This window comes from Aphelocoma coerulescens, chromosome 18 (genome assembly GCF_041296385.1).
Source record: "Aphelocoma coerulescens isolate FSJ_1873_10779 chromosome 18, UR_Acoe_1.0, whole genome shotgun sequence".
Lineage (NCBI taxonomy): Eukaryota > Metazoa > Chordata > Aves > Passeriformes > Corvidae > Aphelocoma > Aphelocoma coerulescens.
The window spans coordinates 7908381-8148805 of record NC_091031.1 but is presented as its reverse complement, the minus strand read 5'-3'; the positions used below and the strand labels follow the sequence as shown (position 1 = coordinate 8148805).

At 53.9% G+C, this 240425-nt stretch overlaps 9 protein-coding genes and 1 long non-coding RNA gene across 19 annotated transcripts; 7 read left to right on the top strand and 3 right to left on the bottom strand.

Moving 5' to 3' along the window:
- Nucleotides 1–14778: 14778 nt before the first annotated feature.
- CYGB (cytoglobin) lies at nucleotides 14779–32372 on the top strand. Of its 2 annotated transcripts, none has more exons than XM_069032908.1 (3): nucleotides 14779–16478; nucleotides 26710–26941; nucleotides 27622–32372. In XM_069032908.1, the coding sequence occupies exons 1-3, from the start codon at nucleotides 16336–16338 to the stop codon at nucleotides 27784–27786; spliced, it is 540 nt and encodes a 179-aa protein (XP_068889009.1). In that variant the 5' UTR covers nucleotides 14779–16335; the 3' UTR covers nucleotides 27787–32372. The 2 variants fall into 2 exon arrangements, with proteins under 2 accessions (XP_068889009.1, XP_068889008.1); XM_069032907.1 differs by lacking the exon at nucleotides 14779–16478 and adding an exon at nucleotides 18992–22166.
- Nucleotides 32373–40973: 8601 nt separating this feature from the next.
- Nucleotides 40974–60644, top strand: RHBDF2 (rhomboid 5 homolog 2). Of its 4 annotated transcripts, XM_069032533.1 has the most exons (20): nucleotides 40975–41058; nucleotides 42061–42270; nucleotides 50389–50483; nucleotides 52092–52241; nucleotides 52330–52436; nucleotides 52753–52945; nucleotides 53017–53229; nucleotides 53785–53910; nucleotides 54252–54385; nucleotides 54619–54831; nucleotides 54974–55085; nucleotides 55417–55491; nucleotides 55846–56007; nucleotides 56163–56263; nucleotides 56707–56770; nucleotides 56897–56991; nucleotides 57213–57288; nucleotides 57750–57850; nucleotides 58068–58221; nucleotides 58797–60644. In XM_069032533.1, exons 4-20 carry the CDS (start codon nucleotides 52116–52118, stop codon nucleotides 59214–59216), a joined length of 2472 nt encoding a protein of 823 aa, XP_068888634.1. In that variant the 5' UTR covers nucleotides 40975–41058; nucleotides 42061–42270; nucleotides 50389–50483; nucleotides 52092–52115; the 3' UTR covers nucleotides 59217–60644. The 4 variants fall into 4 exon arrangements, with proteins under 4 accessions (XP_068888632.1, XP_068888634.1, XP_068888635.1 ...); XM_069032531.1 differs by lacking the exon at nucleotides 42061–42270 and having other exon boundaries at nucleotides 40974–41058; nucleotides 52330–52945; XM_069032532.1 differs by lacking the exons at nucleotides 40975–41058; nucleotides 42061–42270; nucleotides 50389–50483 and adding an exon at nucleotides 51411–51450 and having other exon boundaries at nucleotides 51898–52241.
- Nucleotides 60645–61746: 1102 nt separating this feature from the next.
- On the bottom strand, nucleotides 61747–63459 carry AANAT (aralkylamine N-acetyltransferase). Its single transcript, XM_069032752.1, has 3 exons — nucleotides 63303–63459; nucleotides 62393–62547; nucleotides 61747–62052 (listed from the first exon to the last, which is right to left on the bottom strand). The coding sequence occupies exons 1-3, from the start codon at nucleotides 63457–63459 to the stop codon at nucleotides 61747–61749; spliced, it is 618 nt and encodes a 205-aa protein (XP_068888853.1).
- Nucleotides 63460–73899: 10440 nt separating this feature from the next.
- UBE2O (ubiquitin conjugating enzyme E2 O) lies at nucleotides 73900–133949 on the top strand. The gene is made up of 18 exons (XM_069032842.1): nucleotides 73900–74295; nucleotides 107196–107255; nucleotides 112297–112407; nucleotides 113082–113179; nucleotides 114623–114686; nucleotides 116388–116531; nucleotides 117163–117272; nucleotides 118078–118228; nucleotides 118994–119496; nucleotides 122164–122318; nucleotides 123201–123313; nucleotides 124351–124476; nucleotides 125481–125570; nucleotides 127862–128519; nucleotides 129369–129505; nucleotides 130004–130207; nucleotides 130872–130929; nucleotides 132376–133949. Exons 1-18 carry the CDS (start codon nucleotides 73918–73920, stop codon nucleotides 133122–133124), a joined length of 3909 nt encoding a protein of 1302 aa, XP_068888943.1. The 5' UTR covers nucleotides 73900–73917; the 3' UTR covers nucleotides 133125–133949.
- A 3427-nt stretch (nucleotides 133950–137376) lies between these two features.
- On the bottom strand, nucleotides 137377–145238 carry SPHK1 (sphingosine kinase 1). Its single transcript, XM_069032678.1, has 5 exons — nucleotides 144745–145238; nucleotides 140504–140653; nucleotides 140129–140223; nucleotides 139774–139889; nucleotides 137377–139252 (listed from the first exon to the last, which is right to left on the bottom strand). The coding sequence occupies exons 1-5, from the start codon at nucleotides 145160–145162 to the stop codon at nucleotides 138478–138480; spliced, it is 1554 nt and encodes a 517-aa protein (XP_068888779.1). The 5' UTR covers nucleotides 145163–145238; the 3' UTR covers nucleotides 137377–138477.
- A 7253-nt stretch (nucleotides 145239–152491) lies between these two features.
- PRPSAP1 (phosphoribosyl pyrophosphate synthetase associated protein 1) lies at nucleotides 152492–180978 on the top strand. Of its 4 annotated transcripts, none has more exons than XM_069032249.1 (11): nucleotides 152492–152619; nucleotides 153292–153403; nucleotides 161230–161282; nucleotides 162970–163036; nucleotides 167472–167644; nucleotides 168056–168171; nucleotides 168873–168928; nucleotides 169436–169581; nucleotides 175464–175534; nucleotides 176206–176352; nucleotides 176957–180978. In XM_069032249.1, exons 2-11 carry the CDS (start codon nucleotides 153321–153323, stop codon nucleotides 177113–177115), a joined length of 1071 nt encoding a protein of 356 aa, XP_068888350.1. In that variant the 5' UTR covers nucleotides 152492–152619; nucleotides 153292–153320; the 3' UTR covers nucleotides 177116–180978. The 4 variants fall into 4 exon arrangements, with proteins under 4 accessions (XP_068888350.1, XP_068888349.1, XP_068888348.1 ...); XM_069032248.1 differs by lacking the exon at nucleotides 152492–152619 and adding an exon at nucleotides 152715–152781; XM_069032247.1 differs by lacking the exon at nucleotides 152492–152619 and adding an exon at nucleotides 152792–153152.
- A 10452-nt stretch (nucleotides 180979–191430) lies between these two features.
- On the bottom strand, nucleotides 191431–196356 carry UBALD2 (UBA like domain containing 2). The gene is made up of 3 exons (XM_069032627.1): nucleotides 196201–196356; nucleotides 195536–195598; nucleotides 191431–192587 (listed from the first exon to the last, which is right to left on the bottom strand). Exons 1-3 carry the CDS (start codon nucleotides 196318–196320, stop codon nucleotides 192267–192269), a joined length of 504 nt encoding a protein of 167 aa, XP_068888728.1. The 5' UTR covers nucleotides 196321–196356; the 3' UTR covers nucleotides 191431–192266.
- Nucleotides 196357–200324: 3968 nt separating this feature from the next.
- On the top strand, nucleotides 200325–221819 carry RNF157 (ring finger protein 157). Of its 3 annotated transcripts, none has more exons than XM_069032521.1 (20): nucleotides 200325–200556; nucleotides 205826–205944; nucleotides 209038–209126; nucleotides 209609–209755; nucleotides 210302–210419; nucleotides 210516–210582; nucleotides 210739–210782; nucleotides 211170–211217; nucleotides 211484–211555; nucleotides 212056–212215; nucleotides 212394–212506; nucleotides 212788–213026; nucleotides 213113–213221; nucleotides 213418–213529; nucleotides 213950–214149; nucleotides 214282–214347; nucleotides 214771–214819; nucleotides 216310–216420; nucleotides 220895–221057; nucleotides 221535–221819. In XM_069032521.1, the coding sequence occupies exons 1-20, from the start codon at nucleotides 200469–200471 to the stop codon at nucleotides 221743–221745; spliced, it is 2325 nt and encodes a 774-aa protein (XP_068888622.1). In that variant the 5' UTR covers nucleotides 200325–200468; the 3' UTR covers nucleotides 221746–221819. The 3 variants fall into 3 exon arrangements, with proteins under 3 accessions (XP_068888622.1, XP_068888621.1, XP_068888620.1); XM_069032520.1 differs by having other exon boundaries at nucleotides 221017–221057; nucleotides 221535–221616; XM_069032519.1 differs by lacking the exon at nucleotides 220895–221057 and having other exon boundaries at nucleotides 221535–221734.
- Nucleotides 221820–225526: 3707 nt separating this feature from the next.
- On the top strand, nucleotides 225527–232247 carry FOXJ1 (forkhead box J1). Its single transcript, XM_069032488.1, has 3 exons — nucleotides 225527–225591; nucleotides 226329–226879; nucleotides 229562–232247. The coding sequence occupies exons 2-3, from the start codon at nucleotides 226382–226384 to the stop codon at nucleotides 230360–230362; spliced, it is 1299 nt and encodes a 432-aa protein (XP_068888589.1). The 5' UTR covers nucleotides 225527–225591; nucleotides 226329–226381; the 3' UTR covers nucleotides 230363–232247.
- A 392-nt stretch (nucleotides 232248–232639) lies between these two features.
- On the top strand, nucleotides 232640–234040 carry LOC138120086 (uncharacterized). Its single transcript, XR_011155734.1, has 2 exons — nucleotides 232640–232754; nucleotides 233028–234040. It is a non-coding gene; the product is annotated as an uncharacterized lncRNA (long non-coding RNA).
- Nucleotides 234041–240425: the final 6385 nt, after the last annotated feature.

Below are 240425 nucleotides of genomic sequence, written 5' to 3'. Positions count from 1 at the left end.
TCCTTGTTGCTCATTTCTGCCCACCCACGCTGAACAGCACCTCTGCAGCTAAGCCCTTAACCTTTATTTTCCCTTAAATCAATACACAAAGGCCATTCTACAGCAGTATCAGTATGTCAGGGGAATCCAGGTGATTCATATCATCAGAGGAGCTGATTCTGCTTTTGAGGCTCAATCCTGGTTTTTGTCTTTTCAGCTTCCAGTCTCTTCAGTGCTGCCTTCACCACAGCGCTGTACTCATCCCCTGACCACCCTTCCTGCCATTAATGACTCTCTATCTTGCTTTTTTAATCTGCTATAAAATGAAGGCAGATCCAGGTAAAACCAGTTTTACTCCTCCTGATCATAAAAGGAAGGGAAAAAAAAAATGTTTAACGTGAGCTGAGGTTGAAGAATCTTAATTTAAAAACTTACAGGGAAAAAAATCCACTAGGAAAACTCTGCATACAATTGTGAAATTCTCACTGTGGAGAACCAAGCTGCTGGGAGCTCTTGTCCATATGTCTGGCCTTACCTCCAAGGCAGGGAGGTGACCCTACAGCCCCAGGATGGGGAGAGGGTGCTGACACCAGCTGGGAACATCCTGGGCAGGAGCCACACTCCAGGCTTCTCCCCCACCATCAGCCTCTCTTCTTCCCTTTTTCCTGTGGCTGTCAGAGCTGGCTGGCTCTCAGGAGGAGCAAACAGCCTGGTTTGGGTGCAAACTGGGTGTATTTGGCACTGAAAGTTCATGCCAGCCATGGTGAGGCCAGAGCAACTGTGCCCACAGGAAAGATTCAGCTTGTGACTACTTCACTCACCAAAAAACCAAAGACCTGTCTCCTTCTGTCTAATATCTACTTGCAAAAGCTTTGGGAGCTGCTTTTCCAGTTAGGTTGAAGCTGATGTTTGCAAGCCCACTGGTCCCAGTGACTGATCAGCACACCCCGATAGACTTTTCCCATCAGAGCATTTATTTTTACAACAGGACACCGAGTCCTCAAACAAACGAAGGCTTGCACAAGAAATCGTCTGCCTCAGTTTGGCAGCAAACAGGAATATTTCTCTTTATTCTAAACCCAAATTTTTGTGGCTAAATAGAGCCAAAAATATATCTCACCCCGCTACTTGTCCCAGACGCGAGACATCTCTGAATGCCGAAAGCAGCTCTTCTCCTGCCACAAATGGACCAAATAAACCCAGCACGAGACTGGTGCTTAGGAGAAGCCGATGTGCCTCTAATGCTGTCATCTACAGCAAGCTGCATCTGCAAACTGATCTTTTATTAATGGATTTATATCCATGGGAAAGCTGCGGAGCACGTGAGAACCCCATGGCTGGGAGCTGGACCCCCAGTCGCTCCATGCCCGCAGCTGGGACTGCTGGCCACGACCCAGGGCTCAGCCTTAGGCAGGCAAATTTCCTTCCTGCCCCAGCATTTAGCCCAGAGCCTGGTCCTCCCTGAGCTGTGGGAGGGCAGCTGGGTGGTGTGGGTTTGTTGCTGTCATGGGTTGTTCTGCTGAGGGTTTTGGTAGATGCCGAGGCTGGGATGTGCTCGGTGCTGGCTGCAGAGCGCAGGGGAGCTGCAGGATGAGAAGGAATCAGGGTTAATTGGTGAATTGTGGTTAATTGTTTGTTGAGAGCTGGGACAGATGAAGTTAGAAGCCTTGGGGGATCTGCCAAAGGGAAGGCAGGGCATGGTGAGTCCCTGAGCTGCCCTGGGCATTCAGCAGTGCCTGGGGGGGAATAGGAAATACAGCTCTGACCCCAATTTTCCCCATAGCCCAACCCAGTGTCCCCTCACCCTTGATGCCAAAGATTCCCTCCCAGAGCCAAGGCAGTGGTGGGTGAGTGACCCAGCCTTTGCTGGGAGCCATAGATGGACACCCCAGAGCCAGGCCTTACTCCCTGGGGTCACTGAGCAGGACACAAAGCCACATCAGTCCCAAATCCCACACAGAATCTCAGTATGGCTGAGGTTGGAAGAGACCTTAAAAACCATCTCATTCCAACCCCCTTCTATTAGACCAGGTTGCTCAAAGCCCCATCCAACGCATCCATCAACACTTCCAGGGGCGTGGTATCCACATCTTTGGGCAACCTGCACCCCTTGCACCCCACCCCAGCTGGATCACCCCTGGCTCTGCTGCCTTTTCTGTCCCTACGAGATGCTCCTGGCATCCAGGCAGTAGGCGGGAGGCCACAGAGAAAGGGCTGGGTGTGCCCTCACCTGGGACCTGAAATGCTACTGAAAGTAATGGAAAAATGGGGTTTTCCCTTCCAATCCAGCCATTCCAGGTTTCAATTTCCTTTCTCCAGAGCACGACACTTTTCTTGAGACTTCACAGCCTCACCAAGAGGCAGGAAGACCTATAGATCCTGGGTGAAACACAAAAAAATCACCACTAAAATGCTTGAAGACCAGGCTTTTTGCCCCAAACTAGCACTTCCTTCCCACAATTCCCCCAAAGTTGCATCATCCCAGGTAACTGCTGCATCCCACCTGGCTTTTACTCCGAAGCACTGTTACGTGGTGTGAGGGTCAGAGCCAGCCTCTCTCCGGATCTCCTCCTCTCCCTCGGAGTGCCTGGGGACAGAGGAGATGGGGTGAGCTGTGGGCAGTGCTGCTGATTGCAGCCCCTGTCTAAAGGGAAGGGATAACTTGCTCCAGTGAAGGGCATTTTTGCCCTGAAGAGCAGAGCCCTCAGTAACAGCAAACCCTCCTTTTCCCCATGTTCCCCCCAGCTCTGCAGAGCACTGTGCAGCAGCAGGGATGAATCTCCCTTACAGGGGACTGAGCAGCTCAGCTCCAGTCCCACAAGGAATTGCTGCAGCACAGTTTAGCCTGGAATATGCTGATTTTATCCAACAATTCTTTTCTTCTTCTTCTTCTTCTTCTTTCTTATTTCCCAGGAAATAAATAAATCATGCAAGTCTTCCATCACCCGCTCTCCAAGCAGCTGTCCCTGTATCACGGCCTGTGCTTCCCCTGGGCTTTGGAACTGGGTCAGTGAGCGACATCCAGCACTGGTTGCTTCCCACTGAATTTCATAGAAAGCAGATATGGCCCCTGGAGCCACTTTTGGAGCAACTTTGCCTTTTCAGCATGAATCTCAGCCAGCCTGGGGTGGGCTGGAGGAGCAGGCCATGCCCAAGCACAGCCCTCAGAGGGACCAGGGTGTCTGCCAGCAGCACTTCCCTGCATCCCTCTGCCACACCGGTGCTCACTGCTTTGCATCTTCGCTACCTGGTAGGGAATGGATGTCTTTGAACCTCCATCCCCTGCCCAACTTGGCTGAAATAAGCCAGCAGGCTCGAAAGCCATCTGGGGGAGCAGGCGTGGACACACAGAGCACACAGCACACACACTGCTGGGGAAACCAGGCAAAAGAGGGAGCAGCTTCATCCTGTGATTGGGCCCTTGCTCTTCTGACAGTTTATTCTCTGCCTGGTTAGACCCTACAGTAAAAGGGAATTTGTGCTCGATGGGTTGGAGACCAGATCTTGGGACAGAGTTCGTCTCATCATAAGGAACGTGGCTGAAACAAGTCCAGGGACCTCCTTAAGCTGCCAAAGCAGCGCTGCAGAGACCAGAAAGGTGGATGAAACCTGTCCCTACCTCCAGATACCATTGGCTTTTCCACTTGTGCTCCTTTGCAGTGCTAGAATTTGGGGTGACTTTCAGTAACTCACTCCAAAATCAGAAGGAAAAGCCAGAGACGCTCTCTGAGTCACTGGCATGTTGTTACCAAGGACACTAAGGTTCCTGATTTTGAAGAAGAGATTAATTACATTCTACAAATAGACATTTTATCTGCATTGAAGAGCAGCAAGAGCAAGTTCTTTTAGCGTGGCTCATTATGTATCAGCAGGTAGTATTGTGACAGATGTAGGAATGCAGTCGTATTGTCACTGGGGTTTAATCATCAGAAAGCTGTCTTCCCCGGGTCAGCTCCCTGCAAGGATTTGTAATATTTACATAGCACTTGGGGCTGGCTTCTTTATTGCTGGGAGTCTGTATTCACTCGTCAGTCTCTCATTATGCATGTGCCAGTATTAATTGCATTTAGAAATGAGATTCTAAAGCAGAAGTGAGAGCTATTTAGACCTCCATTCAGCTTGAAAGACAGCAGCCTTCTGTGTGACAGCTCTCGAGATGTTCTTGTGCTCAGCTCTCTCCCCAGCTGAAAAGCAGGTGTTGGAGGGAGTTGGTGTCAGAGCCACTGTATCAGCACTGCCTTTTGTGCATGCCCAGACATTTATATAACCGACAGGATAATGACTCCGCAGAAGTGGCACAGAATTGACCCTTCTGGTACTGGATTGAAAACAGCCAGGGAGAGAGTGGAGCTGCTCAGCTGCTGTGCATCTATGGGAGGAAAGCGATGCTGAGCCTTTTCTCCTGTGGAAAGAAGAGGGGTGTTCCCTTGCTGGTGGGTTTGGGGGCTAATTTATCGGCTCACCTGTGCCTGCAGCACTTTGGGGCTGTGTTTGTGGCCTTGTTTATGTATTTAAAGTGTTCAGAAATTCGGCTGGCACTTGTCTGTGCCTGCCTGCTGCACGCTGATTGCTCCAGCCCGGAGAAGCAGAGCCGTGTGCCACTGCTGCCAGCTGCCAGCCGTGCCTGGGCAGTGGAAATGAGGAGGTCACGGCCTCTTTCCAGAAGGAAATAAGCTGGAAGGTTAATCCAGATGATGCCAAGCTACCAGCTCTGTTTTTCCCAGCCTGTCCTTGCCTTGCAGCACAGTGTGTGGGGTGTTCTCCTGGGGGGACGTCAGCACAGGCACTAAACACTCCCTCTCTCCATGGCCCTGGCTCCCAGCCCCAGGAAAACAACCCCTCTGGGGCCCAGGGGATTCCTGTGCAGCCTGTTGGGAGGGGACTGAAAAAACCAGCAGCAAAGCAAATCCACGTTTCACTTCCCAAAGTGCCTCCTTTGCTTTGCCATAGTCCAGCACTGCCTCACCAAGCCTGAGACCTCTCCAAGAGCTCTCTGTGGAGGACATCTCACAGACCTGGCTCTTTCCAGCTGGCTCCTTTGTGTGACCTTTGTGCTCCTGGACTCCTGTGGGTGCTCAGCGCCCTGCATCCCCCCACGCTGGACCAGCACCAAGACCAAACCCATCCAGCAGCATCTCTACCTCCCCAAACCCAGGAGCAGGCAGTGAGCAGCTCCTGCCAGGAAGAGACTGGAGGGGAAGAACATGAGAAAGGCAAACAGAGCAGACATCCATAGCCAGCCCTGGCCTCCAGCCAGGACCTTCTCGTTAAATATCACACAAAACAAAGAATAAATCACTGCTTGCTGAGGAAATCCAAGCACTGGAGCCCAAGGAGTCCCTCTTGACCTTCCTGTCTTTTGACAGCAGGTTAGTCCAGGACAGTGTTCCAGTTTGCTTTTCAGCTCCAGCAAGGGACAGGGATAGCAGACTCCACAGTCGGGATGTTGGGAGGAATCCTTTCAAACCTCTCTGTCTGAGATGGTGGCAGCCAGCTCCAGTGGCCAACACTAATCCCATGGCTGAGCAGCCCAGCTCTGCGAGGGTGGGCCAAGGACAACCTGTGCCATTCCTGGCGGCCCCAAGGTATATAAATAGAAGACAAGGACGTGAAGGAGGTCAAGTGAGCAGGGGATTTCACATAATCTGATCTTGCCTGTGCTGCTCACTTGTGTCCTTTGCCCAGGATGCACGCCCTGCTTCACACACAGGGACGTCAGAGGCAGAGGGTTGATCCTGCACCAAGCCAGGTTTATCCCATGGAACATGTGGGCTCCTGACATTTTCTTCACACAGGCTGTTTCTCAGGGATGTCTTTAATCCAGCAGTCACTCAGAGAAGTGCACATACAGAAAATCCTGGTCTTTCTTGCTGTATGGGGTCCTGGTGCCTGACCAGCCTAAGCCCAATCCTCTAGCTGGCCAAAATCCTGTTGGATCAACACAGGACTGGGGCTCTGGTGCCTCAGGTCTGTTCCTGGTCTTGAGGATGCTGCCTGCCCTTCACCAGGTCCATTGTGCCTTGATCTCCTGTACCACTTCTCCCCAGTCCCTGGCCAGCAGCACATTTTTCTCTTGCTTCTGCTGCTTTTCTTTTCCAGGACATGAAACTCTGGAAACAGAACCTCTCCTGGTGTAAAACTATCAGTGGAACGGTTCTGATTTATGCCAGCACAGAGAAAGGCAAGTAGATGAATGTCCAAAATAGATCAAATAGAAAAGCTGTTGATAGCCACTGGTTTTTAGTGGTGAGAGTAATTAATCACCAAAAGAGTTAATCTAGAAGTGTACAGCTTCTCTATGGGCTGGTGTCTGCATCCAGACCAGCTGCCTGTCTGAAGGCTGCAGCAGGGCTTGGAGGAAGTTTTTCCTGCCCATGCAGCTCTGAGTGTCCCTCATGCTCCCAGGTCCATGCTGTGATGGGAACCCTCATGCTCATTCCAGCTTTTTGCTGCTGGTGCTGGCACCAGCCACATTCTGTCCCTATGCTGTGCTGCTGTCTCACCAGCCACACGATGATGATGATTATGGTGGTGATGATGATGGTGGTGGTGGTGGTGATGAAGCCAGAACCAGGCTATGGGCCCCCAGTTAAAATGTGGTGGAAGGAGTGCTGATCCTGCCTTGAGTGGAGGTAGCCAGGGCAGCACCACATCCCTCCCAACCTCAGCCTTTTCAGCTCCAGGTTCCTCCCTATCTCCTTGTGCACAAATTTGTGCTTTATTCACTGCTTGCTCCTAAGAAGCTGACCCCTCACACTGCTCCCCTGGGCAGGGCTCGTGCTGCAGCTGGATCTGCCTGTCCAGGGCTGGGGCACAGGGCTGACAGCACACTGCGAGCTCTGGTGCCATCATTCCAGGTGACTTGTCCCCCAGCCCATTTCTCCTGCAGCTTCCCAAGGGATGGACCTGCAGTCTGCCAGCCTTGCCAATCCCCCCTGCCCTCTGCCCAGAGACAGCCCCCAGCTCGTTTGCTCAGACACTTAATGAGTGTTTCATTCAGCCAGTGCTGCAGGTAGCATAGGGACAGTTGGGGCCACAGAGGCCAGGAGATGCCTCCCCTGCTTTGAGCCTGGTTTCCCCCTCCCCTGACTTAATCAGCTCATTAAGTGCCAATTTGACCTCCCCACTTTCAGATGTCTCCAATCTCCACTGGTAAATAGATTTGTGCGTCTCCAGCAGAAACCTCCTGAGCTGAGCCTGGTGTTGGAGCAGGCGCTGCACAGCGAGCGAGGGCGATGCTCAGGCTCGCTGTGAGCACGGCCCCACTGCCACCGAGCTGAAGCCAAGCCAGTGCTGAACGGGGACAAGACTCCCTCCCCAAAGACACGGGGAGCTGCAGGTAGTGGAAGCCGCAGCCGCCGGCACCGTGCCCATGGCACAGCGGGGACGCATCGAGCAGGAGGTGACCCTGCCCTCCAGTCACAGCTTTGTCATTGCCTTGGTGTGGGACTGCAGCAAGTCCCTTCCCATCTGCTCCCTGCCTTCGCCTTGGAGCCAGGATGAGCGTGAGCGTGTGTGTGGACACGGAGCACAGCGCAACAGGGTGCGGGGTGGTGGCTGCTGGCTCTTCTCACAGCCAATGTTTAGCTGATGCTCTCGAGCCTTCCACACATCCAGACACTCATCCAACCTCCCAGAACCCCAGGGATGGAGCAGGACCTCCCCAGGGCTGTTTTACACCAGCTGGGTCTCAATGGCAGCCTGGTGATGTCCCCGCAGCTGAGATCACTGCTCAATCTCCCAAGCCAAGGCATGAAGACAGTCAGGCAGCCAGGCTGCAGGTGCTGGACTGCTCCGTTTGGGAAACACCTTGGTCAGTGCATGTAGAAGCATCCCAGTGGTTCATCCCTGGCCCTTTGCACCAGACAAACAGGAGGACCAATCCTTCATTTCCTCCTGACTGGCGCTGGTGTATGGGAGAGGAGGTGACAGCAGATCACAAAAGGCTCCTCTCTGCCCAGCTTGAGAAAATGCCTCCCGGTGTCCCCCAGAGAACCAAAACCAGAAGGAACCCAAATATCTCCATGAATACAACATAAGTTGAGAAGTGAGATCCTCCACCCCAGGACCACCCCTCACCCTCCCATCCCCAGCCCCAGGGCCCTGAGGGGTCGGGAGGGGGACAGGAGAGGACGTACGGTTCGACTTTGTTGCAGAAGCGGCGCCGCAGCAGGAGGACCAGTGGACCCAGGATCAGGATGGTGGTGCACATGGCGCTTCCTCCATCACCACCAGCACCCACAGCCCTTCACATCCCTCCCGGAGGCACTGCTCAGCCCAGGGCTGTCACCCGTGCCTGGCTGGCCTGTCACCCCTGCTCATGGGCACCTCTCCCCAGCAACCACCTGAAAGCTCTCAGGGAAGGTTTCAGGAGGAATTAAGGCAGGATCAGATGTAATTAGGAGGCAGCAAATGAGGACGTTCTCTTCTGACCTCCGGGTGGGAGGGACCCCAGAGCTGGTCTGTAACACCTTGAGCATTGAACTGGTTTTGGTGTGTGGTGTGCTCCTGCCCTGGCTGGTCCCAGCCCTGCACTTTGGCCAGGTGGGTGCTGAGGCAAATGTGTCATGGACCAGGCCAGTTCCCACCTCATCCACCCCATGGCACCCCAGTCTGTCTTCCTGCCCCCACCAGCCCCACACCACCAGGGCTGGGTACTCCCTTCTGCTCCCCCCTTTCCCGTGTGCCTCCCTCCCCTCTTTGCCCACCTTCCCTCTGCTCCTCTCTTTCCCTCCAGCTCCTCCATCCCTCCTCCTGCCAGACCTGCCTGAACACGCTCCCCCTCTTCCTGGCTCCAGTAATCTGACAGGCTCAGACTTGCCTGTAATTCCCTGTGGACTCATCTCAGCCAGCTGATCCCAAGACCTTGTCTGCATCCTTCCATCACCCGGGCTGGGTTTGCCTCCTCGTCCCCACTCTCCCATGGCTCAGCAGCACACACACCTTTCTTCACAGAGCTGCTCTGGCCCTATGCTCTCCCCCAGATCTCCTTGCCCATCCTGTTCTCTTGGCACGGAAGCTTTTCCCTCCACTCTAAACTCCACGGGCGATGAATCACCTTCACACATCTTGTCCCAGCTCAGCCCTCTGCAAAGCAGAACATGTTCTGGAGTGACTCTGTGGGTTTAGGTTAAAGAGAACAACTGGGAAGCACCTCTGCAAGAGGGGCAGCGGGGAGACAGCTGTGTTTGCCAGGCAGATCTGTGGACACAGACGTGGGGCTCAGTGGTGGTGGTGGTGCTGACCTGGAGAAGAGCCCCAGAGCAGGCAGGGAGCTGCAGACACTGGCTGTGGGGTTTTGCCCCCAGGTGGGGTTTTGCCATGAGGTTCCTCCAGTGACTGCTCTCAGCCTGTCCCACATGGACACTGTGGCAATGGGCTCTGATCCATGGAGTCTAACACTGCTGCTCATCAAAGTTGGGATGTGTCTCCTTTTGGGGCTGTGCACACAATCCCAAGGGTTCTCCCCATGCCCCAGCTCCATTTTGGCCCTGGGGCATGAGACAGGGGCTGACTTGGGATGGACATTGGCCTCAGCAGTGCAGCTGAGAAAAGCACCAACCTAGGCATTCCCATAACTCAGACAGAAAACAGCTCCCTCCTGCAAAAGGGTTTTGAAACCCAGAAACAAATCCAAGCAACCTCAGTGGATCTGGGTTCAGTGAGTGGTTGGGTCTGAAAGAAAGTGAAACTGAGCTTTCCAGGAAGCCTGGCTTTCCATCCCCATCCAGCCACAACCAGAGATGCCCCCTAAATCCAGCCACGGCAGGGGCCTGGGACAGCTGTTGTTAATCTTCTCCTGGTGGACATGTCCTCTCAAAGTACTCCAAAAACAACAGTCTCAAGCAGCACTTGAAATGTCAGTAAAACCAAATTCCTCTAAGGTTATCCAGTAAACAGTCCCTGCTCCTGAACTTGGGGGTTGGCCGGGAGCAAAGGGCATGGATCTGGCCTCGTTACTGGCACCGGCAGGATGGGAAACCTTGGTGAGAGTGGTGGAAGAAACATCCCGAGTGTGTCCTGCGGTCAGATGGAGACAAGAGTGAATAATTCCTTCCTGAGTGTAAGTCAGGCCGGCCGGAGGGTGCGGAGCTGCCTTATGCAAGGCACCGGGGAGCGCGTGGGGTGGCCAAGCCCCGTGTCCTGGCCAGGCACTCTGGAGCACGCTGAGCCCCCAGGAGCATGGTCCGGTATGCTGGGAAGTCACTGGAGCCAAACAAACAGCGGCTTCTGGCTGAGCTGAAGCCCAAGAGGCTGGAAGGACCTTCTTTTCCCTGGCAGTCGGCAGCCTGGTTTTCGTAATCCCTGGGAGGACATCGCTCCTTGTAAACTCTTCTCCCCTCGCCGAGACCCAGCCAGGCTGACACCAGCAAAGTCCCCATTCTTGCACCCCAGGTGCTGCCTGAGGCCCTGAGCTCACTCCTTCAGGGACTTGTTTAGGTTTACCAACCTACCCCAACAGGGCACCGTCACTCGGGCTGCCCGAACATCCCCCGATGGGCACAAGCCCTGAGTGCCCCGAGTGTGAAGGGGAGCCTGGTGCAGGGGGCAGTGCCTGAGTGCTGGCCCCTGCACTCACTTGGGTGACCTCTGCAACGCAAAACACATCTTCTGGAATCGATTGACTTTGGCACTGAGGTCACTGGGTGACCTTGGCAGCCAAAACTCGCCCCATGAGGGAACATATCCCCTCCAAACACTCTCAATTGATGCTGAGAGGTGCTCGGTTCAAAGGCAAGGTAATGTGAGCAGATTAGTTAATGCTTCTTGCCCTGGCCCTTGAGAGCAGGGCTGGAATGACGGGGCAGACTTAATGGGTTTTGAAGGTTTTTCTTTTTATAATATGAATCAATGAAGCTGTACAAGGAGCGTGGATAATGTGATCGGAATAAGAATCAGGGCTTGTCTTTGAACCGGAGCAAAGTCCCTGACGGTGTTTACTTCATGTCCTGGCACCAAATGTGAGATGACATGAATACATTAGCTTGCTGGCTTTCCTGAGCAACCCCTGCCATGCTCAGACCAGCTTCAGGAAGGAAAAGAGCAGCAAAGAGAATCAGTTTGGAAGTGTGGACTTGTTTCCCAATAACCCTTGCTTACCACTGAAGGGTCTGGCTGTGACAGGGGCTGTGCTCCAGGGGGCAAGAGCTGGGCACTGGGGGTGAAGGGGAAGGTGGTGACACTGGAGGCAGTTCAGGATCTGGGGAAGTTTACCAGCTGGCGAATGCCTTGTCCATGAAGCCCCGTGGTGCTGGATCTGTCATCTGCTTCCTGAGTGTCTCTTGCTTCATCTCTCCCAGCTGCATCACAAGGTTTCAGTTTCCTAAAACCCAGTGTGAGACTGGGAGTTTTTGCAACATTCCCAGTCTGGGAACAGGTTGGTCTGGGTTGGAAGTGTTCTCCAGGGTTGTCTTGGTAGCCTCTCACCCTGCCTTGCCCTGCCCTGCCCTGCCTTGCCCTGCCCTGCCCTGCCCTGCCCTGCCCTGCCCTGCCCTGCCCTGCCCTGCCCTGACTGAGAGCCCTGGGCAGCACCAGCCCCGCTCCCAGGGCTCCTTTCTTCCTGTTCCCCTGGATTTCCTAATCCTTGGAGGTTTTTGGTTTGTGTGGCTTGGTAGGGATTTTTTGGGGAGGAAGCCAGAAAAGCTGACGTAAGGATTAATGTCAGGGGAAGGTTGTGCTGTCCCCATCACACACACTGCCTCCCCTCTGCCTGCTGCTGCCAAGGGTCTGCATCCCATGCTCCCTTCCCAGGTATCACCTCAGTGCTGCTGCTGTCCCAGTCCCCAGCATCCCACACCTTCCTGATTCACACATGGGAGTGGTGAACTGAGGTTGGAGTGGCCGCAGGGTTTGGGGCCCCCTCTGGGAGCTGGAGGCTCAGGGAAGGATCCCACTGGAAGGTTTGCTCTGGTGGCACCTCAGTCTCTGCACAAAGCCACATTTGCTGGACAGAGGAACCCCTTGGACCCCAGAGTAGAGGAACCCTGCTGCATGTAAGAAGGGGCTGGTTTGGTTTAAGCACATTCCCCACAGCTCCGGCAGCACCGCCTGCGGTCTGGATTCCATCAGCAGAGGAATGTCTGCTCCCAGCTTTGCCCCTCACCACAGCCCGGGTATCACAGAGCTGCCCAGGGCTGCGAGGGGACAGCAGCTCCCTGCTGTGGCACTTCCCTGGCACATCTCTTCCCAGCCAAGATGAAGAGATGGAACTGGGGAAATCCCAGTTTCTCGGTACTTCAGGTCTTTCCGAGTAAAGCCTTCCAGCAACGTGGACAATGACTGCGTGGTTAAACTGGGATCACCCCTGTCTTGGGACGGGGATTCAGGCATCAATCCAACCCCAGCTGAATCTGGGGGGGTCCTGCTGGCTGCAGCCTCTTTTGTCCTCCAGCCTGATCCTGCAGAGACGGCTCAGACCACAGGCACTGCCAGCACAGAGCTGGAGCACCAGGATTGCACACGATCTCCTGGGATCAGAGAAGCTGGGGGAAGGAAACCTGCAATAAGCACAGAGCATTTATACAAGCTTTAGGCTAAATCCTTCCCTCCCTGGGCAGCATCACTGCAAAGCCATTTCCTAAAGTCTTGTTATTCCTTTTCAGGCCAGGGCTTTGCAGTTGGCAGCAGGGCTGGATTAGCAAACAGGGGAGAGAGGCCTGGCAGGCTGAGGGCATTGCTGGGTGAGCTGGGCTGGCAACCAGAGCCTTTGGTTCAGCAAAGGTCGGGGTGACAAGTCCAATATCTCCAGGTCAGGTACTGCAGCAGCCCAGAGTGGCTCTGGGAGGAGAATGAAGGAGGAACACCCAACCTGGCATGCACCACACCTTATTCCACTCAGAATCCCAGGACTGCTCCTGTTCTGGCCAGGTTGGTGTCCTGAGGGTCTGGAGACAGGATCTGTGCTGCACCCCTGAAATCCCACCAGCACCAAGGCCTTGGGGCAACTCCCGAAGCTCCTTCCCAAAGCAGTCCCTGCTGGATCTCATGTGGTGCCTCCCTGGGACCACCCCAAGTAATGGTGTCTGTCAGAAGGCCCCAGGGAGCTGACATTGCAGGGGACACAAGAAGTGACCTGTTATTCTCCAGGAACCAAATAACAAGGCTGTCCCCATGCACCAGGAAGGGTGGACTCAGCCCCAGGTCGGGATTTGGGGTGTCTCCCTTTGCCCTAGAGACCGTGGAGAGGTCAAAGGTGGGGATCTGCCATCATCCACATCCCACATGCTGTGGAGCTGAAGTCTTGGGGTTTTTTGCCTTCACCTCCCACTCAAGGATTAGGAGCCAAGTACATTTCTCATTGCACCCATCACATGAGAGGAGGAGAGGCAACGTGGGAGGGCACAGGGGAGTGGGAGAAGCCGTCGGCAGGTGGGTACAGACCCCTCAGGAACACAGCATGCCACAAGCAGAGGCTTGGAGGGCCTGGAAACCCATCCTCCCCTTCTGCAGCTGGGATGGAGGATTGCCTGAACAAGCACTTGCTCTCTTCCTGCTGTGCAGAAGCTCTGGGAGAAGCAGGCTCAGGCTCAGCAGGGACAAGGCACCACAGTGTCACCCCATCACGGGGACAGGTCCACAGGAAGGAGGTGGAAAGCAGGAGGGCTGTGATGCTCAGCTGGTGAAGGAAAAGGGATCAGGGTGTTGAATCAGGATCTGAGAGAGATGGATTGATTTCTTCTATATGGATTATGCAGGCTGACCCCGTCTCAGTCTCTGCACTGGCCATGGGGACCAATGTTCTCTGTCCCCCTCCCTGAGCCCCATGGCCCTGGAGTGCCCTGAGCAGCAGGCACTGTGCTGAGCTCCCCTCTGGGCCAGCAGGCAGCAATGGTGTCACCGCAGCATCTTTCTCCTTCTGGAACAAGTCGCCTCCTAACCCCAAGCCCTTGAGAGCAACAGTCATGGGAAACCATGGAAACGGGTGGCAGGCACGTGACAGCGTGTGCCTGCACTCCTGCCCTTGATTTATGTCCCACGTCTGGGACGAGACACAGAAATGCAGGGCTGTTGGGATCGTTTGGGATTTTGAGGCAGCGGAGAATCACCACAGCTTCACTCCCCACCTCCTGTTTGTGGAGCAGGATGGCACATGGGAACGGGGCTGGGCTCCTGACAGGGCCAGACCTGAGGAGCCCAGAGGGGGAGGCAGAAACCTGGAAAAGGCTGGGGGATTTCTCACTTACTTTTCTAACATTTTTTAATATTTTAATATTTCTAAGTGGAGACTTTTGAGCCCACACCCTTTGGCTCCTGGTGCCAGGGAGCGAGGAAAGGCACCCTCTGCACCCAGGAACCAGGTGCCAGGCTGTGAGCCTGGCGTGGGCTAGGACACCGGGTACAAAAGCATCAAAGATTCCTTTTCTTTGAACACACAGCAAGTGATAACCAACGCTCCACCCAGATTATCCCTCCAGTGCTCATACTGGTCAGAATTTGATTTCTTCCCCTTTTTGAAAGCACTTGCACTGCACTGCAGCTTTGCTCTGGGTTTAAGCTGGGTGTCTCTGGGTTTCAGCTAGGTCTAAAGCACCTCTTCCCCTGCACCTCAAGGGAAGGTGATAAGCTTGGCTGTGCCAACCCGGGTCCAGAGGGGTTTCTCTGCTGCCTGGTGACCACCTAGGGACACTGTAGCTAATATTTGAGCTGAGGCTCATGGCTGCTCATCCCAGTGGCTAATGGGCACAAAGGAAATCCAATTTTCACCAATTTGGTGAAAATCTGATGATTCAGCAGCTGCTAGTGGTGTTACTGAACAATTCCTGACCTCTGGCCCGGTCAGGCTGGCCGCACTGCTCTGTTGTCACTCTGGTGGGTTCAGAAGCTCGCAGCTGAGCTTTGCACTCGAGCTCAGGGGTTCATGGATCCGTGGGGCTCCCGGTCTGTCCCAGCACATATTCCCTGGGAGACCCACAGTGGGGGATCTGTGGGCAGCCTGTTCTCCACCAGCTCTCATTAGCTCCGCAAGAGCAAATTTGCTGACACCACCAGTCTGGCGGCTGCTAACGGGGAGGTGGCCGAGGCTGGTTTGGAGGAGAAACACAGCAAAAAGCCTCGACAGCTCTGCAGTAACGAAGCTCCAGCCCCTCCAGGGGCGCAGCCGCCCTCCAGGCCGTCATAGCGGCACCCGCAGCCCGTCTGTCCGTCTGTCCGTCTGTCTGCCCGTCCGCCCTGCCGGGGTGCGCAGCGGCTGCGGGAGGCGGCGGGGCACAGCCCAGCGCTGCTTCGCTTGTCTCCGATCCCCCTCTGGGGGACTCGCGGTTATTACACGGCTCCGGAGGATTTTCCTGCTCTCCGTGCAAATGGACCGTGCTGTGGGTTTAACATGCCGGATTGTCAGGGAGCTGGGAATGGCATTTGGGTAAAAACCAGCCCCAAAAGCACACCCACGAAGGCGGCGGGAAGCCTGGAGAGGAGGTGTTCCCTGCCAAGGCGCTGCCAGCAGCGATGCAATCGCGGAGTGACAACGATACCTTCATTTCACGAGTGCCTTAACTCGGGATCCCTTTCAGCCGGGTCCTGCCACAAGAAGGGAGAGCAAATTCCTAGCATTTAAAAGTCCCCGTGGGACAGACCCTGATCTCTTTTGGGGGGCAGAGGGATCCTGGCAGTGGGGGTGCCTCGTGCTCCCCTCTCGACCTCGACTGTCTTTGCAGCCCGAGAATTGGAGATGAGCGAGGGTCTGTCCTTCCAAACAGCACCTCCTGCAAAATCAGGGAGCGCCAAGAGGAGAGCCGGGGCAGAACTCGGCGCAGCCAGCGGTTGGGCTAACTTTAACTCAGCACTCTGGATTCTGAATTTCCTCTGAGCTGTTTACAAAGGGCTGGAAAAAAAACTTGAAGCACTACCTCCCCCCGCCAGCACCGTCCTGATGTTGCCCAGAACATCTCTCTCATCCCTCCCTTTCGGGGAGAAAAAAAAAAAAAAAAAAAAAAAAAAAAAGGAAAGGAGGGAGGAGTGGGAGAGAGGAGGAGAGAGAGAGAAAGTGAGCTCACGTTCACACATTGGTGAAGAGGCTGGTCTTGCAATGCCTTTGAATATTTTACTTTTAGGCAGTTCCTCGTCAGTCAGCCACACACATCCGAGGCGAGCTGAAGCTAACTACAGCCATGGACAGCACTAGGAGATCTCAAATCTAATCGCACGCATCCTTCCTCCGGGATATTTTTTAAATTCAATATCTAAACACGCCGACAGGCAGCTGCACTCACACACACGCACACACACACATCCATCCACATCCACACGTCGCAGAGCCGCCGAGCAAACACCTTGTCTCCTCTCGCAGGATATACCCGCTCACACACATCTCTCTTTATCTCCTCCTGGCTTCCCGGAGGATCCTGCCGGCTGTTTTTCATGGAGAAAGTCCAGGGAGAAATGGAGATTGAGAGATGGGAAAGAAGTGAAGAGATTTCAGACGCAGAAAAAAAGGTTATTCAAGAGATATGGAGCAGAGTATATGCAAACTGCGAGGACGTTGGGGTCTCCATACTCATCAGGTATTTGAAAAACAAACCAAAAAAAAAAAAAAAAATAAGAAGCAGCAAATGCAACTGAATCTCTTTATAGCTGAGAAAGAGGCAGAACAATATATAGAACTGAGTGGAGATGAATGACAGCGAGTGGGGAGCTGGCTGGGTGTATTTGCTGCCTGGGAGCAGGGAGGGATTCACAGCGCTCCTCGGATTCCCACACCTTTGAGCCCGGGTGGCAGCGGCGGGGGGAGCGGGGGGAGCCTTGCCGGGGACTTTGGGGGACGCTGCTTCCATGCAAAGGTCACCTTAACCTGCGGCCGGGGCTGGGGGGGCGGCGGAGGCGGGGGGAGCTCAGCCCCGGGTGCGGGTGGGTTGGGGATCTGGGGTTTTTGCCCCCCCCCCCCAGGGAGCGGCGTGCGGATGGCACGGGTACGTAGCAGGCTGGCGGGTGAAATAATGCAAGTTGGGAGCCAAGATAAAACCCAAGCAGGTGTGTCTCCGAGGGCACCATCTGTCCCTCCGGCGGCAGCGTCGGCGGGAAGGAGAGCGCTGAAGTTGGCGGTGGAAGGGGGCTGTGGGGGGCACGGGCGGGAGAGGGGGCAGTGGGGGGACAGGGAGCCAGCAGCCCCGGGAAGGGGGTGCAGAGCATCTCCCGATGGCAATGGGGCACAGACAGCAGCTCGAAGCTCTGCACCTGCAACCAGAGCAGGGGAGATGCCCTGGAGGTGAGGAGCAGACGCAGGTGGGGGTTTTTGTGTTGTCTGGGAGTACAGCCATGTCCAGGTAGACCGGGAAAGCGCCAAGTGGAAATCCCACAGGGTGCCACTGGGAGTTTGGGGTATCGGTGGGGTATGGCACAAACAGGCCGTTTCCTTGTTTGAGAGGGGATGGGAGGACGGGCAGGGCAAGGAGAGGGGCAGGTGAGATGCCCTCAATGATCTATTGGCAAACAGCAAAGGTGCTGTCCAGAGAGTCACACCACTCATCGCTGGGGTCAGTAATGCTGGGGTGTCCCTGGTCAGACTCCCACCTGGACCAAACACCAGGCACCCCAGGTGGGAGGCCAGAGACTGGGTTGTGTCCTTCCAGTTTCCTCCTGCAGCAGGGGACTGTGGGTGCGCAGGGAACCCCTTGGATGGATGTGCTGTTTATTAATAATCATCCGAAAGTTTTCCAACAGACTGAGCTAAAGCCCCGAGCCCACAGGGTATGCAGGGAGCAGAGCCTCCCTGGACATCACCATGAGCAGAGCCAGTTCCCCTCCAGGCTCGCTGCCAGCACTGCAATGGGATTTTCTTACCAAGGCCCCCTTGCAGATTCCAGAATGACATTTGACCCCCCTCTCCACCTCGTTCACAAACATTTCCTTCTCTCAGAGCCAGATGATGGCCGAGCCCGGTCTCCCATGGCCCCCACCCCCTGTAGCCAGCCAGGGCAGTCAGGAGGCGTGACAGCCCTGGGGCTGGGGACACCAAACCTACCTGGACTGGGTTTGGCAGGGATCTGGGGGTTACAAAATCCCCCTTAGCCCCATCCCATGAGGTTCAGCTCGGGGTCTGGCCACCAGCCATGCATGGCCAGCTCCTTGCCCAGCACCCAGATCAGGCCATGGCCCCATCTGCCAGCACTGCCAGGTGCCCACTGCCCACAGACACAGGGAGAGTGGCTGTGTGCCCACTGCTGGCACTGAGGGACTCGTGGCAATGCCATGGGGGATTCACCCAGGGCAGCTCATTGCCTTTGGAGCCCCCATGGAGCTCAGAGCAGGGTTGGACATGAGGGGCATTGAGGTGTGGCAATGGGGACTGTGTGGCCGAGCTCTGGTCCCAACTCAAACTTTCCCAGTAGAAGTTTTTGGTCCAGTTTGGGATTTTTTTTTATCCAGGCAGAGTTGTGGCACTGTGGTGAAGGTTTTCTCCTGCTGTGACAACAGAGCAGGACAGAGCTGCCTGCTAGGGTGAACCCTGGCTCCTTGGGAACCTTTTCATCCTTAGTCATGGCATGCACCCTGGCACATCCCAGCTAAACCCACCACCTGCTCCCTCAGCCAGAGCTTCCCTGGGATGCCTAAAGTGAGGTCTGGCCTTTCGGTGCATGTCCCTGGGGATAGTGATGCAATTTGGGAGAGCTACCACCCCCTCCAGCAGCACCTCTTGGAGCAGCACATTCCCCTGCACCCGCATGGCACAGCTGTCCCCCGGTCACAAACCCTGTCCCCAAAGAGGGCTTTGTGCTGCTGCCCTGAGCTTTGCTGTGAGCTTTGAGCTGCACCTGAGCTCCCTGGGGAAGCACGTGCCGGAGGAAAGCAGGGCAGCCCTGGCCGGGGCTGGAGCACCGGCGCTGCCGCTCTCCCAGCTGCGCTCGCAGCTGGCAGCAGCCGCCGGGAGAAGTGGGTCATGCGTGGAGGCGGCCGGGAGCCCGGGCCGGCGGCAGCCGCTTCCCAAGACATGATTCAGCAGCTCCAGAGGTCGGGGCTGGGGAGGGGGCAGTGGGCGGCTGCCGGTGGGGTCGGTGCGGGGTGACCCGCCCAGCACATTTTGGGTGGGCACGCAGACAACGTGCCGGGGGCTGGGAGCTGCCCCAGTCAGCCTCTGCTTCACCAGTGCCCGCCTGGTGTTCTTGCTCACCTAGCTGGGGAAACTGAGGCAGAAAGGGGTTTGCACAGGTGTGGCCAGGGAGAAGGAAGGGAGATGCGTGGCTGTGGACCCCCTTTGATGCAACCCCCACAGGCAGAGTGGTGAGAGCAGGTAAATCTGTCAGCACTTCTCTGGTCGGGGTTGTGACCAGGGACTCAGCTGGGTCTGGTGGCAGAGGGTCTCTCCCTGCTTGCCTGCTCCATCCCCTCTCCATCCCTTCAGAGCTGCTGAGGGCAGGGAATTACTTTTTCCCATGTGGGAAAGGAAGGGCTGGGGGGTTGCAGCACCTCTGAAATGAATCTGGGGCCTGATCCAGGGTGGAGGCAGGGAGGCAGCACTGCCCCCCAAAAGGCAGTGAGGAGGGGTCTGCAGTGCTGCCATCCTGCAGGAGCCCAGCCCAGCTCCCTCTGCCCCTAACAAGCATCCCACCCCTCCATCCCCAGCCTTTCCATGCTTTGCAGATGGGGAAACTGAGGCACAGAGCCGGGCATCATGTTCCCATCCCTCGTGGCTGCTGCTGGTGCTTGAACCCACAGCAAACCCCTGGGGTCCTGCCCTGGCACGATGGGTCCCTGATCTCACAGGGCTCTGGGACCCTGGGGGACACAAACACGGATAATGGGGACTACGGCTGAGCAGCCACCGGATCCTGGGAATCTGCGCTCTGTGGTTGAAACTATGTCGCTAATTGACAATTTCCTCGGTGGGGAGCTTCGCCCCGGAGGAAGCAGAGTCTCCTTGCCACGCTCATCTTCCTCCTCGGGAGCTCAGGGGCCTCTGCAGGCTCCATCTCACAGCTGCCTTAACCCTTGCTGGAGCTGGAGCAGAGTTGGGGCTGGAGCTGGAGCCTGGAGCTGCTCACAGGGGGCTGTGCCTCCTGGCTGAGTGGCTCCCAAGTGGGCCAGCTGGGAGCCCGGGGCTGAAGCTCTTCCGTAGCCTCCCCATGACTCCAGACCCCTTGCTGCGCCTCACTTTCCCCATCTGTTATTTAGGAATGAGCACTTTTTGAACCCTCCCTCAGCGCAGAGCTCACAGCGGGGAGCCCAGGTGTGCCAGGGGAGCAGGGCAGCCTTCAGAACCTGCACTAGCCCTCGCTGTACAGTGCAGGAGCCCCTCCAGCACGTGGCCATCCCTCCCCAAGATCCCCCTTTTCCCCTTCCAACAGTTCATTGGCAACACTCTGAGACAGGGCTGGGGGATGCGAACACCCGGGGCTGGCCCAGCCCTCCACAGCACCCCGGGGCTGAGAGCACCCAGGGGTGAACATCAGAGGGGACTTGGGACCCTCAATCCTTTGCAGATCCCGACTAAGCCCAGGACACCAGGGTTAAAAACGCAGCCTGTCCCGGCCGGCGCACGCGCTCGCTCCCACACCCACACACACGTACCACAGGCACAGATGTGGGACCACAAAACTTTATGGATCCCAGCAGGGGATAAAACCCAGGGATAGTTTCTGTTAGATCCCAGGAGAATCTGCACCAAATGTTAATGCCGTGCCAAGTGCAGGCAACGCAACCTGGCTCAGCCACCACAGGCTGTGCCACCTCCACAGGGCTTCTCCACCACTGTTCCCTCCGTCTGCACTTCAGATCCATCAGCTTTCCAAATTTCCACCTTCTCCATCACTCCTGGTGTGCTCTTTCCCCCTCAAGAGGTGTAGGAGGGGAAGCAAAAGGTTTGCCAATGCAGGATCAGGCCCCTGGATTTCGACAGCTGCTTAGTCTGAGCAAACACACCTGGATTCAGACAGTTTGCAAAGAGCTTTAAAATATGAAAGCACTCCTTGGATGCCAGACGTTATTGTGAGTTCTAGGTTAAAATAGCAAAAAATCTGAGTAATGAGTCTGGCAATGCAGAAACCCTTTTTTTTTTTTTCAGCTGAATCGAAAAAGTATGGACTGAATCTACCCAAAAATGGCATTTAAAGAAGTGATTTTACAGCTACCCCCAAAGCCAACGTGTTTTGCAGAGGTGTCCATAGGGAAAGGCTCTGTTCCTGCCTGGTGAAGGACGCATTTCAGGGCAAAGTGGCTCAGAGAGATGCAATATCTCTCTTTGAAAAGGGCCCCCTGAAAAGACCGGCAGCAGAGTCCCTGTCCCACGGTTTGTTCCATGCTTGTGAATGGTTGTGGTCAAGCTGGGGAGACGTTCTTTCTGGGGACAAGGAGAGCCAGAGAGCAGCAGGGCTCTGCTCTGCTGGCACAGGCACGCATAAGGGACATTTCCCAACCTACCAACCGCTCCATGAGCAGTGAGGGGGCAGTGAGGGTTTAGTAAGCTCAAACAGCCCCTTCTCCTACGGCTGCGTTGTCTCACTGGTCACAGCTCCCAGGACCAGCCCTTTTGGCTTCTTCATGGCCAAGGCAGCTCTGTGGGGATCCCTGTGGCACACCCCGCACCAACCACGACCTCGGGGCTGCCAGCAGCTCTTGGGATGTCCAGAGAAGAGCCTTTCCCGTGTCCCCTGTCCCCGTGCTGCCCTTGCATCACTTGCAAGCCACGTGGGGACAGAAAAATCCCACTCAACACCCCGAGAGCTGCAAGGACATCCAAGGTGACCACGGCGAGGAAAGACACAGAGGGCGAGCAGTTTCCCCGGCCAGTTTCCCTGGCTGTGGCTAAGGATGGGTCGGTTCCAGCCGTGATGATCCCTCCTCCAGAGCCGGCGGCGAGGGCCAGCTCTCGGCTCTGCCAGCCCGCCCCGTTAATGGGGCTGCGGCGGCGGAGCGGGGCCGCGCCCGGACGCGGCTCGGCGAGCGCTCGCCTGTGGAGCTTCAGGGCTCATTAACGGCAGGGAAATGTCAGGACAGCCCTGGCAAGGCTGGCAGGCGCTGAGGGTGCCTGGGGAACGCAGAATGCCGGCTGGGCTGGCTGGCGATCCTGCCCAAGCACAGGCAGGGCTGAGTCGGGGCTGCTGGAAATCACCGTGGAAGCGTTGGATGGGAGAGGGGATGGTGGTGGACACCAGGAACACACGGGTTCTCCGTTTTAGTGGAACATGGGCTGCATCCTTGTGGATGTGTGTTACCCACCTCTCTACCCAGCCAGGGGTCTTCTTCCAACTCCAGGGGAGGTAGGTATCCAGAGACATTTGGGAAAGCTACTTGGGCGCTGTTATTTCACTTCTCTGATGAAAGCTGTCCTTACCCCTACCCTAAGGGTTCATCCATGCAGCCAAAAGCCTTTGGGCTGAACCCACACATGTGCTTGGGGAAAACACCAGCAGTGAGGACGTGGAGGTGTGAGCTGTGCACACAGGAGTGAGCAGCAGATGCCCCTGGGGGTTTCTAGCTCATGTCCAAATGTATTTGGTGAAATCTTTGCCGCTGAGTCCACTCCCAGCCTCATTGGGGTGTCCTGGTCCCTCTGCCTTGGGGCATTACCGAGCACGGTTCAGTGTTGTGCTGGATTCTGCTCCCAAGGCTTTGCAGCGGGGTGCAGCTTTCACCTGGAGGAAGGCCAGCTCCACGTTTCTCTCAGCTGTAGAAGAACTTCAATTTAGCATTAGCGTGTGGATGGGGGACTCGGCCCTTTTCCCTCCAGCCCTCCTATGACGGAGCTGGAGATGTTGCCCACCACCATCTCCACCTGTCCAGGAGCTTTCAGAGACAGGACCCTGGAGCAGGCAGGCACAATCCTCTTCTTCCTCATTAGGTTTGCCTTTTCCTGTCTTGCTGAGCTGTGGCACTGACACGGCTGAGACTTCCCTCACCCTGGGCTGGGTAAACACCCAGGCAGCACCCAGAGCCTTTCCCCAGCCTGAAAAGGGGATGATGGGCTACAGGTGGCTGGGAGGAGCAGGGGGAACATGCAGGCGAAGCGGTGAGCCAGCCCTCAGCATAATAAATAGCAGCATCACACACCACCTGCCTACCCATTATCAGCTGCTTTGTAGGCACCCGAGCAGAGAGGAGTTGGAAGGAGAGGTTTGAAAAGGGACACAGAGAGGCTCTAGGCTGCCTTAGAGTTTCTCCCACGTAGAGGGACGAGGCGAGAGAAAACATGAAAGCATTGGTAGGTTGAGTCACCAACCCTGGAGGGATTGAAGAGATGTGTAGATGTGGCACTTGGGGACGTGTTTTAGTGGTGGGCTTGGCAGTGCTGGGTTAAGAGCTGGACTTGGTGATCTTAAAGGCCTCTTCCAACCTAAATGGTTCTGTGGAAACCTAGAAAAAAGCAGGCTCCAAGTGCTGGCTGGGGGCTCAGCTGAAGCTTCCCAGCAGATCTGAGGGCTCACAAGTATTTTCACCCTGTGGTTTGCAAACAGGGTAGGTGAAGTATCAAGGGTTTAGATGCTCAGGAGGACCAAGCAGCATCCAGGCGTCCTCTTTCCAGCTGGGGAGGCAAGGAGGTGGCTGGGTTTGGAGATTTCCTCCATGCAGGATTTGCTCTGGGGAGAGGGAGGAAGGTGGGGAAGATGGAGGAGCCACTCTTCCTTAACAGAAAACAGGTTTCCAGTAACTGCAGTGGGTTTGCACCTTAATTATTTCCTTTGGCTCTGCTACTGGGAATGGTTGTGTCCTTAAAGTTGTTACAAGGGCAAAAGAGAGAGGAAAAGCAATCCTGACATCCTGTCCGCTGGGTCCAGATGTAGCTGGCAGAGTACAAATTAGCGGGTGCAGAATGGAATCGCTTAAAAAGAAATTTAATGAGATCGGTATGCAGGCATCTGGTTCCTATCAATCATCATTTTGTGTGATATGCAATGGTAAATATCATCTTTTAATGACTCTGATGGAGAAAAAAAGCCTAAACCACACACACCCGCATAATGATCCAAAAAAATTCCAGAGCCCGAGAGATTTGAACTCTCAAAATTATCTGCAGATGGAAAAACCCCAACCAACACCTCTTCTAACTCACTATTGTTTGAGTTATTTTATTCCTTTTATTTTTTTCCTCCTTTCTTCTGGTTATATTTAACCTTTGTGTACAATTAATCTTCTCTGTTTATTAACAACTACCACTGAGTGAGCCTCCTTCCCTCTTCTTTGTGGTTTGACAGCTCAAATATTTGCTCCAGGTAGAAGTTCTTGCTGCAGGCGCCTGCTGCTCTCTAGGGAGAGGTGGCTACAGGTCTCTGGCCATCCATGGGTTTGAAGCAAAGATGTTTTGGGCTCCTCTGTTTCAGTTCTCCACCAAGGAAATCCAGCAGACACAGGACTGAGCACATGAGCTGAGGGTTTGCTGCTTTTCCATCCCCAGCATCGCTGCTGTCCTGATGGCAGATCCCTTGGGAAAGCTGCTGGGCTCAGCTCCTGTGGGGCCATCAGCTTGAGGGCCTGCAAAGCAGGGAAAGGTTGGAAGCCAAGTACTCGGATCCTTCATTGGTCCAGTCTCACCCAGGTTGGGGTATTTTGGGGGTTTAACCAGTCTTTGCTCCCGGCATATCTGGCCAGAAGTGGGGAGAGGTGGAAGTGATGGTCCCAGGGTCTCCTTTTGGCCCTTCTCTTGTTGGGGACACACTGCATTCCTGGTGATGCAGAGGTCAGTTCCCTCTTGCTATTCCCTTCCTGCTTCAGACCAGGAATTTTTCTCAACTCATTTCCCATGCCTCCAGGACATCCTGCCCTTCTGCTGAGATAAAATACAGCTTTTCAGGGAGCTTCCCGTGGTTTGGGGTTCAGAGGTGGAGACATGCAGGGAGCAGCTGGCAGCCTCCATCCCCTGGCTGGGGCAACAGGTCCTGCTTCCTGTGACATCCCCTGCTCCCAGTGCCTGGGAGGATGCCTGTTAGGGGGAAAGATCCACTAGCAGGGATGGTAAAACCCTTAGCTCTGACCCCAGCAGGATGATTCCTGTTGGAGCTGGAGGGCTTTGCTGGGTGTCTGGAGCTGCAACAGCTTGAATAGAGGTGGGGGGAGATGGGATGGGGGCAGAGGGATGCTGAGTCCCCTTGGAAAAAATGGTCCCATTAAACCAGACTGGAACGTTTGCCCTTCTGTGGGGAAATGCCATGTCTTAAATCCCGGGAATGATGCTATCCATGCAGCCCTGGCCAGCTCCATCCCCCAGCACCTCTCTGACAGCTCTGAGCTGAAGGACTGAGCATCTCTGTGGTGGCAGGAGCTGGAGACAGCCAGGCCTGGGAGTGATTTCTCCCGACAGGGACCAGATGTGTCAGGAGAAGCCGTGCCGGGTGGAGGAGGCTGCACAACAACAAGAGGAGTTTTGTCATGGGTCCCCTCTGGGTTTTAAAAGCAACACCTTGTCGTCCCCCCCCTTCCACCTTCCTTCCTCCCCCATCCTTTCCTCGGCACACTCTTCACACCTCCAAAACCTATTTTGGGCCATCTGATGAATCCCAGATGCCTTGGGGAAGCAACAGAAGCGGTGGTGCACTCCAGGCGCTGCTTCACGCCGCTTCCTTGGCAATGCCCCCAAGCTTTCACAAGCCAAGGGAGCGGGGGAAGGAAGGGAGGGGGGAAAAAGGAGGATAACAAATTGGTAAAAGAGCCTGGTACTCAATATTGCGATTATTCATGGAGTGGTGAGTGGGGAAGAGGATCCCACCTGGTTCTGGAGACAAGCAGTGATGGTTGGAGAGAAAGGTGGGATGGGTTCAGGTTCCCGTGGTTTGGGATGGTGCTTGGGAAGGGGGTTAGGGAGGGGAGGATGCAGTCTGCCTGGAGCCAGGAATGATTGGGGACAGCCTGGAAGCACTCTGCTTCCTCCTGAGCATCCTTCACCAGTCCAGGAGCCAGGGAGAGCCCCGTAGGAGGGAGGGAGCTGGGCAAAAGCAGGGAGCAAACGCTGACGTGGTTTTCTCCTGCATAAATTAGGTGGAAGGGGGTGGTTAATGTGACTCAAGTGTCAGCCCCAGCTGCAATGCTGGCATGGGTGGTGTTGGCATTGGTGGCTCCAGCCCGGTACCCTGTCACCTTGTGCCCTTCCACTCCCTGCCCCCTCCAGTCCTCCACCTCCCTGGGGAGCTCAGTATATCAGCTGCGACCACAACTTCATTTCTTTCAGCTGCATTTCATTGGGGTTGATTTAATCTGGCAGAAAAGAGGATCCCCTGGCCCCCCAGAGGGGCTGGTGAGTGTTTGGGGTGTCCTTGTGCTGGGGGAAATGTCACAGATGAGCAGTGCCATTGGCTTAGGTCCTGCTGGAGACTCTGGTGGGGCTGATCCATGAAAGCTGGAGGCAACCTGGACAAGGGGAGACTGTTCTGGGTCGCCGTGCAGAAATAAAGCCCACGGGACCAAGGAAGAGGGGCAGGGAGAGGCTGAATGGGGTAAAGAGAGGTTTTCATGCTCATCTCCAGCTCTCTGAGGCAGGATGTGATGTTTTGATGTATGTGGGCACGTATCCAGCATCTGGCACGCCCGGGTGGCATCTCTGGGCATCAAGAACTCAGCCTTGCCTCTGCTTTGTGGATGAATATCCAGCTGTGCTGACCTTGTAGCAGATGGGGTTTGGGAGAAAGGCATCAACCTGCTGGTTTTCAGACAGCTCAATGCTGCAGCTCCTGGGGAACTCGATAGGAAAACCAGCCCTGGCTGTGTGAGACGCAGGGGGTGGCTTCCAGCATCTCCATCCCTCCGTGCTTGGCTTTAACCCCTCAGCCTGCTCTGCCCCTCCTGATGGCATTTCGTGTCTGTTCTTTCTGGAAGGTTTTTTGTGAACTTCCCCTCGGCCAAGCAGTACTTCAGCCAGTTCAAGCACATGGAGGACCCGCTGGAGATGGAGAGGAGCTTGCAGCTGCGCAAGCACGCTCGGAGGGTGATGGGGGCCATCAACACCGTGGTGGAGAACCTCAACGACTCCGAAAAGGTCTCCTCTGTCCTGGCCCTGGTGGGCAAGGCCCACGCCCTCAAGCACAAAGTGGAGCCCATCTACTTTAAGGTAAAGGATAGGAGCAAAATAATCTTTGGGCTGCTTTAGGAAGAGGGCAGGGGAAGAGGAGCCGTGGTGAGCTGGTGCTGCCTGTTCCTTGGCTGGAGAAGCTTGGCTGGATGTGGGGACTGCTCCCCACACAGGTGCAGTGTCCCACTGTGACACTGTTCCATGGAGACCACCGTTCCCACTCACAGCCAGTGCCAGAGCACCCGGTACCTCCCCCTGCCCAGGGAAACACACCTGGTGTGTCCCTCTTCTTTTGGAAATTAAGCGTGGTAGCAGGGACTCAATTAGTTGGCTAATTAGCTGGTTAGAGCTAATAACACCAAAATGGCGGGTTTGATCCCCACGTGGCCTCTCACTTAAGAGTTGGACTTGATGATCCTTATGGGTCCCTTCCAACTTGGAATATTCTGTGATTCTGTAAATAATTTGAGGTGCCCAGACTGGGGAGATGCTTCAGCCTGCCAGCAGCTCCCTCCTCAGGCCTGGGTCTCCATCTTGCTGCCTGGGCAGGCTGGTTACCTGTCCTGGCTGCTCCCAGGGGTATCAAGAGACCTCCAGGATATCTGTGTCCTACAGACAGCAGCAGGACTCAAGTGTTTCTGTAGAAAAAAGCTAAATTTGCTGTGAGCAGCTCCCTGGAGAGTTACTAACCCCTTGCTGGCTGTCTGCCTCCCCCCCAGAAACTCACTGGTGTCATGCTGGAGGTCATTGCTGAGGAATACCCCAACGACTTCACCCCAGAGGCACACGGAGCCTGGACCAAGATGAAGACCCTCATCTACACCCATGTGACAGCGGCCTACAAGGAGGTGGGCTGGGCTCAGTACCCCACTGCCACCCTGTGAGCGCCCAGGGGGCCACGAGAGGGGCAGGGAGGGCTTCGCTCACCCCAGGACTTCACTCTGGTCTCTTCTCAAGATCTTTGCTCAGTTTGGGGAGCCCGGTAGGGCCAGTTCTGTCAGCTGCCAAGTCACAATTTGATCTCCATGGGGTTTAAAAACAAACTAACTAAGCCAAAAAACCACAGAACCATGAAGGGTGTGGGTGGGTTGGGGTGAAGCAGTTGCAGGGGATGCTGGAAGGGGATGCAGAGGGCGAGGGGAGAGCGTTGGTTGTTGGCTCCATCTTCCTGTCCTGGCCCGTCCATCACCACCTCCCAAACCCTGCACCTCACCTGCACCATCTCAAAGTCCCTTGCACAAGTGCTGCTGCCCTGTTCACTGCTGAACAACACAACCCTCATTTTCCATGCGAAGCCCCTGGGTAAACCTGGCTCTTGGGGGCACACGTGGAGACCCCCGACTGGCACCGAGAATGCTTTGCTTTGCACTTTCTCTATCACCTGGCACGGTGGCAGGGCCGGCAGCCAGAGCCACTCTGGGTGCCCATCACCCTGTGCTCCAGGTGGGCAGCAGCCCTCACCTCTCCTGTCACCCACAGTCCCTGTCCTTGGCTGGCTGCTGCAAACCCTCCTGGGGTGGGAGGGACGTGCTCCCACAGCGCGAGAGAGTGGGAAGGAGGGGGACACCTTTGGGCTGCCTCCCCTCGTGGCTCAGGGCATGGTGTGTAGGTGGGATGCCTGTGCCATACGTGGGGAGCTGGTGAGTCCACCCACTGCCCTTCAGCTCCCTGAGGATGGGCTTGGGTGGCACACGATGTGCCACTGCCCTGGCAGCTGGTGTGTGGAGGTCTGTCTGTCCAGCTCTGCCCTCTCAGTGAGAAGGGGGATCAGGCTGTGACCAGGAGGGGGAAAGATGGCATGGACATATTAGGAGGGATTTCTGGGTGTGAGGAAAGGTCCCTTCTCTGTTAAAATTAATAAATACCTTGTACAGAGCAGATTCCTGCCCTCGTGGTGAAACTGGGTTCCTCTGAATAAAGTGCCTGGTAGAAATCAGCCCCTGCAGGAGCTGTGTCCCTCCCGGGGACAGCAGTGCTCCTGCCTGTGCCTGACAAAGGCTTCTCCCACACCCCCCAAAACGTGGCTGCAGGGCTTGGAGCACTCATTCCGCCTCTAACACCGACTCCTCTTGAACTTCTGGGTGAGTCTGCCTGGTTTGTGCCTCAGTTTCCCCTGCAGTTATGGAAAAGGGAGGAGGAGCAGCCCCGTTGCCTCCTGCCCACATGTGGTTGGATTTAGAAGATTTCTGGGAACTGATTGGGAAAGGATTGAGGATGAAATGTCAGATGTGCTGGGAAGCTTTGGAATCCTTGCCACCCAATATTTCCCTAAAGGCCTCTGCTATTTTTAGAGCTCTAGCATTAAGGGCAATGTTATCTGTTGAAGTGGGAGGAGGGTTCCCTTCTGAGATTTCCTCTGGCCTCGCTCCACTGCTGTCCTGGAGAGCTGGCAGCTCCCTGAGAGAGACCAGCTCCTCTCCTGGATGCCAGCTGGACAGGCAACCAGCCCACGGTTCCAACTGGGATCCCCACAGCCGCCTTGGGGACATCCCCCCACTGTGGGGACACAGCTGGAGGGGGCAGCAGTCACTCCCCCAGGCTGACCTCCCTCCCCCAGAGCAGACAGACAGACAGAAACTCCTGCTTTGCTCACCTGTGCTTTTAATCATCCCCAGGGACAGGTTTATTATGTCTCAAAATAGCCCCAGGACTCCAATAATGTCACTACAGCCACTCTGGCCTTGCAGTTCTTTCCTTCCTACATCCCACACTACCACTGATGGAGAGGAGCAATGGAGCCTGGAGCAAAGGCACGTCCTGGGCATCCATGGAGAGCTGGGTGGCAATAACAGCTCGGGCACAGCTGTCCTTGGCATGGCAGCATGCAAGATCCAGGGGCTGTAAAAGGAAGGGACAGGCACGGGGTGACAAGTGATGCTGCTTTGCTCATGGGGTGGGCTGTCAGTTAGAGTCAGCACCCCCAAAATTCAGCCCACCAGCCTGCACTGGCGAAGGTGCCAGCAGCTGCTGCCTCCAGCTCACACTGGAGTGTCAGAGCAGCTGCTCGTCCCTCGAGTGTCAGTGGAGGCATCCCTCAAACAGCTGCTGCTGCCCGGGGCAGGGATGGATGGGGAAAACCTGTTCAGCCATTGACTTCCCTCCAGGGCAGGACTGGAGAGGGATCACTTGGATCAAGACTGTTAGATGATATTTGTGTGTGCACATCACGGGACTCTCTGGAGCACAGCTTTGCTGGCTCCTGCCAAGGCCTTGAGGCCAGCAGCACATATTTCTGATGAGTTCACGTACTCCCTGTGCTCTGCAGATGCTGGGCCAGGGCTGTTTCCGTACAGGGATGTTTCATCTTTAGACAAAATTTGCACATAAACCTTTGAGGTTAATAATCTCCAGGTGGGAATTTTATTTTTGCAGCGCAAACCCTTCCCCTCCCTTCCCACAACCAAAACTGGGCTCCCAGTCTGCAGAGAAGCCACTTTGGAGCGCCTGGAAATTCTCCGTGTTCCTACCCGACCTACCCATGTGCCTTGGCTTTTGGGGAGCAGCAGCAGCAGCGAGGTCCCCCCACCTCCCCTTTAAATGGCAATTGGTTTCTCCTTTCTTTTTTTACATCCCTAGAAAAAGCTGACCCGCGGCCTCGTGCGCCCACGTGTGCGTGCGCTGGGCTTGGGGTTTTTTTTCCAGGCACTTTTTCCTAAAGCAGATCCAGATGTGTGCAGCTGCTGTCCCTCGAGGAGCGCCCCCCGCTCCCCATCAGCCAAATTGCAGGCCAGTCCAGTAGATGCAAACAAAAACATGTTTATTTTTATCAGCTTCGTAGGAAGTAACATGAAGCAGGGGGGTGGCCAGGGCAAAGCTCGGGAGGGGAGGAGATGGAGATAAAGCGAACGCCCCCTCTCTGCCGCCCGCAGCTGAGGAGGCATTGCTTAGATCCAGGAACATTCTCATCTGGGGAAGAGATGAAGATCAGCAGAATAAGGAAAAAGTACCATTCCAGAGTGACAGGGCTGATAAATGCCATGTGGAAGAGCAGGAAGGGGGGGCTGTGTCCTGGCTCTGTGCGTGGCTCCCCGGCACACACACATCCATGCACAGCCATTCCCTGTCGCTGCCAGCCCATTGCTCCCCCCTGATCCCACCACAGCCAACTGGGGGCCCCTTTATCCCCGTTTTGTTCAGGTCTTGCTCTCTGGGGCTTGACCTTTCACTTCGTGGTGCACTCAGGCTGAGCTAAGGGCACTTTGGGCTGAGCTCTGCTCTCCTTGGTGGTGGCAGGTAGGGATCAACTTGCAAAGTCTTTTCCCCAAGATTCATGGGTGAGAAGCTGGGGGTCAGGGCATGATGCCAGCACATGTTGGGGGCCAGTTGGTCTCTCTCCTGCCCTGTGGAGGTTCCCTGTGTCCCCCAGCCCCAGCCAACCCCTGGCTCAGCCAGCACCTTGGTGCTATCATCAAGGGCTGGGCTTGGAGCTGTGATCCGGGTGGGAAAGCCTTTGTGCCCCCTGCCAGAGGTAGAGAAATGCTGAGTGAGGGGGGGATTTAGTGTCCCTGGAGCAGGGTCCCCCTTGAGCACCTCGTCCTGGCTCTCTTTGGCAGCACTTGCTCATGTCAACCAACTCTTGTCCCCTCCCCTGAAGCTCCACATTTGGTCAGAGGGAGTTGAGCACTGGAGGGAATGGGAAAGCACTGGGTTGGGAAGGGGCATGGATCCCACCCACCCCATCTCCCCCTCCTACGCCCAACATTCATGGCAGGTTTAGCTCAGCAGGCACCCAGCTAGAGAGACCCCCCAGCACCACCAGGACCCTTATGGGCCTTATGCCACCAACCTCATCTTCTCTTGGGGGTAACAAATCCCCAAGGCAGCCGAGCCGTGAGCTCTCCCTGGGGAGTCCTCTCGCATCTCTGCCACTTTGTCCCAGGCAAGAGGTCACAGCATCTCCCCACTCCCTGGAGGGGGTGCCCAGCGACTTCAGTGGGGACCAGATTTCACCTGGCTGGACTCTGGTGCCAGAGCTCAGCCTTCCCTGCCCCTTGCTGTAGGGAAGCTGCCCTGGTGCGGGGACGTCGGAGCGAGGGCTGCTCGGGGCCAGCACCATCGATGCCAGACAGAGGGATAAAAGGAAAACCCATGCACTGACCTTGGACCAACTTAGGGAAAGGGAGGGACAAAACCACCCGCCTGGCTCCGACCTCTTTGCCGGGCTGCGGCGCTAATTACTTTCCATAGCTGAAGTTGTCTCTAATTGTTGTATGTCTGAACCAGTCCCAGCGTGACCCACAGACGTGAGCTGGCGCGGTCTGATGTAACTCCGTGTCTTTCCTGTTCCTGCTGCGGATCCTGTTCATGTTCGTGTCCCTCGGCGCTTCCGTGCTGGTTTTCTACCTGCGTTCCGTGTATATGGGTGTAACTTGTTTTTCTTTTTGTAGGTTTTTAGTATGTTTGTAACCGGACAAAATGGTGTTATTAAACTGAAACTTGTATCTTCAGTGGATAAATCAATCAAACCCCCTCCCGCTCTGCTTGGTTTCTTTCTGATGCGGTGGCTACGAGGTGAAGGGGTGTTAGGGGGCTGCCCCTGGGGGTTCCTGCTCACTCTGAGGGAGCTTTTTGGCTGGAAAGGGGGAGGGGATGTGCCCACCAAGGGTGGTAGAGGTGGCTGGAGGCATATTAGCAGTGCACTCAGGTGGGGAGGGAAGGGTCTGCCTCTCCTCCAGGCTCTTCACTTGGCTTCCAGGTATGTTGTACAAACCAGCAGGGGCTCTCCTTGGATCAGGAGCTATTCCTGTGCTTTTGGCAGCCCAACCAGTCCAAAATACTCGCTGATGGCCACAGCATGCAGCAGCCACGACCACCAAGGACTGTGAGACTGTTCCCAGCCTGTAAAAATAACAAACAGCTGCCTGAGCAGCAGCAGCCCAGTTTTCCGCGTCTCAGTCCCTGGCGGCTCCTCCTGAGCCTCTCGCTGAGGCTGGATCACGTTGTGGGGGGATGGGTTGCAGTAGGGTTGGGTCGCTTTGTGGTTTCCCCCCATGGGTCTTCCCAGCTCCCTCATTTACAAAACAGCCCTCTCAAGTTTAGTTGACACTGGCCAACCTTTCCAAAGCTGTTGGCAGAGGGTGGATGGACAAACAGACAGACTCATGCTATGGTCCCATAAGCCCCATTGCCGTGGGATACAAGGCTCGGAAAACAAATTCAAGCAATGCTGTTTATTGTGCTTCTCTTCACTCCAAGTACAGAATGGTCTTTCAAGGATGGGAAAACCCATCCCACCAGGGTGGTAGAAATTACCAGCACCTGGCCACACGTGAGTTTAAGGGGAGCTAATCCCAGTTTAGACTGAGGCTGGGGGGACACAGTTCTGAGAGGGAGGAGGGCAGAGATCGGTGCCTTGGTGGCTGCTCAGAGTCTTGGGGAGCCTGGTGCTGACTTTTATCCTGTTGGCTGAGGACAGCAATGCTGTCCTCCAGCCCTGCATGTTGGAAAAAACAGCAGTTGAGTGGTGGCATTTTTCCCTGGGCAGGCACTCGAGATACTCTGTAATCCCCAAGCCACAGTGACAAGTGTGGCCTTACAAGGGGAACCCTTGTCTTTCCCTACAGCTTCACCAAACCAAGCCCAACCAGCCATGGACACAGCAAAGAGATCCAGAGGCCTGCTCATGTGGGGAGGGGAATAACTGCCTGGTTCAATCTGTCTTCTCCTGCTGTGCCTTTTCTTGTGGGGTAAAAAACCACTTGGTGTTGTTAATGTGATTAATAAGCCATCCTCAGAGTCTCTGCCACATCCTGTACACACTTCCAGGCGGAAGTGAACAGACAGCAAAGCCTGCACACTGCTCTGCTCCAGATGGGAAACATCGTCTGGGAAACCACGAGCAAAAGGACTCAGCTCTGGAGTGGGGAGGCTGCAGTGGGGAGCCGAAGCTCTCAGACCTTTGCACGCTGAGCTGAGAGTAGCCAGGCCCAGCAGTGGCCAGAGGGTGCTAAAATGGGGCTGTTTTTTCCAACAGCTTGTTGAAAAGGAGCAGGGAATTTCAGCATTACCTTGCAGGGAGAAAATATGTACACAGCCCTTCACTTCGTACTAATATTTACCCCCAGATCCTGTCACGGCAGGGTGGCTGTGATGATCACGCCGTGACCCAGACCCAGTGGCCTCGCCAGTGCTCTACAAGTACTGGTGGAAAAGGAGACAGGGTGGGAGGCTGAGGCTCACACCACACAGGAAAATCGGCCCAGGGGCTGGGACTATGGGATCACACCCTCACTGCCCCATGCTCGTGGAGAGCTAAACCCACCTTGGTCCCACTCAAGTGTCCCAGCCTGGGGATGCTGCTCTTCAGGAGACACCCATAGCCCAAGGGAGGTGGTGGAGATCCAGCTCTGAGAAAGCACCTTGGTGGCCCCAGTGGCGTTTTGTGGGCTGGGAAATGGAGGGAAAGGGGAATTTGATTGCTAAGGCATGGTACAGGGTATGCTCCTAGTCCACTGTCCGTGCTCCAGCTCCAGGAAAGCCCCTCCATCCACACCACTGGCCACAAGGTCCAGTGCTCCTGCCCAGTGCCTGTCACAAGCTGGGTGAATGATGGCCCCGCCATCCTGGTGCTGCTGTGGGATCAGAGGTGACACATCTGCACCGTGTGTCCGTATCCTGCTGGCAGCTGGTGACAGCTGAGGGGAGGGCCAGGAGGTCACTGTGAGGGACAGGCAGAAATACAGCTGCAGGGGGAGGGGGTTAAAAAATGGAATATGCAATAACTGCACTGCAGTTTTTAACATGGCTATTGAAATTCTGATGAAACCCCATCCCATGGAAGCTGGCAGTAAGGAGAGGTGCTCCCATGGGTGTGGGGTGGCACAGGGTGAGAAGCCTTGGGAGACAGAGCTTGCAGATTCCCACCAGCTTGAAGGACACATCCCTTCTTCCTCTCCGTTATCTGCACCAGGATAAGAGCCAGGAGCTCCAGGCTTCGTTGTATGAACCCCGCCATGGCCACTCTCACCAGCGCGGGGCTTTTGGTGGCTCCTTGCTCTGAGAAAAGCCCCCAGGGAGAAGGAAAAAGGCAGGAAAATATCCTCACAGCCCAGTGGGGTTGACACTGAGCAGGAGCCAGCCCTTCCTTCCGCGCCCGGCTCCTCTTCAGCTGCGCTGGCTGATATGGTTTATCTGAGCAGCGCTGAATGTAAACGCTGTCAGCGCCGGCCGGGATTAATTCCCGGGAGTTTGGCAGCCGAAATGAAATAACAGCGCTGCGGGGGGGGGAGAAAGGGGGGAAGTGCACAGCTCAGACTGAAAAATCCTCCCGGTTAATTTACAGCCAGGTTTCTTTTCTCCCAGGCACTCTTGAGAGAGAGCAAAGCCGGTGGCAGAGGGAGGATGGGGGGGAGGACCAGGAGCAGGAGGAGGGTTCCTGCAGCAAAAGGTTGGGATCCCAGGGAGGGGGGAGGATTGGGAAACCACACTTTCCCCACACGTAGGAGCTGACCCCATGGTGCCAGGGACATGGCGGGGGTGGGAGCCATGGCCCACAGCCCCCAGCCCAGCCCAGTCTCCCTCAGGACCCCCTGGGTGCTGCCGGAGGAAGCAACACCGAAGGCACCGGGGTGCTCCTGGACATCTGAACCCTGAGAGGCAGCACCGTGCCCGGACAGGAGCCCCCTCTGCTCCCCGCTGGCCTGGGGGGCCACTCCCACTCCTCACTGATGGGGAACAAACCACTAAAAAACCACATTCCCGTTGAATATCCCCATCTCACACTAAACACCGAGAGATCACTCAAGGACTTCGCTGCTGGGGGGATTCCCAGCCCGAAACAGGTGGGACTTCTACTGCTGTTTATTACAAATCCTTTTCATGAATTGAAAAATATATTTTCTTTAAGGGAAAGCTTTGGAAAACTGCCCCGCAGACGCTGTTGTTTTGAGGTTGATGTTCCAAACAGATCCTGAAATGAAATAATCGTCGGGCTCTGCCACATTGCTATGGTTTATATTTTTATAGCAGAGGGATTCGGTTTGAGGATACTTTTCTAAGGAATAGTGTGGTTTTCATTTCCTTTCTTTAGATATTTAAGTAAATAACCACAAATACTTTCAGTTATTTTCATTGTTTTCTTGGTAGAGGATTCACTGGGCTAAAAGCCCAGCAGGGCACGGACAGGTAAATTGATTTATTTTAAACTTAGGAAAGCCCATGCCCCATCTGTCTGCCAAAAGCTGTGCATCACTTGGTGCTCTGCAGCCAGCAAATTACGATTATAATCAGGATTTAATATATTTTTATATATTTTATATCTACCCACATGAAAAGTAGTCCCTGGCCTGCATCCGCCAGGGCACTGGGTGACACCCCCACCAGGTCGAGAGGTGACAAAAGGGTGCAAAAGGCAGGAAGCAGGTCCTGGAAATAGTACTGTCAGCTTTGGGAACCTGATTTAAAAATAATCCTTGTGGTGGCGGCTGCCTAGGAGGTCAGTGAGATAATGGTTGTTCCCTGCTCCATGGAAACTCCCTGTGCCATGGTTCACTTTGGGATCAGGGGCTGGCAGAGGGTTTGGGGTGATGACAGAAGGGTTTACATGCAGGGCTGGGGTGTCTGCAGAGGTGCTGTGCCCACAGGTACTGGGGTGCCTGTGGAGAGAAGGGGCTCCAGCAATGTGGAGGCTGCTAACGATGCACAGGGGAAGTGTTTTGGCAATCCAGCCGTGCTCTGTACCAAGCCCCCACCCTCCCTGGGATGCTGCAGCCCCCCTGGCCCATCAGCCAAGAGGGGCTGGGGCTGACGGAGCTCTGCTTCCCCCCCAGCCCAGCTGCTGGATGCAGCGTGGCTCGGCTCCGGCGGCAGCCGGGGAACCTCTCTGGAGGTGAATCAGGCAAACACGGCGCTGCAGCCTCTGCTCAGCCAGCCGTGGATCCGCCGAGCCCCGCGCACCGGCAGGCTCGGCAGGAGGAGCACTGGGAATGCTGGATAAATAGCAGTGGGCGAGGAAGATCGCTTCTCAAAGGTCAGCGCTTCCTCCGCTCTGCCGTGAACTCGCCCACTCCCATCCCTCCTCCTCTCCAGGGCAGCATCCTCTGCCCCAGCTCCTGTCCCAGCAGCTCCCGCTGACCGAGCCCCAGAGCCGGGGGGGAAACAGGTCCCCACCAAGCCAAGATATTGCCAGCTTTGTCATCTGACTGGGCAGTCACTGGAAGGAAAATCCCCAAGGCTGGGCCATCCTGGGTTATTTCACAGAGTCGCAGAATTTGCTGAGTTGAGGGAGCAGGCAGCTCCCAGCCTCCTGCCCTTTCCTGCTCCACTAAATCACTCCAGAGTCCTCCCAAATGTTTATTCTTTGGGAAAGCAATAAAAGAGGAGGAAACCCCAGAAGACAAACTCCCACCAGCCTGCCTTTGATTACATTTGATATTGTTTTATTTCTTAATACTTTCCCATTGCAGGCTGGCCGAGGAGGGAGGGTGGGAGGGCCAGAGGGCAGGAGGAGACAGTGCCCTGAAAGAGGTAAATATACAAATTTTCCCACTAATATCTGTGGCTTAGGGTGGCTCCATCAGGATCTGAGGGTAACAGTGGCTCTGAGGATGGGTGCCGGGGTCCCCCAGTTGCCCAGGCTGTGAACTCGGGGTGAGCAGGAGCATCCCCGTCTCCGCTGGGGTGCCAGGGCATTGGGGGCAGCTGCAGAGCACGGCACGGGTGGGCAGTGGGTGCTGGTCCCCATGTCCCAGCCCCTCGATGGCTGAGGCAGGGCAGCAGCAGGGACAGGCAGGTGAGAGTGACACCACCAGCTCCATCTGCCACACAGCCAGGTGCCACCGCTGCCACCAACCCTGTGATGCCGGTGGGAAAACCTTGGAGGGGCTTTTCCACGCGCTCTGCCCTCCCAGAACCAGACCTGAGTTCCCAGTTTGCCTGGCAGGAGAAACTTCTGTCTTTGCCTGAAGCACCAAGAGCCACGTTGTCCGCAGGGTTCCTCGTGTCCTCAGGAGCTGGGCAGGGGTGACAGCTGTGACACCCCGCGTGGCACCAGCAGACACTGGTGGCGAGGAGGTGACAGGGAAGGGAGCGCTGAGCGGTGGCAGAGGCTGAGCATCCCCTGCTGCTGCTGGCACAGCTTCGCTCCCGCTCGGAGCGCGGCCACGGCCTGGCCTCTGCCGTTCGCACCGGGAACAGCAGCGCGGCGCATCCAGCTGCGGGACCAGCACAGCGCCCGCAGGGGCTCTGCGGAATTCCAGAGGGCCCGGGGGATGGTGGCAGCAGGGACACGCGTGGGAGCGGGACACGGAGGGTCCTAGCTGGTGGTAAGGGATGGGGCAAGGTGTGTCCCCTCCATGCAGGTTTTTTCCCCAGGGCATGAAGGGATGTGGGGCACAGCTGTCCAGAGGGGCTGTGGGGACACAAACCAAACCCATCTGCCTCGTGTGGGAGCAACTTAAGACAGCCAGGGGGGGCTCATAAAAAGACAACAATGGGGGAAAAAAATCCTGGAGAACCTGGGCATTTTAGGAAGAAGTTGGAAAAACTGGAAAACCTTGGACTGCAGCCTTGGGATGGGAGTGTGGAGTTTTTACAACACAAAAACTCTGAGGCTGTGGAAACTGGGATCTTTTGTCCCAAGCCTCCTTGTGACACTTCCTCTGAAAAGTCACTGGAGCTGATGCCAAGCTCCCGGAGCTCCTCCGCAGGTGGGGGCCCACACAAAACACCTTCCCCCCAGTTCCATCCAGTTCCAGCACATCCCATAACACTGACCCTTCCCAGCTGTGTCCCCCAGACTGGACTGGAGGTGTCTGCTGAGGGGGAAGGTCAAACGCCCAGGATGCAGAGTTCCTTTTCCACAGGGAGCAGGCAACCTCCCAGCTCCAGGAGGTCTCCCAAAGCACAACAACGGGGTTGATGCCACAGCCTCACTGGCACCCAGGTTTGTTCAGCAGCATCCTTGGGAAGAAAAACTAGCTGCCATGCCTTCTTCCAACATACCTGAATAGCAATAGAATGATAGAATGGTTTGGGTTTGAATGGACCATAAATCACACCTGCTGCTACAGGGTACAAGGCCAAGGACAGCGAGGCTGAGTTTGCCCCTGAAAATCCTCTTTAAAATGCCCTGAAACCTTCACTGCTGTGATTCCTAGAGAAGCCTGATGCTGCTCAGATGTCCTGCAATGCTCTTCCACATCTAGGGACAGGACCTGCCCTGACAGCAGCCCCCTCCCAGCCTTGGGTGGGCAGTGAGCAGCAGGACCTTGCTGGCTCCAGGCTGCTGGGGACAGATCCCGCCCTGGAGGGTTTCATGGAATAAGAGGGATGAATGTCTCTTGCTGAGATGCCCCAGCCCTGGGCCCGGTACATCACTCTGGGGGCTTCCAGCACCCTGCATAGGACAGTCTCCCAGCACTGGGGTACACAGTGCTGTGTCCCCTCCCTGCCTTCCTTGGGGTACAGACCAGCCAGGACACTTCTGGCCAGGCTGTGGGGCTATGTGCTCCACAAAGGGAAGTGCTCTGCAGAGCATCTCCCCAGCAGTGATGCAACACCCTGTTGTTGCTGCCTTGGGGTTTTTCGGTCATTTCTTTTGCTTCCTTATTGCCCAACGCTCAGCAGGGTTGGCACAGGTGGCAGTCACCCTCCTCTCTTCCTCTCTGTGGGCTTTGCCAGCCCGCCTGGCTCCTCCATGGAGAGACACATCCCACAGGACACAAGCCTTGGAGCAGGATGCAGGCAGGGCCACGGCAGCAACAGGTTTTGTCAGCCGTTGTTTATCCCACCCAAAGGTTGTTCTGTCCCTTCCCAAATGCAGGGAGGAGTCAGTGCCTGGCACCTTGGCACAGGTCCCTGCTTGCCACCTGCACCTCACCCTTTGCTCACCCCTGAGTCACGGGCAGGGAACACCTCCATCCCCCGGCACTGCCCGCGTCGGGCTGTCTGTGCCCAGACACCCATCCCGGCACCTGCCGGGCTCTCCCTTCTCCACCCGCTTCAAACCACAGCTTCAAAGGAGCCGGCAGGAACAGAAAGCTTCCTCCGCCCTCTTTTCGACCAGGAACTGGGAGCAGATTTGCTGAGCATGAGGCCATGGAAGGTGGAGGGCTGATGAGAGCATGAGCTCAGCGCCCTAAGAGGCATCAGTGAATCCAAGCTGGACCCGAGCTGCACCACCCATGGTCAGGTTTAGCACAGTGGGTGTGCAGGTAAAAGAAATATAAGGGAAAATTGTAGATTTGGATAGCAAGGCATAAAATTCCTGGTCCTGCTTGGTCCCAGCTGTAAATTCTGCTGGTGCTCTCCTGGGACTTTTAGCCAGTCGTGAATCAAGAATTTATTTTGTGGCAAAATCCAGGGCACATTGTCCTGTACAGACCCCTCAGCAATGCAGCCGTGCCAAACCCGATCTGCAAAGGTCTCTCCTCAGCCCCCACATCCTGCCAGCACCGAGTCTCCCCTGTAGGGGTGGAGGGGAGCTGAATGTGAGGCTGTTGTGGAAGAAGAACAACCCAGTGCTGACGGTGATGGAGCAGGTGCAGCTCCCAGGGGGCTCATCTCTGCCAGCCCCGGCATGAGCCAGGCTGTGAAGGCCAACAGGACCGGCCCTGTGGCCACTGCCCGCTGCCCCATCCCGGCCGTGAGTCACCGCATCCAGCCCGGCCAGAGGGACCTGCCTGGGCCTGCAGAGCCCTCTGGGCTGTGCCAGCCCGTGCCGTGTGTGCCACACTGCCTGGCACCTCGGAGTGCCCACTGCTTGGAAGTGCGGTCAGGGGGGCCATGCCTTAGAGTCCTAATGGTGACCAGTTCTACTAGCGATTGGCCCTAATAATGACCGGTCCTAATACTGACCAGTTCTTATAGTGACCAGTCCTAATGGTGACTGGTCCTAAGAGCAGCCAGTCCTAATAGTGACCGGTTCTTATAGCGGCTGGTCCCGATAGCTCCCAGTCCTGACGGAGCCGGTTCCCAGCTGCCGGTGCCGCGGGGCAGACGGCCGGGAAGGCCGCAGGGGCTCATCCCCCATGGAAGATTCCCCACGGATGGAGCCGGTGCCCGACGGGACCGCGGGAGCGCCCCGGGCAGAGACCCCGCCCCAAGCCACGCCCCGGGCCCGCCCCGGCCGGCCCAGGTGGAGGCGGCGGCGGCGGCTGCCGCGGGACCGGGACCGGGACCGCGAGTGGCACCGGCGCCAGGACCGGGACCGGGCCGAGGTGAGCGGGGCCGAGGAGGGGAGCAGAGCGGGGCGGGGGTCCCGCTGCCTCCGCGCCGCTTCTTTCTGTGACCGCCCGGTTTGTTGCTGCTTTGTGAGCGCCGCGTCCCGCCAGCTTCCTCCTCCGCCCCGCGCCTCCCGCCCGGCCCGGCTCGGCCCTGGCCCCTCGGGGCTGGCTGGGCCCTGCCCCTGCCCACCCCAGACCCTTTGCGGGGCGGGGGGCGCGGCGCGGATCCCCCTGCCCGGGGCCGTGCCCGGCGCCTCCGGGGCGGGCACCCGGACGGATGGCGGGGGCCGGGCTCTTCCTCCTCCTCCTCTCCATCACAGGGGGAAGTGGGTGACCCGGCCGGAGGGAAAACCCTGCCCGCTCCCCGGCCGAGGCAGGGAGGAAAGCTCTAACCTACTTTCTGGCGCCGATGGCCCGATAACCAGGCGGGCGGGTGGTTTTTGTTTGTGTTTGCTGGTTTTCCCCCTCCCCAGGTGAGCGGGGCAGGCAGCGCCCTTCAGGAGCAGCAGCGCCTCGACGCCGCGGGCGAGGGCAAGTGGGCAGCGGGGGGTGCCGGGTCCCTGACCCCGAGCATCTGCCTGCCCTCCCGCCCGCCGGGGCTTTGTTGTTGTAGCTGGTTTGAGGTTTGGTTAAGGGCTCTGGGACGCTCGCACGTGCTGCCTGGAGTGGCGAGTGCTGCCACCAGCCCTCCGCAGGCGAACAAAACCCTTACAGAGCAGGGGGGTCGGGTCATCTTCCGTCTGTGTGTACATCCCGCCGGGAGCAGAGGGATGCTGTGCGTGAATGTTTTAGTCAGTTGGATTTTTGCTGTTGGTCCTCCAGGTTTGGGACAGAGGGGTGAGGCTGAGCTCTACCCCGTCGTGCCCTGTCTTGCTGCCAGGCCAGCAGGACTGGGCAGAGGCCATCCCTCCAGGCTTCCTGCAGCCAGGTCATGGTGCCCGCGGTGATGTGAGACCCTGCAGCTCTCGCTCAGCTCCCCATGCCTACGTTCTGCAGGGAGAAGGGGACCTGAGAGGCTGCATTGTCACCGCTGTGGCAAGAGGAAGTGTCCGCCTTCTTCCCCAGCGTGGCGTCATCCTTCTCGCCACGAGGAGCCAGGACATTCTCCTGCCTGCACGTTCCCAGTCCCCGGATGGTTGCTCCTGGGGATTTCCAGGGTGAACTCATCATACTGCTGCTGTCCTGGGCACACAGCCTCCAACCCAGGTGGGGAACTGGGGAGCGCATCCTACCACAGTGCCATGGCTGTCCTGGGCAAGGAAATGCTGCCCACTCAGCTCACTCCATTGTGCCCTCTGAAGCAGCATCCTTTGCCTCCTGCCTTTTTCCCAAGTGGGAAATAACCAGCTTGGAATTGTCCCACCTCCAAAATGAGCTGGAGAGTTCAACTGCAGCTGAGCCTGGGAGAAACCAGAGCTGCCTCTGCTACCCTCGTCAGCACTGGCTTCACATGTGGCTCCCTGGGCTCCCAGCTGCTGCACCTGGGCTCTGCCTTTCCCAGCTCCTATGCAATTAATGGGGTGATCAGCGCCTTTCGCTGCTTGCTCATGTGGAGGGCGGCTTCTGCCAGCCCTGCTCCCATTTGCTATAAAGCAGGTGACCGTCTACCACTTCCCTGTCGTGGGGGTTCTCTGGCACCGCCGCAGCTGCGCTGGGACACCTGGAGGTGCTGCAAGCCCCGGAGTGAGAAAGGGCAAACCACAGAGTGGGGTTTGACACCACAGCTGAGCCCTGATGTAAATTCTGCGAGACGGGGCGGAGCCCGGTGTTGCTCTCAGGTGCACGTGTGAGCGCTCAGTGTGAGAGCGCCGGCAGCAGGAACAATAGATGCCTGTGGATGCCGGGAGAGCAGCTCGGAGCTGGGGATGCAGAGCGTGGGGGCGTGAATCCGGTGGGGAAGGGACTCACTGGGGGAGCTGGGGAATGTGGGCTGTGTTTGTCTGGGCTGGGATGAAAGACGAGCATGTGGCTGTCCTCTGGGTCCGTGTTTTGTTCTTAGATGCTGCTGCTGTTTACAGTGAAGCTGAAGGATCCCCCAAATACATCCTTATTCCTTCCCTTAGGTTGTTCTTGAGCTGAAAACAGCCCTTGGGACAAGCCAGGAATCAGAACAGTGCTCATTACCAAAGAAAGCAGGAGACAGGTGATGGATGGAGAACCAGCTGGTGGGGGAGTTGCAGAGCTGCCCAGACCAACGTGGGGCTCGTGAGGCATTTCCATATTTCCCATGGGCATTGGGAACCCCGCAGGGACCTGAGCCAGAGGAGCCAGTGCAGGCTTGGTGCTGTCAGAGGCTCAGCACTGAACAAGTCAATTAGTGAAGGCTGAAAATTAATTACTTAAATCTCTATGAGCCCACAAGTGATGGGATCATGAACTCTCCTCTTAAGGGGCTTTTTATCTAATGACTTTTGGTTTCCGCTGTCCTGCCGAGCGGTGAGATGTCTGATAACACAACAAGCTCCCAGCGGAGGTGGGCACAGTCCCTTTTAATTACAGGGATCCAGGAGTTGTGGTCATTTTGGGAGCATGCAGTGCTTTGAGTTAAGGTCATTTCCTGGCCTCTGAGTCAGCATGGAAAGCTCTGTGTGTGCTGGCGGGCATGGAGGAAACCCTTGGCCCTGGTACCCCTTTTCCCCACTTAATCCCTGTTACTTAAAAAAAAAACAAAACAGCAAAAAAGCAGCTGTTTGGTGGTTGCTCTCTTAATGAGGCATTTAGGGTGGAGGATGGACCCAAGGAGGACTCCAGACCGACCCTGCCCTCTGCTTGCCAACCACACAGCACCCTTGTGTGCCCCTCGTCCTTGGGACTCGCACCCCAAGGTCAAGCACTGTGGGGTGCTGATCACATTAGCTGAGCACAGGGCAGGGGCAACCCCAAATAACTGCTCTGGGAGGGCAGGGCAGCAAATATTTATGGGATTTGCATGTGAGAGCTTCCCCCTCCACCCTCGTCCTCCAGGAACTCAAACTGGGAGAGCTGTGTGGACTTCGATGGAGAAGGAACCAGCGCCCTGCCTGTGGAGCAGCAGCGGGGTGGGGAGGCAGGGAGCCTTACTGTGTTGTGGTGCCTCAGTTTCCCCACTTCTGAAACTCCACAAATGAGTCAGAAAGCACAGAGGTGTCCAGGGAAACCACAGCTTGTCACCTGGGGGACAGCTTGTGCAGCCACAAGAGCAGGATTGATGCTGTGGCTGTGCCTTGAGCAGGGGCCAGTGCAGGTGCAAACCAACCCACTTGATGCTGTGCTGCCAGAGGCTGCAGTGGGACACAGGACAGGAGGGAGCAGGACAGTGCCCAGGGATGCTCCTTGGCCTTTTCCCAAGCTGCTGACATTGGATGGGAGGAAGAAGCCCAGTGGTGTGGAGGGCACACGGTCTCTGTGCTGGATGCCCAGCCCTATGAGAACCCATTCAGATTGGTGGTGTGTGGTCACTCAGTGGATGCTCCTGCCTTACAGCCATCCCACAGGACCACTCCTCCCATCTGCAGGCACCCATTTCGGCTGCTGCAGCTCCCAGGGCAATGGAGCCCTCCTTTGAGCAGCCTCTGTTGGCTTGTGTCTGATTGATTTATTGCTTAAAAGTAATATTTCCTCATGTATTCCTGATGTAATTCCTCTGGTCTGACAGACCCACTCGGGGCAGAAGAGATGTGCCCAGTGTCCCCCAAGATGCCCAGTGTGCCAGTGCCCCCTCCCACGCTATGGTCTGGCTTCACTCCCCGTGTGTCATGCTGCAGCTTGTGCTGGGGATCTGATTATTCCTGTAATTTGCCAGCCTGCGGGAACGCTGGGGCAGGGCTGGGAGCTACATGTGAGCCCAAAGGCTGCACTCTGTGCCCGTGGGCAACCGCGGTGAATCCCCAGTGCTCGGCATTGCCATGTCTCAGCTCCTCCATGGAACGAGCAGGGGAGTGTCACCAGGGCTGGCACCGTGCTGTTGTCATATATGGCTTTTCCAAGGGTGATCCCATAACCAGTCACCTCCTGTATGTGGTGACTTAACCCAGTCCAAGCTCTCCTGGGGAGGACATGGAGATGGCTCCTTAAAAACCAGCCTCTCCAGCCCCTGCGCTGAGCTGCGTGGCTTCCCTGTGGGTGCAGCATCCCAGGGATGGGATAGCAGGCAGAAGGAGGATGAAAATGGTTGGGGAGACCCCATCTCTGGCTCCTGGCAGCTGAGAGGCTGCAAAGTGCCTGGCTGGCACAGGTCCACGGAGATGCTGTGGTGGGAAGAGCATTCCATAGGTACCAGTGAGTGTAGGATTCCCTGTGCCAGGGTTGCGCCCTGTTGGATGGGGAGGAGCAGTTCCCAGTCGGGCTTTCCTCTGCAGGGTGTGGGTCTGGGTGCTTCAGGCCTCCTGCAATCAGGAGTGGAAGGAAGGAAGCCGAGGAGTGGCCCACCCACGCTCAGCTGCTGCTGGTTGGGAGGAGGAGGGAGGAGCAGCTTCCCCCAGTTGTCCTGGGCCCAGGGGAGCACCGAGACTTAATGGGGTGTCTGGGGGACAGCCCCCTGCCAGCAGAGGTGTCACCATCCACAGCCCAAAGGGATACCACAAGGTCCTTTTCCCCTCTCCTCAGGGAGCTGCTGGCCCTGGAATGGGAAAGAAGGAGGCTGCTGGTGTCCACCCAGGGCTCCCCCTTTGCACAGGGGCTATTAGGGCGAGCAGCACTTTGTACACAGCCTTGGAATGGCTGTGTTGGGATAAGGAGTCTGTTCCTAGAGATAGGGAGCTGCAGCTGAGGGGGCTCGTCCTGCCACCAGCCCAGGGCCCAGCTTGTCCCTGGGATGAGCTGAATTCCTGCCCAGGGCTGAGCACCACCTCCCACTGCTGCGTCCCACACAGCGTGGGGATGGTCAGAGCTCAGGGCAAGGGAACCCTCTGTAAATATGGGGCATTTCTACCAGCCCTGAGCTGCTCTGGGTGGCTCGGTGTGCTCTGAAACAGGCAGCGGGGGACTGGGGAAGTCTGCAAGCCCAGCCAGAGCCCTGGCACCAAGAGCTGCTGGCAGAATGAGTGTTCAGGAGGAGAACCAGAGAATGTTCCCTCCAGCCCCACTGACCTTTCAAACCAAGAATTTGGCTTCGAGGAGGGAAGTGAGAGTGAGCTCAGTAATGACCTACAGCACGGGGATGGCAGGCACATGGCCTGCAGGCAGGCTGTCCCCTTCCCTCAGGTAAATACCGACCTGGGACCCCTCAGCCCCTTCCAGAAGGTGCAGCCAGGGCTGAAGCACTTGCATCATCATGTCTGTGCACTCTGTGTTTAAGCCAAGCTAATAATCAGAGTAGATGTGAGTAATTAATCAGTTCTCAGATGAAACCAAGTTAAATCAATCCTGGTAGGCTGGGGAAAAAAGAAAAAGAGCTTTCCTTGTGTCTGGAGAGTGCTGTGACACTGCCTGTGGAGTAGCCAACCCCTCTGCACGTTCACTGCTGCACTTTCCTCGCTCCCAGTGGAGACTTTGGCCCTTTGCTCTCCCTGAAGCCGTTGGGGTGACTCAAAGTCTCCACGTGCACGTTCCTCACTTGGCTTGGGCTCCAGCCTGAGGAAGGGACCTGAGGGCTGGGGGTCCCCTTGTGCAGCCACAGCCCCTCCAGCAGCACCCACCACGCCGGCGTGCCTTTGCAGGAAGCAGAGAATGGCTTTGTGCAGCGCTGCCTGGGTGGGGTGGTTGTGCCGTGAGGGTGCGTGGACCCCAGGGAAGTGGGGAGGTGTGGGGTGGGTGGCCAGTGGCACAGAGGGACCCCAGCCCACCGGGACTTGCCGCCCACCCCAGCAGGCTGGGAAGCCTTTGGGTTTTGCTCTGCTGGGGTGGGTGGGGGTTGTTGCACTGGTAAAAATTAACGAGAGTGGGAAAGGGGCAGTGGCTGGGGTGTGGGAAATCCTCCACACGGCTCCTTCCACCCGCTCCCAGGCATGGCAGGCAAATCCTTCCCTCTGCACGCCGATGGGGATGGCGTCACCCAGGACTGCCGGGGACTGCGGGGCCACGTTCCCGGCCCTCCAGCCCTCGCAGCGGGGAAGCCCAGCCCAGGCTGCTGTGTGCAGTGGTGCGAGTGGCCCCGCTCCCTCCGTGTCCCCGTGTCCCTCCCCGCGGGCAGGGCTCGCCTTTATCAGCGGGGCCAGCGCAGCCCCCCCGCCCGCTCGCCCGCCGTGCTCTATCTCCCCGGCCGCTTTCCTTCCTCCTGGGGCGTGCCGTGTTCCCAGCTCGCCCGGGCTCAGCAAACCTGCTGCCATTGCCCAATGGCCTTCCCGACGGAGGAAAATGGGAGAGGATGTTGTCGATGGTGGCGTGGGTGAGGCGTGTGCTTGCTGCCCGTGCAGCCCGGGGACAGGACGGCATCCCCGCGCTCATCCGTACCCGATCTGCGCACCGCTGCCGCCACGGAGATGTGGATTTAAGGCCCTGTGGGTGCCGTGCTGGCCATGTGGCTCAGTGATAAGGGAGAGGGCAGCTAGCAAACCCTCGGGAGCACGGAGGGCCTCTCTCTCGAGACTCAGAGCGAAACCCCGCATCTTGCAGTTTTGCCACCCGGTTCCGTTGTGACAGGGTTGGGACACGTGCGGGAAAAATTGGAGTGTTTTTCCTTTTTCCCCCCCCCAATAATATGTTTTTATTTCAAGAGCTGCTTGTGCTCGGCTGCTTCTCTCCAGATTCCAGCTCTGAAACTTGAGACTGGAGAATGGTAAGAAGCTTTTTGAAAGGGAGCAGAAGCGGGGACGGTGCTGGGTCTCTGCTCGGGTGTGTGAGTGCGGGAGCTCGAAGCTCAGAGCAGTTGCACCAACTGAGTTTCCCGTCCGGAGCTCTTAATAACTGGGAGCACCTTTTAACGCGGCTCCAGCCTTGAGAGGTCTTTAACGCGCTCGTGAATCATTTATGGGCAGCAGCAGCAGCTCTGCCTGATGGGCTCTTGGGTGCCAGCGGAGGCTGCGGGGGTGTTTGGGGGCTCTGTGGCATTGCTGGCCCCTTTCTCACTGCCCTATGGAGAGGAGGAGCTGGGGCTCGTCGTGCTCAGGGTGATGGGTGTGATGGGTGCTCGTGGGGGTCCCACTCCCTGCCCCACACCCTTGGGTGGCTCAGAGCTGCTTTCTCCTCCAGCTGAGCTGTGCCAGCCTGAGACATTGTTATTCCAGTAATGTCCCTTCCCCCAGTGCCAACAAGCTCGGGGAGAGAGATCCCGATCCTTCTCCAAGTATCCATGAACCCACTGCATGCACCCCCCTCCAACCAGGGCTGCTCTGCAGGGTTGTCTCTGTCTGGTGCAATGGTTGTGCTTGGCTGTCCCAGTTCTGCTCACCTGGCCTTGCTGATGGTCCCTATGTGTTGCTTGGACCATCCCAGTGTGTCCTGCAGTGATGCCTTGTATGAACCCCATCACTTTTTCCATCACTTTCTTCCTTGGGTGTGCTTCCTCGGGTCAGTGCTTATTGTGATTCACCCTGGGGCTGGGAGCCAGCCCTGGTCACCTTCCTGTGCCTTTTCTGGTTGAAGGCTCAAACCTCGTCCCAGTTGCTCCCCAGTGACCCCAACACATCTGCCCTCTTGGGAGAGGGTGGTGCCTTCACCCCCCTGCTGCTGTTGGAGCACAGGCTGTGTCTCTCGCTGCTGGATGGTGACCTTCAGTGGTCAAGAGCTTTGGGAGGGGAGATGGTGGTAGTGGAGGATCTCTTCTTATCAGCCAGAGCAGGGTTCCCTCCTCCATGCCCTGCCCATATATCATTCCCTGTGGGTCAGCAGTGGCAGCAGCCCCAGTGCATGGAGATCTTTTTCAGCCTGAAGTGACACCATGCTGCCCTCAGGACCCTTCTTCCAGCCCAAAGCACAGCTCCTACCAAGCTCAGGACATGCTTGTGGCTGCCAAGTCCCATGTTTTTCACCCCCCACTGCTGTGACCCGCCTTGTCCCCACACCAGGCCATGCACTCAGCCATGCCCGCCGTGTCAGCTCCGCACGTCGCCTCTCACTTCCCTTTTCTGCCCCCAGGACAAAGCCACCACATCCACCCTGAGTGTCCAAGGACTGGGCTGAGGCTCCCTGGGAGCCCGCAGCCGAGCTGTGCCCTGTGATGGGGCGGCTGATGCCAGGGCTGCCGGGCAGGGAGCCGTGCTCCTGGTGGCAGAGCCCTCCGTGCCGGGGCTGGGGGGTGACAGGGACCTGGGGCTGTGCGGATCTTGGAGGGCCAGGCTTGTGGCAGGCTGTGTCTGGATGGAGGTGCCGTCTGGCCCGTTCTCACACTGAGCACTCCAGAGGGCTTGGGCGCCAGCACCAAGCACGTGGTGAGCTGGAAAACGCCTTCCCAGCACCATCCACTGGGGATTTCTCCGCCTGGCACGGGATAAGGCTACTGGTGGCTCAGGATCTGTGCTTGGGGGGTGGATGCTGCCTCCAGCCTGTGTGGCAAAGGAGCCTTGAGCCCTGGGGGGCTGCTGACCTCCTCCCCCTCCCGCTCAATGCCGAATGTGCCGATGCACAGAGCCGTGGCAAGTGCTCCGGCCGCGCCGCGTGACCGTGACTGGACAGCAGGTGCCCGCCGGGCTGTGCCAGCTCTCCCAGGACTGAGTCACCTCGGAGGAGGCCGGTCCAGCCCTCCACCCCCCCTGTGTGGGAAGCGAGACCAGGATTTTAGAGGTGCTGCAAACCTGCTTTGCTGGGAAGCACAGAGATCTGGGGCTGTCTGGGGTGTGATGGGGGCAGTTGGGGATGGGATTTTGGGATGGGCGTGTAAAAGTGGGGCTGTGTAAGAGTTTGGCTCCAGTTTCTGTGCTTCTGGCTCTCACCACTCAGAGCCAATCCCCAGAGCTGGAGAAGGCTGAGGGTGCCCCAGGGATTGCTCTGACCCCAGCGTGTTCCCATTCCCAGCTCTCCAGAGCAGCTGGCATCTCAGGCTCATTGCTGGCTGCCCTGGGAGGAAAACAAACAGAGTCTCCAGCTCCCCAGTGGGATGGAAGGTTTTGCTTGCTGGGGCTGGCACTCTCCCAGTTTAGCAGCTATGAAATACCCAGCGAGGCACTCATGTTCCGTGCCTGCTCTTCCTGGGTGTCTCGCTTCCTGAGAGCTTTGCCTGGCAGCAGCAGGAGAAAACTCCCCGCCTGCGCCATGCTGTTCCCTGCCACGGAGCATTGCTCTAAATGGGGGCTTTTCCTCCTCCTGCTGCCCTGTGCCAGCCGCTGATCTCTGTCCCTGGTGTCCAGCCACCTGCAGCCCTGTCCCCAAGCTCGAGGGAGCACTGAGCTCAGCTCTACCTCTCCTGGGATGCTCCTGCAGCCCTTGCCTGCTTTCCCATGCGTGGTTTTTCATCGCAGCCTCTCCCCACAGGAGGAATTTGGCTCCCGTGCGTGAAGGACGGAGGCAGAGGAAGGCTGCCGTGGGTGTTTGCCATCACTGCGCAGGATCCCTGTCACTCTTATGAGGTGAGGAGACCCTCGTGGGGACCAACACTGGCTGAGCCCCCAGGGGAAATTTGGGAGTTGATTGCTCCCAGCTTTGATGCTGGAGAGGGAGCCCAGCTCCCATTTTAATGCAGGAGCAGAAGACTATCACATGGCCCAGGAGCTGATGGAGGGCAGCAGTTCCAGCTCGTGCTGCCAGCTCCAGGCTTTCCTATCCCTGGGGAGCTGGTTCTGGACTCCTGCATCCCATGAAGCTGATCCCTTGGGCACCCCATGCTCCTAAAGCCAGGCTTTGCTTGTGGTGGGGTCTAAGGGGAGGGTTGTGTTCAGGACTCCCAAGTGCTGAGGGAGCTGCAAAAGTGTCCCTGTCCCTGACTCTTGCTTTGGGAATGGGCTGCCAATGGGATCCTGTTGCAGAGGGGGCTGGTGGGACCTCAGTCACTCAGCTGGTTGCTCAAGTGACGTTGCCTAAGGAGAGCATAGCTGTAGGGGTCTGGTCATTGGGATCTTGGGCAGGGAGAGGAGCCAGGCCTGTGGATCCAGCTGGCATTTTGCAGCCAGTGGCACTGTGCAAACGTGGCAGGTGACACCATTCCCATGGCCATGGCAGTCCTGGGGGACAAGAGATGTTCATGAGGCCTGTGTCAGTCCCTGGGGAATTGGCACATGGCCAAGGTGGATGAGAAGAGGTCAGAGAGGGCTGTGCCTCCCTTTTGATTGCTCTTGTAGTCCCTAATAGGATCTGGGCCTTGTTCTCTTGCACTCAGATGGAATTACTTCTCCTGCAAAGCCCTGCCTGGTAGAGCCGGCTGTGGGGACCCTCGGGAGGGGATTTCTTGAGGAATTAACCACGTCTTGGCTGTTAAGCTTCCCCCTCCTTGCACGTGGTGCCAGGGAGGATTCAGTCTCCCAGCCTGATGTGCACATGCACATGCCAGAAGAGAATGTCCTGCATCTCCCCTACTTGGGGCACCCCAACACATGGCAGGTCCATGTCCATGTGGGAGCTGTGGTGCATGTGGGGATGTGGATCAGGTGTTTTCAGGCTTTGTGTGTCCCCTGCCTGGCTGTGTCCCCTCCCTTCCCACCCTGCCCAGGCAAGAGGAGACACCCCCTGCAATCTCCCCTTGGCTCCCTTGCCAAACTGGGAGGGCTGGTGTTTCTGTGTGCTGCAGCTGTGAGCCACAGGCCTGGCCAGGGCTTACTGGGATCCCTCATACTTCTAAGGCAATATTTCCAAGGCCTGATGGTCAGGCTCATCCTGGCAGGGCATGAAACCTGGGTGTCCCACAGGCATGTGCTGGGATGGGGGGGATGCTCTGACCTGGTCACTGTTGCCATCCCTGCCCTACTCCCAGCAGGTGACGGGGTGGTGTTGGTGACCTCGAGGGACTGGCACTGGTTAATGTAAGCCTTCCTGTCCATCCAAATTCAGGGATGGAATGTGGGTTTTGGGGATGCAGCAGCTGGGCTCACGACGGCAAGGTCTCACCAGCACAGCCAGGGACACAGGGGGCTCAGTCTGGTGGCATCCCACTGGTGACACCCCATCTCCTGCTGGGACCCAGCCTTTCCTCGAGCTCCTGGGGGAATATTTCTGCCCTTCTGGCTGACTCCCTGCTCTCCCAGCCTGCCGACCACCACCGGCCCAAGATGTCAGCCGGGGACAAGAACGGGGGCAGCCGCTCCAGCAGCAGCCGCCTGCAGAGCAAGAAGCCCCCCAACCTCTCCATCGTCATCCCGCCCCGGGAGGCGGAGGAGGATGGTGCCCGCAAGGAGGTGAGCGATGGAGCTGCATCAGTCCCACGCTGGGTTTGGGGGGCTGCCAGGTGCCATCCTGTCCCTAATGCCCTGCTCTGCCCTCCAGCCCTCCAAGGTGCCCATCTACCGCAAGAGCAAGAGCCTGCAGGAGCCCCGCCTGGAGCGCCGGCCCGGCTTCCGCCGGCAGACTTCCCTGTCCCAGAGCATCCGCAAGTGAGGGCAGGGTGGGCTCCAGCCGTGGCTGGGTCACTCGGAGGGGGCCGTGTCAGGACGTTGTGGGTACTGGCAGAGGAGTACCCAGTGGTACTCCTGGGTACCCCCCACTTGGGGTGGGGCTGGAGAATCGTGTCTCAGAAGGGAGTGCAAGAATCACTTTCCTCCACTTCCCTTTGACCCATAGCTGGGTCAAAACTGTCCTGCTGCAGGCTAGGCTGAGACACCCCAAGCCCAGCTGCCTGCCAGAGGGTGAAAAGGTGGTACCTGGGGTGGGGGACCAGCTGTGTGACAAGTGTTCCCACCGTGTGTGCAGGGGCACAGCGCAGTGGTTCGGCGTCAGCAGCGACTGGGAGGGGAATCGGCAGCAGTGGCAGCGCAAGAGCCTGCAGCACTGCAGCATGAGGTACGGCAAGCTGAAGCCTGCCTATCGTGACATGGAGCTGCCCAGCCAGGAGGGGCCCTCCTTCCAAGCCACCGAGTCACCCAAGCCCGCCAAGATGCCCAAGGTAAAACTTGGGGTGAAGGGTCCCACTCCCAGCTCTGCCCTCCTGGCACTCACACCTCTTCCTTCCCCCAGATCGTGGACCCCCTGGCCAGGGGCCGTCCCTTCCGCCATCCTGACGAGACTGACCGTCCCCACACACCCCACCATGTCCTGCCCCCGCTCACCCCTGGCGTTGTCTCCTTGGCGTCCTTCAACAGCATCCGCTCGGGCTACGGCCGCCTGCCACGCAGGAAGAGAGAGTCTGTCGCCCACATGAGCTTCAAAGCGGCCGCAGCCCTTCTCCGTGTGAGTTTTGGGAGAATGGAGAGGATCATCTTCTTCCTGAGCTGGGTTTCAGTTCTGTCCTTCACCCATCATCTTTGCTTTCTGGCTTTTTGCTTTGCATGGAGACTGCTGTCTCTCCAGGGTGGGATTGAGGGGGGAGATTGGTGTTTTTAACCTGAGCTCTACTTAAAAGTAGAAGTTTTTGGTGAAAATTGGACAACGTGAGGAAAAACAACTTCTGGGTTCCATTGCTGAGGAGTGAGGAAGCCTCTCCAGCAATTTTCTTGCTCCTGAGGAGCCCTGGGCAAACCTTGGGGATAGGTTTGTGGATCTGAGAGCAGACTAATTCAGAGGTCACTTGTCATGCTGACTAACGTGGCCATGGTCCAGTGCAGATTCCAAGGATCTAAAGGCAACATCTTCTGCCAGTTCCTCCCCACACAAGGGGCTATGCCAACTGATTGGGATTGAATCCTTGCCACTTGGGTTTGGGGAGGGAAGTTCTGAGAAACCCTCAGTGCTGCAAAAGCTGAGGGGCTTCTGGTTGCTTACCTTCATTTGCTTGTGCTACCAAAGGGACGCTCTGTCCTGGAGCCACTGGCTCCCAAGCAAAGGAGCAAGAGGAGCTTCCTGTACCCCAGCTTCATGGACGAGGACATGGTGGATGCTGCTGATACCCTGGACTCATCCTTCTTCAGTAAGGCAAGTGACATTCCATGCTGGCTGCTGGAGCTGGGGCGTGTCCCAGCGCCCTGCACAGAGGGCTGGGTGTGGAGCAGGGCTCTCACAAGGACCTCTGTGTTGGCACTTCACCCAGTAGCATCAGAGGCATGGGTGGCTGCTGTGCCCCAGTCTCAGTGATGGCCCTTGGGTGTGACAGGGAATGATGTTGCCATCGTGGGCACATTTCACACCCTGTGATGAGCCGTTAGTGGGATGTCATTGGGGATCACCCTCTCCCCCTCCCCAGGGGGATGCTCGGTCAGGGGGAGCCTTCTGACCCGTTACACCTATCCAAGGACACGTATCCATCCTCCTTCCAGATGGGCATGCACGATGAGACGTACTCCATGCCCGATGACGTCTTCGAGTCACCGCCTCTGTCAGCCACGTACTTACGCATGCACCAGGTGGCAGAGGATGCCAGGGTGTCCCCTGAGGTGGAGCAGCCCACCCCGTGAGTACCAGCCCTCAGCAGGTGCTGCCCCTGAGGCTGCCCAGGTGCCCTGCTGCAGGCAGGACGATGTCCCCAGCCATCCCTGCCGCAGGGCCCTTCCAGCAAGCTCCTGGGAGAATGGAACCAGGAGGTGCTCAGAGCCTCATCTCAGGGCATCCTCAGGGCTGTGGCCATGGGGTGTTTCTCAGCTGGTCCTTTTTGGCAGGCGTGATGGGTTCCTCCTCTCTCCGCAGGCAGGAGGGTGTCCGGCTCGCTTCGGTGTCCAGCGGCACGGGCCCGGCCCCGCGGCGGGGCAGGCGCATCACTTCCAAAGTGAAGCACTTCGCCTTCGACCGCAAGAAACGCTACTACGGGCTGGGGGTGGTGGGCAAGTGGCTGAACAGGACGTACCGGCGCAGCCTGAGCAGCATCGTGCAGTCCCAGCTGGAGATCACCGACAGCCACCGGTGAGGGGCACCGATGGCACAGGACACCCCACCCCAGATGTGTGTCCCCCTCAATGCTTGGGGATCAGGGCTTGGGGGACTGCAGTGTCCCTTTGCCCAGCCATCTTTGAGCAGCTCCAGTTTTGGGTCCTGTCCCCTCCAGGCCGTATTTCACGTACTGGATCACCTTTGTCCACATCCTCATCACCCTGCTGGTCATCGGCACCTACGGCATCGCCCCCATCGGCTTTGCCCAGCACGTGACGACAGAGTTAGTAAGTTTAAGAGCCATCTTTCTGGGGGGACTGTGACCACCAGTGTCCCATGGTGTCATGCTCCCTGCAAGGACTGGGAGCACCTTGGGGGGCTCCAGCGTTTGAGAGGCTCTGTGAAATAGCCAGGGCAGGGGGACGAGCAGCACCGTGTTGCAGCGGAATATGTGGTGGGAGCAGAGCTGTTCCCCTGTCCTGCCTTGCTGGTGGGACCCAGCAGCCCTTCCCCTCGGATGAAGGGGCTGCTCAGCCCCTCCTGAGTGGAGGGAGACAGGGGTGCATCCCCTCAGCACCCATCCCTTCAGTGGGAGCTGACCCTGGCCTCTCTCGGCAGGTGCTGAGGAACAAGGGTGTCTACGAGAGTGTCAAGTACATCCAGCAGGAAAACTTCTGGATCGGGCCCAGCTCAGTAAGGACCCTGCCAGAGCCTTGGCCCCCAGCCTCAGGCTCTGCCCTCTGCTCCCCCTGCCCTGAGCTGAGGGGGTTCTCTGAGGTGCTCCTCTCCTCAGGGGTGAGAGATTAACCATCTCACTCCAGCCTGCTGTCCTGGGCCCCTGGGTCCCCATCCCACTGGGATGGTCAGAAGAGACCCCATCCCCTTCCCACCCCATCCCCTTCCCCCTCTGTTATTCCCCAGGATAACAGAGACCTTTGTCTATTGCCTGTGGAGACCCCCTTGCCCTGCTGAGCTCTCCCTGGGCATGGCTGCAGGGAAGGGAGGTGCACAGATAAAGCATCCCCTTGACTGGCACCTCCCTCCCAGATTGACTTGATCCACCTGGGAGCCAAGTTCTCCCCCTGCATCCGGAAGGATCGGCAGGTGGAGCGGCTCATCCAGCGCGAGCGGGACCGGGAGCGTGGCTCCGGCTGCTGCGTCCAGAACGACAACTCCGGCTGCATCCAGACCCTGCCGCAGGACTGCTCGGTGCGTGCCCCTGCCGTGGGCACCGGGAAGGGCTGGGGATCCCTGGGGAAGGGGGGGAAACCATCTCGGCCCTGCACTGCGCCAGGGCAGGACGTGTGCGGGGTCAGAGCCGTGCATTCCCTGCCGCATCCTCAGTCTCTCCGTGCTCCCTGCAGGAGACGCTGGCAACGTTCATCAAGTGGCCGGGCAGCAACGCACCAGCCATGGGCTCGGGAGAGAAGCGGAGCTCAGGGGCTGTGTGCCACCAGGACCCCAGGTAGGAGTGGCAGCTGGGTGGAGGTGGCCCAGTCACCTGGCCATGTGTGGGACACAGCACAGGGGGCTGCATTTTCAGCTTGGATGCCTTGAATCCTCTATCTAAGGGAATAGGGGGTTTTACACACTGTAGGAGAGTGATAAAGAAGAGGAAATCAGTGGGGAAACCTGAGGGTGGGGCCTGTTCTAAACACAGGCAGCAGCAGGTGATGCTGTTGCGTTGTGCTTGTCCCTGTCCTGCTGGGATGGGAGCATCCGTGGGCATTGGTGGGGCTGTCCAACAGCTCTGAGTTCTGCACAGTTCACCTGCAGAAGGAGCTGCTGTGGGGTGTTGTGGGCAGGATCAGGGCAGGTCCCAGAGCTGTCTGTGCCTGAGGGGGTTATGGGTCTGCAGGGGGGATGTGTTGGGCGGACCCACCCAACTCATCCCCCTCCTCCCACCAGGACGTGTGAGGAGCCAGCATCCAACCCCCCCCATGTGTGGCCAGACGACATCACCAAGTGGCCGGTAAGAGCCCGGTGCCACCATCAGCTGGTGACTCCACGGTGGGCAGTGGCAATGGGCCGGGCAGGGGGCTGCAGGGACAGCCTGGGGCCGGACCCTGACCGGGGCTCCTCTCCCTCCTGCTTCTAGATCTGCACTTACGAGACCAAAACCAACCACACGGGCTTCGCCCACCTGGACTGCCAGATCAAGGGCAGGCCCTGCTGCATCGGCACCAAGGGCAGGTGGGTCGTGGCAAAGGGCGTGCCTGGCTTGGCTCCCCCCTCTGCCCTCCTGCCCCGTGTCGTCCCATCAGTGTCCACAGCTGTGCCTGGGGGGGAGAGGGAGGTTAGGGAGCCTTGAGGGATGGGAAGCATGGTGGCAGCAGGCTGGGAGCAGAGGGGGATGCTCAGGGGTGTCCTGAGCGTGCCCTGCCCCCAGCGAGCCCCCTCCTGCCCCCTGCCAGCTGTGAGATCACCACGCGGGAGTACTGCGACTTCATGCACGGCTACTTCCACGAGGAGGCAACGCTCTGCTCGCAGGTGAGCAGGGCCAGGGAGGCATGGCAGGGCATGTGGGATGCAATGCTAGCAGCCATGTTGATGCCAAAGGGCATCAGTATCCTGCCAGGAATGGGACGTGGTTGGGATGGGCATGAGCAGGGGCGATGCAAAGTGCAGGGACGTGCCCAGCTGTTGGCTGGGCTCCTGCTGCTGTGCTCACCTTGCTGGTGTGGGGCAGCAAGAAATGTCAGGCTTGAACTAGCCTCACCTGGGCAGCACTGGTGTCCTTGAGAAAGGCACGTTCCAGGCAGGAAAAGAGCCCTTCAGCATCTCCTGGAGGACTGGGGGTGCTCAGCTGCTCCTTTTCCAGCACCAGGGCAGCATCAGGTGCCCCACTCCATCCAGAATCCCCTTACAGCACATGGCATCATTGGCAACCCATCCCTGTGCCCCATTCTTTGCTCCCTGTGGCTCTGGGGACAACCCTGCTGCCTTTGCAGGTGCACTGCCTGGACGAGGTCTGTGGGCTCCTGCCCTTCCTCAACCCGGAGGTCCCTGACCAGTTCTACCGCCTGTGGCTGTCCCTGTTCCTGCACGCCGGGTGAGCCGCAGCCCCCATATCCCCAGGGATGGGGGAACTGGGGACTGGAGTGTCCACTGGGATGGGGTGGGAGAGAAGAGGGAAGGGCACTCCCAGACTACAGCGGCATGTGCCTTCAGTGGAGAGTGTTTTGGGAGCTGCCTCATGCCCCAGGGCAGTGGGTGGGACATGCACCCATGCATGGGCAGGGGTCTCTAACACAGGGTCTGTCCCCCAGCATCATCCACTGCCTGGTGTCGGTGACGTTCCAGATGACGGTGCTGCGGGACCTGGAGAAGCTGGCAGGCTGGCATCGCATCTCCATCATCTTCATCCTCAGTGGCATCACGGGCAACCTGGCCAGTGCCATCTTCCTGCCCTACAGGGCAGAGGTGAGGGTTGGGGGGCACTGTCCCAAATCCAGCCAGCTCCCCAGGGACCAAAGGACACCGCTCTCCATCCCCATCCTGGCAGGGGTTTGGGAAAGGGGCTGGAGCATAGATTCTCACCCCCTGGCTAGGGAGAGGGGGAGGGGGTGTCCCTGCCCCACGTGTGGCGTTGGCACATGCCATGTGTGTCACGTCACCACGTGTCCGTGAGCGTGCTGGGTCCCCGGGCAGGCAGATGGCTAATCTGCTGCCAGCCAAACCCTGTCGGGCTTTAAATGAGATCATGCCAAGGGCCCTAATCCCCCCAGGGGTGTGCCAGGATGGGGCTGTGGTCTGGGAGGGGGTGATGCTGTCTGGCTGCTGAGTCACAGAAAGTAGCAGCTCTGCCAAAACAGCACCACCCCACTCCCCTCCTCATCCCCTCGTGCCAGGGCTCCCACCCCTGAGCCCCATACAGGATCCTGCACAGGGACACAGGAGCCAAACGCGCTTTGCTAGGGGAGGAGCTGATCCCTTGGGGACATGGGGTTTGTCTGGGGTGACACAGTGTCCAGCCCTGACTTCCCCCATCCCTGCAGGTGGGCCCTGCCGGGTCCCAGTTCGGCTTGCTGGCCTGCCTCTTCGTGGAGCTCTTCCAGAGCTGGCAAGTGCTGGAGAAACCCTGGAAAGCCTTCCTCAACCTCTTTGGCATCGTCCTCTTCCTCTTCATCTGCGGCCTCTTGCCCTGGATCGATAACATCGCTCACCTCTTCGGCTTCCTCAGCGGGCTCCTGCTGTCCTTCGCCTTCCTGCCCTACATCACCTTCGGCACGGTGGACAAGTACCGCAAGCGGGCCATGATCATCGTGTCCCTGCTGGTCTTCGTGGGGCTCTTTGCCTCGCTGGTGGTGTGGCTCTACGTGTACCCTGTGAACTGGCGCTGGGTGGAGTACCTCACCTGCCTGCCCTTCACCAGCAAGTTCTGCGAGAAGTACGAGCTGGAGCAGGTCCTGCACTGACCCCGCCGGCGGGGACGGGGCTGGGACAGGCCATGTTTTCCATGGGATGGGTCCTCCCCAGCCTGTGGGAGATGATGGTGGCTGCTCTGGGATGGGGCAGACCCTAGGCGTGGCTCCATCCTCAGGGATGGTGGGTTTGGGGTACCCTCTGCTCGATGCTGGGGATGGAGGGCTGAGCCAGCCCTGCCTTGAACCCCTTTGGGGCTCCCTCCTGATGCTGGAAAGCCATAACTGCTTTGGGGACTGACTCCAGCTGCTGCCTGTGGGGGGAGAGGGCTGAGGGAAGCAGGATTTTGGTGTATCCATGGCCAGGCTGGACTCCCAGTCCTGGGGTGAAGTTGCTGAAGTCTCCAGCCTGGGCCCTGTCCCACCTCGGTGCCCTGAGGTGCTGCAGCTCATACTGTGAACACAACCCCCTTTTTGCAGGGGCACTTTTTTTTATCCACAGCTCTTTAGGCCCAGGGTTTCCCCACTTTGGGCTCCCCGGAGTCTCTGTCGTGGCTTCAAGATGTTCAGAGCTGAGCTCCAAAGATATTTGTCAGTCCTTTTCCCCCTGAGGCCCCCAAGGAGGCTTGTGCCTTCCCACCTGGCTCCTCACTGGATGCAGAGGCAGGACTTGGGACAGGGGGCTTTTCTTTCCCTTATTTCAGTGAAATTCCCTTTTTGGAAGGGGAGGAGCGGCAAGGGCCATGTTTGTAGTGCCATGGTGGGGGGCAGACATGGAGAAAACCCCCCTGGGGGGGCTTGTGTGGCTGCTTCTGGAGCCCACAGACCTCTCAAAAAGCTGTCAGTGCTCCCACCTTCTGCCTTGAGTCCCTGCTGTTTCCCCTTTCCCTTTTTCAAAGCGTGGAGACCCAGGTAGCCCTCCCTTCCTCCAGTGGTGCTGCTTAGATGGAGAAGTGCAGGATGGGGCAGTCACCTTCCCTCTTCCCTGCCCGAGGCTGCACATTCCCACCTGCCCCCAGCCCTGGGCTGCTCTCCCCAGCATCTCCTCCTCCCTCCCACCAGCCATGGCACGAAGGCAGGTCCTTCCTGGGGTCCGGGTGACCCCTCTGGGCTGGTTTGGACCCAGGCTGGTGCCAGGCTGTCTCTCCCCTAAAATGTGTTGCTTTGGTGCTGGAGGCCTCAGTGCTCTTTACGTGGGGGCAGGTGGGAATCCCCCAGTTAGGATGTCCTGGGGTGAATATTCAAGGGCTGAGAGCTTGGCTCCCTCTCCACAACCACTTGCTGAGTGAGCCCAGGAACATCTGCATCCATCCCTCCCTCCTCCCTCCCTCCCTCCACCCTGGGCCAGTTTTCAGCCCCACTCTGTCCCTCCAGTTGCTGCTCCAGCCAAAGACAGACACTTCACCTCATTTGTCTCTTTTTGATACTTTTTTTAAAAGCTGTGGGTTTTTTCCCCCCCCTTAATAAATTTCTACCTGTATTTAATGAAATGCACAAGGCTTCTTCTCCCTTCTTGGGTGTGGGGATGTGGCACTTTTTCCTGGTTCTTTTGGTGATGGCTAGTGTGGCAGGGAGGGAGGACAAGCTGGGGCTGCTTCCCTGATGTGCTACTCAGACCCCTCCCTGGGAGGAGACAGGGTTTGGAGGGTCTCAAGCAGAAGGAGAAGCCAAACACTTGGATCCATGGAATCTCCTGATCCTGCCTGAGGGCAGAGTCACCCCTGCCTTTATCCCACCCTTCACTGAATGACCTGAGGTTGGATTTGCCCCTTCTCCCTTGAGGCTGAGGTACCCCAAGGGGTGCTGGATTGCTCCCCTCATGCCAGCTGGTGCCCTCCCTCCGGCCATCGTGGTGGGGTCATGGTCAAAGCAGGGCAGGAATACACATGGGCTGTGTAGAAAATCACCACCATATCTTTATTTGCTGCTTTCCAACAACCTGAGTTGTTTGCAGAAGGCTTGTCCTGGGCCGGTTGTGGGTCTGGGACAGGGAGGACCAAGTGGTTTGGACTGGTTCCCTAGGGAGGCTCTGCAATGTGCAGCTGAGGGTAGCCGTGGGCTGGGAATGTGCTTCAAGGGCTCTGGAAAGATATCTGTGGGCAGGAGGGTGGCTGCCAGGGCCCCTGCCTGGTCTGGGGGCTGTTCAGGGAGGGCTTGGCCGCGGTGTGCTCTGCTCGTGGTGGTGATGGTGGTGGAAGGGGGTGCCAGGCTGGGGCACATTGTTTGTGGGGGCTCTGCTGGGTGTCTCAGCAAACTGCGGTGGGTGGAGGTGCCCTCAAACCAGCAGAGCCCCCAGCCCTTCCCAGGGCAAAGCCTTTCCATCCCAGGGGGCTCATGGCCCTGCAGCCCACCCAGACCTGCCAGCGCAGAGCCCAGGGAGTTGATGCTTCCAGCAGGACCTGGCAGGAATCTCTGTCCCCAGCCCCGCAGGGATGGGATGGGGCCAGGCTGGTGTGGCTGGAAGGCAGATGTGGCAGAGGGAGTAGCTGCAGCCAGGGCCAGGTGGGGAAGATGCATCACAGTGGTGGGGATGGAGAGGGGCTGCAGCCTCTCGCCCCCGCAGGCAGCCCGGAGCAGAGGCGGCTCAGCAGCCGCTGTTCCTGCGCATGAAGGCGTGTCCCCGCACGGGGTGCTGCATCTCCACGAAGGCCAGGTCCTTCACCGTCACCTCGCAGGGCCCCAGCGCCTCGAAGCCGCACTTCTGGTAGAAGGGCACGAGGAAGGCCTCGCACATGAGCAGGGCGCGGCGGGCGAAGGGCAGGCAGCGCAGGTGCTGCAGGTAGCGCCACATCAGGATGGAGCCCTTGCCCTGCTGGCGGACGGTGCGGTGCACGGCCAGCACGTGGATGTGCACGGCCGAGCCCTGCGGCTTGTGCAGGGTCAGCGCTGCCTGCGAGGGGGGGGACAGGGGTTATCCCATCCTGCTTTCTTCTTCCCCACCCTGAAGAACCAGGGTACACATCCACCCCATCCCTGTTCGCCTCCCCCCATCGTCCTCGGAGAGTTTTTAATTTTAAAGTGAACGTTGAGGGGAATTACTTGGCGTATTTTTTAACAGCACCGTTTAAATTAATTAATGAGAAGGTTCATTTCCACCAGAGCAGCCCTGTAGCAGTTAGTCGTAGGAGGAGATTTTGGGAGTAGCCTCAGGGCTCCAGGGAGCTTTTCCTGGTCCCCAGGCTCTGGCAGTGCCTCTCCGAGTGCACAAGGTGGGAAGGACTGGGTCTCACCTGGCTGAGCCTCTCCTGGTCCCAGAGGGAGCCGATGATGAACGCCACAAGCCGCCCTTCCTCAAACCAGCCGAGGGACAGCTCTGGGCACAGGTTCAGAAAGTGGCGGATCTCATCCAGGTGCAGGGGACAGTCCCCAGAGACCGATATAAAGGCTGGAGGGGGACAGTGGTGAGCACTCTGGTGAGAGAGACAAAGCACACCCGACCCAGAAAAACTCCCAGCATTGATACAGGGGAGGGAAAGTGGGACGTGATGGGGAGAGATGGTATGTGTCCTGCTGCCTGCTAGGTCTAAAGGAGTTCTGAGGGACATGGATGGTTCCAGGGAGCAGTTCTGCTCCTCCAGAAGCAGTTCCCCATGGCCCAGTGACCGGCTCCTAACTCTGCTGATTCCAGAGCTACAGCAGCGGGTGCTGAATGGAACCCTGGCAGCTCCGCAGCTGCCCCTGCCCTTGGAGAGGAGGGAGAAATGGGCTGGGTGAGGCTGGGTGAGGAAAGCTAGGGTGGAGGAAATGGGGGAAGGTTGCCAGGGTGGCATCTGAAAGTGCCCCTGTGCAGTAGGAGGCAGACCATGGTGTCCTTCCTCCCACTTCCCCTTTTCCTATCCTACCCACTGGCTCTCACAGGGCTGTTTTGGGAAAGCTGCTCCTCACTGACCTGGTCCTACGCAGCATCACCTCCCAGCATCCCCACCCCAGGGTGAGCTGGGGCCGTGGTTCTCCAGCTCATTAACCACAGTTCCCCCACCTCTTTAGGGAGCCCGTGGTGGCCTGGCCTCAAGTCACGGCCACTGCATCCCTCCCACGAGGGCACACATGGGGGAATTTGCCATTACAAGGAGCACAAGAGAAACAGATGGAAAGGGATCCAGCTGATGCCACCAGCAGGGCCCCCCGGGCCCCCCTTACCTTCGCGCTCGATCTCGAACACGCTGACGGCATCCTCGGGGCTGAGGCAGCGGAACTCGCTGGCGGGCAGCGTGTGCCGGCGCTGGCCCCCGGGCGAGCTGCGGGGCGACCGTAGGTGGACCGGCTTCAGGAAGGGCAACGCGCTGAGCGCCGACATCCTCCTCCTCCTCCTGCTCCTCTTCCTCCTCCTCCCCCTCCTCCTCCTCCTGCCTGGCTTCCCACCGCTCCCTCTGTTCGGGGCAGCCTCTGCCGGCTCCCACACCCTTTATTCCAGCCAAGCTCCTGCAGCACCGTGAGCCAGCGGAAGCACCTGTTGATGACAGACAAGGATGAGGCAGCTCGTCCCCCTTTTCCCATAGGTGTGTGTGTGTATGTACAGCAAATACCCGCCCGCAGTGACCCCAGCCGCCCTCCCTGTGAGCTGGGGAACACAGGAGGCTGGCACCAGCTGTGAGCTGAGCAAACCCCGGCGTGACAAAAGCACAGTGGTCCAGGTGGTGGGACAGAGCAGGGAGAAGGGCCAGGGCTGTTAGAACCGGTGCAGGTGTGAGACTGAGCATCCTGCCCAACGTTGCCCAGCCCACGGCAGCACCAGGCAGTGGGATGGGCAGGAGAACCCCGGAGCAAGTCCAGCTGCTGTCCTGGGGACAGGCAGGGTGGGATGTGGCTGCAGGAAGCCAAGAGCTGTAAAATAAGCATCTATCCGTGTGAAAGTTCCCTGTGATGCTCTGTTGTGAGAGGTCAGTGCCAGGCCATAGAGGTGCCCTGACAGGGACACACATCAGGCAGCCAGAGCCACCTCCTCCAGACAGCAGGAGTTGACAGGATTTACTCCCTTCTCTGACTCACTCATCAGGTGAGTGACCCAGTTTAACCTCTGCTGGCTCTTAGGTCACATCCATGCTCACAGAGGTGGGTCCTTGGCAGGATTGAGCAGGTGACTGAGGCTAAAGCCTCGGGTGTCCTCCCTGGTGAGGTGCCCCAGGAGCTTTGGGTGGCATGATCTCACCAGACACAGCCCAGGCCAGGACACTCCATCTTCAACATGGGTTCCCCCAAGAGAGTCACCAACACCCGAGGTCATCTGGCAGCACCCATCCTGCACAGCCCAGATAAATCCCTTGACCTGGATCAGAGCCTGTAGCTTCAATCTGCTTCTGCTTTCACGTGTGAGTGAACCGAGTTAATAAACCCAAAGAGAACCACAAACTGAGTGAATAACTTCACTAAGCACATGCATCCTGCAGACAGAAATTGTGGGAATGGCTATCAGAGCCATCCATTCAAACATCCATCCGAACTCAGACCAATATTCAAGCAATTTCCAGCAAAGCCAGGTCATTTTTGATTATTGTTGCAGAGGTGCCGGCTTTCCCTGCTAATTATAGGCTTGCCTCCAGCTAATAGGATTTATGGAAACAAAAGCATTACCAGCACAAACATTGCACAGGGCACCACCGGCACAAGCTGGGAATTTTCCATCCCGAAATGCCAAGGGCTGGATGCTTGAAATGCCAGTCTTATCCTGTCTGAGGCGAGACAGGGTGGTCTCGGGATTTATTTTCAATGAATCGCTGGTTTGGCTGTGGGTATGTGTCTAAGAGATCAGATCCATCAGGGAGAGGGGGTTTCCTTGGCAGGGGAATTATTTAGCATCCCCAGCGCTCATTCCAGTCACCAAGGACTGACTGAACTGGTGCTGGGAATAGGTGGTTCATGCTCCTGCAGGAGGGAAGTGAAATGGGGTGAGCTGGGGGGGAGAGTGGGGTGCTGGGGGGGGTGGGTGTAGTGTTTGTAGAGCTTATTATCAAATCTTCTGGAGCTCCTCATCCTACTAATTGGATTAGGGACTCATCTGCATGAGTAAATCCCAGAGCAGGCAAGAGGGTAAATTCAGGGGTCCTTGAAAATGCAGTGGTGGTTTGATCCTGGGGGCTGCTGAGTGCTTGGGGCGAGTTCTGGGGATGCTGCTGGGGAGATGCTGCTGGATCAGACCCGGGGATGGCTGTGCAGGGGTGGCAGGGCAGAGAGGTCAGTTGAATATGGCCTCAGGCAGGGCCGGAATTTCAGTTGCCATGGGAATTAGGGAGATGGATTGTGGAACCACAGAATGGTTTGTGTTGGAAAGGACTGTTAAAGGTCAGGTAGTCCACCCCCCTGCAGTGAGAAGGGACACCTTCCACCAGCCCAGGCTCCTCAGGGGTGTTTGCTCTCCAACAGCCACCATGCAGTGCTCACTGTCCAAGAACAAGTCTTCGTGCCAGAGCATACGAAGGCTGGAAACAACTGAGCCATAGGAAGTCTCTACAGGAACATCCATGGAGCTGAAGGGGTCAAAACCTCGTGTTTAAGTGTCTGCTCCATTCCCATTAGAGAAAACTGGGAAAGGGCAATCAGGTCCCTCAAGCTATTTTTAGAAACTGCCTGAGACCCCAACCAGAAACACCCTGCAGCAGTAGCCAGGGAAGGGAAAAGGTTGCTCCTTGCTTGTTTTCCTTGTATTTTTTCCCCTCCAGCACGTTATTCCTGGCAACCCAGGTTATACAGCTGGAGGGCTGATACATTCATGTTTGTTTTCTGGAAATGAACTTCTTGCTTTGCTTCTCAGCTCCCTGAAGAGTGGAAGGTCTTCTGGGAAGGGGGGATGCATAGAACCTGCAGAGCACAGAGGAACCAGCAGTGCTCCCTACCCCCAGAGACAGCCATGGGCTCTGCACAGCCATGGGGCTACCATGGGAAGCATCCAACCTTCAGAGGTGAAGGAAACTCTGCCCAGGTCCCAGAGTAAGTGAGAAACAATGATGAGGAAAATTCTGTCTCCATGATGATCATCATCTGTCTTCTGATGCTCCAACAAAGCCTCCTATATTTGTTCAAGTCACTTATACCCCAGGCTGAATTTCATGCTGTGACTCCTTGCCAGACTTGCCTGAGATGAGCCCACTATGTTTGTGTGTCACAGCAGTGAACCAAGAGCTTGCTCTGTAAATTTTCCCTGCCCTGTGTTTGTGCACCGGAAATGAGAGCATCCCCATGATCCAGAGAGATGCTCACATGTAAAGAAACAGGCAGGTGCACAGTACCCCCCTGGCAGCATCTTTTACCAAGTTATGAATTGTCTGCCTGAGTTTGGAACTGGATTTTTAAAATTAGTTGATAGCACGGAGTTATTCACCCAGTTTTAAAGTCAAATACTCCGTGCAAAAGAGCTTAAGTTCTTCCCACCTCCAGAACATGGAGGGTTTCAGTGAGAAGAGTCCCTACAGCTGGGTTTTGGGAGCAGGTGTTGGAAGTGTAGGGGTGAGACAGGGGCTGGGATGAGAGTCACACCCTTCCCTGTCCCAAAACCACTTCTCAGCAAGCCAAGCTCCCTATACCAACCTCCCACCCCTCTGGGGAAATCCCCCTCGTCCTGGGATACAGGACCAAGTCACGGTGGCCAGGGGACCACCAGCTGTCCCCAAGGCTGTCAGTGCCCCCCAGGATGTGACAGGAATGTGGGTGCTTACCAGCTGGGGAGCCCGTGCCGTTCCCTGCCCGCCTGGCTCCGGGGGTGCCGTCTCAGCGCTGGCTGGAGAGGAGGATGTGGGGTTTTGCCTCCCCTCCACCGTCTGCTGCATCCTCCACAGCCCCTGCTTGTATATATTTGTTATTTATGGAGCACGTGATGACATCCTAAGGAGTTTAGAACTCCGATGAAAGACGGGGAGAGGTGAGAGGCTTTAAGGTGACAGGCCAGCAAAGGGATCACTTCAGGGGCTGTCGGTTTTTTTCCCTGGCGTGACTGGCTGCAGAGGGATAAAGCATTTAGCTGATTGCCCTGCTCTGAGGGCCGGGCAGGGAGAGCAGGGGACTCAGCCAGGACAGGCAGCACTGTCCTGTACCTGATCCTGACCTCTCCAACAGCATCAGGAGCCCATAAGAAGCCAAAGGCAGCCCTGCCCAGAGTGGATGAGCTTGCTTTGGGGAAGGATGGGGAGGCTGCTGGTTGTGCCAGGCATGATCATTGCTTGGGCTTGAGTGGAGGGAAGTTTCTCAGGGGAATCATCTGATTCCATGTAGGATGGGGAGTCAGATGTAAGGTTTCTTGCCCAAGGAGCTTATTCCAAAACCCAAGCATCTCTGCCCCATGCAGCCCTCTGTCCGTGGGTGCTGTTACATAAGAAACCGGACAGGCAGAGCCAGCAATGTTTGTCCCCATCAGGACACGTGTAATAAAAGGGAGATTATCCCAGGCGGGAGCGTGATGTTGGCATCATCATTATCATTGGGAAGCAGATGCAGTCCTGAAAGAAGCCTGGAGCAGAGGGCAGAGCTGGCTTTGCTCCGCTGGAGACATTTCCAGGGCAGCTCTGGACCTGCTTTAGCTTCCAGCCATGGGCAAAGTGACCTGGAGCTACACCCTTATCTCTCTCTTTTAAGCTTTTTCATGGAATCAAAACAGAAGTATGACCCAGCAGCTTTCTGCTCTTCAGAAATGGCTTTTTGGAGCAACTCCCAGCCATTAAAGCAGCCCGGCAAAGCAGAGGTTGGCCCGTGGCTGGAATAGTCAAGCAGGGATGCTGCATTCCACAGTTTTAGCTGGGTCTCACTCTTCCTGCTCCCGCACAGCTGCAGAGGGTCAACAACTCCATTAAATTAGAGCCACAGCAGTGTGCCTGGATTTGCATATTTAGCAGCTCTCTCAGCATCTTCAAAGAGCCCCGAGCTGTCACTGCGGCCCCACAGCAGGGCTGGTCCCTCTGTTGGAGTACCCACTCAGGAAGACAGCAATTATCTCCGGGTAGGATTTGCAGCGAGGGGCGACATGTGGGAGGCAGATGAATCACGACTCGGCCCCCCCTCTGCCAGGGCTTGAGAATGAAGCCATGCACACGCAGCTCAGGGGCTCTTCAGCTGTGCCGTGCTGTGTCTCCGGCCCCGCCGTGCCCCATTATCCCGGTGCTCAGCGGATTAAGCTGCTTGTGGTGTCTGCAGCCCCGGCTTTGAGGCAGGGTCTGCCATCACGGGATTCAGATGGCATCGGGATCCTGTCCTGGGTGACGCCATTGGGGCGGTTTCTCTCTCAGATTCACGTAATTGCGTAATTCCCAAGCTGCTTTCCCTGTTTAGCACCTTCCTCTGGCTTAGCCATGGGCACCCACATTTCCAAGAGGGTGACGCTTTTCTCCTGGCAGTGGCCTAGCAGCAGGGCTCTGCAGTTTGGCATTGCTGCAAGGTCAGCTGTGGGCTCTGATTTCCTTCTCCCTCATCTCCTTCCTTTTCATCGCTCGTGCTGGTGCTTGTTGTTGCTGTAACTTCCCAGCAGGATGCAGCTCTTTGGACATAGTCGGTATTCTCAGCACTTGCCAGGCTGCCCACCTGCTGCTTCTATCCCCCAGTGCTCCCTCTCATGCTGCCAGGAGTGGTTTTAATTCACCGGCAGCTCCTGAAAAGCCAGCGGGCTTCCAGCTTTTCCTCTGGAGCAGGACATTGTGGTTTAGGAACCTGCCAGCTTCTGCTCTTTCAATACAGCAATGCAGGGCTCCTATGGTGCTCAGCCTCCAGCCCCGTGCTCTAAACAGGCCCTGGAGGGGCTAGTTCTGCTCTGTGCTCTGAAATGTTTAAACCTATGTTTATATCTTTATATATATAATATGAATAACATGCAAATACACATGTATGTCTTTCCTCTGGCATATTCCTTTTGGCCCATCAGTGGCAGGGCTGATTCTCTCCACAGACACTCTCAGGGAGCTGGGGAAGGGATGAAAGGATGCTACTTCACAGCTTTTTGGGGTTCTCAGCAATGGTTAGGGGAAACAGGCTTTGAACTCTGGCTTTGACCTGCAGTAGATAAGCACGTGCCTTTGTGGGGCTGCGGTACCTTGCTACTCCTCTACCTTTGAGAAAAGAGAACAAACAAGTTTGGCAGACAGTTTCACCCACGTCTGCTTGGCCATGGCAACCTCAGCCAGAAGCAGGAGATTGGGTGCCAGGACCCAGCCAGGACTCTTTTGTTCCCTGCCTGGAGCACAGCACTGCTGGTGATTAACCTCCTCTCCTCTCTGTGATCTGGGGTTTGTAACTAGGTCACGGCCACTCATGGCACAGTCCCTGGGAGGAAGGGGGTCAGTGGGGGCTGCAGGAGCTTCTCTGGGAGGAGAGGGCTGGGCAGGTGGGAAGGGGCTCAGCAGAGGCAGCCCCACCCTCCAGCCCCAGACCTCCAAGAAGTTAAGAGCCAGTCTGGCTTTGGGAAGAGGAGATTCCAGCAGTCTGGCAATTGCTGTTGGGGCATCCTGCTGCTTCCAGGAGCTGTCCTGCCTTTGATCCAGCCCCAACCCTGGCACAATGCTGCTGGGAGCCAGGGGCACCCCTGGAGATGGCTGGGGACCAGATTCCACCCACAGGGAAGAAGAATCCTGGAGGGCAAGGCTGAGCCTGGGCCAACCCCGTCGGGAGGGTTGTGAGGTCTTGGTCTCAGTGGAAAGGGTGAGAGGAGGGAGTGGAGGAGGATCGTGCTCACATCGAGTTGTTCATGAACAAGGTGATGCTGCTCTGCGTTATTTGTAGGAGAGCCAGCAGTGTTTGCTCAGGGCAGCACGACCAGAGAGGGAAGAGCTGGGAAATCACGATTCCTGCAGGATCACAGCATGGCTTGAGTTGGAAGGGCTCTCACAGACCATCTCATTCCCTGCCCACCCAGCCTCCGGAGGCTCTCTGGCCTCACAGAGACAGGATGAAGCATTGCCATGCCCTGCATCACTTGCTCATATTTCTGTTCCCTGATGTTAATGGGGACACAGGGATTCCTGCTGAGCTTTGTCTGCGTGATGATGAAGATAAACCCCCAGCTGTCCTCGTGGGAGGGTCTGGAGGCATTCCCTGTGACACGAGCTGCTCTGAAAGACCTTTCCCGAAGGCACCAGCTCTTCCCAGCAGGGAAAGTACAGGGACTCTACGCATTTGCGAAGCAGCAGAAGAGGGAAATACTGGGAGGACTGGCCAAGGAGGGGTTGCAGAGAGGAGCAGAGGGGGCTGGAAGACTCAACCTGCGCCCGAGCGCGGAGCCCCAAGCCCGGCTGCAGCCCCGGGGCTCCGAGCGCAGCTGCTGCCCCTGGGGAGCCACGGGCCGGTGCCGCCCGCTCCCCCCGCCGGACCGGAGCCGCCGGGAGGCGAAAGCCCACGAGGTGGCACCAGAGCCCCGCCGCAGCCCGGCACCGGCACCGGCACCGAGCGGACATCGCGGTGCCCTGGGAGCGCCGAGCATCCTCCGGGCATCCCGGTGCCCTGGGAGCGCCGAGCATCCTCCGGGCATCGCGGTACCCTGGGAGCGGCCGGCCATCCTCCGGGCATCCCGGTGCCCTGGGAGCGCCGAGCATCCTCCGGGCATCGCGGTACCCTCGGGCACCTGGCACCCTCCGGGAATCCCCAGTGGACATCCCGGCACCCAGTGGTCATTCCAGTACTTTGTGGACATCCCAGAGCCATCCCCAGCAGACATCCTGCTACCCTGCTGGCATCCTCGGCACCTGCCATGCCTCCTGGTATGCTGTGGGTATCCCCAGCACCTGGCAGGCTGCCCGGCACCCTGTGGGCATCCCAACACCTGCCCCTTAAACCCGGCAAGGCCTGTGCAAAGATGCCCTTCCAAGGAGGAAGGACAGGGCTTGCTTTTTACCAGTGTCTCCACAGGGAGATAAAGGGTATCCTGGGTATCCCAGCACCTGCTGGGCATCTTGGCACCCTCTGGGCATTCTGACACGCCCTCTGACATGCAGTACCTCAGCAGGGAGATGCTGGTGATCTAACCTAAGTGCCATAAGGTGGTTAGATCACAGGGACAGCTTGATTCCAGGGAGGATGTTCTCCTGCAGAGTAAAGGCCACTGCTTCCCAAAACAGCCTTACCAGCAAGAATTGTCCCTAAACTGAGCAGGGAGGCTGCTTGACACGTCTCACTTTGCAGAAGTCCTGCACGTTTTGCTGGGTGGTGTGGACTTGCAGAGTCTCTCAGTGGAGATCTGAAGAGTGATGTAAAATAAGAGATGCTCATTTTGACACCCAGGCACTGTAAAATCTGAAGGCCGTCAATATTGTGACAGCCCGGGCCCTGGGCTGTTGTGTCCTAAAAAAGCAATCAGTCCTCCTTCAGTGCCACTTCCTGATGGAAGCACATCAGAGCTCCAGCTGGGATCAGAGTGCAAAAACACACCCGGCTCAGCTCCTCCTAACGAGCAAACAGCCCTGACTTGTCCCCATTATAATCCCCCTGCCGTGAGCCCGGTCAGGGGGATAATGTGATTGTTTTCATGGCTATTTGTGGCTACCTGAAGCCCCACCACTGCTCTTCAGCACGTAATTGCCCTGAAGAGGGACAGTTTCCATCTCCACACATGATTGTGCCCATTACTGTATCTATATTTTATTAGTGGCTGTTGCAATGTACATTAAGGAGATGATGAGGAGCATCACTGTGCTGGATAAAGCTCTGCTTTGAAACCTCGAGAAGACATGGCATCAGTTTAAATGGAGTCAAAGGGCACCTTCTGCCCTTCTCAAAGGTCTGATTCTGCTTCCAGAAAGGTGCAATTCTCCCTGGCTACAGAGGGAGAGGCGTTGGTACCTTGTCCACAGCTCCAGGTGGGCTGGATGAATGCCCTGGGGAGATGTGTCATACTCCCCCCTCCAGCACAGCAATGGTCAGAGGGTGAAATCCTCATGCCAGAGGCACTCATGTGCTCTAGAAGGTCTGAATGCTGCCTATCAACCCTACACCTTGTCCACTTCACAGAGGTCAGAGCATATAGACACAGGTCTGTATTCCCAGGAGCACATCCCTAGAAACAGCTGTAAACCCACAGTGGCACTAACTGGATATTGAAACTGCCTTTCCCTAGGGGTATGCTGCTATTTAGCCACCCAATGGTCCCTTTTAGCTCTATTCTATTTCTTATCCCTGGGGTTGAAGCCAAGAAATGCTCCAGCAAGGAGTCACATCAACACGCTGCCTTTCTGATTAATATGATGCTGTAGGGAGCAATTAAATGCTGGGGTGGAAGCGGGGTTGGCCTGGGGGAAGACAGGGGCTGGAGGGCTTCACTGCCTGCAGCTCCCTGATTTGGAGGCAGGACAGGGATGGTTTGTACTTCTCAATCCCTTTGAGCATCCTGCTGCCCTGTCACTCACACCTTGGGGTAGTGAGGAGCTGGGCAGAGCTCCCAGTGCACCCATCACCCACACACTGCCCACCCCAGCCTCGTCTCAGCTTCTTCCCTAAATGGCTTTAGGGCCATTTGCAAGAGTGAAAAATCCCAGCAGGCCTGAGGAGAGGGTTCTGGAATTTAGGAGGCAAGCACTGGCAGACCTTTATCCTGGTTGGTTTTCCTATAAGAAGAAACCTTGGAAGGTGGACTGGTAGCCAGCTGGTTGATCCAGCCAAGGCAGAGCAGTCTGGGAGAGAGAGGGCAAGAGGGAAAACCCTGTTCTGCTGCTCCTGGGGTCTTTTATGTAAGAGAACAAATTAGGCTGAGGATTTCAGGCATTTTCTTGCTATTCAAGCCAGTGCTGCACAGGTGGGGAGATCGAGGGAGAGAAGAGGCAGGATATGTTGTGGTAGAAGACAGGCAGTGAAGGCTATTTTAGATTCCTTTAGTCCTTTGCCTGCCAGAGCAGCAGGATCTGCTCAAAAAAACTTTTCTATTTACAAAATCTCTGCAGACAGAGGGGAAAAATCCTTAGAGTCAATGAAGCCAAATATTCGGCTCATTTGCACACCCTAATGAGGGCTTCTAGGAGCCATGAAAAGCAAGATCAGGCTTTGATGTCAGCTGGAGAGCAGCTCCCAGCATCGAGCAGTGCCCAGTGCCAGGATGGACCCCCATCTGTGCCCAGGAAGAGGGATCTGTAAACAGCACAGCCCCCATCACTGGCGAGTGGGAGATGATGCAGGGCAGCCCACGGCGACTGAGAACTGGGGGATGATGCAGCACAGTGTCCCCCCATCCCTGCGGCTCAGAGACGATGCAGTGCAGCCCCCCCATCTCCGGGGACCAGGGCATGATGCAGTGCAGGCTCCTCCATCCCTGGGGACGATGCAATGCCGCCTCCCCCCACCACCCCTGGGAATCAGAGGAGGATGCAGCCCCCCCCATTCCTGGGGACGATGACGCAATCCCCCTATCCCTGGGGATTAGAGGACGATGCAGCCCCCCCCCCCCATCCCTGGGGATTAGAGGACGACGCAGCCCCCCCATCCCTGCGGCCACCGACGCGGCGCAGCCCCCTATCCCCGGGGATGATGCAGCGCAGCCCCCCCCATCCCTGGGGATCAGAGGACGACGCAGTCCCCCATGCGGGGGGCAGATGATGCAATCCCCCTCATTCCCGGGGATCAGCAGAGGATGCAGCCCCCCCAGCCCGGGGCCGGTAACGCAGCGCAGCCCCCCCGGCCCCGGCCCCGGTCCCCCCCCGGTCCCTCCCCGTCCCCGCCCTCCCCTCCCGCCCCTCCCCGCGGCGGGCGTGTCCTGTGGCCACCATGGGCGTGGCCTCCGCTGGCCCCGCCCCCTGGCCGTTACTTGCCGCCCCTCCCCTGCCCTCCCCCTCCTGCCGGCCGCGCGCTCCCGCTCACCGGCGCCATGGCGGAACAGCCCGAGGAGGGGGCACCGGCACCGCCGGCAGCGGCACCCCCGGCTCCCCCCGCCGCGCTGCCCCTCTCCGCCCCGCCGGGCGGTTCACAGCGCCTCCTCTTCTCCCACGACCTGGTGTCGGGCCGCTACCGCGGCTCCGTGCGCTTCGGCCTGGTGCGCCTCATCCACGGCGAGGACTCGGAGGAGGACTCTGAGGAGGGCGGGCGCGGGGCCGCGGCCGGCGGCGCCGCCAGCTCGGGCGGCTCCGAGTCGGGAGGCCCTGGCGCCGGCGGCGGGGAGGAGGGCCGCGCCAGCCCGCTGCGGCGGGGCTACGTGCGGGTGCAGTGGTACCCGGAGGGCATCAAGCAGCACGTCAAGGAGACCAAGGTAACCGGGGTGGGGGGCGGCCCGCGGCCTGCACGGGCCCGGGTCCCTCCCCGGGGGGCTGGCGCCGGTTGCAAGACCGGGGCGCCGCCTTGGAGGCCTCCCCGGGGCAGGGCCTGCACGGCCTGCGGGGCTGCGGGGTCGGGTGCGCTGGAGGCTCCCGAGCAGGAGGTTGATGCCCTTTTTCCCCGGTGACGCCCGTCCTTGCCCGCCCGTGCAGCCAGCAGCCGGAGCGGGGCAGGGGGACGGTGTCCTCCAGAGGGTGAAATGCCGTTCCCTCCCTTCATCGCATTCCCTCCGGCAGCCCAGCATGGATGCTGCTGCTGCTGCCTTGCGCTGGTGGTAGAGCATGGCTGCTCTGCTGAGGCACTGGGGCTTGGTGGCATAAGGAGCAGCGTGCCTGTGAAGGTGATTTGAGCGAACTTCCAGACATCTCTTACTTGCTGGAGTTGTAGGGCAGTGTCCCAGCCTTTATTGCCCGGTGTCGTCATTGCCTGTTTAGGAGAGTCAGCGGCTGAGCAGGGAAACCTCCCCTGGATAAAGATTTCAGCAGGAAGCGACCACGGTTTGCATCTGCCCTTGTTTACGTGAGCATTTACCCCTTGCTAATGAGGCACGCGTAAATGTGTGGCATCTTAATTATATCTGACAAGCCACAAGGTGTAGGTCTGCACTGGAATATTCCCACTTCCCAAAGTTGGTCTGGCCTGGGGTTTTAGCCCAGGCTGACTGACAGTTCAGAGACAAAAGCGGGCGAGGGGGGCACTGTAATAGAGCACAAAGGGGCTGCCAGGGATGGGCGTTGCACTGAGCAGAAAGGGCTCCTGCACTGTCCCTGCAGGGTCCCCCTGCTCCTCTGGGCTGGCAGTGGAAAGCAGGAGGCTTCTGGAGAACCGTCTGCTTTGCTGTCTCAGAAATGGCCCTGCACGCTGCAGGAGAGAGGGGGGACTGAGAGGAAGAAAGGTGTGTTGCAGTCCTAAAGGCATCGCTAGGATTGCCAGTGCTACAGAATGAGCTAAATTTAGGTGGTAGTGTCATTAGACACGTGACCACTTGGAGATAAGGAAAATGAAAACAGGTATTCTGAAAAGATACTGCCATGTGATGTATTTCTACCTTAAAAGAAAAAAAAAAAGCCTCTTTTCTCTAAAAAAACTCCATGATTCAATCACTGCAGCCTTCCAGTAAAATCTTTGCGTGTTGTTGCAGCAAAAATTTGTCCCAAGTTGAGTTTGGTTTTCAGTATCTAAACAAAGCCACCTCCATTTGGGTGCGTAAACACAGATTTAGTTGTGTCTGTTGGGTTCCCAAATCCAGAAGTGTTAGCTCTGACTTCAGTCACTTGGTAACTGCACCCATTGCAGTGTTAGAAAAAGCTGGACTGAGGAGGATCAGAAATCAAAGACAGTTATGTAAATAAACTGTCTGTCTTTCCTTTTAGTGCTGCTGCTCTGGTGTAGATGCCTTTACCACTCAGGTAATGGACCCTGGGGAGAAGCTTCCTGAGTGCTTGAGAAATTTAGGTGTACTTCTATTGATTTTTTTTTTTTTTTCGTTTGAAAAGCTGCCCACTAACCAAATTGAGAGGCATTGTGTACAGTCTGCACTGCAGCTCAGGATTGCTGAAAACAAACCTGATGCCACTGGAAGCATGCAGTGGGAGTGATCATGGTTTTGTGGTTATAATTGGGTTTTTTAGCTGTCTGCTGACCCAGCCCCTTTTGGGTTCCACTGGTGTGTGAGAACCAGCCGGGTAAGCCTGACATGCTTATCATTGTCTGTGCTGGGAGGGGTACAAACCATAGGCATTATATGGTTATCCTGGGTCTAAAGTTTGTTGGGTTTTTGGTGCTGTTACCTACAGGTACCTCTTTTGGCTGTGCCTGACTCTCTAGCATCTTTGGTTGTGAGAGTCTTGTGTGATGACCTTAAAACGTTGACCTGTCCTGGTCACAGCTAAACCACGGACTCCAGAGGATGCTTGTTGCTCTCTTCTATTTCCTTTTATTTCCCTTAACTCTGAAATGGGCAGAGGGTAAAGATGCTCTTGAGGCTAGGACTTTTGTGTGCCTATTTTGTGTGTTAGGTCCTGCTTTCACACAGAAAGCTGGTTGCCTGTCTACCTCCTGTTTGTCGGGTGCTTCAGGATCTGGGAATCCTGGTATGTGTATTGGATAGAGCGAATAACTGAGGGAGAAATAAAGTTGTTGGAAATATTGAGTCCAGTGAAACAGCACCTTTGGCTTCCAGTGCAAAGGTCAAAAGCAACTTTCTGTACCCAGTTACGATCCTTGAGCTTTCCCATCTTTTCTTGGACAGTTTGGGGGTTTTTTTTCATGTAGGTTGTTATTTTTGCTGTTGCTTCTGGAAGTTCAACGCTTGCTGTTGCTCTTTCCTTTGGGAATGGTAGGCAGAATGCCACTTAAACCCAGGCACACAATTACTGATGTTAATCAGTAATAGAAGCTTTCTCTTGAGATAGAGCCTAGCAGTTGGTGCAAAGCCCCACCAGCTCCTCCAATAATTGTATATGTGAGCACATTCCTGCTTTTGGTTCCCCTGTTAATAGTCATTAGCAGCATGACAACAATGATGTGAATAAAAGAAGAGCCAGGATTTCTTACCCTCTGGCTTCAAGTGCTTCTTTCCTGCTTTCCCTGGCCATATCACCCATTTAAGGCACTGGGAAATCACCGTTGCTGAGTATTGTAAAACCCAAGCAGACCTGGAAGGAGAAAGCTTCTCTTTCCAAATATATTTGCCATCCGTGTCTTGCCTGACCCAACAAATCTGCAGAGCAATTCTTCTGGCTGGCTAAAGCCAAATCTCTGGATGTAATTTGGAAGGCAGGTTTGGAAGTACTATGAGCTGCTGTGAACACCTGATGCTTTTTCTAAATTATTAGGAGTACTTGGGACCCAGCTGAATTTTAATTTCAGGATCTCTCAGCTGTAGTTCAGCATTCCTGCTGCACACTTGAGCTGCCTTTGGGAACTTTATGGAAACATTTGAGCATATTGGGTATTAGGCAGGCTCTGGGGACTTCAAAATGCCTCTTCCCTGAAAGCCTCAGAGCTCTCTGCCACCTTTCATTTTCAGAAAGCCTGGGCGAGGCAGATAGGCCGCTTGTGCAGCTGGGGGAAATGGAAAGTGCAGGTGTTGTGTTTCAGCACCTTATCTGAAGGCCTTAACCAGCCAGGCCTCCCGAGTTCCCTGTGCCTGCCTCTGGGAGCACGGGCTTGGTGTGATGCTGTGATACACAGGCAGTGCTGGTTGATGTATGTGTAGGGACCATTGCAGGACCCCAGGTTTGCCATAAGAGTCAAGGTGCAATTTTTAAAAAGTTTTTAGCAGTTTTTTTTTGTAAGGTCCAGAATACAACTTAGTTTGGATGACTCTCTTACCTCATTCAGCTTTGTTTTGGAAACAGATTCAAACTATCAGGACTCCTCAGACATAAACCAGTGGCTGATACTCATTACCTGGAAATTACCTGATGTTACCTCCAGAAGGCTCTATATAAATTCAGCTCTGCTTCATCCCACACAGACCTTCTGTTCTTTTCCACCCTTTGCTCCTGTAATTTCCTGACTTCAGGTACTGGGTCATGGATCTGATACAAGGTCACAGGAGAAGTTTCTGAAGATCGTCAGGGTCTGTGTTTTCCCTGTGTCCATTCACAGCCACTCTCAGCCCTCACTGCTGGGATCCCAGCCCATCAGCATGTGCCCTTCAGATGTTAATCCTAGCTAGTGACTCTGCAGCCTATTTACAACTGAGGTATGAAAACAGCCTTAAAAATCTTCCATCTTCAAACCTGGTAGGTGCTGGCTATCTGGAAGTGCAGTGATGCAGTGTGGGTACATTGGGGCAGGTGAAGAGAAGATTGCAGGATCCTTTTTAGGGGCCATGAGGAAATGCTGGCCACAGTGCCAAACTCTGGATCTGTTGCAGCACACAAATTCCATGTCCATAAACTATTAATAGTGAGTTTTACTGGGTGAGGAAGCTGTATCTAACCCTCTTCTTGCATCTGACATTTCAGTTAGTCTCCCAGGGGGGTTCTTTGAAACCACCTGATGTTTGTAGCTGTTAGAGACAGAAGAGAAAAGGCTTACTGGAATTTTTGCAGTTCTGTATAATACAGAACCAATTAATGTGTGACCTTTCCATCCTGTGAGTATCCATTGCAAGGTTAGGTACCCTTGGGTCAATTCCCTGTTTTGATTTGTTTGGCTCTTGTGATATAGACTTGGGGATCATCATTAATATTTTACTGCAAAAGTGGAATCTGGCACAATTCACAGTGTGGAAGTCTCAGGAGTACCAAATATTGTACACTGTTACTGCTTTGTGTACTGTGTGCAGAGTGAATTGGTAATTCAGGAGTTGAAAGTGGCCATCTGGGCTAAGCCATTTATTACAATTATTCCAAATGTAGACAGGAGTGTTATTTTTAAAATGGACGAAGCCTGTCCTCAAGCAAGCAGTGTTTGTGATGTGCTCTCTTCCAAGATGTGCTCCCTTCCAGTGTGCTGCTATAGCTTAAAAAAAACCCCAAACTAAATTAGTAATGCTTTTAGGACTAGTAAACAAACTAATGTGCACTAAAAGCTTTAGAAGGAATCAATCAATGCCCATGACAGGCTCTGAAATACCTGTGTGGGTGAGACATTTTGCTGCAGCTTTCTCATACAAGTTTTTTTATTTGCTGATGTGATAGATCTCCGTTGCAGACTTCAGCAAAAAAGGGACTTCAGGCAATTTTATAAAGTTTCTTTTTTGGCTAAAGATTCTTTATTGAAGTTAAATAGAAGCAGCTTTGACAGATGCTTTTTGGGACAAGGTCTTGCTTGCCTATGGCAGCTGTCCTCAGCTTCTCTCCTCTCTTCAGAGGAAACACATTATTTTTAATGCTCAACATCTGTGTTGGTGTGGGAAATAATTGGTGTTTGGAAAGCTAAAAGCCTCTTCTCCTTTGACTGTTTAATTACTTGGGGGATTTCAAAGGCTCAGAAGGTGATGACACCTTCCTAAATGCTACTTAGGAAAACCCTGCCTCATTTTTTCCATTCTGCTGTTACCTCCCACCACGTGCAGGATCTTTGCCCAAAGGGACCTCTGTTTAGGTCATCCTAAGTACAAGAGCTGATCACTTGAGCTGAAATCTTTGCACTTGCTTTTGAGGTTGGCAGTCCTGACTTTCCTGGAACTGCGAGATGTGAGATGATGGCTCGGCTTCTGCGTTTTACATAGGGCTCCAGAGTACCTGACCTGTAACTCAGCTCAGGCTCTACCTTGTGTAGCTGGTGTGTCCCAGTCCTGAGATCAAATTAGACCTGTGGCAAGGTATGAGAATGCTAACTCCTAGGAAAAAAACCAAAAACCTGAAGGGAGACTCCATGGTAATGTTTGGCCTTTCTTCCATTTGCTTTTAGCCTGCTAAATAGAAATGTGCATGTTTATGTCTGAATCAAAAATATTCTGCTAACTTGAATTTGTGAGGTTGAGCAAAAGTGAGTTACTGTTAAGGACGATGTCCCAGGACTGGGGGGGTTTCCATTTGACAGATATGAATGAGGTTTTTCTTTCTGAATGTTTAATGTTTCTGTGAAGGGAGAAGGAAACTTTGAGGGGTAATGATTGTTAGGGGTGATGAAAAACATCAAAAAGTATGAACAGCATGTGGTTTTGACAGTAAAGATGGTAGGGATTGCTGATTACTGTAATAGCTGCAGCACTTTCAGATGTGCCTGAGTTTCAAGTTGACAGGTGTCTTTTTAGCTTTAATGTTGTTTCTGGTCTGTGCTGACTGAATTTCAGAGGATCCTGTGCCTGTGGTGGTTCAGAGCACACACAGCCCAGCTTGGTGCAGTTGGTGACTTACACGCTTGGATGCGTCTCTGGATAGAAAACATCTCTTACTGTGCATTTCAGGGTTATTCTTACCTCCCTTATGTGTTTGACTGCACATCTGGCCAAAAGAAAGGTATGATGTGGTGTGTCTGCTGTGCTTTCTGCCACAGCCTTTGGGAGCACTTGGACCAGGCTGTGGAAGAGACACAAGAAGAAATGGTGAACATTTACTGGGCTCAAATCTTCAGCGTGTGGGGTAGATGGAAACAAACGTGGTGGTGGATGTGGACTTGATAAGTGTATGTTGGATATGTGCATGTGCAGGAGAGGTAAGGGCAAGTACAGGTGATATTATCTTTGTTTTCTGCCCTTAATTGTATTAGGATTTAAAGCATCTTCATGGAGAGACAGATCCAATAAGCACCTGCAGATGGAATTTCTTCCTCTCACAGAATGACCAAGGCCAAAACCATAGGTTGAGAGTGGGCAGATTTGAAGACAAGGAACTCTGTACCTCTGTACATATTTTGGAATGCTTTTTAAAGAAATGACATCACTTTTATGCTTTGTTCAGCCTTCTCCATCAGTCAGGTGCAGGTTGCACCAGAGAAGCTCTGACTGCAGGGAGCTGCAGTTCAGTTCAGGTTACTTGGAAGATTTAAGCTAAATAGCATTGATGCTTCTATGCTGTGAGCTTAGAATGTGCAGTGTGGACCTGCTGGTTTAAAATTTAACAAATTAATAGCTGATGTGTGGAAGTGGTGTCTTAGACCAGTATCTTCATGAGCCTCTGTAGTTCTGGTGGGTTTTTGGATTTACTTGCTGTGTTAGCTGCTGGGATGGTGTACAAGGTTGCTTGGATATACAAGGTGGAAGCCAAGATACAAAATGCTTTTTACGCACATATGCTGAGACCTTGAAAGTGGGACACATCAAGCTACACCATAAATAATCTGTCTAGTTTTTCAAAGGGTTTGAACAACCCTACTGATGTATGTTGGATGCTCTAGGTAGGTAGGCTTCTTTGGGATTGCAAAGCTGGGGTTTTTCCATGCTTTTGCCATTGTCTTTAAAATCATGACCTTTGTTTCTTTCCTCAACAGCTGGTGCTGCTGCTCTCTGTGTGAAAGAATGGGTAGTGAGAAGGCTGTTGGCAGGAGGTGAGACCAAGGACTGGCAGAAGAGCAGGCCAGGAGAGGACAGGAGCCCTTGGTATCTTACTGTAGCTTCCAGGCCAGGAAAAATTAAATTCACAGGAGTACATTAGGAACAAGGAAACCGTGCTCAGCTTGCATTTGCAGTGGTATCACTTCACAGCCTCTGGTTACAGTCTCTTGAGTTGAAGAGAAACTGCATAGCCATACCCTTGGTCCATTAAGCAGGATTGGTTTTGTACAATAAAACTGCAGCAGTGGTACCGTGTGGTTCTGTATTCAGCACGCATCAGACTCAGTCTCAGTGGTTTGCTCTTACTGCTGCCTGTAAAGCCTTTAGCTTTTCTCCATGTGAGGGAGGGGTTTGGAGACAGACAAGTGAAGAGGGCTATTTAATCACCAGCTGCAAAGATGAGGAGCTTAAGGCTTTTAACTATTTTTCTTAGCCCAGAGCTGGGAGTTCTGGTACCTCATTCCTGTGGAAGTGACTGGATAGAGTTGTCATTTGTCAGTGGATGATGAATCTTCTGCTTAGTAAAATACACTAATACTGTGAGCTGGAATTAGTTCCATCATGACTGATTTATTTTTTATCTACTTTTGAAAGGATATAACTTCTTTGAGAATAAAAGAACTTTTCGTATGAATCATTTGGGTGTAAGAAACGGTGCTGCTTTTCTGCTGATAAAGGATACTTAGCAAATAAGTAGCACTTTTCATCTTCAAAGCATTTCCTGGGCTCTGATGTGGCAGTGCGTGTTGGAAAGGTGACAGAAAGTCTCCCCTCAGGTGACTCTGGGTAAGACAGTCAGCATTAGTGCTGCCAGGTGGTGTTTTCATGGTGTGTGCTCAGTGCCTTCTCTATTTGACCATTTTCAGGGCTGGAGAGCTTGAGCTGGCTGCTCAGTGGAAAAAACTTTTTGACATTCCTTAGTGCAGTTGCAGCTAGAGATTTGTCTGGGAAAATTACTCTCAGGCAGAGCCACAATACGTTGGTTATTTGGCATGTGTGAAATGGGATGCTTGGGAACTCACCACTTGGTGTTGAGTAACTCAAGTTTGATTTGGTTTCACTTATATGAGAAGCTAAACTGAGTAACCCAGTGGTTTAAAATTTAGTTTAGGTGTAGGTCTAGTGAGCTGGGGGTTTTGCAAGGCTGGGTTAGAAGTGTAGTCAGTGAAGAACAGCCAAGATTAACTCTTAGTTCATAGTGGTGTTCCTGGAATCAAGTGGATATTTCAGACCTCTTGGCTCAAGATCTGTTGTTAAAGAACTGGTCTTAGATCTCAGTCCTCAGTGAAATTGTTGGCAGCAGCTATACTGAAACAGCTGGAGCTTGACTAGCACCGATCACCTAGGAGCCTTTGCATTTTCCTTTACCCTCATGGCACTAAAATGGCCATTCTGCTTTACCTGCTGCTGGAAAGGGGTCAGAGCTCTCAGCAGCGTGAGGGGCTGCTGCCCATGCCAAGTGTCCAGTGCTGCCTCTGCTCTCTGCCCTCACATCTTTGCTTTTCAGTGTTTGGAGTGAGTGTGCACAGAGCACTGCTTAGTATTTTTGTTGAGAGTTGATGGGATTTCCAGCATGGCCCTACTTGTCCTTTGGTTTTGCCCTTCTGTCTGCTTTTGAAGATGAAAGTAGGGTTTTTTTCCTCTTGGAAGGTGGCTTATGTATCTAATCCAAGTGAATAATTCTCATGACTATTGCAAGTATTACTGATGCTTCCGTTCAGCCTCAGAGTCCAAGTTCCTTGAAACAACATTAGTCTTGAGACAAAATAGCCACATTTTCTAAATTTAGAGTTACTACACAGTTGGATAACTGGCTGGAAATGATACATCATGAACCGCCTCTTCAGATTTCTTTTGTCCTTAGCACATGCAACTTCTGTCAGAAGTCTTTTCTCTGTCCTTGTGCTGCAGGTTATTGAAGCTGCTCTGATTTTCCATGCTGTGGTACAGCATTGTCTTGGTGAACTGCCTCTGGGTTCAGTTTAAAGCAGAAAGTGGGAGCAGGGAAAAGGGAGGGATCTTCATCCTTAGTTTAAGACTTGGTTTTGTGGTTTTTTGTTTCTTAAAGTCTGCAGATGGATGATTATTTGCTTCCTGTAAGGGATGGTCTGGTCAACATTTCAAGTGTATTCCAAAGAGCTTGGGAAGCTCTTCCTAGTTGTAGTAGTACATAATCACAGAACTTCCTCGACTGTGCATCTCTGTACATTGCTGAAATACAAGAAAGACAAGGGCACCCTGTGGAATGCCACAGCAGTGACAGTGACACTGTACAGGAAACACCAGCATTCCTGGCTGCTTAGTTTAGGAAGAAGCTTCAGGATGGCTTTCTTAATTCATTAACTGATATTTTTATTGTCCTAATGTCAGTGTTGTGGGATCTCACTGTGTGTTAGAATTGGACAAGCAGATCCAGAGTGTGTCATTGGCTCAGTAACTACTTTTTCCCCCACCACATCTGACCCATGTAGCTGATTCGGCTTATTGGCACTTTTGACTCTGGGGCCAGAAACTTCCTCTGTTTAGTTTTGGGTGGTGGTGGGGATTGTGCTGGTACATGACAGAGAAAAGTGTCATTTGGTTCATGAATGAAATCTGCCCTGTAGTGATAAAGCAAAGTGCAGGGTGATTTTATTGTAACAAAATGTGTGCTGGGCAGGGACTCCCTGTGAGCACTCTAGGCTGGTGCTGCTGAGGGCATCACTGCAGGAGCAGCCTGCTCTGTCTCTCAGAGAAGTTCTATTAAAGAGTTAACTCATTGCTTTGATTCCTTGAATTAGGAACCTGTCCCAGTCTGGATGAGAAAAGTTGTAATTTCTAGCATAAACATGCAAACAGCTTACACCTAGTAAAAAGCAAATTTGGCTCCGAAATAGCTGCTTGTCTTTATAAATGTGCTATTATGTGGTGAAGCACAGTTATTTTCTCCCTTTTCACCCTCAGACTGTACATCACTAACTTGCTTCCTGGAGAGGCTCTTTCCCCACTATTCCTGCTGCCCTTGTCCACACTTCCTCCAGCTGGCACTGTGCTTTCTTCATCAGTTGGCTCTGGCTGCCCTGATCAGCCTCGAGTACCTTGCTGAATGCTATTAATGTTTCTTTCCTGAGCCCAAGTGTTAGATAAAAACAATTCCCACATCAAGCACTCTTTGTATTTCACAGGAGTATTATGTGATCTGCTCTCATATTTCTTGTTCTGTTGTGGAGCTCAGAGGAAAATTAATTTATGGAAAATAGATATCACCAATATGGTAATTGCTCTGGTCACTTCAATGCATGTGTAAATTCTATTTAGAGGAGTCTTTCTGATTTTTTTCAGTGTTGACACTTTGAATTTTGGAAGAAATCCAGGCTAAATTCCTGGCTTCCTCTTAATTGTTCTGTCTGCATTCTTTTTTCTATTCTCTGTAACATAATTTAGCACCAAATTGCCATCCATAGGTATTGGTTACCATTTGAAATCTGTTGGTGCACAATGGTTAAAATAATTGTGATTCAGATTTCCTCTTACTTGAGTGTAGTCAATGCAGCCCGAGTGTGTGTTACACTAATTCCGTGTATTCTACTGCTTGATTGGCACTGGGTGCAAACACACCACGTGTATTCACACCTAATGTCTCCCTCACAGGGATGCTTTGGTTTCTTTTGTTAGTGCCCCACGCAGTTGCTTTCTCTTCAGCTACAGCAGTCTCTGATTAGCATATGTACAGCCGTGCAGGGCAGCTCTTCGGAGGAAATGCTCTTTTCTGAGAGCTCCCAAAGCTGCCATACTTGCTCTAAAATGAGCACTGCAAATAGGGAGCTGCAAAAGCAATTTTTTTCCCTTTAGTGGTTGTGCCAGATTGGAAACTGGCAGTGCTGGAAACCCAACCTTTTGGTTTTGACAGTGTTTGACTTTGGCCATGGTCAGTTGGGTAGAGGTTTCATCACCCACCCGACCTCTGATAGTAACCACTGAGTGCACTTTACTGTCCTGGTGACTGACAAGAACCTTAACTTTCTCTTGTGATAATCTCTTCTAATCTGGCAGTGATAAGTGCTTGCTGTCAGGAGAACTGTAGTGAGAAATGAAGGGACTGAAAAATCAGCTTTAAAAAGTGGTGTTTGTAGGGCAGATTCCCATCTCTGTGCTCCTGTACCTGTGTCTCTGAATGAGTGTTGTGCTCTTGTGCTGCTGAGGGGGCAACAAACTCAGGGTGAAGAGTTCTTTTCCAGAACTGGGATCTTTGTGACTGCTTGGTACTGTTTGGGCCAGCAAGCCATTCTATAAAAGCATTTATGAGCAATCTTAGAACTCTGCTGTGTGACTCCTTTCTGCTTCTTCTTGGTGCTGGAAGAATTTGTGATGGTGGCAGCAAATTGAACACCCCAGGAGCTGGGGAATCCATGATTCTTGTTCTGGAAAGCAACCTAAGGAATCTTTATGAAATGCCAGTTGTTCTTGTTAGTGCTGCTAACTTAGCCCAGCTTTAGCACAGTTCAGGTTGCCTGCCTCTGATCTGCTGGCTTGAATAAAGCCTTAAAACAAAAGATCAAGGATTAGAGGCAAAGTGACATTCAGAGCATCATTGTCCAACCTGTGTATACAACTGTGCATGGTAGAAAAGACACCAAATTGCAGTTCTTAAGTATGTCTAACTGGGCTCTTGGCTCAGCTGGTTCCTGCTGTGCTGTAAGAGGATCAGGCACTGCTGCTGTACACAAAAGTTTGTTGTTGTAGCAGGTTGTTTTTTCATAGCTCTTTCTTTGATTTTTGATACCATTTGGCTGCTTTGAGGCCCTGAAGTGTTCATGCACTTTGATTAGGTTTAGTTTTCTCCCCACACCTCCAGAGACTCAAAGACCCTTTCTCTTCACATCTTTTATCTTTGCTATTTTCATTGTTCACTGGGAATTAAGTTATTCAGGGCAATAGCATGTTCATTGCTCTTGAGAGCAGTCCCTACCCTGCTCCGGATGGCTGGCAGGGCATCCATCTGCCCTCTCAATTTTCCAGTTTCATCAGAAAAAGATCCCTAGATATTCTCAAAGTGCTTAAGTGGTTAATTATGACCTTCTAGCCTGGGAGTGTTGCATCTGAAGTGAAGAGTGATGTTGAGCTGAGCTTTTAGGTTTTCCTGCTAGTGAGCAACGCTGGCACGTGAGCTAAAAGGGCATTTTTTTTCCCCCACTAAATTGCTTTAGGGTGTATAAAATGAAGCATGATTATCTGTATTCTGAAGAAGGATAAAACAAAGGATGTTTCTTCTGTTCTCATGGAAATGAGGCTCAGGGAGGAACACTGCAAGGTTAGTACCTGCTTTGTGCATACCTAGTGCTGCTACTTAAGCTTGCTCTCCCCTTAACAGTGCCTTTATCTTGTGCTTTCAGGAAAACCTGGCACCTGCCAAGTTCAGCTACCGTGTGATTTAGCAAAGTGGCAAATCTTCATTAGAGACCAGGAAGAGCTTTTAATCAGAAATGACAACATGCAGTCTGTGATTTGCACCCAGGCCTCAAGTGATGGGTGAAATCACCCTTCTCAACACCCACCTTGCTATAAATAGCTGTTTTCACTGGGGGCAGGTGCTACTGAAATGTCACTTGGGTGAAATCTGAGTGATGTGTTGAGTGTGCGTCTCAGAGCCGAGAGAGGCATTGTCTTCGTCGGATGTATTGAAACGTGCGTGTCTCTGCCAAGAGATGTTGTAATGGTGAGATAGATATCGATCAGAGCTGCTCTTGAAGTGTTTTGAGACTCTTAATACTTCCTTGAATCATCTCAGTGCTCCATTCACAAAAGCTGCTGTTGTTAAAACGTCGAGCTGTTGGGTGTGTCTTGTTTTTATCCCACCCTATTCCACCGCCATGAGGGATTTTTTTTTTTAGGAAACTCTGTATACTTTTTCAATTCCCTACTTTTGTGCACATCACAAGGGGTTATTTTTTCCCCATTATTATGAACAGAAGTGTTGTTTGAGTGCCCAGACAGTTGGTAACATCTGGCAATCTGCTTTTTGGTGGAGCGTTAAGTATCTTCACAATTCTCTTTTTATAATTGTCCTCTGAAAGAGTGAGCCATGGTGACTTTCCCAATGGAATATTTATCCATCACGTGCTGTCTCTGCAGTGTTATTGTGGGACTATACTTCTGAGGGTTCCTGCAAGAGGAAAATTACAATTTATCTTGATCCATCCATTCAGCCCTGGAGTGTTTCTTGAACTTTGTGGAAGAGTATGAGATGGGTACATGTGGTAGAAGAAAAGTAGGATTCAATTGCAAATTGCTATTATTACAATCACTTTCTGAGATATTTCTACCAATCATCACTTGGTCTTGAGATGAGAGCAGCAGCTTCTTTTTAAACTTAATTGATACCTTTTTTAAAAGCTACTCTATGAAAAACATCTTTCCTAGATGAAATAGATTTGGGACTTCTGAATTACAGGCTCCGATTTTAAGCAGACTTCAGATCTTAGGGCTGTTCCTGTTCAAAAAGTGCATGACACTTAAATGCTTTAACTCGGAGGCTTCTGAGTACCTGGCTGGAGAACTTAGACACCCAAAGCCCATAAAGTTATCCCTGTATTGGTCTGTTTCTGACAGTCAAGGAGGATTTTAGTGCAGATGCCTGCAGGTGATGGCATTGTGGCGACAAGGTAATCCTGAAAGGATCTGGAGTACGGCTGTGGTGGCAGACTCAAGCACTGATGGGCAAGTGTATACCACACCTCTGCAGAAATGATTTTTAGTAATTCCCATTTTTGTGTTATCATCTATCTCAGCCTGGCCTGCTGACCAGACTGAAAGCTAGGAAGAGCTCTAAATTTGGAGCTGGAGCAGCATGTATGTTGTACAGAGGGAAAGGTGCCTGCTTGCACACAGCTGGGTTTGGGAGCTTTGTTTCATTTCCCCAAGTCTGGCAAGCAGGATGGAGAAATTTGAGAGAAGATGTGATGCTGAGCAGCACCAGGAACCTGAGAAGTGTTGGTGCTGCAGTGAGGGGGTGGATGTAGTAGAAATGGTGTCTGTGGTGCTGCAAAGAGAGACTCAAGTCTGTCCTGCCTTAGGGAGCCTGCATTTGGATGTGATCTGGCTGCCAGACCTGCCTGACCGCTGCCTTAGTGCAAAGTCCTTTTCACTGACATTTCCCAGCCAGTGTATCAGAAGAGCTGCCTGAAAAAAGGAAGGAGTTTATACCATGAAAAAGGAGAGGATGTGTTTGTTTCCTTCCAATTACAGGGAACTTTAAGCCTGATCTCTGCTTAGCTTGTTCTGCTTGGAGTGATAAGAACCAAAGGAAAAACCGTGGGATTTTCTTCATCTGTGGTTTTCTTACCCCGCCCCTGGTGATCTCATATCTGTTTAAATCTGAGGCCTATTTCTGTGCAACATAATCCTTGTTGTTTTGTGACAGCTTATTGTATGCACATTCTCTGTGCATCTCCTGCTTTTAACTGCTTAGTGTGTACCAAAGCAGGAGTTATTTTTACTGCTGTCAGTGGTGTTGAGCTTTGCAGCACTGGGCGTATCTTGTTCTGCATCCTGCCTCCACGAAGCAAGCAGCCTTCAAAGGGATCAGGAACCTGTACTGCTGCCAGTGATGGAGAGGGAAGAAAAATGATGAGGTTCAGCCTGTAAAAACTGTTGGGTTTTTTGAATGTCTAAAATTGCTATGGGATTGAAAAACATTAGATCTGAAACACATCCTGATGGGGAGAATGCACTGCTCAAATGTGTTTTCTGAAGGCTGTGGCGGTGAGGTGTGTTGTTCTGTCAGTGCTTTTTCCACCTTTTCTCGGTTCCTGTTGCATTCCTGATGACCTCAGTGTGAGCTGTTGTCCCTGATGCCCTGCTGACAGACTGTGTCCATGTCACTGGTGTGCCATGGGGAAGCTCTGAGCAGCTCAGGCTGCAGCCCTGAGGGATTGGGCCTGGCTCCTTGGATACACTGCCCCAGAGCAGCTTTACACAAATTCATTCTCCTTTGAACTTTCTATGGTTCATTTCTGGTTTCTTGGGGACTTTCTTAGGTTGGGGTTGGGGGTGTGTGTTTTGCAGGGTTGGTTTTTGCTAGCTCTGCATTAGTAGAGTGTAGCAGCTGTATCTTGAAAGCAGTTTGAATTTCCCAGAACTTTGGGACACACGGGTTAGGTATAATCCTTACACGTGAGTTGCTGCTCTTTTTTTCTGTATTTCAATGCAACCCATGAGTCTGCTTGTCTCTGTTCTTTTCACTAATGGCTCACAGGCTCCTTTCCTGTGGAGACAAGAGTTGAGCTTGCTGAGTGCCCCAAAGCAGCCTCCTGAACTCATCTTCCTCCTCAAATCTGATCTTGACTGCAGTTTCTCCAGGAGACAAGCCCTTGTCCAGCAAGGTAAAGCAGCTGGCCAGGCTCACTGGGGCGTGTGGAGGCTTTGGTATTCATCAACCCCAGTGGTCTCTGGAGCAAAGGGTGCCCATCAAATCAGGTTGCAGGTACTGCCTGCCATTATTTGAACCTGGTGGCTTTTTTACCACTCTCTCCTGGAGCTTCTGTGAGCTGTGTTATCTGAAGAGACATAAGGCCACTCCATCCATGCCTGCTGAACCCTGAAAAAATGCTGGAGCTGATTAAAGAGGCACATTCCCTCTGGAGATGGGGCTCCTTTGAGCAAAGGAATGTAGGTCATGGTTAAGTATATAAAATGAAAAAAGACTCCATTGTAGTGGCAGCATTTCACCACAATAATCCAGTGAGGTCCTTGCATGAATAGAAAACCTGTTCTTATATATATGCTATTTAATATGACTCATTAAGCAAGCCTAATGAAACAGCAGCTTGAGCCTTACTAAATGCCCTGGCACATACAATCCTTAAGGCTTTGGTGTTGGCATCCTGACCAGTTCATCCTCCTGTGTGCCATGTTTTCCCTGTCCAAATCATAATTCTGCAGTGTCAGAGCCCAAGGCGAGGGTAAAGGAGGGCAGGGAGGTTTGAGGCCCCGTTGGGTATCTGATAGGATAAAGGTAGCATTGCAGCCATGGCAGTCTGAGCCAGGCATGGAGCTCTGGGGTAATGAGAAATGAATCCAAGTGGAGGAATTAAGTGGGATGGAAGCTGGCTGTGTGTGGAGAAGGAGGTTCTCTGTGGTCACTGCTTGATTCTGCTGCAAAGGTGTGTGTTGTAACATGCAGGGGACCACCCAATGCACACCTGATAAGGCCTGTATTCCCCAAAAATTCCGACAGGAAGATGAGGAATGTGTGTCAGCAGCAAGCCTCAGGTTGGTGGATGTTACACAGATGTTCATGATTGAGGACTTTTCACTAAAGATTCTACTGCATCAGGTGCTTTCTGGATTTTGTGCTAGGAACACAATGGCTCATTTCATATTCCTAGCAAAAGTGGCCCTTTTGTGGCTTTTTCTGTATACACAGCATACTTTTTAATCTTGACATCTACATGAGATACTTGAGTGCTGTTTTCTTGACATATTACTGTCCCCAGTTTAACAGTGCACCTGTTTTTTTATAGGTACCATGTTCAACCCCAGTGCTGCTGCATTTCAGTGGCTGATGGCACAGTACCTTGTATATGCCTGCAAAGCTGAGCAACCTTTTTCAAGTAAAAATCACTGTTGTCAGCATAGGAGTGTCCTGGCAGTGCCTTGTACAGCTTGGTTAGAGTTGCTGCTGGGGTTACATCTCTTGTTCAGGAGCCTGCCACATCTGAGTAGTGTACAGTGGCAATTAATGGGCAGGGGCAGTTTTAAGGAGGAACTTAGTTTGTGTGTTTAATTAGGAATGACAGGCCATATAATGCAGCCTAAGGCTTACCAGCCCATGGATCCTTCCCAGAACATGGCTGGGGCTCAGCACCTCGGAGCAGTTCTGCTTACGGTTGTGCTAATGCTGTTTAGTTCATGCCATGTGACTTTTCAGCAACTCTGAAATCTGCTGTCCAATCATTCCTTTCCTCAGTCACAGGCGTGCAGCTTTGTCCCTGTTTCAAGGCTTTTCAGGACAGTCCTCACTGTGGAATTTTGGCAGTGCTGGGTAAAGGCAGAGTTCAGTTAACCTCCATTTTTCAGAAGAGGAAGAGGAGGCAGAACACTGTTCCAGCTGTCAGGGGAGCAGAGCCCTCTCAATCATCTTGCAAGGGTATTTTTGTAGTATTTGCAAATATGCTCCACCTGTGTTTATGGCTCAGTGTTTCACTGGGGTTGTGATGAGCTGAAATCCCTCTGTTATAGCTGAAGTCATCAAAGCGAAGAACGTGTTATGTATATGGCACATGACAGAGTCTGGTGTTAAAGCAAAATACCCACTTACCTGCTGTATATATGCATAGCAATATATCCTCAAAAAAGGTAATTTTAGGAAGTAGGCATCAAGTGAATTACAGTTCCAGGAAATATGGGGCTCACTGTCAAGGATAACAGGCTTGGCTTAAAAGGTAAATTTATTTTGCAGAGGAAGCTATTGATTAGTTGTTCACCAGACTGTTTTTATTGTTTGGTGTGTAGATGTAAAGGCATCCAGATGTACAAAGCATGCACTTGGAGTCAAGCCACTACAGGGACAGGGATCGGTGGCTTTGTAATGGATTAGCTTTATCATTTGCCCTTGGTATTTTTTCTTCTTGGTTAAGATATTTGCTATTAGCACAGATACAGTGCAAGACTCCGTATTGCATCTGTGCTAGGACCTGGTACCTTTCTGCTCTGAAAGGTGCTCTGGATGCTTTCTTTAGAGGGGATAAAACCTCTCACTGCCTGGCCATGTGGCCATTTGGAGGCAGAGCTGCTGACTTTGGGCAAACAGACTTTTACCTCTTTTTGCTTGTGCTGTCTGGAAGTGAGCACTTACTCCTCCAAGGGCATCCTCAGTAGAGCTGCTTACATCCAGTCAGATTACACCTGAGAGAGTCCAGCAAGGCAATGAAGGTGCTTTAAATCAAAGACCTTGGCTCATCTCAGACCTTAAGCTCATCTGAAGGAGGGGTGGGACAGACAGGAGGGGAGCAAATGCACTTCATAAGTGTGAAACATATGACAAAGTTTCCAAGTCAAACATGACATCCCCCGGTGCTATTTTATCATCTTCTCTAACCAGCTCTGCATTGAAATACCTTACAGGTGATGTTACTGGGTGATGTTTGTGACATTGGGCAAGAAGACACTAAAGACATTTCCCTGCTAGGAGCAGCTTCCTGATCTATATGCAAGGTGAAGGATGCAGCAAAGCATCCCTTAAAACAGTTTTTAACCCTAGTTTGGAAAATTCTGAGGCTTTAGTCTTTTACATTTATGGGGAAATAGCTCAGAGGTGAGTTCTGCTAACAGTCAGTCTCCCCTTGCTTGCCTGTAAGAGGTGACCTTTCAGAAATGTTTTTAGTGAAGGGGCAGTTCTGGGTCTCTCGGAAACACTCCTTGTGTTAAAAATGGAATATTTCACAGCTTCCTGGTTGGTCTAGAAGTATGTTACTCCCCTGGGGACTCTTCGGATGCTGGGTCTCCTAAACACAGAAGCCTTCCTTGAAAACTGGATTTGAGTATCCTGGGAAATATTTTTTCCCAGTAATTTGTGATTGCTCTATAGCTGTTGGGCTGTAGAGCCTGTGCAGAGCAGAGGAGCATAAAGATGTATTCCTACAGGAAATTTGTAGCTGTCTATATGTTACCCTGGTGAGGATTAATGCAGGTGGAAAGGATTTTGCCTTTAAAACCTGTGTAAAGGAGAACTTAATAATCTGCCTTCAAGCAGGTTTAGAATGAGAACTGTGTGTACATTGTACAAAACCAGGGAATATCTGGCTTGATTGCTCCTGTGGTTCCTGTGCCACTGCTTTAAGTGTTTACTTACACCAGGGGCTTGGTGAGTTCTGTGAGCCATCTCCAGATGTGCTGCTTGGTTGCCTAGTTCCCAAGGAAGAGATGGGGAGAAAAGAAGATTCCCCAGGCTATAACCTTGAATTATTGTCACTTCAGATATGCTGCTGAATAACTGAACCTGTGGAGTAACGCAGAGAGGAGAGTGGTGTTTCCATGCAGTTGTTGGATGTTCTGCTGGGCGAATGCTGTGTTGTCTCAGGCTGCTGGCAGAAATCTGGAGAGCTTACAGTAAATGGTTTAGAAGTCAGCCAAGAAAACACCTGAAGGCAAAATGATACAGAAGTGCTGTATGATGACATTGATGAGTTTTAAATATGGTGTTGAAAGCTTTGTGCTGTGGCTGAGATGGGAAGGAAGAAAAAGTCAGTCCAGTAGACTGATCTGTTCTAGGGGGGAGAAACAAGGCTTTGCTCCAGGGGTATTAAGTCAAACTCTGCAGGGCTTTTATATTTCTGTCCCTATTGTATCATAACTGTCACCAGTTCTTGTTGAGATTTTTCTCAGATTTATTGAAAGGAATTGAAGGTTGGTTGGTTGCTTTTGTATTATAGAGTGCACAAGCAGGAGGCAGTGAATTAAACCCGCTGTGGCTGGGAGATGTTTTAGTCTTCCCCCAGCCATTCCGCAGGTGGTGGATCCACCCCTCACAGAAAGGGATGTCACAGTGCAGAGGTTGCAGAAATCCAGTTAAATAACTGAGCTTCTGTAGCTTGGTGTATGGATTCAGTAAGGGCTGTTCCTCCTTTTTGTAATGGCCAATACAGCATTTATGTGTAGGGGGGATAACTGAAACTCTTTCAGTGAATAGAAAATGCAGCTGAGGTTTTTTGGGCAATGATGCAATTGTGCTGCATTGTCCCAGTAGCATTCACACACTCTTCTGCAGTGTGAGCTGGGGGAGTGGCTTTGCTGTTTATCAGAAATAAATGCATGCATGGGGTACCCACACTGTCACTGAAATTTGGGTGGATTCTCTCTAGCATTCCAGAAGTTGCTTCAGCTGAATGTAAAAGGCTTTGATTTTTTTTTTTTTTAAAGCAATGTCTGACTTAACTGTGGATACAGCTGGCTCAGAAGGCGTTGTTATTTAACAGGAAGCCTTTGCAGAATGCTTGCTCTGCCTTGGAGCAAGCATTGGCTATTGTACCTCTTAAAGCAGTGTTTGCCTTTGCTCTGTGCCAGGAGAGAGCGAGGTGACCCCAGACCTCTGCTCTGGCTGTGGCCCCACGAGGAGGCAGTGCCACTGGTTTCCTTGTCAGCTAAATTTGAGTGTCCCCAGAGTGCTCTTAATCACTGGCTGTGGAAACTGCCCCCAAGGCCAGCCTGAGCATCCTGTGTTTGTCAGCTAAGCCAGCCAGGTCCTGATCCGCCTCTGGAATCCACTGCCCTCTCTCTCCTCCTCGGGCTGCAGGCAGCCTGTGTGTCCATGCAGCGTTCCTCCTGTGTAACAGAGCATTAAGGCACTGCAGTGTGCTTGGGGAGTGTGTTCTGCATGTGAGATCAACCAGGAATATTTCTCCAGGGGGATGCTCTGATTCCAGAGCAGGCATGAAACTCGGAGAAGGTACAAGGGAGGCTGGGCAGCTTCATGCGCTCACTGCCTGGGATTGACTTGGGAATGTGGCATGACACAGCATTTGCTGTGCTTTCAGCTACAGCTATTTATACATTGCTTTTCAGGGTTATTTTGTCTCCTCTAGGAGATTCTGTACTTGATAAAATAATCTTGCTCAAGTTTATGAAATTTGCTGAAGTTCCTAGACCTGTTTCAGTATTTTGGCTCTGGGGCAGTGCTCTGTCTCTGGATCCAAACAGGGCTGAATGTGAGGGAATTTTTTCTTTAAGCTATGTCTGGATTCAGTCCCCTAAAGTAATTTGACCTGCAGACTGGACTTGCACTGGGTCTCATATGTGAACTGAAACAGGCACACCAGGGATTTAAGGATAACACGCTAATATCTTCCCTCCTTCCTAGGAGAGAAAATTGCAGCAATTGTGAAACATTGCTGTCTGTGGGGGAAGGGACTCCTGTGAGGGTGGTAGTGGAGGCCCTGGGTGAAAGAAAGGGAAAGGAGAGTGGGCTGTATTACACTAACCATCCTGTGTCAACCTCCTACGTTCGGGTGTCGCATGGCTGACATCCTATCAAAGAGCTCTGGCTGTGTCCAGAATTTTAAGCAGCTTTATAAATAGTGTTGCTCAAACTGCCTGTGTGTGCAGAGACTGTGAACGACTGGGGTAGACCAAAATATTATTGGTTTAATTTTTGAACCAGTCCAAAAATGGGAGCAAGAAAGATTAGAAACCTGAAGTGTAGAAACACCCGTGGATTATCTCCTTCCTCTGCAATGCCAAGCATACATCTGGGGGGTCTGTGAGAGAGGCAGCATTGCTGGAGATGGCAGGCTGTGAGACTTGCAAGGCATGAATATGTGAATCTTTTTAAGGCATCTGAAACCATTCTTTCTCTCCTACTTGCCTGACGTCTTCCTGGTTGCAGGTTATGCTGTGTCTGAATAATTGTGAACAATTAGAAGCTAATTTAAATGGCTGGTTTGTATTCACAGCAGCAGCAAATGAGCTAACCAGCTGGAAAGCAGACACAGATTTTCTGTTGATGTGTCTCCCTCTTGTTGTTCCCTGGCAGTTTTTGCAAGGTGGATTTTTTGCTGTGGGCTAATAAGGAGTTTCTCCTGCACGCTGCTGACCTGATTGCAAGGGGAGGGAGGATGCTTTGTGTCCTAGCACAGAGTTGCCACCAACCCAGCAGAGTCCAGTTTGGCTCAGCAAAAGAGCCCACCCTGGTTTGCTTCAGGAGTGTGGAGCAAAGGAATATTTTTTTGTGGATACACTCTTTATTCCTACTCTCAAATATATAGAAAGGTGAGGTGCACCTGTTGTGCCTCGGGAATGAATTGGCCAGCAACAGTCACACAGATTTCCTCACAGCATCCTTTTTGTCCTCTGGAATGGCAGATGGAGGTCTGAGCAGCCCCACTCTTTCCTCCAGACCTGGCAGTATGCCCCAAATGTAGCTCAGAGTGGCCAGTGACTAATTTCTGTGCCACTGATGCTGTCCAGATGGCATCCCAATCCATCCAGGTCCAGCAAGAACCTGGAAAACCTGTTGCATAATAATTGCCATCTCCCTCCCAAGGCAACAATTTGAGGAATTCTTTTGCTTCAGGTAAATAAAAGAGCTACTGGACAGACTATTTTTGCACACAAGGAGGAACACAGCTTAATTGGCAAGTTAAAACAGTGGGCTGCTGGGAATCCTGGGAATCCAGACTGGAGGCTGAAATGGGATTCTCTTCTTCCTGTCACACTGGATGGTGTCAGCATCCGTGTGAGCATCTTCTCAGGGGATTTTCTTCCAGCAGTCAAATGCATTTCCCTTAGACCTTATCGGATGCTGCCAAAAGAGCAGCACAGCCATTGCTTTCACCTGCGTGGGCAGGTGTTCACCAGGGTCTCTGCAGCCATTCCTTAAGTCCTGTTGGAACCAGGTGGCTCCTGACACGCTGGGCTCGGGGCTCTGTGGAGCTGCTGGGCTCCTCACAGCAGTTTTCTTCCTGGGGATTGCTGGCTCTGATCTGTACTTTGGGTGAGGCTTTACTGCGGGAGCGCTGGGGCAGCCTCTGTGAGCAGTGCTGGCTGATGTATAGGCATAATGTTGTCCACGTTCCTGCTTACTGCTCCCAGCCAGCTTCTCCCGTGCCTGTAACTCCGGTCTCCTGCGGTTTTCCTCAGGTAACAGTGCCATCTGGTGCTGGAGCACTGCTCTTGGTCAAGCCTTCCTCAAATACTTAGGCAGAGGTGGTAGGAGAGTATTGCTTTTAATCAGCCATCACACTGTAAGAAGATGGGAGGGGGGCGTCCTGTAATAATCTGTAATAATCTGCTTTTGGGACATTGCACCTGGCTATGATCCTTTTGTCTTTTAGCAGTTGATGTTCCCAAAACTGCTGTACCTAGAAGACTGAGTACATGAGGCAAGAACTGTAAACACTGAGAAGGCAGATCGTTTTTTACTATAAACTGCTGGTAAAAACTAAAATCCAACATTTAGATGAAATCCTGTAACTGGGGACATCTTTGAAATATTCCCCATAGGACTCTAAGTGACTTCCTAGTCACTAAATCTTCTCTTGAAAGATCTTTACATATTTTCTAGTCATAGCTATGTACTTTTAAACTTTACTCTTCTATATCTTTATGTTGAGCATCATTATGTTCATGCTTTCTGAATAATTTTTACTTTATTTTTTTATTTTATTATTTTTATTTCCTTTTAAGTTTTGTAAACCTTTTTGCACACACAGGGTTTGATTGTGTTCCCAGATGAAAGTCCTGGTTATTGGTTGATGGCAGTGGGTATATGGAATATACTGTTTGAACAAACAGCACTTGATGACAAGGTTGGCTAAAGTCAAACTCTTTCATAATTTTTTTTCTTTGGGTACCAGGTTGTCTTTGCTGCTTTACCCCTTTTTCAGGCATTTAACCCAGGCTAACACATGTGGGTGTGTGGTGGTGGTCAGCATTTATATACCAGATAGAAAAGTGAGGCTGAGGATACTGAAAAGCTGAGAGTGGCTGTTGTTTATGCAGCTTTGCTTGTCTACTTCCAGGATCCTCCTCTCTCCCAACCACATTCTCTCCTCTGGGAAGTGCTCCCAAACTTACTTCTTTTCCTTTAAATAATAACAACCCAGTAACCTTCCTGTTGTCTTATCTTCCTTCCCTTGAATTACTGCCTTGTACTTTGTTTTCAGAGTGGTGTGTTCACCAGGCCAGGCAATCTGTGTTGTAGTGTTTTCCAAAATGTCATGTAAATATGCAGAGCCACAGAAGTGATTTGTTGCCAGTAACATAAATAATACTTCTTGGACAAGGGAAATCCAAGTAGAAGATTTTTTGCTTAGCAGAAGATTTCTGTTAAAGCCAGATTCTTCTGCTCCAAAGCACAGCATTTACCCACATTATAATTGGTGTGAACTTTGGTTTCATCCGATGATGTTTTCAGACTTTTTAACTGAATTCCACCTCTTAGAAAAGGAAAGTAGAATCTTTCAGTGTCTTTCTGCCAGAAGGCTCAAAGGTGATATTTGTTAGGGGGAGGGGAAGATCCTGCATTGTTTGGCTGTGACTGAAGGACCAGAACTTTGCTGTGAAAGGAGTTTTGTACTTTTATTACACAAAAATAATGTGGAGGGTAAAAATAAAATAAAAAACAATAGGTTGTGTGGTCAGAAACATGGTCAGGAACAAAAGTAGCTGTAAGTCCATTGCAGGTAGATGTGAAAATAGGGGAGACTCAGGGATCTTCAGCCTGGAGTTGGAAGGAACTCAGTTGAGTGACTTCAGGTTTCTGTGTCTCCATAATATGTCATAAAGACAAATTACAGAGCTGTCACTTTGTCTTACGAGAGCTGCAGGTCCCCAGGGAGGCTCTGCAGCATTGGGAGATGATCAGAGCTAATGACACAGCTGGATTTTGAAGCTGCTGTGTTACAAGCCTCCCTGCACCTCTGGCAGTGTCAGAAGGGAGTAGTGATGTGGAGGCAGTGATCTGGTTCTCATTTTTCAGATTGCCTAGTCTCTTGTGGGTGTTACAGAGACTTTTCTGCTGCCTGCCATGAACTTGCTTGGTGTTTACTCAGTGACTCTACATGATGGCAGGTGCTGCCTGGCTCTGGCAGCCCTGGATACAATTTGTGTGTAATTAGATAAAAAATCATGTTCCCTTAGTGCAGGGGGTTTAGAGTTTTGTAGACGTTCAGCTGGTGACAGGCAAGTGTGTTTTAGAGCAGTGTGTGCTGGCCTGGGGCTGGAAACTGCTGTGTTCATCCCTACCACTGATGGAATCTTCATGAGCTAATTAGGAAATTCTGCTTTAGGCCATGCCTTTTTCTTGTTTCATGAAAAAAAATGTTATGTTCAAACTGTAGAATCAATCCACAGTAGTTTGCAGGTAACAGGCACTACTTGTGGTTGGCTTAGTGGTGAATCTTAGCTTCTGCTGCTGTGGATGTGCTGAATGTTGGATGATTGGCAGATTCAGAGCTGCTGGTTGCATGAACAAAAGAATTGTAATCTGTGATCAGGTGACTGCCTGCAGGTAGAGCTGCTGCGATGCAAAGCTGTCTTGGTTTCATCTTAGCCTCTGTGAAGTGTTTTAAAGCATTTATTTCAGATCAGGGGAGCATTTTAGCACCCCCCCTGCTCACCCCTGTTCTGTCCTTCCTGTACCTGAAGTTAATCATCAACCTGACCTTTCACAGAGGGGTGTTTTGCACTGCCCAAAGCAGCCTCATGAACAAGCTTTTGGACTCTTGCACATAATACAGGAAACAAAGATCCTGCTCACTGTCCTTCCCTTGCTTTGACCAAACCGAATGGAACTGTGTGTTCCTGAGTCACTCAAGGCTTTTGAGAGTTAGTTCAGTTGTTCATATTGAACAATTTTTTAAATCTCCTGATGCAATTCCTAAGTAACTCCTAAATATTTTCTCCTTTTGAGATTCTTTGAGTGCCTTCAGATGACAAGCAGTATCATGGTATTATGAAAATACAGAATGATGCTAAAGAGGTAAAAATGTCTGTGTGCCTACAGGTTGCCCAGAGGAGCTTGGCTGCCCCATCCTTGGACGTGTTTAAGGCCAGGTTGGACGGGGCTTGGAGCAACCTGGGTCCCTGCCAATGGCAGGGGGTTGGAATGAAACGGTCTTTGAGGTCCCTTCCAGCCCAAACCATTCTATGAATTAAAGGTGTGAGTTATGTGGCAGAGCAGTGACCAGCTCTGTTCTGTGGTTGTGTTGGAAGCCACATACCACTCTGGCATTTAATACTTGTGCAGGCAAAAGTTGAGACCTTGCCCCAGAAGGGTGTAGTTCTTCTGTAAGTAATGCAGGAATCTCCACAGCCTCCTGTCTCCAGCAGATTTTGAATTTTTTGTCTGGAAGAGCCACAGACTACTTGTGCTTGCCATGTAGGAGTAGCCAGGAGGTGTCACAGGCAGAACTTTTGTACCAATCAGTGCAAAAGATTTATTTTAATATTTTTGCAGCTGCATCCCTCAAGGGTTGTTTTTAAAACCCTCTGTATTGTGTAGCTCATTGTTCAGCTCTTACGGGTAGTAGAATTTTAGTTCTCAGGAGTCTTAAGTTTCTAGTAGTCTGTCTTCAATCCCATTCTCCCATCTTTCTTTCCCATAAAAACCCAGCATGGTTGGAAACCTCCAGTTAGAAGTGAAGCAACATGTGGCACTTCAAATGTCATAGTGTGAACCAAATGTGAGCTTCCAGGGGATTCTCTGCTGTTGCTTCATCTTCTCTTGTCTTGCTTTTTGCAACTGCTCATGTGCCATGTAAGCTGATCAATGTAACAGAAGTCTTTCACGGGAAGTGAACTTTGGATATGGAACATATTTTTCCAAGATGTGATGCCATTGGTGGTGTGTTGATGCTGAAAAGATATTAAAATATCTTGGCTTCAGATCTTCTGGGTCATTGAATTTCTGAACCTTTGTCATCTAACTTGGTGTATCCATGCTATATTTGGACAGCTGACTTGCTTTTTTAGACACCTCATCTAGATTTAAAATAAAAACAGCTTGTGTTGATTGCTACACTACTGTTTTAGCTGAAGTGAATTTGGGTGTGTACTCAGAGTTAAAAAAAAATAAGAACTGAGGGATGCTGAATTGGGTTGGCTGCTGCCAGTTGTGCTCCCTCCTGCCCACTTCCATAAGCACCCATCCCACAGCCATTCCAGTGCCAAGGCAGCTCTGGAGCTGCTTTGTTTTCTCCTAGTGCCTGGGGCTGGAGCTGGTGGTGGCCAGGAGCTGCTTCATGTGGTAAGGAGGTTTCCTCTTAACCCCCAGTAAGAGCCTGGCAGTAGTCCCAGTCACAAACCAGTGCATCTGGTGGAGGTTTCCAAGTGACAGCTTCAGGACTGGAGAAAAGGATTTATTTGCTGTCAGGTTTAGAAACCAGGCATGGGAACATGCCTATGGTACATCGTGTCCTTTTTCAGGTGCTGAGAGACTGTCCAGGTCTTTCAAAATCCTTCCAAGGAGCCTGTCTGTCAGCACAATGAAGCAAGGTTTTACCCTTCCCAGCACCAGATGTTTGGATTTAGCTTTAACTGGTTATGGAGTGTGGTACTGAGGTTTGGAGAGCTCTGTGGTGCCATGTTACCTGTTGCTGCAGTAGTTGTTTTCCCTGTAGTTTGCTCTTAACCTGTGGGTTTTCTTCATCTTCTGAGCACTGATGTTACAAGTTCCCATGGCAGCTTCCAAGCTCTCAAGTAGGTGCTGTCCATCTACACAAAAACACTTATGTGGGCATCGTAGGACACTGACAGTCCTGGTGACCCTGGAGGAGTGTCCCAAGGAGGGGATTAATTTTTAACTCCAGAACAGATTTAGATATTGACTTGCCAGGAGAACTCTCCAGTTCAGTTAAAAAAAAACCCTCCATCTCTGTGAGTCTAAAGTTCTAACTGTTGATGTTGGACAGAAATCAGGTACCTAGCTCATGTCTCCTCCATCACAATGTTTGTCCATTGTCACAAAAAGACAAGTGTGACATGTTTTCTATGGATAAAACCTTGGCTTGACTCAAAAGGAGGCCATAAAATGGTAATACATCTGAAAGACATTATGATTTTTCCCCTCACACTTTCTTAGTCCTGTTGAGAGAATTCAAAATAGCTTCACGAAATTGCAAGTAATTTCTTCTTTTTTACTTTTTTTTGTTTACAGTTTTAGGCGTAGAGCCTGGGAGCAGTGATTTAAATGAGATCAGTTATACAAGATGTACAAAGGGAGGGTTGGGACCTGGGAGATGGACAAGTAGTCCAGACTGAATAGAAGTGACAGGTCTGTGCAGGTCACAGCCTGGCCTCCCTGCCTTCATGGTGGCCACTGCTGTCCAAGTCCTTGTTTAACTCAAGAGGCAGAAGCAGCTTTCATAGTAGATAATTCACTTCTGACTCAGTTGGATAAATGTCTCAACCATCATACAGCAGTTCAGGTCAACATACAGAGTTTCATCTCCAGCATTGTGCTTTCCTCCTTTTTTTTTTTTGTGGTGCCTTGTATTCTCATTTTTATGAGCAGTTACCACTGTGTGTGTGCTGCTTTTTCTCCTCCATCTGTACAAGCTTATTTCCAGAGCTCTTGTTTTGGAGGATGGAATTTGGAATGTGTCTGGAATAGAAAGTGATGTTGTCACCACAGTGATTGCGTTGGAGGTAGAGGCTGTGGGATCACGTTATCACCTTCGAGCAAATTTTATTCTTTATTGGTCAGAAGTTGCAGTTCTTTAGGTTGGAAAAGACCTTTGAGTTCAACCCAGCACTGTCAAGCCCACCACTAAATGATGTCCCCAAGTGCTACACACTTTTTAAATCCCTCCAGGGATGGTGACTCTGCCACTGCCCTGGGCAACCTGTGCCAGTGCTTGACAGCCCTTTTGATGAAGAAATTTTTCCTAATATCCAGTCTAAAGCTCTCCTGGCACAATGTGAGGCTGCTTCCCCTTGCCTGGTTACTTGGAAGAAGAGCCTGATGCTCACCTGGCTACAACTTCTGTCAGGGAGTTGTGGAGAACGAAAAGGTCTCCCCTGAGCTTGCTTTTCTCAAGGCTGAGCCCCCCCAGCTCCCTCAGCTGCTCCTTACAGACTTGAGCTCCAGAATCTGAGACAGCACTGGCCGAGTGTGAACTTTAACACTGTGAGTCAGCATTGGCAGCCTTTATACTGGATCAGGTGCCCTCTTCCACAGCCAGAGTCCTCTCTGTTGCTGGACAGCTGAGCAGAAATGTGGCTGTAAAACCATGACTGATCCAGGTGAAAGGTGTGCTCCCAAATCCGTGTGTAGTGAGTGTCTCAGTGCCAAGGTCTCCTGTCCTTCCTGGTGTCCCAGTACAGGTTGAACCTGCAACACAGAGCAGTCAGCTCCTCTGAAGGAAGGTGTGTCCTGGCATATTTGAGACTGACCAACCAAGGACTGCAGGTCGATGCATTTAGGTTCCCTTCTGTGTTTGAACTTGTTCCCGGCTTCTGGTTTTGGGATGCTTGGAGCAGGGGACAGTTTGTCCATCCCTACCTCCTGTGACAACGTTGCCTACCTGGAGTGCTGTGTGGCAGTAGCAAACCAAAATGCTGTTTGCAGGCAGAATTACACCTTCTGTTTCTCCTAAAGTGGAATACCAAGACTCCTGCCCGTGCAGAAAAGAAGCTATGTGGGAGTAGGAAAGGAAGGGATGTGCTGGCAGTAAGCATGAATGTGTTGTCCTTTCTCTTTTGTTGTTTAAAACATTCTGGGGGATGGTGACACCAATAGCTGGAGCCTGTGTGGAAGTGGTTTTGTCCACTGTTGGGTACCAGTGATGTTACAAGCAAACCTGAATTGCTAATTAATGAATTTAAACCCTGCTTTAGGTATGCAGAGAGTGACCAGGGATTTATGCCACTACTGAGTATCTCCATAACTCATTTTGTTTGGATACACACCAACCAGGGCTAGCTGTCCCTATATCAGTCTCAGCAGCTCCTATATTATTTGCCACTGAACTTCAGCAGTGATTGTTGCTTATTTACCTGCCACAATACTTGGCGTTGGTGGCTAGTTCAAATCATTAAAGTAAATTGCTCTGGTTTTGAGCCCTTGTCAGAAGGGAGTTGTTGGAGAGGCAGATTGGCACCATATCTTGCATATGTTCAATGGAGTTGAGAGGTTAAACCCAGGGAGTTACAGTGGGAGTTCAGCCCACCCCTGCCCAGGGATGTTTACACCTCACTGCCAAATTGTTTGCTAAAGTGGGGATCCAGTTTTCTATCACAGACATCTCTCTCTGCTCCACATCTCTCTGCTGTTAATTTAAACAAACAAAACCCAAGCCACAAAGACTTTGCTTCAAATGACAAGTTTGTAATAAAAAATTAGGCAAGTGGATGAAAGCAGAAAGCTCCCGAGGCTTAATGAGTTCATGCTCATTGGAAATGTCTGTCTTCTCCCAGTCTGCCCAGTTCCAGGTGTGAGCCCTGATGGTTCCCTTATTTCACTTGAGGTGAGATGACTCAGCTGAGAAGGGGAACATGGTCTTGTTGATTCTTGTTCTTTATGCAGAAAATCAGAATTTGTGTACCCCTCCTGCTGTGTGTGGTTTGAGAGCATCATCAACCCTGCTGAAGTATCAGGTGTTCTCCAGATTGCAGCTGGTGCCTTTTGATGAGTAAATTTGCTGTGGAGCTCAGGCACTGATTCAGTGCTGAGCACCAAGAAAGCATCTGAATAGCAAAGGAAATAAAAGGGGGCCAGAGCTATTCTGCCACTTCTTTTAGCAGTCAAGGCCCTAAGGAACATAACTGACCCCAGGCTGGGTGTGTCATCCCTCTTCACCAGGGTAAAATGTGTGTGCAGTGATGAGTGTCTTTAGTTTGCCTTACTTAACATTTGTAATAGTGAATTTATTTTTTAAAAAGGCAACACAAAACACATATTGCATTTGAGGAGGGAGCCCAGCTTGGCATATAGGAGCATGGGACTCCTCAGAGCATCTCTGGGAAACTGCTCTTTCTCATTCTTGGGGCTCTTACTGACGTACATGGTGAGAACATAAACCCAGCCATGCTAATACTGCCTTTCCTAGAGGTAAATATAGCAGCTGGGCTGTGAGGACCTATTTTAAAAGTGCTTGTGCCACAGAATTCCCTCAGTGCTGAGGGAGGGGGCTGTCCATCACATTGCTCTGGGTGTAACAGAGGACAGGAGGAATGGCTGAACTGTTGTGTTCCATGACAGCCATTCCAGCTTACTCTGGTCGGGTTTCTTGTGGATTTTGACAGTCTTTTGTGACAGGACAGACCTGTGAAGTATTTATTGTTGATGCTGGCATTCTGCTTACTCCTTGGCTTGCTTTTCCTTGCGACTGAGACAGGTGGGTCTGGCACATGAAGCTGAAAATAGCTGTGCTGCCTTTAAAAGCCAAGAGACCTGAAAATAGGTTAAATATAGTCCCCCTGTAAAGAAAGCTTTATACTTTGCTTTGGGAAGAATTTGTATGATTGTATTATTGAGGAAGGATCACAAAATGGGAATGCTGCTTATTTACAGCTTCTGTGATGTACCAATGTTGACTAAGCCAAATATATTACTGCTGCTGCTGGGTAACATCGAATCATCTTGATGGTCTGGGTTCTTCAGAGGCTGCATCATAGGGAACAGTATGGCTCCGTGATGTGTTGAAACATAATGCATCAATTTAAGCCCTAATGCATTTTGAAATGAAAGTATCATCATACACTTGGAGCTGTGCAGTGAGAAAACTTCAGTTACAATACCCAAACTGCTGCTCACGCTTGAGTACTTACTGGAATGTGAATATTGCAGCCCGATTCTGGATTTTAAAAGGCTGCCTATTGAGTACTTACTTTAACAAATAATTTTAGAAAGCTGTATAAAAATTCATGTCTATCTATATCTCGCAGTGGGATGTGGGAGGCAGCGAAAACACTTCTACAATCTGGAAATGGGCTGTGGGCTTCAGGTTTCCCACTCCTGTGTGGTTCTGACTCCAGAAGTTGGGTCTAAAAGCCTGGCTGGCTGGGTCTCTTCCTCTCTTACTGAAAAATGCAGTCAAGAAGATGATAAATACTCAGGTGCTATGGTTTGATTCCGGATCTTGTTCTTGGAGTATAGATTTGTCTAATTTAGTAAAGCAGGCTGTAAGCCAGGGAGTGGGTTAGGATGAAATGCTGACAAAGCACAGTGGAGTTCAGGCTGGGGATGAACAAGGAAAAGCCAGGAATGCAGCAGTAGTGACAGGGTGGGCTCTGAAAGTGAGATGTGAGAGAGGCTCTGCCCCTGGTGGTGCATTCATGTGGCATTTCCCAGAGCACGGGGGGTGTAATTAGTATGTTTGCAGGGCTCAGAGCGATGTACCAATGCAAATAACTTCTGGACCACTGAAATGCAAGTGAGGCTTCTCCCTGTTCAGCAGAGGGAGATTTTAGCTGAGTTACTGGGAGGCTGAGCAAGCCTGAAATTGGAGTTCAGTCTTGTGGCCTCCCTTAGGACATCATCCCTCATGTAGCATTCCAGTGTATTCAGTGGCAGCTGCACTTTGTAGTTTTAAGCTTGTTGAAAATACTTAATGAAATAGCTTGCAAGTAGTCTTGAGGCCACTGAAACAGCTGGATGAAGGGCCACTTCTGGAAGGGCATCACTTGGTTAATCACTGGAGAATCATCAAGTGATACGTTCCCTGGTGCCCACAGGTCTGTGTGAGCTGCTCTAGGGTAAGTAAGGATGGTCCTACCACATCCTTTGTTGCCAGAATGAGCTCTTTGCCAGCAAGTGCTTTAGCAGGAGCTGGAATAAGCAGTGCTTTGGCTTTATCCATGGTCTTATTGATGTTTCATTATGTGCATGGACCTGAGAGCTTTTAAGTGCAGAAACAGCCATTTCTTTTCCTTTTTTTTTTTCCAAGATAAGTGCTTGCTGCAGTGGATTTGTCACCTATTCCCCTGCCAGCCAAGACTTCTTACTGTACAGGACCTTGCTCACGTGTCCCAGGCCAAACAGGCTTTCCACAGATATTTGGGAGTATCTTGGGTGAAAAGCGTGCAGGATGAGACACAGAGCTGTGATGTGTCTTCTGTACTACATAGACTGGATGTGGGTAGGAAATGATGCGTGGTGCAGGCAGAGGAAGAGAAGAGGAAGACTTGAGGGGTTGAATGAGTCAATGTCTGCACCCTTTTTGATGTGTCTGCTGACTTAGAGCACAGTTGTGGATGGATCCCCTGGTTGCTGATGTCAGATCTGTCAACTGGATTTTGCAAATGTGCCAAGGGGATTAACTCTGTGTATGGAAGCGCCTCAGAATCCTCTGCTGCAATCCTCCTCAGGCTGGAGGGTTGGGATACTGTGCATTTCTATTTGTCATGTTATTTCTGACTGAGTATCATCTGGGGTCACTAAAGCCAATCTCTCTTTCTCTCCTTAGCTGAAGCTTGAAGATCGCTCAGTGGTCCCTCGAGATGTGGTCAGACACATGAGCTCCAGCGTAAGTGCTTTTTTTTTTTTGTCTCCTTTTGGTTGTGATACTGCTGCATGGATTTCTAGCACTTGCCAAATTGCCTGAATGGAGCTGGACAGTAATGCTTTGAGCATGTTCTATTTTTAGGTTGTTGGATAGACTTAGCTGCATCCAGTGAAAATGGAATTCTGCTAAGGCTGCCTCTCTACAGTTGGATATCTGCAAAGGTCTCCTGAGCAAGCAATCCCAGTCATGGTCAGGGAAGGAGACAAGAAGCCTGTCTACCCTGCCATTCTTAAAGTTTTACATTAATCCATTCTGAGATGTGGGGACAGTGGACCTGCTCTCCCAGACCTAACAGGGAGGTTGGAGTGGGGGCAGATCCCAGTTCTGCTGCTTGCCTTTGCCTCTTTGTGTGCTCTGGTAGAGAACTTAAAGGGAATATATTCAGACACACCTCTCAGTCTACAGTAAGCAGCATCTTTTCCAGCTTCTCCCAGAAATGCAGCAAACCCAACACTGCTGGAGCATCCAACACAGCTAGGTGGACAGAAAGCAAGCTGGTTCTTAAACAGCAGCTGAGAAGTGTTCCCTTTGCTCTTTCTGGATGCTGTTCTGTGTCCCAGCCACTCTGTTGTAGTTGTATGGCACTTGTGCCTATCGGAGATGTGTGGATTTGGAGTTTGTATGGGGAATACTGGGGAGGTGGTTGAGTATCGATGATCAGATGGGATGTGCTCTCTTTAGGAGCTCAGCAGGGTTGGTGGTTTCTTGCTGTGGCTCAGAGCTAACCTCTAACCCTGAGCCATATGGCCCTGCCATGTGCTTGCCTCTATCTTCTCTTGACTTGCTTCCAGCAATGTGGCTACCAAGGCTGTGATGAAGGAAGCAGCTGGCCACTAACTGCTGCAGTTGCACCACATGGTGTGCAGCCTGGTGCAGGGATAGAGAAGGCTGTTCTCTGACCTGGCTGCCTTGTTTGGGTTTTTGTGGTTTTTTAAATGAAGCCTTTTTTTGTCAATTAGTAGAAGTAAACCCACCCCTTTTTCACAGAACATTACAAAGAAAAAAAAAAGGAATGAAAAGCTTGAATGATAATTTGAAAATTGCTGAAGCAAAGTATTTCCTCAAGAAATTTAATGGTTGTTTGAAATGGAAATTTGAAGTCAAGATATCCTTCTAAAACTTCAGCTCTATGAAAGAGTTCCAATCCAAAACAATGAATGGGTAGAAAATGGAATTATCAGCTGTTCACAGTGTTGTACCTGGCACAGCTGGAGCCTTCAGTATATTCTTCTCACTCAGGAGGATACTTTGAGTCCTATCTCTCAATTGTTTGCTATCCAGTGCTTCTTAAAGTCATTTTAAGCTTTCAGGACAGCAGGTTGTTCTCATCTTGGCAAACATGGATGTGCTGCTTTTGTTTGCAATTTCCATTCTCATTTGAGCAGAAATTGGCTCCCCTGGCTTGCTGCACATGTTTTGGTAGATATCTACCCAGCAGTTGTCTTGCACATTCGTTTTTGTCCATTTGCATGTTCAAATAATGATATTTGCTTGACCCTTGTGGCCAGTAACTTCATTTTTTAAATTGATGGAATGGTGAGATTGTAACTCAATTTCTTACCCTCAATTGTTTTAAATGTTAGTGGTAAATTAAACAATAAACCCCTTTTATCCCAAAGAAAACCTTCACCTGCTAACAGATATATTCCAAAAATTACAGGAGCATTTAAAATAGAAAACCTGCAAGTGTTAGCCTGCCAAATTCAGGATGTGGGATGGTTGCCCTGCACTAGTTGGCTTGACAAATGGAGAATGTGGAACTTATTCTGTATTCAACACACTCTCTTAGGGCTTGTTTTAACCTTGAGCGGGAAGGACTTGAAATCCTCTGTTCCTCAAGAGAGGAGAGCTGACTCAAATCCATGTGCTTCTCATCGAGCACTGAGTGTGGGGAAAGACTGCTTCAGGGGGAAATGCATAAAATGAGATCATTTTCACTGAATACAGTTGGGCCTGAAAGTCTAATCCAGCTGGATGAGAAGCAGGAAAAGTGGCAGAGTCAATTTTTCCAGGTGATATGCTAATTTGGGGAAAAGGTAAGAAGTAGGTCTGTAATCTGTCAGACACCTGGATTTTGTTGCTTCAAAGGATGCTGGGCTATGCTGTCCCTTTTAAACAAAGGAGTAAGGGTGGTGTAAAGATGCTCTTCTTAGAAAAGAGAGTGCTGAGGGAAAGAGTAGAAGGATGGGAGGTAGAAGATATGGGATTGAAGGCTGTGTTTCCAGAGCTGCTGCACTCTGGGATGAGAGTTTGCTGTTCTGCCTTAAAGCCTTGTCTCTGGTGGGGAAGGAATCCATTCACTGCTTAAATATTCAGTGTGGTGCATGATGTCAGGGTAGCAGAAGCAGCAGGAAGAAGGTCTAGGGAGTGCATTTAGTTGTGGAGTGAGTGGGGCTTGAACCCATCAGCTCTCCTCTCTCAGTTCAGTCACCTCCCTTTTCCAGTTCTGCTGTTGGGGTTGATGGAAATGGATTTTTGTAACAGAACTGTGAAATGTCAGCTGGTTTCATTTGGCCCCTCCTTTAGTGAGATCAGCTAATGAAAGGATGGGTGTGCTTGAGCTGTGCCAGGCTGAGGACCTGCCGTGGAAGATGAGACAAGTTGGCAATGTCTCTTTTTGGGACTGCACTGCTGAGTGCTGCTATAAATTCAGAGTGATTCAGCAGAACCCCTCAGCCTGCAAATCTGCCTCTGTGCAGGCTAATGTTTCATGTGACGGGGAAGTAAATAAACTCATAATAAAGGAAGGTTCAGTGGCATGTGAGGGAGGAGAACTGTGACTCAACAGCCCTATAGGTCCTGGGGTTGCTCACAACATTGATTTCTGCTGTCCTAACCACAGACAGGGCTCTGCACTTGCTCAGGCATTTTATAACTGGAAGGAGAAGCAAGCTGAGCTAAACCTGTTGCTTTTGGCCATGACAAATAGCACCCACCTGTGTTAGGTGGGAGGCACCTTTAGGGTGGTGCAGGCACCTTGTCCGTGGGGAAGCTCACTTAGAGAACAAGCAGAGAGTGTTGGATTACATCAGTGACTCCAGTCCTGGTTTTATTGCTTGCTATACTTTCACCATCCATTAAAGGGATTTTAGACCAAGAGACAATGTGATCCACAGAAATCACAGGTGTTGCATTGTGTCCTGTCTCAGAGCTGCTGTCATGTTGGCTGCTGATAAAGGAAAAATTAATTCTGAAATGCGCAGCGCAGGGCCAAGGAATTTGCTTCTTGAGTGTTTTTTGGTTCTGACTAACGAACAGTCTAAAACACAGGGCCTGAACTGCAAAGCACAGCCAGAGGATGGTGTGGGTATACTTATTTTAGCTTACTCTGGAGAAAAAGCAGGGCAAGTGGCTGTGCTTTAGCCTGCAGAAGCTGTGGGTTTGTTGAGCAGGTGCCACTTCTGAGCAGACCTCACTCATCCCACGGCTCGAATCGTGCTGGCAGCAGCTGTTGTGAAGCCAGTGTAGTTCTGGCCAACCCTTTTCAGGTGAGAGTGATGGTACAGCTCTGCTGGGCTCTTTTCTGGCAGCCTGTGCAGGCAACAAGCTTAGCTGCAGTCTGTTGTGATGGAGCTGAAGCTGGGAAAGGCTCCCTTTGCTTCCCAGCCCTTCTGGAAAGGAATGGGAGTGATATGTGGAGCAGCTGGAGGGAATGAGCCCCTGCTGCTTTGGGGTCTGCCAGCCTGGCTCTCCCAGCCCTCCTGGCTGTGCTGGCACAGCTCAACCTGGGGCAGGTCCCACTCTCCTGATCCCGTTGTCTTGGAAGCCTCAGGGCTGCAGAGCACTGGGCTGTGGTGTGAGGAGGGAACTAGCAGCAGGCAGGTGGAAAGCAAGCCAGCCAAAAGGGCTGAGCAGTCTGTCCAGGAATTACCCAGGACTGTCTTTGCTCCAACTGCTAGTCCTCAAGATGAAACTGAATGAGTTGAACACCAGCAAACTTCTGAATTCCCACAAGGGCTGCCCAGGGCTCTTTGAGTGAAAGCCCTGACTAAAAATTTCCTGGGGTTGAAAGAACAGAACTGAGCAAACAAATCCACTTCTTGCAGGATATAAGCCCTTTGAGTGTTGTGCTCAAGTTCTGCTGGAGCAGAGACCTTGATGTTTGAGATAAGGACAGCTCATACCAGGGCATTTGCCATGCTGGCCCTCAGTCAGCTTTGATAATGGACTTGTGGTCTTTAATAAATAAGAATATCGATTGTCCCAGCTGTCAGGAGGCTCGGGCAGCTGCTGCCTTTGACAGTGTTTGGGTTAGCAGCCCTTCCTTGAAGGCCTCCACCATATGTGTGAGCAACATGCACATTGTGTGCTCCCTGCCAAGCTGCCCCCAGAAGGCTCCTGACAGCATGCCTTCTTTTCTTTGGGACAAAAAAGATTAAAACTTCGTTAAAAAGTGAGAGAGATAATGACAAACCATCTTATAATTAGACCAACTGTAAATTATCTGGCTGTAAACCTTGAAATTTGACCAAAGGTGCCAGATTTTTATTTTTTTTTTCAGTATGGCACAAAATAAAGGCCATTTATACTGTCCTGCAAAATTATGTGAGTGAAAGTCACAACAGCTTTAAAGAATTTCTGTTTTGTTGCTGATTTACCCTGCCTTTGCTGACTCGGCAGTACCTGCACATTGGTCCTGTGGAGCTACAGTTGAACAGAGCAGGGAGCCAGGCAGATTATAAAGCAAGTAAATACTAATCACCTGATTTAGTAAGGTCTTATTTGACCAGGTGCAGGACTCTCTGCTTTAGCAGCCATTTCAAATTCTAACTGAAAGACTTCTAACTGGGAAGAAAACACTACAGTAGGTCTATAATAGTGACCTCACCTACTGAGCTCCCATAGTGTTTTGTGAAATGCCCTTGCAGAACAAGGACCTGAAAGGTAAGAGGGAGTTTAGTTTTAAAATTTATCTCTTCACTTACAACTTCTACAAAACACATACATCTGTATGTAGGACCTCCCCTAGGTAACAAACCCTTTTTGCCTTTTGTGTTTTCAGGACAGTCAGTGTGGAACTGTAATTGACGTCAACATTGAGTGTGCTGTGAAGCTGGTGGGAACCAACTGCATCCTTTACCCTGTCAACAGCAAAGACCTGCAGCATATCTGGGTGAGAACACAGCCAAAATACACACGGGAGCCAGGGCTTGGTGGTTTGGAGGGATGCTGCTGTGCTTCAAATCTGTCTTGAAGACGAAGCATCCATGTTGTGCAAGATGCATCTGCAGTTTGGTTTTATTTTAAACTTGCTGCAAGCAGCCTCCCTGGGAGAAGATGATGCAGCATCTCCTCATCTCCCCATCTGTTCTGTGTTTCTCATCACATTGCTGAGACTAAATTGTTTTGAAGGGCTAACTGACATTAAATTCTGTGAGAACTCCTGCACTGAGTGTGGAAAGCTGGTGTAGCAACCTGACTGGGGCAGCCCCAGAGCTGCTGAGCTGCGACACCACTGCTGTTTAAACAGACTATAAAAATGCTGAGATGAGTCAGGCAGATTTCTGTTAAGCTGGAACAGTCTCAAACATATCTGGTTCTCTCTTTGAGTGGGTAGGTGATTTCCAGAGACCAGGTGGGGTAGGATTTCATCGTTCTTTTTCCTCTGAGATAAAGAAAATTTGGGAGTAAAGAGCAGGAATGTCGTAACTCATTCCAAGTCACAGCCTGTGGGAAGACAGTAGGATGTGAGCTCCTCTGGGATGAAAAATTAGTCTTAGTGATGAAAATTGGCTCCAGCTACAACAATTGATATTTATAAGGTTTTGTTTCCTGTTTTCATCACAGCCTTTCATGTATGGTGACTACATAGCCTATGACTGCTGGCTGGGCAAGGTCTATGATTTGAAGAACCAAGTTATCCTCAAGCTCTCCAATGGTGCCAGGTACTTCTCTCCTTCCTGTGGAAGACTGTCCCCTCTGGCTTTCACAATCCTGATTTGTTTTATGAGAGCAAGAAACAGTTGGGGCTTCATTTACATAGTGATAAGTTATCTGCTTGCATAATCTTCAGATGTAGAGCAAGAGAATACATCTTTCTCTGAAAACATTGAAAGTTATTGACAGCCCTCTGGAAAATCTGTAGTCTGAAAGGCGACAATTTTTTTCAACCCCAGCAGATCAGTGCTCCAGAACTAAAGCACCACTGGTCTTTAAACTGTTTCTCCTCTGCAAAAGTAGCTGTTTAAGATGAGTGGTTGTTCCAGACTACTTCTCAGTAGGAGTGCTGCAGGGGGAATTCTTACCTTAAAAAAAGGGTCTGTGAAATTCTGGAAACTTGCAGGCTAGTGGTTTTCATCAAAGATGAAAAAGCAGCCCAAGATAGAACAGCTGTTCTTTTTCACTGAATTTTTTATAAATGAAAACACAATCCAAAGTCTAGAGAAGGATTTAACCAGAGATACTGAAAGAAATATTTGGTGAAATTTCTGCAAAGCCAGCAGAAGGATCTGAATTCTGTTCCTCTTGCATGTGAGACAGTAACTTGTGTGCTAACCCTTGTGAATTCACTACATCCACTCTGCTACTGTGGCCTGTCTTATCCAGCAAACCCTTGGTGCAAGGGAAGGAAGGAACCAGTGGAGGGCCAAGAGGCGTATGGGCCTGGCAGCTGGGGAATAACCCATCTGCCTTGTAAATTGAGTGTTGACATTGATGTTTAAAACACAACAATCAAATCCACAATCCTGCAGCCAGCTTTGAGTCTAAGAAGTGAGTAATGTGAGATGATTGGATCTCACAATGTGGATGCATCTAAGAGTTTGGCTGTGTTACTGTGCAGTTAACCCAGGCTGGAAGGTTCTTAGGTGTATGTTAAACTGGGAGTGAAAAATAGCCACACATCTCTATCTGTAATGCCTGCAGTTACTGGTGCAATTTAAAACCTTGCCTGGAATCTTGTACTAGCTGCTGCACAGCTGTGGAAAGTGAGGTAACTTTTTGCAAAACCTCTTCTTAATGAATCGTTTGAAATGCCACCAGAACTCACTCTGGAAATGAAGCTATTACTGAAGAAAATATGCCCAAGTTGCCTTTAGTTCCCAGCATGGTGTGAGCAACAAATGGGACCTTTGCAGCAGACAGATCTTGTCCAGCACCCAGCCTGTTACTTAGCTTGGTTTTTTACATGCTGAATGTGACCTTTAGATACCTTTAATGCTTTTACAGCTTGTCTATAACCAGTTTTTCTCTGGATCATAAAAGCTCAGTGATGCACCGCTGGGTGCATGGCCAGACGTGCTCAGGCAGTGTCAGTCCCTCGGGTGCTGTTTGCTTTTGGGGTGGATGGCTCTGGGAATGTGACAGTCTGTCTCCTGTCTGCTTTCCAGGTGTTCCATGAGCACGGAAGATGGAGCCAAGCTGTATGACGTTTGTCCCCACGTCAGTGACTCGGTGAGCAGCTGGGTCTCCTGAGAGTCCTTCTGATCAACTTTGTCTTGGAAACTTCTTTGTGCAGGAGGGAAGGAGAAGGCAAAATTCGTAGGCATTTATTAATCCTAAGAATTAAATGGTGTATCACATACAGTAACAGTTTAAAGGTGATGTTAGTAATGAGCAGGTTTTGAGGAGGTATTACAATGAATACATCCAACTGATTTCTGTGTAAACAGCTTGTGTAACGCACTGTCAGATGGCTGGTGTCAAGGCAGTTCACTCACTGCTCCTTCTATATGCACATGCTTCTAAAGAAGGCTCTTACTCCATTTACTGCTTTCAAAAACTGTTCCTCTTCTGGAAAAAGGCATTTTGTTTAACAGGTGTTCTGCTAGAAGCAGGTTTTCAGATCATGTAAAATAATGTTTCTTGTTACTGCAGTCCATGGCATGCTTTGAATGGAGCCCTGCCACCATACTGGCATTTTCCAAATCACGTAGCAGGGAAGGTTTTGCTGGCTTTTGGGCAAAACAGTTTGCTGTGTGGTGGGACCTAACCTCTCTCACCTTCAAAGGCTGATGACAGCTTGCTTGTTCTTCCAAAGGGCCTTGCTGCACTCCTGGCAGCAGTGTTGGGAGATGACGGAGGATGACGTGTGATCCTTAGGAGCTGGCAAAGCACTGAGCTCTTCTCCTTCCTACCCTTCAAAGCAAAGGTCCCTTTGATCTAAAACTGCACTTCTGCTAAAACTTGATGGCAGCCTGTTGAAGAGTAAATGGAATATCAGTTCAGTAGGATGTGCTGCTGTGGTTTTCTGGTTCTGTACACAGAAGGAGTGGTCTCTTGCTCGATGTTCTCCAGTACCTCAGTCTCAGCTACTTGGGTTGTGCAGTGGGTTTTCTGCTCACTAAGTAGATGTCATGGCAACATTCAGCTTCTGGTTACCCAATTTTGAGATGGCTTGTTTTGAGTCAGGCTGCCTTTAAAGTGTACATAGTCCTCTGGGGAGTCACAGCTTGGGCTGAATCACAGGCTGTCTCCAGCGTTACTCTTGATGCTGTGCTCAGAATTGCTGTGTGTTAGATGCTTACCTGGCTTAGCTCTTGTCACACTGCTCTTATCCCTTCTGACAAAGTACAAGACTCGATGCAGTTTTGTGCACAGTATTTTATCTACCCTAAACTGCTCTGTCCGCCCCCACACTGAATCTCAGTATCAGTGGGAAGGAGTTCTAGGAAAGCAGTTGTTGTGTTTACTGTCCTGTTTTTGTTTTCAAAGAACTGTCATATTAACTAATCCACCTGAGACAGGAATAATACTTACACACTTAATTTGACAAACAGAGGAGTGAAGGCACACTCTGCCTCTGAAAGCTGTAGGTGCTTGAATTAGAGCATGGAAGAGAGATGTCCTTGCCCAGCTGATCTGGGCTACCTTGTTAATGAGAACCTCTCTGTGGAAATATGCATCTTTTGTTTCTTAAAAGTACCTTTGTTTCTCCTGCACCAAGTCCTGGTCCTGTCTGAATATGTGACAGAGCAGGTTGCTATAGGAACTGCTGGGCTGCCTTCAGGAGAAGATGAGCTACAGGAGATGGGCATCTTGCAGACTTTACCTTTATAGTTAATTTTACTGGTCACAAAAGATGGAAGGGAAATGCTGGAATATTAAATCTTGGAGTCCTTTATGCTGCTTTTCTCCCCTCCATTTCCCCCACAGGGTCTCTTCTTTGATGATTCATATGGCTTTTATCCTGGACAAGTCCTCATCGGGCCATCTAAAGTGTTCTCCAGTGTGCAGTGGCTCTCAGGTGTGAAGCCTGTTCTGAGCACAAAGAGCAAGTTCAGAGTGGTGGTGGAAGAGGTAAGGACTGACACCCTGCCACATGGCCACCTTCTGCCGAGCACAGTCCCAGGCTGGCTGTTTGGAGCAGAGTCAGCTTGCCATGGTAACCTCCCAGGAGCAAATGTGCTGTGGCTGTGGTGACAAATTTCTCCTTGGGCACTGGCAGGACTTTTTGAGCATCCTAGCAAGGGTCCCTGCTGGAACCCTGTAAAGTGATCACGTCAGTACACTCAGAGGGCAGTACTGCTGATCATTAGGGTAGTAGGAGCACATCTTCTATTGAAACTTAATGCTGCATGCTGTCCAAAAAGGGAGAAATATTGCTGAGTCTTTGCTTAAAGAAGGAGCAGCTCCAAATCCATTACCATATTTCTATGTGACATTGGACTGCTGATCTATATGTACCATAGCTTCCTTCCCAAGCCACTTGTCTTTCCTTGAAGCTAAAAGCTGTAGAATCTCTGCATTGTCAGGAGTCAGGCTGTGGGGGCACTGGAGTTGTCCTGGATGTGGTAAAACTGCACTTGCCCATATTAAATGATAAAAGCAGGTTTGCTGCTTTCCTCTGTGTGTAAACTTTCAGATCTGAGACACTGGTCTGGGAAAGTCTCTGAAAAGTTAAATTGCCTTTTCTGTCATTGCATTGTAGGTACAGGTGGTGGAACTAAAGGTTACTTGGATCACTAAAAGCTTTTGTCCTGGAGGTACTGACAGTGTGAGCCCTCCTCCCTCAATAATCAGCCAGGACAAGCTGTCCAGGTGAGATCCCTTGAAAACCCCTTTTCACTCCCAGCACCCATGCCCTGCACAGGCTGTGGGTGACAGGCCTACCAAGTGACCAGACACAATGCTGCCGTTTCCAGTGGGGTTTTTTTCCATGTTGCATACCTGCATATGCCAGAGCTTCAAAAGAGCAAGATAACAACTTCTGAATTAGTTTAGCAGACACTTGAGTTACCAGGACGAAGGCAAGCATCCCACTAATGCTAAGTTCCCTCCAGCTGACAGGTGCATAGAGTGGTGTGTGGCAGCAGCTTCCTTCTTCCCTTGTCCTTTCACTGCTGCTTGGGCAGGCTGCATCTCCGTGTGGGGCTGGGGTGGGGCTCAGGGGTGCGGCTGCAGCCAAGGCTGGTACTGAGGCAGTAACTGGTGCCCTCTGCAGGCTGCAGCTGCCAGAATGGGCTGGGAAAGCTCAAAGGACAAGTCAGATGAGCAACAGCACTGTCAGCGTGAGTCCTGGCTGGGGCTCATGTGCTGGAGGGGGGTGGCTTTCAAATGACAGCAAAAAAAACCCAAATATCTCTTGGCAGCTCTCTAGGGGGAAGGGGGGAGCTCCAGGGAGAGGAGTGACTTAAGTCCCATCCAAACCCTTTGTATCCCCACCCAGTCCCTGGTGAGATTCCTGCTTCTCCTTTAGAATTGTGTGCCTGGAAATTATTTAGTGTGGTGTTGTGCCACCCCTGAAGCAGTGCTGTTGGTGTGAGGCCATGCCAGCCTTGTGAAGGCCATGGGCACTGCTGGGTTCTGTTACTGTTCTGTGCTCATGGCTTTCCTGTTCTGCCAGGGTAAAGCGTCTGGGGTGCTTTGACCATGCCCAAAGGCAGCTTGGAGAAAGGTGCCTCTATGTGTTCCCAGACAAAGTGGAACCTGCAAAAATCACCTGTGAGTGTCCTGAGAGGAACTGTGTCCTGGGTGAAGGGTCAGTTGCCAAAAAGGTGAGTTGAGGGGTTGAGGGAGGCGTTGACTTCTCTAAGCATTTCTGGTCACTGTGGCTTTTAAAGCAGAGATCTTCCTGGTAGTCATGTGGTCTGAAATGTGACTCCTGAAGTGGTTGTGAAGAGTAATGGCTTGTTGTTGCCAGCAGAGGAGTCACCTTGTGGAGCAGTCTGACTGCACTGGGTGAAGCAGGCAGCTAACACCTTGAGAGAACATGAACAGGGCCTCAACACAGAGGTGTCACCTTGCAGGGGTCAAGTGTGCTCTGTCAGCTGGGACTTAAAAATATGTTGTTTTCCTTAGCATTCTCATGGAGCTGAAATGTTCAGTTAAATTCTTGGCTGTGGTGAAACAAGGAAGTTGTTTTTGCTTCCTAGGCCAAGTGAGTCATGCTATGGTCTGTACCTGCTGGCTGTGGAGCCATGCTGTTCCTAGAATAACAGGATGTCATCAGTGTGTAGATGGTGACCTCCCTGCATGGCTGTGCCTGTTACATAGATTAACTTGTGCAGCTTCTTGTGACCTCCCATAACAAAACAGTTCAAAACATGCTTAAAATAAGCTGAAGGAGCAAAGCTCACTTTCCGTGGGCTAGTGCACTGCTGCTCCTGAGCAGCGCAGTGTGAGATGCTGGTTTGCAGAGTGCTCTGGTGCAGGTGAAATATGCAGAGCTCCATGGGTGCACAAAGCTGAGCATTCCCCAGGTTGGCTGGCAGCTTGCTGAGTGTTCAGGCCCAGCTCTGACCCATGTCTGCCCTCTCCAGGTGAGGCGGCTGCTGAAGAAACAGATCGTGAAGATCATGTCGTGCTCTCCGGAGTCTCAGGGCACCAGTGAAGCCCCTGACAAAGAGTCTGCTGCAGCTGCTGACCAGAAATCAGAAGAGCTTAAGCCTGATTCCAAGTGTGAGCTGGATGACTCTTCCAACAGTGCACCAAGTCCTGGGGAGAGAAAGGAGGAGCAGCCTGAAGAAACAGGGAAGGAGAAAGGGGGAGCAGCAGCGCGGCAGCAGCAGCCTCCCTTTCTCCTGAAGGATGAGGGGCTGCCTGACTACCGGCTTCAGTCCATGGAGCAGGATGCTGATGATGAGGCAGCTGATGACACTGATGACACCAGTTCTGTCACCTCTTCTGCTAGCTCCACTGCCTCATCCCAGAGTGGCAGCGGCACCTGCCGCAAGAAGAGCATCCCTCTTTCCATCAAAAACTTGAAGAGGAAGCACAAGAAGAAGAAGACCAAGGTTTCAAGAGAGTTTAAGCCGGGAGACAGGTGAGCTGCATTTCCACATCCACATGCAATTGCCAAAATCTCCTTTGCCCAAGTGCTCAGATGTAAAGCACCACCTGAACTCGGGTGCAGGATGATGGTGAGTTTGGGCACCACCTGGTAGTAACTGCCAGTGATTATCTTGTGATGACTGTGCAGTGGCCTGTGTGAAATCAGCTTGGTCTGAGTCCAGCTTCTGGTGAAACTGGGGCCACGTGACGTGACACTGATGCTATTCCGTTTCAGCTGTGCCTCAGGGCATCGACAGCATATCTGTGCTGTGCTAGACTCTGTGTGCAGGGAAAGAGGTGAATAAAGATCACACAGCTTAAACATGACACTAATTGGTTACCTTATTGGCAGCTGCTGCAGAGAGGCTGAGGACAGACCCTGCTAGGAATGGACAGCTTATCCTAGAGAGCTGTCTCCAGAGCAGCACGGAGCTCGGCTGGCAGGTGGTAGTGCTGCCATGGTCTCTGTTATCCTCTCCCTGCTCTGCAGAGATCTGCAATTTTTGCCAGCAGTATACTTCTTAATATTAGAGTTTTTTAATGAACAAATTGCACTCACTTCTTGAGAGCCTTGGAGGAATTAATTTCAGTAGCTTGGGGAAGGGAGCACTGCGTGTATCTGTCCATTTCTAGATAAAACTGGATCTCAGCAGCTTTTGCCTTTAATTTAGGAGTGTTTAAACTGTTTTCATGGGATGCAAGGATGTCTGACAAGTGGTTTGCCTTGTCTGTTGGCTTCCCTGGGCTGCTTAGTTGTGTACAGATCCTGCATCAGCTGGTGCAAGGGAACATGTGAGAATTCTCCTAGGAAAGTGACATTATCAGTATTCAAGGGATCCAGCAGTTTGAGAATGTCATGAACTTCATTCGCATTTTGTGTAGGTATTTAGCTTTGCCTGTATGCAAGGGGAGTGGTTCCTGTAGTCCTTGTGGGTTCTGAAGAAATTAGATTTGAAGGTCACAGTGCCCAGCAGAGCAGTATCCAAGTGAGAGAAAAAATGGGAGTGTGTGATAGAGTTCCTGGGAACGGATCCTGGGTTCACTCCTCAAGTCTCACTCCCCCACTGAATGTCTCTGTTTTACTGAAGGTTTTGCTAAAGAGAGCTTAGCTAGAGCACCTGGTGGCTCCCTGCACCATACAGGCAGTGGGGAGAAATCCCTGTGGCAGCCCCAAGAAATTCTGGTGCTGCATCTGGGCAGCTCAGTACAAGGAGATGCAGAGACAGACATGAGACAGAGAGTAGGAAATAGAGGCTTTTCCAGCACAGACTGAGAGCCCCCAGCTGATGCTGTGAAGGGTGCCTGTGGCAGCTGGGCACAGCTCAATGTGAGGGGCCAGTGCTGTTGAGTATTTCTCTGGGGTGCTGAGGCCATCAGAGATGTTCTGCCAGGCACTGCTGAGAAATGCCGAGCGCTTGGGCTGCCTGCACTTGGTCACCACATGTGATGTGTCAGCTCCTGGGCAGCTGTGGCTGCAGGGGCCAGCTCAGCATGTGGCTTTGCCATCAGTGAGTGACCTGCTGCAGCTCTGTGCAGCACACAGACAGCTGGATATCTTTTAGTGAGGGTATACAGGGATTTTTATTAACATCAAGTCTTGATTTTTGTTTGAAGCCACATACACTGCTGCAGACAAGACTGCCTCATTTCCTTACTCAGCCTTTCCACTCCCATCCTCAGCTGCATGTCCTGTGTCCCCCAGAAACCATCTTGTACACACACTTGGCCTGTTACAGACCCTTCTCTAATAATTTCTACTGTTGACTGCTGGCCCTACTAAAAACTTCATCTTAAAAATATTTCTCTGACATTTGTAAAAACAAGGCTGGGGGCAAACAGCTGTATTTGCCTATTGTATCTTCAGATTTGATTCTGAAATGAGCATAAATCCAGCACTTGTGAAAAGGGAAGATTTAAAGTCTGCATGGGATTTGGTTTGTTCTGTGCTGTAAGAGAGATGAAATTAGTGGAGGGCTCATTAGAACAGTATCCAGCTAGTCTGTCCCTCCTGCCCCAAGCACTTTGCCTCCTCAAGCATCCCTGTCAAGCCCCATAGCAGAGAACCAGCATGTGGTACACTGTGGCATGTTTGGGTTTAATCTCTGAGCTGCAGAGACACATGTGTATGTGTTTGAACCGCTGGGAAGGACACTTTTCTCTTTTAAACAAAATCCTTTTGCTTTGCCCACATTCAGTGTGTTGCCTCTTTTCTTTTTGTTTTGTTTTTTTTCTCTCTGGAAGGGCTGTGATGATTTATCTTTCCAGTCATGTGTTCTTCTAGTTTCAAAGATTCCTCAGAGCTGTCAGGCTGGAGGGTGCTCCAGTGGAGAAGATCTCAAGTTTCAGACTGTTTGAAGCTCCTGTGATGCTGCTGTCAGGGGCAGAAAGTGGGTGCTGGTAGATGTTAATTTGCCTCTGTAGGAATAGAAGTGAGCTCAGCAGGAGCTCCCTGGAAAGTCCGTCCTCCTTCAGCAGTGTAACATCTGCAGCAATTGAGAACCATCAAAACAAAGCCTGCTGTGCAGCTGCTTCTGTGGGCTCTACATGGGGTTTCCTGACTTGCTTCCCAGCCTGCTGATCCACGTACCTTAGTGTTGCTGAGGTCCATCTTGATCCCTGATGTTCCCTTTGGTAACTCAGTGCCTTTCTGTGCTGCCAGGGTTGCTGTGGAAGTGGTGACCACGATGACTTCAGCTGATGTGATGTGGCAGGATGGCACCGTGGAGACAAACATCCGCTCCAATGAGCTGATCCCTGTCCATCATCTGGACAACAACGAGTTCTGCCCCGGTGATTTTGTGGTGGACAAAAGAGGTATTGGGCATCAAAACAATGCTCTTAATTGCAAAGTATTGTTCAGTCTGGATCCCCTAATGTGCTCTGTAGCTGCTAGTGCTCAGTTGAGGTGGGCACCTGACAGGGACAGCAGTGATTCAGCTGACTTGGCAGGAATGGCAGCAGAGAACCATTATTTACATACCAAAGTTGAACTATGATGACAGGAAGGATGGGGAAGGAATAAATGACAAGGAGCCAAACTAGGATTTTCAGTATTTCTGCAGAGCAAGGGTTGCCCACCTTGAAAGGGTCAACAGTTCTGAGCTCTGTCACAGAATGAGGGGAGAAACAAACAGCTCTTTCTCTGTATGGCTGATCTGTCATGACCCTTACATTTTTTTCATGGGGAGTTTTGGCATCCAGAGGCATCTTCTTGAATCACTTCTCTTCACCAAACCAATTGGTGATGCTAGTGAGGGCCATGGGACAAGTTCAAGGAGAGTTAACAGCTTCCGGATATGAAATATTGATGCCACCATCTGGCTCTCAGCTGCTTTTCTAGCAGGGGTAGACCTTCAGCACTGGGGAGCAGAAGACACTCAGGCTGGGAAGCAGGAAAGCTGGCTTAGCATAAATAGAGACTGGTTTATGTGGCCATTTCTGATGAGTAATAGTCTGACTGGTCTTCTGGGTTACACACAGTCTGTGGAAACTAAAGTTACCCGTCAGCTCCAGCTCTACCATTCTAGTTTGGCAACAATTTTCACTGTGTAGGAAGAACTGTTTTTCCTCATGCCATTCACAAATGGAAGGCTTCAGCCATGAGAACCCAAGAGCTGACAGCCTTGAGTCACTGAGCAAAGTCTGTGCTCCTTTGCCTGATTTGTCTGTTTTCTTCCCTGCCATTGTGACCAAAAGCTCAGAGCTCCCAGGATCCTGGGTTATATGGAGTGGTGCAGTCTGGGGACCACATCGGCCGTACCTGCGTGGTGAAGTGGTTCAAGCTGAAACCCAGTGGAGATGATGTGGAGGTAAGTGCAGGAGCCAGTGCCTGCTGCAACCAGCTAAGAGAAAGCAGCCACAAAATAACACAAGCCTCACAGATAAACACAGATAAGCCTGGGAATCAGCTCTGCATTAATTGTGTGTCCTTGAGGAAGGGAACAGTGCTCATGGGCCTGGGAGACTTAGCTAGAGGTGATGTCGCTTCATATTTGTTGATGTCTGTGAGGTAGCAAAGACCAGGCAGGGACTTTACATCCCATGGTATCATCAGGTTCTGGTATGGATGAAGAGTTTTGTTAAAGTTTTCACAGACAACTAATTTCTTGAGTTAATTATAAGAATTTTTCTGCCCCATGTCCTTGCGTGGCTCACAGAAAGAGGATTAATCTATTGCACGTTGTTGTGCTTGCCTCTGCCCATAGTACTATTCCCCACAGTCACCCTAATGCCTTTTCCTTGGGATTTGTAGGAGTACTGTACTTTCCACAGTCTTGATAGACTGCAGTCTAGTTGGAGATGAGAGGGGGACTCAACACTGCTTTGTCTTAGGCTGCCAGACCACACTGTCATAACTGAGCAGGGCCCTTTACATGCAGAAGCAGAACATGGCCTGGGGTTGTTCCCCACTTATTTCTCACAATTTGTGAGCTCCTAACTCTCCAGGAGAAATCAAAGGAAAGGTGTTTCCCATTAAATGGCAAGTTTTTTGTCATATTTCCTGTTGCCTTGGATCATTTCAAAAGTAAACTCTTACCCTGTGGGCCCCAGTGAACTGCTTTGAGAAATCTGGGTGTTCAGAAGGGAATAAAACACTGTGGTTGCACATCTCCTTGTCATGGTGACGTGAGGGTGAGCAGATGAGACAGAATATCTCCTTCCCTTCGTTGTTGTGCCTTGAGTGACACGCTGCTGGATGAGGTGACAATAAGGGACATTAGCAGGCTGTTGGAGCAGCTGAAAAAGGGACAAAATAAAACACAAAGTGCTTTGAAGTGCCGAAGGTGTGTTCTGGGGGTCAGGGCAGCCTCCTGGGGCTGACGTGTTGCGCTGTGTCTCGGTGCAGCTGATCGGGGAGGAGGAGGATGTGAGCGTGTACGACATCGCCGATCACCCGGACTTTCGCTTCCGCACCACCGATATCGTCATCCGCATCGGCAACTCCGACGGAGCCACGGCCAAGGAGGACGAGGTGGGTCCTGGGCACAGTGATGTGACCACATTGCCACCAAGTATTGGTGGAGACAGTGGGAAAGTTGGTAGGAAGGCTTTAGGCCCCACATGGGCGTCCTAAACTCCCTAGCTTCCTGATTTTGTATTGGTGTCCCCTGCTGTCATGAGTAACACATCAGATCTCTGTCTGGTGGAGATGTAACCTTGAAATGCTTTGACCTTGATGACAGTCTGCAGCAGAGCAAGAGTGAAGCTGAGACAAGAACTGAACATATGCCTGAGGGCTTTTCATAAAACTCTTGCTTAGGATTTCAGAGTAACTTGTAATAAAAGGATATTCTGTGGGCTCCTGAGCAACCGTGAAGGTGGATTTGTCATGAAACCGGTTTCACTTGGCAACAGAAGGCTGGAGTTCTGGTTTTCATCTGAGCTATGTACATGTTAATTTTGTTGAGCTGATTAATCTCCTTGGGGTAAGACAGAAGAATTTATATTGTAGAGGAAACACCCCTGGAAGGACCTCCAGCTTTTGAGCCTGCTGCCCTAAAAAAGTTTTAAAAGGTGTAGTGTGGCTCTTACAGCACGAAACACATCCCAGCCTGCTCAGCTGACCTAAATAACTGGCTGCAGGGCAAGGTGCTCCTTGCTGCACACCCTGCACAACATGGCTTGTCTGTTCATGCCTGTGCTCTCTGGGGAGCCCCTGGTGCTGGGTGTTGGGGGGGGCTGAGGGCACCCCACTAGAGGGCACCCCCATTCCATGCAGGGCCTGCCCCTTGCTGGCCCTGAAAGGCCACTGGTCCTGTCAGAGATCAGGATCTCCTGCCAGACCAGCCCTCCTGCTGCTTGTGGAGGGGAGTTCTCCCCACCTCCATGGCAGAGTTGTGTGGTTTCTGTACGTAGGATGCAGGTGTTGCTCTAGGTGGTTCTCCAGCTGGGGAATGTGTTTCTCAAATCCTTCCTGCTCTGCACTGAAGTGCCTGGGCAAGAAAAGGAGCTGACAAACCACTCTTGTCTCCACAGCCTTCGGTTGGACAGGTGGCTCGTGTGGATGTCAGCAGTAAGGTGGAAGTGGTGTGGGCTGACAATTCCAAGACTATCATTCTGCCACAGGTGAGGTCCTGTTCCAGCTCCGATATCCCTGTAACTCTTAGCTGAGTGGCAAGACTTGGATTTAAAGCCTGTGTGTAGAGAGATTAACTGGGTAAGGGGCTCTTGCTCCGTTGATTGGTACAGTTCCATGTGATAGGGTGGCTTCCCAGTTCTGTTAGCAGAGGAAAACCTTTCTTTTGTCAGGAGGTCTGGGCAACTGGTTGGTCACTACTGCTCTCAAATCTAGTGATTAGGAGAGCCTTGGCAGGCTCTTTTTGCCTTCACAAGTGCACTGCATGGTCCCAGCTCTGCCCACAGCCCTGCTCCTGGCCTCCAGCACCTGGTGCTTTGCAGAGCTCAGTCGGTTCTGACTGGAGCCCGGGTTAGTGCATTGCCCAACCAGGACACCGCCGAAAGACGATTGCGTGTTCTGTCTCTCTTGTGAAATGGCACCACAGTGGGGTTTTTGGCTGAAGAAACTCCTTCAAAAGCTGGGCCGGAGCCACAAATTGTCACCTTAGCTAACCTAGGGATCAGACTCAAATCTTATCCCAGGGCAGGGAGGGAAAGGGTTGAGTGCAAGCTGAAAAATATAGATACAGCCACACTGCTAATCCACTGCCTCCCGCTGATTTGTCTTGGGTCTTTTGTTGTACTGTCTTGTACTATACTTGCTACTCCCCATACAGTTTCATCCCCTGTCTTCTCTCCTTGTTGCCTGGAATGAAGGCAGACAGCCTAAAGATACAAGACAACCTGCATCTGTGGAGTCCCATTCTGTCACTGGCAGAGCAACCACTGCCTCCACTGCAGAGATGCCTTAGCAAGTACAAAGTACTTGAGCAAGATTCCTTTTTAAACCAAGCAGCTCTGCATTAATTACAGTAGAATAGTCAATGCCTGCACTATGGCAGTGGACTGGGGTGTACAAAGCAGGCTGCTGTCTCCCTTCCCCCTGTTGTCACATGTGCTTGGATCACAGGCACAATCAGAGGTCTGATGCCTGCTCCACAAAGGGCTGTTCTCACACTGCGGTGCCAGGGCTCTGCAGCAGCTCCTGCTGTGTCACGCCAGTCCCTTCGATTCTGCTCATCTGCGTAATTATGGGAGTTGGGGAAATGTCAGGAGCATGAATTATCAGTTGGTAAAACCATGATTTATCAATGCCTGCCCATGTGCCCAGAGACGAGCTGTCTGGGTGCTTTTTCACAGCTCTAAAAATAAAGATGGCATAACTGGCTAATTAACTTTCCAACTCAGATTTGGATTAGCTTTGAGGGCAGTGAGTTTTGATGGCTTTTCCTGCCTGCAGTCACTTGTGTTGAACCCAGCTAACCCTCTGCTGGCTGCCTGTCTCTGGGTGGCACAGGACTGGCTCAACAGTGCTGGTTCAGTTGAAGGCTTTGACAAGATGACTGAGGGTCCATGTGCTTTAGCCTCTGGGGTCATATCTATTAAGATTAAGATGATTGTTGGGCTGTCACTCAAGTGTCAGAAGCTTGTGGATGAAATGCTCCCATCTTGACTGCAAACACAGCCCTGTAAAGGTGTTCTTGCTCCCCTGGTTCCCTGTTGGTGCTTATAGCAGGAGGAGGTCTGTAAACCTCTGCAGAGAGATCTCCTGAAATGTAGCATGTGCAAGAGCAGGTTGTAGGAGGTGAGGCTGGATGGAGTGGGGATGTGTTCAGCTTCCAGTAGTGAGAGGGAACAGAACATTTTATGTAAGAGCTTATTCAGCAACTTGGGTGAGGCTGCATTGTCCCAGCTGAATTTTAAGCAGTAGCCACATACAACAGCTAAAGCAGCCCAGCAAGGCTCTGCCGGCAAGTATTGTGTGCCACAGGAGAGGAAAGCTGCTATGGGAATGTGTTGCTGGTTCCAGCATTGTCTCTGTGGAAGGACAGAGTGTGGAGGCAGCCAAACCAGGGCTCTGTGCCAACACAGTTGCTGGTGCAGAAGCAGGACCAGAAATACCAACTCCTCACATGATACCAAATACCTTCTGAGCTCTGTGTTCTGAAACCCTGGGGCATCCTGGTAGCTGTGGGGCAGCTGCCTGCTCTCCAGGGCTGGATCCCAGATGCTGGGAGGACTGCAGCCCACCTAGAACTTGCCCTAGTTTTACCCCCAAGGCCATAGTTGGAAAAGTGGACGATGGACCTGTGTGGTTTCATAATCTGTGCCAGTATAGATGGAATGGGTTGAAACAGCCCAACCAATCCCAGATGGAAACTCCTTTTTCATGACTTGCTTTTAAAAACAGCTAAAACTGTGCTTCAGCCTAAGTCTCCTGTAACTCTGCTCTCCTTTAGCACTTGTACAATATTGAATCAGAAATCGAGGAGTCCGACTACGATTCTGTCGACGGCAGCACCAGTGGGGCATCCTCGGAGTGGGAGGATGAAAGTGACAGCTGGGAGACAGATAATGGCCTCATGGAAGATGACCATCCAAAAATTGAGGACTTTGAGCCTGAGGAACCAGCAGCAGAGGAGGTGAAAAAAGTAGAAGAACAAGTCCAGGGAGCTGTGGCTATGGCGGTTGCAGATCTTGCTACAGACAAAGCTGGCAAGGATGGAGCCCCAAAGAGCTTCCGGGAACTAAAGGAGGCCATCAAGATCTTGGAAAGCCTGAAAAATATGACTGTGGAGCAGCTGCTGACTGGCTCTCCCACCTCCCCAACTGTGGAACTGGAAAAACCCACTCGGGAAAAGAAGTTTTTGGATGATATTAAAAAGCTGCAGGAAAATCTAAAGAAAACCTTGGATAATGTGGCTATTGCTGAGGAGGAAAAGATGGAAGCCATGGTAGAGACGGAGAAGAAGGAAGAAAAAGCAGAGGCCCAGACACCAGTGAGGTCAGAGTGGCCCAGTGAGACACCAGTGCTCTGCCAGCAGAGTGGAGGCAAGCCTGGAGTCACCTTCACCAGTGCCAAGGGAGAAGTGTTCTCTGTGTTGGAATATGCTCCAGGTGAGTGTGGGATACTCAGTCCTTCACTGCTGTCCTGCAGTGTTTCTTTATCCAAAACCTTTGCCTCAAACCTTTTGGATTCTGTCTCCTCTCTTCTTCTTAGTCATTTTCGCAGCTTATTAACTGGAGAGAAGGAATTAAGCCAACTTCTGTAGCACAGTGTGTTCTGGGACCTAAGCATGGCTTTTAGATAGTATCTCTAGGCACTCCTGCACCTTCCCAAGCCTCAGAAGTGTGCTTCCCTCTTTCCCAGGGTGGTAACTAATGTCAGAGGGCTGCAGACATTTTCTTGCAAGTTGTGGGATTTGTTCAGGCTTTTTTTCAGGGCTGAATTGGTTGAGAAGCAGAGCAGGAACAGCTGGTGTTCTTGTGCTTGGTGTCCTTGGTGAGCAAGTGTCCTTATTCACTGGCACCAATGTTAATGGCCAGAAATAAAAAAGAGCATCTGGTTGTGTGGAACATGGGTGACAGTGGAGCCCAAGGTGCTCAGAATCCAGCCAAGCCACACCTGGGAGGGAAAGGTGGCCAAGCTGTTGTGAAGCTGCAGATGTGGGCAAGGGAAAATGGGGAGCTGTGCTTAGGTTTGGCAGAGAAAAGGCCATTGCTCTGTGGGGTTGTCCCAGCTGTGGGACAAGGCTCCTCTCTGGGCCACAGGGACAGTGTTGTGTGGGACCAGGTTGTGGTTGCTGTACTGTGTGGGAAATAATCTCTCCTGGCTCAGCCCCAAAGCTGGTTAACTCCTCCTTTCCACATGATGCATATTACACATGGGTAGATTTGCCTTCACGAGGAACCTGTGGCAGTTTCCAAAGGCAGGCTGTTAATCCCATTCTCTTCCTTGCCCCACAGATTCCCATGCCTTCAAGAAAATGGAGTTCCAGCCCCCAGAAGCCAAGAAGTTCTTTAGCACTGTGCGGAAAGAGATGGCTCTGCTGGCCACCTCCCTGCCTGATGGCATCATGGTGAAAACCTTCGAGGATCGAATGGCAAGTGCCTGCTGTCAAATGCCTGTGGTAGTGCTGGGCTCAGCATCCTGATCCCTGTCTTTGGAATTCCCTGCTTAGCCCTAATCCTTTGCATTAGAGCTGCAGGGATGTGTGCAGCATGTGAAACAGGGCTGTAATTACCCAAAATGGCTGCTTTTGCATTCCCTGAGTCAGGGTGGCAGACAGGGAGCTGCTGATTGCAGGGAGCCTGTTGCTGGTGCTGAGTGGGAAGACAGGAGGGCAGCCAGAGAGGGGCTGTGTCAGCAGGGAGCAAATTTGGGATTTTTGGCCATCCTTGAAGCCCTTTTTCAGATGCAAAGGTTCAGTCTGCTCTCAGGGTGCAGCTTCTGGCAGGGGAAGGTGCCCTGAGATGTGTTGCTTGAGCTGACACTCGTAAGGGCCGAGTCAATCACATCCCCACTCTCCCTCCGTGTAAATATAGCCCTGCCAGGGTAAGAGGGTATTTCCCAGTGCCTGACCTCCTGCCTCTTCCCATAGGATCTCTTCTCAGCACTTATCAAAGGGCCCACACGCACGCCCTACGAAGATGGCCTCTTCCTCTTCGACATCCAGCTCCCCAACATCTACCCCGCTGTCCCGCCTCTCTTCCGCTACCTCTCCCAGTGCAGTGGGAGACTGAATCCCAACCTGTACGACAATGGCAAAGTGTGTGTCAGCCTCCTGGGGACCTGGATAGGCAAGGTAATGCCATCATTCACCTGTCTCTGGGGAGCAGGGGTTGTGCTGGGCTGCTTTTGGAACAAAACCAGACTTGGATGACATCTGCTCTTGGGTGGTGCTTGAGCTGGGATGGCTTGGGCTTTGGGCTCTGTTTTAGGTGTCTGGAGCAGATAACTGGTGTAGTTTGGCTTTTTCTGGGTCTGTATTTGGCTCAACTGTCTTTCCTCAATGAGAAGTCTGTGGTCAGAGCAGCCATAGCAGACGTGCCAACACCAGCATGGGGTGTGTCCCATGGGTTAGGCCCCTGTCTTCCACGCTGTGGACAAACCATGTAGCATGGTACAAAGTCCAGCTGGAGACTTGGAACGAGCAGAGCCAGAGAAATAGGTTTTGAGCAGGACAGGGCAGCTGGGGAGGGGTTGGAATTGCTGGCTGGTGTGTAAGGTGACACCGTTCCAGACAGAGCTGGCCTGAGGGGGTGTGGTGCTGGAAAAAAATAACGGAGAGATGCATTGTTGAGATGGGACAGCAGCACATCACGTGCTTGGGGAGTCAGTTCCTTCTTCCTGCCATGAGCCACAGGATGTCAGCAACAGGAATGCAGGGGCCTCACTTCATCTGACAGGAGTCACAGAGCAAACAGATGGTGCTTCAGCCCTTTAATGTATTTGTGTGTGCATTTCAGGGGACAGAAAGGTGGACCAGTAAATCCAGTCTCCTTCAAGTACTCATCTCCATCCAAGGTAAATGGTCCTGCCAAGCCTGTGGGGCAGGAAAAGGCAGGGGGAGGAAGGGATGTTGGCTTATGGGGGGCACGCAAATGGGATCTGCCACCCCAGTTGGGTTAGTGCTGCCTTTTGCTCTCACCTTGCTGGACAAAGCAGTGTCCTTATCTCTCCGCTTGAGCAGTGGAAGCAGGTGCCAGCTTTTCTCATGCCCAGAGTTCTGGCTGCATCCCAGGGCTCTGACACAATGCTTTCCCTTCTCACTGCAGCAGCCAAGCACAGTTGTCTGCTTGTTACTCTGAGCTGACAAAAGTGAACCACTGTGTCCTCAGCCAGTTACCAAAGTTAGTTGAAGTTGCTAAACTGGGCCTCGTTTGCAGGACTTTTTTATCCCCACTGAGTCACCCGCCAATCCTACATGAGGCATGTTTTGCACATGATGCTGGTATTTATGCTCCTGCCAAAGCAGAGAATAATCAGGGGTGTGCCTAGACGAGCCCCAGGGCTTCCTGCCATGGGGCTTTGCTCTGTGCTATCCAGTTTGGGAGCAGACAGACTGAATCACATAACTTCCTTGTGGACAACTTTCTGTGCAGGGAGCCCAGGCATGTGATGAGAAACCTTTGACACAGAGCAAGGGTTCCTGCTGACTGGAGGCAACTCCTGCTCCTCTGAACTCCCACAGTCCACCTGTATCCTCCTGTGGGGGAAGGACACCATAATAAAAGCCTTTCCTCGTTTACAAAGCCAAGGATCCAAATTTAGAAAATTAAATACTAAATGTTTTACTGGAGCAACTTGGTGTTAGGGGGAAATCTCTCCTGCTGCCTGGGTTTTGAGAGACTCATGATCTACCCAGCTCTAATGCAGCTTGTGGCAGGCTGCCAGCAGCCTGGCAGTGCTGGTGCTGTTGCTACATACCTGTAATTTCATTAGACCAGAAGAAGCAAGGAGAAATCTTGGTAAAGGTGACTTGTCACAGTCTTCTGTGTCTCAGAACTGCACTGTCTGATGGGACTCTGCTGGATAGGGTAGAACCTGGCCTGCTCAAAGCCTGCAGCTGCAGTCTGGCCTTTGTTCTGATTAAGAGCAGGAGGAAAATAAAAGCTTTGGTTGTGTTTGTGGGGTTTTTTTGCAGGAGGGAAGTGAAAGGAGCTATGGAACCTCTCCCTTCCTGCCCTTTTGACCTCCTCTGTTGTCGTGTGCCCTCTGCATTGTGCTGGCAGAGGGCTGTTCTTGCCAGCCAAGGAACGTGGATGCCACTCCCTGTAGAATCTGAGGTCCCCACCTCATCACACTCTGCTCCCCTTGCAACACCAGTCCTTCGCATCCTGCAGGTTCTGGGTGTTCATCCTGGCCTGTGCTTGACCCTTGATCTTGACTCCCTTGGCAGGAGCGGACTGGCAGGAGATGGTGATTCCTGGTGTTCCTCCCTTAACCCCTCGCTCTCTGTTCTCCTGGCAGGTCTCATCCTGGTGAACGAGCCCTACTACAACGAGGCGGGCTTCGACAGCGACCGGGGGCTGCAGGAGGGCTACGAGAACAGCCGCTGCTACAACGAGATGACGCTGATCCGCGTGGTGCAGTCCATGATGCAGCTGCTGCGCCGGCCCGTGGAGGTCTTCGAGCACGAGATCCGGGAGCATTTCCGCTGCAACGGCTGGCGCCTGGTGTCCCGCATCGAGTCCTGGCTGGAGACCAACGAGCTGGTGGAGCGCAGCCACGAACAGGCCAACGGGGCGGATTCTGCCTCCCTCCTGTGCGCCGGCCTGGCCGAGAGCCCCGGGGACACGGCGGGGCCGCTGGCCGAGGGCAGCTCGGAGCAGGGGGCGGCTGCCGAACTGTCCGACTCGGCGCTGGACGGGAAGGAGGAGCTGGACGAGTCGGAGTTCCCGACCACGACGCCCAACGCCGGCGACCTCCAACAGTACTCAGACTCGGAGAGCACAGGCCAAGCCAGGGGGGACCTGGCCAGAGACCGAACGGACGAGGGGAAGGCTGCCCAGGACTCTGCCTCGCAGCCCAGTGTGAAACCAAAGAAAAGGAGAAAGAGCTACAGGAGTTTCCTGCCGGAGAAGAGCGGTTATCCCGATATTGGGTTTCCCCTCTTCCCTTTGTCCAAGGGGTTCATTAAAAGCATCCGCGGTGTCTTGCAGCAGTACCGGGCTGCCTTAGCAGGGGCCAACATCCCAGAGTGGACAGAGGACAAATAAAACCATCAGGTTAGGGACAGGCAGGTGCAGGGGAGAAGGGAAAGCAGCAGAAAGTAAATTGGCAAATGCTGTTACCAACCAACTGGCTTCTCCTTCCAGCTTTTCTTCCTCAGCTTGGTTTGTTCCAAAGAAGGTGGTAGGCCTGATTGCTCCTCTGAGGAAAGGTTGTTTAAGCATGAGTAACTCTTTGCCCCCAACCCCTCTTCCTTCCCCCTGTCCCATGTACGTGCTCTTCTTGCAAGTTTGACCCTGCAATGGTAAGATTTGAAACCTGCACAGAAGCAGTCTTGCAGCCACGTTCCCTCTGCACTTTCATCTTGGGGCACCTTTCCACACAAGGACTCTTCCCACCCAGCGCTACACCCAGCAGTTTGTTCTGGTGGGGTTCCAGCCAGGAGAAGGGATTGCTGTAGTTTCTGGAAATGAAGGGCAATGCCCTCCCAGTCTTTTAATTTTTCTTGGCGTTCCCATGGGTTCTATGAAGTCTACCCCAGCTTATCTGTACTTAGACATTGGATTGTGTTTGCATTGGAGTTGTCTACACCATACGGAGTTGCTCTAGTCTTAGTTGTTCACCCATAGCTACGAGGTTCTTCCAGTCAGGATTGGTAGGCAGAGCCAGAGCTCTGCCCTGGCACTTGTGCTGCCCTGGGAGTGCTGCAGACTTCCCATCCAGTTCTGCAGCTTCCAGGTTGGTATCCTGGAGGCAAGTTTAGCCATCCCCCCACTTCTTTTTCTCCAGAGTGAGGCAAACTTCCCTTTCCCCACCATGCATGCCTGTCTTCTAGAAATACATGGGATTTGGGGTTCTGCCCTCGTTACTTGCTTAGGTACCCGTGTCTTTTGTTCCCAGCCATCCTGGCTGTCACACAGCACTACACCCACCCTGGATCCTGGCCTCACCAGGGCAGGCAGCAGCGAGTGATCCTGGGGCCTGTTGTAGATCTGGATGAACCTGGCGTGGCTGCTGCTCCCTCATCCAGCTGCACAGGGGTGTTCTGGAGCCATTGAGGCCGGGTCACCGCAGGGAAGCCGTGTCATGGTGAGGCCCTGTTGTGGCAGCAACAGCCCGTGCTGGTTCCTGTGCTGTTACAGCAGCGCTGGTTTGGGCTGTTATCAGCTCCTGCCCTTGCCAGCCGTTTCCCATGGTGGCTTGGCTGTGACCGGCAGCACTGTGGGCACAGCACATCCCATCCCTCATCCCAAGCACGGCACTGCCAGGCGCTCTGGGAAACACCTGGCGAGGGCAGCCTGTGTTTCACAGCCTGAGCTGGCCACCGTGAGCACTTTGAAGCAGTGACTTGCCAGAGTCCCCTGGTCAGGTGCCCTTCCTGAGGCCTCTGGTCCTGCCTGCACACACCTTCACTCAGAGCTGGGTGGTCACGCTCCAGCCCTGCTGCCTTTGCCTGGTGCTCAGGCATTGGAGAGGCTCCCACGTAGCATCCACGGGGAGCACAGCCTGTCAGGGAGAGTCCTTCCAGCTGCACAGGGAGACAGTGGTGCCAGGCTTCCCGGGGAGGAGTCAGGCTGAGCATATGGCTCTGCCAGAGGTAAGGATGGAGCCAAAGCTCTCCTTCACTTTTGCTCTTGCTCAGCATGGCTGCGGTTAGAAACGGAGAACAGCTGCAGAATCCCAGGATGTTGGTGCGGTGCTTTTTGCTCCCGGAGACACCAAGGGCTGCACCCACCAGCCCAAATCCACTGCCCCACCCCAGCTCCCTGTGCTTTCCTGCTGCTCCTGTGATGCTCCTGAGCCAGAGGCTGGCTGCACAAAGCCCTTCTCGTGGCCCCATCCACCATCGGGACTTTGGAAGACACATCCTCCTCCCGGTGCTCCCGAGGATGCAGGGCTTGGCTGTGATGAAGACCTGGGCTGCAGAGCTCTCCAGACACTGCTCTGTGGGTGGATCATCTGTGCAGCAGCTCCGGCCCTGCTTCAGGAGCCCTCCCTGCCTGGCAGGGGGGAAGTCTGGCAGATCCTGCTTTGGGCTGCAGAGAGGTGCTGGGAGCTGCGGGCGGGGCAGGGCGAGCTGGAGCTGTAGCCATGGCCACGTCCGGGAGTGAATGGATCCCTTTGAGCAGAGCGCGGGAGGGCTGGGGGCAAGCAGGGGCTGAGGCCACTGCTCCCAGGGCAGAGGAAGAACAGGCAGAGTCTGATTGCAGGCGAAACCAGGTTGGTGATCCAGACACTGACACCCTCTGTCCCCAGAGCCGGGCTGTGAGAGCCCCTAGATCCGCAGGGACAGGGGGAGGGAGAAACCCTCTGGGGGTGGAGGAGCTATAAGCTATTTCCCCTCCTTTACTCTGCAGCTCTCATCTCACAGGGCAGGGGTCGGGCAGGCACCACGTCTTCCCCTTCACTCAAAAAGTCTCTGATCCTAGACAAGAGCTTTTGCACAGGCTGGGCTCCCTCCGAGGAGGTGTATGTTGGCCTTCTGGAAGGGGACGCTGCTCCCCCCAGCACCGCTCGCTCTCTGCAGCTGTCCCAAACCCAAGCGTGCACAGAGGTTTACAAATTTTCTAAAGCTTTTGATAATGTGAAGCTCCTGGGTGATGAGGTTGGTGGTGAGCACACTGCAGCTATGTAATTTTTTGTGTATGTATGTAATATTTAAGGGTAACAAAATTTAAAAGGCTAAAACCTTAAAAAAAAAAATTTAAAAACACACAAAAAAAGCCAAAGCATGATGCATATTGTTAGCCTTAAAACTGGCTACACGACTGTGTGATGTACAAATGAGAGCAGACTGTAACTGTTTTAAGTGCTGGGGATGGGGAAGAAGCATTACAAAATCAGTTTGTAGCCTTGATTCTGTACAGTATTTAATGAATAAAAAAACAAACCTGACTATTGAGGCCATGCTTAGAGGTGTGTCGTTCACGTGCAGATGTGGATGCTTGGTTGCTTATGATATATGTATAAAGTGCTGTGTGACCATTAAAACTTTTTTTACCTGCAGATTTTTTTTTGTTTGGCTAACCAAGGTGTAATAAAGGAGGGAAGATGACTTGCCATTAAATTTTGCCTCTGTGAGTAGTTCTGTGAGTTGTCTTTTTCTTTCCCCCACCCACCCCCTGCCCGCTTCTGGCACTTGCCCCTCTCCGGGCCATCCCCGCGCCAGCCTCGGGGCTGGATGGGGTCCCGGTGGCTGAATCGTGGCTGGCGAGCCCAGAGGGATCCAGGCAGGTCTGGCAGGGAGGGGCTGCCTCTGTGGCTCCCTACAAACGGTTCCCTAAGCCCCTGATTTACAGAGGGCATCTGTCAGGCTCGGGGTTTTTGTTTCCTGTGGTCCTTGCTGGCGCCTGGTGCCCGTGGGTGGCTCATTGTGTGCCCCAGCACGGCTGCTGGCGGCCCCGGTGATCATGGCCAAACTCGGGACAAAACAAAACCCCCTTTTGCAGTCCCCCAGCCTGGTGGGCCCCTGGGAGCTGTGCCCTGCCCCTCACCTCAACACCCAGGTAAGCGTGTGATGGATGAGGTTGGACACAGCCGTGTCCGAGCCGCTGGGGGCCGAGGGCATCCCGCACCTGCTGGGTGCTGCTGGAATCTGGAGCCCTCCCTGCTGTGGAGTCGGGAGTCCTGGCTCATGTTTTGTCCCTCTGGAAGCCCTCCCTGGCCCCCTCAGCCTGCAGGAGCAGCTCGAGGGGCACGACAGGGGCCGTGTCTGGGTGCGCTGGGACTCGCGGCTGTGCTGGAGTTGTTCACAGCACCCTCTGCCCCCTCCCTGGGTCCCGGGAGCTGTGCGGGAGCCCCAGCCCGGGAAGAGCCCTTTGCTGCCGTCCCAACAGGTTTTGGAAGCAGATGGGTGATGGCAGAGCTGTGCAGCGAAACCGGGGAAAGGGAGGGCAAGGGCGATCCCGGCCAACCTGCTGCTGAGAGCCGCGCAGCCCTCCCGGGAGGAGCCTGCAGGGAGCTTTTGAGGCGCTGTGAGCCCGAGCGGCTCCGCTCTGCTGATCCGTGTCCCCTGACAGAGACGGCGAGAGCTCTGAGCGCATCCCCTGCCGTGGGCTCTCCCTCCAGCAGCAACAGGGTTAGAGAGTTATTGCTCAGCCTGTTTTTACACCTGGCCCGATGCCACGGGGAAAATAACTTTATTTCGGGAGGTGGTTCCCAGCTGCTGCCTGCCCTGCTGGCTCAGGAACAGGGCTCCTCTCCATGAGCAAGTGAGGCCATGGGGGGAGGACAATCGTGCTCTTCTTTCCCGGATCTGCCATCCTAATTGCATACTTTGCAGTTGAATAAATGCAAACAGCCACCACTGTTTACTCTTCTGCTTTGTACTTGAGCGCTGAAAATGAGGTTTAATTACTGCAATTTTATGCCAAAGAGGCTGAGTAATCCCCCCCCAGGAAAGCCCCAGGGCAGGGACCTGTAGCAGGGCTCCAGCTGGCCCCGAGCAGCCCGAGAAAAGGGATGCAAGAGCCCCCCAAAGGGCCCCTGCTGCCGGCAGAAAGCCAAACCCCTCAGCTCCAGCGACCCCCTCCTTGAACCTCTTCCATGAGCCCTTCCCTGCTGTCGCTCAGATGCACCGAACCTTCCCCAGGATGTCCCCAAGTGTCACCGCAGGGCTGAGCTCCCTGGCTACGATCAGCCGCAGCGGGAGGCTGAGCAGGGAGGCATCGCTGCACCCCAAAAACGGGGGTGGGTGGTGGCAGCAATGCTCCATGTCCTGCGTCCTCAGCATCTCCCCTGGGAGCATCTGAGGGCCCCTCGTTCCGTGCTGCTCCTGGCCCCAGGACGTCCGGGAGCAAAGGGCTGTGGTGCTGACCTAAACCTGTCCTGCTGTCCATGTAGCCAGGCCATGGGTGAGCCCTGCCCCTGCCAGCAGCCGTGAGCTCGGATTCAAAACCCAGGGAGGATTTTTTTGCAAACGCTAGATATTTATTTTGCATTTCTCACAAGAATAAACTTCGCTTCTACAGGAAGCTTTGGGTAGAAACATTCTTAAAAAAGTCAGTTTATTGTATTAGATCTATTGGTCCTGACCCTCCCTGGGGGGTGGCTCCGGGGCGGGGACACAGCAATGCCACCTTGTGCGTCCGAGCTGGGGAGGGGACGGGGCTGTGCCGGCGCAGCCACCTGGGGGCCGGGACCTCGTACCAGGATAAAACACGCTGGCATCTCGCCGGCACCGAGTACCTGATGGGGCTTGTGGCTCATTTTTGGGACAGCACTGGTGGCAGGCCCAAGGGGGTAAAGCTAAGCATGGGGGCAAGCGAGGGGATGAGCCCCACGCCCCCCCAAGACCTATTGCTATGGAAGGAGGGGGTTCCTGAGTGCGAGGAAGGCTCTGCCACCCTGGCGCCGGGCCGTGCCGGCAGCTCAGCGCTGCAGGGAGGGCGAATGCGGAGCTCAGGAGCCACTGAGGACGCGGCAGAGGCGGGCATGGACCTGGCCCTGCACGGGCTCGCAGGCCAGCGCCTCCCCATCCACTGTCATGATGCCCGCGGCCACCCGCGGCTCCAGGCGGAACGCCCGGACGGGGACGTAGCACAGGTGGGGACAGTTCAAGTCCAGGTGGGTCCCCCTGGACATGGCCAGGAAGAGCTTCAGCAGCGTCACGCGGCTGATGCCGGCCTTCATGTAGAAGAGGTGGATGCAGCCATCGTGCAGCCGCGCCGCCGGTGCCATCAGCAGGTTGGTGCCCAGGTGGGACTGGTAGATGGCATAGACCAGGACAAACTCCTCCTCGGGGACCACGGTCCAGTGCGCGGGCACGGGCTGGCCCAGCGGCACCAGCAGCGAGTCGGGGGGCGGGGAGCCGGGCGCTTCCGTCCCCGCCGGCTGCGGGATGTGGCCGTTGGTGGTGGGCGCGTGGGGGTCCCGGGGTGCCGGGGAGCTGCCCTGCTCCGTGGCCATGGGCAGGTAGGACAGGCGGCCCTGGTACACCCTGAGCTTGGCCAGACACTGCAGGGTGCCCAGGGTGAAGCGGGCGCTGCCCAGCCAGCGGTACTTCTCGCTGTCGATGTCCACGTCCGAGATGAAGCCCCAGCCAAAGCCCAGGAAGGAGAAGAAGCGCTTGCCCGAGGCCGTGCTCAGAGATACCAGGTCCATCTGTGTGTACAGCCCCTTGCACAGGATGAAGGTGCAGTTCGTCAGCAGCTTTTTCTTGGCGACGTGGTCGTAGCTGTGAGGGATGGAGAAGGTGAGTTTGGAGCTCAGGACTCCTCCTGCTGCCCCAGCATCCAGCTGCAGACCTCACCCTTGTGTCATGGCTGGGACATGTCCCAGCTGGGTGACAGTGTCCCTCAGGAACAGCTGCTGGGAGTGGTTTTGCTGGGGGTGGGAGGGATAAACCAGTTCCTGAAAGAGGGAACCGCGTCAGGGCAATCCTGGTCCCCCACACTGCAGGACTGGCTGTGCCTGGGGTGGGTCCTTTGGGTTAAAGCTTTACCAGTCTCTGAGCACAGAGCACAGAAAGAGAGTGGGAGGAGCAGGATACACAGGGATGGCATCCCTTGCTCACAGCTGGGGCTGGGCTGCACTGTGGGGAGTGAGGACTCTGACGGGCACCCCTGGGCATCCCAGCTCCCCTGGGCCGGAGCCCCACACAGCCTTTCTCTTCCCTCGTCCCTGCCTGGTTCCAGTGCAGCCCCGAGTGCTGGCAGGCACAGGGATCAGCAGGTGCCCCATGGGGCTGGGACTCACCCTCCATAGTAGTTGATGGAGGCTGCCAGGGCATTCCCAGAGCCTCCTGGCAGGATGCACAGCGGCTTCTTCATGGCTTCCTTCCAGTCCGGACGCTCCATGAGTCCGTTCACCACCTGCAGGGATGAAGGAGCCTGTGGTACCCAAGGAACTCAGTGGGCCCTGCCCAGCCTGGGGGGAGCAGAGCCCACGGTGCCCCTGCCCAGGGCAGCACAGAAGCCATGGCTGCTTTACTCCAAGCTTGGTGCCATCACTCCTTTGCCATTCCCTGCCTGACTTGGTGACTCAGGGCTTGGCTCTTGCCCCAGGACCCCCCTTCTCCCAGCTCCCTGCCCAGCCCCGTGGTGCCCCTCACCTCGAACAGCAGCCCATCCCCAGACATGACCACCAGCGTGTCCCACTGTGACAGGTCCTCATCTCGCACCTTCTCATGTGCATGGTGGGGTCTTTCTGTCGGGGAAAGTGGAGAGATTTGAGCATCACCCTCTGTCCCTCTGCCCTTCCTGCTGCCACCCCCCAGACAGTGACCCCAGTCCCAGATGGTGACCCCAGCCAGGGATGCAGGAGGCAAGTCACTCCTCAAGTGCAACCATCCTGTAGGACCCAGAGCTGTGCTGATGCAGGGAGTCAGAGGCCCTTGGAGGAACTTGTCCCCATGTGGCAGTGCCCAGGTAGGATCCCTGGGCAGGAAGGCAGGAGAAGGACAAGGAGGAGCTGCTCATGGACTCACCGGTGACGAAGACAGTGGTGGCAATGTCGGCCTCGGCCAGCATGGGCTGCACCACTGCCTGGAAGTCATCGAGGGCACGGCCGGAGCCGCTCTGTGGGTTCAGCAGCACCAGCGCGTGGCAGGGCCGGGGCAGCACCCCATAGCTGTCACCTGGGGGGGACAGGGGGCTGCTCAGGGTGCTGGGTCATGGCCCTGCCCTGGGAGGGCGTGGCCAGCCAGGGCAGCATTTGCCAAAACCAAAAGGGGAAGGGGAACTGGCCCTCCCCCATCCTCACAAGTTCCCTGGGCTGCAACCCCACCCAGAGGCAACAGGGGCGAGCAGGGATGGGGGGTCCCTGCTGGGAATGCTGGAGAGGGGGCGGAGACGGGACACAGGGGCCTGGAGGGACTCATCTTGAGCTCCCCTGCGATCAGCAGAGATGTTCACACCCAGGATGCAGCCATACCAGAGGGGAGGGGGGGGTGAGAACTCCAGGTCCCAATTCCCCACATGCACCCAGATGGAGTAGGGCCAGGACAGACAGTTGTGCCAGCAGACGGACGCTGCTGCTTCCCCTGCTCCCCACGGGGCTCAGGTTTCGCCGGCAAGGGCCTCAGCCCGGCTGTAATTACAAGCCTGGCAGGGGTCCCATCCCTCTGCCTCCCCAGTTGCTTCCAGCCTCTCCTTCCCCAAGCCCAGTGGTCCCCGTGCAGGGGGATGGGGGGAGGCCACTGAGCTGCCCTGTGAGGGAGGCACAGGGAGGAGGAGGAGGAGGAGGAGGAGGAGGAGGAGGAGGAGGAGGAGGAGGAGGAGGAGGAGGAGGAAGAGGAGGAGGAGGAGGAGAAGGAGGAGGGCAGGATCCCCAGGGGCTGCTGGGCACCCCAGGCCCTGAAGTGAGGGAGGGCAGCAGCCTCAGGCTCTCACAGCGCCTCTGCAGATCCCTGGCTCAGCAGGGGGAAGCCAGTTTTGGGCTGGCTGGGGGTGTCCCCACCAGCCCTGGGCCCCCTGAGCTGTGAGCTGGGCCCAGGGGGGTGCGGGTGGCCACCCCAGCACATGGGCACAGCGCGAGGCTGCACCTGCTGACTCAGCAGGAAGAGCTGCTGAGTCAGGACAGAGAGGCCTTCCCCAGCACTGTCCTGGGCCAGGAACCCCCTCTCAGCCCCACTGGGCTGGGGTGCCCCCACTTCATCTGCACACCTGCAGTGATTTGAGCTGTTTGAACACACGAGCTAAACCCCCCCCCGCCCCCCACAGTGGGGACAGTGGTGGGGAGAGGTGAACGTGGGGCCATGGAGGTCACCTCCCCTGGGTGACATCTGTCACCACACCTGTCACGGCCACGAGCTCCACAAGCTGCCCGTGGGGAGGTGGGACTGGAGCATCCCATCTCCATGCCCGTGCCAGCCCTGGGAGCACACAGAGCTCTGCTGATTTCATCACCACCAGGATTATTTCCTGGCCCCATGGATGACCCAGTGGTGCTGTCACCCTCCAGGGCACCTCCTTGTCCCTTTGCCAGCTGCTTGGGACCTGCCACCAAGTCCACAACAAAGATCTGCCTGTGAGAGCTCCAGGGCACTGGCTCCAAGCTGGTTTTCCCCACTGCTGCCCAGGCCCCCCCTCCCTCCCCAGCCCCTTATCAGTGGGTTCCAGACACAAAGGGACCAGCTGCCCTCAGGGAAAGCAGTGAAGCACACGGAGGAGAGGCCACTCCAGCTTGGGTCAGGGATAACAAAAAGCAACCCCAAGGCTGGGCTGACCCTGCTCCCTCTCTTTGGAACTTCCCTGGTCCCCAAAGGCACTAAATCCCCTCCAAGCAAATGCAGACAAGCCCCCACACAGGGTTTGGCCCAGCTGCTGGAGGCACGTGATGGGGGGCTTTTCTCTCTTCCCTCTCCTCCAGCCCTGGATATTGAAAAGCAAAGGCCAAAGGCGCTTCAAAAGCCTAAATGCAGTTTTTAACCCCACAGTGTTAACCAGGCACATCGTTTCTCACACATACACGGAGCTGCAGCTGGGTCTTGCCTAAAAATCCTGCCCAGACCTGTGGGTGCTGTCCTGTGGCCTCCTCTGGGTAGCAGGGAAAGGCTGGGACCCCAAGGATCAGCTCCTTGGCTGGAGGGGGAAAACAAACCCTGCTCAGGGCACAGAGGGATGCCATAACTCCCTCCCAAGGGACAGATTGCTGGTACCAGGCTGTGAGTAGTGACAGGAGGGATCCCAGTGACACCAGCAGCACCAGGCTCTGCCCTGTGGTGGAACTGGAGGGTGCTGGGTCAGAGCTGGAGCCCAGCAGTGGTGATGCACAGGGAGACAGATTTCAGCAGCATCCTGACCCATCCAACCCTTCCTGTTGCACAACGCCGGCCAGTCCCTGGCATCCCAGCAAGATTCCACTTCCCAGCACAGTGTGGTCGCTTTCAGCCTCAAATGCTGAGTAGAGCAGAATCTGAGTCAGCAGGAGGAAGGGGGTCCAGCTGCTGCCACAAACTCTGCTCCAGTCTCTCTGCCCACATCCTCCCATGTGACGTGTCCTGGCCGTGCTCAGGCCGGGACCACACTGCCACAGATCCACTGTCTGCAGCCCAAGCCACTCCACTGCATCCCTGCATCCTTCTGGAAACTCTCTGGGCACAAGGAGCGAGCGCACCAGGCAGAATAAGGCTTGGGCTGAGCTCCCTGGGGCTGGATTTCCCTGTTGGGACACAGGCCTTGGGGCAATTTGTTCCCTCCTGGATGGTTGCAGTTTGGGACACGCTGCAGGCAGCCCCAGCTTTGGGGTTATCAGCTGCTGAGGGACCTTCTGTTTATGCCTTAGGGTGAAATGAGGAGGGGGAATCATCCCTGCTGCAGCATTCCACAGGGCTTTTATCCCAGAGGATGCTGGAGCTGCAACAGCACCAGGATGGGATCGCTGGTGGCTCCCCAGGTCCCCTCCCCGCGGGGACAGGGTGACAGGACTCTCTGCACGGACTCACCCGCAGCTTCCCAGCACGGCCTTATCAGTCCCGCACAGGCCTCTCTGCCGGCACGTGCGAGCCCAGGGTGTGGACGAGGGGCATTTTTAGCTCTGTCCCAAACTGAGGGAGGAGGATTGCAAATCCTGCTGGCCCTCAGCGAGAGAAGTGACTGCAAAATTCTGCACTGCCTTCTCCCATCCTCCTTCCCCCGGCTCCCTCGAGGCCCCTGCGTGCAACGAGCTGCTCCTGCCCCGGCACCCTCGCACCGCCTGCTCACAGGGCGAGGGTTGGAAAGCGCTTGGAGACTTCCAGCTGCAGAGTTCAGGCTGGAAATAGAGCTGGGGAACTGGTTCTGCCCTCACCCCATTCCACTGGATTTTTTTGTAATTCTTTAGGAAGAGAGACAGAAAGTTGTTTTGTAGCTGCAGGTCATGTAAAAAAAAGGAGCTGCATTTTAAAATTCAAGCAAGGAAGAGCTGGGCTAAATGTGATTTGACAGGATCCCTCTAACCGCATGCCTCTTAATTTCCAAGTCTGATCAGAGCGACTGGACAGCCAAATAAATGAAGTAGTGCATATAATTGAATCTCTGCTCAGATGTTCAACTATCTGCCAGCACGCCCTGCCCTGCCTGCGGGAGCTGGGGGACGCGTCCCCCAAGCAGGACCCTCCCCTTCCAGACACTGACAGCTCCCGAGGAGAGCAGGATCAGAAACCCAGACCCCACCAGGCTGCCCTGAGATCCCGCTGGACCGCGGGGGTCCTGGGGGGGGTCTGCCTGCCCCCAAATCCCAAGTGATGGATGGGACCTGCTGGGGACAGCGCCTGGCTCCCATCCTGCCTGCGTCAGCAATGATTACTTTTTTTTCCTTGGATCATGCTGCCCTTTGGAGCTCTGGAGTTATCGAACGGGAGAAATCGGGGGGAGGGGGGGTGCAAAGGGCCCCCAGAGTGCGACCACGTCCCTGCTGCCCCTTCAAATTAAGGGTGAAAGGGCAGAGAAACCACCAACCCCTGCGGGCAGGGATGTCCCTGTCCCCCCCAAACTCGGGGGAGGGTGGGGGTAGGGCGGGGGTCCGAGTGACCCCACGGGGACGCCGGTCACCCCCCGTCTGTGTCCCCTTCCCGTGCCCCCCGCAACGCGACACCGCGCAGCGCCCCGGCTCGGGCGCAGCCGTCCCGCGTGGGGCCCGGCGGCGGAGCGACCCCGGCCGCCACCCCGAGCCCCGCACGGCCCCGGCGCAGCCCCGAGCCCCGCGGGCAGCGGTGCCGGGCGGGCGCGGGGGAGGCTCGGCACTCACCGTCCTGCGCGGGCACGGCGGGCACGGCGAGCTCGCGGATGCGGCGGCTCCAGGCCTGGGCGATGCGCAGGTTGCCCTCGGCATCGGGACCCCGGGAGACGCGGAAGGTCCGCTCCAGGCGCTGGCGGGCGGGCGGCCCCCAGCGCGGCCCCCGCAGCGGGTAACACACCAGCGAGAAGCAGGCGGCGGCCGCGGCCGCGGGGAAGGCGGCCGAGCCCACGCAGTCGGCCAGGCGGAGCGCGGCGTCGGGACCGGCCGAGCCGCCCGGGCAGCCGCCGGCACGCCGCACCTGCAGCTCCCGGGCCGTCAGGGACAGCGAGCAGGCGGCGGCACCGGGGCCCGGCCCCGCGCCGAAGATGCCTTGAAGCAGCACCGGGCCCCCGCCGGGCTCCGGGGGAGCGCGGCGGCCGGCGGCCATCGGCGGAGCGGGCGCGGAGCGGAGCGGGAGGCACCGGGGAGCGCCGCCCGCCGCCGCTCGCTGCTGACGCCCGGCGATGGCAGGCGGGGCGGCCCCATTCATAAAAAAATTTAACCCACCCACCCCCCCAGCCACCTCTTCCCCCGCCGAGGGGGACCGGTCCCGGGGCTGGTCCGGTAGCCCCCACACCCCCAGCAGCTGCCTCGGTTTCCACAAGCGCCGCCCCGCGCCCCGGGTATCGCTCCGGGGGGGGAACCGGCTCTGCAGACGGGCGGGGGCAAAGCCACGCCGTGGGTTTGCCGCGGGTGGTTCCGCGCTGCCAGGGTGGGTGTCTGGCGTGGGTGCTCCCACGGTGCTGGGGATGGCAGGGAACAGAGCCACGGTCACGCCTGGAGAGGGGAGGCAGAGCACCCGGCAGCCACCCTCACCCCAGTTCCTGCACATCATTCCCAGCAAGGCACGGATGGGCGCTGGCAGGTGCCCCTGGAGCCCCCACGTTGGACTGAACAGCGTTTTGATATCATTTCTGCATCTCTCCAAGCACGAGAGGAGTGAAGCGGGGGCCTGGAGAAATCGAGGCACGGCGAGGCCTGAGGACAGTGGGCAGCCAGCAGGGGACACTTCCAGGAGGGAGGATGGAGAGGGATGGTGTCCTACCCATTACTGGTGGCTCGCCATCAGGTATCCGTGGGGGGTTGGAGGTTGCCATGGGCATGAAGCCCCGTGGAGGGAGGTGGGCTGTGCTGTGAACCCTGCCTTGGGGCACAGAGCTCTGGTGGCAGAGCCCAGGGGACTGGCCTGGAGGGTGCCAGCAAGGCTGGGGGCTGCTTTGTGTTCACGGCAGCTGGCAAAAATCATTGACAGCAGTTTTTGCTGGCAACAGGACTGAGCTCACCCTCCCAAGGGACTGCTGGGCTCCAAGGGGTCTGGCCCAGCCCGACAAGGATTTTTTTTTTTTTTTTGCCAACCAATTCCCCATGAATGTAGCTCTGCCCTAACCTTGAGCTTGCACCTCAGGGAGGCATCACTCCTCACACTTAGGGCAGTTTAATTAGCAGTGAGCCCTCTGTCCCTGCTTAAACCTTCTGGAAGTGGCCAAGAAATTGCAGGGAGGGCACAGGATGACCAGCTGGGCAGATTAACATGGTTGAGTCTTGTTTTCCCAGAGCAGACCTATAAGGAGAGCCAAGATGCTGTGACTTGGAGTGTTGCGCTTTCCAGAAAGACTTCCCTGGCTGCTGTGGGTACAAAGGGATGCTCAGAGGGGCAAATCCTGCTCCCAGCCCTGATGCTTTTGGCTTGGGATCTGCAGCATTCACAGCTGATTCTGGGTGAGATTCGTTCTCAGCCGCTTCCCCGGCTGCTGCCATGACACAGTCCAGCGTTTGTAAACAGCCCCGAGGTTCCTCAGCAAGGTGTCATGGGAGGAAATAGCTGGATGCTGGGGAGTGCAGCGTCCTGACCTGCCCCTCACCCTTCTCAGTGACTAACCCGCTCCCAATTTCCGCTCAGGAAGGCGTGAGTCGTGTTGGGAGGATGTGAGAGCAGCTGTCCTATTGCTCCTGGCAGGTGATGCGGGACCATGAGGCTGCTTTGGGCTCTGTCCTCACCATGCTACATCCATCCAAGGCCCTGTGCCGCAGGGATCCCCCTTCATCCTGCCAGCCTGTGCTTTAAATAGGAGTGGAATGCCCGTCCAGGCTCTGCTGGCCATGCTCGTGCTGTGGGGAAGGGGCCGAGAATGGCTTCAGCACAAGGTGTCGAGGCCAGCAATGGGTGCAGGAAGGGTTGGCATCCCATGGCAGGGATGCCAAGGGCTGGGAAATGATGGGGCTGCAGCCAGGTTTGTCTCAGATGGGGAATGGGACTGGCACAGGCTCAGCCTCTGTGATGGCAGGGGAGACACAGACGGGGCTTTTCCCTCTTAGTTCTGGTCTGTGGGGACTTCCCAGAAGTCTGACCTGATGCTGTGCCACCCTTGGATGCCGTGACCAGCGCAGTGGCCACCACCAGCCCCAGGTGGGTCCCTTTGCTCCCACACAGCCACAGGCTGATTCAGCCCGGTCCCACACGGACACCACTTGTTTGCCTCCAGACGTGATGTCTGACGCGGAAGTGGGATCACTTCCTTCCCCATGCTGATAACCACGCATTTGGGGCTATCTTAATTATGAGAGCCTTAACAAGGCCCTTTGACCCCACCAGCAGCCCAAAGGGTGCTCAGCAGCTCCTGGGCTGTGGGCAGGCGACTGCCGGTCGGGTTTGTCCTGATCGGCTCCATTCCCGCCCGCGCGGCGCTGCTCAGGCCGTGTGTGTGGGAGGGAGGTGCCGGGATGCGACGTGGGGATGTGGCACGGAGCTGGCGTGATGGGGTGACAGCCCATGGAGAATCCCCCCGCCTCCTTCCTCATTGCAAAGGGGACTCGCCCGTGGAGCAGAGCGTCCAGCCCGTCCATGACCACCAGTCTCCCTTCAAGAGCAAACATGCCTCCAGCTCCTGTCCCGGGAGGCCCCCTGGGGTATTCCCAGACTCTGCAGACATCATTTGGTGGAGAAGGCTTGTACATTTGAAGCACCGTGCCCTGGTTTTGCTGGACAAGGTGATGTGTGCCCTGAATTTGGGGAAACTGAGGCAGAAACAGTAGACAAGGTTTGTTTTGAGTTGTGCAAGAAGCCAAGGGTTAAATATGGCAATAACCTCCCTCATCTCCCTCCAGCCCCGGGCTCCTCCTGCTCCTGCCCCCAGCTGCTGGAGGAGCTGATCCGCACTGGGAGTTATCCCGGGGGAAGAAAGCACAGAGCCTGGGGGCTTCCCAGGCCTTCCATAACCCTTCGTGCCCCCGGGGGCTGCAGCAGAGACCTGGGTCTGTCGCTGCCAGGGCAGGCCCGGATTTCGGGGTCGCACTGCCCCATCACAGCCCCAGAGGAGGCGTGCAGAGGACGTGGCTCTGCTGCAACATCAACTGCAGCGCTTCCCTCCGAGGCACACAGCTCCTCCACATCCCTGCCCGCTCTGCCGCGTCCGCCGGCTGCCACCCGGGGACAGGAACGGGAGGGGGACGCTCTCCTCCCGGATCCATCGCTTTTAGCATCGTTCCCACTGCTGAAGGTACATGTCTCAAGGTGGAGCCAGAAATAGCGCGGCTGGCGCTGCATCGGGGCTGGCAGGGCTGCAGGCTTGGCAGGGGGACAGGCACCGACTGCAGCAGCGGAACTTTCCAGGCAGCTCCTGTGGGAGCGGCCGGTGCGGAGATGGAGCCGTCTCCTTGCAGACCCAGGCCCGGATCAGCCCCTCTCAGCCGTGGGGCTGGGGCTGACACAGGGGACCAGCACAAAGCAGGAGGGGGCACAGCTAACAGAGGTATCTTCTGGAGGAGAGTGACTGGGATCACATCCCGCCTGAGCTAGGACACAGGTCTGCCACTGATTTGCTGCAGAGCTCGGGAAAGTGGCTGCACCTTCTACCTGCCTCCATAACCCAGGGGTGGCAGGTTTTCCCCAAAATCCAGCTTCTCCCAGGGCCCAGAGAGGATGCTCAGCCTCCAAGGAGCTCAGGGGTTTTTTTGTGGCAGCTCCCCTAAATCACAGCCAGGCTCTGCAACTTGTTGGGGGCTGCTCCCCAGTGCTGACCCTCCGCTGAGCTGCCGGCACAGCCCGGGACTCACCGGGAAGCCCTGAACAATGCCGACGAGATGAGCTCATTCCTCCCAGCTGATAATTTGCTCAAAAATATTTCTGAGCTCAGGCCTCCTCAGGGAAAACACTCCCAAACGCCAGGCAAAGAGCTGCTGAGTCTGGAGAAACCACACACACACCACTCGCTCGTCGAGACGTCCCCCGATGACAAGCCCTGGCGTCAGAGGGGCTGAGGCCAAAGTCTGCCGTTTGATCTCCCCCTTCGCTGGGGGAAGCCGAATTTCAGGCCGTCCAGGGGTTTTACCACTTCCCGGTAGCGGTTTCCTGCCATGATGTGAGCGCAGGAATTTTTGGGAGGTGAGTCAGAGGCTGCAATGAGAGCCACCTGGCTGGGGCTGGGCTGGGAGGCTCGATCCCGATCCAGGGGTGATCCTTGCTGCGATGCTCGATGCCTGCGGGCAGCATTCCCAGAGTGGAATTACTTACGGGGGTCACAACATCCCATCACAGACCCCATTTCTGGCCTGGGAAAGAAGAAGAGGGATTTGCTGCTTCAATTCCCACGGCTCCTCCTTCCTTGCCGGGCTGGGATCGGCACGCTCCGGCCACCCCACCCGGGCTCCAGGGAGAAACTTGGGTAAGAATAAAGAGCAAAACCTCGTCCAGCTCTGCAGGAAGCCGCCTGGAATGGCTGTCCCGCCCCGGCACCGTGTTGTCCCGAGCACAGAACTGCCCCAAAGCAGCGCCGAGGCTTGGCTTTCCCTGGGGAGCAATGCAGGACTTGGCGGAGCTGCGAAACTGCCCTCCCTGGTCGCTGAAATTATACATATAAAATGAGTTCCTGCTAAAGGAACCTCCCAGGTTTTGCCTGCTGGGCTATTAAAGTTCCATGACCCCATGCCCACCCTCTCCCCAGCATTACTCAAACCCTTCGGCGCAGAGAATAAGTGAATCCAGTCCAGAGAGTGAGACTGAGCCGGGATAAGCCTTTGGAAAGGAGCTAAACCTGCTCAAAGCCGGCACTGTTCCCTGACCCGCCCTCCTAATCCTGCCTGGCTGATAATGGAATAATAAAGGGCTGCACGGCCTCGCTCTCTGCTGCTCTGTGGGGGAGGTTCCTGCTGCCCCTGTACATGCCAGGAGCTGGGATATTAATGACACCCTAAGTAAACAGAATTGCTCCTTTCTTCTCCTTTGCCTGGCTGTAAAACCGCGCGTGACCTTCAGCCCGCAGAGAAATCAGAGTCGCTTCCCTTGCCAGGAGAAAGGCTGGTTGTGGCAGTGATAACACGGTGATCTCTGCCCGCCACCCTTCCCGGGCCTGCTCCCAACCCTGCAGCTCCAACAACGATCCCGGTGGGACTCGAAGGGCCACCCCCACGAGGCTTTGGCCTCTCCCCGCAGGAATGAAGCCGGTGATTCACTGAGGGGGAATCTCAGGAACCCAGAATGTGTGATTTTGGGACACCCAGCCCCTCCGAGGTGTGCACACCTTGTCTGCTGTGCCGGGGGCCGCCCTGTAGCAGAACATACAAACTTGTTGCACCTGAGCCTCAGCAGCTGGGGAAAGGGCAGGGAAGTGACAATGCCGAGGAGATCCATTCCCTATGGCCGGGATGGATCTGAGCACCCACGGGACAGCAGGAATGGTGACAGGAGGTGGGTGCTGGGGGACCCGGAGAGCAAAGCAGAGGCTGAGTGCACTCAGAGGCCACAGCATCATCCCTGGGCTGCTGTGCTGAGGCTGCTGAGCGAGGAGCCAGCTGGGAAGGGGATAAACAGCCCTTCCTTCTCCACATGCCTGGTTCCAGGCAGGGAAGGGCTTTATGAAGGAGGGCAGCAGCAGGTCTTTGGTGGGGAGGTGGTGGGAGGATGGGTGCTCTGCAGAGGGATATGCCACGGCTCCTGCAGTGCCAGGATTCCCTCCCCACCCTTTGGGCATGTCCCCCCTGCTTGGGTGTCCCTGCAGCAAGATGTCCCTGGCTCCCCTGGGAACTGCCACGTCTCTGGTGGGTGCAGGAGGAACATCAGGAAGCAGCCAGCTTCCTACGTCACAAAAACAGTCTGGCTCCCCCCAAATTTTTTGAAGGACAAAGGCAGCACCCCGTGAGGAGTGATTGGCTATACCGTGGGTGCTGTGACTGTTCTCAGCCTGGTGTCAGGGTGCCCAGGAGGGGGTCAGGGTGCCCAGGAGGGATGTCTGGGCTCTCTGGCAGACGGATGCTGCAGATTCATCCCAGGATGATGCCAGCCTGGAGGTCTGATCAGAATCCCATGCCTGGCTGTGCTGCCTCCTCGGAGTGAACTCGGGCAGCTGATGCTGTCAGCTCTTGCCTCGCCTTGGGGGAACGAGCTGGGATGTGGGAGTAGAGCTGGAATAGTCCCTAGAGCTGAACTGGAATAGCCCCTGCTCTGACAAGGCATGGATTTAGGAGGCACAGCAGGAGGATGTAGGGCTTGAACTGCAGGGAAAGGTAAGGTGTCAGCAGGTGTGGTGGGGAGAGACAGAACTCTCCATCCTGGTGCTTGGGCAGTGGTGGCATACAGAGGGGATGTGGGCAGTGGTGGCATACAGAGGGGACGTGAACAAATCTGTCTGGTTTGCATTGAGGGTGTTGAAGAGAGACAACCTTTAATGAAGTGTCAGCGCAAGGGGGCTGATGGCAGCGCTGCAGCTCCCAGCTGAGCACGAAACGTCTGTGACAGGGAGTCACTGCTGGAGGCACCGTGGCCATCACGTGCCAGAGCAGCTGGAAAGCCACTGGGTCATGAAGGGGAACCTCCTTCATGTCCTGAACGAAGCCCACCAGACCTCCTCCTCCCTCACTCCCAGCTGGGAGGACACAGGCCAAGGGACTATGGTATTGCACAGCGACTTAGAGAAGTGCCAGGAAAAACCTCTCCCTCCAGGGTGAACCAAGTGATGTGGGGCAATGCTGGTGATTAAATTAATGCAGTTTGCCTTCCCTGTGATACATAATTTCTGTCATATATCATCATTTCTGCTGCACTGTGGGGTGTTTGAGCCATCCTGAGGCTGGATCCCAACAGTGTTGTCAGCTGCCCTTATTCTCCCAGATGCCAAGGCCAAGATGTATATCGTGTATATATATATATAAAAAATTATAACAAAATGTACATACGTTCAGTCAAGTTTCACCTCCTCCTTATATTTATATATATATATACACATTCTATGCATATAACATATATAGCACATAATATACATTTTATGTATAATTGCTAAACACTTTCATATAAAATGCATTTTATATGTGATATGTATACATTATAGATTTAATATTTTATAGACGTTATGTATTTCATCTATAAACCGCGTATATTATTTACATAATAATAAACGCATTAATATATTAATAGATGTACAGATGTTATATATAAGCACACTCTAGAGCACGGAATCTGCCAGATGGGTTGGAGCTGCACTTTCCTGTTTGACTAAGCCATTTAGTGCCTCTACCCGCGAGGAACTTTGTCCCCATTCCGGAGCAGACAGCGGAGCGCCGGGCAGGGAGCGTTCCCTGGGGAACAAGGTGCGGGAGCCGCGGGCCAGGCCGGGCGGGCCCTCCCGCCGCCGCCACAGCCGCCACAGAGCGGGGCCCGAGCGCCGCCGCCGCCGCCGCCGCGCTTCCGTTTCCCCCGCCGCCATCTTAGGCACGGGCACTTCAGCCGCCGCGTTCAACCCGTGCCTCGCACCGCCGGGCAGAAGCGGGAGGCGGCCGCGCTGCGGGCCGCCCTCAGGCAGCAGGAGCTGCGTTTATTCCCGCCGGGAGGGACGTTTCTGCCGCTTTCCTCCCGAGGTACTGGCGCTGTTGGGGCAGGCGGTGAGGGGACGCCGTGAGGGGGGAGCACGGCTGCGGTGCCCTCATCTAAGATGGCGGCGGGGGCGGGCTCTTCCCGCCGAGAAGATGGCGGCGGAGGGAGAGGCGCTCTGGCCGGGTGGCGGAACTCGCTCGGCTGGGGTGAGGGGAGCGGGATGGGACCGTCCCCCCCAGAGATGTCCCTCTTCACGGGGACTCCCTACCCCGCCACGGAGACCCCGGTCGAGCCCTGCTGCATCACAAGGAACCCCTCCAACCTTCCTCCTTCAGCTCACCCGCACCTTCTCCAACCAAGGGAGCCCCTCGCCACCTTGCTACCCCCCCAATTTTGGGGTCATCCCTCCCCTGTTGCATGAGGGGCCACTGCGTGAGCGTGGGGTGGATTGGGGTTACCCGCTGCTTTTCTACCCCTCTACTCCCCAAGACAGCTGCTGCTCCATTTTATTTTAATAATCACAATTTCCACCCTCCTTTTCATACTTTGCCGCAGGAATGGACCAGCAAGTCCATAGGTAGCGGAAGGGTCCCCACCCTCCTCTTCCCCCTCCTCCTCCCCACCCCTTAAGGGGCGGTGATCGCGGCGGAGAGGAAAGAAAAGGATGCCACGGAAGCTGTTGTTGCCTTATAAATCTGTTTTTTCTCACTTTCGAGCTCCACGGGGGTTGCATGACTCTTTGGCGATGAACGCGGCCAGAAGTGGCTACCGGGTCTTCTCGGCCAACTCCACCGCAGCCTCCACCGAGCTGGCGAAGAAGATCACGGAGTAAGTTGCTTTCTCTTTCAAGTTTCTTTCTCCTCCATCGCTCCCCGGCGCAGGCAGAAGCCCTCCCGAGCGGCTGGAGAAGCTTCTGGCATCCCCCCGCCTTCCCAAGGCGTCTCCTGCGAACACCTTTGTGGAGATTTTGCACTGGGAATCTTCACCAGCTCTGCCTGACCCAGCGATGAAATGAACCCGCCGCTTTCTTCCTTCTCAGACATCCATTTCACTGCTGGAAAGGCTGGGCTGCAGCAAAGGCTGTTACTTTTGGGGAGGGAGGAGGTGAAACGTGTCTGGGCAAACCTCAGAAAAGCGTTTTTAGCAGGTTTGGGAGATGCTCAAAACTTTCTCCGGCTCCTGACCTTGTTTTCTCAGCAGCTTCGGTGCCTGGGGCACGGGAAGTGTCCATGCGCACCTCGGCACAGCAGCTTGCGCTGCTCCACCAGAGTGGAGTTTGGAGAGGTGGGAGAGCTGGGCAGCTTGTGCTGGTTGGTTCAGGGTAAAAGTCTGCCCCTTTTTTTCTTCAGTCCATCAGTTTAGGCAGAGTTTGACCTTGTCTTGTCCGGGACGGATGCACTGGGTCCTGCTGAGTGAGGGGTGTGACAGCTGCCTCCAAAATGGGGCTCTTGGTGCAGAGAGCTCTGAGTTTCCCCCAGCACTTGAACTTTGAGGTCGAGTGAGTTTGGTTCAAACTGGGGCAGTCCCAGCCGAAGGGACTATTCTGGGAAGGACATCTGTGTATTGGGCTGTCATCTTAGAGCAGGACTTGGATTTTCTTTCTGCTGTTTCTCAGCTACAGTTCATAGGCAGCTGCTCCCAAAATCGAGGGGTCTCAGTGCTTGTTTGCCTGCTGCAGCTGACAGCATCCCAGTTATCCTTGCTAGATAGCTGCTGTCCCATTCCCATCTCCAAGGGCATGCTTAAATTGGAAACAGGACTTAAGTACAGGTGTGCTGCTGCCTTAAACAGTGAGAACGCTTTGCTATTCGTCCTGCTCGCTTAATAAACACTGTGTTCAATCCTTAGCACAGATTATCTCCACGGAGCTAACTTGGCTGTTTGACTGGGAGGTGTATAGGATAATAGTGATGGACTTCTTTAAGTGTGAGGCTAGGAGGAAAATCCTTGTGTTTGGGAGTGGAAAGGTTGGGGTTTTTTTTTGCTCATGTATTCTTGCTATATTTGGTCAGTTCTGCATCACTTTCCCATCACTGAACCCTGAAACTAATGTATCTCTCTATGAAAAAGTAAGTTTTGCTGCAACAGATGGGACAGGGTTTTACAGGGCTTGTCGTGTTGCGTCAGCACAGCACAACAGAATTCCCCTGGGGACGAGCTCTGAGTTCTCAGGACTGAAGGAGCAAACGGGCAATCCTTATTTCTTGCTCTTTGTCTTAAAAATAACTCCCTTCTTTTTAAAGATGAAATGAGAAGAGACATGGAGAGGCTTCCCCAGGCCATGGCGCTGGATGGGATGACGTGCTGATGTTATCCCAGGGATGCTCTGGGGGGGAAAGAAGCAGGATCTGGATCCAAAGTGACCTCCTGGCTCCCTCTTTAATCTCTCACCGAATAAATGTCTAATAGGGGCGATGTGGGGTTTTTCCCTTGGCTCTGCCATCAGTGGGATGTTGGATGCTCCGGTGGTGGCACGAGCACAGCCCTGTGATACACAGCTGCTGCTTAACTGAGGCTTAAGGACGTTTATCTTTGTTGTGGGTGCAAAATCTGGAACCGTTCATGGGACAGATTTGCCCACAGTAAAAAGTCTCCCAAAATTAAAGGGGTTTTCAGCATCTAGTGCAGTGGTTTTGCACTGCCTTCCCTTAGGAGCTCGAGGGCTGTTTCAACTGATCTGTAACACATCCCTTGTTCTTTCAGGTTGCAAAAGATGCGTGGCTGCTGCCTCTCCCCCTGTTTCACATCCCAGCCTGTTCTTTGCTGGGGAGGTCAGTTGCACCTTTAAATAGAGTTGGAGCAATCTTACAAGGGTGAGTCTGTCCTCTAATATTGTGCGTTCTTTTTAAAGTTTTTTTATGACCTCGAGTAAAAGTAGTAAAAGAACTTTAAAACAACACACAATATTAGGAGTAGGGCCCCTTGAGACACCTGTCCATCTGGGCTCTGTTCTTTACCTGTAGGTATTGAGCTTAAGATCTCTACTTGAGTAGTCCTGACTTCTTTTTAGAATCTCAAGTCCTGAGAGGAGCAGGGTGACACTGACCAGCTTTCAGACACCTGATTTATCTCCTCACTTTGTTTACTGCAAAACTTCCAGAGCTGCTTTCGTTTCAGGCTCTGAGCATCACCTTCTGGCACAGTTCTGATCTTCACAGTTCCCCTTGAGCATTCTCTGGCTATGGAACAGTGACTAATGGCCAGTCTTACTTTCACTTTAGGTTTTCAGAGCTTTAGTTGATGGTAGTGACTGCCAGGGAGAGAAGATGGATAATGAGTATCTTATGAACTTGAAATAATGAAGATGTTCCTTAGATTCAGCACCACTGAAATATAAATAAACCCATATATTTACTTTTCTCTTATAAATTGAGAGGGATGATTATTTTAAATTCTTTCCGTGATGGAAATAAAACTCCTGCTGTAATTAGGACACTTGGCACCTGACTACAAGCTGCATTTGCAGGGGAGAAAGATCATTTCTGTGACCAGTGCTGGTCCCTAATGGGCCTGTGTGCTGCTGGGGGGAGGGAGGTCTAGGAAGTCTTTTTTGATCTTTAGTCCAAGAGATGCATTTAGATCTCCCTCTGATTGCAGTGCCTGGCTCAGAAGGCACAAATATTACATTCTACTCACTGCTTATGTGTTTGGGTTGGAGGGGGTTGGTGATTGAATCTTGCTAATGCCTCCCCAGTGCTCCTGCAGCTCTGCGATGTGGGATGTGATACTGTCTCACTGCCAACTGTGAATGTGAGTATTCCAGAGATTCACTCAGTTTGCAGCATGGAAAATGCTGGTGGTCTGAAGATAAAGCATTGCCATGAGCCTAAACAACATGGAATTAGGAAAACATGGGGATTTGTGTTGTGACCTCTGGCTGCAGGGAGCTGGGTTACAACGCTAAACCCAGGGCGGTGTTTTCTGTGACTGGGTGGGATGTGAGCCCTGCTTTGGGGGGAGACAGTACATTCAGAGGACTTGCAGCAGCCTCCCTCAGCTGAAGGAGGATTTCTGGCAGGAAATGTACTCTTTAGGTCATCTTGCTAGCACATGAGAGGGTGGGCAGAGGGGAGCCAGAGCATCTCTGTGCAGTTTAAATGGAGCACAGAACGTGGCTGAGCAGGCTGGGCTCATGTGGAGCTTCCTGTGCTGGCCAGCACAGCTTTAGGGGATGTTCCTTCACCAGGAATGGGCTGGTAGGAGTAGAGGAAAATCTGCCTGGTATTTGCCAGTAGTTGGGCTGCATGGCTTTGGTGTGGCTGGAACAAGTGATTCCAGTAGCAGATGAACAATAGGGACTGTTCTTCAAATACCCACTCATGCTGGGTGGATGGAGAGAGGCAAAGGAGAACTCAGATAGTTTTAAGGATATCTGAACAGATTGTATCCAGGAAGCTGCCATTCCCTTTCCCTTTCCTGGCTGTTCTTGTACTGAGGGATTAGGAAGTGCACTGCAGAGCTGCCATTGTGCTGGCTGGACCATGACTGATCTTCATTTAAAGATTTGCTGAAGTTTGAAAAGCAATTCAGAGTCAGGCTGTGGCTTGATTTGGCCGCAGTAGGGCACAGCACAGACCCTCTGTCCTCTGCTCCAGCTCCTTCTGAGTCTGTACCGGTTCCTGGAGTCTGTAGATGTGGGGAGAGTTGGGAGTGCAGAGCTGAGACCAGGGAAAGTGTTTATAATGAAGAGGATATTGCCAAAATAAAATATCATCATTAAGAGCTTTGTGTGCAGATTTCTCTTCAAATTGCATGTTTGCACTGTGAGCTGGCCGGAAGCTCCCTACGGAGATAACCTGACAAATGTCTTGGGTTCTGGTCACAGAGAGGGAGAAGGAAACACAGCCTGGGCTGAGGGCACTTCTCAGTGACACTGAAACAGGCTCTTGTGGCACAAAATACTGCGAGTACATTTGCCCCTTGAAATTTGATTCAGCTGAACATGGAGTCTCTTTGGCTGTCCTTTGTCTCGAGAGCCTGGTGCAGTGGTTTTTGACTGTCTTTAGTGGAGCATTTTAAAGGACAATCTGATAGAGCCTCACAGTGTTCCCTAAAATATTGCAGTGTGTCACTTCCTCATTAAACTATAGGTTTATAGGGCTCCTGAGCTGTTTGCATTTAGATGTGAATTTGAGACAGGTTTTATAAACACTTTTGTATTCAGGGCTTAATATCCTCTTGGCATGTTTTGAGACTGCGGAAAGTTAGATCATCCTTCCTGGGATGTGTTTACAGAAAGATTCCAGATCAATAGGAATTTTTACTGGCCAATTGCTCTGAGTAGGATTTTTAAAGCCATAAAGAGGGTTTTTTTCCTCTTAGATGCTGTCATGCCCCAGAGGAGTTGCTTTAGTGATGGAGCTGGTTTGAGGATAGCAGCTCATTTTGCTTTAAGATGTGATTTATCTGCAGGACCTGAAATGTTTTTTTTCCCAGAAGCAGCTTTATCTCTGCTGGGCGTGTGGTCTGGGTTCCTGCAGTGGCACCTTCTCTGTCCTAGTGCAGGTCTGCCTGTGTCTGCAGACAAGTGATCAGAACTGTGGTAGCTCAGGTTCATGGGATTATGCTGTTAGTCCTGGAGCTGGGTGAAAACAGTTCTTGCTGTCAATTCAATTCCTCTATCCTCTAAAGCAACAACCAGTTGGGAGCTTCAGGATGGAGAGGATTTAGAGAGAAAAGAGTCAGGATGGAAGAGAACACAAGGGAAGGGTAATAGGAAGGGGAAATTTATCTTTGAACTCTATGGCTGCTGCCAGGCTGTGTGGTCGATAAGGCTGTGCCCTGCCCTTGACTTCCATGCAAATATCCCTTTTGATAAAAGTCCTCTGGAATCTGGTGCTTTACAGCAGGAGTTGCACCAACAGTCCCCTCTTTATTGTCCTTGATTCAGTCAAGGTTTATCAGACTCCTTCCCTGGCTGGTATCTTGTCTAACCAAAGCCTCCAGGAAGGGATTTGGTGCAAGGTGTGCCCCTGGGGGTGCACATACCTCAGCTGCTCTGGGGGAGCTGCCTGTGGATCCTGCTGTGCCTAAGGCTCCTGGAACTCTGGAGTGCTGCAGGCAGGGCTGGTCTGGGTCTTTCATGGGCAGTTTTATCTCATATCCACTGCTCTTGTTTACTTGCAGTCAACAGTTGGAGCAGAACAGGGATTTATTGTCTGACCAGAGCCACTCATTCCTCTAAGTTGTCATCTGTGTCCTGTCTCTTCTGCTGCTCCAGGTTTGACAACTGAGCTGTTTTAGTGTCCCAAGCCAAGCTGTTTTAGTGTCCCTCCTGCTATGGGGGAGCAAACTTGCCTTTCTGATTTCTTGTTTCAGCAGCACAGAAACTGCATTGCTGCTGTACAGCGAGTAGGAGTGCACTGGGCTCTGGTTTCTGCTGGCTACATTATGGAATCATGAAATTGGAAAAGACCTTTAAGACTGAGCACAGCTGTTAACCCAGCTCTGCCAAAGCCACCACTAAGCCACATCCCCAGGTGCCACATGTACATGTCTTTTAAATCCCTCCACAGATGGTGACTCCACCACTTCCATGGGCAGCATGTTCCAAGGCTTGACAACCCTTTCAGGGAAGAAATATTTCCTAATATCCAATCTAAACCTCCCCTAAAACAATCTGAGACCCTTTCCTCTTGAGCACCACAAATCTGGTTTTGTTTGCCACCACTTAGCACTGAAAGTGCCACGTTCCAAGGGGTGTTTTGATGAGATGAGTCTGGCTGGACTGCTTTTGAAGCTTTCTTTCCTGCCATGAGATTCAGGGCTGACTAAGACCACTTGCACAGTCTCTCCACTGGATTTTTTTTCCCTGTGCTGAGGTAGGATTGTGCTGTCTGCAGTGAAGTCAGGGCACATGTGCCTCCAAAGGGAGCTTGCAAGACTTGCCATGCAGTTGTGGAGGAACAAGTGTGAGTCATTAAACATTTCCCACCACACACTGATGTGGGGTGGGCGTGCGTGTGTGTGTGTGTGTGTGTGTATGTTTCTGAGCTTGTTTGGACTTGGATGCCATAGCAGTGATTAGGACTTGGTGGTTGCAAATGCCAGGCTATCCTCATCAGGACAGCAGGATCCCACCTGCAAAACTCATCTATACTGTGGGTCTATCCCTGAGGTGCCCAGGATTGCCTTTACTTGACCAGCTGCCAGCTCTTTTTGAAGACAGTGAAGGTACTGAGGATGCCTTTGCATTGCAGCTGCAAATTTTAACCCAGCTGGGCTGAGAGGAGCCCAGTTAGAGATGTGTGAGACTTGCCTGGCCTGGGCTGCAGGGCGATGCTGCCGTTGGTACCCAAGCGGGGCTGGTGACAGTCTGGCACGTACAGCTCTTGAGGTGGCACTTTAGTCACTGGCCCAGCCATTGCAAAACATGCTGCCAGACACACGGTGGGGAGGGTGTGTGTGCCAGAGACGTGCTTTGGAGCCAGCTGAGCAAACAGATCCCATGGCATCCGAGTGTCTGTTACCTCAGCTGTCCCAGGCACACTCTCCAGGCCAGCTTCTAGCTGGGACCTCCAGCTTTGGCTCACAGCTGAGCTGATGGGACAGAAGCGTGCCAGGGTCAGGCTGTGTTGCTCTTTCACTTCTGAAAGCACGGATCTTTGTGACAATTGAAGTGCAAGGCTGAGTTAGTGGGTAAGGAGATAGAGAGAGACCGACTGCTGAAGGCTGTAGACCAGGAAAAAAGCCAGCAGCAGACGTGGGCTCTTTTTAATTTAGGGTTAGTCCTGATCTGCAGAATTTTGGCACATATTCAGGTAAATACAGTACAAGTGCAGACAGGAAACTGCTGCCATAATCAGCGTGGTGAACAAAGGTATTCTTCAGGCATAAACTGTTTCCTAATTCATTGTGTGGCCATGGCCGCCAAGCAGATCCTGGGAGAGGAGAGAATTGCCCCGGCTCCATCTCACTTGGCCCAAGCATCTCACTGCTACAGGGTCTCACAGCTGAGGCTCTGGGTCAAAGCACAAATGCTTTTAAGTACTTACTAATGGATTACTTGTCAGTGCAGTTAAATGCTGAAGTGTCACCTGAGGGAAAAGTCTGCATTTTGGAGCCTTTTAAAATGCTCTTCAAAGTGAGTCTTTGTTTTGCAAGAAAGAAATTGAAAAGAGAAGGAGGGTGACTAATCTTTGTTGTGGTGAGTGTTGTAGATTTGATATTTGAGAAGAGGAACGAGTAATTTGAAAAAATGAAACTGAAGTTAAAATCTCATTAATCAGTCGAGTTATTTCAGAAAGAAGGTTCAAGGAGGAAAAAAAGAAGGAAAAGAGGTGGGAGTCAAAAAAAGTGATTCAGGCGCCATTAGCTGAGTCTGAGTAAATCATTCAGCTCTAGTTGCACATCAGACCTGCCCAAGGGGGCATTGCACAGGCTGGCAAGGTGTCCTTTGCCATCGGGAGTCACAGCCTGTGCTCAGTTGTACAGGCTTTGGGTACAGCAGTGACCTGCTGCAGAGTGCTGTGTCCCAGGTCCCTCTCAGGGACACCCCCAGGGAAGGGGAGGTTGCAGTTCTGCAGCCTGACTGGCTCACTCAGCTCCCTCTTGGGCCGTGCTGTGTTTTGGTGGTGTGTAACGTGGTCCAGTCCCTGCTCTGCAGCATGAACTGCTGGGTTCCTTCATTTCTAATGTCCTTTTTTTGTCTCCAGGCGTCTCGGTGCTGAGCTGGGGAAATCTGTGGTGTACCAGGAAACCAATGGAGGTAAGAGAAATCTCTATTATTTGCAACTGTTTTGAGGTCATCTTAGAAATGCTGGGTAACTCCATTGGCCAGACCTGTCTTAAGAAGCTCGGTGATTCAGCTGTGATGTTACTGCTGCTCCTGGCAGCGCTAAACCTCCGTGGCTGACCTTGGACAAGGCAATTAAACATGTTCCTTGTTTTCCCTTGTTATCTTGTTTGTTTGCCCATCTGCAAACTCTCCTCTAGAGTCCTGCCTCAGGTTTAAGCTGCTGCCAAATCTTTTATGCTCCTATGCTGAGCGAAACATCTCCAGGTTTAAAAGTAATGCCCTGCTTTTTCAGTGTCTGCATTGTGAACTTTTAAATTATCCCTTTCTTTCAGCCCTTCCCTGCCACACAGAATATACAGCTGCCCTTGCTTTTAAAAGTGCAAATTCATGGCTGTGCTGAGGAAAACACCTCTTGGAGGTTGCTTTTGTTTTTAAGGAAGTTAACACTCTGCAAGCGTCCATTTTCAGATGCTGAGCTAAAACATAAGGATATTGACCAGCAGAGTTGTGTGGCCAAGGGTCATTTTCTGTTTCAAGACCTCTATTGCCTTGTTTGCAAGGGAGAGTAGAACCAGAGAGCTGCTACAGGCTAGAGGAAGGGGTGGAGGGTTTGTGGTAGTGCTGCTACTCTTGCAGCCTGAATGGGCCTCACAGTGGGAGAGCTGCTGTGGTTATGGTTGGGCTGGCTGGTGCGTTCCTGCCAGGGAGAGCTCGCTGCCCTTTGGGGTTGGTTTTAAATCAGGTTGCTTGCTACGAGGTTTGAATTAATGTTTCATCACTGCACAGCAGATCAGTCTGCTCTCAGCAGAGTCCTGTAGGGTTACTGCCAGGGCAGGGCAATTAGACTTGGAATTCCATAGCTGAGGAGCTGTTGCTCTCCTTTTCCTTATCCCTGCCCTCTAGCTCATGACTGTGTGGGAAATGAGTGGCTCAGGCAGGCACCGTGGGAAACCTGGAGTCATTGCTTTGGCTTTGCAGAGGTGCTTGGGGCTCAACTTCTGTGTTTGAATCAGGGACTGTAGGAGTGGTGCTCAGCAGAGACCCAGATTTCCAGCCTGTGTCAGTGTGGAAATGTCTTGACCTTAATAGTGAAATTGAGGAGTTCTTGCTCTGAACTCGGAGCTCCTGGTGTTGCCTTGAGCTCTTCAGCCAGCATGGAGCTGATCCCATGTAAGCTGTGAAAGAGCAAAGTGCAAAAAGTGCTGAGTTACCTTCTTGGAAGTAGTGAAGGTTGTTCTGCCTTGGGCGGTTAATTGCTCACTAATGAATGTACTGTTGACAGCTCTCAGCCCTCCATGGAGGCGTGAAATGGATTTCTCATTGCGAGTTAGGTAAATTGTCTTCTAAATTTTACAATTCTAAATTCTAAAATTCTAATTTCTAAATTCTAAAATTCTAAAGAAAAAAATAAACAGCTATTCAGCCTGCTTTTGCTTTGTAAATATAGTTAACCCACTGGCATGTCATGCCAGCGCTACCCGGACCAGCCTTTGGAAAATCCACTGGGCTCATCTGTGTATGTATGTGCACAAAGGGCAAGGGAGCAAGTCCTCATCTGCCTTGACCACGGGTCAAGGTTGCTGCTAAAACATGGTGTGTTGTCACTGTCAACCTGGTGTTTGGAAACAAAACTGACTCTGTTTTCCATCCTTTTCAGAAACAAGAGTTGAAATAAAAGAATCTGTCCGGGGACAGGATATCTTCATCATACAGACAATCCCCAGGTGAGGCACTCAGGGCTCGGTTTTGCACCTGGGATGTGTTTGAGTACCTGGATCAGCTGATGGTTCAGTGCTTTGCTCACTGTTAACCACACAATAACCAGTGGAACTCCTGCAGTGTTGTCATTGCTCTGACTTAGATGTAAGGCCCTAAGTGGTGTTAAGCTGTTAACATTCCCAAGGGATTTATTGCAACACTGAGATGCTTCCCATCAAATAGCTGGAGTGTGTCACTTGAGGCAGGAACAGGAGTGACTGATGGTTTCCACTGAAACATCCCTGGTCTGTGCGTTGGTGGCCTTTCAGCTGTTTGGTGATTTCTGACTGGCGTTTTCATCCCAGGATGGATGATTTCTTCTGCCTCCCAACCACCAAGCAGCAGAGCCAGCATCAAACAGCAGCTGCTGCTTTTGTTACAGGCTGGAATACTCTTCCTCTTTTGCTGTAGTGATGTGAAACTGAGCTCAGGTGGAAACCCATAGCTTCTCTCATGTACTTTTACAGTTCTTGGTGACAGTGGGCCTTTTTGGGTTTTGTTTTGGGCTGTTCTAGGCTTGGACTAAGAGAAGTGCTGCAAGTAACCAGGGGGTGAAAAAAACCATCTGTAACCCCAGGAACTTTGCTCCTTGCTGGCTCAGGAAGAGTAATGGGATAGCACTAGGGTGGTGGGAAGGGAGCCTGCACTTAAATGATAACTGCAAATCGACCTACTGTGAGTAGGGGAGGTGCTGTTTTCAGAGATGAGATACTGATATTAGCAAAACAAGGATGTTCCTGCTCTGATAGCTTTTTCCAAGTTACCAAATTCTGCTCAGATTTTGGAGATCACAAGAAGAAATAAGTAGCAGAGCTCAATTGTAGCTCAGAAGTAGCGGGGAGCTGAATTTCCTAGACACAGTATTTTGCCTTGCTTGCCAAAGAAGTGGAGCCCACTGAGAATTCAAGTTCATTTCCTCCATGAAATGCTTGGCCTGTTGTAAAGAAATCAATAGGACTACTAGACCAGCTTACTCGCTTCTGGAATTCCTCTTGCAGGCAGAAATATTTTCTTAGGGCTCATCTCTCTCCAGAGAGATGCCCCAAGTGTTTCCTCCCTCAGGGAGCAACTAAATCTCTGCCAGATGAAAATGCCCTGCTGTAGGATTATGTTTCAGGTGAATGGTGTCATTCTGTTGTCCCTTGTGAGGGAGTTCTCCGAAATAACTTGTAACTGAGAGCTGAGTAAACATGAAACAGATCAAGTGTTCAGAGAGAGGTAACTCAAAGCATTAGGGACAGGAACAGTTTTGGGAGGGGAAAACCTCCCCTTGCGTTTAACTTGTTGATTCCCTTGTTTTTCCATTAACTGAATTCAGTGTTTTGGGCCAAGAAATGGGTCTTTTTTAGCCAAAATGTTCACGGCCCTCCAGATGAGGAGCCAATGTTGTGCAGCCAAGTCATCTTTCATTCCTAAACTGCAGCTGTGCCTGCTGCATTGCTAGAGAGGACAGGTTCAAGGACATCTCAGTTTTGCAGTGGGTTTCAGGGAGCTTTTCAGGAGAGTCAGAACAACAACTGTGTGGAATAATCTAAGAATAGGACTCCCACACTCAATAGTGGTTTGAAAAGAAAATATTAGGACTTGTTAGTAGAGAGGGAAACAACCTTGTTATGCTGCAGTGTGAATTCACAGTCTGCATCTTAAATGCACAGAGAGAACAAAAAGACCTGAGTATTTGATATAGGCTCTCTGTCCTAAAAGCTGTAGCACAACCAAAAAAAAAGGTGACAAGGACAGGTACCATCCAAGACTGGTGTGTGGACTGGCATTCGTGGGAGGGAAAATCAAATAGCTCATGTTTAGATGGTAGAAAAGCAAACGAGTTGGTGGTTCTGTGATACCCTTAAAGGCAAAAGGAGCCTTTTAGTGCTGAGTGTTGGTGCTGATTGTTGCAAAGTCCATGGACAGTGTCACATAAGGTATTTGCTCAGCCTTGAGAGCAGGGGTGTGCAGGGATGGCCCAGACAGGGATAAGGAGCAGCAAGGGAGGCTCTGGGGTGGTAAGCAGGGTATGGGGGATAGCTGAGCTGTCTCTGAGTGTCCTGGTAATGAGCTGCCAGCCCCTGTGTGAGGTCTTGGCTCAGCCTTCCCAGCAGTAACTGACTGAGCATCACTTCAAGGCCAGAGATGGGGAGGGCAGCAAGGAGACTGGGATGCTGCCTTGGGTACCTGTTTTAGAGATGCTGGGGCTGGACTTCCCCCACCAATGTCATTTTCCCCAAGTGCTACCCTTGGTTGGGGTCAGTGCCCCTTGCAGAAGAGCAGATCAGTGATGGCTCAGCATGAAGCCATCTCAGCCCACCCACCCTGGGCCCTGCTGGAGGGACAGACACATCCACTTCTGCCTAGTGCCTGTGCCAGATGGTTTGCAGGAGCTTCCCAGAGCTCAGCTTGGGATCCTGCTTGAATACTGGGAGAAGTACCTCCTTGAATAACTTCTCCATCAGTATGGCTACTGGTGTCCTGCAGCATCACCAGGACTGCTGGTGCCTTTTGAAGCCCCAGTCTTGTTCTCTACCTGCTTTCCATGTGAATATGTGTGTATTTTCAGAGTAAGTTGAAAAATAATGATGAAAAGTACTGAATTTCTCAGATGAACTTTAAATAGGCTTCAGTTTGACCACTTTGTTTTTATATGACACTGATATAGCATCTTTTTCTTCTCTCACAGCCCCACTGGCACAGCTAAATCTCCAAAGGAAAGAAACAGTTCTTTGTTTGCTTGTTGTCCTGTGTGGCAGGGGGCTGTGTTTTATGTAATTCTTGGCTGGGTGCTCCAGAGCCAACAAAGCTTTCTTGTGTGTAAATGGCATTGTGTGTGCGGGGCTGGCTGGGCCAGCAGGACAACAGAGACCCTAGAGCCTCACAAAAGAAGAGGCACAAGTGGAGGTTAATTTCCAAAGGAAGGGAGAGCAGTGGGGAAATGGAAATGGTCAGAGGTTTGTCACGGGTCATGTCTGTGAGCAGTTGGAGAAGCTGTCTCTAGTGGCTGTCTCAGGAGGAAAACAGGGCCTGAGCAATGTCTGGGTAATGTCCAGAAAGCTCTGCAGAGCTTTAGGCTGCTCTGTGCTGTTTACTCCTCTGCTGCTGTGTGGAAAGATGGCCCAGTCAGCCCCTGTCCTGTCACCATGGGCTGAACAGCTGAGCCACTACAGCACTGCCCTCCTGACTGGACTGGGGACATGGTGTGTCACTGGGGGCTGTCCATGCTGGAAACCCCCAGGCAAGGGGGTCTGTGTTGCAGGAGTGCCTGTCCTGCCATCTGAAGCAGCACAGGTTCTTCAGTTCAGTTCCCTTGAGTCAGTCTGTGACGATGCAGACAGTGTCTCTTGGTGTTGGTCTTAAGGAACTAAAGGGGAACTAAGGGCTTGGCTTTTTCCCCCTTCCCAAAATTAATTAAAGTGCAAATCAGTACACTCCTACTGGGTCACTCCAGTCATTGTGGGGAAGCAAACTGTAAATGGGATGTTTCAGTCTGATGACCAGTGATGGGACTCGAGGAAACAGCATGAAGCTGAGTCAGGGGAGATTTAGATTGGCTATCAGGAAAAGGTTTTTCACCCAGAGGGTGGTTGAGCACTGGAACAGACTCCCCAAGGAAGTGGTCACAGCACCAAACCTGTCTGAGCTCAATAAGCATTTGGGCAGCACTCTCAGGGACAGGGTGGGATTGCTGCGGTGTCCTGTGCAGGACCAGGAGTTGTACTGGAGATCCTGATGGGTCCCTTTGAACTCAGCATATTCTGTGATTCCTCTGCCTACGCTGCTTTTTTGTTTTGTTGTTTTTTCTTTCAAGAAACAGTCCTTTAACATTTCCTGTGCTGTTTTTCCTTCCCTCTCTAGATAAGCTAAAGAGTGTGGAGATGCTGACCTCCACCAAAGTGCCATGTCTGGAGTTTGTACTCCTCCAAATGCAGTATTTCTTAAGGCAGAAGAAATAACCTGCCTTACACTGTTAAAGAGGAAAATACCCTAAGAAATCCAGTGTGGATGAAGTTGTGTTGGCTGCATGTGTGCTGCTTCTTTAAAAGACTATTTTATTTTAAATTACACCGTATCAAGTGACATTTGTTCCAAAGTAAATTCTATACAAAGCTTTTTTTTTTGTCTGATGATGGAGGGAAATCATCATACACCTTATGTTAGGATATAAAATCAAATTCCAGTCCACAGCTCTTGAGTGCTGGCGTCGTGTCCTGTGTGTGTAAGAGCTGACTGTAATTTGTTGTGGCGTGATGGAAGGAGCTGTGTGGCTGCTACCTGGGTCTGGCATACATTAGCCTGAGATGTAGCATTATTTGCTTGGAATTTTGGTGAGGGTGGTCTGGGTATAAATGGAAAAGGAATTGCAATGGAAAAACACCTGCTAATATTTGGAATTGTGTTCATATCTCCTAGAGATGTGAATACTGCTGTCATGGAGCTGCTGATCATGGCCTATGCACTGAAGACTTCCTGTGCCAGGAACATCATTGGGGTCATCCCCTACTTCCCCTACAGCAAACAGAGCAAAATGAGGAAGAGGGGCTCCATAGTCTGCAAGCTGCTGGCTTCAATGCTCGCCAAGGCAGGTGAGTGTCCCAGGGAGCAGCAGCACAGGAGGCTTGGTTCTGCTGGGCATCCCAAAGGTCATCTGTCCTTCCATTCTCCTGTTTGATGTGGGGATGTTGAGGCAGCTGAGATCTTGAGCCACATGGAGGGAATTAATTTTCTTCAGCTTTCTTGTGGTGCTTTGTAACTTGCACCTGGGGAAGTGGCCTAGAAATGTTATAGTGAAATACAGGGTCAGGCCAGTGCTGTGGCATCACGTGCCTGTTTCTCATTATGTCTGTGGAACTTTGTGTTAATCTGTTTATGATTATTTTATGACATGGCATAATAGCCTGAATAATAGCTAAAACAGTCTGGAAAAAGGAGGTATTGAAGGAACTCCAGCCATGTGGGAATATTTTCAATAAATTGTTGTCTTTTTTCCCCTTTAGGTTTAACACACATTATCACTATGGACCTTCATCAAAAGGAAATCCAAGGCTTCTTCAGCTTTCCAGTAGACAACCTGAGAGCATCCCCTTTCTTGCTTCAGTATATACAGGAAGAAGTGAGGTTACTCTAGTTCTATATATATCAACTTGTCTGAACTCATTTTAATGTGATGGCAGCATTGGGCCTCTGCTTAAATAGAGGTGGTGGTGTCAGTCTGGGTCAATCCTTCTGTTAATGCATTCTTTCTCGGGGGATACCTATTTCCATGTTTCATGGAAAGATGTTACACTTCTGTGATTGGATAGAAACTGAACTGCAGCACAAGCAGGAGAGGAGTTTGCTCTCTGTGGAGTTAGTGCCATTTGAGAGATGCTACTTGTGCTCCTGCCTCTGATCACCTCTGAAATCCTGTTAAACTGCCTCCCCTCTCCCTTTGTGATGTGCTGGATTTCTGACTGCTCTGAATTATTGATAGGCTTTGTCTTGGGCTGAGTGTAGGAATGCTGAGCGCAGCAGGGCTGGGAGCAGGGCAGGGAGGTTTTATTCCCCATGTGCAAAAGATGATGATTTATTCCCACGTGGTGAGAGCAAGGCTTCCCCATATGGGGAGGGTTAAACATAGTGAACATTCCCACCTTTGCAGAATACACAAATACTGATGTTGAAAGCAAGTGCAGTTGCCTCTAGTTTCTTGTCACAGAATGAAAATTCGGTTCTGGGGAGGAGGATGGGTGAAATTATTCAGCCATGTGTCAAACCAGTTACTCCCTAGCAAGAAGGTCTTTTTTAAATTAATTAACTTTTTATCACATCCAGATTCCAGATTACAGAAACGCAGTTATTGTAGCCAAATCTCCTGGTGCTGCTAAAAGGTAAATGGATGCTTTGCTGGCTGGTTAAAAGTTACTTGGAAAATACCTGAGCTGGTGGAAAATATACCAGGGAAAGTATGGGAGGGTGGCAGATGGATTGACAATCTGGTCATAATTCCTTTATGGCTGGAAATGGGATGGATGTGGTGCAGATAGGCAGCTGAACTTTTTATTCCCACCCCCATGGGAGTAAACTCTGGAGGTCTCAGTGAGATGGTTCACCTCAGGTCAGACTTGCTGCTGGAGTTTCAGCAGTGCCTGATCATCTCAGAAAGTATTTCGCATATGGAAGAACACAGGAGTCGGGGGGGGCAGGCAGCCAAGGGGTAGAGTGGGCTTTGGGATACTAATGAGGAATGAAGAGTCACTTCCAGTGAAGTTTCTTGCAGAGGAACAGCCACAGAGGTGCAGCCTTTGCTTGCTGTTGGCCTGGGAGAGACTTGCTGTAGTGGGCTGTGGAGCTGCATCAGCCCAGCACCTTCCTGAGAGGCTGTTGTTGTCTTGCAGGGCTCAGTCTTACGCCGAGAGGCTGCGCCTGGGGCTGGCAGTGATCCATGGAGAGGCTCAGTGCACAGAGCAGGACATGGATGACGGGCGTCACTCCCCTCCAATGCTCAAAAATGCAACTGTGCATCCTGGCCTGGAGCTGCCATGTAAGATCAAGTTTCTCTGCTTACCTTTGGGGGGAAAAAAAGAGAAAAGTTTGGTGGGAAATTTTTGTTGATTTATCTGTGTGGGTGTAACCAACCTAAAGGCAGTTGGACCAGGGGAATTTTTTTTCATGGAAAGGTTGATATCAGTGCGTCGTAGGAGAAGTCACAGGGGAAGGTTTTTATTTAACTCCTTCTGGCCATGCAGAACACAATATTCTTCTCCTTGACTGTGCCTGCTCCATAGTGTTAGACTGACAAACCTCTGATGAAGGTGGTGCTTTTACAGCAATTCACTGAGCTCATGAAACAAGGGAGATGTAAAAGTGTAAGCAATGAGATAACAACCACTGAGACAGGCTGTTGGCTCCATTGGGGAGGGGAGTACTGGTCTTTGTCTTCCCTCCTCTGCAACCATTGTTAGTGCTGGAAATTTCCTTCATCTTGGCACCCAGGTGATCATATTCCAATGTCTGTTTTGACAAGGTTTTGAGGTTTGTGTGGCTGGGGTGAATAGCTTCTCCAAGAGCATTGTTGATCTGCTTCTGGAGTTCTTGCGATTGATTTGGGAGCAGAGAACAAAAGAAAAAGAGGAAGCTTGTGTTCTGGAAAATGCCATCCTCGGGATTGTTTGTATCCCTGCAGCAGTCAAATAACAACAGCACAATGAAAATCCAGCTCCCTTTTGGGAGGATTTTAGCTTTCTAGGCAGGTGGTGGTAGGGCAGAAATTGGGAGCAGGAAGGTGGCTCAGAAGTGCCCGTGGGAAAGGCTGTGCACTGCTGTGTGTGATAACACCAGCAGCGGTTTGGGCTGCTGATAATCATCTCATCTTTGGAAATTTAGGGAGAACATCCAACCAGTTTGTGGGCAGCTTGTAGAGGGGAGGCAAGGAAGACTGCAGGCGTTACAATCAGTTAAACAGTGCTTTTGTTGCTGGTGAAACTTCTCTTGGGCCTTGGGGGGCAGGTGGGGTTTGGCAGTGAAGTTTGGAACTTTATTGTTCTCCTTCTGACAAGGGGATTTTTTTCATGTCCTTCCAAGAAAGCAGGAATTTGCATGGTTATTCTTCACTTTCTCCTTCCCCTCTTATTCTGAAGAGGATGCTGTCCTCCAGAATATCAGTAGCTGACATTTGTCTGCTACAGAGGAATTGATGTATTTTTATTTCCAGCCATGTCACTTCAAAGAATCTCAACTGTGGAAGGTTGTGCTGCTGGAGAACCCTGTAAATGGTTTCTCATACAGAAATGTGCCCTTGTCCAGTTTAATTATGAATTCAGTGGAAAATTGTTTTCAGTCCTCAGCTATCCAAACACAAACTAATTTGCTGTGTATCACCACTTTCTTATTTTGTCTACTGGTGCACAAACTCAGCACTTGACCAATGACCTTACATCCCTGCATGCGTAAGGCACAGTGTAAAAGTTGAGCTGTGGCCTTGGCAGCTCTCTGTTATGGGGTGGATTGTGGGGCAAACTTGTCCAAAAGTCTCAATAGAAGTTGTTTTTCTCTGCAGTTTTCTGACCTGAGAGATAACTGGTTTTGAGTGAGCTGGGTTCTGGAGATGCAGAATTCTGAGGTTATCTGTGTCTAAAAGCAGTCTGTGCATCCTGGTTGTGTCACAGTCTCTGCCAGACAGAGGTGAAAGTGCAGCTGGGATGGCAATGCTGTGAGTGTCTGTACTGACCCTCTCTGCTATGCCTCATTTCTTGTCCAATTCAGTCATTTGAAAAGCATCTTCCCACCTCAAACGTCACATAATTCCAAACGCTCATTCAGCTCTCCCTTCCTGGTGGTGAAAGCTCTGAGGGCAGAGTGTAGCAGGGTTCAGCTGTGTGGTTGTTTGTGAAAGGTCAGACACGTGCTGCTGCTCAGATCTGAACGTTCCTTACACCAAAACTGTCCCCAACCCCTCCAATGGTCAAAACACAGCCGCTCTGTGAGTCTGCCTGGCTCAGCAACCAAACCTGGGCCTGGCAGGTAGAAGGTTGGGGATGTTCCTGGGAAGCAGCTGAGACTTCTCATGGAGCAATCCCACTCTGGGCTACAACCAGATCAGTGTGGAGCATCCCAGACTCGGCAATTGAGGCTCCAGGCAGTTGTGTTAGAGCCAGGAGAGAGGTGAAACCTGTGTTTGGGAGCAGCCCCAGAGCCCCACAGCGATGGCTCGTGCTTTGTGCCATTCTCCATGGGCTTCCTGGTGAATTGGCCGGGCTCCTGCGTCCTGGCATGCACCTTCTCTCCCTGTTCTAGCAGGGATCATGTGCCTCTAATTAATGAGTGCTAGGCAGTGTAATGGCTTATTTATTGTCCTGTGAGTGTGGCCTGATGTGCTATTCTGATTTGTAGGGAGCCACAACAGAAAAATGCCAGAGGTGCTTCTAATTGCACTTAAAATGATGCGCTAAAGCGGCAGCGAGAGCCCACGTCACTGCACCCCTGAAATCAGAGCCTTGGAGACAGGACATAACTCCAAGGTTATTCCCTTTGATTGTGTGCTTTTGTGTCTCAGAGCTTGCAGCTGGCTCGGGGCTGTGCCTTAACAAATGCGTGTGGACTCTTTGCATGTTTCCTTGAGAAAAGAGTGGGGCACCATCTGTTAAATCATTTCGGTGGCTTTGGAATTCAGTACTTTATACAGAGCTAATGGTTTGCCTGAATCCCAGAGCCCAGCAAACTGCCACAAAGGGAGTTTGGGGGAAAAACTGGAGTGATCATAGGTCTGTTCCTACTTCCCTACCCCCATCTTGCCTGTGTTTAGGCTGGGCACAGAGATGTTTTCTGTCTTTCCAAGTCTATCTGCACAAAACAGTTCATTCTTGAGCAGCCTTTTGCTCCCAGGCTCTGTTGTAAATGCAGCATTTTATTTCTTGGTGATTGTCACTTTAATTCACACTGTCAACCCCAAACAATTTATTTTAGTATTTCTTAACACATTTTTGGCCACTTAATTAAAGCAACATGTTTACACACCTGGGAATGCTGCTTCTTAGTGCCTTAGTGATCTTGCCTTTAACATGTGGTACTTTGGTGTATATTATGCACATTCGAATGAAAGTCTTCTTTGATATTCTCGTTTTATTAAAAAATGGTGGTTGGTCTAGTTTTTTCTCTTTTATTTTTCCCCCTCCAGAAGCTACAGATACCACAGTCCTCTTTTCTTACTCTCCAGAAAAAGTCAACAACTCTTTAACCTAAACTTGTACATGATCCAAGAGGTTACACCAGGCAAAAGTACCACCGTGGCTTATTTCTGTTACCCTCTTCTGTCTACAAACATAGAGGTTTTGTGTCTGGGAGGAAGATATTCTTTATTATTTGAATCATTTTGCAAGGCACCTCCTCATAGCAGTTCTGACTTGCACATCTTGGTATGTCCAAAGATTTTGAAGAAGAAACTGGCTGCACTAACCCTTGTGTAGACTCTCATCACCTTGGAGCAGTTGAGATTTGATGTGGTTGTGGGTAGATCTTTGGCTTGCAATTTTTTTTTCTTTTTTTTGCAGAGAAAATTGAACAAGGAAAAGGGAGAACATCTCTTTAAGATCCGGGTAGGTCGACACGTTGCCTACCATTCTTTAAAAATAAACCAAAATTGAAATACAGCTTTTAAAAAACAGACAGAGATGCAAAGCACTGCTAATGTTGCTGGTTGCCATGTTAGCCTTTAAGCATAGCAAGAAATGTGTCTGCTTCCTTCATGGAGTAGAAGGATACTGATTTGCTGAAACTCCATGTCTCTGTGAGTAAAATAGTGCTGAATTTCAGCTCCCCAGGCCTGTTCTGTTTGCATAGAAAAATTTCCCCTGACCTGGCTGTTGCAAACAGAGATGGCACTCATCTGTGGATACACATGGAGGATGGGATGGCAGCCAGGTGGAATCCTTTTGACACTTCACAGCTCCCACCAGGAGCTCTATTACTGTCCAGACTAGATAGTAAACTCATAACTAATCTAAGCAGGTCGGTAGTGCCTGTAATTGAAATTTATGATCTGCTTATCTCTTGTGGTGCTTAATCTTCATTTATTACAAATAATCTTCCTTCTCATAAGAATATTTTTTCTTCAGGATTTAGACGTGACTTTGCATTTGATAGGAGAACTCAGAAATAACCATGCAAGGGAGGCTGAGGAATCTGTGCCATGAAGAGCTGTTGATTAACTCTTCAGTCCAAGGTAGCTGTGACTTTAACTGCAAAACCTAGCAATGAGTGATGGGACTTTGGTCAAAACAGAATTACTGGACACCTTTTATACAGTTTTGGTAGGTTTATGGAAAACCAGCCTGTGGAGCAGGTCATGGATGTGAAGAACAGCTCTATACAAGAATCTTTGAAGTTGTGGTCCTTACAATTGCTTTCGTCATATCCCTCAGTGTGACTCATTCACCCGGCTGTGCTTGCACTCTAAGCATTCCCAGGCACCCATGAGATATGGGAATAGTACTGGATCATCCTGCTGTGCAGGATGGGGAGTTTAATGTAAGACTTTTTTGATGAGGAGAGCAGAGATCAATATTCAGACAGTCTTTTGGTGGGCAGTGGCTTGTGTTCTGCTGCTCAGGTATTACATTGAAGTGGATTATCCTAAAGGAGAAAAATCTTGCTGTGTCTGAACTCCTTGAGGCCCTTGAGAAGCCTCTGTGGCCAGAATCCTGGCAAGACCTGAGCTTACAAGAGGAGGGGCACCAAGTGCCTTGGTAGGACACTTTGCACTCACTGTGGAGAGCATAAAATAGGGGTGTGGGGTGTGGAGGTGGGCCAGGTAAGTGTTAGGAAATGTTGGATGTGCCTCTTGGCTTCAGTGGTTAGATCAGCCCAGATTGTCACCTATTGACACATCTGCCCACCACAGTGTCCTTTCCCTGCTGGAAGTTTTTGTACCAGCACCCCATGGCAAATGAGAAGTTTGGCAGATGGACAGCAAGTCCCTGGCCTGTACTGGAGGCTGGTTGCTGTTTGGTGTAAGTCTGAAGGCTGTGTTATATCTGGATACTCTCAGGGCGTCCTAGTTCAGAGCTCTGGTATTTTTATGATGCTGCTGGAATTTTGGCAGGATGTGGTTTTGCATGAAACCTGTCAGTGCAAAAGTAGTGTCAGGAGGGAATGGAGCCTTATTTCCCAGCACATCTCTTCACTGTGTGTCAGGTAGCACAGCTTGTCAGTGTATCCTTTGATCCAATTGCTGGTTGCACTGAGCTTGTTGAACTGAATTTCAACTGGATTTTGTCCTGCTCTTTCCATTAATCCACTTAAAAAATAATCAGCAAATTTTCTTCTGCAAACTTCCTTAAGCTCGCTTTGCCTGAGCAAGTGGTATTAAGGTTCTTACACCCTCTCAAAGACCCTTCTGTGTTTGGTGATGTGAGAAAGCAACTGAGCTGCAGTGCAAGTCTCTTATCCTGCAGATGATTTACTGAGCCCAAGAGGTGAAAAGTTGTACCTTGTAAAGCACCTGCCCTTTGAGAGGTGCTGCTTGAAAAAGCCCATTTGTTGTTCCCAGTTATGGACTGGACCCTTTTTCAAGTCCTGTGCTGGAGCACAAAGAAGGTCACTGATACTGCCCATAAACCAGATGCTGCTTTGTAGCTCTCCTTGCACAGGGGTCTGTTAGAGAGTTGGAATTGCTTTCTGTTTCTGAGGTCAGTACAAAATCCCTACAGAAACAGAGAATTTCCTCTTTATGCAGCAGTGCTGTTCATTTGAGGAGGAAAATGATGGTTAAATGAGGGTTTATCACTTAGGTGAGTGTCAGGATTGTGTAAAGCACGTCTGTGTCTGCATATGCAAGATGTTTAATGGTTCAGCCTCTGGTGTGGTGGAACTCTCAGGGTTTGACTCAAGCCTGACTCACCTGGACTCCTTTTTTTCCTTCTTCTTTAGTGATGATGGCCAAGGAGAAACCACCAATAACTGTGGTTGGAGACGTTGGAGGAAGAATTGCCATCATTGTGGTACGAGTGTGAGGGGAACAGGTGGGGGGTGGTTTCCTCACAGCATCTTTGCTTCAGCTGCTCTATCCCTGAGGGTCGGAGGGATGGCTGCTATAGGAGTGGGAACGTGTTTGTTAGACACTCTTTTCTCCAGTAGTGTTAGTGGCTTTGGTTATTTCAACTTGCTGTTGAAAACCCTTTACACTTCAGCTCTTTAAGCCCTAAAATCTCCTTGCTCCCTTGATTCTAAGTGTCAGATGTCTGCAAGTAATGAATAAATCCAGAGCATACAGAGAAAACTCCTGAAGTGTTAAAAAACCTCAAACAAATGAAAAACTTGCTGAGCTTTTCTTATTTGCTATGCCATGCTGCAGTGTAAATAATCAACATGCAGCTCCTACCCCATGAAAAAATACACCTTGCTGATGATAAACTGTGAGTGCATGTGCAGGGACGAATCTGTTTCCAAGACACAGTATTTGTTCTCCACACTAGCAAAAGGGTCATTAAACCAGGGAAATAGCATTCACAGATTAGTCATGCACGTGGCTGTCCTCAGCAGCAGCTGAAGTAGACAGGGATTCTGTTTTCCATCTGTGTGCATGGCCAAAGCTGCAGTACTGTGCAGATCCACTCCTGCTCTGCAGGCTCTGTAAACTTCTGGTTTTGATGTTATTTCTGTTTCTCCTCAGGATGACATCATCGATGACGTGGAAAGCTTTGTAGCTGCTGCAGAGATCCTAAAAGAGCGTGGAGCCTACAAGATTTTTGTGATGGCTACTCATGGGCTCCTGTCAGCAGATGCCCCCCGTCTCATAGAGGAATCCTCCATTGATGAGGTGAGTCTGCTCTCTGGGCTGCAGAGGAGGGGCTGGCACCAAAACTCACAAATTGATGTTCTTCCCACCACACGTAGCTCACGTCTGGAATTACTCATTTAATCAGGTGCTTTCAGTTAGCTGGTTCTTCACTGGAACAAAAAAAAAAAAGTGTGGGTGATTAATACTTGCTCAGATCAGATCTGCTTCCCTGAGTGTGTTTTCTCCCTAATGCAAGTTTTAGTCATCCCTGCCTGGACACTTCCCTTGCTGCAGCTGGGGGTGTGTGGCTGCAATCTCACTGTGCAGCCTCTCTCCCCCGGCTGGTCAGGGCCTGCTGGTACATGAAGAGGATGGGATTTCAAACCTTAGTAGCAGATCCTGTGATCTGAATGGACCCATCAGCCTGTTGGAGAGTGCTGGTTATGCTGGTGCCCTCAACAGACTGTCACAGAAGGGAGACCATTTATTTTCATCTTTTTTTCCTAATATGCAAGGACTTCTCCCCCTGAACTGTGAAACAGCAGTACACACCTCTCCTGGAGCCAGTCCGGGATGCCTCCTCAGGGAGGCCGAATGTTTCAGCAGCACACAAATGTTTCCTTTCCTTTCTGGCCCTCCGTAGGTGGTAGTGACCAACACTGTTCCTCACGAGGTGCAGAAGCTGCAGTGCCCCAAGATAAAGACTGTGGATATCAGTTTGATCCTCTCGGAAGCCATCCGGCGAATCCACAACGGCGAGTCCATGGCCTATCTCTTCCGCAACATCACTGTCGACGACTAGACCTGAGCCTGCCCCTGTCCTGGATTCCACAAGAGAAGGAAATCTGCATGGAAAGGCAATACCATAAAACATAGGCATATCACAACTGTTTATTTTTGTAGGAGCGTTGAGGTTTTCAGTCTCACGGTCTTGAGCCATGAGATCTAATAGAAAAAAAAATCAACCTGACCAGCACTTTACAAGTGAATAGAAGGGGCCACTGGCAATGGGGAGGATTTCACCTTAATTAAGAGAGATGGAGAAATGAGGTGGTGTTGAATTTTTAAGTTCCTTTAATGATTTTTTTTTTTTTTTAGTGTGTTATCTCTTGCCCTGTAGGGGCAGACAGAAAAGCTAAACAGAAGTAGCTGTCAGCTTGTGAGAAGGGAACAGAGACTGCTCATTGCTGTGTGGGCAGCGAGAGCAGCCTTTGGGGTTGTTTCTGCCTGTGTCTCACCCCAGAGCATGGAAGGGAACGTTCAGGCTGTGCTGCTGGCAGGATTGAGCCAACAGCAGCTCTCTGCCAGCTCAGTGGCCTCTCCTCTCCTGCACAGCAGAGCAGGGACTTTCATCAAAACTGAGTTAGCGGAACATCCCGAAAGGACAGCTTAGGGCAACCCGTTGGCAGGGCTGCTCCCATCCTTGGGTCAGGGAGCTGGGAACAGGCTCCTGTGTGTGTCCCAGCAGAGCAGAGAATGCTAGTTAATGTGTTGGCCTTTTCATTTTGCGAGCTTTGGATCATTATTGCTCTTCAGTGACGAGTCATGTGAGAGTCTTGATCCTCACTGGAACACTTGTCTGCACTGCAAACCCAGGCACGATTTTTGGAGTTGCCTGGGGCTGATGAATTTGTGGCAGTCTCGTGGGGAAGGGAAGTTGGAACAATATCTGCTTCTAATGCAGCTGTGCTCTCCAAAACACTAACACTGAACCTGCAATAAAAAGTGTAAGATTTTTCAGCTTTGGTGCTTCCTGTGAATCCTGTGCCCTCTGAAGAGCTGCTGTGTCTATTCAGTGGGGCTGTTGCTGTAACAAGGCTCACTTGGCAGCTTGCAGCCTTCTTCCACAGGGAAGGTAGGACTGGCTGATCACTCCTTTCTTGAGTGATACTAATTTTTGGGTGGAGGGGACACTTGAGGAAGCAGCACAAGATGCATGTGGAGGGCTTTGTATCCTGGATAAGGATAAACTCCCAAACTGATCTTTCCCCCTGATGAGACAAACGCACTCCAGTAAAACCTACACCACTTTCTAGTCTGCTGATGTGAGGAACAAATACAAGCTGCTGGAAGCAGTTGCTTCAACAGCACAGGGATTGTTTAGTTGTTTAGTTTTGCTTATCTTTATTCTACACTGTCATCTTCCATTCCAACATCTAAAATGTGCCAAGGGGTCAGCAGTGACTGAGCAGGACAAGCCTTGAACACCAGGCAAGCAAACAGACCTCGCTACAGAGTGCTTGGACCACCTTCAGTATCCAGTATGGATTAAACCTTCAAGCCAAATTCCATGAGGGATGTGCAGGACTGGATGAGGTCTCAAAGCTGTTGATGGGTTTTCCTGCATTTTCAAAGTACCACAAGCAAATCTCAGCTGTACTCTGTGACCACAGCCTGGCTCCTCGGCCTAGAGAGGTAACATGATGCTGTACTGCAGGTATTGAATGGATCAGCTGGAGCTGTGGAGTCCTTGCAGATGTCTGCACCCCCTTTCTTCTGAGCCAGTGCTGGACAATGTTCTTCATCCTGGAAGCCAGTGTTAAAAGTGTGGGCAGTATTGCTGTTCTCTCCCCTTCAAAGTGCTTGTCAGACCTGCCAGGAGCAAGGGTGGGACTCATTGAGGGTTATTGCCCATTCAAGCTTTCTTTTGCTGGGCTGTATTTGGGTAGAAACCATGGATTCACAGCACCATTGAGCAGAGGGTTGTGCCTGTGTGCCCTGGGCCATTGTCCTGAGTGAATATTTTATGGTTGCTTAAAGAATGACCAGCAAAGGTATTGGTATAGAAAAGCAGGTTTAGTATAGAAGTGAAAGTTCCACAAAGATGTTGGCAAGGTTCACTCTACTACTTACTAGGTGGTAAAAGCAAACTAAAATCTAAAATCAATCAATCTAAACCCAACATAAATCCAAAAATTATCTACATTGAGGCAGGGGAGGGGGGAAGGGTAAGAGTAGGAAAGGGCAAGGATAAAAAGGAATCACGAGATGAGTCATGAGGTTCAGAGTAGATCCCCTTGCAAAACTAAGCCCCAGACTTGACCAACAGTTTAGGTCCAAAGATTTAACAGCCCTTAACAGCAGAAGCTGTTAAGCTATTGATTATGCTGAAGTTGAACAATGTAACAATTTCATACAGCATTTACTTAAAAATCTAAAGTACTTCAGAATCCAGGAGAGCAATGTCCATGGTATATTTGCTGCAGTGCATTCCCACTCACAGACCTGAGGGAGCCTGTACAAGGTACCTCTGAAAAATTCCCCTCGAGCTCCTGGAAATACTCACAGCAGATGTCTTTGCATCTCAATGGGCAAAGGGTTGAGCCTCGAGGAATGGTCATAATTCCTTTTCATCCTGGCCACAATTCAGGTCAGCAGCTTTCTTTGAAAGTTTGATAACAAAAATGTTGCTCTGCTTGGGTTGTTATTCAGGCAAGAAAAATTATTTTCCAAGGCTGTTTGTTAAAAAACAGGAGCTTGTTAGACAGCACAAGTTCCTGGGAGCAGACAGTGTTTCTGATAAGATTGGGAGTTGCTCAGCCCAGGTGCTGTTCTCAAGGCCAAGGCCTAACAAGCATTTCTCAGATCATAGTGCAGCTCAAGAGTGAGGGGGAGGCACCACCACAATCCACCCCGTGACTAAAGACAACTTCTCTTGCTCCACAGAGTGGCCATGTGGTCACCTCTTGCCTCTGTGCCTATGAACAGGGATTTATTATGTTCAAATTATAAACTAAGAGAAATTTTTGAGCAGGTTAGCTAAATACTGTGATTTTTAAGACTGTTGAATGTGATGGAACAATATTACGTATGCAAGGACATCTGTGGGACAGTGCTACCTGTCTAGCTAATATAAACACTCCAACATCTAGAACACTACAGTACATTAAGCATAAAATGACAGAAATCTGGAATTCCTCTTGCAGTGGGTGACCACCCAAACACAATCCCACCAGTGATGTTCTCCATTTCTCATCACTCTTGCCAAGATGTGGTGTATCTCTTCCATATTGTGATAAACAGTGATTAGAGCTCTGTGTCCATTGCTTCACACACCTTCCAGCAGTAATTTTTCCACCAGTGCAAGGTTCATTCCAGTGAGGGGAAGCAGGAAATCTTGCTGGATGTATAGGTAGAGTGTAGCAATTCATGGGTTGGGACAGAACTGAATAGTTGAAGTCACATCCCCTAACTGTGGAAAAAACTACAAACACAAATGTTTGAGTGATGGCTTATTTCTGTAGTGGTGTGGTCTGTATGGAATCACAGATAGTTCTCAGCTCTTCCCAATGTATATAAGCAGAGTTTCAAGGATTGCAGCAGGATGTATTTCGAAGTGACAAACATTTTGTTCAGTGCCAAGACAAATATCTTGGGCATTAGTGGTGTTGCTTTCACAAATAAAGCCCTGTTGTTCCTGTACAACACACACGTCAGCATTGACAGCTTGCCATTTGTTCCCGTTTTGTTGGGCCCATACTCTCTGTTGTATTGGATTGTATTCCATGGTGATTTAACCCCAGTGCAATGGTTGGGTAGATGGGGTTTACCAAAGCACTGTGTATTGTTAAAGCAAAAGCTGTGGCTTTACTGTTGGTAGGGTCAGAAGTGAAGTTAATTAGATGCCACCAAGGTTGAAATTCTCATTAAAATTTGTTTGCATTATCCCTGATTACTGTTTAAATTTCAGTGGTCAAGGTACCTCCATAGCTTTCCCTCACAGTTGCTGCTGCAGTAAATTGTCTCCAGCACTGAGCTTGGATGCAGCTGTAACAGGGAGACCCCACAGGCTCTGGAATGAGGAGGAGAGCAAAGAGGAAGGAGCCTGCTAGCTGTGCCCATCCTCTTCTATCTCCTGCCACCACCTCCCAGGTGCAATGCTTGGACACCTGGGCCTGTGGGATCTGCCTGCCCAGGAGAGCAGGGAACCACTGCAGGGAAGCATGAGAGGCCCCTGTGGTTCCCACCCTGCCAGACATGGAGAAGATAAGGGAGAAAGTGGAAGCCAGTGAGAGACATCACCAAAACAGAGGCTCTTCCCAGCCCTCTGGGTGCTCCCCCCGAGCCACCCCTTTGTTTGGGGTCTGCATCCCTCATGCTGCTGGGGAGCTGCTGCCCCTTCTTGGCTGCTGAGGATGAGCTGAAGGCAAATAGAGGTAGAGGAAGAACTCGTGTCACCAGCCCAGGTTCCAGCACTGTGTGTGGTCCGGTTCCTCAGCATGGTGGGTGCCCCACTAGCCCCTGTCCATTGTGGAATTTATAGATTGGTCCTTGCACAGCCACATTTTGTTATTCTTGAACTTTTCAGAACAGGGCTGGGGGTTCTCGTGGTTTCAGTCTCCCTCCCCCATCAGATGTAAGTGCAATGCTGTCTCAAACTTGTTCTTTGAGATAGTTTCCCAAGATACAAAGTTGGTCCCAGAAAAGCACTATCCTGCCTCCAAAAGACCCCCTTTTCCAGCTGAACCTTCTCTCACTATTGTGCTAGCATTCCTTTTCTCTTCTGCCTAGTCTTTGAGCATTAGCTCTTTCAGGTTCACATTAACTCTTCCAGGTTTTCAGTCTCTCACATTTATCCCTTTGCCACACTGGCATTCCACTAACTTCCCACTGGTTCTGTTTCCAAAAGGGAAGCCATTCAGTACATCCTTTAAATACAGCATGAGGTGGTGGAACTGCCATGCAAGATCTTCATCTGACCCCAGAGAGCACCTGCCCACTTTTCAGGGGTCACTGGTCCTCTGTGTCCCTTCTCGCCTGCCCAGGGAGCCGGGCTGTGTCCCTGGAGTCCCCTTGCTGCTCCTGGGCACAGGCTGTGTTACCAAAGTCTTCAGCCCCAGCTCTGGGCTTGTCCCATGTGGAGTACCCATGCCCAAAGCTTGGCAGGGGCAGTCTGACCCCTGCTGCCCTCCTGGGAAGAGGAGACAAAGGGGAACAGGTTGATGGGCAGAAGTGCAGCAGCAAGGGCAGACCCAGGGCCCCTCAGCCTGTCCCCAGCCCCTCTCTTCAAGGCCCTGGCTCATGGAGCCAAACTCAAGGACCCCCTGGGAACCCAAAGGCAAAAGCTGCTCAGCCCATGGAGAACCCCCAGCTCCCACAGCCACAGCACCCAGCCCCGTTTTGGCCTTGCCACCAGCCCCAGTTCCCACAGGACTGGGTTGCTGGGGATGCCCCTGAAGGAATTCCCACATCAGTGGATTTGGGAGCTTGCCTCTGTGGATTCACCATTGTCTAGTATGAGCTGCAGCTTTTTTCCCAGGTGGGAAACCACAGATAACCCATTTCCCCCGTGGCACCCCCTTTATTCTGTACCCAGCCAGTGGGTTGGACTGTGCTGTGGTGGTGGTAGGATCCCCCCAGGAACTCACCCAGTCCCCCTGTGCTCAGAGCTCCTGAGCCTTACCAGAGCAGGGAGATGTCAGTGATCCCACTGCCTGCTGGTCAGACCTGCAGATTTAAAAGGGAACTGCTAGTTGATGATTTTTGTAAGGATTTGTCTGATGGATCACTCTAGTTCAAATATTTTTCCCAGTGTTTGAGTCTTTTACTTCCTAGGCTTGTCTGGAGGCTTGTGTTTATCTGCTTTGCCCTGCTTGTATGGCTCTTTGCTTTGGAGCGAGGTGCTGAAAAGCTGTGTATTGATGGAGTCAGCAGCAGCCTTCCACCATCCCCACATCTAAGGGAGAGGGGAAACTCTCATGCTTTTGAGACCTCAAAAATGAATGACTGGAGGTGCTTCCTCTCTGGGCCTGGCCTCCTCCCGGAGTGTTCTGGAATGCTCCAGGCTGCATGAGAACATGGATCACCTCTCCACAGGGCACAGCCCTCCTGGGCAAGCTCAACTCACCCTACAAGCAGCTCCCAGCGCACCACCTGCCCAATGTGAGCTGTCCTTGGAGTTATTTTGGGGCTGAAAGTGGTAAAGGTTGTGGCACACGGTCCCTGCAGGTCCTGTTGGTTGCTGGAACCAGGACACTGCCAGCAGCAGGGGACAATGGGGACATTCCACATGGGGCTGGGCCACTGCTGTGTAACAATGGGCACTCTTTGGCCAGGGCAAGGGGACACTGTAAAGAGGGACACAAGTGGTATGGGCTCTGGAACAAGGACGAGACTGAAAAGCAAGCAGCCTGCTGGCTGTGCTCCCCTTCCTCCACCTCCTTCCACCTCCTTCTACCACCTCCTACCACCTCCCATCCTACCTGCTCCTCTCCAGAGCAATAGCATGAGAGGCTGCTGTTAATGGCAGCTCTGTGGTTTTGGACAGGTCAGCAGCAATGGCAACGCTCACCCTGGGCCAGATGCTGGATGCCGCCCTCGGGGCACCAAAGACGGAATCCATTGACTTCGAGCAACTGCGCAACCTCCTGAATGGGATGCTTTTGCACCTGGGCCTGCGGGATCTGGCTGTCCAGGAGACGGGGGAGCCACTGGAGGGGGCTGAGAGAAGCCCTTTCTCCGCCTCTTTACTTGAGGAGTTAATGCAGAAAGTGGAAGCCAATGAAAAAGAAATCGCCGAGGTAGAGACTCTTCCCAGCCCCGGGTGCTTCTCCCAGGCTGTGCCCTCCTCTGGGATCTGAACCCCCTCATGCTGCTGGGGAGCTGCTGCTGAGGATGTGCTGAAGGCCAAGCACTGCCCAGGCCAGGCCCTGCCCTGCCCCTGGTTCTGTGCAGACCATGGTGGGTGCAAAGGACCTGGTCCCCAGGGAGCCTGCCCTGGGGCTCAGCCCACTATCCCCCTCTCCTAGGTCAGGGCTCTGTGCCAGGAGCTCCATGAGGAGGTCAATGAGATGAAGGCGGAGCAGTCCCTCATGGCAGAGGACATGCAGAGGATGCAGGAGGTTTTTGACCCGGTGAGCTGCCACCAGTGCCCCCAGGAGCTGCCCCTCACTGCTGCCCTGCTGCCCCTGCCCTGCAGCCCTTGGAGGCTCCAAGTGTGAAGGGAACCAGGAGGGAAGAGTGGGAAGGGTGTCCCAAGAGCAGAACCCAACCCACCTGGAACCCCTCACTTTCCTTCTGCCAGGGCTGCCCCGGGGAGGGCAGAAGGGCACCACTGCCTGCAGGTCAGGCCAGTGGTAGAGGTCACTGCCTCCCTCAGACAGGGCTGCTGAGGCATTTATGAACTAAACAGCCATCAAAAAAGTAACCTGGGTCCTGGGAAGGTGGGGAGACAAAGGTCCACCTGTGCAATACAGCCACAGCCCCTTGGCATAGCCCTGTCCAGCATCCCTCTGTCTTGTGGCCAAGTTAATTTGCAGATGTTCCTTTTAAATCCTGCTCCTGTGTTCTGACTCCTGTCCCTGTCCTTGCCTCACTCCAGGAAAACTTCCAGGATATGCTGGATGACCTCCGTAACCAGGCGTTGGAGAGTGTCGTGGTACGTCCTTGAGCACAGCCAGGGCCTGCTCCAGGGCAGGGTTCCCCCACATCAGGGCATGGTCCCCAGAAGTGCTGGGGGGATCAACGCTCCTCTGGATCCCATCCTGCCCCCAGTTACACAGATAGCTCTGATGCCTTCCTTCCCAAAAAAAAAGACTGGAAAATAAGCTGATGCTCTCCCCAGCCTCAGAGGAGGCGAGAAACAGGAGGATGTGCTGGAGGACTTCCTGGTGGGCAGGAAAGCAGGAGGAGGAGGAGGCTGAGGTCTGCCAGAGGAGCGGGATCACAGCCCCCTGCACCTCCAGCCACTGCGTGCCTTGGCGCCTCTGACAGGGTTGCTCAGGAATTTTCTTCCCTGTGCATCCCACCAGGAGCAGGACCTGGCATTGGCTGAGCCAGGGCAGCTCCTCAGCTGGCCTAATGTGTGCTCCCAGCATGTTTTCTGCTCAGAAAGGGCTGTGTTCAGGGTGGTGGGAGAAACAGCAGGAGCTGGTACCTCCCTGGGGCCAGGCTGCATTGACATCCCACCACAGCCCCTCCTTGCTCAGCATCAGGCAGGACCACGGCTCCCTGCCCTCCAGGTCTCTCTGGAGCAGTGGCTGGGATTGGGGGACAGCAGAGGGATGTTATGGGGGAGGTCTGGAATACTGAATCCCGTTGCTGGAGGGAAGAATGCCTCGGTGTTGTATTTGATGGCATCACTCAGGTGTTTGCTGATCCCTGGGGTTGGCTGCTAAAACCACGGGCACAGAGGTTAAAAGGGCTAAATGAACGTTCCTGGGGAGGAACGTTTTGAAGTTCAACAAAGGCAAGTGCAGGGTCCTGCACCTGCAGAGGAACAACCCCAGGCACCAGCACAGGCCAGGACTCACGGGCTGGAAAAGCAGCTCTGTGGGGAAGGAGCTGGGGGTCCTGGTGGCCAACGAGCTGTCCGTGACCAGCACTGTGCCCGAGGGGACAAGAAGGTCACTGGTGCCCCGGGGTGCGTTAGGAAGAGCATCTGCAGCAGTTCAGGGAGCGATGCTGCCCCTCTGCTCAGCCCTGGCGAGGCCTCCCCTGGAGCAGTGTCCGGTTCTGGGCTCCTCGGGATGAGAGAGACACGGAGCTCTTGGAGAGGGTCCCATGGAGGGCCACAAAGATGATTTGGGGACTGGAGCATCTCTGTCCTGGGGAAAGGCTGAGGGAGCTGGGGCTGTTCAGCCTCAAGAGGAGATGCTGAGAGGGAACCAAGGCTGGGAGGGCAGTGTTGAGCATCCAGGGGGGGATCTGTGCCTCAGTTTCCCCAGGAAGAGCTGGGTCGAGAGGCTGGCTTGGGAATGCTGAATGCAGCCCAGTGTGGCAGCCAGCCCATCCTCTCCTTTCCAGTCTGCCGTGACAGGCGAGGGCGAACAAGGCTCCCTGGACGGGCAGAAGGACGGTGGCCTCATACGCACACACCCGTGGGATGACCAAGGGCTGATTGTCATCGGCAGCGAAAGTACCTCTGGGCACAGCTGGGGAGGGACCCGGAGGGTGTGAGGGCACAGCGGGCCGGGCAGGGGGCCTGCAGGCTGCTGGGTTTTCCCCCAGCCATGTTCCCCTGACCCTGAGGAGCTCACTCTGGTCTCTTCTTCCAGTTACCCTCCTGGAAAGGCCCAGGACACCCACACGAAGGCATGGGGACAGCCGGCCCGTCAGCCCTGTGCCCCACAAGGCCAGGGCACAGGACAGAGGGAAGGATTTGCAGGAGGCGAATGCAAGCAGCCACTCGGACTCGGTTGGGGCAAATGACACGGGACAGAACGTGGGACGGAAGGGCATGGGATGGAACATGGGACGGAAGGACACGGGACAGAAGGGCATGGGATGGAACATGGGACGGAAGGACACGGGACAGTATTTGCGATGGAGTGACACAGGACAGAGTGACGTGGGACAGGATGACATGGGACAGGATGACACGGGACGGATCAAGGACAAAGAGATCAAGACAAGCATCCCCAAGGCAGAGGCTCTTCCCAGCCCCCTGGATGTTCCTCCTGAGATGACCAATGTGAGAGAGACCAAGGATGGAGGGATCAAGGATGAAGAGATCACAATAAGCATTTCCAAGGTAGAGGCTCTCCCCAGCCCCCTGGATGTTCCTCCTGAGATGACTGACGTGGGAGAGACCAAGGATGGAGGGATCAAGGATGAAGAGATCACAATAAGCATTTCCAAGGTAGAGGCTCTTCCCAGCCCCCTGGGTGCTGCCCCCGAGACACCCCCTCCTTTAGGGTCTGCACCCCCATCTTGCTGCTCTTAGACCCAGGTCTGGTTTAAGCCCAAGCTCACAGTGGCACGGGGGGCTTCCCTGAGGGAAAGAGATGGAATTTGGGGGGCAAGAGTTGGGACTGAAACACTGCTCTGCTTGCTCAGGCTCCTCCCCACGTTCAGAGAAAGAGTGCGGATGGCAGTTTCACTGCCTCGGGAATGCATCCAGGAGCCCCTGGCATCCACCTCCCTGCACAGCGGGTGCAGTCAGTACGAGGCCACCCAGGATCCCAGACCCTCTGGGTCCCATCTGAGAGCGTGCCTGGGACTAGCAGGTGAGTGCCATAGGGACAGCAATGGCTTTGGGAACAGCAATGGCCCCGTTCCCTCTGGCTGGGCCCGTGTGGTGCCCTGGCATTGGATCCATTTATCCAGTGATGGAACCGTGGGGATGCTGATGATGATTCCCTCCCAGTGGCAGTAGGCTCTCGACACCCAAGGAAGCACGAGGAAGAGGCAGCTCCAGGATGGAGCCATTCCCAGCCGAAGCTGGACTGTAGGTGCAAAGGCTTTCGTGACAAGTGTGGGGGACAGTGGCTTGTCCCCTGGCGGGGCTGGCACATGCAGTGCCAGAGCCAGGTCGTGACCTGCCCTCCTGGCAGGGCACAGGGGGGTCGTGGGTGCTGACCAAGAGAGGACAGTGTGGGAGCCTGTGCCCTCCACCTTCCATCCCTGTGTGTCCTGGGCAGCCACGAGCAGCCACCACATTTTGGAGGTGCCAGTGGGACCAAGGCGAGCATGTCCCAAGCTGGGAGCATCCCACTCCAGCAAGGGGTGCAGGAAACCCCCCCTTTGACCTTGCCACCAGCCCCAGTTCCATGGGACTGGGCCGCCCCTGGGAGAATTTCCCCCATCAGTGGGTTTGGGAGCTTCCTTCTGCAGATTCACCATTGTCTAGTATGAGCTGGAGCTTTTTCCCAGGTGGGACCCCACAAATAGCCCATTTCCCCTGTGGCACCCCCTTTATTTTGTAGCCAGCCAGTGGGTTGGACTGTGCTGTGGTGGTGGTGGAGAATCCAGGCTCAGGACCCCGTGATTCCCCTGCAAATGCTGGGACTCCCTGCAGTGCCGTGCCCAGCATTTGGCTCTGCCTGCACAGGCAGGGCTGCATCCCCCAGGAGCTTGCCCAGCCCTTTTCTCCCTGTTTTAGGACGCTCCTAAAGGTGCCCTCTTCCGAGTACTCACCTTGTGACTCGGTTGTGCAAATGTCTGGCCGGTGAGTGGCACCAGCACCGGTGCATCGGGGGTGGGACAGGGGCAGATGGGTGCTGGCAGTGTCCTGCAGTGCCAGGGGTGGCCCCTGTCACCCACCTGTGGCCCCTGTCACCCTCCCCAGATACTCTGAGACCATCCTGTCCACGCCACCGGTGTCCCCTGGCCTCTCTGGGCACCTGCCCCATGGTCTGAAGCAGGTCCAAGTACAGGAGGACAGGTAGGGACATGGGGACCCATCCCTGGCCCCTGGGGCGTAGGGGAGCCCTGTCCCAGCAAGGAGAGCTCTTCCCTGGGGGGGTTGGAGGGGGCTGGAGCTGCCTGGGCAGAGAGGAGCTGCAGAGGGTCAGCTGGGCCTGCCCCAGGTCAGAGGGGTTTTACAGCCCCCGTGCTGTCCTGTCTAGCCCAGGTCTCTGCCTCAGTGGTGCTGAAGCCACACATGATGAGTTTTGTCTGGTGTCAGCCTGAGCTCAGGCTCGGTGGGGATTTGGTGCCTCCTGTGAAAGGAGTTCCCAAAATCAGGCCCGGAGCTGGGACAGCCCTGCTCCTGCCTCCTGGTGTCCTCTGCAAAGGGCACCAGGACCTGTCACAGCCATGGGCAGCTCTTGGGGCTGTGGGAAAGGACAGATCCTGCAGGGGTGAGTGGGCAGGGGTCTCCTGCAGCAGCTGGAGGAGGGCGAGCACCCCCCGACCCCCTCCCTGGCATAGCAGGGTGAAGCACAGGGTGCCAGGGCGCTGGGCACTGAGCATCGCTGTGCCCTGTCCCACAGGGAGCAGGCAGCCGAGAGGTATTCCCGCAGATCCCCGAGGTACTGTGGGGGCCAACACACCAGCACCTGCCCGGTGCAGCCCATGGAGCCCCTCCTCCCCAACCCCAACAAGGTAGGGATGGGGAAGGTGGGGATACAGGCAGGGGACACCGAGGCTGGGAGGGTGATGCTGAGCATCTGAAGTGGGGGGGGGGACCTGTGCCTCAGTTTCCCCAGGAGGAGCTGTGTGGGGAGGCTGGCTCGGGGATGCTGAATGCAGCCCGGTGTGGCAGCCAGCCCATCCCCTCCTTCCCAGCCCGGCGCGTTCGACCTGGTGGGCAGGGACGGACTGGTGTACCGGGGCCGGACTCCCGTGGGGATGGACTGAGCAAGCGACTCCAGCCTGCAGAAATAAAGGGTGACGAGCAGCCGAGCACTCGGGTGTCCTGAGTGGAGTGGCCCTGGAGCAGGATCTTCCCTCATGCACAAGGAGGGGCCGGCAGCATCCCTCGTCCTGAAAACAGCTCCTGTCGAACCCTTCCCACGGTCTGTGTCAGCCCCTGGTGTCCTGCACCCCCTGGCCCTCACGAGCCCCACTTGTGCCCTGCCAGGGGAGCCTGTGGCCCCAAAGGGGGTCTGGGGCAGCAGCAGGAGGAGGAGGAGCTCGTTTGCTGCTGGAGAAGGGGGAAGTGAGGACCTCAGAAGGGCAGCAGCAGAACGCAGTTTGATGCCAAACGCAAACCCCACCCCACGCCGCTGGTATGCTGTCGCTTATCCCACGGGATGAGCATCCCTGAGCTGCCTCCCTCATCTCCGGGTGAAGAAACCCCCTCTGCCACCCCTTTGTCCCTCCTGCAGCGCTGCCACTGATTGAACGAGGAAGGCACAAACCCCTCTGCTTCCCACCAACCAACACACCACAACCCCATGAGAGGAACACGTCCCCTCCTTCCCCTTGTGCCACCCCCAGGACTTGGGGCTGCTTTTCCCCAGCCCCCCCCCCCGTGCCACCCACCCCTCACCGTGGCAGGGAGGAAGCCCCAGGGTGTGCTGAGACCGAACACAAGTCGTGTCACGAGTGGGGGGGGGGTACCGGGCAGGAAAACCCCGATCCCTGGAGCAGCACAGGGGGACTGAGGGGTGTCACAGCTGGGGACACGCGGCTGTGTGCACAGGGGGGCTGGGGATGTCCCCGCTACACACAGGCAGTGACACATACTGGGGGGGGACACAGAGCCGGTGCCACCTCTCGGGTGTGTGGGAGGCTGAGAAACCCTGAGGGAAACCCCAAAGGCACCTGGAAGGGACCCAGAGCTTATTGGGGACATCCCCTGGGGGCTGCCCCGTGGAAACCCTGCCCTCCTGGTGGATGTCCCCAAACCTTCCCCCACAGGGACAGACTCCACCCCTGTCTGCCCCACTGTACTCCACAGGCACCTTATTTCCCAGGGAGTTCCCCCTGGAATGTTCTCCCTGGTGGGTTTGGTTTTTCAGGGGAAAACCAGGTGCTCAAAACCTGCTGTGGGGGTGCTGAGGTGGACACAGCAGGATCTGGGTCCCTCCTGTAGGGTAACTGGGAACACTCTGAGCACACCACAGGGCACCAGAGCAGAGCCAACCAAGAACCATCCTGCACTCCTGGCTGGGGCCGAGGGGCTTAAAAAACAAACACCTCTGGCACCAATTGCATTTGCAGGATATGGCCCAGCTGGGGTGGCCTCTTTGGCGATCATCCCCCTGCCCCATTTGCTACCACCAGGACAGCACCCTATAAACACCCCCACCCCCCTGCACCCCCGAACACACCCCCAGCCCCACATCCCTCCTCGGATGATCTTTGGAGAGGTAAGTAATCCCAAATGGGGGAATTTTTTTGCCTTTTCTCCTTCGAGTTTGTGCCATCCTGGGGACCTCCCCATCCCTGCAGGAAGCTTTGGGCTGTGCCTTGAGCCTTCCCCTCTTTCCTGGCATTTGCAGAGCTGCTGTGTTCCCATTTTTGGGGTTGTAGCCCAGCTGTTTGTTGCGTGAGCACAGTGGCCACGGGCCTGGCGAGCTCCCACGTCCTCTGGCTGGTGACCCTTCTGCAGAGGGGGGACACTCACAGGGCATCATCCCCTCCCCAAGTGCTCCCACAGTGCCGAGGCCTGGGGGGGCTCATCCATGGGGGGGTGATGGGGCTGGGGGGCTTCTGCAAGCTGTGGGATTTTGTGAGGGGACAGAAAGGGGTGTTGGCTGCACCCCGTGGCACATGGGGGGTCCTCGCTGTGCTGGCACAGCACCCCCATGGCCCTGGGTCTTCCCTTCCCTCTGATCCCCCCTCTTTGGGGACAGCAGTGGTGGCTTGTGGAGGCAGAGCACGGAGTCGGGGCAGCTCCTGGGGGACCCAGTCCCCATTGGTGACACTGTGTCACAGGGGGGGTCACCCCGATTCTCAGTGCCCTGCCAGGGACATCCTCCCAGCAGAGAGAAAAGGCAGGGACAGCTGGTGTTAAAAAAGTGATTTTTTTTTTTTAATTTTTATTATTTTTAAATTAATAAAAAACCTTCAACCTCTTTTTTGCTGGGTCTTTTTTCCTTTTTTTTTTTTTTTTTTGTTTGTTTTTCTGTTTGTTTTTTTTAAGCAACATTGATTTGAAAACTAAAAAACCCCCAGCTCCCCCGTGCCTGGGGAAGCGCCACAGAGGGCGGTCACAGAGACAGGGGGACATCACCTTGACAAACCCCCAGGCCCTGGGGGTGCTGAGGGAGGGAGGACGGGGTTGGGGACAAGTCCAGGGGGGGTCTGTGCAAGAAGCCGGGCTGAATTTCGGGAGCTAGAGAGCTGCATTTGCTCTGGGCACTGCAACATGTGCCCAGGAAAGCCAGAGCTGGGGAGGGTATCCAGTGGCTCCACGTCCATGTGGCCGTGATTTGGGGTGCCAACAGCTGCCTCCATCCATTTATTTTTGTTACTCCTGTCCTCCCCTTCCTGCTCCTGCCCCGATGTAGAGATGCTGGGTGGGGGTAGAGCCACAGGGAAAACCCCCCAGACACCCAGCAGCTGCCTCCACGCTGCTGCTCCTTCTCTCTGGATTTATATACATTAGATATATTTATATATTATAGTTATATATCTTAAAAAAAAAAAGGGGAGGGGAGTAGAGAGCAGCCAGAGGCTCTCATGGATCAGTCCCTCCCTGGCAGCATGTGCTCCCCCCGCCCCCCCCAAAAATAATAATAAAACCTAGAAAATTATTCCAGTGCGTTTCTCGGCGAGCCCCTGCTCCCAACGCCCTGGCCCGGCCCCCCCTGACCCCCCCCAACCCTCCGCCAGCCCCAGCCTTATCTCTGACCATCCATGGTGGCCACGGCTTTCTGTGGGGGGGCAGCGGGCGGGGGGGTGGGGGGCCAGGAGGGCTGCGGGTGGTGCAGGTGGTGGTGGAGGCCATGGGTGGTGGGCGAGGACGGGGGCAGCCAGGCGGGCTGGTGGCTGGGGGGCGAGGAAGCCCAGAAGGGGCTGAAGCTGCCCGGGGGGGAGCAGGCCATGGAGGTGATGGGGCTGTTGCTGCTCTGCAGGCTCTCCGAGGTGCGCAGCTTGGAGAACATGGCCAGCGCGTCCGGGAAGTTGGGCGGCGTGGCCGGCGTGTTGCTGGGGGTGCACATCTGCAGGGCACAGGAGAACGGGGGTGTCAGCTCACTCACGGGGGCTTTTGGGGGTCCCAACCCACCCACAACAGCCAGAGCCATCCTGCCCGTATCCCACACCTGGCACCCCCCCAGATCCAAGGGTTGGTGTGGCCCCAAGGGTCTGCGTGGCTCCCCCAAAGGTGTGGGGGCTGCCTGGGGAGAGGCTCCAGTGAATCTGGGAAGGACATTTTGGACCATCCACGATGCTCAAAGCTCATGGATGAGGCAGGAGTAGCACAGACTGACACAAAGGGGTCCAGTATGGTGGGTGGGGAGGCTGCTGGGGTCCTACCTGGCCCCACAGGACCCCCCTTCCACCCAGTTTCCTGACCTCCTTCCCCTTCACACCCCATTATGGCAGAGAGAGCAAAAGGCAAGCAGGGCCCCCCCAGTTCCTGGTACTGCCCCTGCCTTCTTGGTACCCGGCTAAATTTAGCACCTGGACAGTGACGGATCCGTCCCTTTTTCCAGCAGAGGAAAAATCCACCAGAGAGGACCCAGCCCTGCACAGAGGCTCAGGGGCTGGCACAGGGACCCCAAATCAGCGAAGAACGTGCTGAACTGAGAATGGGGGAGGTGCTAAAAGGGGAATAGGGGTGTGTATGCAAATTCCCATGAGGCTGCACACACAGAAAGGGGCTTGTGGGCAGGGGGATGCACTGGCAGGGGATGCCTGGACATGGGGGTGGTGCATGCACAGGGGGACTTCACCCCTCTGGTTAAATCCATCCCAAATCCCTGTCGCCCTCCTGGAGCCACAGCTCCTGCGGGATGCCTGTGGGGACTTTGAGCAGAGTTAAGGGGCTTGGACAGTGTCTGCTGCCTTTAGCAAGGGGGGATTGAGATGTTTCTGATGGGGAATAGCTGCTGCCTCTCCCCCTTCCTGGGGCTCATCCCAGGATTTGCCCCTGGCTGGTGCTCAGCAGCCTCCTGCTGCTCCCCAGCACAGGCCAACACCTAAATCCCTCTTACAGGCTCCTCCTCATCCCCAACCCCACCACTTGTAGTGATGCTGGGATCAGAGGAGAAGCGGCCAAACCCTTGCTGGGGGGCCCAGGCCCCTGAAGCTGGGGTGCTCCCCCAGCCTGGGGGAAGCAGCAGCTGGCTCCCATCAGCCTGTGGAGCTGGGGCACCCCAAAAATGCAATCATGGCCTGGCTGGTACTAAACAGGTTCGTAGTTAACCAGGGATATTCCTCCACAGAACTCATTTCAGAGCTCAGCTTGAAGTGATGCTAATCCAGCTTTTGCTTTTTAAATTAACCCATAAATTTGGCAGGATCTGAAAAGATAATTGTTGAAAAAGAAAAAAAAAACAACAAACCCCAAAAACCTTAAATTCGCTGTGTTTTGGAAAAAACCCACCACCACCAGAGCCAGCCCTGGAATGATGCTGGACACAGCTCTGGGTTTCTGGGGTGATGTCTGCAAGATTAATTTGAAATATTAATTAAAAAATAAGAATTGCTATGTAATTATTGCCTTCCTCCCAACACATCTTGAGGAAAGCTCTTGGCTGTCAGAGGGTCAGTCACTGACACCCCAGACAGCTCTGGTGAGTCCTGGCCCCACAGCCTGGAATCTGTGGGGCTTTGGGGAGTGTGGGGAGCCCCCCATGGGGTGGGGCTGATGGGGACGAGTCCCCCCCACATCGAACCACAGCCACACTCGCAGCTTTGTTCTCTGACGCTTGAAAAAGAAATAGAAACTGCAACCACAAAACTCCTCACCTCACCCCTGCCCTGAGCCGTGTGGGGCATTTCAAACTGCACAAATCAGGATGCTGGGGGGAGGGAGGAGGGGGGGGAAGGAAACACTGAAAAAAATTCCCCAAACCAGGAGTATCTGGGGAGAAGGTAAAAGGTATTTTGACACCACGTGGAGCACAGGGTGTTATGAAAACGTTGTTGAGGAGGGGGAGAACCGAGTGGCTCGGCTGATGGGGGGAACGGGGCCTGTCACGCTGGGGTGAGTGGAGGGTCCCGGCGCAGGGATGGGGCCGGGGTGGGTTTCACCAGCCCTGCTTTGCATCCCGCTTCCGGCAGCCGCCCCACAGGAATTGTCCCGATCAGGCTTTCGGTGTGAAAACACAGTGAGGCCTGGATGTGCCCGCGGCTCCCCCGGCCCCTCTCCCACCGGGAACGGGGCTTTGCCATCAGCAGACCCTCTGCAAGCTCCCCGAGGCGGCACGAAAGCGTGCGGGGAGTGGGGAGGAACTGGAATAAAAGGGGTTTTAGTGGGAGCTGGCTGACAAAACGACTTTCTCCGAGGGCAAGGGAGCGCTCGCTGCCGGCAATGCCGGGCCGGCCGGCGATTCCCGATGGAACGCGAAACGGGGGAAAATTCGGCTTAACCCAGATCCGCTCCTTCCCCCCAGCTCGGCACTGTTTAGTTCCCTCAACACGGGGTGGGGGGGGGGGGGGGGGCGGCGGGGGAGAGGGAAAACAAAAAAGAAAAAAACCCCCCAAGAAACACAAAACAAAACACCCGGAGGGGAACAACTTCCTCCCTTTGGCCAAGGGGATGTGCCCTCGGCCAAGGTCAAGTGCCGTGGGGGGAAAGGGGGCAGCCAGACGTGGCCCCCCCGGCCCGGGGAGCCCAAGTTACAGCGCGATGCTCGCCGAGACAAACTATTTCCTGGCAGACATTTTAGCTCGTGTTTACATTCTCCGGCTGCGTGTTCCTGCGGGCGCCCAGCAATATGGCTGGCAGGGAGCTGACAGCTCCGAGGGCTGGGGGCTGCACCCCCTCGGGGGGCCTGATTTGGGGGGGGTTTTGTCTGGGGGGTCGTGCTTGTAGGGGTGGGCGGGTAGGGGGGGGGATTGGTCGGTGCTGGGAAGGGTCTAGAGGCGTTTTTGGGGCTGGGGGCGTTGGGGAGGGGATGGGGTGGTGCAGGGGGGAGGGAGGGGCAGGGGTCCCACTTACCATCTGGGGGGGGTGGTGGCTGCTGGGAATGTTGGTCTCCTGGAAGAAGGCGCTGAGGGCTGTCTGTGGGGACAAGCTGTCAGCTCCAGCCCACCCGAGACAAAGGGGGAGGGAAAACACGGACCCCCCAAAGCTCACCCCGCAGCCCCCCGCTCTCTCCCACCCCCGCGGGACCGCCCGGCGGGGCACCCGGGGTGCCCCAACCCCGCCAGGCCTAGGGGCTGCCCTTCACCGGACCCACCGGAGATCGTGTCCCCCACTCACACAGGGGCTCCCCACGCGAGGGGGGACACCCCAAACCCCGTGTTTGCACCCCCCCCCCCCCCACTCCCAGCGGCACCCCCATCCCCAGATCGGAGCCCGAGGGAGGGGCCGCGGCCCTGGGCCGCAGCTCGGGTTACGGCCCGGGTATAAATAGACCCGGCGGAGCTCGGGGCCGATTCCCCCCTCCCCCGGCCCGGCGTGGGTGCCGGGGGGTGCGGGCAGGACCCCCCAAAACCCAGCCACGCGTGTCCGGCGGGCCGGGGCCGCACAGGCCTGCCCCCACCCCCACCGCCTTCCGCCCCGCGGCTCTGCGGGCAGGCGGCCGTGCGGATCGGGATCTGGGGTGTCCCGGTTCGCGTGCGGGTTATCCCGATCCGTGCCGGTGGCGGCCCGTCCCATACCTCGAACTGCCAGTGTGCCGCCTGCAGCAGCTGCTTGGCCTGGTCGGCGGCGCAGCCGGCCGCCAGCACGAACTGGTTGATCATCACCTGGTGCCGCAGCTCTTCCATGTTCACGGACATGGCGGGGCGGCCCCGGCCCCGGCCCCGGCCCCGGCCCCGGCCCCGGCCCCGGCCCGCACCGCCCGGAGCGCCCCGCGCCCGCCGCGCCCGCCGCGCTTCACCGGGGGGACCGGGGGGGCGCCTCTGGCCCCGCCCCCGGGCGCTGATTGGTCACCGCCGCGCCCCGCGCCCCGCCCACCGCCGGCTTCGAACCTTCCAGCTGCCCCGGCGCCTCCCCATTGGCCGCCGCCTGTGTTTTGGCTGCAGGCGGCGCCGCGATTGGCTGGGGGGCGCGGAGGCGGGGCCAGGCGGGAGGGAGAAGGGGTGGGCCGGCCGCTGATTGGCTGGCGGGGGAGGTTTATCGTGAGGCGTTGGTGACGTCACGTTCATTGAGGAGGTTCATTGAGAGGGGCTCGGCTTGGGGGCGGTTCGGGGGGGGGGGGCTCAGTTAAGGAGGTTCATTAGGGGGGAGGGGGGCATGGAGAGGAGGGTCCATGGGGGGGTTCAGTGTTGGGGGAGGGTCACAGAGACGGCTCCGCCCGTCTCTGGGTACCCCTCTTGGGGGGGGCTGCACCTTAACCCCCTGCCTTGGCTCCCCCAGCAAGGCTCCCTCATTTCCTTAGCAAGGCTCTCCCAGCACCCCGTCTCCTCCTTCCTGGGAACCCTGTTGTCCCATCCGGGGGTTCCCGCTTAGCCCCCTAGCAAGGCTCCCCCATCAAGGCTCTGGGAACCGTTTACCCCGGCCAGATACCAGGGGCAGGAGCAGGGACCCATCCTCTTCATCCCCATGTCCCTCCCATGTAAAGGCTGCAGGGTCCAAGGCAGCTCCCAGTTTGGGGGGGTTGGGATTTTTTGTTAATGGTTAAAATCCTGATGACTCTGAGCTCCAGTCTCAGCCTGCAAGGATGAACTCCCTCCCCCCTGGTGTGCTTCCCCTGCACCGCGTTTGGGGACCTTAGTGGGATTTGTGGGATTTGTGCCTTGAAATGCTTTGATTAAAAAGGGAAAATCGGCGTTTAAACCCCAAATGAATCAACAAGGGACTTTGCAAATGCATGGTGTGAATATGGGTGGATCTGGGAAGAGCCACTGGAGGTTTGGATGTGGCAGTGGTCACCAGCTGGCCAGGGGAGAGGGAATGAGGAGGCAGAGGCTTGGAAACTTGAAGTTGCATCTGCAGTTGGTTGCCCCCAGTGGTGAGGGCCTGTGTGGGGCTTCTGTAAAGTCCTGGTGGTCCCATGGAGGTGAGATCCAGCAGACAGGGTTGCAATGGAGAAGCAATGCCAGTGTGTGGTTCCCGGGATATTCAGGGGAATCCCATCACTGGGATACAACGATGGGTATGGAGGGTCCTGCTTGCCCAGTGAGATTTTGGTAACTTTGTCTTCTTGGTGCAAAACCAGCCTTGAGGCAGGTGGAGGTGTGAGAGGAGCAATTCCAGATGCAGGGACCCCAGACCCAGCTCCTGAGGAGCTCTCAGAACCTCCTGCTTGCCAGAGCCACCCCCTCGTGTGCACAGCACAGCTCGAGTTGGGAGCAGCCAGCCTCAGGTAGCACCTGCCTGGGGGAAACCCATGGGAGCACTGCTCACGGGCCCTTGGCATCCAAAGCTGGGACAAAGTAGTGTTAGTGACATTTGGAAAAGCCAGCAGGACTATGAGTTCTTCCAAATGAACCCCCTTTCTGGGGCAGGATTTGCTGTCACCTCTCCATGCTGAGATGCTCCTCCAGATGTGCTGCCCTGCTGGGACACTGGGGGTCTGGGGTCACCCCTCCAGGCAGGGGGTTGGCTCCCAGCACCTTCCCAGGCAGGAGCTGAGGAGCCAAGGTGGTGGCAGCCCTCAGCACCACTAATGAAGGGTCACCCCCTCCCCAGGCATTGCCACTGTGGGGCTGCACAGAGCCAGCCCAGGGGGAGAGGGGCTGGTGGCTCCACAGTGTGTGCCAGTGGCTGCTGGGGGAGCTGGGAGTGGACTGGGAATGGACTGGGTGTACAGACAAACATCTTCTGCTGTGGGTGAGCTGCTCACCCTCCTGTTATAACATTAACTGCTGTGCTCTACCGTGACTCAGTTTCCCTCTAGGCACAAGGAGGCAGGAGCAGGATCCTCTCTCCATGTCAAACACATCCCAAATCCCACAGCTGGGCGGCACGAGCTTCAGACTTGCATCTTGCCCAGCAGCACGTGCATTTTGGGGTTAAACATCGCATTTTCTCTGGATGCTCCCTCCGGGTTAGCCCTGCTGGGGTTTCTCCTGGCTTTATGCGTGCTGGAATCTGTGGCCGGGCAGAACTGGGAGGGACCCTGCCCTCGAAGCCCTATCGCCACCCAGCTCCTGCCAGCGCTCCCGCGCTCCACTGCGGCACTGTCCTACAAAATCCTCTGCTGCAGTAATCGCTGGGAAAAAAACCACGAGCCGTGCATGCAGGCAGCAGCTCTGCGTGTAATGACTGCCGGGTTGTGGATCTGCACAGGGATAACTTTGAATTATTATCTGCACTAAAACCCTGCAGTCTGCTGTGTGCTGGTAATGAAATGTGCTGGCTCCCTCTCCCAGTTTCCCGCTGTCGGTGCTGGCTAGAGCGAGGCAGGGGAGCAGGGCTGGCAGCTCAGCAGTGCTGGGTTGTGCTAGATTTTTAAATGATCCATGTGCAGAACAGGATCCCCAAAAATGTGTGTTGGGGTGAGCAGGGATCAGGCCCTGGGGTCTCGGGATTCCCAGCTGGGCACCAGCATCCCGGTGTGGATGCTGCCCTCGGCTCCTCCTAGAACCATTTAGGTTGGAAAAGACCTCTAAGATCACGGAGTCTAAATCCTCCTGTTCAGCCGGTGCTGCCGCTGGCACCCAGCCCAGGTGTGACATCCAGCAGCATGGACATGGTGTCACTGCTGGGAATGTGGGTCCCGGTGTGACAGTGACAGGCAGACAAACAGGGTACAAAGCCACCCCGGGCTGCTCTTTGGTTTGGCTTTTCTCAGCTGCCCTTGGGGCTGTGTGGGTAGGAAGCAGCTGGGGAGGGGGATCCATGTGTCCCTCTGCAGGGAGGGGATAAAGGGGGGAGTCCCGGGGACGGCCTTTGCTCGTCACCACTGAGTAGCCGAGGACATCAGGGCAGCCGATCCGCCTCCCTGCACATCTCCCGTTTGATATTTATAGCACTCGTGTTATCAACTCAAATCAAAATCATGTGATGCTCCAACTAACTGGCGCTGCCGGACTAATTAATCACCGGCGGGTTTAAGCGAGCGGTCAAAGGGTCCATCCTTCCTCTTCAGCTCCAAGTGGAAAATGAGTAGGTGACCAGTGCTTCCCAATAATTTAAGGCTGGGGGAACTGGGAGGGGGGATCTGTTGGGGTGCATTGGAGCGGACAGGCAGCTCCCTGCCTCCAGCGGCTGCGCCCGGCGGATGCAGCTGCTCCGGGTGTGGAGCGGCGCTGGGAAGGCAGGATGGGGAAGATGGAGCGGGGCTTTAACCTGCCCCATCTCCAGTGCTGTGCACCCCTGAAGTGCTGCTGGAGGGGATCAGTCCCTGTGCCAACAGCTGCGCCAACTCCTTCCCGCTGTGATCTGTCGGGAAAAGTGGGGGGCTTGTCCTTCTCCCAGGGGACACGCCAGCGGCAGGGGGTACAGGGACAGAGGGACCATGCCCAGTCTGTCCCTGGAGGTCCCTGAGCTGGCATTGCTGCTCGGCGACGACGGGAGGAGGGTGGGCCGTGGTGGACAGAGGTCATTGAGGGGTGACTGAGGGTGGCAGATGATGGCGAGGAGGGCCACTGAGAGGTACTGGAGGCAACAGGGGATAGCAGTGGGTGGCACTGTGGGCACGCGTGTGCCACTGTGGGGGGACAGTTAAGTGGCACCTGAGGGGGGACCTCGCTGGGTGGGTGGGGGACACTGGGGAGGCAGCGGCAGCATCTCGTCCCCTCACCCCACCACCGAGCCGGACCGAGCCGGGGCGGGTCGGGGCGTGCCGGCCGATGCCGGCCCCGCCCCGAGTGTCGCAGCCCCGCGGTGCCGCGGAGGCGGCGCCGGGCGCGGCGCAGAGCGGAGCGGAGCGGAGGATGCTGCGGGCGGGGGCCGCCGCCAGCCCCGGTCCCGGCCCCCGTCCCGGTCCCGGGCGGGAGGACTCCCCGCCGCCCCCCGCCCGCTGAGCCCCGGCCCGGCCATGGGGGCTCTGACCAGCCGGCAGAACGCAGGGGTGGAGGAAGTGGATATCCCCGCTAATTCCGTCTACAGATACCCCCCGAAATCCGGTGAGCCCCCGGGGGGGGGTCTCGCGTCCCGGTGCCGCCGATGGGGAGGGAAAGAGGGGAGCGAGCCGGGTGGGCGCAGGGCACGACCTTGCTGCGGGCGGGGGTGACCCTGCGCACCCCAAAGCAAACGGTGACGCACGGGGAGGGCACCCTAAAAATCTGGGTCTGGCGCGGGGCACCCTGCGTGAGTGCGGCGCGGGAGGGATGGGGGTCACTCCTCTCCGGGCTCCCCTTTGCCAGCGCACCCGTGTTCCCAAACTTGGCTGAGTTGACGCGACTTTAATGCCATTATTGTTATAATTATTTCTGTAGCCGCGGTCTGCGGCACCGGGCTCCGGAGGCGCTTTTTATAGCCGGTTACTCCGATGCTGGCTGCTCGGCAAAATCCTGGGTTTAAATTCCCGGGAGGATGAGGGAGGCTGGGGTGGGAGGGATTGGAGGGGATCCCTCCTTCCCAGGGCTCTGCCCCATCGTAGCACCCCAGCCGCTGCCGTGGGGAGCCGTCGCCTTCCCGGCTCCTGTCCCTGCCTCGAGGCTTGCTGGTGATGCATCTCCCTCTCCCCAGTCCGGCCCTGTCTCAAACCTTGTGCGTGACCTTGGAGAATCCGTCCCTCCCCTCTGTGCCTCACTTTTCCCCGCAAGGGCCGGGCTGAGCGGGGGTCCGAGGGGGGCACGCCGGGGAGGGAGCGGTGATGGGGTCCAGCTCTTGGGTGGGCAGCGCTTCGGAGCCGCAAAAATACCGGCACCGGTTGGTGATGCCCCGGAGCACCGTGCGTGCATGTGAGGAGATTGCACAGGATCCTTGCAGCACTAAATATTATTAATAGGGAACTATTTTGGTAGTTAATAGGATAAGGAAAACGCTGGGATCGTTAGCGCTGTGACAAATTACTCGCTAATTACAACTAAAGACCTCTTTAGGAAGAATTACAGTCAACACAAACCCTGTGCTTGTCCTGAAAAGCCGTGCTTGCCTCTTTTTTTAAATTTTAATCTAAAATAGGTTGCACAGCTGGCTGGAGATGGCTGATCCTTGACAGCCTGGCTTCCCGCAGGGCTCCCCCAGCTCCCCTTTTTACGTGGTTTCAAGGCCTCTGTCACTTTGATGCCAGGTGAAGCTGGACCACCCCATCCATGGGATTGCTCTCTGTAGGGACGGTGTCTCCGTGCATTCCAAGTTTTTCCCTTGGGACCCCATCTTTTTTAGGGACTCTTGAAATACCTGGGTATGAAGGGGTGGAGGGTGCAAGTGCACCCAGCTGAGCACTTCCAAACTCATCTCAGCTGGCAGAGGTCACCAGGCTTAACTCCAGCTTTCAGGGAGAGCCCGGGCAGGGCTGGTCCCACTGCTGGGGTCTGGGCAGAGCTGCGGGGGGATGGTCCTGGTGCTGCCCAGGGTCCTCGGGGAGAGGAGCAGGAAGTGCCCAGGTGGCACAGCCATCTGCACTGGGACAAGGGCAGGCTGGTGGCCCTGGGAGATTATGGCTGGTTTGCCTTTAATCCGAGCAGGATTTGCCTTCAGTGCTGCCGGCAGCCGAGGGAGGACGTGCTGGGCAGCGGAGCCCATTCCTCTGTGGCAGCAGCTCTTCCCTCACCTCGAAAGCCACCTGGAAACAGCCCCTGGCTTTAGAAACGTGGTCCTGGAGGGGAATCTCACGGGACCCTTGGGCATTTCCCTGTCTCTGTGGATGTGGCTCTGGCTGTTGGGCTGTGGGCTCGCTCGGGATGGCCAGTGCAGCTTGTGGGAATAGGGCAGCTGTGTCTTGTCCCAGTTAAGCATCTCCCCATCCTCGGGGTCCCATCCCCTCCAGACAGGGTGTCAATGGGATTAGTTAAACCACTATTTTTGAAACAAAGGCTGGGATTTACTTCCGTGGCTGCCACTGGGAGCGAGAGCCAGCGGGGGCTGTAGATGGAGCTCACCGCCTGGCTACTGGGATGGCTTTTGGGGCAAGTCTCCAGCTTTCAGCCCCTGTCCCCGGCTGAGGTTGGCACCGAGCTCCCCTGGGGCACACAGGACTATGAGCAGGGCCCTGGCTGGGGGCAGGAGCACAGGGATTAATCCAGCAGTGACACCCCCAGTCCTGGGGGCACAACCCCAGGTGGTGGCACAGCCACGGTGGGCGAGGGCTGACGCAGCAGTGCTGTGGACAGGGTTTGGCGTCAGCTCCGGCTGCCACTGGCTCTGGCCGCCCGCTTCAGAGCACGGAATTAAATAATGGGCAGAAGCACCCAGAGCCTTTAACCAGCCCTCCACAGCACCCTGTGCTGGCACCCGCGGCCACGGGGCGTCCCTGTGCCAGCGCCGTGCCGTGGCCACCCGTCTGGGCTGACCGCAGGCTGTGCCAACCCGGTGCTTCCCTCACCAGGAGCGTGGGGATGAGCTGGAAATGAGCTTTTCTGTTTTAGCAGCTTTGGAAAGTGAGGCTGTAACGTTGGAGAGCCAGAGGCTGCAGTACCGGAGCCCAGCAGGGCAGCCATGGCTTGGGGGACAGTGCAGGACGTGCATCACTGCATGCCAGAGCCACAGGGACACACGAGGGTCCTCACCCTTCTCCTTCACCTGGACAAGGTGGCAGCACTGGCACTCACGGGGAAAAGGAGCTGGCAGCTGGTCCAGAGGTGTCCCATGTGCTGGTGCCAGGAGATGTGCAGGACACAAAGACTTTTTTTTTGCCAAGAACCTCAGGCAATTTGGGTTTATTCCTCCTTCCCAGCAGCCGCTCTGCACAGCCCTTCCCGAGATGTGCCTGTCCTTGACAGGCTCTCCTTCCCTGGGAGTAGGCGTCGGATTTACAGTCAGCCCATAATAAGGTGGCTGGGAAGGTGCTTCCCTCCTCTGCCACTCGGCCGTGTCCAGGGAGTCACCGACATGCTCCTGCCCATGCCCTGGGCTTTCCTGTGCTGCTTCTTCCCTGGAAAAGCCTGGCATGACTCAAGCCTCTTGTTTAACAGCAAGGAGGACCTTTGCTGGGAGGGAGCACAGAGCTGGTTCTGTTGCTGTCAAGAGGGAGTTGAAGCCTCTGGGGGATGTGCTGGGAGCCTGCAGCACCCAGGGATGCTCCCAACCCCTGCAGGGAGACTGGGTGATGGCAGCATGGTCCTCACCTGCTCTGCCCATCCTACAGGAGCCCCCAGCACCCACTAAACTGTGGCTGGGCCAATCACAGAGAGCCTGTGCTCCATTTTCCAGCTTTTTCCCAGTGCCAGGGTGGCTTTTCTCCCTGTTTAAATGTCATTTTTTTGCCATCTCCTGCTCTTGCTCCAAGTCAGTGTCAGGAAAAGCTCTGCATGGCCCCATTCTCCCTGTGCTGTTGCAGGCAGCTCCGAAGGCACTTTGCTCTTGGGGCTTTTTTTTTTTCCACGTGGCCGAGTCCTTCCAGGCGAGCTGCCTATAAATTATGTACATGGAAAATGGGACCTGAAAGCAGCAGGCATCAATAATTGATGGTTGACGTTCGCTAACGGGCTTGCTGCATCCGGGCACCCCTGCACCACGGGGCCTTGGGGCCGAGCTGTGTGACCCCACTCATCCCTCCTGCCCAGGAGTTAGATCCCCCCCTACTCCTCCCCCTGGGCTTTGGGCTCAGTTTTGGGTTTTAAGTGCAGTATTAGAGCCTGATCCAGCCTTGGACAGTCCCTGCCTCTGCTGGAAGCTGATCACGAGCTCTGACCTCAGTCCCCACAAGCAGAGCTGCAGCCCAGGCTTGAGCTCCTTTATCTGTGGTTCCCAAATGTTTGGGTTTGGGGTGTTCCCCGGGGGGGTGCAGATGGATCTGTGCTGGTGGGTTTGGGGTTTTTATAAGCCAGACCCTGTCTCTGTGGCTGTCAGGATGCAGGACACTGTGTCCATGTCTGACTGACTTCTGGTGCTTCTGCTCACCCCTTGCTGTTGCCCCATCCCTGTCCATCTTTCCTTTTTTTCCCACCTCAAGTCCCAGCCCTCCTGCCTGGGCAGTTCCTGTGCCACAATGTGCTGTCCCCACACAGCCCAGATCTCACGGACAAGGAGCAGGCACCAGTTGGCTCCTGGCCGGGCTGGGAGGAAATTCTTCTCTAGTGGAGAAGTGCCTGACCTGGGGGCTGCTCCCAGCTCGGGGCGAGGAGCCGGTGCTTTGGCTCTGTGAGGGAAGAAGGGACCATGGTCATTGCCCAGCATTCATCAGGCCAATGTGGAGCACTGCAGGGCAGGTGCTGACCTCCTGGAGGGTCTACAGGCCCCCAAAATCCTCCCTCCTGCAGGTGAGCCCTTCCTAGGGAAGGCTGCAGGCTGAGAACTGACACAGAACTTGGTTCAGTTGTGCTTTGCCCACCTTCCTGGTGGCAGCTGCAGCAAATCTGGGCAGTGTCTGGCTGTGGACACACTGCCTTGGGTGGCACGTGAGATCTGTGACATCAGGCTCTGGGCAGGAGCAGCCCTGCACGTTCTGGGGGCTGTGTGCCTGGTCCATGCTGCCCTTCCCGGCAGCATCCCTGGGGGTGCAGGAGCCAGCCCGGCTCCTCTGGGGCTCGCAGGGCTTTGCGTTCTCTGTGGTGTGGGAGCCAGCCTGGCTCCTCCAGGGCTCTGGGTTCTCTGGGGTTTGGGAGCCAGCCTGGCTCCTCTGGGGCTCGCAGGGCTCTGGGTTCTCTGGGGTTTGGGAGCCAGCCCGGCTCCTCCAGGGCTCGCAGGGCTCTGGGTTCTCTGGCAGGTCAGGCTGTGCCCCTGCCTCTCCTGCCTCCTCGGGACATGAGCTGGTGTTTATGCCCAGGATTAGCTCTGCTCTGCTGCCCCAGGAGCCATCTCCTCTTCTTCCTCACGGACCAGGATCCGTCCACTCCTGCCAGTGCGGGGATGGCTGAAGGTCAGGGTGACCTTGGGTGGCTCCGGCCGTACGGGGGCTCACAGGGATTTCCCAGAGAGGGAAAGGAGAGCAGGCACCGTTAAATCCCACGGATGGAGCAGCCCCCAGGGCCAGCGCTGCCATGGGGCTGGGCCCCTGCACCAGCCTCTCCTTCCCCGGCTCTGTGCCCAGGCTTGGAACGTGGTGCTGAAGCGGGTGGGAAGCGGGCAGGGAGAGGGGAGGGCAGGCAGGGAGTGTGGCTCCTGGGCAGCCTCTGCCTGCCTGGGGGCTCTCATCGTGTGAGCTCAACCAGAAAGACTCCCAGCAAGGTGACCCTGGGGACAAAGCCACCCCCGAGCCATCGATCTGGTGGCTTCGTGCCGCTCCATCGCCCGGCTGGAGCCCCCTCCTCCCCCTCCGCTCAGGCGCTCGCTGTGTTTTCATTCCAGGGAGTTACTTTGCCAACCACTTCATCATGGGCGGGGAGAAGTTCGACTCCACGCACCCCGAGGGGTACCTCTTCGGCGAGAACAGCGACCTCAACTTCCTGGGGAACCGGCCCGTGGTGGTGGGTACCGGCGGGGACCCGGGGCTGGGGGGGCTCCGGAGCACAGGTAGTGTGCCGGTGGTGGCTGTGTGTCACGGGGTGTGCGGTGCACGGCTGCCGGCTGTCCCCCTCCACCGGCAGAGCCTGCCAAGCCCGCCTGGAGCGGGCTGAGTGGATTCTCTGATGGCTGATAGAAGGGTTGGGTTCCTGCTGCAGCCTGTCCTCCATCGGGGACTACTGGTGAAAGGGAATTGGGCTGATTTAATCCAAATTCTTTCTCATTCCCTCTCCGAGAGCTGCTTTTTCTCTTGCCTTCCCCATCTCGTCCAGGAGCTGTATCCCAGACAGGAGGGCACATGGTGGGGGATGTGACACAGAGGTGCTGGTGTGGTGCAGGGTAGTGGAGTAGCTTGGACAGGAACAGATAAAATTACTGCCCAAGCTCTAGCAAGAAAGGGGAAGAAATAAAATAGAAATAAAAAGGCTAGGGTATGTTGGGGCTGAGGGCAGCATGGGTGGGTTTTGCAGTGCTGGGTGCTGCCAGCTCCAGCTGGTCTCAGGGCACGAGGGAACCTGGCTGGTGTTCCCTACATCCCAGGCTCCTGGAGATGGTTTTTGTGCTTGCTGCCTTTGGAAAGGGAGGAAGTGAGAGCAGGGGTTCAGCCATGGGAGGGATGTCCCCCTCTCGCCGGGGTGCCTCTCAGCAGTGGGACTGGAGCAGTAGGACTCCTCTTGCCTGGTGGCATTTGAGGGGTCAAGTATTAAAAAGATTCAGAGTGAGGACTTCAAAGGCACCAAAGCTTTTCTGTTAAGTCGAGATAAACTTGCCTGGTGCTTTGGCCCAGCTCTCGAGCATTGCCTGCTGCCAGCAAGGTTCCTTTTTCCTCCTTGGAATTGGCTTTGGTAGTGTTTTGGCAGCATCGTGCACTCCTTCAGCAGGGAAGTGTCCGGCCCTGGGCTGTGCCAGAGCAGGGATCCCGGCAGAGCCGAGGCCAGGAGCACCCAGAAAGCCCAAGAACACTGGGTGGGCAAAGGCAGAGCCTTTCCCTCCATCCTCTGCGCTTCCCTGGAAAATGAGAAGTCAGCACTCAGGGTCTCTTCCAGCAGCGAGTGTTGAGAAATCCTCTTGATTACAGTAAGAGCCTCTAAACTGCCCAGTGAGCAGTTCCCATGTCAGCAGCCCTGACAGCAGAGCAGCAGGGAAGGCAAAGGAACAGCTTGGAAACAGCAGAGAGAATTAATACAGCATCATGAGCTAAATTGTCTTGCTCTGGTTTAATTACCGATGGCTCTGGGCTGCAGAGCTGTGACCAAGATCCCGTCTCCCAGGGGAGCAGGGGGAGTTTTGGGGCTGGACTTTTGGGTCAGGCCAGTTTTGGGGGGCTCGGGGAGGAGTTGGGATGGATCTGTGTTGGTTCTGGTCCAAGCCTGTGTCCAGGCAACACTTGGGCCTCTCTGATGCTGCCTGCAAGTCCTGTCCTGGTGTTTCTTGGCTGCGATACTTTTGCTTTCTGGCCTTCTGTGAGAGCCCTGGTTGGGCTGGAAATATTAAAGATGGCCACTGCTTTTTGGTGGGGGATTTATTTTGGGTTCCTTGGGGTTCAAAGGTCAGGAGATCTTGGAAAAATTGTGTCCCAAGTGCTCTGTGAGCAGAGCACTTTGAGCTATGAACAGCGCTGCTGCCACAGGGATGTGCAGGGCAGCCGGAGGCTGTGCAGCTTCTCCCCTCCATGGATACATGATAATCTGGATTTTCCAGCTGGGAACAGGTTCCCAAGGGGGTGGGAAGGGCGTTGCAGGTTTAAGTAGCTGCCACCATGCAGCTGAGGAGCAAGAGAAGCTGCTGGAGGCACACAGAGAGCATGGGGGAAGCCGGGAACTGTTGAAATGTGGCACTGGGTTTCCCTGCCCACGCAAACCTGCTGGGGTCTGCTTGTAGAAAAACCCCAAGACAGACTTTTGAGGGTGGTCTTTATTTCACTTTAAGAGAAGCTGGCCTGCACCAAGTGTTGCTATAGGCACGTGGATGACACTCTTAACTTCACCGCAACCATTACCCGTTTTTTTATGTTGTGTTTCAGCTTGATTTAAAGTGAGGAGATGCAAAACATCCTCTGAATGGCCCCTTTCTGATGTGCAAAATCTGGCTTGTAAAATTTAATTTAAAAAAAAAAAAAAATCCAACCACGCTGAAAAAGTGCTCTTCACACGTGGGAGTGAAAGAGCCTGAAGTGGTTTCTGCAGCACAAAATTTGCCTGTGGCACTTCCCCATCCTGCCCAGCCCAACGGCCCCTGTGGGTGGCACCCAGGGGACCCGGCTGCCCCTTCCCTTCTCTGTCACCCACCCCTGGCTGCTGCAGCAGGTGAGGGGTACACCCATGGGTGCTCTCCCTGCCAGGGCTGGTTTGGCTGGGTGAGGTGCAAAGAATCGATTTTGGATGACTGCATTAGTTTGAATACAGGGGATGTATCACGACATAGCACAACATGTCATGACATGGCTCAGCTCCAGCCTGGAGCCTGTTCTCACTCTCTCCCTTCCAGCTGCAATGGGTGACTCTGCAGGTGCTCGATTCTGCAGGTGCACGTTTAGTGACTCATAAAAAAGTTTGTTAGCAGCACTTTAATGACTCTGCTGCCCTTTTCCCCTCCTGGAGAGGACGAGAGCAGTGGGATGCAGGGATCCCACCACCCAAATCCCATCCACCACAGGGAGGAAACAGGGACACTTGTGCCTGTTTTTTCTTGGCTGATGGGCAGCGAGGGAGCTGCAGCCTCTCTCTGCCCAGCCTCATCCAGCAGCCTAAAAATCCATCAGCAGCCACCTGCCCTGTGCCCCACATCCCCCTCATCCTCCAGCCAAAGGAGCAAGGAACAGCCCCCCTCTGTGTGCCCCCTCCCCAGTGAAACTGTCCCTGCTGTTCTGGGCTTGCTGTTTGTGGAGGGATGTCCCTGTCACCGTGCTGCCTGGTACCCAAAGCTCAGCACCCATCAGGATGCCCAGGCCACCTCAATTCCCTCTGTAGGGTGTTGGGGCTGGGTCACTGGGGGGTCCACAGCCAGCATAGCCCCCCCATGTGCGTCTGCCTTCACCGGTGTCTCTCTCATCCTAGTTCCCTTACGCTGCTCCACCTCCTCAGGAACCCGTGAAGACCCTCAGGAGTTTGATCAATATCCGCAAGGACACCCTGCGCCTCGTCAAGTGAGTCTGGGTGCCCACAGGGCTGAGCCACGGGGAGGGAGGGTCCTGCTGGGTGCTCCCAGGGGATGGATGGTGGGCACGGGGCTGCTCTCATTGCAGCAGGGCGGATGGATGGAGGGGATGAGCCGCTGCTCTCCAAACGTGCCCTTCCCCTCCCGGCTCCCGCATGCCAGCACAGGCAGTGCCGCAGGATTAAAGGAGCTTAGCGCTGCCTTTGAAGTGCTTTGCTTGTTCTTCCTCCCCCACCTTCCAAAGGCTTTGCTGGAGGGAGGCTGGGGATTGCAGCAGGGCCGTGAGATTCGGGATTACGGCTGAAATCCGTCTGCGGCACTTCCCAGCCTGCAGGTGTGACCTTGGGCATGCCGGGCACTCCTGTTGTGCCTCAGTGTCCCCTGATGGAGGGCAGCAGCCCCTTTTGGTGCTGAGGGGATCAGTCCTGGAGCACCCCAAGGCCCGTCTCCTGGACCCTCTGTGCTCCCCAGGTGCTCGGAGGAGGTGAAGACCCCAGGGGAAGAAGTGAGCAAGGCCAAGGTGCACTACAACGTGGAGTTCACCTTTGACACGGACACCCGTGTGGCCATCACCATCTACTACCAGGCAACCGAGGAGTTCCACAATGGGGTAGCGAGGTGAGGGGCCCCAGCCAGGCCTGTGTCACCCCCCAGCCTGGCCTGTGTCCACCCAAGCCTGGTATGTGTCCCTGCCTCATGGACGTGGAGCCTTCCCCCTGGAGCACCTTTCCTCTTCAGGACAGGAAACAGCTGAGGGTGGTGCTGAGATTGGAGGGAGGCTCCTTGTTTCCCCCAGGTGCCACCACCAGGTCTTTGCCAGCCCCTGCCATGTCCTTCCCTGCCCCGTCCTGCTCCCTCTTTTTACCTTCAGGTCAGAACAGAGGCCAGGGGAAATCATTGACTCCCCCCCAAACCCCTCCAGGTTGGCTGTGGAGTTGTCCCTGTCCCCTCCTGTGCTGTGTCGGCTGCCCTGTGTTTTTTTCACCCTGTGGATTATTTTAGCCCTTTTTAGAACTTCTTACCTCAGCCCTAAAAGGCATCTGGGAGGGGTGACGCACACACAACCCCTCCCATTTTCTGGCATCTCCGTGATCGGGAGGGGGGAGCAGGAGGAGTGTGGGGACACCTGTGGTGCCCTGACTCTGTCCTCTCTCCACGGGACAGCTACACCCCCAGGGACAACAGCCTGCAGTCGGAGACGGTGCACTACAAGCGGGGGGTGTGCCAGCAGTTCTGTGTGCCCTCCCACACCATCGACCCCTCCGAGTGGAGCGAGGAGGAGGTGGGTCCCCCCCGCCCCCAACATCATCCCATGGAGATGGGGAAGTGAAGCCTCAGCACTGTTCCATCTCACCAAGCCTCCCTTGTCTCTCTCCAGCTGGGCTTCGACCTGGACCGTGAGGTTTATCCCATGGTGGTGCAGGCGGTGGTGGATGAAGGAGAGGGTGAGGAGGGTGTTCCTTGCTGGGATGGGCTCTCCCAGTTTGCTGGCATTGTGATGCCAGCTGGGCAGAGCCTCCTGCTTTTCCTCACTGCCACCATGGCTCTGCCCATCCCCCTGCGTGTCCCCTGAGCCCTGCATGTCACTTTGTGTCTTGCAGAGCACAGTGGGCACTGCCACGTGCTGCTGGCCACCTTTGAGAAGGTAAGTGCCAAGCTGGCGCCATCCTCCCCCTCCTACCTCCAGCACCCACCAGGTACAAGAGCCTGGAGAATCCCTGGGAATCAGGTGCTGCTGGGCTGGGGATGTTTTGGGCTGCTCCTCAAATTCTGGGATTATTCCCTCATTTTAAGCACCCCCTTTTTGAGGCCTTTGGGCTCAACTCCATCTTCCTTCCTCCAAGAAGTCTCCAGCTTTGCAATGTGTGTGACCTCCCACAGCTACCTGGTGCTGGGCTGTCAGGAAAAGCCAGAATTCCTGCAAAATGGGCCTGTTGGGAGCAAGGAGGGAGCAGTGACAGCAACAGGGTGGGTGGGTGCTCTAGCACAGCAGCCCAGGTGTGCCCACCAATGTGCTCTTTCCCCTCTCCAGCACAGCGATGGCACCTTCTGTGTGAAGCCCCTCAAGCAGAAGCAAGTGGTGAGTGTTGGGGTGTCCCCGAGGTGGTGGCAGCCACCCTGCACACCCTGCAGGGGAGGCACTCAGGGACTCTGGGGAGACCCAAAAGCTCCATGCCTGTCCCAGCCTTGCCCCTGTCTCCCAGGGAGTGCAATTTTGAGGTTATCAATGCAAAGAGAACACCTGGATGGTGGGGGGAGGAGGGCTGGCCCAAGGAGGGGGCTGGGAGCCGCAGTGGCTGTGGGCAAGGTGTGTCTGCTCCTCACCCCTTCCCCATGGAATTGCAGGTGGATGGAGTGAGCTACCTCCTGCAGGAGATCTACGGCATCGAGAACAAGTACAACACGCAGGACTCCAAGGTCTGTGCCTGCATCCCCCTGCCTTCATCCCAGGGGTCTTCCCTCATCCCTTCTTCCCTTCCCCTAGCACAGGTCTGGCCACTGAAATGTGCTCAGGGCAAAAGGCTGCAGCACAACACGGAACTGGTGATGCCTGGGGACACTTTGTGCTGCTGGAGGCAGAAAACTGAAGGATTGAGCTTTTCCCCCCGTCCTTTGTGGTCCCTTGGGGGAAGAGTGATGGTTTAGATGGGGAGCATGTGGCTCAAGGCATGAGATGTGCCTTATGTTCTGCTCTAATATGTAAAAGTTGGGGTGAGAGTTGGGGTTTCTGTTTCCTCTGGCCTCATCTCCTGGGGAGGAGCAATGAGGTCCCAGCGGGGCATTTCAAGAGCAAGCAGCCCATGGACACAGGCAGAACCCTCTTGGAGCACCCAGCCAGTATTTTAGAGCACCCACCCTGGGGCCACGGGGGCTGGGGACCCCCGAGGCTGAGCAGTTCCCTCCTGTCCCTGGGGCAGGTGGCCGAGGACGAGGTGAGCGATAACAGCGCCGAGTGCGTGGTTTGCCTGTCGGACGTCCGGGACACCCTGATCCTGCCCTGCCGCCACCTCTGCCTCTGCAACACCTGCGCCGACACTCTGCGCTACCAGGCCAACAACTGCCCCATCTGCAGGCTGCGTAAGGGCCGGGGGCGAGCTTGGGTGGGCTGGTTGGCATCTCTGGGAACGGGCTGGCATCTGCCACCCTCCAGTTCTGCAGTCCTGCTATCCCCCCTTGGGAAATGCGGTGTCGTTTTTTGACGGGTCTCCCTTCAAAGCCTGGTTTTCATCCCTCCCTTTGTTCCCCGCTGCCGCAGCTTTCCGAGCCTTGCTTCAAATCCGAGCCATGAGGAAAAAGCTGGGCCCCCTCTCGCCCACCAGCTTCAACCCCATCATCGCCTCGCAGACCTCCGACTCCGAGGAGCACTCGGTCAGTGCCTGGCTGAAGGTGGGACCCTGGAGTCTTCCAGCGGGGTGGGGAGGTTTGGGGATCTGTGTGTTTGTGAGGGACAGGGTTTATTTATTTAGTGCAAATTCATCTTGCAAAAAACGCTGGGTTGATACTGCAAAAAAAAGAGAAAAAAGGTATTTGGCGGGGTGTTCATTCTCTAGGTTTGAGCTTCTCCCTGGGGCACCTTGATCCCACTGGGAGTGAGGGGATCAGCAAAATGGCCCAGGGAGGATCCTCACCCCTTCTCCCCCTCTCCCCAGTCCTCGGAGAACATCCCCCCGGGTTACGAGGTGGTGTCACTGCTGGAGGCCCTCAATGGGCCACTGACGCCGTCGCCGGCCGCGCTGCCCCTGCGAGCGCTGGGGGACCCCCCGGGCATGGGGACCCTGCCCTCCTACGGCAGTGATGGCCCCCTGCCCCCCCTGAGGGCCCTGTCACCCCTCGAGCGCCTGCCTGACTGTGGTCCCCCGGGGCTCAAGCTGAAGAAGAGCATCTCCAAGTGAGTATTGGGGTGGGTCCGGGAGTCTGGGGGGGTCTGGGGGCTGTGGGCAGGGGTGAAACCCTCTGCTTTGCCCCTTTGGCCAGGTCCATCTCACAGAACTCCTCTATCCTGCCCGAAGAGGAGGATGAGAAGTCGTGCACTGAGTCAGAGCTGAGGGTCTCCAGGAGGAGATCCCCAGCCCGGTGTGAGGAGGTGAGCACTGTCCAAAACGTGCTGGTGAGGAGTTGAGGCACTGGGGGGGCAGCAGATTTGGGGGAGCCTTGGGACCAGAGACTGACTGGGGTTGCCCCTCCTGGCTCTTCTCCATCCATAAGGATGCCTAGAGGAGATGGGCCATCCATGCTGAATATCCCCTATCCCATCCCCTCCCCATGGGCTCTTCTTCCAGGAATGTGGTGCAACGCCAGAGAGTGAAAACCTCACCTTGTCATCATCAGGAGCCATTGACCAGTCCTCGTGCACTGGGACACCCCTCTCCTCCACCATCTCATCCCCAGAAGGTACAGCATGGTGGGGTTTCAAAGGTGCTGGCAAGGCAGGAGAGTGGCATCGTGATCTCAGGACTGTCACACTGTGGGGGGATGCAAAGAGGGGTCCCTTCTTACCCTGCCATGGACATTGGATGGAGCCCCAGAGCGTCACCTCTGCTTTGTCACCCATACACCTGGAGATGGGGATCACGGGGCCACCAGTCATGCCTGCTTTGTCACCCTTTAGACCCAGGAAGGGGGGGGCTGTCAGCCCTGGGGTCCTGCTGCTGGCAGCTTTGCACCCATCACATCTCCATGGCATGCAGCCAGCCCTTGCTCTGCACCCCACTCCTCCTCATTAGCCCCTCTGCCATTAGTGGGTGCTGTGCTGTGACTCCCACCAGTGTGTGGGGGAGTCCAGCAGCCCCCTCAGCCCGTGCTCTCTCCCAGAGCCCGTGAGCAGCAGCCTGGCTCAGTCCGTCATGTCCATGGCCTCCTCCCAGAGCCAGCACTCCCAGCTCAGCACTGACACTGTGTCCTCCATGTCTGGCTCCTATATCGCCCCTGGCACGGAGGAGGAAGAGGAGGAGGAGGAGGGGGACGTGCTCCCTTCGCCCGAGGCCGCCAGCGCCACAGCGTCTGACGGAGAGGTAGGGACTGGGGGTTGGTGGTGGTGGTGCCCAGCTTGGTGAGCTTCCATATGGGATGTAACTCCTCCTCCAAAACCACTGGCACCGGACTTTTTTTGTTTTCCTTCCATCTTTCCCACCTTCCTCCTACAGTCAACACCTGTGGAGTCCCCGGATCTAAACTTTGTCAGCATCTCTGCCGAGGAGCGCGATGCCGAGGTAACCACAACCATCCCACGAGGAACTGGGAGCTGTGGTGTCACCCAGCACCGTGGGGGGATCCCAGTTGTGCCCACAGCTGGGAGCTGTGGCGTCACCCAGCACCGTGGGGGGATCCCAGTTGTGCCCACAGCTGGGAGCTGTGGTGTCACCCAGCACCGTGGGGGGATCCCAGTTGTGCCCACGGAGAGGGAAGCACCACATTCCCCCAGGGCTGGGCTGGGCTGGGCTGGGGAAGGGGCTGCCCACACATCCATGTCCCTGCAGGCTGCCCTGGGGATGGATGGGGCAGTGGGGTTGTGCCCTAATGACAGTCCTGATCCATGGAATCCCCAGGGCCAGGGATGTTCCCCCAAAGGGACCTGGGAACAGCCCCTGGCACAGCCTCAGGCTAACACTCGCTGCCTCTCGCCTGTGCCACAGGGCAACGATGTGCTGGAGGACGAGGACGCCTCTCCCACACAGGAAGACGGTAAAAGGCCCTGGGTCGTTGTTGTCCCCTCACTTTCAACTCGCTGTCACCGTGAGCAGGGGGTGCTGTGCTGTCCCCAGCTTCCCTGCTGCCATCAGGGAGAGCCCTGGGGGACTCTGCGGGCGCTGGAGACAGGGAAACATCTGCCACAGCAGGGACACCCACGGGTGGGCTGAACAGCAGCGGGCGGGGGGAGCCAGCCAGGCATGGGGACCCAGAGAGCTCAGTGTGGGACGTGGAGCAGTTGGTGTGCAGGATCCAATGGTTTTTCCAACGAGCCAAGTGGGAAAGAGGCTTCTCTCTCTCTGTGTTTTTTCCCTCGCCAAGGTGTTTTCTCAAATCTCTGAAACTTTGCCCTGTAGAAATCCGTGTCTGGGCTGATTCCCACAGGAAGGGGCTGCAAAGCTGTTCCCTCTGGGATGCTTTCCTCACTTTCTTTGGCCTGTTCTCAATGTGTTAAGTCAACACACGCACATCGAGGGCTCCTCTCACCTCCTCCCTTGAGCTCAGATAGCCAAGGAAAGAGGTGGTCACCTCCATGCCATTGGCCACCAACAGCCCTGGATTGCTTTTGGGCAATAGGGAGGCCCACAGTGTGCCCCCTCCCACATTTCCAAGTCTCTTTTTAGCAAAAATATGCCAAAACTATTTCCCCATCCAACCTGAACTCTCAGCCAAGCTGGAAAGCAGGAACACCCATGGAACACCCATCCCCAAATCGTGGCCTCTGACCTGTAGAGAGGCTCAGGCTGATGGGGAGACTCAAGTGTAACAAATAGGAGCAACCAAGGGCTGTGGTGGGCATCCATGGGCATCCCAACAACTCTGGGAGCAGGATGGCCTTTCTCCTTAGGACGCAGTCCTGCGCCTGTTCTCAGCAGGGCTACTGGCATATTTGGGAACATCCCTCCTAAGGTTCAGTCACCTGCATCTGATGGATGCAGGTAAGAACCTGGGGGCTAATCTCTTGCAGAAGTGATGCTAAGAAGCAGAGTTACCTCCCTCATCCCCAAAAGCCTCCATCCCCCCCTGCAAAAGCTTGGCTACGGCTTCTTTTGCCCCACGCATCCAGCTACTGCCTCCTCCTGGCATCCACGCAGCTCTCACTGCACTGCTGGTGCTGGAGAGGCTCCTGCAGGAGGTGATGGGTGCCACCACGGCCTGGCTGTGCCAGAGGGAAGGTTTGGCTGAACCCTGGGCGGGTTCATGCGTGTGCCCATGGCCGCATCGTCGCTGTTCCGCTGCCCTCCGATGCGGCCGGTGCGAGGAAAGGAGCAGCTCGGGCTGTGCCCAGGCGTTATTGTCCACTCTTCACCCAGTCCCACACAGATGCATCATTTTTATCTCATTATTGTTTGTGGTTTTTTTTTTTTTTGAAAGAGGCTGGGGAGGGGAGAGGAAAAGCCCCAGAAATCCCACCCCCCAGTGCTAAAAAGGCGACGTCGAGCCCCAGCCCGGCCGCGGCGTTAACTGCCTTAACTCCCTTCCAGGCCCGAGGACAGGCGCTTTCCTCGGTCTGAGGTGTGACAATAACAATGACATGGGCATCGCACACGTGAGAGCGCTGGACAATAAACTGTGCTCTGAGGCCTGCTTACCTGGTGAGTGGCCGTCTGCTGAACATGAACTTGGGGTGGGGGGGACAGTTCCACTCTTCCCTGCATCCCCCCAGCCCTTCGCATCCATCCTTCCTCTCTCATCACCATCGTTCCCACCATCCTGGCCACTGCCATCCCCGCCACGTTGTCCTCACTGCACCCCTCCACCCGCCCCTCTGTGGGGCTGAGCACCAGACACGTCACCACCCATAGGTCAGGGTGGCCTGTCCGGACTGGGATGTCCCCAGGGGGCTGCAGACTTGCTTTGCTGGGGTTCTCTGTCCCTTGGCCAGGGGGCTGCTGGCACCCCAGGGGGCACCAGTCCTCCTTAGGAAGGTGGTTGTGTGGCACAGCTGTAGCCTGGTCCAGGCTTGTGGTGGGCACAGCAATATTTTGTGTTGGGATGTGATCCACAGGCCGTCCAGCTGTACAGCAGGAGCTGCCTGCCTCATCCTCCTCTTCCTCCAAGGCCAGGGGGATGGGGTGTGTCAGCTCAGGTCATCATTCTACAGAGCCCCAACATTCATCCGTCTTTCCCATTTCTTCATGCTTTTTCCCTCACCCTCTTCCCACTTTTGTTTCCTCCCAGCCTCTCTCCATCCCTTTTTTTTCTTCCTTCCTCCCAGGCTCCTCCGTCTGCGTGAAAGTTCATGTTCGCTCTGTGCCAACACGGTTTTCTCCACCCACGCTTGTGCCCCTTCCCTGCCCAGAGTTGCCCAAAGGTGACAAATGTATTGAAGACCCCTGGCCCCTGTGTGGAAGGGGGCAGTGGGCAGGGGACCCTGCCCAGCCTTGCAGGCTCAGCTTCCTCAACCTGTGCGTGGGGAAACGAGCCAAAAAGCCAAGACCACACCGTCCGTGGGGTCTCCATCAATACATTTGTGGACAAGCTGGAAGCAACTCTGCCCCTGCCTTGCCCCTTCAGCTGACTTTGTGGCAGGTCCCAGACTTGCAGCAGGTGCTGGAGAGCCAAGAGGGTGGGTGAAACCCACTGGAGGGAGGGGAAATCCTTTCTTTCCCCCTGCTCCTTTGGGAAAGCCTCCTCTCCTGCTGCCTCGCCTGTTCCTGGTGGTTTCTGTGCTGGAGAAACACAGCTGAGGCTCTTGGGGAGGAACAGGTGCCTGCCACAAAAGCCCTGTGTCCCCTCCATCACCCTCTGTCAGCAGCTGGCTGAGCCCTGCCGGCCTGGGGGGCTGGGGAGGGAGCTGGGGGTGTCCCAGCAGCACCTCTGCTTTGCTGGAGGGCCTGGCAAAGCACCCCTTGTCTGTGGCACCAGCCAAAGCCATCCTTGACTGCATCCCTCTTGGTTGTGCCGGGGGGAGGATGAGGAAGGGGGAGCTTTGCAGCCCAAATGGCTCTGGCACAGGGTCAAATTCTTGCTCTGCTGTGATGAGTGCACTGGCCTTGTCCCCTGCCTGGGCTGGGGTGCAGGATCTGGCCCCTGGGCTGAGCCTAGCCAAGGATGCCCTCTCCATCCTTTGGCCACCACGCCTGTCCATGTATCTGGCAGCTGCAGCCCTCGGCATGAGCTGTGCTGCACGAGTGGGGTGATCCAGCCTTGGCATTTGTGTGGAAAAGCAGAGGGCTGCCCCTCGGGCTGGGACCAGGGGCAGAGGAGGTGCAGAGTGGGGGCTTTGGGGCTGTCCATGGTCCCCTGGGAATGGCAGACATGATGTTCTTCCATCCCTTCTCACTCTCTGTAGGACACAAGGCATTTTTTCCACATCCTAAGGGACAGTGATCACTGTTGCCTGACTTTCCTTTTTGAGTTGTTGTATCAGTTTGTGTGGATCAGGATGTTCCAGCAGTTTTTAACCAGGGTAATGTCCATTCCAGTAGGGTTGGAGACCAAGTGTCATATAACACATCTGACATCCGTTCTGGTGCACAGTTTCTGGTAGGGAATAGCTGAAGTCACACCCTGCTCTGCAGGTGAAGTTACAAATACAGATTCAAGCAGTTACACAGCTGGGTCTTGGTGTCATCCACTGTTAAGTTGTCACAAGGGGCTCTAAGACATACAGACCCTTGTCCTGTGGATACTGAGATGGATCCAGGGTCATTATCAGGAGACGTTTCGAAATGATAGACACAGCTCTGTGTCCAAACACAGCTTGGGCTGGCAAAGTATTGCTTTCACATTGCTTCCTGTCGTTCTCTCACCACACGACCGTCTACAGCAGTGGTTTGCCATGCATATGTATGGTTGTTCTGAGCCCATGCTCAGTGCTCCAATGGATCTAATCTGATTGCTACCACAAGGATTTGGTGCCTGGTACGTACAGGAGCACTATGTATTGCTAAGACAAAAGCTGTGACCTTACTAGTGATGGGGACATAAGAAAATTTAGTAAAAACCGCCAGGATTGAAATGTCCTTTCAAATTTCAATGAATAGAAGTCCCTTTTCCCACTCTATGATTATCCCAGCACTGTAGAGGTAGCCACAACTGAGCTGGAATACAGCTGAGTGCTGAAGACACTTTGCTTTGAGCAATTCCCAGAGCATCAGCCAGCTGGTCAATAGCATTTGGATATTTTTGATATTTGAAGCTGACCACTGAGTGTTTCCAGGAGCGGCTAAGGAAGGCTTTAAGGGCTGATCTGTAGTGTCCAAGTTATTAATGGTTGCACCCAATTGATCAGTTAGAGTTTCAAGACTGATACTGTTCAATACCCCAATTCCAGTTCCCAATATATCAGTTAGATGTGCGAGGTAACAGCCTCTGGTTTAGCCAGGAAAACCACCTGGTGGAGGAGGTACCTGTAAAAGGTGAATGTTTTGGTCTGATAGCAGAAACATTGGTCTGCACCTCTTTAAGGACTAGGATTAAGCAGTATTTGTTATTGTTCAACCAATTTGACCTTGAAATGTTCAGAGTTGATTTTATAGGTTTTTGAGAAGTTTTTGGAGCAGTTGGGGGGGGTATGGTGGGCGCCCTTAAACCCTCTAGGGTACAGTCAGCTTCTATATCATAAGGAGTTCAGATCAGTTTTGTGTCTTTAAATTTACAGTCGTTTAGGCTCATGGTGAGACAGACTGGGGGTATTCCATATTTCGTGGGTTTGTTTTGGCTGTATCATTCTTAAAATTTCTAAAGGCCTGTACCTAGTGTGTGACAGCCCTGTTCACTGATAGCAGGGAAGGCAGTTGCATGCTGGCCCTTGAGATCTGTGGTGTTCAAGAGTCCACATCTAGGACAGTCTCCAAGCTGGTGACATTTGATAATGATGTTTTTGTCCTCTCTGTAATGGATGAAGGTGTGGGACGTGGTTCCTCCAAGCTTCTTTTGAAATCTCTGCAGATTTCAATCTGATGGGAAAGAGCTTTGGGAGGAGGCAAAAGGCCACATCCCAGGGATTTTAGGACACGAGGTTTAACTAAAACCTATAGATCTGTGTCCCTGTGTGGATCCTGCAGAGGGTCGCAGGGGCTGTCCCCAGGGCTCAGAGCATCCTCTGGCCACGGCCACAGCCTCTGCTGGGGGCAGGGTGGCAAAAGCAGCTTTGGAAAGAGAAACTGAGGAAAGGCATTTGCCAGAAAAGCTGGCACCAAGGGGGGAGGGCTGGGGAGCTGCTGTAGAAAACCTGAAACCAGGGCTCTTGCTGGTTTAAAGCCGCAGATGCTCCGAGCTGTGAGCAGTGGGCCGGGCGAACCGGTTGGGTTTCACCAGGATGGAGTCTGGGAGCTGCTCTGCCCAGGGCAGGTCTGCCAGCTGCTGACAGCAGGGCAGACCCCTCCAGCAGCACAAGGGGATGGGAGGTGGGTGGGTACAGGGCTGGTACCCTGCTCCAGGACCAGAGCATGCCCTGCTGTCCCAGCCCTGCTCCTCGGCAGCCTCGCAAGGGTGCACTGAGCAGAGCTGGGTCTCTGCACTGGGGCATTGCAGTGACTTAGGCAATATCAAGCTCTTAATGGGATTTCCATGTGCATGTACACGCGGTCCTGTTTAATTATCCATCCCCTCCGGGACCTGCAGACTTAACATGCCTCGCTCTCCAGCCTGAGCTTGCCATGAAAAGCCAGTCGAAATGGCAGCTGTCACCTCCCATAAATCAGCAGGCAGCAGGATTTTGTTGCTCCCCCTCTGAGAAAGCCTCAGCCCTTGGCCTTGGCATGCCCTCACACAGTCCCTCTGGCTCCGGACACAGGGCTTAACCTCGCTGGAGGGTGCAGCCAAGCTGCCGTAGGGGTGCACCCCCTTCCTAAGGGCAGCACACAGCCTCTGATGGGTTTGGTGGTGGGACACAAGCCACGGGCCGAGCTCTGCCATCACCCTGCCCCAGCTGGAGGGAGCTGCCTGAACTGGGAGCCTGCAGCCGGAGAGGAGGCATGGGGGACCCAGCTGCCCCAGCACCACAAGCATGTCCACCCCTCGGTTCCCCTTGGCACGAAACCCTGGGAGGCTCCACGCATGGGGACCCCTCACCCTGTGCCCGGCAGCAGCTCCCCGGCCCCCTCCCGGACCCGTTCGCAGGCGGTGAGACCCCCAGGCCCCCCGGTCACCCCGTTTGCTCGCTGGTGTGCATGTCCCCGTGTCCCCGCGCCGCCTCCGCTCCCACCTTCACCATGTGCCTTCTGGTCTCTCCTGCCACGCAGCCGCCGTGCCGGACTCCTGCCCCATTAACATTGAGGAATAGGTGAGACCATGAGACCCCCAGAGCTGCGCCCACCTCGTGCCCCATCCCCCGGGGGGGTTGGCGCTGGGTTGTCACCCCTTGCTCCGGTGTTGCTGGCGGCCCCCTCACTGCCCAGGCCAGGGGAACATCGCTTTGTGCCTGGCCTGCAGCCCCACAGGGCACCCGCATGTGGCCTCTCGCCGGGCAGAGGGGGCACAGGCAGCCCCCTTCGTTTGGGTTGTTTAAACCCAGCAAATGGTCGTGCTGTGCTTCCCGTTCGGCCCTCAGCGTTCCTGAGAAACTGGGGGTTTAAGGGGCTCCCCCAGCCTGGAGAGGTAAGAGCAGGCACCCCCCAGCCCTCGCTGCAGCCAAAACCCAACGGGGGAGCTGGGGAGGTGGGAGTTACTTTGGGACAGTAAATCGCATCCCCCATGGAAAAATGAGCCGAGTGCAGCAGTGGGCTTTGGGAGCCCCTAATTCCCCGTTTTTTCCCCCCAGGCCCAGAGGCAGCCAACAACAACGTGGGGCTGCAGCAGACCCGGCCCCGCCGCCCCCCCGGCCCCCGGGACCCGGAGCAGGCAGCGGCCGCCCTGCCCGTGTGAGGGCTCAGCCCCGGCGGGGGCACAGACCCCCTGCCCACCCAGAGGGACCCCGGTGTCCGGGCACCGTGGGCATCGCCACCGCCACCCCTCGGCTGTACCGGGACTGATTTTCAAAAGAAAAGACGGTAACCTCGACTTTTCCGTGGGGGCTGAAAGCCATGTCACTTTGGAGCCCCCCCCCCCCCCCATCCATTAGCACCTTCCCATTCTCCTCGTGCCCCCCGGTCATCTTACACCCCCAGGCTCCTCTCCTCCAACGTGTGGAGCAGACGGGACAGGGTCACCTCACTAAGGGGGTTCTGGGATGTGGGTGGGGGGGGACAATGGGAGGATGGTGTTCAGGGGTGTGGGTTAAAGGATGAGTGTTGGGATTGGCATCCTCGGTGCATGAGCTGGTGACTTTCATGGGGGCTGGCCCATGCCCCTGCCCTGCCGTGGGCTGTCCCCATGCCGTGGGATGTCCCCATTAATGCACTGGCAGCGATGGTGCCCTCAGAGCTCCCCTCCCTCTGCTCTCCTCCTGAGCAGCACCTGGGCTCCTGGCCCTGGCCCCGAGGCTGTTTTTCCCCAGGGCATGGAGCAGGGTGGCAGGGGTGGGCAGGAGACCTGGTACTGCCCCCAGCCCTGTCCCCAGCCCCTGGGGCATTGATAATTTATCCTCTCTGTCTTCCGCCCTGCTGTGAGCTCAGGGCTCTGGGCTGCGCCCTCTCTCTGGAACAAGTGCCAAAAGTGTCCCCCCCATCCCACCCGTCCTGCCCTCCCCATAACACTTTGTAGCAAGGGGTGGATGAGGGTGTGGGAGCTGCCCCCCATCTCCATCCCCACCCCTCTGGCCAGCACTGGGCTGAGAACATAAGCGGGTTTTGTTCCAGGGGCAGACACACAGGGATTGTAAAGGAGTAGGGATAAAGCCACAGACCTTGGGGGCCACTGGCAGAGGCCAGGCTCCACTCCAGAGAGCATCAGGGACAGTAAGAAACCACTTTGAGGAGCATCAGACCCTGCATCCCAATCTACCGGGCTCTGGAGCTGTTTGGGGCAGCCCAGGGTGGGAAGCTGAGCCTCCCTTTTCCCCACCTGGTTTTGTCACACGGCTGTGGTAGCAAAGGCCACCTCCTCTTTGCAGGAGGCAGCTGCGTTTCAGAGCCACCTTAGCACAGAGATGTTCATGCACTGAGGGCAGCGTCCCTGGAGGGGTGTGTGTGGGAAGCAGGTTGCCAGTGCCATCCCCACGACAGAGCACGGGCTATGCTGATGATGGCTGTGGCTCCTAAAGAGGGCTGAAGCCCTTTTGGGGGCTGGGGGGGGTGTGTTCTCTGCCTGGCTCACAGCCAGGGCCATGGTGGCTGCTTGCTCTGTGGCCCCAGTGTGGGTCCTGCCAGAGATGGGTTTGGAGCCGGCCATCCCCACTGCTCCCTCTTCTGGGCTGGCTGTGCCTCCTGTAAGCTCAGCAGCTCCCAAATTCCTCCCTGGGAACCCAGTGCTGGGTGCTTGATGTGAGGGGGTGACAACTCCAAAATGCCATCCTGTGGCACGTGAGGTGGGAGCTGCAAGCAGCAGGGAGGGCTGATGTGGCGGGGACAAGCTTTGTGCCCTGTTTGGGGACGTGCTGGGTGTCCCAGCCCCAAGGAGCCACCAGCACCGCACAGGCAGAGCTTTGGAGGTTCCCCATCATGCTGAGCTGAGAAAACCACGGCAGCCATCTCTTCCCTAAGTCTCCAGCCTGGGCAGGGGAGAGAAAATCGGGCTGATGCTCCAGGGTCACCTCGTCTACCAAAGCCCAACCTTCCTCATGGTTTCAAAGGGGACAAGGACGGCTGGCCTGGCACCCTGGCACAAGGTGCAACGGTGCTTGTGGCTGCCAGCAGAACGAGGAGGTCCTAGGAGTGACCCTGAGGGTTTTCTGGCTTCTCTGAGCGGTGTCCCCAGGGCTGCAGGAGCAGCCAGACAAGGTCACGGCGCTGCCCCTCGCTCAGAGCGCCCGCGGCTGCGATGGAGAGGAGCCGGGAGGATGCTGTGGCCGAGCAGTGCTGCTGCCTGGCTGTGAGCAAAGAATCCATCCTCTGGGTGGCACAGGAGAGACGGGATTTGGGCATGGGTGACACCAGTGCCGTCCTCAGCCATCCAGAAGGGACAAGGGGCAGGCAGGAGCGTGGGGTGGAAGGTGACAGCCCTTGTCTCACGGGGCAGCCCCTTGTTCCAGTGACCCTCGTGTCAGGGATTTAAGGAAGGAAACCAGATTGCTGCTTATGATTTTGCTTTGAGCATGTTTTGGATTTTAAGAGTATGTTTAATAAAGGGTATCTTATGTCGACAAAGTGTCCAGAGTCATTTAGCGATTGCAGGGTGAGGGCAGTCGGGGTTTGGGGGGCTTGGTGTGTAAAGACCCTTTTTGGCTGGGAGCACCCACTCACCTGTCACCCAGGTACCTTCTCCAAACCAGCCCAGCTGCTTCAAATGTTCTAAAACACTTCCCAAGGTCCCTTCCAACCTACATTCCCAGCCATCCTAAATCCTTCCAGGATGGAAAAAAGGACAAATGCAACCTAAACCTCTGCAGGAAGAGTCTGGCCTGGAGTAGAGGCATCTTCCTGGTGTGTGGTGTGGGTGGCCTCTGTCATGGCTGGGATGGATGAGGACACTCAGAGGGAACTTTTCCTGGGGCAGAAGAGGAGCAACAAGGAGCTGGGAGCTCATGCAAGAGAAATACCTCCAGTGGTGGGGAAGAAAATATGTGCTGGGAGCTGAAGTCTTAAAGGTGAGGAGGGCTGTAAGGGGGGGTTATAATGTGGGTTTAGTTGAGGGAGCTGATGATGGTGGGGGGAAGGAACTTGCAGCTGAGTCAAAATCAGAATCAATCAGATTGGAAAAGACCTCTGAGATCATCAAGTCCAACCCATGACCGAAAAAGCTGGGGGGGATGGCTTGCACATGGTCAGATCCTTCAAAGGAATCCCTCCCTGGCCTCTGTTAAAGCCCTCGGCATGGCAGTGAGGGGGGCAGGGATTTCTTAGAGAAGCCTGTGGCTGTAAATTTTTGAACTAAATAAAGGCAGACTCCATCCTTTATTGTTGGAGTTTCCCAGCCCCACTTCAGCTGTACCCTCATTGCTGTGGGTGCCTCAGGAGCAAGAGACGGGATGGGGGCACAGGTAGGAGGAAAAGGGCTGGGGTTGTCCCTGGAGGGGCAGGACTCAGGTTTGCATAGAATCACAGAACGGTTTGGGTTGGAAGGAGCATTGAAGATCATCCAGTTCCAACACCCCCCACGCCACAGGCAGGAACACCTTCCCCTATCCCAGGTTGCTCCAAGCCCCATCCAACCTGGCCTTGAACTAATCCAGGGATGGGGCAGCCACGGCCTCTCTGGGCCACCTGTTCCACCACCCTCACAATAATTTCTTCCTAAAATCCAATCTAAACCCACCCTCTTTCAGTTTGAAGCCGTTCCCCTTTGTGCTATCACCACACCCCCGTGCCAAAAGTCCCCCTCCAGCTTTCTTACGGCTCCCTCGAGGCACTGAACAGCCGCGATAAGGTCACCCCGGAACCTCCTCATCTCTCCGGGGCTGGGTTGGGGGGGTCCTGCAGCATCCCTGGGTACCACCCCCCGTCCCCATGGCAACGCGCGGGCCAATGGCGAGGCCGGAGGATGTTTACGGGGCGCGGCGTCGCCGCGGCAACGCGCGAAGCCTCTCGGAGCCGCTACTTAACCCCGCGCCGGGGCGGCCGCGGCTCACGGCGGCTCGGCGGGCACGGCCCGGCCCGGGCACACCGCAGGCGGCCGGCACGGGGCACCCGGACACCCACGGGGCTTCTCTTTCCCTTTATCTTTTTTCTTTTCTTTTTTTTTTTTTAATTTTTTTTGTATTTTTTTACCCCCCCCCTCCTGTTTTTCCAGAAGCTTCTTACTCTGCCGTGAACTTTGGCTGTCGGGGGGCGACACCGGCACGGGTAAGGGCATGCGGCGGAGCCGGGAGGGCGCTGGGATGGGAAGGGCAGCGCGGGCGAAGCCGCTGTTAGGGGCGGTGGGTCTGCGCGGGGGAGCGGCTCCTGCCGTGCGCCCTCCTGGCGCTCTCTCCTGGCCCAAACACTCGGCATTTCGGGTTTACATCCACATCCCCTGCACAGGACTCCCCAAAGTCTGAAGCTGCCGTCTTGCTCTGACTGAGAATGTGCTTGGGGTGGAACCCTGCCAGCTCCCCCACCCCACCCCTGAGTTGTTTCTGGGTACCAGGGGAAAGTAAAAGCAGAAATAGCATCAAACTGAGAGAAGCTGCCTGCGAGGGGGGAAACTTTAAAGTATTTTGTCCTGGTGTTGAGTGCTGAGCGTTAGTCCTGCGAGTGCCAGGTATCCAGAGATGTGTGTCCCCAAGAAACAACCTCGCTTAGTGGGATGGCAGGGCTGGATTTTGGTTGTTTGAGGGGGTTTTTGTTGATTTTTTTTAAATTCTTTGTTCAGCCAAGAGCTCACTGGGCAGCAGGTCAGTGGGTGACACTGAGGTGGTGCTGGAGTTTGAGGGAATTTCCCCAAGGTTCAAGGGTGCTAAAGCCCCTCGGGGCAGGTGTTGCAGGTCCCTTGCACAGCACGCCAGGGATGGGTCTCACCCAGCAGCTCCAGGAGCACCCAGGTCTGTCAGAGAGAGACTGCACCTTGGGGAGCCTCACCCCTGTCCCTGTTGTTATTGCAGGATCTGCCCCATCCCTCCCCTTCACGTGCAGCCCGGGGAGCACTGAGGGAGGCATGGCGTGGCCGAGCCGAGCGCTGAAAGCCAAGGGCAAATTGAAGTGCGTGGAGGAAGACCTGGATGACAGCCTGCCAGACCTCATGTGGCTGAGGGACTTCACAGTGGCCCAGACTGGCCTCCCCCAGTTATACTCTGGCTCGGACCCCCAGGACTGTTACATGATGAGTGAGAGTCTGTTCAGCCTGGTTGATTTTGAGTCCCCGTGCTCGCCCCTGGCTGCTGACCCCGCCTGCAAGGGCACACGCCACACTCCCTGCACGCCCGTCTCCTCCTCCACCTCCTCCACCACTCACCACGACGTGGCCGTGCCCCCTCATCTCGCAGGGGACATCGACTACAAGACCAACCCCCACGTCAAGCCACCCTACTCCTACGCCACTCTCATCTGCATGGCCATGGAAGCCAGCAATAAACCCAAAATCACCCTCTCTGCCATCTACAAGTGGATTACTGACAACTTCTGCTACTTCCGACACGCCGATCCCACCTGGCAGGTAGGAGATGTGGAGCCTTGGCCGCTCTCCCTGCAGGGCTGAGCAGGGCTTTCCACAGCCTCCACCCTGCAAGACAAGATCCTGCAGGGATGCTGGATCCCACTGGGAAAAGAGCGGCACAGGCCGCCAGTGGGGAAGGGACAGAATGGGGAAGAACTTGGCTGGGCACAAATGCCACGGCCACAGGGGTGGCAGAGGGAAGGAGCCATTCTGGGCGAGAGCCCAGGACCATTTTGGGAGCAGGGTGGTACTGATTGGGCTCCTGGCACCTGAGACTCCTCTTGGCTTCAAGGCAAAGGCCTCTCTGTCCCTACATTCCTGGAGCTATTGTGGGGTCCTGAGTCCCTCGGGGTTGAGCACACATGGAGAAGTTGCCAGGTCAAGTGTGCCTGGGTGCTGAGGACGAGGAACAGGAGAGGGATGGAGATGCCACTTGTTGGACAAGTCTCTCACTGGGGAGGTTTTGAGCAGAAATGCTGCTGCTCTCCAAGCAGGGCAGAGCACTGGGCTCCTGGCCCCAGGGACAGGCCACGGAGGCTCCATCACTGGGATGAGCTGGTGACATCTGCAGGGGGAAGAACAAGAGTGGTTAACTTGTGCTGCTGTCCCCAGCTAGCAGGAGCATGTCCCTGGTGGGGAGGGGACAGCCCCCAGGCTCACCAGCTTGGGAGCAGCCTGAAGCCCAGGGGCTTTTCCCACCCACCCTCCTCCATCACATGAGGGGACCTCTGGCACGTGAGGTTTTCTAGGATGTGGCAGGGCTGGAGGGCCCTGCGGGGCTCAACCCTCTGCTGGGGTCATTCCCATCCCAAATCCACAGTGTGTCACTAATCCTGGTGGCAGTGCCCATCCAAGCAGGGCTGGAGAGCCCCACTGCAAAGCCCAGGCATTGCCCACCTTCTCCCCAGGCAGGTGGGTTTCCAGTGGCTCTTGAAGCCCATCAGAGGGAAGGGAACTTTTCCTGGACCCCCTCCAAGGCCATCTTGGTCCCCCTCTTACACTCAGGGGACCTGTGAAAGTGATTTGGAAGCAGGAGCTGGGCGCCAGCAGGTTGACTTTCTCCTGCACACTTCATGGCTGGGCATTCACACCATTTTTAATTAAATGTGTTCATTAAAAAAAGAAAGGTTTTCAATCCCTCTCTGCAGAGATGCAGGGGGTACCCTGGACTGTTGCAGGGAGGAATGATAAATATGTTGACCGGCTGAGTAATAATTCAGCCCGGGCTGAGTGAAGTTTGGGATGAGGAGGAGAGATGGGGAGAAGAGAATTCAGCTTTCAAGTCTCTGATCCTTGTAAAATTTCATTACACAGTAAAACTGGAGTTACCACAGCCTGGATTGTGTGGGGGAATATCTGTGTTCCTCCTTCTTCTTTCTTCTTTCTTCTTCCTTTTTTAAAATCTTTTGTTTCTTTTCACTTTTTTTTTTTCCTTCCTTTCTTTTTCTTTCCCCCCCCCCCCCTTTTCTTTCTTTTCGAGGCTGTGCTCTCATCCCCTATCCCGATTCCCGTACGTGAAGACAGCCTGGAAAGGTCATGCCACCCATAGTCTGGGGGGGGGGAGATGGATATATTCCTGTGGGAGCTGAGTGCTTTGGAGAGGAGCCAACAAACCCAAGGAGCTTCAGCCCAGAGGAGGGTTTTGTTGTGTGTGTGTGTGTGTGTGCATGTTTTTCAACAGCTCTAAGCAATTGAGCCTTGTTTTTCCTATTCGGCACTACGGATTATGGATGAATAAGCATAAAGATATCCAGGCAACATTAAAAAAAACCCACCACCTCTACCATATCCAATCTCTTAGTACAGTCCTGGCTTTGTGGAGTCCAACGCTGGGTTATTTACCCAATAACTGAGTTTCCTTTCTGATTATTCACATCACTCCAGGCACATTCAGGGTTTCAGAACAGCTCGACGGGAGCAGAAACTCCTCCTTTTCTTCTTTTCCCCCCTCCCCTTTTTTTTTTCCCCTCATCTTATTTGAGCAGTGGCTGATGAAGATGCAGTGATTTCACACTGAGCTTCCCTGGGCCAGGAGGCACCTCTGGGGACACACAGGGTGGAACAGCCCACGTGTCTTTCTGGGTTCTCCCGTCGGATTTGTGCCAGCGTGGCTGGGGGAAGGCATGGTGCTTATGTTTTGGCCAAATATTTTCCTCTCAACACTAACAATAGACACAGATGAACTGGGGGGTGCCAGCAGGGCCCTGATGTTGCCACCACCCCACAGTGCTGCCTTGTAACATGGGTGTAGACACCCACCTCTTCCTCCTTGGAATGAAGGAGGATCCAACCTCCTCCAGCCTAGCTCCATGCCTAGAGCAATTCAAGCCAGTTTCACCCAGTGCTCTGCATGATCCAAGGCCCCATGGCCCAAATTTCCAGCCAAGGAGAGTTGCCCAAAAGTTTCCCCCTGGGTGGCAAGTCCTACCTTGAACCCCTTGGCTCCTGCCACCTTTGGCTGGATGAGACAGGAGGCAGGAAAACTCTGCTGGAGACTCAGGGGGGAAAACTCAGGGGTTTGAGGGATTTCCTGCTGGGCATGTAGCCTTGGATGTCTGGATGTTGCCAGCTCTGCTTTGTTTCAAGGTCCTTGCTGAAAACCTCCAGCAGCCTCCCCACGCAGGTAGGTCCCGCAGCAGCAGACAAGCATTCAGCCTTGGTTTCTTTCTCTTTTGGCTCCAGAACTCCATCCGGCACAACCTCTCCTTGAACAAGTCTTTCATCAAGGTTCCTCGGGAGAAAGACGAGCCAGGGAAAGGCGGATTTTGGAAGCTGGACCCCTACTATGCCAACCGGCTCAAGTACGGGACTTACAAAAAGCGGAGGATGTCTCCGGTGCAGATCCACCCGGCCTTCTCTGGAAGAGTCCAGAAGGAAGCACAGCACGTTGGCAGCCCGGCCACTTCTTGCTGCAGCTCCAACAACGTCCTCGAGGCCAACGTGGCATCGCAGCAGCTGCTCAAGGAGTTTGAGGAAACCACCAGCAGCCAGAGCTGGAACCCAGGGGGTACCAAAGCGGGGCAGAAGCGCAAGCAGCCCTCGCCCCTGCCCACGGCCAAGGCGTCCCGGCTTCCCAGCTCGGCCCTGATGACCCAGGAGGAGCAGACTGAGCTGGGATCGCTGAAAGGGGTCTTTGATTGGGAAACTGTCTTTAACACCAACCTCAACGGAGACTTCTCCACTCTGGTGGATATGGAGCTCCCACCTTCCATCAACCCTGTCACATGCGAGCCGGACTGGACAGGACAAGGGCAACACATGGAGTGTCCCCAGGGGCAGGAACAGGTTGTCACCGAATCCAACCAGTACAGCCTGGACTTTAATGAAACCCTCATGGCCACGACTTTCTTGGAGCACCCCTGGGATGAAGGGACAAGCGATTACCTCTCCAACTGTGTCAACATTGATCAGGTGTTTGAAGACATCGATGCCTCTTTGCTGGCAGATGTCATCAACCTGAGCAGTCTGGCACGCCTCTTGTGAGACTTTTGTAGGATGCTCTCCCCAAGCTGGGACTTACAAGGGACAAGATTTCCTAGAGATGCCCATGGTGACTTTTACCAGCTTCATTGTAAGGTTATTCCGAGAAACACCAGAGAAAAATCCCACCACCCCAGGAACTGCCTGCTGTGTCTCTAAAGGACACCTCAGAAGTCTCTAGTTTTCTCAAGAGAAGGAAGTTAACACTACTTATTTTTTTACATTTTACTTTAAAAAAAGAAATGTGAATTACGATGGGTTCTTTTCCATCAGGGCTAAAATCACCTGCAAAATCCCATCTAAGACATGAGATTCCTGGTGGCTTAGGACTTGATAGACTTAAGTGCAATTTCCACACCTCTTTGTCTCTCTGTTTCTCTCTGTCTTTCCTTTTTCTGTCTCAGTGCAGTTGGTAGGTACAATATGATAATTAGCTGGTAAGAAAATACAGGTCCCTTCTGGATTCTCCAAGTTCAACATCCCAGCTGACTTGTGCCTAGGGAGGAAGAAAAGGTTTATAAATTCAGCAAGTGTGCCTCTTTAGATGTTTTTATATAATCTATTATATATTATATATTCAAAGAAATCTATATTTTCTAGCACTAGAATTTCTTAAGGGGGGAGGGGAAGACTGGAAATGCAGTTTGAGAGTTGTTTTATATTTTCACTGTTTAAAGGTTTTGTGTTCACTGTTCTGTAAAACAAGACCACACAAGGGAGGACTCCTGCACCAACAGGTTTTGTGAAGAATCCAGGAACTGGCCCTGGCAGGAGAAGAGGAGCAGCAGGGACCGGGGTGCTCCCAAAACTGGCTTTTGTATTTTTTGTACCCAAAAAATCCTTGCTGCAGTTGCCAAAGGGTCTGGAGCACCATGAACCCTCTCTTTCACGCACTGACATAGCCCCTCTCCGCATTTTTGGTCTGAGACTGTTGCTCTTCACTTCTCCAGCTCTTCCATCAGGCTCCGAGCGTAAGGAAAACCCCACGGCCTGGCCCTCAGCTGGTGGTGATGGAGCCGCTCCACAGCGAACGCTCCCAGGTGGGACCGAGGAGGAAAGAAATCCACATTCAGGCTCCATCCAGGAGCTCAGGCCAAAGACTGTGCGTGCAACAGGCTCTGGGGACAGCAGTGGAAATGAAGTCCCATCCAGCCAAGAGAGACATCAGGACTGACACCAAGAGAAGCTTCGGCCCTTTGGCTCAGTGTGCAGCGAGAGCGTGGCAGGGTCAGTGCAAGGTAACCTGGAAATATTTTGGGAGCTGCTGAAACTTGACTTGAAGCTCTCAAGAACCGGATTCTTTGCCTCTCCTTTGCTGTAGGCTGTGAGAGGTAGAGCAGCCATTAGGTAGGAGCAAGTAGAAGCTGGAATTGTAGTGGTGTGTCTTAGACTCGGCAAAAGAAATGGAAGATTGTAAATAGATTCTGTTTTGGTTACAAAAGCACTTAGGAGGGGCTTTGGGGTCAGCGTAGTTGTTTGTATTGACAATGTTTCTTTTTACTCACTGTTTTTCTTCTGTTTTCCTGCTTTGGGGATTATGTTGGAGAACTACAGAGATACTTGTGCAATTTAACTTTTTTTCATGCAAAGTTATTTACAAATTAAAAAGAAATAATAATAAAGAAAAAAAACGGAGAAGAAAGAAGCCCTTTTGCCTCCTTGTTTCCTTTCCCCAGCCCAGCTCTGCTTGTACACCAGTCCCAGGACACAGGAGCTCTCACCCACTCCCACAGCTGTGCAGTAATTCCCTGTGGGGAAACTGAGGCACGAACCACCCTCAGTGAGACAATGGTTACACACCACCTATGTGACACAAGTATGATAATTAGCTGGTAAGAAAATACAGGTCCCTTCTGAATTCTCCAAGTTCAACCTTGCTCAGCCTTGTGTCCTGAGCCCTGGGAGCTGCTCCCAACCCTGGGAAAAGCCTTTCCTGGCCCTGCAGGGAGCTCCTGCGGCGGACAGGGAGGATGCCTCTGGTTGTGCCATGTCTCCACCTGGCCCTGTAGATGCTCCAAGATGCCCAAGTGGCTTCAGAGTCCTTCTGGGTACAGGCTGGGGACAGGAGCAGCACAGAGATCCCCCTCCAGACCCTGCCTGGGGCTCCTCCAGCTTGGTGCTTTGGGTGCACCCACTCCTGCCTATCCCGGCCCTCTTGCCCCGAGGACACAGCCCTGGCCTTCTCCCCAGCACATGAGGAACACCCTATCAGCTTCCCAGTGAGCTCCTGGATCCCCTCAGCACCAGGCACTCCAGCAGCCAGTCCCAGAGCTGCCACAGCTGCTCCCAATCCAGCCAATCTCAACCCAAAATAAGGCCTGGGCTCAGGACAGACACTTGCCCTGGTCTGTGTGTGCTTTGTGCTGGGAAGGGAGGATGCTGCCCTTGGGAAAAGGTAGGGTTATCCCTGGGGGAACAGCTTTGGTGTGTCTGGGTTGGAATTTAGAGGCAGATTAGGGCTTTCCTTTCAGCTTTGGGATATTGGGGGCCACGAATACCAGAAGGCATTAGAGAATTCCTTGTCCTGGCTTCTCCTCCTTTGAGCTCTGTGTTGGAAGCACTGGAAGAGCTGCTCCCTTCTTCCCCCCAGTCCTGGTGGCACTTCAGGGCCACAAAAAGCTGGCACTTCCCCTGCCCCTCAGTCCACTTTTTAAATTTGTTTTGCCAGGCACAAACATGTAGTACTGTTTTCAAACCCCCTGGAAAAGAGAAGCCTCCAGCATCCCCACCCTGCCAGAGGACTGAAATAAGCAACCTTGCCAGGAAAAAATATTCCAGCCTGCCGGAGCCAGTCGAGGGGTTTAAAGTGAGAAAGGGTGAATATAAAGGAGGCACCAGTCGAGGCCTGAAACAACCCCGTTTTGTTCAGCAGCTGAAAGCAACCAAACCGACTTGGACGTGAATTTTCCTTTCTTTCAGCGAGATAGTTTGGAGGGGGTGGTGTTTTTTCAAGCGGCGGCCAGGAGGTGCGGGAGCTGGGGGTGCCCGGGGCGGTGGCATCGCTTCCCGCGGGACGCGGGGCACAAAGCGCGGCTGTGCTCGGGGCGCAGCTCGGTGCCAGCAGCGGGGTCGGGACCCGGCGGCCGCGGACCTGCCCGGGCTTGCCGGTGGCAGCGGGGTTGCAGCCGGGGCTGGGGCCGGTCCAGCCCCGCGGGCTGCCCCGGCTCGCCCGGCACAGGGGCGGGGATGGGATGGGGACCCTGCGCTGTGTCCCCCCTGCTACGAGCAGTGAACCCAGAGTACTCCAGTTTTGGGGCATCCACCAGCACCCACAGAAGAGGATCTGGGAAGAGCCCAGCTCCAAAAACTCTCGGCAAGCTCAGCTCGCTGCCCTAGTGAGGTCCTTCCCCAGCTGGTTATTAAGCACATGGCAATTATTCCTTTATTATTTATTTCTGCTATTTCCCCAGCCGTCTCCTCATCCATCATCCCTCCCTGATGGGCAAACATTGACACCTCAAACCAATCTCCCGCTCACAGAGGGAGAAAAAAATATACACATAAGCCCTTCTTTTCTCTCCCTTTCTTGCCGTGTCTTTCTTTTCCCTCCATTGAGTGTGGGGCTGGCATGGAGCCATTCTGGCAACAGCCGGCTTTCACTTGCTAATCATCCTAAATATTGAAAATCAACCCTAGAATAAACAGCTCAAAGATTGGGGCCATCTCTGCTCTGTTTGGAAATGCTAATCTCGCTGCCTTTTGTTTTCCTTGTGTGGATTTGGTGCCTTGAATTTGGAGGAGGTCACAGCTCATGGGTTCTCTCTTCATCCCCAGATTTCTAAAAAATTTTTCCCCTCTCATCGTAACAAATTCAGCCCATTTTAACATCCTAGGCTGGGATGGTTGGAGTGGTGAGGAGGGGGAGAAGGGGGAAACAGGATGGAGGAGGGTAGGGAATGGACTTGCCTTGCATGGCAATGAATGAACCTCCAAAGTTTGGGGAAAAAACCAGGATCCCAAACATGCATCCAGGAGTTCACACGGATGTGAAATCTCTTGGGAACCACACTCAGACAGAGAGATCTACCTGGTACAGCAGGTCCCTGGTGGGGATGGGATGGGGATGGCATCAGGACAGCCTGGCACTCACACAGGGCAGGGCTTGGGGACAGCTCAGGGACTCTCCATCCCTGTGGTGCTAATTCTTTAGTGTTTCATACCTGATGGGCTGGAGGTGCCGTAGCAAACTCCAGATAGGCTGTGCTGAGCCCCACAGCTGGACTCTGATGGCTTTGCCTGGAGGGATCAGGCTGTATGCAAACACCCCTCTGCAGGGCTGCTGGGGGAGGTGGCTTTGAGAACAGAGAGGGGGGCAAAGCTCCTGTCCTGCTTTTCCAGCAGTGACCTTGCACTGCCATCAGGGCCCAGCGGGACCTGTGGCACTCACACAGCCCGGATGGCTCTCAGCACCCTCATGGGGAAACTGAGGCAGGGCTGAGGTGGGTCCGAACCTGATTATCTCAGCAGAACTTTTGGAGCACGTCCGCACCTATTTCAGCCCTGTTCTTGTGCAGTGTGTGGAGTGCTGCACCCTCTGGCATGGAGGAGCACATCCAGCTAAAGTCCTCTCGGGTGCCCGCGTCCCTCTGCGCCTCAGGGAGCCCCGGGACGGGTCAGTGGCTGTTGCCAGTCGCTGTTCCCAGCTGGCACAATGTCCCGGCAGGCCAGGGCTTGCCCTGCGGCAGGGAGGGGGGGAGCGCCAGTGGCCACAATGCAACAGCCCCTGCGTAAGAGCCGTCACATGGACACGCTCGGCTGCCCCTTCCTCCTCCTCATCCTCAGCCCCACCGTCCCCTCGATGCGTGCCCGGGTAGGGGACTGCAGCCCCACAGGGCTCTTGCTCCTCCAGCCTGGCCCATGCTGTGGAAAGGGGTCCCTGTGGGCATGAGGGGACGCATCCAACCCCCCAGTGGAGGGGCTGAGCTGCCGGAGCTGTGCCAGCATCGCCTCCTTCTTTGGGAAACCACGTCACTCCAAGGTCGAAACTTGGCCGGTTTGCAAACAAGCACCGGGGCCACGGGGATTTCTTTACAAAGGGTGTTTTTCCAGGTGATTTATTTCCAGGTTTGGAGCGTTAGGCCATGTCTTGAGATTATGGGGGTTTTTCACTGCCATCATGATAGTGAGAAAAGGGCTCTAGAAATCCAAAGCAAACACACACCTTTGGTGTCTGACTCCTTGGGATGGGTCTTAAACCCCTCAAAGTAGGTGGAAGCTGGGGCAGGGTGCAAGCTGTACACTCCCTGGACACAGCTCTCCTAGGAGTGCTGCTGTGGGCAGAGCCAGGCATTTGGGGAATTGCAAATTTGGAGCAATGGGGGTCAAATACTCGCGATGGGCCAGCCAGGATGAGCAGTGTCAGGTGTGGATCCTTTGGGATGCTCCTGTCCTGTGCACAGGGACCACTGGGCTGGAGGCTGGCACAGGCAGCAGGAGGGCTCAGGGCATTACGATAGGCGGGTGTTGACCTAGAAATCGCAAAGAATTTGGCCTGGCACTGTGCTGGCGGGCAATGTGCCAGCCTGGCAGCTGAGGGAAGCGCGGCTCTGCTCCGAAACGGAGCTCCTTCTCCCCATGCCTGGCTGGGAGAGGTGACTCCTGCCTGCCCCAAGAGCTCTGGGAGCATTTGGGGCTCGCTGGTGTCAAGGGGTGGGATGCTCATCGCTCCTACCAGAGGCATCAGGTTTTGCTCCTTTGAGGAGCCCATGCTCCCACCCGGTACGGGGTGGGTGCCAATTCTCAGCTGGGGAACGGGAGGGAGCAGCCTGGCAAGTGCTGGGGGGAGTAATGCTCCATCCTGGCAGCTTTTGGTTACGAGACACATTAACAGGCAGGAATGTGCAAACATCCAAAGGTCGGCTGTGGTGGCTCCAGTCCCTGGGAGTGCGGCAGATAGAGGCAGGACCCCCTTGTCCTGCTGCAGGCAGGCAGGGATGACTCTGCACGGGGCTCATTGGACCTGCACCCCTCAGCAAACCCCATGGCCTCGGTGGGCAGCTCCTTGCCATCCCTGAGTGAATTCTTGCTGAGGGGATGAGGCCAGCTGCAGCCCTGCACGGCCTCCCTGTTCCTGTCACGTGGGGGATGTGTGCCCAGCACCAACCCGCATGGCAAACACCCCCCTTCCTTCCCCAGCAACGTGGTGTAGGAAGAAAATGAGCATCATCCCCCAGCCCTGGCCCCTAGCTCACAAAACACTGTGCCCTGGCCTTGCCCTGTCCCCTGCACCAAGGCTCCTGCTACGTGCACACGCATCCCACCCATCCCAAACCCGTCTGGGAACCTCCTGCTCCAGGGAGGCTCTGCTATGTGCTGGGTGGCACCTTGCTGGTCCCCCAATATGTGCCAGCTCCTTGGTGGCCCAAGGGGCTTGCCCAGAGCAGGGTGTCTCTACCCTGCTCCCCTCACTCTGGCAGAACACTAAGTAAACAGTGACATGGGGAACCTCGTTAATCCTGGGTTTTCATTTACAAAAAGCCATTTAGAGCTGGCTCTGCAGGCAGTTATCAGAGCACAGGGGAGGTTTTCCCAGCAGGACCTTAATTCCCTCTGCAAATAAAGCCAGAGGGAGGGAGAGCACAGCTTGTGTCTGTGATAGTTGAAGGCTTGGGGGGCACTTCTGGGGCCAGCCTTGAAGGGGCTGATTGCCATGAGCTCCTTCCTGCAAGGAGCAGGGAGGGCCGTTGAGGGATTTCCCTGCAAGGCACTGTTTCAGGGCGATTCCTGCTGTGCCACATCCTTCCCTGGAGCAGCAATGCTGTCATGACCCTTCTCAGGGCCACACAGAAATGGCTGGGAAGCTGCTGAAACCCAGGTGCCAGCCCTTGTCCCACACGGACCTGGTTTTCCGGGAGCAGTGCACATCCCTGTGGCACACTGCAGTGCTCTGGATCAAAGCCAAGTCAGAGGGGCTTGAGGCGTTACCAGGGAGGCAAAGTCCTGTGGTGGATTTGGTTCCTGTCTCATCCCTTCGAGTTCATGGACATGTAACAGCCAAGGGCACGTGCCTGGGTGCATCCCATGCCCTGCCTGTGCACACTCACTCCATCTTTCAGGGGTTCTCTGCTCATAACCCTACCTGGAAGGGAAAACTGGGGGCTTGATAGGCAGCTCAGAGCTATTGGTTTTCTGTCTGAAGATTAATTTGGCTGAAGATTGATCACCTTTTCTGTCCAGCTGACCTGAGGGGAGAGAGAACAGGCTGTGCCCAGGGAAGAGGGAACACCAGTGACAGTGTTCCCGAGTGTTCCTGCAGCCCAGGGCACTGGTGGGTCACACCATGGGGGAACACAGTCCAGAACAGCCCTGCAGCCCAGAATGGAAGGTTTGTAAATTTATGTTAATCCTGACTCCTCCATACTCTGATCTCTCTCCTCTCCCACATCAAATGCAAAGCTCTCCTGGAGGCTCCTGTCTGCATTAATCTTGTTTTGCCCTCACTACATCCTCGGGCAGCTCCTGTGGCTTGGGAATGCTGCTGCTCTGTTGCATCCCCGCTGTCCCCTCCTCACTGTCTTGCAGGAGCAGGATCAACCCTGCCAGTGGGAGCCAAGAGCAGGCATAATTCATTTTTTTGCAATAAAATGACTATATTTTAATGCAGGAGCTGTTCCTGGGGTGAGCAGTACCAAGCCACCATTCAAGGGACAGAAAGTCCCTGCTTTAAGAGCTACTATTAATTGAATTTATCCAAATCTTGTCAAGATTACACCTTCGTGCAATGACCTTTGCCACCATAAAGGCAATCAGTAGAAACAGAAATCTGGGGGATATCTGGGTCTATCCAGCAATTCACTGCCAAGCCCTGAGCAGGCAAAGCAAAACCCCTCTCTGCCTCAGTTTCCCCCCGTTAATCAGGCTCAGTTCTCTTTCCTGTGGCATTTTGGGTGGCCAACGCCCTGAACACCTTGTCCTCGGAGAGAAGTGACTGTCACGTCGCCGCCAGCAGGTGCCACTTCCTCATGCCTGTGGTGGTGCAAACTCCCGTTGCTGAACAACAGCGCGATGCCGTTGCTGGAACCCCGCAGCCTCCACACCCCGAAGGTGCTGGGCTCCGCTCCGAGCCGCTGTCTTGGGGTTCGGAGCGCTGGAACCGGTTTTGTTTAGCAAATACACGAAAAGGGACTCGTTAACTCTCTCGTTACCACACCAGCCCCCAAGCGAGCCCTGCACTGAGGATGCAGTCCTTAGTCAGGCACATCGCCTGAATTTCCCACCTTCTGCGCCCGTGCTGACAGTGAAAAATCCCTTCTCCGGTGGGGGAAAAAGAGGCTTTTCCTCTGTGTTGTGCCTCACGGAGGGGGGAGCAGAAGGTGACGCAGCATTCCTGGCCACTGCGGTGTCACCAGGGCAGTCCGTGCCGCACCGCGGCATCTGCGGCTCGCAGAGCGCGCCCGGGCCCGCGGGGAGCGCGGCTGGCGGGGAGCGGCGGGAACAGCGGCGGGAAAGGGACCGGGATTGTCCCGGAGCTGCCGCTCCGCCGGCTGCACCCGCTGCTGGGGAGACAGCCAGCCGTGACCTGGCGGCATTGGCAGCCCGGACAGCCGGGTGTGCTTCGCCTTATTTTAACACGCGCTCAAACTGCGGCATTTCTACGCTTTCTTTTTAATTTTATCCGAAATAACCCCTTGGACTCCTTACATTCGACCAGGATGCTTTTTTCCCCCCCCTGCTGCTTCCTCTTGGATGTGGTGCCGCACCTCACGTTTGCACGGGGTCCAGCAGTTTTTACACAGTGCTGTACATTTATTTCTGTACATTTGTTCACTCCTTATCACCCCACACAGCTGGCATGGGGGGGGGGGGGGGGGGGGTGGGCGTATCTATCCCACTGTCACTCCATAAAGGGTGAGGGAACCTTTTTGGTGGGTTTTCAAGAAATAAACAGCATTACTGGGGGAAACACACACAACTGCTCCCCAAGGGAGGTTCCTTTCGGCTCTGGCTGCCCTTTGAATGAGGGGGCAAGTGCTGGCAGAAAGAGCATGGAACGCTGTGAAGAAAGAGATGGGTCTGCTGTTCAGGGAGAAAAATCTTTCCTGATCACACCAGCCCAGGGTGGGGAAGCACAGAAGGTGCTGGGGCTGGGCCTAGACAGGGATCTTCTCTCTTATACCCTCAAGATCCCCATTATCAGGTGTCCCCACAAAACACAGGCAGGCGGTGGTGGCCACACAGGGAAAACCAAGCCAGAGCTTGGGCACATCCGTGAGCAGCAGGACAGGGAGGGTTGTGAAATCCACTGCTGAATAAAAAAAAAAGAGCTTCTCTCTGGAGCTTGGGGTGGTTTGACAAGGGGAAGACAGATGGGCACACACCGGTCCCTGCGCGTGGCAGGACCCTTGGAGCGGAACAGGACAGCACAAGCTGGGGCTGGAGAACCTGCAGGTGCTGGAGAACCAGCTCCCTGCTCTGGGCTTGCTGTGGTTTAGGGGGATGCAGAGCCCCCCGTGTGTGATACCCCTGGCCATCCCCATCTGTGCTGCAGGAGGGAGTGGGGGCAGCTCCCCTGTGGGATAACCTTTCTTCCCTGTGGGATAACTTTTCTCCCTAGAAAGTGGATGCAGGACAGGGGTGGGTTGACATAATTCACACTCAAATTTCTATAATGTCACTTCCCTGGGCTCAAAGCCCTGGACTCTCCCTCCGCATCTGTTGTGCACAAAAATCAGATTTGTTACCCCCAGTGCAATAAGCCAATCATGACACGCTCGAGAGAGACATTGATTATTTATTTCAGAGCTGCACAAGTCTGGGTGCTCGCTGGGATTCCACAAATCAAGCCATGACAACAATCAAAACCTTTTACTATTTATACATTTTAGCAAAGGAATCTGTGCTAATTGGCTACGAGTTACATAGTTCTCTTATTAATTATTATTCTATCTTCTGTTGGGGAATGATTCTCTTGCTTGCCATGCTAATTAGCCCACGTGCTCAGTCTGTCTCTTCTTTTGGGTTGGTGGGTTTCTTGGATCTGCCCCTGCTGGAATTACCTTTTACCCAGTCAGAGCTGATTCAGCCCAGTTGCTGAGCTGGCTTGATAAGTTTCTTCCTTATCAAGGGG

What these genes read in the sequence shown, in the direction of transcription:
- CYGB (XM_069032907.1), top strand. Translation starts at nt 21,892, where the DNA reads ATGTCAGGACAGCCCTGGCAAGGCTGGCAGGCGCTGAGGGTGCCTGGG. An exon ending in TTCTTCCAACTCCAGGGGAG is followed by an intron (nt 22,167 to 26,709) that starts GTAGGTATCCAG and finishes TCTTTCTGGAAG; the next exon opens with GTTTTTTGTGAACTTCCCCT. An exon ending in TGGAGCCCATCTACTTTAAG is followed by an intron (nt 26,942 to 27,621) that starts GTAAAGGATAGG and finishes CCTCCCCCCCAG; the next exon opens with AAACTCACTGGTGTCATGCT.
- RHBDF2 (XM_069032531.1), top strand. An exon ending in CCCTGCCGCAGGACTGCTCG is followed by an intron (nt 56,008 to 56,162) that starts GTGCGTGCCCCT and finishes TGCTCCCTGCAG; the next exon opens with GAGACGCTGGCAACGTTCAT. An exon ending in TGCATCGGCACCAAGGGCAG is followed by an intron (nt 56,992 to 57,212) that starts GTGGGTCGTGGC and finishes GCCCCCTGCCAG; the next exon opens with CTGTGAGATCACCACGCGGG.
- AANAT (XM_069032752.1), bottom strand. Translation starts at nt 63,459, where the DNA reads ATGTCGGCGCTCAGCGCGTTGCCCTTCCTGAAGCCGGTCCACCTACGG. An exon ending in GTTCGAGATCGAGCGCGAAG is followed by an intron (nt 62,548 to 63,302) that starts GTAAGGGGGGCC and finishes GTCCCCCTCCAG; the next exon opens with CCTTTATATCGGTCTCTGGG. An exon ending in ACCAGGAGAGGCTCAGCCAG is followed by an intron (nt 62,053 to 62,392) that starts GTGAGACCCAGT and finishes CCCCCCTCGCAG; the next exon opens with GCAGCGCTGACCCTGCACAA.
- UBE2O (XM_069032842.1), top strand. Translation starts at nt 73,918, where the DNA reads ATGGCGGAACAGCCCGAGGAGGGGGCACCGGCACCGCCGGCAGCGGCA. An exon ending in TTTTGTGGTGGACAAAAGAG is followed by an intron (nt 122,319 to 123,200) that starts GTATTGGGCATC and finishes TGTGACCAAAAG; the next exon opens with CTCAGAGCTCCCAGGATCCT. An exon ending in CCACGGCCAAGGAGGACGAG is followed by an intron (nt 124,477 to 125,480) that starts GTGGGTCCTGGG and finishes TTGTCTCCACAG; the next exon opens with CCTTCGGTTGGACAGGTGGC.
- SPHK1 (XM_069032678.1), bottom strand. Translation starts at nt 145,162, where the DNA reads ATGGCCGCCGGCCGCCGCGCTCCCCCGGAGCCCGGCGGGGGCCCGGTG. An exon ending in CGCCGTGCCCGCGCAGGACG is followed by an intron (nt 140,654 to 144,744) that starts GTGAGTGCCGAG and finishes TGTCCCCCCCAG; the next exon opens with GTGACAGCTATGGGGTGCTG. An exon ending in CACCACTGTCTTCGTCACCG is followed by an intron (nt 140,224 to 140,503) that starts GTGAGTCCATGA and finishes TTTCCCCGACAG; the next exon opens with AAAGACCCCACCATGCACAT.
- PRPSAP1 (XM_069032247.1), top strand. Translation starts at nt 152,993, where the DNA reads ATGAGGGGCCACTGCGTGAGCGTGGGGTGGATTGGGGTTACCCGCTGC. An exon ending in TTCAATGCTCGCCAAGGCAG is followed by an intron (nt 167,645 to 168,055) that starts GTGAGTGTCCCA and finishes TTTCCCCTTTAG; the next exon opens with GTTTAACACACATTATCACT. An exon ending in TCCTGGCCTGGAGCTGCCAT is followed by an intron (nt 169,582 to 175,463) that starts GTAAGATCAAGT and finishes CTTCTTCTTTAG; the next exon opens with TGATGATGGCCAAGGAGAAA.
- UBALD2 (XM_069032627.1), bottom strand. Translation starts at nt 196,320, where the DNA reads ATGTCCGTGAACATGGAAGAGCTGCGGCACCAGGTGATGATCAACCAG. An exon ending in CGGCACACTGGCAGTTCGAG is followed by an intron (nt 195,599 to 196,200) that starts GTATGGGACGGG and finishes TTGTCCCCACAG; the next exon opens with ACAGCCCTCAGCGCCTTCTT. An exon ending in GCCACCACCCCCCCCAGATG is followed by an intron (nt 192,588 to 195,535) that starts GTAAGTGGGACC and finishes TGTGCCCTGCAG; the next exon opens with ATGTGCACCCCCAGCAACAC.
- RNF157 (XM_069032521.1), top strand. Translation starts at nt 200,469, where the DNA reads ATGGGGGCTCTGACCAGCCGGCAGAACGCAGGGGTGGAGGAAGTGGAT. An exon ending in CAGATACCCCCCGAAATCCG is followed by an intron (nt 200,557 to 205,825) that starts GTGAGCCCCCGG and finishes TTTTCATTCCAG; the next exon opens with GGAGTTACTTTGCCAACCAC. An exon ending in ACAACACGCAGGACTCCAAG is followed by an intron (nt 211,556 to 212,055) that starts GTCTGTGCCTGC and finishes TCCCTGGGGCAG; the next exon opens with GTGGCCGAGGACGAGGTGAG.
- FOXJ1 (XM_069032488.1), top strand. Translation starts at nt 226,382, where the DNA reads ATGGCGTGGCCGAGCCGAGCGCTGAAAGCCAAGGGCAAATTGAAGTGC. An exon ending in ACGCCGATCCCACCTGGCAG is followed by an intron (nt 226,880 to 229,561) that starts GTAGGAGATGTG and finishes TTTTGGCTCCAG; the next exon opens with AACTCCATCCGGCACAACCT.